The 236,417-nt window shown below is 43.5% G+C and overlaps 5 protein-coding genes and 2 non-coding genes across 9 annotated transcripts; 5 read left to right on the top strand and 2 right to left on the bottom strand.

The window, feature by feature from the left end:
• Positions 1 to 5,652: 5,652 nt before the first annotated feature.
• On the top strand, positions 5,653 to 14,270 carry VPS18 (VPS18 core subunit of CORVET and HOPS complexes). The gene is made up of 5 exons (XM_043471512.1): positions 5,653 to 6,094; positions 7,304 to 7,445; positions 9,966 to 10,057; positions 10,184 to 12,054; positions 12,924 to 14,270. Exons 1-5 carry the CDS (start codon positions 6,004 to 6,006, stop codon positions 13,647 to 13,649), a joined length of 2,922 nt encoding a protein of 973 aa, XP_043327447.1. The 5' UTR covers positions 5,653 to 6,003; the 3' UTR covers positions 13,650 to 14,270.
• On the top strand, positions 6,937 to 7,043 carry LOC122444368. The gene has a single exon (XR_006270212.1). It is a non-coding gene; the product is annotated as a U6 spliceosomal RNA (small nuclear RNA).
• A 22,251-nt stretch (positions 14,271 to 36,521) lies between the features above and the next one.
• Positions 36,522 to 45,712, top strand: DLL4 (delta like canonical Notch ligand 4). Its single transcript, XM_043471513.1, has 11 exons — positions 36,522 to 36,943; positions 37,048 to 37,317; positions 37,811 to 37,868; positions 38,650 to 38,913; positions 39,312 to 39,372; positions 39,459 to 39,589; positions 41,051 to 41,220; positions 41,404 to 41,623; positions 42,790 to 43,492; positions 43,987 to 44,095; positions 44,630 to 45,712. The coding sequence occupies exons 1-11, from the start codon at positions 36,878 to 36,880 to the stop codon at positions 44,633 to 44,635; spliced, it is 2,058 nt and encodes a 685-aa protein (XP_043327448.1). The 5' UTR covers positions 36,522 to 36,877; the 3' UTR covers positions 44,636 to 45,712.
• Positions 45,713 to 56,646: 10,934 nt separating this feature from the next.
• Positions 56,647 to 59,095, top strand: CHAC1 (ChaC glutathione specific gamma-glutamylcyclotransferase 1). The gene is made up of 3 exons (XM_043471514.1): positions 56,647 to 57,037; positions 57,479 to 57,514; positions 57,955 to 59,095. The coding sequence occupies exons 1-3, from the start codon at positions 56,816 to 56,818 to the stop codon at positions 58,354 to 58,356; spliced, it is 660 nt and encodes a 219-aa protein (XP_043327449.1). The 5' UTR covers positions 56,647 to 56,815; the 3' UTR covers positions 58,357 to 59,095.
• A 17,495-nt stretch (positions 59,096 to 76,590) lies between these two features.
• Positions 76,591 to 196,798, bottom strand: INO80 (INO80 complex ATPase subunit). 3 transcript variants are annotated; one of them, XM_043471515.1, is made up of 36 exons: positions 196,481 to 196,789; positions 169,772 to 169,957; positions 169,346 to 169,515; positions 169,187 to 169,254; positions 167,212 to 167,391; positions 164,818 to 164,938; positions 163,547 to 163,761; positions 157,874 to 157,927; positions 156,604 to 156,807; positions 154,248 to 154,443; positions 153,120 to 153,187; positions 151,796 to 152,005; positions 151,245 to 151,325; positions 150,281 to 150,376; positions 144,804 to 144,863; positions 144,241 to 144,383; positions 142,614 to 142,698; positions 141,623 to 141,740; positions 140,613 to 140,698; positions 137,771 to 137,938; positions 137,417 to 137,550; positions 136,249 to 136,316; positions 135,419 to 135,512; positions 134,479 to 134,650; positions 119,737 to 119,877; positions 113,923 to 114,148; positions 109,093 to 109,220; positions 99,962 to 100,056; positions 93,961 to 94,033; positions 85,523 to 85,681; positions 84,787 to 84,889; positions 83,892 to 83,980; positions 82,211 to 82,366; positions 81,754 to 81,913; positions 80,832 to 81,047; positions 76,591 to 78,184 (listed from the first exon to the last, which is right to left on the bottom strand). In XM_043471515.1, the coding sequence occupies exons 2-36, from the start codon at positions 169,912 to 169,914 to the stop codon at positions 77,967 to 77,969; spliced, it is 4,698 nt and encodes a 1,565-aa protein (XP_043327450.1). In that variant the 5' UTR covers positions 169,915 to 169,957; positions 196,481 to 196,789; the 3' UTR covers positions 76,591 to 77,966. The 3 variants fall into 3 exon arrangements, with proteins under 3 accessions (XP_043327450.1, XP_043327451.1, XP_043327452.1); XM_043471516.1 differs by having other exon boundaries at positions 82,211 to 82,363; positions 196,481 to 196,769; XM_043471517.1 differs by lacking the exons at positions 76,591 to 78,184; positions 80,832 to 81,047; positions 81,754 to 81,913 and having other exon boundaries at positions 82,251 to 82,363; positions 83,888 to 83,980; positions 196,481 to 196,798.
• A 22,964-nt stretch (positions 196,799 to 219,762) lies between these two features.
• LOC122444118 (histidine triad nucleotide-binding protein 1-like) lies at positions 219,763 to 220,263 on the top strand. Its single transcript, XM_043472919.1, has one exon. It carries the CDS (start codon positions 219,784 to 219,786, stop codon positions 220,162 to 220,164), a length of 381 nt encoding a protein of 126 aa, XP_043328854.1. The 5' UTR covers positions 219,763 to 219,783; the 3' UTR covers positions 220,165 to 220,263.
• A 6,108-nt stretch (positions 220,264 to 226,371) lies between these two features.
• Positions 226,372 to 226,478, bottom strand: LOC122444404. The gene has a single exon (XR_006270247.1). It is a non-coding gene; the product is annotated as a U6 spliceosomal RNA (small nuclear RNA).
• Positions 226,479 to 236,417: the final 9,939 nt, after the last annotated feature.

The raw sequence follows: 236,417 nt of genomic DNA on the forward strand, positions 1-236,417 counted from the left end.
ACTTAGACATTTGGGGAAAAAATGTACCAACAATTCAAATATATGATTAAAATAAAAAGTTAAATTTATAAATAAATTCCTAAATCTCCCATGTAGAAGAATTCCAAACCATTTGTATAATACTTAACCCCCAAGGAAGCAAAAATCTCCACTCGTTAGGTGTAGGCTGTTTATAGTGACTTCCATCCAAAGGGTACAGTCTAGAAAGGAGGATAAAAGCAACTAAACAGTGGACAAACCTGACAAACCTCAGTCAGGGATCAACATCAACATCAACAGTGATAAGCAGTGTTGATGGTATGCACCCTTGATATGAGGTGATGATAATGCTCCTTTACCCCTTAAAACCCAACAACCCCAGCCTAAACATGAAAAAAAGATAACAGACAAATTCCAATAAAGAGCATTCTACCTGCCCCATGTTCCTCAATATTGTCAAGGTCACCTAAAACAAGGAAAGTCTGAAAAGACTGCCACAGTCAAGAGGAGCCTAAGGAGAAATGATACCTAAATACAAGGTCAAGGACTTTCTTAGTGGTCCACTGGCTACTGCTGGGGGCCTGGGTTTGATCCCTGGTTGGGGAACTAGATCCCACAAGCCACAACTAAAAGATCCTGCATGATGCAACAAAGATTGACGATCCCGCGTGCAGCAATTAAGACCCAGCACAGGGAGGTGAGTGGGAGGTTCAAGAAGGAGGGGACATAGGCATACCTATGGCTGATTCATGTTGATGTATGGCAGAAACCAGCATAATATTGTAAAGCAATTATCCTCCAATTAAAAAAAAATAAAGGCAACGGAGCAGATAAGTGGGTAGATGAGGCAATGGATCTTATATACATCCTCTCCTGCTTCTTTCTTCTCAGGAAGATAGGACACAGATTTATTAGCTGAGAGTTAGGAGGAGGGGAAAGGTTGAATGGTGTCAAGGAAGACAGAAAGATGTGAAATAGTTACCTAAAAAAGTAGGTGAAAGATCAGAGTAGGGAAATGCCACAGAATCCTGGGGCAGGACTGAGAGCCCCCATGGAGTCCTGGCTGCGCTGCGCATCTGAACACTGTGGTGAAGAAGGGGATGTCCAGTGGGGTTCACACTAAACAGAAGTGGGCAGTAATTTTAAAGTCAGATAATTCATAAAGATTAAAGATAGAGAAGCAAACAGGTCCACAGTTCAAATATGAAAAGTGCCTGCCTGGAATCTTAAAGACAATTAGATATAACTGAAACATATTCTTAGAAGTAAAATCAGATAATTTTAGAGCTTAAAAATGACCCTAGTGAAAAAAAAAAGACCCAGCACAGCCAAATAAATAAAAATAAACATTAAAAAATCATTATAAAATAAATGCAAGGTCATCTGCTGAATGCAGTCCTGAAACAGAAAGGTCATTTGGTTAAAAACTAAGGAAATCTGAATAAAGTATGGATTTCAGTGAATAATAATATACCAATATTGGTTCACTAATTTTAACACAAAACACTGCAAGGTAGATTTTTCTCCTTTAACAAATGGAGAAACTAATGCATGAGAAAACTCATTCATGCAACTGTTTAATAAATATTTATTAGTGAGTTAGGGAATGTCCCACAGGTGCTGGGTCTCTTGGAGTAAATGCCCTGCAGGGGCCTCAAATGCAATCATCCAGATTGAGCTCAATCATGTGACCTCTGCCCCACCCCAACCCAGCTCGTCCTCCTCCCAGACAAAGTTGTCACTGGACCATCTGCTAGGTCTCCCAGCAGCCATCCTGCAGGCTGCCTTGCCGGCTCCCCTCCCCCCAGTGCCTAACTTGACACTAAGCCCAGTGGCCCTTCCTCAGAAACGTCTTCCGGGTCTACTCTCTCTTTTCCAGGCTGGGCCCTCTCCACTTCTCCTCTGTTTCTGCCTCAGAGCTCATCCTCTGTGATGTGGACTCCACCCAAGCCACCACCCATCTTTCCAGAACCCACATCAGGTGGTTTCATCCCCAGCCAAAACCTTCTGATGGCCCATTCAATAGCTTTCACAATCTGGCCCACCACCAGTCCCATTTTACCCACTGCCCTACTCCCAGTGCTCCCTCAGCCACCCCCTACCTCCCCACCAGCATCACACTATTTGCCCGTCTTTGCAGATCCGCCTGCTGCTTTCCCTTTTCGGCCCTTGGAAATCACACATGCACTTCAAGTCTTAGCTCAGATTCACCGGTTTTCATACACCAGTCCTCTCTCTCACTGGCCCAGCAGTCAGCCCTTACCTGTTTCATGGCAACTACCATATTTTTTTTCTTAATATTTATTTATTTGGTTACACCATGTCTTAGTTGCAGCATGTAGGATCTTTTAGTTGAGGCATAAGAACTCTTAGCTGTAGAATGTGGGATCCACTTCCCTGACCAGGGATTGAATCTGGGCCCCCTGCATTGGAAGCTCTGCGTCTTAGCCACTGGACCACCATGGAAGTTTCCCACAGGGGTTTTTTGGGTAGAAGTGAGTGGATCTGCATTTCCAGCTGTGAGTTCCCTAAGGCATTTCTGTATTCAGGTGCTCAGGAATATTTGAGGTATTCCCCACAATCAGCATCTGTTACCTCAAAGCCAAATGCCCATGCTTCATAAATAGGTGCCAGCAGAGGTCAATACAAGGAAATCCATAGCAGTTCTGAGGGAGACATTGTGGTGCAGGGAGACTTCATGGAGGAGGTGGACTTGAGAGACTCTCAGGTTAAAGCCACATTTAGACTTTATTGAGCACATGCTCTATGTTGAACATTGTGCTATCACAATGAGCTTTCACCTAGATCACCTCATTTACTCTTCCACACAGACCTACTAGGTATCATTATACCTATTTCTGTAGATGAGAAGATCAATGCTAAGAACATCAAATGTACACAGTGTCACAGCTACCGAGTGACTAGGCATGAATAAGAAGGCTGGTCTCTGTGACTCTTACTCCAAAGTCCAGCCTAAGGTTGAAGACGGAGTACGTGGGGGAAAACTGCTGTAATCAGCTCAACAGGGAGTAGTACTGAATGTGTAGGCCCACTTAGGCTCCACCCCATACATCCCAGAGAGCAGTGGCACTGAGAGGGAGGCTCTGGGGACAGTGTGGGGGCTGGAAGAACTCTGTTTCCCTGAGATGTCATCTCCATGCAGGGGGCACACTCTCCCTGCACAGTCCAGACCTGAGGATTCAGTTGTGTCACCCTTCTCTCAGCTTGCTCTGGGGTCATGGAGGGTGCGGTGGTAAACTCTTAAGCATTTGCTTGCATTTGAATATTGCCTTCTGGTTTCCTCACTTGCTGGCCACAAGACTTCGACAAATTGCTCCACCACGCTGAATTTCAGTTTCCGCTTTCCTATCGTGGGGAAAAGAGCAGTGCCTATTTTACAGCATTAGTGTGAGGTAAGATGGACTTACACTGAATATTAGGAACTTAGTGTGGTTTTTGGCGCATCCGCAGGTACTCAGGAAATGTACCTTTTCTGGTGATTTGACCTTCATCTGGACCTATTTGTGTTTCCCAAAATGCAGCTGGCAGGTGATCTGGGGTGGAGCCTTACACACAAGCAGCTTCGGGGCTGGGATCACTTTTCTCCGGGCGGAAACCTCCCTACTTGGTAGCTTGGGCACCTTCCCTCCTGGGACCTAACCTGCTGCTCAGCGCCCCTGGCGGCGTAGCCGCGTCGCGGCTGCAGGTTTCAGGTGGGAGAGGCCGGCCCGGGAGCTCCGGGAAGTTATTTAATACGTTGGACCGCGAACCAGTCAGGGCCACCCCAGGCCCAGAGAACTTTCGGTGAGGGCTGATGAGGGTCCAGTCCTCTGCGCCTACCGGGAAAGTTTAGCAAGAGAAGCATAACCGCACCATGTACGGTGCACATCTGGACGTTTTTGAGAATAAAGAGGGCGCTCTTAGTCATTAATCGGGGGCTGCCGGTTAAAGCCAGGACATTGGTAACCCTGCCTAGATAGAGCCTTCCACTTTAGCAAGGTAGCAAGGCCCATGAGCCCAAAGAAAGGAACAGATTCTTTCTGGGTTGCCCAGGCAGGTGGAAAACCAAGAGCACCCAAACCCTCGCTGTTTCATTGCTCTGGACTCCCCATACGCCTCCAACATCCCTCATCCCGTGTTCCAGCCAGGCTTTTCGGGCATTTGTGTTCCAACAGCGCTGTGGCCATGTCCCTTGTACACGTCTGGAGGGCAGACATTTTTCTGTTCTGTTCTGTATGGTGTCCCCAGAGCCAGGAACAGTGTGTGTGTGTGTGTGTGTGTGCACGCGCGCGCTTGCGTGCTCATTTGCGGAATGAGTGCGCTGCTGAACAAATCATAAATTGCTTTTCTAACATTAACTACGGCTTCCCTGGTGGCTCAGACTGTAAAGAATCCGCCTGCAATGCGGGAGACCTGGGTTCAATCCCTGGTTGGGAAGATTCCCTGGAGAAGGAATAGCTATACCCACTCAAGTATTCTGGCCTGGAGAATTCTCTGGACAGAGGAGACTGACAGGCTACAGTCCATGGGGTAACAAAGGATAGGACAAGAGCGACTTTCACCTCACAATCAGCATTAACTACCTATTTATGGGCCCATCGCCCCTCTGGATTATGATCTTCCAGGACGGTTGTTACACTTATCTCTGTGACCCCAGCACCTAACTCAAGGCCAGGCAGAGAGTAAGTGCTCAACACGGAGGAGCCACTACGAACCAGAGAAGAGACTGGGTAGCACATAGTTTCCTACTGGCCGAGCCACCAGCTCTGCCACTTTCTGGAAACTGGTGGGTCCCTGGACGTGGGAGAAGAGAGGCCAGGACTGCTTGCCTGTGCCGTGTCAAGGCCGGATTTAGGTGGCGTTTAGGGTGAAGAAAAGGAATGTTCTCCTGGGGACCTAGGATGTGTGTTAGTCGCTTAGGCGTGTCCGACTCTGCAACCTCATGGACTGCAGCCCTCCAGGCCCTTCTGTCCATGGAATTCTCCAGGCAAGAGTACTGGAGTGGGTAATCTTTTCCTTCACTGGGGACCTAGGGCAATGGACTATTTTTAAATGTGCGAGCGGGAGCTGACCAGAGAGGCTGAGTGGTCTTCTGCGGAAGGGAAGCCTGGGCGTGAAAAATGCTGGGAACCTTCTCAGAGGCTGAGGCTGGATTGCGCTGGGCGGGTCTGGGAAGGCGACTGAGAAAGCCAGGATTGCCTCCTGGTGTCAAAGTATAGAACTGCAGCAGAGTCCAGGAGGGTGGGGCTTGTGTTCAGCGGGGCCAGTCCACCACCTAGGGGCTTCCTTGGTAGCTCAGTCGGTAAAGAAACTGCCTGCAGTGCAGGAGACCTCGGTTCAATCTCTGGGTCAGGAAGATTACCTGGAGAAGGAAATGGCAACCCACTCTAGTATCCTCGCCTGGAGAACCCCATGGACAGAGGAGCCTGGCGGACTACATACAGTCCATGGGGTCGCAAGAGTCGAACACCGTTTAGTGACTAAACCACCACCACCAGCTCGGACTCTCCCCAGCAGAGAACGGAGCACTCCGCTGGAGAGCCAGCTGGGCCATAGCCCCGCCCTTCCACCACTCGACCCCGCCCCGCCCACCGTAGTCCTTAACGCACCTCCCAAGGGCCGGCTCCGCGACGTTCCTGCGCCAGCAAACGTGGGCCTCTGAGAACCCGGAAGTTACGTTATAGGCGTGCGTCCCAGGGGCGGGAGTCAGCTGAGTTGCTCGGGCGAGGTTGGGATCACCTGAGATCGGCTAAGGGGAACCGGTGCTTTCTTGGGGGCGTGAGTTGGGTGTAGGACTGCGCCAGATTCAAGGAGGCGGGCTCCCCGATCTTCTCGCTCTATAAGGCGAGAGTGAAAAGATTCTCAGGATTGTAAAGAGGAGGAGTTGGCCGCGGCGGATTGCCAGGATCTGTCAGATTCCTGTTGAGGCTGGGGAGTCTCAGCTTCCAATCCGGGGAGACGGGGATCCCTGGGGGGGGAGCCCTGTTGTAATCCCTGGGACGGAGGACCCAGAGGCCGGGCACCATGGCGTCTATCCTGGATGAATACGAGGACTCCCTGTCCCGCTCGACCGTCTTGCAGCCCGGCTGCCCCAGCGTGGGCATCCCCCACTCGGGTAAGGGAAGTGAGGGCGCCGCTGCACCTCTCGGCTCTCCTTGCATCTGCATGGGAGGAGCGGAGGGGGTGGCTCCAGGAGCTCGGGTTCACCTCTTGGACCTGCAGTCTGGATCTAGGCCCTTGGTTCTCCTCAGGTTCTCATGGCCTCCAGGCGGTGGATGGTCGAAGTTTGAAAGAGCAGCAAGCACAGCCGCGTAATCTAGGCCATGCCACTAGAGTCCTTCTAAGAGGGAACTGGGACTCAGATAAGGAAGTGACTTGCTTAGAGGGCAGCAGTTGGGAAAACTGAGAATAGGTTCAGATGAGAATAGGCTTCATCTGATTCAGTGTTTTTCCCATCAGTCCCCTTCTGGAGGTAACAGGAAGAGAATGAGTAAAGAACTGGTGAAAGGGTAGTGTTGTAGGGGAAGGAGGGGTGAGCCTAGAGGGAACTCTGTCACTGAACAGGGGAAAATGAAGTATCTTAAGCTTCTGGTAGAGCTGTTTGCAGCTGGATGGTGAGGGGAAGTTTTTGTAGAAAGTAGTACAGAGTTGGCAGAGGCATCTGAAGTGCTGGAATATTTTGAGTAGTGATAGAGAAATGAAAGTAAAGGCTAGAGAGAAAGTACCAGCAGTTTGTTAACCAACTGATTGGAAGGGTTTCTCAGGGATCCCTCTGCCCTCATTCTTCTGGAGACTTATTGAGAGCATTATTGCATGGGCAGGGAGGAAGGAAGAAAGTGGAACTAGATGACTTTAGTTGAGCTGGGATTGCTTGGCCAAGGACTGATAAAGGAGAACACTCAAACTTTCCCTCATTACCACCAGGAGCAGGTACATAGTGGTTTAATAGCATCACAAGTGCTCGCTTCGGCAGCACATATACTAAAATTGGAACGATACAGAGAAGATTAGCATGGCCCCTGCGCAAGGATGACACGCAAATTCGTGAAGCGTTCCATATTTAAAAAAAAAAAAAAATAGCATCCCAAGGGTTCAGAGGATCAACCCCTTACTGCTTTCAGAGGTGTGGGAAGAGCCCAGAACCTATAATGTAGCCTAGGACTAATATAGAGGTGGTTAGTGAAGTGCTTGATATATTGATATTTAAAGTGTCACTAACCAACATCCTGGGGTAGGAATATGTTGGGAAGGTGGAGAGGAGCAATCTGCCTCTTCTTGCCCTTCCTCTGTTTCATAGTTAACCTTTCCGTTGCTTCTTGCCTAGGATATGTGAATGCCCAGCTAGAGAAGGAAGCACCCATCTTCATGAAGCAGCGCATTGACTTTACCCCTTCCGAGCGCATCACCAGTCTTGTTGTCTCCTGCAATCAGCTCTGCATGAGCCTAGGCAAGGATACACTACTCCGGTAAGTGAAGACCCAGAAGGTTTAGGAGTGTAGGCAGTGGATTGGTGGTATTTTGGAACTGTTGACTGACCAGGCCTTTCTTCTATTCTGGGCAGGTGAAACAGTGATTTGGGGTTTGGGGGAAATATCCTATCCTTTCCCCGATGTAGTATAGTAGACCTGGGCTCAGAGCTCAGCTCTGCCACTTACAGTGGAATCTTGAGCAAGTCACCTGGTCTCTCTGAACATGTCCCTTCATCTGTTACAGACTGTGTGTGTGTGTATATGTGTATAGTCACCAAGTCGTGTCCAACTCTTTGTGACCCCATGGACTGTCCAGAGTTCTCTGTCCATGAGATTTCCCAGGCAGAAAATACTAGAGTAGGTTGCTATTTCCTTCTCCAGGGGATTTTCTCAACCTAGGGATTGAACCCGCGTCTTCTGTATTGCGGGCAGATTCTTTACCACTGAGCCACCAAGGAAGCCCATTATAAACAGTACCAACCCACAAAGTTAGTCATGTAGATAAGTGGAACTGTCTAGAGTCCTGAAATAAATTCACTATAAGTAGAAATAAAATATTTCAATAAAACTGGAAATATCTCAAGTAAATAGAAATAATACATGACAAAAGGTGTTAGCAAAATTTTTTTGTCTACCCAGAATAACCATCTGAGATGAAAGAGAGCTAAATCTCTGTATCACAAAAATGAATTCTAAGTAGAATAATTATTTAAATATAAAAAATAAGCAGTGTGACTATTAAAGAATATTTAATAAATTTCTGTGTTCTTGGGCTTAAGGGAGACCTTCTTACTCAAGCTAGAAAATCCAGAATCCACAAAGGAAAAGATAGATTCGACTATGTAGTAATTGCTGTTATGACAAAATAAAAATAGAAAAGCATATGAAGCAGGTCAGGACAAAAGACGGTGGGAAAATAATGTTTTTCCACATATGACTAAAGATTTACATTCCTGTTCTTTAAAAAACAAAAAACCCTTTCAAATTAATAAGAAAAAGACAGTTCAGTAGAAAAGGAAAGGTAAACAATATAAACAAGCAGTTTGCAGAAGAGGAACTCCAAATTTCCAGTAATCATTTGAAAATATTTTAAACCTGTGGGAAATGCAAATTAAAATAACAGTAAGGGACTTCCCTGGTGATCCGGTGATTAAGACTCTGTGCTTCCAATGCAGGGGACGTGGGTTCAATCCCTGATTGGGGAACTAAGATCCCTCATGTTGTGCGATATGGCCAGAAAATTGAAAAAATTAAATAAAACAACTAAGATACTATTATTTTTAACCTATAAGATTAGCAAGAGTTTAAAATGGCAATGTATGATGCTGGTGAAGATATACAGAGATGGACTCGTATATTGCTGGAAAGAGTATAAATTGCCACCACCTTTTGGAAAAGCAATGTCTGTTAAACTTTAAAATATCTGTAACTTTCCTGGCAGTCCCACTTTGGGGAATTCAAGTCATAGAAAGAAAACTACCAGTTTGAAAGGTATATATACAAGGATGTTGATTGCAGCCATATTTCTGGTAGGAAAAACTGGACCCAAGCTGAATGCCCATCAGTAGGAAAATGATTAAGTTATGATTCAGCCATAAAAGGAAATATTATGCAGTTATTAAAACAATGAGAGCTGTATCTGTTGACCCAGTGGAAGGTTCATGAAATATCATTGAGAAAAGTAAGGTATAAATTATAAAAACAGTGATAATATAACTTTATGTTGTGAACATGGAGAAAGATGTTAATATCAGGTTTTTTTGCTGGGAATAACAGGAATTTGGAAGGAAAGTCATTAACTTTTTCTTCATACATACTTACTTTTTGTTTTTAAATTTGATTGTGTGGGGTCTTGGTTGTGGCACATGGGATCTTCAACACGGGTCTCAGGCTCAGTTGCCTGGAGGTTTGTGGGATCTTAGTTTCCAGACCAAGGATCAAACCCGCTTAAGTGGTTAAGTGGATTCTTAACCACTGGACCACCAGGGAAGTTCCCCTTCATATAATTTTGCATTGATTCTTTGGTTAGAATGAGCATATCAATTGAAAAGGTTTTAATAAGGAAATACCTTAAATAGGAAATAACCTTAAGGGAATACCCCTCAAGATTATTGTGAAGATTAATTGAGGTCATACTAGCTCAAGCTCTTAGCATGGTGCTGGGTATCTAGAAAGTGCTCAATAACCATTAGCTACTATTTGCGGTTCCCTTTTTATCCCAGCACTCTGGGATGTCCCTGCCCATCTTCCTGGAGGCACTGGGAGTGTTTTGGGCAGAAGCAAAAGACTTCTGCTTAGTGACTTCTCAAAATGAAGCAGCTTCTCAGAGCTGAGGGTTCTGAAGGAGGACCCCGTATGTGTTTCAGAGTTCCCTTGGGATTGTATTCAGAATTTTATGTGTCTGTGTAGATTTCAGGGAGGAAAGGTTGTGCCTTTCATCTGATTATAAAGAGGTCTGTGATTCAAAAAAAGGCTCTGCCCTCCTCTGGAGTCATGCTCTGACTCTTGTCTCGACAGCATTGACTTGGGCAAAGCAAATGAACCCAACCACATGGAGCTGGGGCGCAAGGATGATGCCAAAGTTCACAAGATGTTCCTGGACCCTACTGGTGAGTGGTGATAGAGTTCTGAGGTGGGGGCGGGCACTGTTGAGGGTGGGTCACCGCCGGGGTGGGTGGGACCTGAGGGTGGGAAAGGCAGCATCCTCTAGGGTGCCATGCTTTGCCCTCCTCCAGGCTCTCATCTGCTGATCGCTCTGAGCAGCACTGAGGTCCTCTACGTGAATCGTAATGGACAGAAGGTTCGGCCCCTGGCACGCTGGAAGGGGCAGCTGGTGGAGAGTGTGGGCTGGAATAAGGCCCTGGGCACCGAGAGCAGCACGGGCCCCATCCTGGTCGGCACCGCCCAAGGGCAGATCTTTGAAGCAGAGCTTTCGGCCAGCGAGGGTGGGCTTTTTGGCCCTGCCCCGGATCTCTACTTCCGTCCACTGTACGTGCTAAATGAAGAAGGGGGCCCAGCACCTGTGTGCTCCCTTGAGGCTGAGCGGGGCCCTGAAGGACGCGGCTTTGTCATTGCCACCACTCGGCAGCGCCTCTTCCAGTTCATAGGCCGAGTGGCAGAGGGAGCTGAGGCCCAGGGTTTCTCGGGGCTCTTTGCTGCCTATGCTGACCACCCACCCCCATTCCGTGAGTTCCCCAGCAGTCTGGGCTACAGCGAGCTGGCCTTCTACACCCCCAAGTTGCGCTCTGCACCCCGGGCCTTCGCCTGGATGATGGGAGACGGCGTGTTGTATGGATCATTGGACTGCGGGCGTCCGGACTCCCTGCTGAGCGAGGAGCGGGTCTGGGAGTACCCAGAGGGGGTGGGTCCCGGGGCCAGCCCACCCCTGGCCATCGTCCTGACCCAGTTCCACTTCCTGCTGCTGCTGGCAGACCGGGTGGAGGCGGTATGCACGCTGACAGGGCAGGTGGTGCTTCGAGACCACTTCCTGGAGAAGTTCGGGCCACTGAAGCACATGGTGAAGGACTCCTCCACCGGCCACCTGTGGGCCCACACCGAGCGGGCTGTCTTCCGCTACCACGTGCAGCGGGAGGCACGGGATGTCTGGCGCACCTACCTGGACATGAACCGCTTCGACCTGGCCAAGGAGTATTGTCGAGAGCGGCCTGACTGCCTGGACACAGTCCTGGCCCGGGAGGCCGACTTTTGCTTCCGCCAGCGTCGCTACCTGGAGAGCGCCCGCTGCTATGCCCTGACTCAGAGCTACTTTGAAGAGATCGCCCTTAAGTTCTTGGAGGCCCGACAGGAGGAGGCGCTGGCCGAGTTCCTGCAGCGAAAACTGGCCAATTTGAAGCCTGCCGAGCGAACCCAGGCAACTCTGCTGACCGCCTGGCTGACGGAGCTCTACTTGAGCCGGCTTGGGGCCCTGCAGGGTGACCCAGATGCCCTGAACCTCTACCGGGAAACCCGTGAGCGCTTCCGCTCCTTCCTCAGTAGCCCTCGCCACAAGGAGTGGCTCTTCGCCAGCCGGGCCTCCATCCACGAGCTGTTGGCCAGCCACGGGGACACGGAGCACATGGTGTACTTCGCTGTGATCATGCAGGACTATGAGCGTGTGGTGGCGTACCACTGCCAGCATGAGGCCTACGAGGAGGCCTTGGCCGTGCTGGCCCGCCACCGTGATCCCCAGCTCTTCTACAAGTTCTCGCCCATCCTCATCCGTCACATCCCTCACCAGCTGGTGGACGCCTGGATTGAGATGGGCAGCCGGCTAGATGCCCGGCAGCTCATCCCTGCCCTGGTGAACTATAGCCAAGGTGGCGAGGCCCAGCAGGTGAGCCAAGCCATCCGCTACATGGAGTTCTGCGTGAACGTGCTGGGCGAGACCGAGCAGGCCATTCACAATTACCTGCTGTCGCTCTATGCCCGGGGCCAGCCGGCCTCACTGCTGGCCTACCTGGAGCAGGCCGGGGCCAGCCCACACCGCGTGCATTATGATCTCAAGTATGCGCTGCGGCTCTGCGCTGAGCACGGCCACCACCGCGCTTGTGTCCACGTCTACAAGGTCCTGGAGCTGTATGAGGAGGCTGTAGACCTGGCCCTGCAGGTGAGCCGGTGATCCTTGACCCCATCTGGGAGTCAAGAAAGAGAACTAGAAAGCCTGACATGCTGAAAGTTGAGGGGGTGGGACCGTGGCTAAGGGGTGCTGGCCTCTCTCGCAGAGGAACTGTTATATAGAGGTGAAGAACACAACTCAGAAGTCGGGGTTTGAATTCTGGTTCTGCCTCGTACTAAGCTGTGTGACCTCAGACTGGTTTCTGAACCTCTTTTTGCCTCAGGTTATTCAGCTGCAAAATGGGGATAATATAATAAGCACTTCCCTCACGGGTAAGTTCTGCATACATGCTAGCCACAATTGCAGAATGGGAAGGTGCTGAGTTGCATTGCTCAGATCATGAATTATCACCTACTTAGGATTGTATAAAGTGCTATTTAAAATTTGAGGGAATTTCCTGGTGGTCTAGTGGTTAGGACAGTGCATCTTCACTGCCGAGGGCGTGGGTTCAATCCCTGGTCAGGGAACTAAGATCCTGCCAGCCATGCATTGCAGTCAAAAGAAAAAAAAAAATCAAATTCCTGGGTTTGAATCCAAGACTTACTGAATCAGAATGTCTGGTTGAGGGCCCAAAAATCTGTATTTTAGGTATTTCCCCAGGTGATTTTTAACTTCACTAATATTGCAGGCCCACCATCAATAAGTAGCATTTGCGTAGCTCTGACAGGGACAGGCCCGTTCCTGACAGGCCTTCCTGTTTCAGGTTCCTTCCTGTTTCAGTAGCCCCTGTTTCAGCCCCCAGAAGCCCAATCTTGTTGCCAGGAGTGCCGGGCATCCGTTCTCTCGGGCATCTGTCTTTCCCACAGACTCTGTCCTGAGTGGGGAGGGACTTGACCCTAACACTCTCAGCTTCCCCACAGGTGGACGTGGACCTGGCCAAGCAGTGTGCTGACTTGCCTGAGGAAGACGAGGAGCTGCGCAAGAAGCTGTGGCTGAAGATTGCGCGGCACGTGGTGCAGGAGGAAGAAGATGTGCAGACGGCCATGGCCTGCCTGGCCAGCTGTCCCCTGCTCAAGATTGAAGACGTGCTGCCTTTCTTTCCTGACTTCGTCACCATTGACCACTTCAAGGAGGCCATCTGCAGCTCACTGAAGGCCTATAACCACCACATCCAAGAGCTACAGCGAGAGATGGAAGAGGCCACAGCCAGTGCCCAGCGCATCCGGAGAGACCTGCAGGAGCTGCGGGGCCGCTATGGCACCGTGGAGCCCCAGGACAAATGTGCCACCTGCGACTTCCCCCTGCTCAACCGCCCTTTTTACCTCTTCCTCTGTGGCCACATGTTCCATGCTGACTGCCTGCTGCAGGCTGTGCGGCCCGGCCTGCCAGCCTACAAGCAGGCCCGGCTTGAGGAGCTGCAGCGAAAGCTAGGGGCTGCTCCACCCCCTGCCAAGGGCTCTGCCCGGGCTAAGGAGGCTGAGGTGGGTGCTGCTGCCGGGGGGCCCAGCCGGGAACAGCTCAAAGCTGACCTGGATGAACTTGTGGCTGCTGAGTGTGTGTACTGTGGGGAGCTGATGATCCGCTCTATTGACCGGCCCTTCATCGACCCCCAGCGCTACGAGGAGGAGCACCTCAGTTGGTTGTAGGAAGATGTCAACGCCGATAGGCAGGCTGGCAGTTGGGGGGCTGTCCCTTCTTGGGAAAGCCACAGCATCATCTGTGCTCAGTCTCCTGAAGGCTGCTGGGCTGGGACGGTGGTGGGGGGAGTGCAACTATCCTTGTTGCCCTCAGGTGTCAGCTGTGATGCTTTCTGCCGGCTGCCTGTGCTAATCTTCAGAGCTGCCTTAGAGCTGCTGTTTTGCCCAGGCCGTAAGCCTGCTTCCCAGTAGAGGGCCATAGGCTGGAGAAGTCAGAATTCTGACCCCATCACTATTCCCCCACGATAACAGCTCTTTTCCTTTTCACTCTTCACACACCTGTTCTCCTTCTGGAGCAGTACCTTCTTTCCTATCCTTCCTTCTCACTGTGGCTCGTCTCTCTCAGAAGCGCTCTCTTCTGTCTGCTTCTCGGTCCCACAGGTGAAAAGACAAGCCCCCCAAGCCCTGGGCATGGGTTGGGGTGAGAGGTGGGGCTGATGGTGGGCCTGCTCTTGTGCACACTGTCTGGGGCTCCAGTATGAGGAGTGCCCTGGGGCAGAGAGCCTTCTGGAGGACAGTGGGAGATGGTGATGAGGTGGAGAGCATTAAACTGTCTGCATTGCCCTGGTACTCTGGAGTTGGTGCCTTTGTGTTGATGCTGGGGAGAGCGGTGTGTGCATGATCTCCAAGAGGGGCTGGGGTGCCACAGGAAGCTGCCAAGGCCCTGCATACTTTCAAGCCTTGGCCCTTGTTCCTGGAGATGTAACAGGATACTTTTTTTATTCTTTGCCTTCACTCTGTTCTTTCTGACTCCAAGCTTGGGTTGGGCTTTAAGGCCTACCCTCCCAAGTCTGGGCTTCCCTAGTAACTCAGCTGGTAAAGAATCTGCCTGCAATGCAGGAGACCACAGTTTGATTCCTAGGTCAGGAAGATCTCCTGGAGAAAGGATAGGCTACCCACTCTAGTATTCATGGGCTTCCCTGCTGGCTCAGATGGTAAAGAATCTGCCTGCAGTGCAGGAGACCTGGGTTCGATCCCTGGGTCAGGAAGATCCCCTGGAGGAGGGCATGGCAACCCACTCCAGTATTCTTGCCTGGAGAATCCCATGGACAGAGAAGCCTGGCGGGCTACACTCCATGGGGTTGCAAAGAGTCTCAACTGAGTGACTAAGCACTGCACTCCCGTCTAGGAGCAGGGTCTGTTCTTCCCTTTGGCCAGCAGATGGTGCTGCTCCCCGCAGAACTCCACAGTCAGGCAGCTGGGGGCGCTGACTTCTCAAGTCACTTTCTTCACTAGTGCTTCCTCGGTCTGTACCCTCCCTGGTTGTTCCAGGAGTTTTCTGCTAATCTCAATGCCTAATCATAAATCTAAGCCCCTCATTCTTCCTCCCTCCACTGGCTCTTACAGATGCTAGATTTTGCTTGCCTGTCTCTTCACCAGCCTAGAACCCTGCCTTAACTTCTGCCCAATTTTGATACTGCCCTACCACTATTTGGTATTTAATCATAACACTGTTTTTTTTGTTGTTGTTTGTTTCATTTTTTCATGGAGTCTTAACCACTGCACCACCAGGGAAGTCCCTTAACTGTAATGCAGAGGTCCACCATGGAGGTGAGACTGCTGCTGCTGCCATCCATAGCATTTGGCAGATAGGTTTTCTCCCCATCTAGCTCATGTGACCTACCCATCCCCCCCAACTTATACTTCTTTAGTTGCGGCTTGAGCCTAAGCCCTAGGAAGTCCAGAAGCAGGGCCTTCCTGTGACATCAGCTGAGCACCCTTTGCTCCATGGACTGGTGTTCACAGTCCACTGCCCAGCTTTATGGGTGTGGTCGGTCAGCTGCCCAGACTGAGACACAATAACTAGTGAGTATTCCTGGAATCAGGCTGGGGTCAAGTCACCTGGCTAGTGATGGCAGGCTTCTCTCTTGCCCTAATGCAAGGGAGAAGAGTGCAGCCTAATCCTCGCCCAAGACTTTTATCCTCTGCAGTCCTGGGAGAATTTTGTCATGCTGATTCTTCCCCAACCACTACAACAACAGGGTTTGTTCATGGCCCCCGCCAAGCGGCAGAGCCAGAAGCTGTCCATTTTTGATGAGCCTCAGACTCCCCATCTTCCCCCTGAAGCGAGAGCGGAAACAAATGGGGGTAGGGTCCCATCCCATCCTAATCCTGTTCCTTTCCAGTGTCCCAGGAAGATTTGGGGGGCCTCCTGCTCCCTTCCTCTCCATGTGGCCTAAGCCTCCCCTCACACCTAGACATGCCCAGTCCAGGCCTCAGGGTACTGCTCCCCACTGTCAATACTAGGTTAATCTTGGCCTACCACTGGCATGGTCACTTGCTTACTTGGAACAGCTTGGGGCTTCTGTCTTTGCACATAATGGGTGCCTAATAACATGTTAGTTAAGCAAACACTGCCCTACTGCTCCCTCCTCCCAGAAGACTTGGCTAAGACAGCCTGGGACACCCCTGCCCCTTCTGTCCTCTCTTAAGCCTGCCCATCTGGTCCTAGGCTGCTTCCTCTTTCCTGGAAAAAGGCCCCAATCTTCTCTGGCACCGACAGAATGGGGTTCCGTTGAGTCAGGGCAACGGGAAGCCACGGCTCTTAGATCCCTGGAAACCAAGCAAGGCCTGGAGTGGAGGGAAGAGAGAAGGCCCTCAGGGCCTTGGCCCTAAGCCTGGGGGGAGGACCAGGAGGGGGTGGGGGCGTGGGGGAGCAGCTGCGTGGGCAGGGGCCAAGATGAATGAGCTGCTTCTGGAGCAGTCACTGGAAATAGGAGGAGTGGCCACAGGCAGTGACGCTGGGATCAGGGCAGGCGGCCTGTAAACAAGGAAGCCACCTGGGGGAGATGCAGGGCGGCCACTGGTCCTGGGGAGCAGGTGCTTCCTGAGGCCCGCCCTTGAGAGGGCCCTTGTGGGGGGCTGCGGGGGGGGGGGGGGGCGCCTGGCCGAGTCAGCAGCGGGCACTAGGGGGCGCTGTCTACTGGCTTCCCTAACCCACCAGCTCCTTTCCTCTGCCCCAGGGGGAGTGGCCCCTGAGGGTGTGCCTGCCCCACGTCTGAGGCTCTGCCGACTGCCCACCGCCCTTCTCCTGGCCAAAGCCAACCCTGGCAGGGAGGGCGCAGGGCTCAGAGCCCGGACAGCCCGGGTGTGAGTTCATTCCCCAGGGACCACCGACTCCCAGCAGTTCCTGCTCAGCCCCCTCCTGCCCCGCTGCACCCAACTGGCCTCGCAAGCCGGACGCCCTAACCCCATTGGTTGGGAGGGGGGCCACCAGGCTCCAGGCTGCCCTTGGCGCTGCCCCCCTGGCGCCAGGGAAACAAAAGGTTAGGGGGCCCAGAGGGAGTTATCTGGCCCCACCACTAACACCAGGAGAGGGGGCAGGGAAGGGGGCCAAGAGGGGCACACCTCCTCCCCGCTCCCTCAACTCTGCAGATTCTTCGAGACACTTTCACAGGCGGAAATTCCCAGAGGTCAGAGGAGGGAAACGGTTAATTCCTTTTATTCAATGGGTCCCCCCTACACGCCTCCCCCCAACTTCCTCCCTCCACTTCCCGCCCCCCCCCTGTGTGAACAGGAAGTGGAGAGGAAAAGGCTCTGAGCAGAGCAGCTGGGAGCAGGAGGCAGGGAGTGGGCGGCAGGCTTAGTGCCAGCCCTGCCCCTCACGGTTACTTGCCGGAGGGCCAGACCCACTGTGGTCTGGGAAAGAACCTGCAGTCCCGCGGGCGGGTGGCAGCAGAGCCGGGAAACAGCCTTGAGTGCGAGCGTCCTTCCCTCAGCCTGCTTCCAGGTCAGAGGCTGCTGCACTGAGGGTGCAAAGCGTCCTCAGCCGAGACCCAGCTGCCCTTGCCACTGCAGCCCCACCCCCACTGCAGGCTGGGCATCCCGAGGCTGGCAGGCATCTCTTCAGGCAGCCGCCGGTCCTGGCACCGGCTCCAGCCACTCAGCCCCTTGGCCCTGCCAGTTCTTTGAAGCTCATGCGGCGCTTCCTGTTTGGGGCAGGCGATGCCAGGGCCCCTCCCCCACCATTGTTCTGTAGAGACCATAGGTCCATCTGTTGCCCCATGGTGGGGCCCCTAGGCAGTGCCACAGGGGAGCAGCCCCACAAAGGACCCTGCTGGCAAGCTTTGCTTACATGGAGCTAGGCTGGGCCCTGCAGCAGGTTGAGGGTGAATGGTGGTCAGAGGCAGGCCCAGGATGAGCAGTGGGACAGAAGGAGGATGCTAGATAGTTCTAGCTCTAGGGCTACCCTCTGCTTTCTCCTTCACCTAGAGCATGGAGACTATACATGCTGGGAGCTATACATGCTGAAGCCACCAGGAGAGGGACACCATTCTTATGCCCAGCTTCCAAAATGGAAAATGGAGGCACAGGGACAACTTTGTCTAGGGCTGGTCCATAAAGGAGCTGCAAGTAGCGTCCTTCTTTCAAGGTGATTAGCCTTGCCCACTGAATGCCCTCTATTAGGGGCTTTCCTCTCCGTGAGCAGCTTTGCCTTTTCTCAGCTTTCACCTTGAAGTAGCCTGTGAACTGAGCAGCAGGAGCCAAGAGGTCATGGGAGGTTAGGGTGGCCCTAGGCTGGCGATCACAATTGATGTCCACTGAGAACAAGCCCAGGCAGGCCTGGAAGAAAAGGAGGAAGGGACATAGGTTTGGCCCCCAGGAAGGTGGGTGCTACTCCTGGTTTCCAGGCTGCTGTGGCCAAAGGTCTATTTGTATTTCCTGGGTGGAGAGGCAAGTGCCATGTATCTCTAGCTCACCTCCTCTGCCGAGGCCTGATCTCATGGCTCTGACCTTAACCTGCTTCCTGCCATAGGGCTAGGAGCCCAGACATGGTTTCCTGCATTTCCCTCACTAGATCCTCTGGCTTCTCTCCCCAGCCCAGGACCTGAAACTGCCTTGATCACGTCTCCCAGAAGGTCAAAGTTGCAGAGACCTCAGGTAGAGGTCACAGAGTGCTGTAGGACCCTTATTCAAATAAAAGCATCCCTTATGGATGTCCACTACCTTATATTGATATGCTGAGCTTCCCTGATGGGAGCTGGGCTGGCAGAAGGCAGGGAACATCCCTACTCACTGTCCTTTCTCCCCCATCCCAATTTCTATGAGATGCCAGGGTGCCAGGACCCAAGTTGGAAAACCACTGAGCTGGCAACCCACCTCCTGCTCTTACAGATGTTGAATCTAAGAGGAGAAATTTGTGACATACCAGGCTCCATTCAGGATCCAGTCTCTTCTCCATGAGATTCAGCATCAGTTAGCAATGATCCCACACCTTCTGGGAGCCAGATACGGTCCTAGACCCTTTATTGTGCTTGCTGTCCATCTCCAGTCAGGTGAGTTGAGCTGAGAGACAGGGAGGCGATCTGGAAAGAGCAAGTGCAAGTCTCTGCTCTGCTATTTACCAGCTGTCAGTTTAATCACACCCTCAGAACCTCAATTTCTTCACCTGTAAAACTCAAACATAACAGACCTTGAGAGGCTCACGTGAGCCCAGGGAGAGCAGGGCAGCACATCTGTGGTTAACCCAGGGCCCGGCGCCCACACACCCCTGATGCTTGCTTCACCTCCACTCTCCTCCGTGCCTGTTCCTCTAGAGCTGAGACCCTGTGACCCCCTCTCATGGCTCCCCCCTCACGAACCCTTCTGATCACATCGGATATCGGAGTGAAAGTGTAAGAAAGACGCTTATTTGAGATTTTTCTGCTTCTCAAAAGATGGTGGTTCTGGGGAGGAGAGGTTCAGGATGAGTATGAGAGAAAAAACCCTCAAGCATATAGAGTGTGGCCAGTGAGGTGGGATGGGGTGCTGTTGGGGGGCGGGGTCTGATCTCCTGGAGGAGAGAGGGCACTACTCCAGCTCCAGGGAACAGATACGAGAGGCTGACAGGACTAGGCCAGACACGGCTCTTCTGCCAGCTTGCCCTTCTGGTCCAGCCCAGAGCTTGCACAACAGCCTGGCTGGCTGGCACTCCCCCGAGAGTCTCAGGAAGTCCCCCTTGCCCCCCTCCTTGACCTTTGACCTTTTGGGCCTGCTGCAGGCCAGAATTCCAGGCAGCTGTCCTCTCTTTACCTTCTGTTCCTGGCCATTTCCCTTTAAGACTAGGACTCAGAGATACCCCAAACCCACCTTACAGTTCATCTTTTTACATGCTCTCAGTACAGACCAGCTGGAGCCTCCCCTAGGGCAACTCTCTCTGTGAGCCAGTGGGGACCCCTGGCCACAAGCCAGAAGGATCCTTGGCATCTGAAGGGCCCAATCTTTACAGGGGAGCCCCCCGACAAGTGTTCCTGAACGCCAAACATCTGACTTTAGCCAGGCCCAACTTTAGCCTTGTCCCAAAGTCCAGGGGGTGAAGCCAGAAAGAGCAGACAGAACTCTTCCTCCCCCGTCATCCTCTGAGCACAGTCAGGAGAACGCTTGGTTTTGTTCCACTTTAAACCATGTTCTACCTCACGGCACTTGGCTCCACAATCAAATAATTCCCTTTGGTTTTTCTAGCGGACTTTTTGCTTTTATTTTTTAGGGTTTCTCGGCCTTTTTTTTTTTTTTTTTAAAGCAATCAGTCTAAATTTGTCATCACACATCCCCCATTTCCGCCCCCAAGGGCCTCCTTTTCATCCCCTGGAATCTGGAAACCATATGTGTGGGCAGAAACCCCCCAGCATCCCCCACGGCACCCTGGCTAGGCCTGGCCTCCACAGGGGCAGCCTCATAGCTGGGGGAGAACCTACAGTCCAGGCTGGGGCTGGAAAGGGAGTTTCTCTTTGGACCTTCCCAGCTCAGGCCATGGAGAAGCCGTGTGGTCTAGTGGTTAGGGCTGGAACACACGAGTTCTGTCCCCAGCCATCTCTTTGACTAATGCCAGAAGCCTGGGAAAGTCCCCTTGGTACCCAAGGGACTCAGTTTCCCCACCAGCTGAGAGTCTCAGAGCTTCACTTGCTAGCTCATCTATCTGCCTTGGTAAAGAGTTCTTGATCCAAAAATTTTTGCTCTGTCACAAGCTATGTGATCTTGACAAATGGCTTCATCTTGCTGAACCTCAATTTCCTCTTCTGTTAATTAGAGATTGTTATTCTGCCTGTCTCCTGGTTGTTTTTAGGCTTAAATAAGAAAACATGCTCTCAAGGACCTAGCGTCAGGCCTGCTGTTAAAAAAAGCTCAATAAACAGTGGTTGTTATTGTTAGCAATAAGTAGAAATATGTAACGAGGTGGGAGTGTGTTCTCAGCAGTCACGGCTTGAGGCCCAACCTGCCCCTGCCTCTCCTGCCTAGGCTGCCCGTCTGGACCTTCCATGGGCCTTCTCGGTTCTAGAACGGGCAGGGATGCGTTACCGGTAGCTGTGGATCAGGGCCGAGGCCCTGCTGCTCTTCCCTGTCTCCATGACGACCCCAGCCCCTCCCCTCCTTCCTTCCTCGGGAGCTTTCTGTTTACTGTAAACAGCTGCCCCAGCTCTGCCCTAGCTGATCCCGCCCAGGGCCAGCCAGACCCTCTCTGAAATGGGCACAGGCTAGATGTATGAAGGTCTGGGCCCAGCATCTGGGCTCCACACAGCCTTGAACAGGCTCTGCTTGGCCACCTTGACCCAAGGGGAGGGGAGGAGGGGGAGAGTGGGTCACCTCAGACTAGGGCAGCCGGAGCCTCAGTGACAAGCAGCAGATAACTGAAGAGAACCTGACAGAGAGACCTCTGGCTTAGCCTTGAACTGACCTGGGTTCAAATCCTCGCCTAGATTTGCTTACCGTGTGACCTCAGGCTGGTCATTTAGCTTCTCTCAACTTCACTCAGTTTATTGATTTGAAAAATGGAGATTATGAGACCTTCCTCAGACGACTGGTTGGTATTTAGATTGGTGATAACGCATGTACATTATCATGGCGTGTGGTAGCCCGCACTGACGCTATCTGGATTTATTATTTCACCTCTCAGATGCTCTCGTGCTCAGGGACCTTGCACAAGTCCCTGTCTCTTCCACCACCTCACATGCCTCAGTCACACTAACCTGCAAGCTTGGGTATGTATACACACAGCAAACACATACAAGCAAGCCAATGAAGTGAAACTCACAAGTGTCTGAGGCACAAGAGAATCTTCATGAAAGTGGAGGAAGAGTCAAGCTGTTTCCTAAGCCATTACTTGGGCCTAAGTGACCCGACATTGGAGCTGGGGTGTCTGTGTGTAACACCATCACCAGATCATCAAATCTGCCTAATTCTCTCTCCAATCAGCCTCCAGGATCACACCCACCCTCCTCACTCAGTTGACCACAGTGCAGGAAGACAGGGGACACTGTTAGGGTATGGCTCCCCCTTTCTGGGGTCAAGCTGTTAGGGCAAGATGTCTGGGACATGAGGGTCCTGGCTCCCAGCTCCCAAGGAGCTCACATTGGCTCCTTTGATTCTCTAGCGTCTTTGGAAGGACCAGCCAGTTAGCAGAGCCGAAAAGGGAAAAATACAGACCTGCCATTCCCCTGACCACCAGAACCAAGGCAGGCTGGGGTTAGGCAGGGGCATTCATTGATTTGAGTCATTCCCCACAGGACCATGAGTAAGTGTGGCTCTGGATTTCCAGGTCCTACTCCCCACCAAGAGGCCTGCCGGGGTCTTCCAGTACTGGGTCCCTGTTGGCCCCAGGTGTGGCCCTGGGGTTCCGCCTTGGGCTTGGCTCCTTATGGAACAGGGAGTCACAGCTGGGGAGACTTGCGGGCTTAGCTGGCTCTGCTGCTCCCACACCCCTTGGCCTACAACTGGGCCCAACTCTGGGGTTTCTGTCCTCACCGGGGCCTGGGATGCATGAGAAAGGAGAGGAGCCCCCAGCACTAAGTCAGCCCATGGACAGGGCTGGAAATCCCCCACTTCTTACCTTGGCCGGTTGAGGAAACAGCCTCCCGGCAGAGGGCCGCCTCCCGCCAGGGACTTTTCTCTTGGGGTGACACAGCATACAGGGCAGCTAGAGGGACCCCAGCCGCTCTTCAGCCAGCCTGGGGTGTAGGGACCATCACACATGACCACTTTCTCCCAGGTGGGAAATGTGGCAGGCAAAGGTCCTAGAACACAACGGGAACACAGCGGGCCTAAGAGGGTGGGCAGGGAGAGGGGAGGCCACAGTGGGTAGTGATGGCCCGGAAAGTCCACAATGCTGGTGACGTCTGGGCATCCGACCAGGCGCAAATGGGTCTGCACCCAGAGCTCACCAGCCCCTCCTCCACAGTTCCCTTCCCCCACCCAGCACCCACTCTGAAAGCTCTCACTGATCTCCCAGAGTGGTGGTCTCCAAATTTTTTAGATTATGAATATCTCTGTATAGGTTATATAGTACAGTCAAAACACACACTAAGTATTACTAAAGTTCAACTTATTTTTTAGATAAACAATTAATCTCAATAGAAATTCTCCTATTTCCTCCACCCCCTGGACAGATAGCCTTGCTCACCCCTGCACATAGCCCACTGTGGACCCTATCATACAGAGACAGGAAGGTCCCTTTCAGAGCTGACCATCCATCTTGCAGGAGGGTGCAGGGGATGGGAGGGGGCGGGGCTAGTTTTCTTAATACATTCGCAAGCCACAAACAATATCGTAACCCACATCTAAAGCCTTTCTGTTTGTTGTTGTGAACCTTAAAAGAAATTGTGTCATCTTAGGTAAGGCCTTATTGCTGCAATCCTGGTTATGCTAAAGCTCCCCGCCCCAAAAGCCCAGGTGGCCTCTCCCTAGAACCGTAGCACCTCAGGTAGAAAGTGAGCATTTATTGAGGAAGAATACAGAAGCCCAGGATGTGTGTGTGTTGTGTTTCCACACATGTGCCTGTGCGCCTGGGATGTGCTATTCAGACAGAACTTGCCCCCTGGGCACTGCGCAGTGGCCTGCTCTTCCTGGCCCACTAGAGGGAAGGCAGGCCCCAGACCCTCTCCCTGCCCTTGGACATTGTGACCCAGACCATGGGTCAGCCCTCTTAGCAGGGAGCAGGGGCCCCTCAGGCAGAGGATAGGGGCCCGACTTTTCTCCCAAGGCCAGAGTTGTCACTGGCTCCAGCTGGCCTGGCTGGCTCTTGGGCCAGCACTTCCTCCTTGGTTCAAAAGCCCTGCCCTGGAAGGGTGGCAGAGAGGGAGGGTGAAGGGAGGGCTCAACCTCCAGCCCCCTCCCCCCTCACTGACAGCTGTAATCTGCTTGGGAAAATCTCTTTTTTTTCCGCACAGGAAAAAATATTAGTTGTCCCGATAACAAGGAAAACAAAATCCAGCGCAGGGCATCAGAGACTTCCTGAGGCGGGAAACAATGTCCAGGGAGCTCAGTGGAGAAGCCCGAGCTGGGAGGCTGAGGGGGAGCCGAGAGAGGACACTGGTCCAGGCCTATCCGGCCGGCGGGGCTGGGGGGTTGGGGAGTGGGATGACAGATCGAGGAACTTGGAAAAAAGATTTCCCCCCCAAAACCTTGAAGTCTGGGCTGTTGAGCTATATCCGGGAAATGATTCAGGACCAGCGCACGTCCCTGAACGGGGTCGGGCTCCATCAGCTCAGGTGCTCTGAGTCTATCTCTCTTCCCTCCGGCTCGCCTGCCTGTTCTGGTGTTGTCTGGGGGGCTGGGGGTAAGGCAGGAGGGTCCCTTCTTGGGGGCCCAAAGAGGCCATGGGAACCCCCCGAGTGCACCTCCCCAGCCTTCTTGCCTTGTCTGCCCAGAGCCGCTTCCCTGGGTAACTTTCCACTGGGGGAGGGGGTTTCAAGAAGAGGAGGACTTTCCCAAAGGCCCCACCCTCAGGCCTCGGAGACTCTGTTGTCCATTTCCCTCTTGGCCCAGGGCACCTGCACTGTTTGATCCAGTAGGCAAGACCTCTGATGCTATGGGCTCGGGGGAGGGGGAGGTGAAGCCCTAGGATTTAAAACAGGGCCCTGTGCTCCCAACAAGTGATAGTTCTCAACTCTGGCTGCATGCTGGGTCACTTAGGAATCTTTTGGAAAATACCAGTGCCTCCTAGGCCTCGTCCCAGATCAATTACATCAGAACCTCTAGGGAGCAGCTCAGGTGATTCTTATGTATAGTCAGGGCTGAGAACCCCTGCTCCATGAACCTGGACCTTTTGGTCACTTGCTGGCTGATCCCCTTCACCGCTAGCATCAGCACTGGCCTCACAGGATTCAAGTCCCTCCGAATTTACCACCTTGCTGGTGGTTCCAGAGGTGCCCGCAGAGTTCCCTGACCAGCTGGAGGCCAGCTGCCCAACCCAATAGCAGGTTCTGGGTTACCCCGCCCCCTCCCTCTGCTCCTTCTCCTTCCCCCTGGGCAATGACGCCTGGGGCCTTTGTTCTCAGCCAACAGGAGTGTGACCAGAAACCTACCCGCAGCTTAATTACAGCCCCATTCACTGGCCATAGGCTGGCCACGGTCCATACTCAACCTGCCCAGCTCTCTCACTCAGCATCCCCCCACCCCCACCCCACCCCCTACAGCCTGCAGCCCAGGCAAGCCCAGCACAGCTCCTCTCTACCTCCCAGGGTCATCTACAGTTTTGTTCTCAGGATGACCGGAGGTTCCTTCCCCCACAATGCCCTTAGCCCTTGCTCTGCACAAAACTTAGGGTCCTCAGGGAGACCTCTGCTCTGAGCCTTTGTGACTGTCCCCAGCGACTGGGGAGCCCTGCCAGAGTGCTGCTGCTGTGCCATGCTGAGCTTACTCTAAAGTCAGACTATTTCTGATTCTTTTTTTGGTTCATTTTTAAATGTTCATAAGCATGTCCCCATCTCCTAAGAGCTTCGCTTACAAGGGGATGTGCACACACAGAGAGCCACAGCCCCTCCTCTCAAAGGCTTTCTCAAAACAGAGGGAAGGACTGTAATGAGCTATCACAAGGTAACTACCATCTAAGTTCCTTGAAACCTTCTCATGAATTCCCCATTAGCACAGTGCATGGAGTATTTTGAACACTCCAGAAATGTTTGTTGAATGAATATTTGTTTCTTAAGTGGAGCACAGTATGTACCACCCCTAGCTGCTGCTGCTGCTGCTAACCTCCCCTAGCAGTACACATAAAAGAAGATATCTCAGGGGTCTGGGACAAGGTGGGGTTCCAGTGGCATCAGATGGGGGAGAGTGGAGGGTAGAATGAGCTGGGGCCTGGGGCCTGACTGAAGAGAACTCACTGAGGTCTTTTTTTGCTTCTGGCCAGGCTTTTATCAGGTGAGGGGCTTACAGGTCCTCAAGGTCTGTCCAAAGGGCCAGTAGGTTACCATTCCCTCTGTCCAAGTTGTCTTGCCCACCTGCAGAATCACCAGAGATCTTGAACCACAGACCAGGATTCTCCCTTCTTGGCCTGGGATTCCCAGGGGTCTCCCCTTTCCCCCTGTGGAAGACCACCCCGGCTCCCAACCTTCATCACAGCCCTTTCCAAACAGGTGGAAAATGCTGTGGACAAGTGGCCACCTGGCTACAGGAAAGGGGAAGCCCCAGTGCAGGTCCCTGGGGCTTTATCCTCCCCTAGGGGGAAATGATTGGCCGAGAAGCCACTGCCTGCTCCCCAGAAGCTGAGGCTCTGACCCTTGGCCTGGGCAGTGCACAGCAGGCTTCAGGAGCTTGGGGTGAGGGGGGCTTAGAAGGGAGGGGCTCCAGTCCCAGCTGCCTAGCTTTGGGTACTAACAGGCCACGCCGGGGGCAGCCGAGATTGGGGGGGGGGGGTACCACCACCTGCTTTTCCTTGTTTTGTTTTCAGGGCACTAATTACTGTGCTGAGCTCTGAGCTGCCTAATGAGGCCGTTTGGATTTCCTGTTGTTCTGGCTTCCCAAGACCCTTAAAGGGCCAGCATCACTCTAGGAGCGTGCCCCGTGGGACACCAAGTGCTCTGGTGAGGGCAAGCAAGAAGGGGCTATCCCCAGGCTTGGCCTGAATGCCAAGGGCATTGAGATGGGCTGATTCAGTAATTTCCCGGCCACCCTCATGCCTTCCATGAGGACCTGCTCAGAAGTGCCCTCGCCGGAAGCAGGAGCTTCATAACAGTATAGCCTGGCCAGGGTGTGCGGTGGGGGGAGGGAGATGCAAGGAGGCCAGGACCAAGGAGGAAAGGCTGGTGATGTCACCAGTGCCCAGACTGTGAGAACCACTGCAGCACCAGGCAGGAGGGAAACGCGGTGACGTCCTGTTCCCTTCACCCTGGAAAATAAACACTTGTTGTCTGAGCAGCCAGCGCCGCTTCCGAAGGGCCAGGCCTGCCGAGTTAGAGGCTCGGAAATGGGCCTGAGCCCAGCTTTGAGCAAAGGTCTTTGCCCAAGTTGCATGCAGAAAGGCCTGTGGGTCAGGCTGCCTCAAACTCAGCCCCTCTACAGCACCTCACCCAAACGGGGCGTACAGGGTGCATTTGCCCCCTTCTGCACCTTAGCTCTCATCTCTGCACAGGGAGGAGCTGCAGACAGCTGGAGATGCCAGGGAAGCCCCTTCCTGCATGCGGGCTGCAGATGGACCAGCAGGGCACGTGGTGGCGGGGGGCCACTGGCCTTCTGAGTCTCCCTCAGATTTGAGGCACAGACTCAGCCCCAAGACCTGTCCCAAGTGCTCCTCAGGCTGCGCTGAACTGTGGGTCCCGTGGACCCCAAGAGGCCTGGCCCACAGAGCCCTCCCCCACAGACGGGGTGACGACATTGTTGTTCTTATACGGGGCCTTCCGCCTGGAGTTCCGGCTCCGCTAAATGGTGGGAATGAGGGTCCCAGGGACAAAGCCAGCCTGGTTCCCGCAGCCACCTCAGAATGGACGGAATCCCCATTGTGTGCGGGCGCCCCGTGCCCGCCCTCCCCTTGCCCGCGCCGGACATGCCAACAAACAGCTCATTGAGCTCGGGGGAGGGGCCCAGGAGACAACAATGTCCCCCAGCGGGCCAGGGCAGTGAGCTCAGCTGGGGGTGGGGGCTGCCATGGAGGCTGGAGGGCGATGATCTCAGCCTGGGGAGGGCCGGCCTTTGCGACAGCCTGACCCTAGCCTGGCCTCCCGGTGAGGCTGACAAGGCTGACGGGGCTGGCCTGGCCTCGCCCTTGCTGCCCCACCTCCGGAGCCGAGCTGGGAATTGACTGGCACTTCTCACGGTTAAACTGCCCCAGCCCAGGGCGCCAGGCAGGCGCAGCAGGGGGGCCCTCAAGACCCAGCAGAGCCACCTTAGACCCAAGAGGCTGGTGGACCCTCCCTCTGGTGGTGCCACTCCAGAAGCCCCTCAACGAGGCCCAAACAGAGCTCTCCCACACCGCCAGTCTCTGATCACAGCAGGACTTTGGGATCAACCAGAGGATGTACTTTCTATAACCAGAACCACCTAAGGAGCAGGATCAGCCTGAGGAGGTGAGAGTCCTGTCTCAGAGGTATTCAAGCACATGGGTATAGAATATGTGGTGGGCCTAGGTGCCCTTGAGAGCTCACCTCATCCTGAGTTTCTAGATATAAGGCCCCAGCTCATTCCCTTGAGACACCTGTAGATTCCTTCAGTGGGTTTCAGGCCTGAAGATGGATGACCCCAGGCTTGACCCAACCCTTTACCCTCTTCCAGGCAGGCTGCCAGGAAGGGCCTCAGGCCTCTGAGGGAAAAAGGAGGAAAGGGGGAGGAATGGGTGCGAGAGGTGGCGTAGACAAAGCAGTCCCCATGCTCAGTATAGGAGTCAAGGATGCCCTGAGGCTGCTCATGCTTACAGGGCTCTGTCTAAGGTGGGGTGGAAGGAGAGAGCGGCTGCTGGCAGGGAAAAGCGTGGGGCCTCTCCCAGCAGGTCATCAGGGGTCTGGCAATCTCAGGTGCCCAGACATCTCAAGGACAGGACGCAGGCATTGGTGTACACCTGGCCACCAGCCACAGATGCAGAAAGGCTCGTAGCTGTCTCTGGCCCTCCCTCTGCACGTCTATTCCAGACCACCTGCCAGACAGTGGCTGAACACCCTCCTTGGCTCAAGAACCCAAAGGTTCCCTGTTGTTATTGATCAGTTGCTAAGTCATGTTGGGCTCTTTGCAACCCCATGAACTGCAGCACGCTTCATTCAGTTCACTATCTCCTGGAGCTTGCTCAAACTCAACGTCCACTGAGTTAGTGATGCCATCCAACCATCTCATCCTCTGTCATCCCTTCTCCTCCTGCCTTCAATGTTTCATAGCATCACGATCTTTTCTAATGAATTGGTTCTTCACATCAGGTGGCCAAAGTATTGGAGCCTCAGCTTCAGCATCAGTCCTTCCAATAAATATTCAGGGTTCATTTCCTTTAGTATTGACTGGTTTGATCTCCTTGCTCTCCAAGGGACTCTCAAGAGTCTTCTCCAGCACCACAATTCGAAAGCCCATCAATCAAGGCTGAATTAATCTGTCTGATAGATCTCCATATTCTGTCTAACTTCACGTCCAACCCTCCACATACAAAGTCCACTCCAGCTATACCTACTTCGTTTCCATGCTGATCCTTTTCCTCCCTCCATTCTCCTTGGCAGGAATGCCCTCTCTTCTCTTTTTCTATGTCCTGCTCTTTTTTTCCAGGTCCAGTGTGTTCCCCTCATCCACCCAGAAAGCCTCCCTTGACATTGGGGTCCCCCATGCCTCTCTGAACCCTGGTTCTTCAGGACATCACATTCCTTTTCAGGACCCTCAATGATATCTGCATGTCCCATGAGCATTAGCAGCTGAATCTGATGTTCCCTTTAGCCTCACTGACAATAGCCCAGTGCTAGGCACATGGTCAACCTCATTCACAACTGGTTGACAGATGGACCAAACTCTGAGTGTACATGTATCCACATGCATAGGCCCTGACCCAGGAAAACTCATTATGGGGGTGCACAGAGCCACGCCGCAAATGGAACAGGTCTTTTGCCTGCATTCTTTTGATAGCCACTTGGTAGACCTACCCCAGGTCTTCCCAGCTTCCTCCTTACCTGGAGAAGGGTGGTGGTAATGGGGGTAGGGGGTCAAGCCTCTTAGGAGAGGAAGGGAAGCAAGAGACGAGGGGTTCGGCCATAGCCGCGGGGCCACACACACAGGGATCTCAGTGCAGAATGACTCCAGCAGCGGAAATGTACATGCCACCTGAGCAGGACTCATGAGAGTGGGGTGAATGGGCCCAGAACCAGGCTGAAGCCCGTCTATTTCTAAACTTACAGAAATAGCTAAGGCTGGTGCCGAAGCCCCTGGTGTTGGGGATCCTAGGTATTCACCATTGCTCCGGAAATTCTCTGTGAGTTCCCAGACCTTAAAGTAAGCCTGCCCCTTTGCTGCAAAATTCAGGTGGCTGGACAGCTCCACAGGGCTGGATCTGAGAGCAGCACCCAGAGGACTGGGGGCAGGAGAGGCAGAGGACGTTGACTCACAGTGGTTTAACATTGTCCAAAAACCCCTCAGGGCTGACAGGAGGCCCAGGTCCTAGTGCCTCTCAGGCCTCCTTGGACTTCTTCCTGGACATAAGGAAAATCCTCCGGGTTGGAGGTTCTTTACTAATCACAGGCAAGGCAAGTTACTCATTAGCAGCATCAACATGCATTTCTCATCAACTCCAGGGGAGAGTTCAACCTGGATTAATGACTGGGACACATAGTGGAGACACTGTCACAGGAAGTTCTCCCATATGTCTAACCTAAATCCTTCCTGCCACAATTGAAGCCCATTTCCTCTCATTCTGACTGTGGTGGGAGACGGAGTCAGTTGGTCACCATTCTCTGCTTAAGACCCATCACCTACTTGACTATGGCAGTCAGATTGCTCCTCAGCCTTCCTCAGGGAGCCGTTCCTCAGGGACCCACTCAAGGAGCTGGCACCTGTCCCTGGCTTCTTTCTCTGTGCGTGAGAGTATGTGCAGCACAGCACTTCCTGGTTCTAGCCCGACCTTTCCCCCCAGGGAGGCTGGAGGGGACCCTGGCCCATCTGAGGAGTCCCCACTCCCAGGCTCTGGGGCTGCAGAGAGGGAGAGCTGTGACCCCAGCACCTGTCTCTTCCTCGCTTCAAGTCCTGGGTGGAGGCTGGGGCCAGAGATCAGAGGTCATGTGGAGAAATGAAGAAAGGTCAGAGTTTCTTCCAGGAGATGAGTTGCTGCTCAGCAGAGCAAGGTGAAGTGCATGCGAGGACATGGAGGGGTCAGGTGCAATGTTGGGCCTTGATGCTAAAGGGAGGCCAGAGCCAGGAGAGGAGAGTGAGGGCTGAGCAGGCGGGTGGGGCTGGCGAGAGCTTCCCACCTGTCAACGTTTACTGAAAAGAGAGGTTTCGGGGACAGGTGAGCTGTATGCTGGGGAGAGGACAAAAGCAGAGGACAATGGAGGCCAGCACAGTCAGGGCAGAGGCTAGTGAGTGAGAGGGAAGAAAATCCTTGGGGCAGAGAAAAGTCCCAGATAGAGGGCCAAGGGGGCACCTGAACCTTTACCTTCAACTCAGGCTCTGCTTCCCCATCCCACCCTGTCCTTCAGCACGGTTGGCAGAAGGTTCCCTGTTCTCAGCAATGCCTTGCCCCGTACCCTCTGTTCTCTAGCCCTGTAAGCCCTCTCAGAGTTCCTCTCTGTCCTGAGAGACCCAGCAGGAGGCAAGGGCGGGCTGGGCAAGGCCTGCAGCCTGAGGGTCTCCACGAAGCGGCCTCCTGAGCCTCACTCGCTTCCCCGGGGCCTCCCTCCTCATTTGTAGTGTGGGGGCAGGAAGGAGTTAGGGAAGGGGAAGCCAGGGGCTCTGGGAAAGTTGCCGTGGAGGCTGCCATAAACCCCGGACTCCTCTGTGGCTGGAAATACCCGCGGCATGGCTTCTGGCCCTAGCTCTCCAGGCTTCCCCTGGGTTTGGCAAATGAAGCTGGGACAGCTGCCAGGTCACCACCAATGAAGGCCCTTGCTTCCAGCCAGCAGGTCTCTGCCCTGCCTTCCTCTCTCTCCTTCTTTCCTTCTAACTAGCACACAGGAGGCCTAGGGAGCGCTTCCTTCCTACACAGTCAGAAGAGGCTTCCCAGGTCAAGGACGAAAAGGTTTCTCAGGTCAGGGACAGACCCTCAGCTGCTTCTCTCTTGGGCCCATTGTTTCTTCAGGCCAAAGCTGTTCTTGTTGAGAAGGAGAGGGCTCAGTCCAGAGCAGTTGCCCCAGCCCTAGGCACCATCTGCCCTGGTCTTCTGAGAAGGTAAAGGAGACAGAGAATGGGGCTAGCCCAGGCCTGCAGGCTTCTGGGAGCCTGGCAGAGAGAGGTTGGGAAGCCCTCCTGATCTTATGGGGAGCCAGAGCGGGCACTCTGACTCATGTGTAATGGCCTCACCCACTTGGACATCCTTTCCTTGGGACATTTGGGTCATCAGTCATGAGCCATACACCAGCGGACAGCCCAGCCCAGTCTGTGCGCCCTCTTGCTGATGCATGGAGGGCTGAGACTCCTCAATAACCAGGGCTGTTCAGAAGTTGACTTCTCCCAACGCCTCTGCTCCGAAACCCCACTGTGAAGGAGGAAGGGTGAGAGCTTGAGACCTAGGTTGGGCCCTGGCTGGAGGGTCATGTGGTCACGGGCAATCGGTTCTTCCAAACCATCTCTATCCAAACCCATTCTATAAGCTCTAGACTTCTCCTTTCAGTTGAGAACCTTCTCACCCTCTTCTCACAAAAGACCCTCACAGGGCCTTTTCCAGCGGAGGCTGTCCAGTCTCTTTTCCATGCCCCACCTGCCTTCCTTCTCTTTGTTTTCACCCTCTGCTCCTTTGCCTCATCCTTTATAACTGCCTTCACTTCTCCTTTTTTCTATTCTTTTTTCCTGGAACTCATTTGCAAATGCATAATCAGTTGCCCTCCCATCCTTTATCCCCATTGCACAAATAGGAAAACTAAGGTGTAGAACCATAGTTAAACTGCAAGTCCAAGACCACATGGTTGAGAAGTGCCAAGAGCCAGGTCGGTGTCACGCTTCTTTACCCCACTCAGGCAGAGGTCGAGGAGAGGCCCACTCCACCTCAACCCTCCCGGGCTCTGTCATGGAGATTCTTCAGAACCCAGTGGCTATCAGCGCACGTGTCCCAGGTGCTAACCTTTCCTCCTTCTCACAGGGGCTCTCACATCTTATCATCAGCCACTACATTGTCTTCCCCCTGTGAAGCCCCCAAATAAGTCTTGAAGGCCACCACCAAGTCATCATCTTCCTCTCTCCTCCACCAGCTTCAGGCCTGTCCTATGGGAAACCCGCTCTGTCCCGCGGGAAAGACCCAGAGCAGGCAGTTCCTCGTCGGGACTCCAGAGAGAGGTGACCAAGGCCCCGCGGGGCGCCGCCTGCCGAGCGGGAATCCCGGCCCTAACCGCTGGCGCCCCTCGAGGGGAGGGGCGAGGGCGGAGGTGGTTCTGCGGCGGCATCTGTCCCAGGCGGGCGGGAAGCTGCTGCATTAAATTGTAAAATCGATTTATTGACCGGCAGGTGCGAGCAGCGGCAGATGGAGAGTAGCGCTGCTGGGGCGCATCTGCGGGGAGCGGCGGCATCGATCCCGGCCCCCCTCCGAAACCCGTCGGTCCTGGTCCTTTCACGTCGGTTCGCTCCCAACTGCAGGGCCAAGGTCCGCGAAATTGCGGCGCCTGAGCGGCTAGGGTAGCTCGGCCCCCCTCCCCCACCCGCCGCCTGGCCTCGGGGCTCGGGCTGCGCCCCCACGGCTGCCAGGCCCTGCCAGCCCCACTGCCCCAGTTGGCACGCGGCGGGCCGGGCTGACGCGTGGCAGCGCCCTGCGGCAGATGAGGCACGCGCCGGCCTCATTTCAATGTGAATGGATCGAATGGAGCAGCCATGTGGCAGCAACAGTTTGCAAATCTCCCCGCCTTCTGTGCAGCTCCCCGGCCGCCGCTCCCTGCACGTGGCCCCTTCTCCGCAGCCACCGCAGCGGCGCCCCTCAAGGCTTAAGCGCCCCGCCCAAGCCAGACTAGTTCCCCGACCCCTGGACCCTCTCGGCGGGCGTTGTCCCCCGCCCCTGTCGCGCTCCTACCTGGGCGCAGGTCTTCCCGCAGAGAAGGCTGTCCCGGGGGTGGGTGTGCAAGACGGCGCTGGAAGCCGGGACGACGCGCCGCCCCCTCCCACCGGGTGGGGGCGCGAAGGCTACCGAGTAGGGGAGGGGGCCTGAGGCTCTCCTCGGTCCCAGTCGCACCCTAATCACTGGGGGTCAGCTTGGGGGCAAGGCTTCAAGACAACTTTGCCCCCTCCGGGCCCCAGGTGCGGGTCTTGCCTGCTGGGGTCACTGTGTACAGCGGCCAAACGGAGAGGACAGCAGAAGCCAAAGGTTCCTGGGGTGGAGGCTGTGGGCCTTGCCTGAAGCCAGGCCTCGACCCTCCTTGGGCTCCAGACGTTGGGCAGTGTTGTGGATGCTGATGGGGATGAGGAGCCGTGGACCCTCGAAGGCCCCAGTCAGTCCGAGGAAGCCCAGGTCCCTGGGGCCTTGCTTCCATGCCCCCTCTCCAGAGCGTGGCCCAGCATCTGCAGAGGAGCAGGGTCCACACACATGCTCGTGGGCCCCACCCCACTGTGATTTTCCTCCTCTGACACCCTCACAGCCTCTTGCTCCTGAGAGCCCCCAGGACACGTTTTGGGCTACAAGTTCCAAGTGGGAGGAAAGTGGAGGAGCCCCAGTTGCAAAGTCTTCACATTTTTATTTCTTGCCCACAAAGCCACCCGCCATTGCTCAGCAAATGTGAGCAAAGCTGGACCCTAGCAGACTGGAGTGGGTATTTAGGGCCAAAGACCACGTCCTAGAGTCCTAGGGGAGTAAATGAACTTCTGGGACAGCACCCCTTAGCAAACTGGTGCTTCCAGAATGCCTTTTGATGAGGAAGATAATTTAACCCTTATATTTCTTGGATCCCTTGCAAGAATTCTTGACTCTGAGGATAATGATGATGTTTGTGTTTGGTCCTTGACTGTTTGAAAGTGCTTTTAGGCGCATTAGTCCGGATGTGTAGAGGGATGGAGAGTGTTCTTCCAATACTGAGCAAGATGTCTCCGGTGGGACTGGATGTTTCCCTTGAGTGTCAGGCTAGAGCCAGAGCCAGAAAAGGAGTCAGGTTTTTGGTTTTGTTTGTTTGTTTTTCTTATTAATGAACTCTCATGCCAGGATTTTTGGGTTGAAAAGGACAGAACTAGATAGGGCTGGATACCACCTCAGAGGAAAGTGAGGGGCACTCTTTGGCACCCTAGGCAGGACTAAGGGACCCGTAGGGTATGGGCGGAGAACCCACTTGTCAAGATCGCTGGGAGGCCAACCCCGGGCTCCCCCTCCCTCGGGCCTGGGGACTCCGCCTGTCCATAACCTACATTAACTCTGGAGCGCAGCCTGGGCCCATCTGCCGGCCCCCGCCCCACCTCGGTTCCCCACGCCAACCCGCTCGCGCCAGATGGTGGCTGGGAGGGGTGGCCGTGCGTGGGGGACCCCGGAGCCCGTCTCCTCACCTCGCCCCTCCCCCAACCCACGCTCCCAACCTCTTGTTTCTCATCCTTCTCCCCCAATCCTGACTACCACCCTCAAGTTTAAAAAAAAAAAAAAATCAGATCATTCTCGATCTGGGCAGCTGTTGGGCTCTGCGCCGTGCCCCCGCCCAAGACTCCCCCGGGCCCGCGCCGCGTCCCTGCTCCCCCCGCACCGATCTTATCGCCCGACGACAGCCATAGCTGTGCGGGCGGGCTGACAGCTGAAGCCACAGGGCCCCGCCGCCCTCAGCGTCGCAGAGGGAGAGCTCTCCCGCACCCCCCGACACTGGGAGAAGCCGGCCCTCCGGGGTCTAAAGCCTCCGGGGATCACGCCGGTTCCGGGAAAGCAGCTGCACTGCCGCCGCTCTGAGAAGTGGGGCCACCCAGGGAAGACGCGAAGGCAAGACGGGGGGAAGCCGCCTGAAACTCAAACGAGTCCGCGCGCTTCCAGTTCCAACCTACATGCCACCCAAGGAGAAGAGGACCCGGGTCTGCCGGACCTCGGCCCCTCACCTGGACTCTGGTGGCTTGAGCCAACTCTGAAGCCAGGAGAGTTCCTCCCTGCCCCAACGGAGCGACAGGACGCGGGGGCCGGGGCTTGAGGCTGTTGGGGTGGGGGGAGAATGTGGGCACTGGAGCTGAAGCTAAACTCAGGTGAGAAGAGGCGCTGAAAGCGGAACCAGACCCCTATTACCATACAGCTGAGGACGCTCCCCCCTTCTTCTATGTTGAGGACCACGCCCCCTTACCCCCAGCACGGGGACCACGCGTCTTGGGACTGGCACGCGCCGAGCCCAGGCGGGAAGCAGAAGGGAGGAGGCACGCGCTGGGCACGCCCCCTACAACTGGGGAGGGAAATGCCCACCAGGTGGAGGAGCCGAGCCCCTGAGCCTTGGACGCTCGGCCCCTCGCCTAGTCTGCACTGGCCACAGAGATGTTAATGCGTCCGCTGGCTTCCCTGCTGCGCAGGGTGGTGGTAGGGTGCGCGGGCAGGTGGACGCTCACAGGTTGGGGGCCGACGACGTCAGGGCTCCCGAAGCTCCGGGAGGGTGAAGGAGATCCGAGTCCTTCAGCGCTGGTTTCGCTTTCTGAGCTTAAGTTCCCTTTACCTGCTCGAGGGCTGCAGGTAACTAACGCCGGCCGTGGACACACCGCCCACGGGGACTCCCCAGTGTCTCCGCCCCTACTACCATCCGGGAACCATTAGCTCATCTTTCGCCCCATTCCCTCTGGTCCTCCCCCTAGTCCTCCCGAAGCCAGTGTCTCCTCCTGCAACCCCGTAATCGCGGAGCACTGGTCACCTCGGCACGCTCTGAGCTGAGGGACCCAGGAGCTGAGTGAGAACGGCCCAGAGGGGCGGGGACCTGTGCTTGACTGGCTGGCTGGGAGGGGGGAAGGCGGGGGCGGAGGCCCCTCCGGGCGGCGCTGGAACTGTAGCAGCTAGAGGCCCGAGGGGAGGGGAGAGTGACCACGAGTCTGAGTGACAGGCGGGTGAAGAGAGGAGCCAATATATATAAGGAAAGCTCGGGAGAGCGCAGGTTTCAGTAGCGGCGCTGAGCGCGGTCAGTGAACGCGAGGCCAAGAGCCGCAGCTCAAGTCTCCTCAGTGCCGCGTACCCGGACACTAGCCTGCTTACAGCACCAGGATTAACCCGAGGACACGTCCTCAGAGCGGCTGCCACCCAGCCGCCCTCACCTGGATTACCTACCGCGGCAGTTGGAGCGCAGTTAGCGCGAAGGAGAGGCGGAAGGAAAGCCCCGAGCGGAGCCTGGCTTTTCAGGGACCCCTCCGGCGGTGGGACGCACGGAAAGCTTCCTAGCCCGCGGGTGGAGAGAGCGACGCCCCAGGGGATGGCAGTCGCGTCTCGTCGCGCCTCGGGCTGGGCGCTACTGCTGCTGGTGGCACTTTGGCAGCAGGTAACGTCCCCACCACTCCCTCCCACCGCGCCCGGGGCCTGAGCCCCGGGCGTCCACCGAGCTGACCGCTCCCCTTCTTCCTTCTCTTGGTCCCTGTGCAATAGCCCGCGGCCGGCTCCGGAGTCTTCCAGTTGCAGCTGCAGGAGTTTGCCAACGAGCGCGGCGTACTAGCCAGCGGGCGGCCGTGCGAACCCGGCTGCCGAACCTTCTTCCGCGTCTGCCTTAAGCACTTCCAGGCGGTCGTCTCTCCCGGGCCCTGCACCTTCGGCAGCGTCTCCACGCCTGTGCTGGGCACCAACTCCTTCGCCGTCGGAGACGACAGTAGCGGCGGGGGACGCAACCCCCTCCAACTACCCTTCAATTTCACCTGGCCGGTGAGTACAGCGTTGGGCGCATTGGGAGGTCACGAGAGAAGGGGGCTCCGTGGGAACAAACCCTCTCTCTAGATTTCCTCACTCCCTCCAAAAAAAAGAGGGGGGGGCACCCTTTTCTGATCCTTCTTTCCGACTCTTTCCTGGGACCTCACCCTCCTGTAGGCTCTCACCAGTCTATCTCTTCCCAGTTCTACGCCCATTCTTCTCCTAGATCTTGGGGTACGATTTTCATCACCTGCCACCCCGGCTACTCCTCACGTCCGAAAGACTCTCCCGTATATTACCCCTTCCTTCAACTCTCCTCCTACCCGGGATTCTCTCGCCTTCCCTGGTCGCGCGCGCTGCTGAGCGCAGACCCGTTATGTTGACCCGGGTGCTGTAACTGTATCCTGCAATTAGATTAATTAAACCGGCTGCCGAAAGGCACCCCCACCATCCCTTGTTCATCTCGCCATCTCTCCGTCTTCCCCCGCCCCCTCCTTTCTGTTCCCAGGGTACCTTCTCACTCATTATTGAAGCTTGGCACGCACCAGGAGATGACCTGCGGCCAGGTGAGTAGCTCGCTTCGCGGCCACAGGGGGGCGACACGGCGCAGCGCCGAAAGAGTTAATCAATAGGCGGGGGAAGTGCAGGGTGGGGGGTGGGGGGCAGGACGCTCAGCTAGGCCGGGAGCTGCGCCCCGCGCTGGACGCTCGGATTCCGCCCGCTGCCTGGACTCTGAGCACAATTGCGTTTCCTGCGGGTTATTTTTGGCGTGGGAACGCGGGGAGCACGGCGGTGAGAAAGGCCGAAGCTGCCAGCGCCGCTGACGGGCCCCTTCCTGTATTTTACACCTTTCGCGAATTCCGCTCCTTTGGAAAGGGAATAATGGCTTTGGGATGTTGTTCTGACACAGAGGAAAAGGATATTTCAGCAGCACAACAATTCTCACTTTGAAAAGGAAAAAGAAAAGCATTACCCATCTTTGAGGGCAGAACCCCTGAATGGGCACCAGAGGACCCTTTGCTCCCAAGGTCCTCAAAGGCCTGGAGAACTTTTCTTTTTTTTTTTTTTTCTTTTATCCCCTCATTTTGACCTCTTTTCCTCTTTCCCCTGCCTATCTGCCTCCAGAACACTGGGATATCTTAACATCCTTCTATTGTCCCCTTTTTGAATGGTATCAGGCCCTCTGCACATGCACATACAGAGCAGCTAAGCAATGGGACCCTTGGGTTCCTCTGGCCTGTGCTTGCTGGCAGGTGGGGGTCATCTGGACAACTGGTTTGACCCAGCAGTTGCTGGCACTCTTGGGGACTGGCTGCCCTTCCTTGACCCGGCCCTCTGCCCCTTCAGAGGCCTTGCCACCAGACGCGCTCATCAGCAAGATCGCCATCCAGGGCTCCCTAGCTGTGGGCCAGAACTGGTTACTGGATGAGCAGACCAGCCCTCTCACAAGGCTGCGCTACTCTTACCGGGTCATCTGCAGTGACAACTACTATGGGGACAGCTGCTCACGTCTATGCAAGAAGCGCAATGACCACTTCGGCCACTACGTGTGTCAGCCAGATGGCAGCCTGTCTTGCTTGCCCGGCTGGACTGGGGAGTACTGCGAACAGCGTAAGCAGCCAAGCTCCCACCTGCCTGGAGGGGGGTCCCCGGAACAAACACAGTGGCATCTTGTTGTCTGCAGTCTGCCTCCCTTGGAGAGCAGTCTGGGCTGTCCACTAACTGGGCCTCAGGAACAGCTGGGGATGCTTAGGACGGGCTTGGACTCTGCCCTCTCTCTTCTTAGCGTTCCTCCCCATCATGCTAAGTCCACAAAGACCCCGTTATTGCACTGGATTCTCCTTCCCTGTACCATTATTTCTCTTTAAGTCATCCATGGCTCCCTTGGGAGGCCAGGAGTGGGAAATGAGCCCAGGAGAGCTGGGGGCACCCCCAGGGCAGGAGAGGGAGAGTAGGACTTCAGAGTCATTGGCATCCTGCCCTCACCCAGCCCTGTTTTCTTTCCTCAGCTATCTGTCTTTCTGGCTGTCATGAACAGAACGGCTACTGCAGCAAGCCTGCAGAGTGCATGTGAGTAGGGGACCGGAAGCTGTGAGGGGGGAGCCATCCCTTGGCCAGGCCCTCACCTCACCCCCAGCTTGTCTTTTGTTCTACAGCTGCCGCCCTGGCTGGCAGGGCCGCCTGTGCAACGAATGCATCCCCCACAATGGCTGTCGCCATGGCACCTGCAGCACCCCCTGGCAATGCACTTGTGATGAGGGCTGGGGAGGCCTGTTCTGTGACCAAGGTGAGTCAGGGCAGAGAGAGGGGGTGGGCTGGGGGTGGAAACCAGAGCTGTCACCTGGACCTTTCTACTTGATGACTGCTGAACTTTCCCATTATCCTTCAAGGAGTTTGGGACTTGGAAGGATCTTAACAACTGGCTTAACATGAGCTGGTGGGTCCTTCTTCCTCGGGTGCTAGGGAGAGAGGGTGGCTGGAGAAGCCAGGAGGGTGACAAGTTGGCAGCCTGAAGGTGGCCTCATAAATTCCAACAAGGCCAGAGAGAGGGGTGCCGGGCTCAGTTCCTCTTTCTACCTTGTAGTTACCTATTAACCCCCTAAGTGTTTGCTTACCTGCGAGGGCTGTTTGAGCAGCTCTCCCCTAAACAGCTGTCTGGTGGGGTGTGCCCACGGGCTGCCCCGAGGCTGTGGGTGCGGGGGACCTCTGGGCGGAGTGACATCTAACCGCCTTCTCGGTGGGGCAGAAACAGCCTCCCTTGTTCTCCCCGGTAGCACTTGCCAGGCAGCTGCCTGAGCCCACAGTCTTCCTGGTGTTCAGGGGGCCGGTCACTCTTCTGGCTGTACGGGGGTCTGCCAGCCCCAGTGATGGGGGAGGGAGCCTTTTCTCCTTCATCCTCATAGCCAGCTGCAGCGCGTTCCTCCCATTTTCAGGGTCAAATGGGGTGGCTGCTGCCATGGAGACACCAGCATAGGCCTGGGTAGGGTGGGCAGGACGCTTGCCAGGATAGAAAGAACTTGCCTGGGCCCTGACTTGCTGGCAACAAGGGGCTTGGAATTCAGCCCTTGTATTCTTTGTGCATGTGTGTGTGTATCACTTTGTCCCCCCTCCACTCCCCTCAAACACGCACACACAAACTTGGTTCCTGCCATGTCTCTTTCCTCTCCCCACATTTGCTCCCAGGTGACACAGTCATATACTCGTCTTATTCAAACATAGCCCTTACAGTCCCTGTATTTGCACTGTCTGGTTCTCCCTCCCTGTCCTCTCCGAATAAGAAAACAAAGACTTATATTTCAAAATACCCCCGTAACACATTCCGCTTTTGAAAAAAGCCTGGTAACCACCTATCGTGGCTCTAGCCTTCCCTCTACTCTTTCCACCTATTGAAATTGCAGCCCTCTTCCAGGCTTACCTCAGCTGCCCCTCCTCCATGAAACCTTTTCTGACTTCCTCCTCAACATGTGGCCTTGCTGTCCCCTCCTCTTCCTTACCTTTATGTGTTTGTGAGCTTACCTGCAGGAAGGTGTCCAACTGTGTTTTTTCAATTTTGATTGATTGCCCTCCTCAGATGTGGTTCTAGATGCTTCGATATACATGATTTCATTGAGAGAAGAATAAGGGTATTTGGACCTGGAAGACTGGGTTGAAGTGCCAGGTCCAACCATGGACAGTGAACTTGCACTCCATGGAGCCTGGAGGTGGAGACCATTTTTTGGCTCTGCTCAGTCGGTTCCTGTCTCCACAGATCTCAACTACTGCACCCACCATTCCCCGTGCAAGAATGGGGCCACGTGCTCCAACAGCGGGCAGCGGAGCTATACCTGCACCTGTCGCCCAGGCTACACTGGCGTAGACTGCGAGCTGGAGCTCAGCGAGTGTGATAGCAACCCCTGTCGCAACGGAGGCAGCTGTAAGGTGAGGCCTAGGCCAGCCCAGAAAGGCAGAGCTCTGGCCAGGTGGTACCCGGGCATCCCCACCCCAGGCGGCCAGTGAATGTGCAGCCATGGGCAGGCACTATGGGCAGGTGGGAGCTAGGTCCCAGCCATGAATCCCTGCTCCCCAGGGTTTGACTTTGGCCCCTTTATGCTCTCATTTCAGGACCAGGAGGACGGCTACCACTGCCTGTGTCCCCCGGGTTACTATGGCCTGCACTGCGAACATAGCACCTTGAGTTGTGCTGACTCCCCGTGCTTCAATGGGGGCTCCTGTCGGGAGCGCAACCAGGGGACCAGCTACGCCTGTGAATGCCCCCCCAACTTCACTGGCTCCAACTGTGAGAAGAAAGTGGACAGGTGTACCAGCAACCCATGTGCCAATGGTGCGTCCTGTTGTCTTGCTAACCTGATGGATCGGCCCTGGGGCCAAGAAAGCTTCCTGGTGAGGGAGGGTCACAAGAGGAGGAGAGAGGCCTTGTGTGTCATTCTGGGCAGGCTGAGATGGATCTGCATCTACTCTGGATGCTGAAGAGCTTGGTTGATCATCTGGGTGGCTTTGGAAGAAGAGCAGGTTAGCAGTAAGGTGCAGGCCATTGGAGAGGAAGCGGTATGCACACTGCCTGGCTTCCATTCCTATTCCCATGTCCTGACCTAGCTGGGGTGGCCTCTGACCCTCCCCAAGAAGTCCTGGCTCGAGAAAGGGACTTTGAAGGCCTCATGTCCCTCCTTGAAGGAGGCTAAGCAGGTGAGGGCCCGGCTCATGGAGGCCTCACCTTGCCCCATGGCTATGGGGAACCCATAACCTTAAGGTGTCTGGAATGTTCAACATTTTGGGGGGCACCAAGTATGTTGTCTTTGTTCTTTGTCTCCTTGGTCTACTGGTGACCATCTGGGAGACAGGCAGACAGGACTGTGCAGGGGAGAAGGCTGGAGAGGGACCGGAAGGGCTGAGATGGAATCTGCTCTCTGACTAGTCACTAGTTAACTCCCTGGAGCCACAGTTTCTTCATCACCAAGTGGGAAAATGTACTACCCGTCCTCTGTCTTTCATGTGGTTGTGACGCTTAAGTGAAATGATAATACATTTATTTGAGCATTTACTATACACAAGGCATGGGCTCGTGCCTTCATGCATTATTTTACCTAACCTTCAAAAGACAACCTATAGCATTCTTCTCTAGTTTAACATATGAGGAAACTGAGGCTTAGAAATAAAATAAAGCAACAGGTGCCAGATCCTCAGTTAGAGAGAAACAGCTCAGATTCAAACCCAAGCATATCTGCTTGATTTTACTGTAAAGCTCTGTAAGCAGCCAATTGTTTTTATACATGAGCCCACTGAGGCGTAGAGGACCAGGGTCATCCTCAACTCGGGGTCTCCTGACTCTTCATGCAAAGAACTCTGTAGCGGGATCTGTACACGCTGGCTGTGTCCTGGAGGCAGGAGGACCTGAGCTGGGAGCTGGTTCCTGGGATGGGGCACCCTCTGCTCCAGGGAGCGGGTGGGTTTCCTGGAGATGGCTGACTTGTGGCCCGTGTGTACCCACAGGGGGCCAGTGCCTGAACCGAGGTCCAAACCGCATGTGCCGCTGCCGTCCTGGATTCACTGGCGTCCACTGTGAGATCAACATCAGCGACTGTGCCCGCAGCCCTTGTGTCCATGGTGGCACGTGCCACGACCTGGAGAATGGGTTCGTGTGCACCTGTCCGGCCGGCTTCTCTGGCCGGCGCTGCGAGGTGCGGATGCCTGTCGAAGCCTGTGCCTCAGGACCCTGCTTCAACGGGGCCACATGCTACACCAGCCTCCCTCCTGACAACTTCGTCTGCAACTGCCCCTATGGCTTCATGGGCAGCCGCTGCGAGTTCCCCATGAGCATGCCCCCCAGCTTCCCCTGGGTGGCCGTGTCCCTGGGCGTGGGGCTGGTGGTGGTGCTCGTGTTGCTGTGCATGGTGGCGGTGGCAGTGCGGCAGCTGCGGCTCAGGCGGCCCGACGGCGGCAGCAGGGAGGCCATGAACAACTTGTCGGACTTCCAGAAGGACAACCTGATCCCCACCGCCCAGCTCAAGAACACAAACCAGAAGAAGGAGCTGGAAGTAGACTGTGGCCTGGACAAGTCCAACTGTGGCAAACAGCAGAACCACACATTGGACTATAATCTGGCCCCAGGGCTCCTGGGGCGGGGGATCCTGCCCGGGAAGTATTCCCACAGTGATAAGAGCTTAGGGGAGAAGGCGCCACTGCGGATACACAGGTAAGCAGCACCTGGAGGCCCAGGGGCTTCCCGGGGACACACCTACAGTCCTGCCTAGGCTCCCCCAGGACAGGTGGGAGGCTGGCCCCAGGCCCCTGACTGCTTTTAAGCAAACAGGGGCTCTTGCCACTGACAGGCTACAAATCCAGTAAGATTTCTTCCAGGCTCCTTTTATCCCTCCTTCCCATTCACTCATTCATTCATTCACAAATGTCAAATGTCCACACTATGTCACTTGTGACTCCAGTTTCCCCCCAGCATGGCTTGCCTCCAGTGGCAAACTGGCCTTTTCTGGACCTGAGACCCTCTGTGGCTCTCTCAAGGCCTGTTCCCAACTGCCTACCAGGCTAGCACTGGGTATCCCCAATCCCTGTGTCTTCTCCCGGAGCCACCTTGGCCAGTTCCCTTTGGCTCTCCAGGGTCCAGCTTAGCGCCCCACCTCCTCCAGCCCTCTGCTCATCTCTCCCTCACCGGCGTGTCTTGTGTTCCCTCAGTGAAAAGCCAGAGTGTCGGATATCAGCCATATGCTCCCCCAGGGACTCCATGTACCAGTCTGTGTGTTTGATATCAGAAGAGAGGAATGAATGTGTCATTGCCACAGAGGTGAGTGATGGGCCCGCCTTCCCTTATAGCATGTGCCCTCCTGCCTTTAGGGAATGAGAAAGTGGCCTGGTTACTCTAGACCCCAGGGGCTGCTCCTGAAGGGTGGGTCGGAACCCCTCCTTGGCAGGCCTGGTTCAGTGGCCCTTGGATCTCTGCTGGCCTCGTTGCCACAGAGGGTGTGAAACAGGAGCCGCGGTGGTGAGCCAGCCCGGTCTCTTCCTGCTGTGTTAATGCTGGGCTGGGCGGCCATGGCACCTGGCCAGCTCCCGGGAGCTGCTTCCCAGCTGCTGGTGGGTGAGGGTGGTTGCCTTGGGCCCCTCCTGCCCCTACTCACTGGCTTCCTTCACTGACCCCGTCATGGGCACAGACTTCCAGGCATGGGTATGTGTTGGACCGAAAGACCAGGAGGGCTGCCCCACCTCCTCTTCACCCCACCTGCCTCACTGGCTTCTCCCAGGGAGGCCCAGGGCAGCCGTGGAGGGGGTGCTGGTACCCCAGGGTAACCCACTTTCTCACTTTCCACGTGCCCCCCAGGTATAAGGCAGGAGCCTCCCCAGGACATTCCAGCTCCACCCCAGCAGCTGGACCTTCCTTCTGCATTGTTTACATTGCATCCTGGATGGGACATTTTAAATATGCAACGTGCTGCTCTCAGGAGGAAGAGGGAATGGCATGAACTGGACAGACTGTGAACCTGCCAAGAGATGCAGTACCCTTCCACATCTTTGGGTGTCTGTCTGGCATCAGATTGGTAGCCACACCAGCCAGGGGAACAGAGGAGAGGAGAGGTGCCACTTGGACCCACCCTGCCAGCAGTGGCCTTCAGAGGGCTCCTTGGGGCTCCAGCCTATTTTCCAGAGGGAGGGGCAGTGGTCCCGTGGGGCCTGGAGATGCTCTGGCTTCCACTGGCATCTGTGTTTCCAAAAGTGCCTTGGCCCGGGCTCCATGGCGACAGCTGGGTCCAAATCAGAGAGGAGAAAGGAGGCCAGTAAGGGCAGGGCCCTCCGCCAGCCGGGAAGCCACCTGGTGCAGCTCTTGGCAGGAGTGTCCCTGCAGGTGAGGTGAGCTCCCGGAGCGGAGAGGAGGAGCACTTTCTGCCCCATGCTTCCAACGACTGCATGTGGGCCTTGCTCCTGACACCACCCCATCTCTCCCTGCCCTGGGCTCTCTGGATAAGGATATTGGTAAGCCTTCCCTGGCTTCCACAGCCTCTGGCCCTGGATGCCTCAGGCTCCTGTGAGCAGATTGGGGAGGGCCTGCCCCTCTTCCCAGCCAGGGGCACCAGGCCTAACTGGGGAGCTCCAGGCAGAGATGATGGAAATTCTGGTGAGGGAGAAATTGGGTGCTGTGGACACCCAGATCCTTCCCTCCTTGAAGCCCATTCCAACGGCCTCGAGCCTGGGCTCTGCCCACACCCACTACTGCCCCCGGACTACCCTTGAAGCCGATCTTCAGAAATCAATAATATGAGTTTTTATTTTTTTTTGTAGTTTATTTTGGAGTCTAGTATTTCAATAATTTAAGAATCAGAAGCACTGACCTTTCTACATTTTATAACATTATTTTGTATATAATGTGTATTTATAATATGGAACAAATGTGTACAGGAATTTATTACTTCTTGGGTCCTGTCTTTGTGATGACAGAGTGGGAATCCTTCTGACTCCCCTTCTCATGTTTCTGCTGGCTTCCCCCCACCTCCCCCGCAGAACTCCCGGGACCTGTGCATGCACTTGGGATTGGCCTGCTGTGCTCCAGGCCCTTGTCCTCTTCTAGTCCTTGGGGAACTTGGCTTCACCCATCTAGTCCCCAGCCTGGGCCAGCCTTCTCTGCATGATGGCTTGAGGTTGGCTGCAGCCCCCTCTTGCTCCCACCATTCCTTGGGGGATATGCCCCTGACCTGATTCTACCACTCTTTTCTCTCTTAGTCTGAAAAGGCTTATGGACACCCTAGTCAGCCTGGGAGATACAGGAATTCATGGGAAGGAGACAATCCAGCCAGTCTTCCTCTCTTCAGAAGGAGTCTCTCGTCAGAGCACCGGGTCTCTGAACCACGATAATGTCTGGGCCCTTCTTCCTGCTGCTGCAGGGTTTTAGATGGACTGGCACTCTGCTCTTTTTTAAGCCTTAGCCAGGCACTGGTCTTTGTGCCAGGGGATTTGCCTTGGGTCTGTCCTCCTTGCAGCTGGGCAAGAGAGCTGGCGCACTGCGCCTGTTCTGCCTGGAGCTTCTAGAGTTTACTGAAGACTGTAGAGAGGGGATGAGGAAGAGGAGGGAGGCTTCCTTGAGTCCGGGTTTCTCTGGCTGAGGCACTATTTTTTTGACGGAGTTTCCAGTCTCAACTTCATCGCTAGCTTCCTCTAAGGCTCAAGATGGTCCCTAGAGTGCCACAGTCTTCTCTCTACAGCCACAAACATATCCCTGGAGGCCAAGTGATGAAAAATGAGCCACCGACAAAAAGCTGAGCAGATGCTCCTAGCTCTCAGGCTGTCCAGTAAAGCAAAATAGACCCAGCAGATGCTCCCAGTGGAGACCAAGTACATGCAGCGCTTCTTGCTTCCCTTGTCCTCCTTCTCCCTGACACACACAGCATACTCACCCCTAATCTGGGTACTTATGCCTGATACAAGGGAGCGAGAGACCGAGGCTCGTCCACACTCACCCAAGTGCACACGTTCCACACCTCACCACTTCTCTCTGTTCCCCTCACTGCACACACAGGGTATCAAACAGGAAAGCATTCAGGGAACCGTTCCCACAGCCCGAGCCGGCAGCAGGGGGAAGAACAACACGACCTCACTCTTCCTGCCCAAAATGAAACAGGAAAGCAGCTCCCGGGCCCTGGGGGGGCGGGGGAAACTGGGCTGGGAGACGAAGGCGAGATGACGAGGCTCCCATGTGGGGGACAGGTAGGACACCCGCGGGCCTGCACGTCCACACCACGGTGTTGTGCTGGGCTGCACGGGCTGCCAGGTCCTCAGAGAAGGGAGTCCTGAAGGGGAGCTGGCTGGTCAAACCCACTCACCCGATCTGATACCGAGCCAGCTTTCTGGGGAAAGAGAGGATCTCTTCATGCACTTGGTCTGGGCAGCTTCACCCCGTAGCTTGTGTCAGGTTCCACCTCTACTGACATGCGCCAGGCACTTGGGGTGTGAACAGGCCACAGTGGAAGCCCTTCTTTCTCTGGGATGTCCAGGTCACTCCCTGAGGGTTTGGCCCCTTCTCATAGGTAAGGTACCCAAGTTTTTCCTGATGGAGTGTTCATGTGTACACCAGAGGCCCCAGGCTTGGCAGACACAAGCCAGATGATAGCTGTGGACTCACTGTGAAGTGTTCTTCATGGCTTATCAAAACACCCATGCTTAATCTGCACTGGCATTTCACAAGAGAATTCAGAGCATAGCAGTTCCTTAGCCTGGAGGCAGTGCCCCGTCTAAAGGAAGGCCTAACCCACGGTGACTTCCAGTTCTGAGGACAGTGGCTTTTCCAGGGCTGACTGGCTGGTAACCACCTGGATATCACCAGTGGGAGGTGAGGTAGGGAGAGGCTGTGAAGAAGGGTGGTTCAGCTAGGGTTCCCTCTCCTGCCTCAGAGCCAGATTGGTCAGGGGATAGAAAAAAAGGACAGTGGTTCTTACCTCACCCCACCACCACCCCCCCTCCCCCGCCCCGTCCCGGGCTAGATGAGGCCACTAGACAACTCAGGTTGTGTGGCTGCTCCACTTCTTAGGAGGACCCACGAGGGTCCTCCTCCCGGCCACTCTCTCCCCGCGGGTCCGCAGGATGACGACCCAGCCCTCCGCCCCACGTGGCCTGCTGCATTCCGGGAAGGGATGGAAGTGATTCACTCGGGGAACTGTGAGTGTCCCTTCCCGGGGAGAGGATGCGCCTGGGAGGTCCCAGTGGCCTTCCCCAAGCGGTCGCGCCCTCCCTCGCGCCCAGGGCGCACGGCACTGCTGGATCCCGGCCGGCCTGGAGCCCCGAGCGGCGGCGGAAGAGGCAGGTGCGGCGCGCTGGCCCGGGTCAGCCCTCCACCTGCCGCAGCCCCGGGCGCCCCGGAGGTCCCGCGGCTCCGCGCCCCCCGCCCCCCTCGAGCTCTTTGTTACAGCCCGACTTCCTGTTTGCGGCCTCCCGACCCCGGCTCACTTCCCGGGCCGGGAAGCCGCCGAAGGCCGCGAGTTTCTCGGAGACTCCCCGCCCGCTCGGCTCCGCCTCCTGCAGCCCCGAATCCCGCCCCCGGCCGGGGAGCCCGCGTCGGGCCGCGGCCGCGGGAAGCCGGTGTCGCCGGCGGGCCATCGGGCGGGACTGCCTGGGCCCCGTTGCCCGGCAGCAGGGGGCGCTGAGCGGCCGCAGGGCCGCACCTGGACCGGGACCGCGGTCGCTTCGCAAGGCTCGGGGTCAGCCCTTCTCTGCCCTAGAGGTCACCACGACGAGCCGGAGGAGGGGGCAGCCTGACGCGAGTTCAGTGTCGTTTTTGTCGCGCAGAGCTCCCTCCAGGCCTCGGCCCCCTAAGCAGAGAGAGTAGACTGGAGAAAGCTCAGTGCGATGCTTTCCCCTAACTATGCTTCAACTGTGCCTGAGAAGCGAGCCCATCCCCAAACTGCGTTGTTCTCGCAACCAGCGCCCTCCCCACTTCACGGTCCCCTGGGCCATTCCTGCCCGCATCTTGCGTGGAAGGTAACGGGGACCGGCCAGAAAGGACCCCAGGTTTGAGCTGGGAGGCTGAAGCTCCTTTCCGGACCACCTGTCATTGCCAGGTGGCCTGGGACAATCCATGCATTTCTTCATTCCTTCCACACTAATTGAGTACCTTTTATATGCCAGGCAATGGCAGTAAAACATGGTCTGTACCTAGGAAGCTAGGCGTCTAGTTAATTATCTTTAACCTCTCAGAGAATCGCAATACCCTGTGTACATTACCATGAGGTTGAAATGAGTTAGTGTATGAAAATATTTGTGAGCAACAAGTCCATCCCCCCTCCCCCACCACCCCAAGTAGGTTAATCTTTTTTAAATTTATGCCAGCAAACCACTTTGGGAGCTTTCACCATCCCAGTCCACAGGATAGGGGAGAGGTGCTAGAGAGGAGCTTCGAATCTGGTTGGATAGTCCCAACAGTAGCCCTGGACCAAGGAGGCAGCTGAGATGCCAGGTTGCCTCCACCATTTCTTCTCTTTGTGTCCCTGTTTTTAAGGAGCATCACTAGTCTAGGTCAACCTCTGATGTGGGGAGTAACGGAAGAGAGATCTGGGCTGCGGGAAGTGACAGCAGGACCCCAAGTCCTCTAGAGTTCCGTTCCCCTTGGAGATCCACCACAAGTGGCTTTTAGCCCTGCACTTGCTAGTATTCTGGCCAAGAGTGGGCTCAGCATGTTCCCTTCATCCCCAAAGACCCTCTCAGGCCATGATGCAGGGTCCAAAAAAAGCCAACTGCAGCTGCAGTCAGAGCCAGGGTAACTAGCATCTCAGGAGTCTGGATTTAGCAACAGGTCGGCACTGGGCCCATGACTGTCCTGTGTCATGGCACCCCCTGCAGGGCAGAGCCAAAACCTTGCCAGGCAGGGCGAACTGTCTGTCTCCAGTGATCCCTCCTCCTGACTCATGCTGAAGGCAAAGCAGGCCCTGGCAGTTAGCAGACAGGTGTGTGCCCTTGACCTGTCCTAGGATTGCTTTCCCTTTCCCACAGAGGCAGATATTCGGGCTAGGCCCTTCCTACTACTCTAGGATGTTCAGTTTCACTTCCATCAGTGACTCCCTTCCCTCAGTGCTTCCTCTTCTAGCTCTCTGATAAAAGAGAACTAAAGTGTTCTGGGATCTCCTGCCCCTTTGCAGTAGGCCCCTCAGGTTATTGTCCCAGGTGCTGTCATTTAAAGCTTTACTTCCTTGGCTCTCGGAGTCTGTCCCCACAGTCAGGCCCATTTTGCGTAGGGCTCCTTTTCCAGATTCACTTCTAAAGCCTGGTGCCTCCACACCCCAGCATTTCTGTGGGATCTGATGTTTGCCTCAGACCCCATGGTCTCCCCTCTTTGCAGCTCTGTGACTCCACTGAAGTGGTCCCCACTGTTGTTCTCAGCCCTGAGCCAACCACTCCCTGCCACCACAAACTACACCTTTCTTTTTCCTTGGAATTGGAAGAGAGACCCCAGCATCCCTGTCCTCTGCTGGAGCCCTGGCCCCTCCCCTTCCAGGACTAAGCCCCACGTCTGAATCTCCCAGGGTATCCTAGCAGCTGTGTCTTCCTCCCTCCTTGGCAACTAGAAATGGGCAGGGAGCCAGGTTTTCCCACTTACCCATACACCCCTCTGCCAGGGCATGAGTGACCCCTTATAGTCCCTGATTTTGTGGGCAGGGGACCAAGTGGCCTTGCTTCCCTTGGCTTTGGATTCAGTTGGTATAACCAGCAGAGCAGCTGTCTTCTCCATTTCTCTCCTTCTTCTGAGGTGGACTGTATCAAGAGTTTTAGCTCCTCCTTCCCATCCTTCTGGTTTAAAGACTTAAATACAAAGAGTTGGTGGGATCACATGGGTCAAGGACCTGAGGATACATTTATCTCTCATAGGTCTGCAGGAGATATAGCCCCTAGTAGAATGTGGATTATTTAATTTATTTATTCATTCATTTATTTAAGCATCACACCACTTCCCCCAAGCACACAAAGAAAATCTCCCTCTTTGCTCAAGAAACTATTCTGTTAATAGCATGCTTGGATTTCTTTACACTAACAATGAAATATCAGAAAGAGAAAGCAAAAAACAAAATCTTGTGTAAAATTGTGTCCAAAAGAAATACCTAGGAATAAACTTAATCAAGGAGGTGAAAGACCTAAATGCTGAAAACTTTAAAACATTGATAAAGGAAATTAAAGATGGTTCAAACAAATGGAAAGATATCCCACGTGTTTGGATTGGAAGGATTAATATTGTTAAAATGGCCATACTACTTAAAGCAATCTACACATTTAATGCAATCCTAATCAAAATACCCATGATATTTTTCACAGAACTAGAACGAATAATCCTAAAATTTATGTGGAACCACAAAGCAACTGCTAAAGCAATCCCAAGGAAAAAGAACACAGCTGGATGCATAACCCTCCCAGGCTTCAGAAAATACTACAAAGCTACAGTAATCAAAACAGCTTAGAACAGGCACAAAGACAGACATGAAGATCAATGGAACAGAAAAGAGAGGTCAGAAATAAACCCATATACCTACAATGAATTAATGTATGACAAAAGAGGCAAAAATATACAATAGAGAAAAGACAGTCTCTTCAGGGAGTGGCGTTGAGAATGCTGGACAACAACAACCAAGGAAATTAGAACGCTCCCTCACACCATACACAAGAATAACCTCTAAATGGTTTAAAGACTTAAATACAAAACATGACATCATAAAACTCCTAGAAGAGAACGTAGGCAAAACATTTTGGACATAAATCATAGCAATATTTTCCCAAGGCTAAAAGAAATAAAAGCAAACATAAATAAATGGGTCCTAAGCAAACTTAAAAGCTTTTGCATAGCAAAGAAAAGCATCAATGAAATGAAAAGAGAACTCAATCAATAAAAGGGCAGAAGATCTAAATAGACCTTTCTCCAAAGAAGATATACAAATGGCCAACCAGCACACGAGAAGATGCTCAACATCACTAATTGTTAGAGAAATGCAAAGCGAAACTACAATGAGGTATCACCTCACACTGGTCAGAATGACCATCATCAAAAAGTCTATAAATAATAAAGGCTGGAGACCGTGTGGAGTAAAAGTAATACTTTTTTTTGGGGGGGGGAACACTTTTACACTATTGATGGGGAAGTAAACTGGTGCAGGCACTATGGAAAACAATATGGAGATTCCTTACAAAACTAAAAATAGAGCTACCATATGATCCAGCCATCCCATTCCCGGGCATATATCTGGAAAAAACAAAAACTCTCTTTTGAAAGGATACATGCACCCCCATATAAATAGTAGCACTATATACAGTAGTCAAGACATGGAAACAACCCAATTGCTGATCAACAGATAACTAGTTTAAGAAGATGTGAGATATATATGTCAGTTCAGTTCAGTTCAGCCACTCAGTCGTCCGACTCTTTGCGATCCTGTGGACTGCAGCATGCCAGGCCTCCCTGTCCATCACTAACTCCCGGAGTTTACTCAAACTCATGTTCATTGAGTTGGTGATGCCATCCAACAATCTCATCCTCTGTCATCCCCTTCTCCCACCTTCAATCCTTCCCAGCATCAGGGTCTTTTCAAATGAGTCATTTCTTCACATCAGGTGGCCAAAGTATTGGAATTTCGGCTTCAGCATCAGTCCTTCCAATGAATGTCAGGACTGATTTCCTTTAGGATGGACTGGTTGTATCTCCTAGCTGTCCAAAGGACCCTCAAGAGTCTTCTCCAACACCACAGTTCAAAAGCATCAATTCTTCAGCACTCAGCTTTCTTTATAGTCCAACTCTCACATCCATACATGACTACTGGAAAAACCATAGCTTTGACTAGATGGACCTTTGTTGGCAAAGTAATGTCTCTGATTTTTAATATGCAGTCTAGGTTGGTCATAACTTTTCTTCCAAGGAGCGTTTTCTAATTTCATGGCATATATATATATATATAGTGCCTGTGGTCACCCAGATGGTAAATGGTGGAACTAGGCTCAAATCTGGACCAGCTAGTATTAGAGCTCATGTATGGGGAGATTTTTCATTCCTCTGGAATCAGCAGCTTCATAAAGCAACTTCTCCATTTAGCATAATAAATTCACACAATCCCCGGGCTCCTAAGATACAGCCTTCCCTTGTTTCAGATAATGGTGCCCACTAACACCAGGAGTTGATTACAGTGACTGGAATGAGGAGAAGGAAATTAGAAGTGACCGCTTGAAGGAACAATTAAGGAAGGATTAATTTGGAAAAGGTTCAGAGAAGGAAGCCACCATGTATGCATCATGTGCCAATCATGTGCGACTCTGTAAGGTGGAGGCAATACTCTCTCATCAGCTGTTATGAGCTGGTATCTCTGTGGGTATGACGTCTGTAGCCCCACCCTGAGGGGATTTTAGGAGAAAAAATGGGGTGGTTGCTGCCAGTGTTGGAGAGGAACTGGATGAGGTGGGTGGTTTACTGCCTGGGAGTGTCCCACTGGGAGGGAAAAAGACAGATGTGGGAAAGGATAAGCAAGGACTGGAAACAGGTCAGACAATTTCCTGGGAAGGTGGTCAAGACCTCTGGGACAAATTTTGTGGGGGTTCCTATTTTGAAATGGCAACCCACTCCAGTATTCTTGCCTGGACAAAATTCCATGGACAAAGCAGCCTAGTAGGCTACAGTCCATAGGGTCGCAAGAGTCAGACATGACTGAGTGACTAACCCTTTTACACACTATTTTGAGAGGGTCAAAGTTAAACCTGTGTCTCACAGGATTCTTCCTTCTCTGAACTCCAGGGTTCCCTGGCCTTTTTCAAGAGCTTCACTTTTTCTGCCTACCTTTACAGAGAACTTTCCATGTGCCAGGACTGTGTTGGTTTTCCTGGGCCTTCAGAAATGACATCTGCTCTCTGGGAGCTCTCAAGTTCTTAGGAGGCAGGATGTCAAAAATCTCATTAACAAGGAGGCTCTGGGGTTGGACTGCCTGCCTTGGGCCCCAGGCTATACGACTTGCTGCTGCGTCACTGTAACAGGTTACCTAACTTTCCTATGTTCCAGACTGCTCATCTGTGAAATGATATTTACCTCACAAAGCAGCAGAGCAAAATCACTTAGCAAACTGCCTAGCTGAAGATAAGCACTCGATACATGTTTCTGTTATAAGCATGAAGTGGAAGGGACAGAACTGAGGTAAGGGGTCTGGGAGCACCGAGGAGGGAGTGACTAACTGTGCTTGGAGCTAGAGCTGGTCACTGATGAACTCTTCAAAGGAATTATTGAAGCCTGGGGCTTTTAGGAGGAAGTCATGGAGAGTTGAGGAGAGTGGGCATCATGAAGATATTGCCCAGGTGATTCTGATATGCTATATCAGAGAACCATTAACTACTTAGCCAACAGAGAACCATTAACTACTCTTTAAAACTAACTTTATATTGTTAAAAGTTACATTTCATAAGCCTTGCAAAATAGAGAAAAGAATCACCTATACTCTTAATACTCCAATCCATCCAACATTAGTATATGGTGTCCCCATCTTTTTCCTCATGAATCTTATTTTTGTTGTTTTAATAGTTTTAATTATAGTGCATGTAATAGTTCCTATTTTTGCCTTACTATGCAATCATAAGAATTTTTACTACATTGTTTTCCTATTTTAAACTTCTTTTTCTAAACATAAGTAATTTATGTTCTCTTGAGAAATTCCCAATCTGAATTGGTATAAAAAAGGAAGTGCAAATTTCAGTAGTCCTACTACTAAGAGATGATCACAGCATTTTTATGTTCTTCTAGATTTTTTTCTATGGAAATGAACACATTTAGACTTTTTAAGTTAAGAAAGTTATTTTAGGTTATTTAATAACCTGCCTTTCACTTAATTACATTAGTGTAGTCATACATAATTGTTCCCAATGACTGCACAGATTCAATTTCATGTCTGTATCAAATTTATGTAACTAATCATCTATTGCAGGATTTTAAGTCATTTTCTCTCTGTGTCTGCATTTCTCCACCTGTGGATTGACCATAATTTACTTGAACATTTAGCTATTTTTGGATATTTAAGTAGCTTTACTTCTCTTGCTTTTGCTATAATAAGGAACGATGCATTGAAAAACCTTGAGGAATATGGCTTTCCCCCATATTTTTAATAATTTCCTGGAGTTGAAGTAATGGGTCAAAGGGCAGGCTATTTTATGATTCTTGATTTGTATCATGAAGCTGCCTTCAAAGGGTTGTTTGTATTAATTTAGATACTTTCAGCAATGTATTAGTATCAGATTTTCACCTTCCACCCCACTACCAAAGGAGATAGATGGAGGGGGGATATTTTCCCTAAGCAGCAAATAAGGTGCTCATATGGACCAAAGAGGACAGGATAGAGAGGAGAAGCGAAGAGGGGAGGGTGCACATGGGGAATGGAGGGAAGGAGAAAGGAAAAACCAGAGACAGCCATTTGTCTGTATTTTTTTCCCCATTTGGAAACGTAATTCATGTTCCTTGAAGAAAATCCAAACTTTTCCATATTTACACTTAATATGAAAATCCTCCTCTGGTGACAGTCTCCGCTTACAGTTTAAATATATTATTCCATATTATTTCTTTTACTAATATTAATGTATAACTTATTTTGTTTTTAAAGATCTAGCTTCATACTATACACACCGCTGTGCATTCCTACCGGAGATTTTATCTTTAGGCACCTTCTGTGTGCAGATCATTTTTAGTTTAACCATCTAATTGCTTTGCCCCCTTTCCCTGCCAGAGGAGTCACCCTGCCCCTCACCAGTAGTTCCCCGACCTCAGCAGCAGTCCTTTGGAGCCAGTTCTGCCAAGTGCAGGCCTTCTGCTGCCTCTGTTTCCCTTTGACCCTGGCCGCTGCTTAGGGGGTCAACCCCAGGCGGCCTGCAGACATTTCCTGGGTCGTGAAGCCAGTAGCCAAGGGCGAAGGCTGGTAGCTGCTTACGGTCCTCTGGGGACCTCACCTGGGCCCTCCTTGCCTTCCACTTTCAGAACCTCCGTGCCTAAGATTAACCCAACCATTGTTGCCAAAATATCCTGTCTGAACAAAACTAAACCCATCGCCTTGGGGCAGGATTGGCCTGGTTTTGCTGGCTTTTTGGCTTCTCTCCGCAGGTCTGGCCACCACCACCGGACTGCCGTTCCAAGAGCTCCGGCTTTTCCCAGACCTTATTTTGGGCTTGGAGCGCCTCACACCTGGCCTGGGGCGTAGCCCCCATGTGATGCCTGCAAGCCCTGGCCGCCCGGTCTGACTCAGTCTTGCAGCTTCTGCAGAACCCCTTGTCAGCCCCGTGACTCAGTTTCTTCATTTGCTCACGCGTGCCAATAGCATGAGGCACTTATGCGGAATGCGGAGGTGCCTCCGATAGCTTCTTCAGAGTACGTGCTCCCAGGCGAAGCCCCAGGGATGCGCGTTTACACCGCCCAGAGCTCTCGTTCTGGACGTGTCCTGCGCTGATCCTAGTAATGAGTCCGTGCTGCCTGGGGTGGCAGTGACTCGGCCAGGTGCACTGACAGGAGTGCTTGAGAGGCATCCTCCCGGGACCCGCCCACCATGGTTCTTGAAGGGGCCAAGGCATAAAGGGGCTGACGGGGAGACAACCAGTGCCCGCGTCCGTGCCCACTGACGGCCGCCTGACGCAATCTGAAGTGCCCTTGCTGCATGCCTGAGCTGGGAAAACCTCCTCCGCCGTTGCATCACTCCTGCCAGGTTTGCTACAGAGGTGGAGTCGAACCAATCAGCGGGCGCGCTGGGCCCGGGGCAGGCCACGTAGTTACCCACTCAGAGGGCGGCGCGGTTAACTGGACAGGAAAATCAGAAGGTGATTGGCCAAAAGGGAATTTGCCCCGCCCCAATAAACGCTAAAGCTGGCGGCGAGAGGTGGGGCTTCCCGGCCGGAGGGTTTAAAGAGCGCCTCGGACGGGGCCGCGCAGCTGGAGCGACCAAGCGGTGCCAGGCCAGGTGTGCGTGTCGGTCGGTCCTTCCGTGCCCGCCCCGGAGACCAGCCCCGGGGGCCGCCCGGGCCCGTCCCTGTGCCCGGCACCATGAAGCAGGAGCCTGCAGCCCAGAACTCCCCTCCCGCCTCTCCGCCCTCCTCACAACCCCTCTCCGAGGACGACGACCCCCAAGCGTTGTGGATTTTTGGGTACGGCTCCCTGGTGTGGAGGCCCGACTTCGCCTACAGCGACAGCCGTGTGGGCTTCGTGCGCGGCTACAGCCGCCGCTTCTGGCAGGGAGACACCTTCCATCGCGGCAGTGACAAGATGGTGAGCATCCGACCCTGCCCGGGTGAAATGACGGGGGTTGGGGCAGGATAGTGGGCGCTGCGCTAGTGCCCTGGAGTATCTGGGCCTATCTGGGCTGACAGTGACTCTGTCCTGATGGGGGAAATGGGAGAACCTTGCAGGACGTTGTGGCTTAAATTTGTGTGCCTAGTGGGTCACTGTGTGATGGCTAGAGTCTGATCCTGTGGATCACCGTGTTGATGAATATTTCTGATGACCAATCTGGTTCACTGCCATATGTCTACTTCTCTTACATCCATGCATCGCTCCCTCCACTCCCGCGCCCCACCCCCCACCCTGCTCCCCAAGAGTGGGGCTATCTGAGGACTGGAATAGAAGGGTTACTAAGGGTTTTCTCTACCAGTGATGGCCGAACTCATTTCTAACTTGTTTTCTTTTTCAAAATCTCTCTTCCCTCCCTAGCCTGGTCGTGTGGTGACCCTTCTTGAAGATCGTGAGGTAAGTGCCAGTGTCAAGAAAGAGACCCAGCATGGAGGGGTGCAGACGGGCAGAGCTCATGGGCCGTTGGCCGCAGGCTAGATTAGATAGATACCCCTCTGGTTGAGGGGAAGGTTGAGTCTGGATAAGTGCTTTCCACAAGAATCACCTGAGGATCTTGTTAAAACATAGATTTTAATATAAGATTTAGAGTGGCCTGAAACGCTTTCCTAACAAGCTTACAGGTGATGCCATTGTTTCTCAGACCAAACTCTGAGCCAAATTTTTGTTCTCCCTGGGGCTAGTCCGCCTTCTCAACCCTGATTAAGGGAGGTTGAGGGTTTGCTGTATTGCTGCTAGAGGGCTCATCAGCAGTCTGCCCACTTCCCTTATGGAGCACAGTCCTGGGTGGGATCAGAAGAAGCTTCGTGACTGACTCCGGTGCCCATATTTTCTCCCAGGGCTGCACTTGGGGTGTGGCATACCAGGTGCAAGGCGAGCAGGTGAGCGAGGCCCTGAAGTACCTGAACGTGCGGGAGGCGGTGCTCGGCGGCTACGATACCAAGGAGGTCACCTTCTACCCTCAAGATACCCCTGACCAACCACTCAAGGCATTGGCCTATGTGGCCACCCCGCAGAACCCTGGCTACCTGGGTCCTGCCCCCGAGGAGGCCATCGCTACACAGATCTTGGCCTGCCGAGGCTTCTCCGGGCACAACCTTGAATACTTGCTGCGCCTAGCGGACTTCATGCAGCTCTGTGGGCCCCAGGCTCAGGACGAGCACCTGGCCGCCATTGTGGACGCTGTAGGCACCATGCTGCCCTGCTTCTGTCCCACTGAGCAGGCGTTGGCACTGGTCTGAGGGGCTGAGCCCCTGCAGGGAGTGCCTACATGGACACGGGGGCCGGGGCCCCACTCCAGTGCACACAGACAGACTTAACATGGCTGGAGCTCACTGAGAGGACTCGGTGCGCTGACAGGGGTCTCTCATAAGCCCCTGCCTGTCTGCCAGCCCCCAGATCTCCTGCCTGACACCGACTTGCTACTTGAAACTTTATTTATTGCACCATGTTGGTGTGGTGGGCAGGATGGGGGGCCTGCCCTAGACACAGGGGAGCTGCTGAGCAGTGCCCCACCCCAGGTGCCTGGTGCCTGGCTGGAATCCCCCCAGTGCTGCTACTGTCCCCATACTACCGAGGCCTCCATCTTCCCAGGGAGTCTCCAAGAGCCTTGACCGTCTGCCCACCCCTTCCAGACCAACCATTCCCCAGCCCCAGAAACACCACCTGCCAAGGGTCCCAGCCTGCTGGTGAGGGTATAGAAAGGAGTGAGGAGAGGGAGCCCTACAGGATCTGAGGGCCTGCAGCCTGTTCATCCTCCAGGTCCCCAGGGCAGGCTGGCTCTGGAGCCCAGACACAGCTGCTGAGGCTGAGCCAAGACCTCTTCCCTGTTTGGCTTTGTTTCCCTGTTCCTCTGTCTGTCTGTCTGGGCTACTTCTGTCTGTCGGTCTGTTCCTGGGAAGCTTATTACTATAGGTAGGCCGTGGCCCCCTCCCAGTCTGTCCCATACTGTAATCCATAAACTGACCTCATTATCTGTGCTGTGCTGGAATATGGTTCTTTCTTCAGGTGGGGGTTTGGGATGAGTGAGGGGGTGCGGCCCCAAAAGACCCATTAGAGGGAGAAGGGCTCCCTCTTCAGCCCCCATGGCTCTCCCAGAGAGGGACTGCTGAGCAGGCAGGACTGTGGGGTTCTTAGTGCACATGAAGAATGCCCCCCAAGGCACGCAGATTCTGCCTGGGCCACTGCACTTGGCAGCCCTGTGAGTAGTCCTTGCCAGTGGCCTGGTAGCCTGTGTCTCCCCCTAGCTGCTCCGAAGAGGTGGACAGGTGTGGAGTTCACATCAGGTCTCCCTCCAGTTGCAGGGTCAGCTGCTGCCTCTTCTTAACAGTGAGGCTAGACCTCTGGCTTCCTGCTGAAGGAGCCATGTGGGTTAAAAGGGCTTAAAGGGCAAGGTGATGACAACCTGTGAGACAATGCTGGCAGTGCAGGCCTGGAGAACCTGGTGGCCCTTTGAGTTCTGAGGTCCAGGAGCTCCTTCTCCTCTTGGGCCTTGGTGTGGGCTGTGCCTTCCCCATCACCCTGACCTACCTGCCAGGACTCAAGCCCAAAAGGGAGCAGTGGCTGGGCACCCCCTGGCTTGCTGTTTGTTCGCCATCTGCCTGCCTCTGGCTACTCTGCCCTCCCCCAGCCCTCCCCCCACCCCCACCCCCCAGGTGCAAGTCCCAGATCCCAAGATCTCAGCCTGGCCCTGGGCTCCTCAACTGGGAATGGCCCCTCAGTGGATTTACCCTTTACTCCTGGACCTGCAGAATGGGTGCAGGGGCCAGATAAGGCTTTTGCAGCAGAAGAGCCTGGCTGTAACCTGGCCTTTCCCTCACTTGCTCAGTGACCTCCAGAAAAGCATTCTGCCTCTGAGCCTCTGTTTACCCTGGGATGCTGTGTGGTGGGTGTTGCCGCCACTCTTGTTAAGGCTGGTGCCCTGGTTTGGTCTCAGTGTCCCCAGCAGGGTCAGCTCTGGCCAAGCTGGGCAGCCGTTGTGCTTGGGGAGAGTGCCCATGTGTTGGCAGCCTCGTGTCTTGGTCATTGATGGGATAAGTGTGGAGTCTAGCCAGGTTCTTCTGGGAGCTCAGTCAGGACAGCACAACAGGAGGAGGTGACGGGAGGCAGGGAACCCTGGGTAGCTGCCTCCTGTGGCAGGGCAGAGCCAGCCAGCCAGTCTGGGTGCTCACATCAAAACCTGCTCTATATGAGTGGGGGTGGGGAAGGTCGCTTGCCTGCTGCACGTGGTCTCACATACTTCAAGTCATTCATTCAGCAAGTATTTACTAAGGTGCTGCTACATGCCATGCACCAATTTAGATACTGGAGATACAACAGAGAAGAGATCCTGCACCTCAAAGACCTCTGAATGGTGACCATTCAGCCTGAAATGTGTCATGATGGGAACAGGGCACTCAGTGTAGAAAGGGCTCTTGACCCAGGTCGAGGGGAGGTCAAGGAAGGCTTTCTGGGGGAGAAATTATGAGGTTGAGAAGGGGTCTCTAATAAACAGAGGCACAGAACAGCTTGTACCAGAGGGGTGCAAGATCAGCCCTGCTGGGACAGTGCTGTGGGGAAGAGGGCATGGGGTGGGATGGGTGGCAAGACCTCATTTCACTGGCTGCTCTGGTGAGCTGTGCTGTGGAGGTGGCATTCCTCCTGGGTTAGTGAGGGCCCCTGTGGATTCTGAGTGGGGAAGAGGCTACTTAAAAAGGACACTGGTGGCTGTGTCAGACAGGAGGAGGAAGGTCAAAGGCTAAGGAGAGGGAAGGAGGCTGGAGCTGTGGGGTGCAGTGGGAAAAGACAGGAGGATAGATTCGAGAGCCATTTAGGTAGTGAGGTCAGCAGGATTGCATGTGGCTGGTTGATGAGGAGAGAGGGAGAGAGTAGAGAACCAGGGTTCTCGGTGCAGGAGCAGCCTTGGAAAGGGGGGGGTGGAGATCTGCCCGGATGTTTTCCTTGGGGGCGCCTGTGGGGCAGCTGGATATGTGGGGCTGGGACTCAGGAAAGTCACATGGGTTGGAGGTAGAGATTTGGGAGCTCTACCCATCAAGACAGTGCTTGAAGCCATGGGAGCAGAGAGAAAAGAGGACAAGCCCCAGGCCAGCCCTGAGGCCTCCGGCCCTGGTAGGGTAAGCAAAGCAAGAAGGGCTGGGAACAAGCAGCTGGAGAGGCAGGAGGAGAACCAGGAGAGCGTGGTTTTCTGAGCGCCAGGGTCACACTGCTGAGATGTCAAGGGAAACGAGACCAGAGGAATGTCCACTGGATGAAATGCCAGGGGATCCTCAGTGGTGGGGCAGAGAAGCTAGTGGGAGGGAAGTAGACAGCTCCCCAGAAAGTTGACTCCTGAGAGAAGAGAGAAGCTGAGGAGTGACTGAGACTATGGAGAAGGCATGGAAGTCTGAGGGCCCCAAGAGCTTCTGTTGATGTGGGATATAGCAATTGATAATATTTAGTGTATTAGGGGTTGAGAAGTGTAAAACATTTTATCAAATAAGAAAAAATATGTTAACATATTTTAAGAAAAAATGATTCTACTTTTTTAATGGAAGCAGCTGAATCCTCATCCAAATTTACGTATAGCTCTTGAAAACTCTGCTGTACCCTTGTGAGAAAATGAGAGTGAAAAGGCGAGTAACCTCTTAGTAGTGTTATGAAAATCGTTTTGACCTCACAGACCTCCAGAGAGGGTTTTGAGAACTCCCAGGAGTCCCTGGGCCATTTTTATTTATTTATCTTTTTATTTTCTTTTTTAGTTGAAGGGATTTAAGCAGGATGGGTGCCCAACCTGGCATTCAGGGATTCAGGAGTTAGCAGGGATCTCGGAAATCATGGCTCAGTGGTAAAGAATATGCCTGCAGTGCAGGAGACATCGGTTCCATCCCTGGGATGGGAAGATCCCCTGGAAAAGGAAATGGCAACCCGCTCCAGTATTCTTGCCTGGAAAATTCCATGGACAGAGGAGCCTGGCAGGCTACAGTCCATAGGATCGCAAAGAGTCCCAGAGGGTCTCAAAGAGTCCGACATGACTGAACGACTGAATGCACACACAGAAATCATCATTTTGTCCATCATCCCTCAAGGGCAAACTTCTGGAGAACAGGGGATGAGTAGGAAGGATCAGTCAGTTCACCTGCAGTTTATTGTGTCTACAGCAGGCTGAGGGGCCCTGGACCTCTAGCTGTGGGAGACAGACTAGCAGAGTCTCCCTCACACCTAGCCTGGGGCAACTCCAAGCTCAGGGAATGGGGCAGAGGCAGCCGGATCAGGGAGGGCCTTAAGGAAGCTGCTGGAATCCACGGAGAGGAGGTGCACTCCAGGTTTGTGGGGATGGCGTCAGAAAATGAGGGAGGGACAGCAAGGAGGAAGCCTGCGGGTGTTGGGGACAAGGTGTCAAGCTACCTTTGAGTCAGTCCTTGGAGGAAGTGTTAGACTTTATCTTGCAGGGAAGTAGAGTTCTGTGGTGATGTTTTTGTTTTTCCTCCCACAGAAGGGCCTTTGTTTTTGTTCTTTTTGTTTTGTCTGCTTGTGAAGCAGACAAGTGTTGTGTTCAGGTCTGGGCTTAAGGAGGTTTGTGCTTGTGGCGGGGGAAGGCCGTGAAGCGGGCAGGGGCTGGGGAGGGCCGAACTAAAACCGGGAGCAGGAAATATGGGGACACCTCCTGGCAGCCAGTTGAAAACGGGGGGTAAGCAGGAGGGAGGAGACTGGGGATCCCAGGGTTTTGCTGGGCGATACAAGGGCATGTGAGCAAACAGGACTCTAGCCTGCAAGCACCTTTCTGGGGCTGACAGGCTCTGAGGGTTCTCCAGGTGACCCCCGCACTGGGTCCCAGGAGGGAGATTGTTCCTCTTAGGGCTGTCATTCCTCTGAAGACAGTGATGGCAGACTCAAAAGGAGCTGGACCTCGAATGGGGGACACCTTGTCTTTCCCTGGGCCCGGGTCCAGGGTGCTCTGGGGCCAGGTTGCGAGGACAGGTCTCAAGGAGAGTGTCACTGTGGGCCTGGGGGGGAGCACGAACGCCAGCCTCCTGCCCCACCTCTGGGGTGACCACACATCCCAGAGTGCCCAGTAGACAGTCGACAGGCCTAGTTTGCTCCTGTTGTTCTGAGGTAGTTATTACTTTCACTCTCAGGAACATCCAGGTTTGGGTAGTTTAAATTGCATGGTGGCTGTGGGATCTGGGACCCAGCAGTTTTTTGCTGTTGTTGTGAGGTTTTTATTTGTTTTGTTTAGTTCTGACTTTTAGCCATGCAGGATCTTAATTCCCCACCAGGGCCTGAGCCCACGTCCCCTGCAATGGAAGCACCCAGCCTTAACCCCTGGCCCTCCAAGGATGTCCTTGAGCAGGGCTGCTTTCTCTGGCGCCTGTCAGAGGCAGTTGACCAAAGCCCCTGACCACCCCTGTCCCCTGCCCTCCTCGCCCTGTCCCTGGACCCTCGGCCCCTGCCCAAGGGTGTGAGGGCACCACTCTTCTCTGCCCTTTCCAGGTGCCCTTGGAGAGTGCTTCCTGGTTCAGGGTCGCCCGGGCATTCCGTGGGCGTGAGGGAGAGCAGACACACCCTGAAGGCCTCTCCCGTCACCGTCACCAGCCCTGCACCTCCAGGAAGGAGAGGGTAGCAGGGGTGCCCACACCCTCCCACTTGATCAGGGCCCCTGCCCTGCAAACACTCCTCAGGGTGGACCCCTCCCCCCCCCACTACCACCCCTCCCCCGCAGGAAGGTAGAGCCCCGGGGTGAGCACCCCTCTCAGTCACCCTTAAACATGAGCCCAGTCTCCTTTCTCAGACCTGCTGCTGTCCTTCCTGACCTAAGGGTGCCCTGTCCCGCCCTCCCAGCCCTCCCACCCCCGCCCTAACACTTGCCTCTTTCCCCAGACGACTGTCACGCCCTCCAAACAGATCCGTGTCCCCAGTTCAGTGCCCTCCTGGATATTCACCTTCTACACAGTTGAAAATGCAACTCTGACCACCACACCGCCCACTGACGAATTCCCATAGCATGTTGTGTCCTTTGGGGTAAACGTCCCCACCCCCAGCCCCTCCATCCTGCTCCTGCTTGCTGTCTCCTCCCACCTCGTGCTATTTCTGGTCACCATGCCTTTGCTTCTACTACTTTGCCCACGTGACACTTTGCCCAACCTTCTAACAGCCTTCGGAACTCAGGGCCAGCATCGTGCCTGCAGAAGCTGCTGTTGACCTGGGCTGGGGCTGACTGGGGCCCACCTCGTGCCCAGGACCCCACCCACAGGGATCTGCTTGCAGAGATGTCCCCACTAGGCCCCGCCCCTCCCCCTCCCCCAGGGCGGGAGCTGAATGTCACCCTGCACGTAGCACAGCTCTGGACCCCACAGAAACTCAGGGGACCTATGGGGAGTGGGGTTTAATGAGACACCCCTTTTGAGCACAGTGTCACGCTTCCCCTTGGAGGGAAAGGCCCTGTGAACACCACGGTCACGGCCAAGGGAGACGCCCAAGCTGCCTCCCAGGGCTAGTATTCAAAGTGAATGCTTCTGTGCACGGCCCAGGAGTGTGGGACAGGGAGCTGCTGGGGCCAGCTCGGCTCGGCTCAGCTCGGGCCGACCAGCGTGTGCCTGCCTGGGGCAGCACTGACCCTCCCTGGGCCGGCCCTGTCCCCCCTTCAGTCAGTCTGAGAGCGATCAGGTCCTAAACACGCACCAGGGGATGGGCCGCCCTTTGCAGGCAGGTCAAGGGCAGGGTCCAGGCCCTTGCTAGTCCTATGCTCTGGGCACCAAGCTGGACAGCTGTTTGTCCTTGTCTCCTGGGCTAGTGCTCCCTGTCCCCACAGGAGGGGAGCTGGGCCCTCCTGGGAACAACCTGAGGGTGTTGGTGGCTGGGGGAGGAGGGGACAGTGGTCATGTACCACCTGTCTCTCCCCCCCCACCCCCACCCCCGCAGTCAAAGACTCCTCCCAGGCAGGCCTCCATGCCCATGCCAGGTCAGGAGGGCGGCCCTGGCTGGGAGGATGCGGAGTCCATGGTGTGAAAGCTGCCTGAGTCATCCATCCCCAGGAGTAGGTCCTCGTCGTGGGGGTTTCCCACTTCCTGCTCACAGGTTGCTTGCTTCCCTGAGAGGCGTGACACCCACTAAATAGACCTGACATGCTTGCCACACGCCTGCGATGTACAGGGTGCCTTCTTACTTTGTAATCCACTCTCCATTGAAGCCTCATCCCTGCCAGCTCTGGACTGGCTAACTCATCACGCAGACCTGAGGGCTCAGTTGAGACGTCCCTTCTCTGGGAAGCCTTCTCTGAACCTTCTCTACCTGTCCATCATGGCCTGGCTTTGGGGCCCTGACACGCATCTCTGATATCTGTGCTTTTTATCTTGCACATTTGATAGCACTGTGCTCCTTGTTGGCCTCCCCAGTGGACTGTGCGCCCTTGACGTGCTTCCCAGAGCCTACACACAGTAGGTGCTCACCTTGTTTGCTGAATGAAAACCCATGCACTCGGTGAGAAGCAGACCCTGGCAAGGGGTGGATGGGGTCTGGGGAGGCCATTCTGGGCTCTATCTTCACAAAAGGGACAATGCAGCAGACGCGGGTGGGTAAGTGGGGTGCAGGGGATAGGAGGAGACAGACCTGCCGTGATTATCCCCGACCCCAAATCTGCCCTGGCCTTACACCCTGGTCAGGACATTGAATTGCTGTTCCAGATGCAAAGGAAGAAAACTGGGCTGGGGTCCAGAGCTTCCAGTCCTGTTTTAAGCCTTGTGTCTTAGACAGTGCACTTTTCTTCTCTCTGGGTCTTCATTTCCTCAAATGTAAAATGAAGAGCTGCACGAGAAACCTGCTCCCATCCAGCTCCAGGGGCTCCTCTTTTACAGGAACGACATGGGCTTGCAGTTGGAGGGACTGAGTTCAAGAACCAGGGCCCCATGTACCCTGTGGGTCCTGGGCCAGGTTATTTAGCATCTCTGAGCTGCAGTTTCTTGGTCTTTAAAAGCAGGAATGATAATCATATCTCTTGGCTTCTTGGGATTAGATGTGCTATCATGTGGAAGACCCTTACACACTTTAAAACAACATGGGAATGTTGGTTATTATTTAACATTGTCATTTTCCACCATCACCTAATTAGTTACTCACCAGAGTGTAAACTCCACAAGGGCCAGAGCTGGCACCTCCCTGTTCATTGCTGTGTTCTTAGGGCCACGCTTTGAGCCTGGCTTATCTCAGGCTTCAAAAAATATTTGCTGGACAGAAAAAATGGATAAATGAAGTTTGTTGAATGACTGTATGAATGAACGCTGTTCACTTAGCAGAGCACTGAGGACAAGTCAGGTTGATGGGCAGAGGGAAAAGGGTGTGGAGGCATAGGAGGAAGGGGGCTGTTCATTGGGCTGCCCCACTTTGCTGCATTGGGGAGGGTGAGAAAAGAAAGGCAGGAGGGGAAATGAGGGAAAAAACAAACTTGGGGCCACGAGCCAAGGCCATACAATTCTGCTGGGTGTCTTGCAGGTGGCCCCTCTGTATGAGCCGTCTCCCTGGTGAAGGGCCTGCCCTCCACCTCTCACAGCACTGCCAGCAAGTGGGGAAAGGGAGGAGAGAGGAGGGCTGGGCCGTGGTGGTTTGTTTACCAATAGCACAGTCCTCCTGGGTCATGACACAGCCAGCAGCATCTGGCCCAGCTAAATATATCTCCTCTGCTGGCCTGGACCACACAGTCAGCCCCTGAAGGCCAGGGACCACCCGCTTGTCCCTCTGGGTTGGGCCCTGGGCCTCCTCCTGACCCCAGAGTTCTGTGTCCCCAGAGAGCCAAAGGCTAATCAGGGCCCAAACCAAATGCAGTTGCTGGCTGAACCCAGGAAGATGGTTTCATCCGAATGGTCCCTCTGGGACTTACGGGGAGAAAATCCAAATTTTCCAGCAGTAAGACAACCAAATGGCCCATCTCCCTTCCATGGCGTATTTGCAGTTATTATGAATGTTTAGGAAGAATATTTATTACTGTTCAGAAAACATTTTACTCTTTTTGCAGTACTTTCTTAACATTGCTGTATAATGTTAAGTGGAAAAAAAGAAATACATAGTATGAATACAATAATGTATTTAAAAAGCATAGAAATATGTCTGGAAGAAATCACTAGAAACTGTCAACACAGTTTGCCTCCCAGGAGGGGATCTAGGGGCCAGGGGATGGGATGGAAGAGAGACTTTTTATTCTTATGCCCTTTTGTATGTTTTTGATTTTGAACTGTACAAATAATTACTTATTCATAAATAAGTCAAGTATATAATAAAATGCAGAGCTGAAAAAGAAAAGTCCTGAGCACAGAGGCCCTGGATATCCTCTCAGAGGTTAAGAGCACTGATTTGGGTGATGGGCCATGCAGAGACCTCCCTTTTCTACCCAGAGGAAAAGCTGGCCCCACGCCCAGGTAAACCAGAACACCCGTTTTGTAAACCCAGAGCACATATTGATACTTAGAATCTACTGTGAATATGAGGGATGTGAAAAGCCATACCTGCCTGAAAATATCTCCCCATGGTATCTGAATTTCTAGTCCATGCTTTTCCCTGAAATTCAGCTTCTCTAAAGTCCTCTTGAAAATATTAAGGTGTGTTGGGGAGATGCTACCTTGTTATCATTTTATCAGGAGAACTGAATTGAAGTTGGAAGACACACTGTAAGAAAATTTTCACTATGGGAAATATCTTACTTTCGTTTTGCTTTTGAGTTTTTTCTAAATTTCCCTTAAAAACCTACTTCTTTTATTAAAGCACTTATAATAATTACATAAAAAATAACACATACTCAGAAAGTTTGGAAAATACAGAATGGTATGAAGAGTTAAAATTCATTCATAATTCCACCATCCAAGAAAGTTTACTTTCTTCTAGTTCTTTTTACTACTCTATTAAAAAGCTTACATACATACATAAAAACATAAACTTTATCTATTTTGTGTCCTATTTTTTCAACCTAAGATTGAATTGTAAGCGTTTTTCCTATGTCATCAGATATTCTAGAAGATATAATTTTTAATGGTCACTTAGTTCAACTAGGTGTACTCTTGCCTGGAAAACAGTGCTCTCGCCTGGAAAATCCCATGGATGGAGGAGCCTGGTAGGCTGCAGTCCATGGGGTCGCAAAGAGTCGGACACGACTGAGCGACTTCACTTTCACTTTTCACTTTCATGCATTGGAGAAGGACATGGCAACCCACTCCAGTGTTCTTGCCTGGAGAATCCCAGGGACGGCGGAGCCTGGTGGGCTGCTGTCTATGGGGTCGCACAGAGTCGGACACGACTGAAGTGACTTAGCAGCAGCAGCAGCAGCAGTTCAACACAGTGATGTACAAAATTTATTTAACCAATTCTATGTCCAATTTTTTGCTAAATTCTATTATGCTGCCACAAGCCTTTTGTTTTAATTGCATACAGAATGGTCTTAAGCCAAGGAGTTATTGGTGACACTCAAAAGTTATGAGGAAGGGAAATTCTGACAAGACTCACTCTGGGTTCCTGCTCCGTTTCCCTAAGGTTCAAAGCCCTGCCCTACATCACACTTGATTATTTCTGAAAATAGACCCCTGGAAGTAGAATGGCTGGGCAAAAGGCATGGCTATTTCTAAAATTCCTGACACCGATTGTCAAACTGTCCTACACAAGGCCCTATCCCTCTTCATTCCCACCCTGGAACTGGGTGTGTGAAACCTAAAGCTTATACAATTTGGGAAAGCCCCCTTTAAGAAAAAGTAAACAAAATTAAGCACAAAAGTGAATATTTAGAACAGAAAAGGAAAAATACCTCAAAAATCATAAAATAACATTATTATATATAAATAGGTTGAAATATATGAAATTGCCATATTTGTAGATTAAAAAGCAGTGTCAAGCTTTTTAACCTAAAATTTTTCCTCTATGTTTTTGGCTCCATCTTCTTTTTTTTTCATGGCTACCATCCTGTTTATTTGGAAAGTCTATGAAATGTGTCTACACTGTAAACTATATGTATATTTTTAAATTTTATTTATTTATTTTATTTTTGGCTACACTAGGACTTTGTTGCTGCGCATGAAGTTGCAGCAAGTGGGGGCCACTCTTTACTTGTGGTGTGGAGTGTAGGCTCTAGGATTTGAGGGCTTCAGTAAGTAGCAGCTTGAGGGCTCAGTAGTTGTGGTCAGGGCTCTAGAGCAGGGGCTCAGCAGCTGCAATGCACAGGCTTAGTTGCTGCACAGTATATGGAATCTTCCCAGACCAGGGATCCAGCTGGAGTCCCCTGCGTTAGCAGGCAGGTTCTTAACCACTGGGCCACCAAGTTCAATTAAGTATCTAACTTTTAAGACAGTAGGGGCACCTCGTCCCCAGACTTTCCTCTTCCTATATTTCTGCAAACCAGCACTAACCATGTGCTGAGGACAGAGCATGGAGATGGCAGAGAAAAAGGATAAAGAGAAACTGGGACCTTAAATGTGTAGGGAAAGTGTTAGTCGCTCAGTTATATCCGACTCTGTGCGATCCCATGGACAGCAGCCCACGAGGCTCCTCTGTCCATGGGATTCTCCAGGCAAGAATACTGGGTTGCTATGCCCTTCTCCAGAGCATCTTCCCAACCCAGGGATCAAACCTGTGTCTCCTGCACTGCAGGCACATTCTTTACCATCTTGACCCCCTGAAGGAAGTCCTGAAATGTGTAGAACATACTCAAATTCTTAAGGGAGAGATATATGGATTTACCTTTTCATACTGTTCATGGGGTTCTCAAGGCAAGAGCCATTCCCTTCTCCAGTGGGCCACATTCTGTCAGAACTCTCCACCATGACCCATCCATCTTGAGTGGTCCTACACGGCATGGCTCATAATTTCACTGAGTTAGACAAGGCTGTGATCCAAGTGATCAGTTTGGTTAGTTTTCTGTAATTGTGGTTTCCACTCAGTCTGCCCTGTGATCGACAAGGATGAGAGGCTTGTAGAAGCTTCCTGGTGGGAGAGACTGACAGTGGAGGAATCTGGGTCTTGCTCTAATGGGCAGAGCCATGCTCAGTAAATCTTTAATCCAATTTTCTGTTGACAGGTGGGGCTGTGTTCCTTCCATGTGGTTTGGCCTGAGACAAAATGGTAGGAGTAATGCAGTAATGGTGACCTCCTTCAAAAGGACTTATGCCAGGACTGTTGTATTAAGTGTCTCTGACCACCCGGCAGACCACTGTCGACCCGTGTCTCCGCCGGAGACTCCTAGACACACACAGGCAAGTCTGGCTCAGTCTCTTGTGTGGTCACTGCTCCTTTTTCCTGGGTCCTGGTCTGCACAAGGCTTTGTTTGTGCCCTCCATGAGTCTCTTTCCCCAGTCCTGTGGAAGTTTTGTAATCAAACCCCACTGGCCTTCAAAGTCAAAATTCCCTGGGGGTTCTCAGTCCCTTTGCTGAATCCCTAGGTTGGGAAGTCTGTTGTGGGCCCTAGAACTTTCGTTACAGTACAAGAACTTCTTTGGTATAATTGTTCTCCGGTTTGTGGGTTGTCCGCTAAGTGACTCTATGGTGGGGTTCGCATGCCATAACTCCCTCTCTGCTACAGCCAGAGCCCTCGCCCCCACCGCAGGTCACTGCTGACCTGTGCCTCCGCAGGAGAGACTCAGACACTCAAAGGCAGGTCTGGCTCAGTCTCTTGTGGGGTCTCTGGGTCCTGGTGCACACAAGATTTTGTTTGAGCCCTCCGAGCATCTCTGGCGGGTATGGGGTTTGATTCTAAATGCAATTTCATCCCTCCTACCATCTTGTTAGGGCTTCTCCTTTGCCCTTGGAAGTGGGGTATCTTTTTTTGGTGGGATCCAGCATTCTCCTGTTGATGGTTGTTCAGTGGTTTTGGAGTTCTCACAGAAGGTGACCGCATGTCCTTCTACTCTGCCATCTTGTGGATTCAAGATCAAACAAGTCAATCCTAAAGGAAATCAGTCCTGAATATTCATTGGAAGGACTGATGCTGAAGCTCCAATACTTTGGCCCCCCTGATGCAAAGAACCAACTCATTAGAAAAGACCCTGATGCTGGAAAAGACTGAAGGCAGGAGGAGAGGGGGATGACAGAGGATGAGATAGTTGGCATCACTGACTCAATGGACATGAGTTTGAGCAAGCTCCGGGACTTGGTGATGGACAGGAAAGCCTGGCATGCTGCATCCATGGGGTTGCAAAGAGTCAGATAGGACTGAGAGACTGACTGAACTGAACTGATATGGATTTACATCTTATTTAGGAATTGCATTTCTAGATCTTTCTTAGAGAAGGTATGCTGCCCTAACCAATATAAACGATGACATTATTTGCTCAGAGAATTTATGGCCCAACCCATGGAGAGCTGTATTTGAACAGTCCCTAGAGATGACCAGACTTTTCCCATAAAGGTGAAGCATGGAGGAATGGAGATCAGGAGATCAGGTTCAATTACACTGGCTTCTGAGATCACCCAATTAATTTTTCTTGCTCTGGCTGAACCCTAATGATAGACTACATTTGTTTGCATTACCTCCAGCTCTTCCTTGGCAGAGCTGTTCCTAGGTGTTTAAGTTAATCAACTTTTTTTTTTTTGGGGGGGGGGTTTTGAAAGAGAGATAATAAAATCCACAACATTTAACGAACTGATTCAAACCAGAACAGCCAACCTAGAATACTGGGTTTATCCAGAACTCATGTACTAGAGCCCAGCAGAACCTCAGGCATGCACTGAAGCAATGTCTTTAATCCCAGGAAACTGGGCAGTTCCTCCTTCAGGGTACTTACTTTTCCCTGGTTCAGAAGTTCTGAGCTAGGTTCAGGCTTCTAGCCTCCTAGTTCTGGCTTCTAGCCTCCAGTTTGGAAAAGGTAACTCTGAAAAGGGAGGTAAGTTAGATATCGGCACAAAGACACTTAAGGGGCACAGGTCCTGTTCAAAGCAGACTTGAACAGCATACCGGTGTAGCTGCCAGTGTGGTTTAGTGTTGGGCACATGGCAGTCACAGCAAAGGGCACCAGATGCTTCTGTGACCCAGGTCCTCAGGAAGGGTTAAGATATGTTCAGAAGGGTTAAGCTGGGGTATTCATAAAATCTCTTAAAAAGAGTCCTGTGTGTGCATGCTAAGTTGCTCCAGTTATGTCTGAGCTTTTGTGACCCCATGGACTGTAGTCCACCAGACTCCTGTATGGGATTCTCCAGGCAAGAATACTGGAGTGGGTTGCCATGCCCTCCTCCAGAGGATCTTTCCAACCCAGGAATTGAACCCTAGCCTCCCTGCGGCTCCTACATTGCAGGAAGATTCTTTACCACTGAGCCACCTGGGAAGCCCTAACCAAGATAAATTCTGATGCTTTAGAGGGTTACACATCAGCTCTCTGAAAGACCAAGCTATTCAGATTCTGCATAACAGGGCTCCTGCTGCCCTTTCCACATCCGCGGGCTGAGGACAAACTGAGACCTCTGAAACCACATGGCCCTTCCAACCCATTGGATCACCCCTCGGTCCCTCACACCCTCCATTGCCCTCCCTCCTCAGACTGTCCCAGGCAAGTGACTTCATGGTTGGAAGGCATGAAGCTGCCTGGTGTCTTCTAGGCCCCCTCACCTGGGAAATGTGAAGGAACAGCCCACAGATAAGCCTGATTCAGGGTGGGGTTTAGTGTGGTGGGGTGCTGGTGCAGGGTGTGAGATGTTGAGTGTCCCTGGGCGTTCTCCCAGAGCACGGCTCTCAGGACCAACAGCTGGGACGGCAGTAGGGGGTGGGGTGGGGAGGGGGGCTTAGAAAGCTCCCCACCATCTCCTGCAGCTGTGACCCTCTATGCCCCTGCTTCCTTTTCCCTTCAGAGGCTGTGCAGTCTAACTTCCATTCCAGACTAGACCCAGAGAGGTCACCTCATCCCTTGGCCCAGGCATTCATTCTTGACCCTTGGGTCCCAGGACCTCAAAATCCCAAGGGGCAGGAGAGCAGAGAGGCATGAGCCCTGCAGGGGTGCTCCCTAGAGCCTGTTCCGGGCCTTTGGGGAGACCCTCTTCCCTCTCTAAGAGAGAGCCTCATGCTCAGGAATCTGTGTTTCTCTCAGCCAAGGTGCCAAGAACTGAAGACCAGGGACTCAGAACTGTGAAATGTATCCTGAGCTTTGTAATTCCCAATGTCTGGTTCTGCTTTTACCTGCTGTCTTTGTTTTGATGAACAAGAAAACCTTTACTATAAAAGGAAGCAAAATGCTAATTTTTGGCAGCAAGGCAACCCACTCCAGTATCCTTGACTGGGAAATCCCAAGGACAGAGGAGCCTGGTGGGCTACAGTCCATGGGGTCGCAAAGAGTTGGGCACAATTGAAGTGATTTAGCACGCGTGCACACAACAGGAGAGAACGGAGAGGACACCCCCTGCAGCTGGTGCTAAAGGAGGGAAACTGGAATGGGAATGGGCGGTGACCGATTCCAGGACCTGAAGCAAGGACGAAACAGGAGCACAGGAAGAGTTCAGGGGCCTGGTGATAAGGGAGGCACCCCGCTTCCACAAGGACCCAGGAAGTGGGTCTCAGGCATGTCATCCCTCCTCTTTTCCTTTCCTTCTACCTCCGCCTACACCCAGCCCTGGGACTGGCATCTCTGTAATCCAGCCATGGCACTGTTTGCCCCGGACACTTCCAGGATGACAGGAGTTATTTTTTTGAGGGCTGACATAGCTCAAGCTCCTGCCACCCTAGAGTCCTTAGGAACTTCCATGCAGGGACCTCCCCTCCAGGCAGATGCCTCTCTCAGCAGCACCATTTGCTACCATGCAGCAAGCACCGGGGTGCACGGTTGTAAGACAATGAGAAGCCCTGTGTTCTCTAGAACAGAGCCTGCTCTCCACAGCCCAGTAGCCTGAAAGCACCATGAAGGGGGCTGGCTGGGGCAGCCAGCACCGACCAGGGCTGCCTCCCAAACTGCACAGCTTACACACTCTGGCAGACTCAAGAGAAGCAGGAGAGACCTGGCCAATTTCTCCATGCCCCTGCAAATGGCTTAGGAATTAGCTGAGAAAGCTGACTGGATGCAGCTGAAAACAGTGGGCCCAGGGATCACAGACTTTCCAGCAATGAAAGAAGCTACAGCTTGGTGATGACTACACAGGAAGGGGCAGCAGCAGATCAGGGACCTTCCCTCAAAGCTAACGTGTTTAACAGAGGTCTACCCAGGAGAGAAAGGCCATGGAGAAAAGCATGAATTGATAGATTTAAAGGCAAAAAAGTGAGAAAACATGTATGCGACCTATTTTCCTGGAAATGCTAGTTTTTTCATTTTCTCAGGTGGATTGAGTAATATAAAACATAAGTTGTATTTCCTGCACAGGGTTTCCTGGCTGGGGTGGGGTGTACAGGCAAAGATCAGAGTTTATTCTGACAGGGCTGGAGGGGGGCCAAGGCCTTGTTATTTCAGGTGTGGTCCAAGGCAAAGCAGCCATCACCTGAGCTATGTTAGAGATTCAGTTTCAGGTCTCATCCTAGACCATCTGAAATTGAATATGCACTTCAAGAGGATGCAAGGTGATTCATATGTATATTAAAGTTTGATAAGTATTACTTAAATAATTATCATTTATTAAATGTTCCAGAGGTTTTAGGAAAAAAAAAAAAAAAAAAGCCAAGCCTCTTTTTCCCTTTAGTTTAACACCACACAAAATCTTAACCTGGCAGTAAAAGCAGAGCTGCTGTTTAATTTGGTGGGCACACATCCCTTTTCGCTCATCACTCACAAAAGCCCTTGAGGCACATCTGAGGATCTCTAAACTCCAGGTCCAGGGGGTTTCCAGAGACTCCTGCATGGAGACTCTGCTAGAAAGCCCAGTGCAGACTCCACATTTCTAGGGCTGTTCACAGGGACTCACAATCTTAAAATCCACTTACCTAAGGCCCCACAACTGGCTCATGTGGAGAGAGGACCCTGGTGGAAAGGATGGCCTGTGTTCCAGGCCTTCTGGAGGGATGCTTCTAGCAGGTAGGATCCCTCACCAGCCCTCTTCTGTGTTTAGGGACTGGTTCTTTGGGTTCATAGGTGAGAGCTGGGCTCTCACTTGGGAGGTGGACAAGTTTTCAGAAAGTGTGTAAGTTGGGGACAAGACTCAAGCTGTTAATGAGTTTGAAGCCTTCACTTTTAAGATTCAAACTCCATCTATGAATCCTCAGGTGAGGGAGAGACAGGTGAGAGAAGCATCAAGGCCATGAGCATCCCTCAATATGACATGTCAGTTGCTGCTTCAGGGACTGGATTGAAAATGCCTAACAGGGGAGCATGGCAGTGTGTCTGGAGAAAGAGAAGAGTGGAGAGCTCTGGTCCAGAGCTCACATGCTTTTCAGGAGGAGACTTTATCTAGCCTATCCACATCTGGGCGAAGCTATGCGAGGATCTGAGTTGTCAGGTCTCTAGAGGTGACCACCGTTGACCTTGGTGCAGTTTGAACAGTCTTGTCACTGAGGGGCAGGATAGGTAATGAGAACTGGAGAGGATCCATCCTAGTGGGCTTGTTGACTGGAAGCCACAATGGTGACGACAACAGGGTATGGCTAATTGGAAAACTGATACTGGTTTGCTCCGTTCAAGGCCATGGTCAAGTTTACCAGAAAGAAAAACAATACCCAGCATATATGATAGTGCTACTTAAGATCAACAAGAGGAGGAAAAGGCTTACCCTTGCGGCCAGGGAGCAGCAGAGGCTCAGGAGCCAGCCCGCCCCTATCAAGGGTGTGCGGGGTAGGCCAAGGCTCAGGCGGCTACACGGCCAGCACACTCACGACAGCACAAGCCCTGCTCGATGGTGACGCAAGAGTATATCAGTGTTTTATTTAGCTCAGTCAGAAAACACTGCTAGCACAAGCTGGAGGCTCACTCTTCCCAACTCATCAGAGAGCTAAGTTTTCAAAGCCTGGATGTCTCTGGAATCCCTAGTAACACATTTCACTGTTTTCATTCATAATTCTTACGACACCTAACTCTGAGAACACTGTGTTCATTTCACAGTTCCTCAGTATTTCTGCCAGTGTAACTGATAGTGGGTACTGGAACTGCAAATGGGGCAGGTTGCTGGGGTTTATATACACATATTTATACACATCACATTTCTAGAAACTGGGACCATAAAGTTCTGTTAGTTGGGGATTTTATGTACAACACACTGCCAGGACAACCTCTCACTTGTGGTTTTTGAAGAAAGAATCTGTCAGTTTTTAGATTGCCACTGTGTAAATGCCTAATGGTGCACCAGGTCAAGCCGCCTACATTGAAGTCCTGGAGGCGAGGCCTAGAGTCATAAGGAGCCCACACCCCGAGGGCCCTGGCCTATCAGGCACTTGGTCAAGCCACCTCTGATGGCTGGAGGCACATTCCTGTGCCCATCAACGCCTACAGGGCACTCCTCGTCCCACTGACCACCTCTCTGATGACAAGAACGATCATGATGTCAGGGTTCTGCTTCCTCTTCATCCTGCCACTCTCCCCCAGGAGCCCTACGATTGCCCCAAGAAGAGGCAGCTGCAAAGACCACAGACACCTCAATTTACATAAAATTATCTCACTCCATTTTATTTAAGATTTTTCTCCAGTTAGTAAAAGAAAGATGTGTCTCTCTTTATACATATGTACAGGTTCAGTTATAAAAATAGACAGCACATTCAAAGAGAAAAAAGGCTTGGCATTTTTCTGATTCCCTCTAAATAGCATCTGTACACAGGAGTCTGGGTTTGGGCAGGGGAATCTTAATGATTTAAATTAAATGATTCCCCTACCACCACCCCTACTCAAAAAAAAAAAAAAAAAAGTTTTAAAAATCAATCTATCTAAACTCAATTCCGCGATTTTCAGGTGTGCAAATTAGAGGCGGACCCGCCCAGAAGCACCTGCTCCACCAGGGACATCAGGCTGGGGGCAGGCAGAAACACCTCCCATGTCACCACCACCCGTCTGCCGCTCCTGAAGGGAAGCGAGCTTGGGCTGGCAGGGCCAGGCTGGGAGGTGGGTGCTGAGCCTGCCCTTGCTCCATCCTCTCCATCTCACTCCACCGTCCCTTCCTTTCTCAGTGCAATATAGACAGTGCATACAGCCAAGCAGGGGGCTGAAGGGCAAGGGCGGGGAGACTGTGCATTCAGGAGGGGCAAGGGGAGCCTGCAAGAGGGGCAGTGAGGCTGTCCTGCTGATTGAGGTGGCTCCTGGTCTCTTACTGGCTTCTGGGAGTCCCGGGGTGGGTTCTGCGGCTACTGTTGCTGGTGGGACCTGAAGGTTCTCTGATGTGAACCATGCAGGGCAGGGGAGGAAATGCTGGGAAACAACTGCTTCCAGGCCTGCTGCCTCTAGCCTTGTGTCATCCTCAGTCACCACCTTGTCCTGCATTTGCCGCTCTCCTCAGCCGTAACACTCTGGCGAATGGGTTTGGAGACTTGGGTTGCTCAACGACTGAGAACGCCATCTACATGATTTCCTCCCTTCTGAGCCCCCAGGAAATCACAGCCCTAAGAGAAGTCTCCACCGTGGAAGGCTCTTCACAGCACTTGTAGAGCCTTTGCAAGGGACATGGCCAGAGCCAAAGACTGGAATGGGGATGGAGACTATGTGCCTGAGCATCGAGACGGGGTCTCTGTCAGCCCTTCCCCAATGTGAGGTTTAAGACTTGCCTATAAGGTCCTTTGAGAGGCTGTGGGTCTGATCCCTGTCCTTGGGCCTTTTTCCTACAGGCAACCCCAGAACATTCCTCTCGAGACATGGATGATCCAAGTGCTCACACCAGCCACCTGCCTGTCTTTCCCTTGTTGCAACTGGTCCTTGCTGCCCCGTGGCTTGGGATGGAAGATGCTGCACTGAGCAAGCTATCCAAAGACCACCTGCAGGCCAGGACGTGAGCCCCCGGTGTGGTTGAAGGAAGCTGGAGGGCCAGGTGGTTACCGTCCTCCTGAGGGGTTGGTGCCTTTGCCCTGTTTCCGGATCAGGGAGTCTGAGGCTAGGCTGCTGGTCAAGTGGAGGCTCTTGGGAGTCCCAGGAACATTATTTCCTTTGCCCAAAGGGGAGCTCAAGGGAGAAGAGGCGCTTGAAGGTCCAAAGTCAGCAAGGCCAGCAGGCCGAACGAGGGACGTCTGCAGAGGACTGCTGGCAGAGATTCCTGCGGGGAGAGAAAGAGAGGCAAGAAGCATGTAAGCACCCGTCCCACCTGAGCTGCCTCAGCGCCTGACCCTGGTTCCTGGAGCCATGTCTGGAGGTGAGGTTGTGGGGAACCCCTTACCACTTGTTCTTCCTGTCAACTGTTTTTCCTGTAAGAGAAAACCAATACCTGTCCAGCCATCTCCACATTACTGCATCTACAGGGAGCAGATGTCACCTAGGCACTCAAGAACAGAGCACACGTTATCCGTTGGGAAGCCAAGGCTACAGAACAGCTGTGACTTACAGGCACTGATGTATTTTCTTATACATTCCTGCTTCCTTCCTGGGACAGCACTTGTGAGCTGCTTCCTTCTTAATTTCAGAAGATGTCTTCTATTCCCCAGTCCATATGACCAGAGGGCACAAGGCTGCCCACTCTATCCTATGTCTACATACGCAGTTCTTGCGTTGCACACAGCTTCCCTGCTCTCTAAGCACTACTGATTTTAAGGAGCTGGTTCAAATCTCCTGTACAGCAACTCTTTCTAACACTCCTAAAAAGGAATTCTAAGTGCTCGGTAGGCACTCATGACTACTCTCACCCACAGTGGAGCTGCAGGCAATGTCCAAATCCCTTGCTTTTCATGCCCAGTCACCAAACACAGTCAGTGTTTCTTGTGACACTCTGCCCCCTGTAGCCTCTAGAAGAAAGTCTGATGAGTGTCATGTTTTGCCCCATGTGGGGGTGAAACCCTGCCACGGCAGCCTTAACTGCTGCCAGGACTGCTGTTTTCCAAGGATGTGATGAGCTGGCAAAAAAGTTAAGAAACACAGGGCTAGGCTATTATACGTCACAGTTGTTGAGCAAAGGAGAAAGGGGAGGAAAATGAACACTTACTGAGAACTTTCTATTCAATAATGCTCTTACTTGCTGCAACACCCTAAATTTTAAGCCTGTGTTCTGAATGTAGAGCAGTGCCTGAATGGCACCTGCTGCCCTTTCTCACCACTCTGAGAGCCCATGGTCACACGTCTGATAAGCTTCTGCCCATCAGGTCTTTCCAATCTTGACTCCCACAGGTCCTTTTCAGCATAGTCTGACTGACCTGCTAGTGACCTCCAATATGCCTGGGTCATTAAACCCTCCGTCACAAGTATAAATCCTTCGTCAACCTTGTCTTTCTTTCTGAGTCTGGAAACTTAGTCATCAAGTCCACAGTTCTTCCTCCTTCTGATCTACAACCACAATTAAGACCTTTCCTCTTCTCTCACTCAACGCTAACATACTGCTTTGTATTGCTGCTAAACACATTCCATGCATGACCTCCTTGTCTCATTCTCATTATATATTCAGCTACGGGGTCCATGTGTTACACTCGCAGGCACATATGTGCTGGGTTGTGTGTGTGTGGCACAGTGCGGCCTGTGGGCTCTTAGTGGGATCTGCACCCAGGCCCTCAGCAGTGAGAGCAGAGTGTGTGTGTGTCACAGTGCAGCCCGTGGGCTCTTAGTGGGATCTGCACCCAGGCCCTCAGCAGTGAGAGCAGAGTGTGTGTGTGTGTGTGTGTGTGTGTGGCACAGTGCAGTGAGAGTGTGTGTGTGTGTGTGTGTGTTGTGTGTGGCACAGTGCAGTGAGAGTGAGTGTGTGTGTGTGTGTGTGTGTGGCACAGTACAGTGAGAGCAGAGTGTGTGTGTGTGTGTGGCACAGTGCAGTGAGAGCAGAGTGTGTGTGGCACAGTACAGTGAGAGCAGAGAGTGAGTGTGTGTGTGTGTGTGTGTGTGTGTGGCACAGTGCAGCCTGTGGGCTCTTAGTGGGATCTGCACCCAGGCCCTCAGCAGTGAGAGCAGAGAGTGTGTGTGTGTGTGTGTCACAGTACAGTGAGAGCAGAGTGTGTGTGTGTGTGGCACAGTGCAGCCTGTGCGCTCTTAGTGGGATCTGCACCCAGGCCCTCAGCAGTGAGAGCAGAGTCCTAACCACTGGACCGCTAGGGAAGTCCCTACAGCAGGTGTTTAATCCTAAGGTGGTGGCTCACAAAGCTGAAAGTGAAAGTTGCTCAAGCTGTGTCTGACTCTTTGCGACCCTGTGGACTATACAGTCCATGAAATTCTCCAGGCCAGAATACTGGAATGGGAAGCCTTACCCTTCTCCAGGGGATCTTTCCAACCCATGTCTCCCACATTGCAGGGGGATTCTTTACCAGCTGAGCCAAAAGGGAAGCCCAAGAATACTGGAGGGGGTAGCCTATCCCTTCTCCAGCAGATATTCCCAACCCAAGAATCGAACCGGGGTCTCCTGCATTGCAGGCGGATTCTTTACCAACTGAGCTACTGGGTAACTGTTAACTATGCTAGTCTGGACTACAGAAATATTAATTTTAAAATGTGAATCTAGGGGGAAAAAATCAGTTCTCAAAGCAGGAGAAATGTTTAAAGCAACATGGTCAAGAAATTCACCTTTTGTTTTCACAGTTACTTCTACTCTGAAGGCAGCACTGAACCAGGTCACAAGGGCACGGGGAGTGTCAGGACCACTTGATGCTGAGGCAGACTCCAACATGGGCTCTGGGAAGGGGCTCTGGGCCCAGGGGTGTCCTGCGTGCTCTACCTGGCAGCCCTCCAGACTAGCCCCAGCCAGAATGGCACCTGTAGTCCCTGGGTCCCCGCACCTTTAGACACGTTGTACCCGTATGCAGCATAGGCAGCGGCAGAGGCTGCGGCAGCCCCTGCTTTGGCTCCTGCCATGGCGGCAGCACTGCCTGCAGTGGACTTCCGGCTTCGGCCCTTCCCGGCTCCTTTGGCTGTGCTTCCCGAACCTTTAGGGCGGCCTCGGCTTCGGGCTGAATGACCACGTCCTGCGGCTGGCATTTCCTGAATGGAAATCCCTGTGGGAACAAATTGGCCAAGAGGGGGAAAAAAGTCAACTTCTTATCTTATGTGTCAGGAGAATCTTCTCCTGGACACAGAAGATGGCTTTGGGGGTGTTTTGTTTCAGGACTACTAGGGAGGTCTATGTCCCAATTTAATGGCTGAGCCACAGAATCACACAGCATTAGTAAGAACTGTGAGTAGCTACAACGGCCTGACACCTCAAGTTGCTCTTCATTCTCTAAGAGTGGAGCCATTACTCCTGATTTTTTCCTTAAACTAGTTCATTACTAAATGAACTCCAGGGATGTGCTACTTGTGATTCACCTGCACATTCAACATTCTCCTGCCTTGGGGAATCGACTTTTACTCCCAAGTTGCAAACCTAGAGGGACTCAAGAAATAGCAGCAACACTGGGCCCCATAGAACAAGTGAGGAAAGGCCCGGAAAAGCTAACTATAACTAAAAACTAGCAAAAATAAGGGTGAAATATGAAGGACAGGAATGGCGAGAAAACAAAAAGTTCGAAATCTTTATGAAGTTCTTATTTTGCTTTCCCTAAGCCTTCTCATTCTCCCTTTCACTTGAATAGGCTAGTAAAACAATGAGACTACAAACGCTTTCTGCTCTACTCCACTCTTTTTTAAAGAAGGTAGGAAATGCCACTATCTGAGAAGGAACCAGGACCTCGCCCAAGTGGTAGGGACAGCTGCATCACTCACCGTTCACAGTGTCTGAGACAGAGCCCGTGATGGAAGCAGGAGAGTTGGTGGCTCGGGACTGAGGGGCTGAGGAGGCGGGGTCATCCACAATGACCAGCATGTCACTGCTGCTCTCGTCGGGGGGGATGGAGCCGGTGTGCAGCTCGCTGCTGATGGAGATCTAGAGGCGGAAGGGTCACGGACCACTCCTCTCAGTGCCTCAGCCCTCGTGCTAAGTGAGGACGTGCTTCCCAGGCCTCCCCGCCGTTCCCTCTCCTCCCTGGCATCACTCCTGAGATTCAGACCCCCTCCTGTGGCTCTGGAGAAGGCAATTTGCCTTCATTTGCTTTTCTCCTGATGGATTCCTTGTGAAACCCCCTTAACAAGGCAGGCAAATCCCCCAAAAAGCAAAAGCTACCCAGTACGGACACAGCCCCCACTGCTGCAATGAAGGGATCACTAATAAAAGGAGCCTCACCTCACTGAAAGGGCTGGGCATGGCTGAGTCCACGCTGATGAAGGAGTCGTCCCCATCCGCAGAAAGGTTGGAGTTATCAGCAGAGGGAACAAATGGGATCACCAAGTTCATACCCTCCTTTCTCCTTTTGCCATCCAATTCATCTTCTTTTTTCTTCTGGGAACACACAAACCAAGAAATACAGAAACAAACATGAGGCTAGGCACTGAGAGAAAAGTGGGGTTGAGAAGAAAGTGATGACAGATATTTGACTCTTTGTAAATGTCGAAGTTTCACTTTATTCAATTAGCATATTATTAAAAAAGAAAAAAAAAATCCCAAGGAAGGAGGAAAGGAATCACTCAGCACAAGTTTATGCATATTCTACCACAATAATACAGAGTTGAAAGGCTAGTCACACTGAATGGAGCTGTGCCAAACAGAATCCGAACAGGGCAAGGTCAGTCAGCTTCCAGCAAAGCCTTGCAGCACTTATCAGGCTGAACCAGTGCAGCCCCACAAGCGGGAGGGCCCCTGCTCTTGGTTTATTGTTGCACATCTGTTTTTACTCTGCCTTCTTTTAAAATATGCATAAGGGGAATGAAAGTTCTTCTCATACACAAGGAATATTGAAGTGGCTTTTCATTATCTTCTCAATTTACATGAAAATGCTTAAGCAATGAGTGACCGAGCTACACCAAACAGTGCTAGAGCCAAGTTCAATAGGGCTCTGTCACAGGTTAGAGATGTGGAATCAGTGTGCTTAGAAAATCCCGGGAATCACATTCATACAATGCTAACAGCATTTGTATCTAGACCTATATTAGGGTTAATATGGTATGTTTTTGGGGCTTCCCTGGTGGATCAGACAGTAAAGAATCTGCCTGCCATGTAAGAGACCTGGGTTCAATCCTTGCTTTGGGAAGATCCCCTGAAGAAGGGAATGGCAACCCACTCCAGTATTCTTGCCTGGGAAATCCCATGGACAGAGGAGCCTGCTGGGCTACGGTCCATGGGTTCGCAGAGTCGGACATGACTTAGGGAACATGTTGTTAAAAACAACAATGAAGACTAGGTTGTGATAAGGATTACTGGCACATGTGCAGAAACAGCAAGACAAGAAGAAATGGAGGAGAACTACATCCCATGTTGCAGCTAGCCTGGTGGGCTCAAGCAGGAAATGTCAGAAGGGATACCAAAAAAAAAAAAAAAAAAAAAAAAACCCCACAAAGCAAAAAACAGCTCAGCCCAAATCCTTGGCACGAATTGGAGAAAGAGATGAATAGACTGACAGTGATTTAATTTCCCAGGAGTAGATGATACTAGAGGAATTATGGCAGAAGGACTGGATCTAATGACCTCTTAGGCCCTTTTTAAGATTCTGCAGAATCTAATAATCTAACATTCATCTTACTCACATTTAGACTTAAGCTTTTTTAACAGTCCCAACAAAAGGTTTCTACAATTATATGTGACCACAGACCCATATAATATAATTATGTCTGTGTGGGGAGTACAACCATACCGAGGCTGCATTTCTCCTGCTTGATCGTCAGTCAGGACAGAACTGTTACATAACACACGTAGGTGGAGCTGGATACCAACCAGCAACCAAGATGACAAGCATGTACTCTACAGTCTTTTCTGGAGGGGCCACTCAGCAGCCCCATCAGCCCCAGTCCACCACCCCAACTTGACATACCTTTTCTGCGTACTTTTCCCGCTTGCGCTTGCGTTCTTTAACTCGGTTGGTTTCCTCCTGCTGCCGTTTCTCTTCTTGCCGGAGTCTCACTATCAAGAAAATTTTAAGACCCAATGAAGCACCTGTGGCAATCCTGATCCTTATTTTCTGAAACTAAGATGGCCTTATTCTTTGATATTTATGATTCAAGGTATGACTTCTATCCAGGCAGATAACTGGTGGTTTCCTAACTCGGAGAATGAATGGAGTTCCTTGGATTCTAAACAGTTTTGGGTTCAAACCATGATTTAGTCTCATTGTCGTGGGCCTTTCCACGCCTTTCCTTTTTCCTTTTCAGCCTTCTAATATCTGTGCATTGCACAGATCCGAGTACGGTTGCAGAGTCCTAAAAGGTTTTCAGAAGGTGGCAGCAAACATGAGCACCGTAAGAAAGGTGCTTCATCACATTTTCTGATGTGATGTTGTCCATGCCTGCAGAAGTTCACAAGGTTAAGTCTGAAACCCACTTTTTGGCTTCTCAAAAGCCAGAAATACTGGGAGAAGGGTCTGACTATTTCATATGGCAAAGTGCTTTTCCAAACTTTTCCATAATTTCACAAAAATATTTCTCTGGACAAAAGAGAGTAAATTCATTACTGCTGAGGAAATCTAGGAGATAGCCTTCCTGCACACATTTACTTGAAGTTACATTACTCTAAAAATACACCTATTTCCTTATACTCCACAACATATCCTTGTATGAGCTTTAAAACAAAGTATTATCCAAAAAAGTGTTTCTCCCCAAACACAGTCTGGCTTTGCCTACCCTTGGGACATAGTCAAGGGCTCTTTCGTTTTCAGATATGTGGAGCCAGAGATAAGGAAAGCTCATTAATAAGAGGTCTGGAGTACGTACATTTCTTTTCCAACTCTTCATCGTCTAGAAGAAGACTAACCACCTCTTTGGGTTTCAAGGTATCTGGTTTGAAGTTCCCACCAGAAATCACCATCCGTTGAATCTAATCCAAAGCAAAAAAAAAAAAAAAATCACCGATAGGCATCTGTTCCCTTATGGAAAATATCCAGAAAGAAAGAAACATGTTTCTCAATCTGTACTTCTGGTGAGGCCTGTGGATTTCCTTTTTTTTTTCATTCTCGTGACTGGCTCATCCAGGTCATTTGTGCCAACAGAAAGGACAATGAGAACTTCTTTGCTTGAAACTGTTGATAACTATAAGATCCAATAATACTGAATCAAGAAGGAAAAGAACCAAATATGATAATTTCTTTAGAAACTAGCAAACTGAGCATACAACTCAGAGGCCGATCACACCGAGAATACTAGGGCAGGAGCAAAGGCCATTTCTTCTTCCAATGAATGTGAAACTATGTCAAACATGAAGGCCATAACTGGGGTCTTCTCCAAATGAATGACAGGTGAATACAGGGTGTAGATACCATTCCAGAAGAAAAGGAGTGAGAAATGGCCAGGCCAGTACATGCTACTTTTGTACAGGACTTCATTATAGCTTCTAGACACAAGAAATGTCAGGGCTTTCATGACCAACGAAAGCTGAGTCTTAGTCTTGGTCAGTCACTGCGGCTGAACTGTTTTCTCTACCAGCACAGTACTTCCTTTGCCTTCTGCTTACCTCACTCTTCTCCTTGGCTCGCTGCAGAATGCGTTCTTCAATGGTACCCTTACAGATGAGTCGGTAGACAGTAACCTGCTTTGTCTGCCCCAAGCGGTGGGCCCTGTCCATGGCCTGCTGGTCCACAGTGGGGTTCCAATCGCTATCATAAAAAATCACCTGTGTAGGCAGGACAAGAATACAGCAAAGACTGAGGCACTCTCAGGGCAACACCAGGAATTCTGACAGCAACCTAGCCATTCATCTATTTCAGCAGTTTGATACCAGATTTTTTTCTATGACATAAAGATGAACAGATATCTACTCATAAAACCAAGCCATTTCTTCACCTGCTCTGGGCAAAAGACTCTGAGTTTTTTTCAGGGTTTTCATTTAAAAAGAAGGAGTGGCAACAATATTAACACTTAACATCCAGGGCTTACTATTTGCCACTCATTGTACTAGATGTTTTATGAGTATTAACTCACTTAAATTCCACTACCACGATGATTTAGTCACTATTAAAAACCCCTATTTTATATAAATAGATGAGGAAACTGAGACTCAGGGAACTTAGAGACTTAATCCAAGATCATACAGACTAAATAAGCAGTGGGCCTGGGATGTGAAATTCTTTTTAACCCTAAGTCTACCTTGGTAAGAGACAGGCATGGCTTTCCTGGCATTCTCAGGTTCCCACTAACAGGGTCATTTCCTGTCTTGAATTTCAGGCAAGAAATGTTAAAGGGTTCTCTGGAAGCTACTTCTAGTTTGCTAAACAACAAACACAAAGAACAAAATGTACTCCCTACTCCCCTGACCCACAGGTGATCCTAAAACCAACAGAATCTGGATCTTCAGTCCTGAGGCTACTATCAATACAGTGGATCTCTTAAAAGAAAGCCAGTTCAAAGTGACCCTCATCTCTCATGCGTCCTCCTCTACGTTCAACCACGTCACCAAATCTAGCCAGTGCTTCTTCAGAAACAAACCCATTCTTTCTATATCCCCACTGTCCTTCTCCTGGGCCAGGCCCTCACCACCTACATCCAGCTCACTGATGCTTCAAGATCAGCGGGCTTCTGAGATCATAGTCTCTTTCTTCAGTTTACTTTGGGTATCACTGGAGGCCACTCCATCCCTCTGTCAATTATGCTGTAACACACCAAGTCCAAACTCCCCTCAATAATCAGGTCCTGCTATATACTAAGGCAACTTCACTTTTATCCTTTCCTAATATAAACACACCCCTTCCCTTTTGTCAGGTAGTTCTCTTTGGTATCCCTCTTATATTAGTCTGACTGTACCATTTCTTGCTCAAGCTGATTTTCTGACTTAGACCTCCTTGATTTCTCTTGCCTGTAACAATGTTTCCCTTTCCTATTCCTTATGAATTCCTATTAGAAATTACAATGGTTGAAACCTGTTAAGCACTTAAAACAGATGTGCATACATATCTTACTAAATTTTCATAAAAATCTGATATATTTCCTTCATCTCATAAATTAGGAAGACTGGCCTGAGCTCACAGTCTTAATAGTCTGCTTTTACAACCTGCACTATTAGCAAAATGTTACATTGCCTATCCTGGTTCAAGCTCCCACACAGTCACTATTTTCTAAAGATATCCAATTATTTCATATGTATTATATATTTTACAAATTTTCCTGCCTGGTGTTATTTGAGGACAGACACCATCCACCAGAACAAAGTAGAATTCTACAAATACTAGTCAATTGATACTAGAATCTCTAAGATGTGATCAAAACTAGAAAAAGCGCTAAAATGTAAGCAAAAGAGTAATTCATCTCTCTTGACACTGTTCCTCTAGATGCTTTTCCCATTGCTTAACATTATTCCTAAGTAATTTATTTTCTCATTTAATGGAAGCAATTCCTCTGCCATTTTCTGCAGAACTCACTTGATGTGAAGATGGATAAAAGGCATCAGCATTTTTAATGTTCTTGCCTCTAATAATAAGAACCCCCACTGACTCTTTCTTATGGCGCTCCTTTTGTCTTGCTCTCATATGAGGTATAATCCCTCAACTTTTAGTGTAAGTTAGAATCCTTGAGGAAAAAGAAATGACAAACTGCCTGCCAAAGAAAGAAAATCATTATGAAAGCTTATTGTTAAGCCTGTGTCCACAGATCTAGGATTTGGAAGTATACAACTCTGTCACTTGCTAGAGGAATACAGAAAACCTGACCACAGGACATTTTGGAACTTCAATGGGATAGGCAAAATTCTAGAAAATTCAGTTTAAATTTTCAGGGATAACAAAGGAAGAGAGGACAGAGTTAATGAAAGTGAGACCTCCAATGAACTGGGGTGGGGGCAACTGTTTGCCCAACATACCTAATATGACTGCATATGTGGAAAATGAGAGTTGATGTCACACCCAAAAGACAGTACCTTCAGTAGTCCAAACCTAAGGCAATGAATAGTTCAGCATGAACTCATAATGGGCAACCCTATATTATGAATCATTTCATAAGTGTTTCCTCCATATTTACATTTTTCCTAGAAGTCTCAGTGGCAACCAAATCTGACTCAACTTGGGTTCTTTTGAGGTCATCAACAGTTAAGAAGACTGGAGCCTAAGGAGATAGGTTTGCAATTTAACTTCCAAGTCCCCTCTTTCCCCAATTTAGTGGCTCTTATCATTCAAATGGATTAAAAGAGGTAAAGAACTGGTGAGGAAGAGAGAGTAAAATAAGATTCTACTTAGCCCTATCTAATAAGTTGTTGATGTTTAAAAAAAAAAATTCTACTTAGAAAAAGACACAGAGAAAAATAATATGAAACATGTATAAGCTAGCAAGTTAAGACAAGAATAAGAGAGATATAAATACCAGATGAGATGTATGGTTATTATCTACCTCGACAATAAAAAATGAACACTGAATCCACCATGACATGAACTCAGGGGAGACAATGTCCACTGGAGTAGGACAGTTATGACACCCGTCTTTATGGAGCTCAGTGACATTCTAGAGAAAAACAAGCAACAATTAAGAATACAACAACTGACTTAACTAGGAAAGATCAGAGCCAGTCAATCCACAATGCGTGGCCCAGCAATGAGTAAAGGGAAATATATTAATTGTCAGCACTTTTATGAAGTTGTAAACAGCAAGCTGGGAGGGCACTGGGAAGGGGAAGCAAAGGAGGAAGGTGAGAGCTGAAATGGGTGGGATGCTCTTGGCTCTTTAAGTCAAAGAGAGTTTCAGGGGATGAGGGAGTAAAAATGGGAAAACTGAGAGGAACAACTGGAAACAGCTGGACCAACACTTGGAGGGATGGGTGGAGAATGCGTTAGAAGTTCAGTTCCTTGGGAGGGCTGAAAGCTGTCCCATGGTATCTCATGGGACATAAGACTTCTCATACTGCTTGCTACTATGGGACAAAAGCTCCTCAATCTCTTTCTACACAAACATTTAAAACAGCATGACACAAAAACAAAACCAACAGTGCAGTTTATAACAATCCCTTACTAAACAATGTCAAATGCAAAGAGATTCCTACTTCAGGAAGAATACACAAAGAGCAAGGCAGACAGTAAGGGGCAGCTGCCATTAATTTCATGGTAAAATCATGTTTTTATTAACAGAGTGAGTCAGAGTCTCACTGTTTACAAATACATGTTTATATATGCATTCTCAATCATAAAACATTAAGTTTTTCCTGACATTTTAGGGTGACTAACCTCTTCCTTGTCCATAAATGGTTCTGGGGATCTTCCAAAGCTAAATAATCTCAGGGCAAAGGAAAAATGCCAGGCAAGCAGTTAAACTTATTGTTTCTCTAATAATACACACAGTGAGTATAGCTTGACTCCACACAAACCATTACCTAGCAACTCATTTCAATCATGTGGTTCCATTTTTTTTTCCCCCTGAGTATTCTAAGAGGTTCTAATTTGTGAGTCCCTTAGCCTTCCCCTCAAAATTAAATGTAAACTATTTCAGAACTGGAGACTCAGAATATTCAGAGCCTCTATGTCCCAGGATGTAAAGAGAATTCCTATTTCTACTCCTCTAGTTGTGGGGTTAGGGTTAGGTTTGGTTCTTCCTGACTGGCAGGAGTAGCTCACTTGTGTAAGACAAGCTGTGAAAACTAGAAGCATGGGACTTCCCTGGTGGCTAAGTGGATGGGAAGCTGCCTGCCAATGCAGGGGATACAGGTTTGATCCCTGGTCCGGGAAGATTCCACATGCCATGGAGCAACTAAACCTGTGCACCATAGTTACTGAGGCTACGTGCTCAAGAGCCCACAAGCCCCAGCTACTGAATCTCTGCCTAGAGTCCGTGGTCCACAACAAGAGAAGCCTGCGCAAAAAACCCACAACACCAGAAGCCTGATGCAGCTCTGCCCCCTCAAACCTGCTTATTTTTTGGTTATTCCAATGAATGACTAGGTAAACCATTCCTTAAGAAACCACAGATCAAACCTGAGATAGGCAGGCTGAGAAGGGAAAGACAGTTTAATCAAATGAACCAATGCTGGGTCTCCCAGGTGACCTCATCCAGCCTCATGGCCTTAAACATTACCTATGACCTGGTGACTTCAAAATATATCTTGAGCCTCAATCTTTTTCCTAAAACACACTCTACTGCCTGCATGACACTGCTACTTAATGTCTGCTAAGAATCTTGGACTTAACACACCCCAAACAAACTCTTGAGTTTCTTTCTCAAACCCATTCCTTCGTGCACTTTCCCTTAACCAGTAGCTGGTATCTCCATCACCCTAGTTCCTCACACTGAACACCGTGCACTTCTCCTTGACCCACATGATCCACATCCGATCTAGCAGCAAACCCCATTGGCTGTGCCTTCAAAATATTGATACACACAGATTCCAAATATCTCTCATCACCTCTACTACTTCAATCCTTGCCCAAGTCACCACTGCCTTATATCTAATTCCTAATTGAACTTCCTGCTCTTCCCCACTCCACAACCCCTGAAGCCAGAAGGACACATTTCTGTTCAAACCCTTCCAGTAGCCTCTCACCTCAAAATCCTAACCATGGCCCATGAAGTCCCACACAATCTGCTTCTGTCACTCAGCTGACACCACTCTGCCCACCTTCATTCTGTTCCCCCTACACAGGGCTTCGCTGCATTTCGATTATGCCAAGTGTGTTCTCACCTCAGGGCTTTGCACTTGTCTCCTTTCCCTGGAATGCTCTTGTTTTAGGCCACATACATAATTGGCTTGCTTTTCTCACCTTCTTCAGATCTTGGCTCAAAAGTCACCTTATCAGAGCTTTATCAGTTCATATAAAACAGCAACCCCTGATCATGAATGGGGTTTTGAAAAACAATCAGAAGTTCACCAGGCGGAAGAAGAGGTGTGCCAAGGAGAAAGACCTATGATGAGGGAGCTGTTTACGTAGGCAGCGCTAGTGGTAAAGAGCCCAGCTGCCAGTGAAGGAGACTCAGGTTGATCCCTGGGTCGGGAAGATCCCCTGGAGAAGGGCATGGTAACCCATCCTAGTACTCTTGCCTGGAGAATCCCATGGAGAGAGGAGTCTGGTGGGCTATAGTCCATGGGGTCGCACAGAGTCGGACATAACTGAAGTGATTTAGCACGCACATGATACAGTATGGGAGGTTCAGGAATCAAATCAATCATTGTTTCTGGAATATAAATTATGGAAGAAGCAGTGGTCTGGCAATTAGGCTGGAAAGGGAGATAAAGGCCACAAAGTGAAGGGCCTTGTATGTGTAAAAGAGGTTACACTTTATCTTGTAGATGACAGAGACTCCCTGAGACTCCCTGAAGAGTTTTAAGCAAGAGATTAGCATGCTTGATAAAGACTTTATCTTGTAGATGACAGAGACTCCCTGAGACTCCCTGAAGAGTTTTAAGCAAGAGATTAGCATGGTTGATAAAGAAGGGTATAAACAAATTGAGGAGGTATGGGGCTGGGGGCTGAGACTGGAGTCCAAAAGATCAGCTAGGAGAAAGTGATCAATCTTGTACTCACATTAAGAGTAAGATTATTTGGGCCCACTGATGTCAACTCCTAGGCCACGGTCAGAGGATCCCCTTTAACCTGGGAGAGAACTTAACACTTTGCTGAACTGAATCTGTGTCTGGATCAGTTCCTATGAGCTCAATCCTCTATTTCAAATATGCATTGGCTATGGCCAGTTGGAGCAAAGCATGGGACATGGAGGGGGGGTGGTGGGAGAACATGGGGACTAGATAAATGTAATAACTGGGACCCACCCACACACTAAACAGTGTCTCAACACCCATCCAAGAACCAAGTTACTCGTCCTCCAAATCCTCCAGTCTGCACCTGGCCTGCCCCATTAGGCACCTCTTGGTATGAGGGAAGAGCCTAGTGTGGCAAGAGAGACCTGCTTGGCATTCTTACCCAAGTACCCATGACTCTCTGAGGATAACTGCAGTTTGGATGTGGAGACCAAGGCTTCCCCAGGGCAGGAAGGGGGAAGCGGGAGACCCAGAGACAAACTCAGGCTCAGTTTTTGGGTGGCTGTGCAATGACAGAGCACTCTTCCAGGAGAGGCTTATCTACCAACCCTGGAGGGGACAAAGGTGCCGGAGAAGCAGCTCCTGCCCCTGGGAAGCCCCTAAGAGTTTCTACCCTCTTCTAGCCACGCCTCCAGGACACAGCAACGCTGAACCAGTGCAGGGTTCTGGAGTACTGCCTCCCCATTCATCTCTCTTCCTCCTCTGAGGCTCCCAGGCCCCAGCTCTGGCCCTTCAATCCGCATCATGTGTGATTTTTTTTTTTTACCCACCCTGGGAATCCAAAGCCTTCCCTGGACTCCCATCCCCAATTTTCCCATAGTAGCAGAGTTGAGCACAGAGCCAGGCAGACAAGGCCTAAGGGAAAGGAAGGTTATTTGCGGCCCAGTATAAATAACAAAGTCCTGGACCTGGCTCTCTCATTAGGAGCTACTCGGGCCACAGGATCCCTGAGGGCTATTAATGTGCAGGCACTGGGCACACATGCTTTCTAGGCAACATTTCACAACTCTAGGAGAAGGAAGGATTATTATTATTCATTCTATTGAGGAGGAAACTATGGCTTAGAGCAGTCAAGCAACTGCTTCACGTTCACAAGGTGAATAGCAGAGCTGGGATTCAAACCCACGTCTCACTTCTCTAATTTGAAGGAATCCAAAAACTATGGAACCTGCCCTCTACCACCCTCAAATTTACAACCAAAGTAATTAATCAGAAAAAAGAAAAAAACTAGAGCAGAGAACCAAGGGGCAAAGGGAAAGGCAAATTTCTGCTAACATGGCACCAAGTGAGCTACCTCATCAGAGGACTCCCCAGAACAACACTACCACCGCTGACTGCCTTCTCTCAAGATGACTGAGGCTGATGATGTACAGGTAAGTTACAGAATCTACCCAGTTATGCCTCCAGCAGATCTGAGGCCCTGGAACCCAGCCCCGACAAAGTTAACTGGCTGAAGTTTAGATGCTGAGGAAAGTACAGCTGAGTCCTGTGGCTGATACTCTACTTGGTGATGTTATGGATTCTGTTTTTCATTCTTAAAGGCAAGCAATTCTACAGTGCAGCAGTTAACAAGGAGAAAGAATGGACAGTCTAGAAGTGGAACCTGGGAAACAGGGGGTCTAGCTCAGATCTACTGCTGTGAACTTATCCAAGCTTCTTCACCTTTGGACTTCATTTCTCCATGACCCTCCAGAGTTTGAATCTTCCTCCTATTTGTGGGGATTCTGACGCTCTGGATTTCACAGAGGTACCACAAAGACCACATTAAATGGTATTTGTAGAGTCATGCCACCTACAAAACAATTTCCCATTTATGCATTTTTATGTCTCAAGGTTACTGAAATTGTTTTTAAGTATGTTTGTATCTTGGGAATAGTTCTGAGATACAAAAGGAATGCTCTTTTCTTCTCCCATACTTCAGATACTTCAGACGTGGAAGTACCCCTCTAAGGAGAGTGGGTATAAAGGGATAGATAATTTGATGAGATGTCTTTTTATTTTTTAAATCACCAACTTCATTGCTCTCCAACCACGTTTAGAAGTCTAGGATATAAAAATACAAGTTTTTCCTATGATGGAATAATACATAAGAGTCATAAAACAACCCTTTCTGATTTGCTCAGTTATAGCTCCTAAAACAAACAAATCTTATTGGTTGAGTTCCCTAACACAGTCCTAGTGTTTAGAATAGTATCAGATACACAATATACTTTTACTAAATCTGTGTTGAATGAATGTGTAAGAAACCTTGAATAAGAGAATAGTCTAAAAAGGAAAAAGTCTAAAAAGGAAAGCGAACATGTTCCAGGCCAAATGCAACTACTGCCTTTTAACACGAGGCAAAGAAATAAAAAGTCTGTGATACATAATAAAGGACAGTATCAACCAAACAACATATTTACAGTAGAAAAACTACATATTCAGTATATTTTTAGCTCGTTACTTACGGTATCTGCAGCAGTCAGATTGATACCCAGTCCTCCAGCTCGCGTACTTAGCAGGAACACAAAAATGTCATTCCTGAAGAAGAGGGAGAGGGAGAGATATTTTAAGAGGAAAAACTGAAAAATAAAACTGGCAAGTGGCAAAAGAGAGGGATCTCTGGACACAGAACAATGTCTAGACCTAGAAAGTTTTGGTTACCCAGATCTGATCCACGTTTCTCTGAAGCACTGAAAGGTGTGCTGGGTTGCTAAAATGAAACCATGGCAGTCATCTTCCGATTTGCAGACAAACTTTTGCTGCCCACTAATACTGACTGACAGGCAATATAATTTAAAATATTTGGCAAATGTAACAGAAAAATATGCCATGGAAGTAGAGACGTCTCTGTAATAGTCAACTGTTTATCGAGTCAAACTATTCCCAGTTCATACCATGGGGGAAAATAAGTCAGTATTTCCTGGTGTTTCCCCAAAGAATCATGACTTTCAATAATCTGGGAACTAATGATCGTAACTCCGAAGGACTCAACTTCATATGAGGAAAGTTAGTCCAGAAAAATGACCCGAAGTCAGGATTAAGACTAAGTTATGACTTCTAAGTATTCAGCTGAATTTAGGATCAATCCATGAAGACAGGCTAAAATTAAAGCACTTTTCTGATGGATGCCAACACTGCCCTTAACAGAAATGATAAGATATAGTTTTCTCAGTTCCCCTCTACATCCTCTATCCTTTTAAAGAAACCAAGGATTACAAATAAATCAGTAGGTGCCCCTGTCACTCATTCAGGCAGTAAATATTCACTGAATATCTTTCAGGAACAAGGGCCATGCCAGATCACAAAGGACAGACTTTGACTATAAGATTTATCTATGTACACACATGCAATCAGGGGCTCAGTTCAAGCCCAGTTCTTGCAGATAACACGAATGTATTCAAGACTATCTTGCATTTTCATGTTTCTGTCACCTGAGGTTATTTTCCAGAACATTTCTACAGGAAAGGGACTGCATTATACTGGTGAACAAACTTTACAGCCCTCTAAATCAAGCTGCTGATCCCTTTTCTTCATGACTATAATGAGCAATAAAACTGGAAATTCATTACCAGTGTTATTCAAATTGCAGGTCATACCTATCATTGGTCATGAAATCAGTTTGGTGGGTCTGGTACACATAAATTACAGAAATTAAAAGAACAGATTAGAAAATATTATATCACAGGTCATAAGTATTGTTTCTGATTTTCTGACATGGTAGATATATATTAAATCTCAATGTAAGATGAATTTTATTCTGTGGGTTCCAGTTTAAAAGAAAAAAGAAACACACTGACATCAGGATGCTCTCATCCCTTGATGCAGTCCTTCCTTGGTAAAGTCACTTGCCTGCTAAAGGTCTGTTTCCTGCACTATAAAATGAGGATGCTCTGAATATAACTGAAGTGACTAAATGATGACATATCAATGGCAAACATGAATACCAGTGAAGGAACTACTTGAAATAAGTATCCTGGATAGTCCCTAAGTTGGGTAGGTCCCAGTAGAAATCTGTCCATTAATTTGGATTCATTTAAACACAGCTTTCCTAGAGGCAGACATGGATAAAAGATCACATTTGGAGGTCTCTTGTAGGGCATGATTCCAAAAGTACTAGATTGTGCTCATTTATCCTTGAATTTCATCATGAAGTCTAGTATTTCATAATTTTATTTGTATGATGTCATCTTTCACAGTTAAATCATAAAGGGCAAACCAGAAAGTTAAAAGGCATCTGCCAGTTTACAAACACATTCTCCCCTAGATATGTGATGATGTAAATGCAAGCTTGATACCTCCTAGCCCATAGGGGAATATTTAACCACAATAATGCTTCAAATAAACATTGATGTAGCTTTCCAGGGCCATACTAATCTCTACAGGATAATCTTCACCACTTTGGCCTTAAGAAGACTGCTCAATCCCAAGCATCTCTCTCTCCTGCTCTCGTGGGTACAGAGGCAGGAGTCAGAAGCTTCTCTCCGATATCTGTGTTAGAGCTGATGGAGTCACCTGACAGCTAGGACTTTTTGTTGATATGAGGATGGGGCAAAGGGGTGGGACAAGGTGAGAGACAGAAGGCAGCTGGGATCTATAAAAAGAATAGAGGCAGAAAGATGGGTCATTTCCATAGTCTGCACGGCCAGAGAGATAAGTCCCCAGATGTGGCAATTCTTCACAAACAGGGACTATATACAGAAAAAATACTAGAGAAAGGAATCTAGCTTAAAAAAAATTAGTAACAAAATTTAGAGATATTAATGGTGGAAAATGCTTTTCTGGGAATGTTACCTATGTATTGAGAAGATACCTTTTAGTGATGAGGAGATGGTAAGCAGCAATGTGTGGCTGTACTCAATGTAATTTCATCATACTCTAATGGAAAAATAAGGACTATGGGAGTCTTAGATTATTAAAAGTCAAAGCAATTAGTGTCCATCCCGGATCACACTGTTGGATCATATGTAAACCAAAACATCTAAACTGAACTGAGAAGTTCCTTTCTACTTAATAAATCTAGCATTGATAATGTAAATTAATGTTTTGGGAGCTGACTAAAAGGAAGAAAACAGAACCCCAGAAGGCAACATGATGGTTCAGGTGCCCTCTATGGGGCTAAAAAGGAATCTCAACTCAGGGTCTTTATTGGCATGCGCCTTAGAGACCAGGCTTCAGGATGGTCTGTGAAGGAGCCTATGAAATCATGTAGCAAAGACATGCCTAAATCTCACTCTAATTCTTCTTTAGTTTAAGCCACTTTGCACCAAAATACTGAAATAGTGCTAGGCATGTAGCTGACTTTGGGAAAGACTTGCTGATGACTGGAAAAGAGCTAGAATTAAAGACACTGGAGCTTTATTTATACTATCACCAAGAAGGAAAAAATCCACACTACGCTCTTACTTTTTCTCATATTTTCCAGTCACCTGAGTAATCAGGTAATGGTGGTGGGGGGCTGGGGGTCCACTTGGGAAATGTCATGGGAGAGGAGGAAGGGAAGCAAAAGGCCAAGGCACCCCAGAGCAAAGCCCTTGTGAATGGCTTAGTCTAGGATCACGTACTGGTCGCATGGTCTAAATGTTGCCCAGTCAGGACATCCTGGCCAACAGTCTTTAGTCTCAGTCAGACTCTTTCCTGGAAGGACCCCTCATAAATCAATCTTGTATGAAGGGAATATAAATGGCTTTTTATAGGAGTTCTTGTTTATTCTGGCTGACTTTTGAGCCACAGGGCTTTCCAGTTGAAAACTACAATTTTTTCTTTTGATGTCTTTTCATTAATAACAATGAAAATATTTGGCAAGGATGCTTTCTTGTTTTCAAAAACACCTGTCTTTTTCTCTATATTGGGTTAGCCTTTCAAATTTATAAGCTGAGAACTTTTAAGTTGAGATCCTATTTGGAGGGATCTGTCTGACAGGCTTCTGATCAGCACAGATACAGTTCAGATTCTATACATGAGAGAGAGATTATTTCCTAGCCATAACCCTAATTCTAATTCGTCTAGCTCATCATGTAAGAAGGGAAGAAGACTTAAGTCTGTTTTTTCATTTCGCCTATTAGATGCAGATGTTAAAATGACTGTTACTCACATTGAGTCTAAGTAAAACTCATTGCTCCCCAAGTAATTCTTAGTTGCAGAACTTGGACACTCAAGTAAGTTTTTCCAGGAAAGTTTAAAAAACAAGGTATTTACTTAGTAGATCTAGTATAATTTAATGATGAAAATACCCTTCTTTTAAAGCTAAGCTACTGGGATTGCCCAAGTAATCACAAGTAAGAGATTTTAGAAGTAGTAAAATAGATACATCTACTGATTTTTTTTCCCCATGAAATCCCCAGTTTTGGGAATTGGATCAGCTAGAAGAAAAGTTGTAGCTCTACAACTCAGAAGCCCAGGTCAACACATTACAGCTCTGGTTGGTTATCGACATCAGCAGAATTTCCTACAAAGTAATATGAAAATATGTACAGTCTTAAACACTCATATCCCTTCACTCAGTAATCTCTCTTGTTTGAATCCATACTAAGAAAATAATCTGAAATGATGACAAAGCTTTATAAACAAAGATATTCAACATTTTAACAATAGAAAGATGGTATATCCAATGTAATGGAATATTGGTCATTAAAAATAATGACTATAATGACTTTTTTGATGATATATGAAGATCTTTATGAAATACTGTTAAGTGGAAGAAATGAGGACACACAATTATCTGTACAATATGGTATCAACAACAACATGTAAATATAATTACACACACATATCAAAGACTAGAGGGATAAACCAAAATGTTAACAGTGATGACACTGTAGGTGATTTTTACTTTATCAAATAATCTCAAATTTTCCTCAATAGGGATTTTATATAATACAAAATGGCCACAACTGTTACTTGAAAAAAAAAAAAAAAAAAGCTTTTCTATAAAGGAGATTCTCAAATGTACAATATCAAACATATTAGTTGGGGGGAAAAAACCACAAACAGTGGTAGGTGAAAGACCGATTACTTAATGACTTTTCTTCCAACACATACGCCTGGAGAGAACATAGGCACCCAAGGGAAAACAGTCTATAAGATCTCACATTTAAGATTCTCGTCAGTTGGAGCTCTGAATGTTGGACTGGATAAGGACATAGTGAAATGTGTTTCATTTGATTTCAAAATCAAAAAAATATAAAGATCAGCTGGTAAACTTTTTCTGGGGTGAGGGGAGGCACAAGACAATATGCAGTGCTAGGAAGCACTACTATGCTTATACATGTCTCACTTAAATGATCAATTGACAAACTGGCCAAAAGCTTCTGCTAGGTAATAAACTAAAACAGGTCCAAAGAAGTTCTTCCCCTCCACTGTTGGTCAGACAGGCACCTGAATTCAGAAGCAGTTTCAATCAGGAGTTACTGGTCTGAGTATGCACGGTAAACTAAAACATCAGGACGCACCTCCTTACCCATGCTGTATTACAAAGGACTGTGCAATAGCAAAATTCTCAGAGGGCATGCATGCTATGTTGAATTACAGATTTGTTCTATGTTGAAATAAAACATGCTTTAAAACTGAAATAAAAGAAATTAAAAAATTATAACCTAAATACAAGTGGCTATGTGCCTAATTTTCTTACCAAGAATTCAAAAGCTGAATAGTAACAGACTACACAATTAAAGGCCAAAAATTCAGAATTGTTCTGACTTACAGAACATTGAGACCTAGTCTATTCCTTAGTTCTCAAGGAAAATTAAAGGTTGAGTTTAAGAGACCTGTCACTAGTACAGCCTGGCTTTCTCCTTGGAGAGAGCAGTAACTAGACCCTGCTTATTACAACGAGAACCTGCACTTAGGATAATTATGGCCCTGTAGGCCATCAGCATCCAGCAGGCGGTATTTGAAATTTCACAGGCTCATTATCAGGTAGGATAGGTACTGTAACTGAGAGCTGCCAGATGAATAGACTGCACTCTATTGCAATTTGTCAGAGTGCACTGCACCACTACAATATTAGGGGCAAAGCAGGAGAAAAGAAGGTTTTTTCTTTAAGCTTACACAAAATGAAATAGGTAAGCAAAACAAAATGAAAACCAACTATAAGTCAATACCCAGAGATAGCCACTGTTAACATTTATGAATATAGCCTTGTGGACTTTTTTTTAAACATACATATTATTCACATAAGAAGGATCCTGGTTCATTCTCAGAAATTATTTCTTTTATTGCCCAAAGAAACAGGCACTGATTCAGTAAGAAAGAATATTTAGAATACTGAACTTACCAACTATTCATTTCCTCTCTCTCACAGCCACCCAGATCTGAACCATTATAAGCAGATTGAGCTACCTCTTAAAATGGCAGGAACTGTATCATGATTGCTTAACAATCTGAGATGTACTGGTATTGCTTTGAAAGTCACCATCTCAACTAGAGGAAAAATCAAATGACAATTTTTGTAATATCTATTAACATTACCTGGTTTGAAAATCAGCAACCATGTCCCGTCTCTCTGAGATCTTAGAGGAGCCATCAAGCCTCATGTAGGTATGCTTCCTGTAAACCATATATTCCTGTCAATCAGAGCAAAAAGATATAATAAGCTTGATGCAAATTATTGCATTCTAATTCTCACAAGGATCTACCCACCTTATCCATGGGGGGTAAGTCATTCTATTCCAGAATGAAGACAAAGCAATCTCAAAAGTATAGGAATTTGATTTGTAAATAAGCTTACTATCAGCATGTAAAACCAGAGGTACCCTGAAGATTACAACCACTCTCAATTTCAACTTAGACTAATCTTATTCCTGCAGACTTTTGTAGATTTTGTGAAAAAACAAACAAGCGAAACAAAATAAAATCTCTAACCAAAATGGCTTTTCAGTCACCAACCAGATGCCTCTCACGGCTATGGAATATCTGGTTTTCTTTCAGGAAGGAGCACTCACCCCAATGGGTTTCTCTCCAGCAAATTCTTGCTGACCAAAGTCCTTGAATTTATAACCTAAGCTCCCTTCTCTCAGCACAGCATGCATTACTGTTAAGGGAGACCTAAGCAACAAGGTAACTTTCCATGGCTGAGAATGTTCTTAGTGTTATCTCTAAGAAGAATTACAACTTTTAAGAATGGAGAAGGTATTTCAAGAGATGTAATGGAGGGAATATATATTCATTCTTGGAAGCTGCAATTCTTCTTACAGATGATGTAATGACTTCCTCTTTCTTTATCCAATCATATGGATTGCATTTCAAAAAGTGCACTCATTGAGGGACTAGTATCAAAAGCTAATATAGCTGCTGATTTATAAGAAACACCATGAAACAGTTTTTTTCGGTTCAAAAAAACTTTTTTCCTATTGAAAAAGACTAATCATTTCTACATTTGGGAGCTACATGTGCTAAATAACTTTCTGTGGTCAAATGCTCTTTTATTGTAATACTCTCATTATGCAGCTCTTATACCTGGCTGGGTATTTCAGTATGCAAGGTTGTTACATAGTCTGGTATGGCTGGTGTAGTGTACGCAGCAGCAATCCTAGAGCAAGCTGCTAAGTATGTATTTTTTCTTCTTTTTTTCACTATTTGTTTCTGTCTCCAGGGGATTCTTTAAGGGCTTTGGTAATCAAAGAGGGGCAGAAAATATTCAGTCAAAGCAAGTTTCACATTTAGTGGTATAACCCTATAATGGGAATGGGTTAATGGCAAAAGAGTAGTAGGGGATGTTTGGATAAGGAAGAATTCAGAAAAGAAGATGAAAAATAACAGCATGACGATGGTCTTTAGAGGCTCATTATACCTGAGCCTCTATTCCATCAGATGTGGCCATCCAGAACAACAAAATATCTAGATTATAGAGAGGGAGCCCACAGATTTGAATTTTAACCCAAAAGCGGACTTCCTGCATAGGCACTCTTTTGCCTTTACACAGCAGTGATGAATGAATCTTCCTGGAGATCTTGCTATACACATCATTTATATATCAAGGTCAGAACACCACCAGAAATATTAATCCTAGACCATAACCAAGCCAACACTGATTATAGACAGCTTGTTACTGAGGCAACGGAAGTGAATCTTTCCCATTTGCTGCTTTAAGCCTCTGCTCTCACCCAGGGGAATAGTGGCATTTCAGAAGGCTTAGCTGAGTCTAGATCCTATTTCAGTAAATAGCTTCAAAACAAGTACATGGACATGGAAACAGCAATTAAAAGCAGAATAGAGGAATAGCTGTATTCTCACACTACAGAAAGACATCTAAAAGGCTGAGCTAAAAAAGCAACTCAATATTTCTTTCATTCACAAATTTTGGTTTGTGAGCTAGAAACCCCCAAACTACCTAGTTTGTGAGCTAGGTAGCCCCAAAGCTACCTTAGACATCTCTCTAGAACTCTAGGCTGTTTGAAAAAGATACTTAATTTAATCAAATATTCATCTGGAAAGAAAAGCCTTATTTTTTCCAATCATTAATTTCAAGAACTGCTCCATCCTTAGTCTAGTTCTCCTATAATCCTAAAAACATTTAATGATTTAATATAAAATTCAAGTTTTTAAAAATATAAAAAGATGAATTCTATCAACAAATAATTTGATAGTAGTCACAGAACTTTTGAAAATTTAAAAATCTATTTTAAAAAAACCCAGAATATTGTAAAGCAATTATTTGCCAATTAAAAATCTATCCCCCCTTACCAATCTCTATATCAAAAGGTTTTCTAAGATCCATCTTAAGTGCCTTGGTTAATGTATTCTCTTCAAAGCCAGTAGCTAAGAGTTGGTTAATTAGTAACTCTTCTGAGTTTTGCAGTTAAATATCTTTTAAAGATGGCACAGGATTCCCATTCACCCCTCAATCCTCTGTAATTCACTCCCATGCCTGAGGACCACAGCTGGATGGATTACCACTTGCTGGATGACTTTACTGTGTTGTATAGGAACCAAGCCATGTTAGCAGTCCAGTACTAAGAACTTTTGTGACAGAAAGGCCAACCACTACCCAGTTCTTCCTGACATTTGGCACTGTGGAGAAACCAAGGGCATTCTCTCACTCAAGTCTACTTGGGTTATTTAGGAAAGTCTAAAAAAATGATCCATCAATATGACTGAATTTCTTGGAACCTTGTAAACCAAGAATTCCTATTTAGCCTCCAACTAATAAAAATAAATGAAAAAAAAAAAATAAATTAATTAAAAAAAAAAAAAAAAGTAAAAGCAGCAAAGAGAGGCACTTCCCTGGCAGTCCAGTGATTAAGACTCTGCACTTTCTATGTAGGGGGTAAGGGTTCAATCCATGATCAGAGAACTAAGATCCCACATGCTATGCTGCGCCCCCCCCCCCCAAAAAAGCAGCAAAGAGAAGACAGAAACCAAATGTAGACCTTCCTCTCCCAAAAGTCTCATAATTCAGTACTCTCCCCTAATTAAACAAATATGAACACCAGTATTCTCAAGTGGATCAATAACCACCAACCAAAGTAAGCTCTAATTCTCCTTGAATTAATAAAATACAAATTATGGCTTTTAACATTTAGGAAGTCTTTAGACCTATATAGTTCTAGTAGATACTATTTTTAAAAATTACTGAAGAAGGCAAAGGGGTTATAGACAAGAGGTACTCCTGCCATCTGAGGACTGACTTTCAACCAGGATTAAAATTCCTGGGTCCCACTCCAGGAATTCTGACTCTGTAGGTCTGAATTAGGGCCTAGACTGGTTTGTTTTTTTAAAAGTTCCAAAGATGCCTGCTGATATAAAACATCCAAAGATATTATATCCAGAGCTGAGAACAACTACTCCAGAGAGAAGGCAGGGCAGGGTCCCTTAGAATCATACTATCTCAACATGCCCCTCAGATGAGCAACACATGAAGTGTGTCAGAAATGCAGAACTGAGGGGCATACCCCATATATCCAATAAATCAGAATTTGCATTTAACAGGTGTGACTTGTAAGTATATCCACACTGTTACAGAACATACCCTTATGCTATTTCTAAGGCACTGGAACACTTTTTCCAAGAAAAATCTTATATGGAACCCCTCTAATATAAAATAGGTTAAAGAAAATTTACTATTCTAGTTAACAAAGAAGGGTATGGAGTCCAGGGCCCTACCTATTTTATGTCTACACTTTAAAAGTCTCCTTTCCTATATCCAACCTTATCTGTTGGAAAACCACTTTCTTAGAATACAAATTGAGAGGACAGGTCTGTTCTGGAACACATTCCTAAGTCCTACTTTTTAAGCAGAAGCATGTAAACAGAGGTATCAGCAAAACTCAAAATAGCTTCAGAAATGCCTCTCAATCCTTTAAAGTACACTAAATAAAAGCAAACATTCACACCAGCGATATAATACAAAGGGTCTAAGTTTACCTTGAAGTAGTAGAGATAACGATGATGGTTTGCATTTACTGAACATTCACTAAATAACAATCACTATTCTGTGTATTTTACTTGGTATTACTTATCCAGAAAGGCTCTTTCAGATAGGTGTTACTATTGTCAATCCCATATTTAACAGATGCTAAGTAAGATCTCTAAAGTGACACAGGCAGTGGGTACTGCAGCTAGGATGAGAATTCAAGCAGAGTGGATCCAGAGCTTTTAGCTTAATCCTTCCACCTGCTGCTTCCAGACAGAAGAGAAGTTCATCACCACTAGAGGAAAAGAGGGGGCGGGAGAAGCCTCATAATGTTCTGTGTAACTCTCATCCATCATCAACATAGAGAGTTAACTGGGCACTTGAAAAAATAAAGGCAAATGTTTACATTTCCCTACAACAAACCTTCCATTCTGAGACTTCTTTTTTATTTCAAAGTTGTCTCTGGTGTTCATTTTAACCCAATTTCACTGTCATAAAACAATGTGAAGGAAAGTTAGTATGATCCACAAACACGCAGACCTAGTGTAACTTTATTTTTCTAGACATGACCCCTCCCATCTTTGAGGTGTATCACTAGCAAAAAGTGAGACGTCTCTCAATGTCTACAGTTTCTCTCTTGTCCAAGCAAACCGCACCAAGTGAGTGAAATATGGCAGTTATCCTTCCTTTATCTAATACAAAGCCTTATGGAGCAAGACCTGATCACAAGGCACTGAAGGGCCCATCATAATCTGCTTTCACCCTACTTGTTATTCCCCTTTCTTCTATACCATATGCTCCAGTTACACTGAACTAACCCCCCCTTTCCCAACGCACACAATGTCATGTACCCTCCAACCTCCATGCCTTTTTACATGTGGCTTCCTTAGTCTGAAAATGCCTTTCTTCCTCATGGTTGAAATTCTATTTAAGTTTGGTTTTATGTCATTTTATGTGAAGCCTTCCTGAAGTGACCAAGTTAGAAATAAATGTATCCCTCCTGCTATCTTCAGCTCTGTTCATGCTTTATTTTTGGCATTAGTATCAGGATACACTCGACAGTTATTTGTGTGGTATACTATATATATAAATTCTTCGCTCGACACATCTCTTGAAGTCAAAGACCACATTTAACTGGTGTTTACCTCTGCCACAACACCTCCCTCATAAAAAGAAATGGCATGAAAAAGAAATGAACTAAAGAGAAAAAATACAGTGTGGCTGCAAACACAAATATCCTTCTATCATTTCTAAGACCTAATGAAAATGCTAGTTTACAGTGACCTCAATTTGCTTTTCATTCCATGGAGCAGTTACAAAATATTCAGTTTCCCTGTATGTTCAGAACCATAGCTCCCAAAGGTTATTTGGAGTTCTAAGAAAATCAGCCCATAAATGATAGAATGTCTGTTTGCGATGAATCCTTCCCCAGTGAGGTACTTGCTGACTAGGCAACTTATACGACCCAGTGTCTCAAATATCATCATTAGCTATGGATTATCTGGATTTAATTCTGGTTATTTTCATATATTGGTGCAGTGCAAGATTTGTCTGGGTTTCAGTACTTAACAATCACAACACATACAGCACCAGTTGGCTGACCCTTTCCAAGTACTCCTGTATTGAATAGAAAATATTGAGACTTATTTCCTTAAACTACAGACTCAGATGCTTGATGCAATAGGAATGAATCTCAAAAGAGATGATGCAGAGATAACGTAAGTCATCTGTAGTGAGTTAAAGCTCTCTGCAAGTACTAAACTATGGGGAGTGAAGGGGAGTGTCGCAAATCAGGGTAAAATGGTGGTGGTGGGGAAAGTTCTGACATCCAGCTGGATGCCATCATCCCAACTGGACAAGCGCTATGCCTGTGTCCATAGTAGCCGCATCAGCCAAGATCTTATATGTGACTTGGTAATATAAAATAAACCGATAACATAACATTTAGTGACCTGCCATACCTTCCTCTATTTACGTCCTAACTTCTACCCATGACACACTAGAAGTTCTTGGCCCTGGAAGTTACTTTCCTTTTTAAATCCCTTATCCAGAAATACTATTTGGATACCATGGGAAAAGATAAAATATTTCTGAAAACAGAATTCTATTTGGAAGATCTGATACATTTACTAGAAATTTAAATTAAAATCAGATTTTTGCCCAAGAGGAGGAGGCTATCAATCACTTTAGAAAATACTGAGCAAGTACTAAGTGCCTTGATCTAGTATTTTTCACAAAATGGAAACCTGGCCATATAAAAGTGTGTGAATTTTTACTATCTTTTAGTTCTTCTGAATCCCAGAAACAAACACATAGCCAGGGTTAAAGCACAGAACAAAAAACCCAAAAAGGCTGTTGGGTAAAAGAGATGCTAACGTACTCCACAGCTACACAGCAGAACGTCAACAGCCCCATGTTAGCTCTAATTTCTGCTCTAGTTAAGTTTTTCTTCCCTCTTTGATATACAAGATGCAAGATGTCCAGGGAAAAAGACAATCCTGAAAACTTTTTTTTTTACTCTAAAAAGTACAAACAAGTAAACAAAACCACAACACCGTGAGTATGAAGCCTCAAGGCCAAGGTGAAGGTATTTTTTTCTTTTTAATACTTGGACATGTTTTAAAGTGGAATATGGCTCTATAAAAGCTTACCATGAAAGCTTCCATCATGAAAGTGACTGAAAAACCCATAATACTCTGAAAAGAATGAAAAATAAACCTAATCCTGTACTGTCCCAAGATCCACAACACATTTACACTTCTATGAATGATTAGACATGTATTAAACACTGTGGGCACTGTAATTCTATGCCCACAAAATAAATTTGGAGGACTAACCTCTTGAAATACAAAATGTGATTCATTTAAGTAAACAGTATTAAAACAAATAAACAGACTGAAAAAGAAAAAGAAACTTTTAATGCTGAAGGAAAATTGTACAGTAGTAATAGGAACAGTATAGTGGTAAGGAAACTAGACAACAGTTCCACTTTAATTTTTCAGTACGAACAGTTGCAAAACTTGCTGGCTTCAGCATCCTAGATGCATGTTATACACATGGCTAAAGAATGTTAGCAGTTGTGAAATTCAGGCTTTGAATTGGCATTTCCCTAACTTATAATTCCCCACAGAGTGATGCAACTACGTTTAGAGAAGGTTCTCAAGCTGCCAGTATTTGCTAAGCCTACCCACACAGTCCATCCCCTCTAAACATCCTGCTGGATCAGAGGCAGAGGGACCCTGGTGGGTAGGATTTAGAGCACTCATCCTGAACAACACTCATCTTAATATACCTTGAATTACTTATCTTAGTAATAAGTAATATTTATGAATACCTAGAAATGTGCAATATACAGAATAAGGGACTAAAATGCAGGACTCTGTCAAACTTAACCTACCCACACTCACCTTCATCTACCACAGCTAGCTTATTTTTTGGTGGCAGTCCTTTTTTCCTGGAATGTCCCTTTAATGTGAACCAGCTTTTAAGACTTTATAACATATTGATAGAGCCTTGGGGAAACAAGATTACTGACTCCCTCACAAAATCCTTAGCATATTGCTTTTTTCTATAATTCTAATCAGTGAAACATTACTACTTCATCTATACTTTCCTGACTCTTCAGGAAAAGGCAAGCACATTTTATCTAAAAAAAGTCCCACTGAAGGAAAGTTACTCATATTGTTTTGGCATCATTTAGTTTGAGCAGAATATTAAGGATTCAGGCAGAGACTTTCAGAACAAATGTATGGATACCAAGGGGGAAAGGGAGGGGAGTGGGAGGAACTGGGAGACTGGGGCTGACACACACACACTACTGATACTATATACAAGATAGATAAGTCATGAGAACACACTGTACAGCACAAGGAGCTCTACTTAGAGCACTGTGGTGACTTTGCAGGGAAGGAAGTCCAGAAGGGAGGGGATATATGCATATGTGCGACTGACTCATTTGGTTGTATAGCAGAAACTATCACAGCATTGTAAAGTAACTATACTCCGATAAAAATTAATTAAAAAAAAAAAAAAGAAATAGATGACCTACTCACAATACAAACCAGAAACTTTTGCTTGTTGACAGCATTCTAGAGGCTAAATACTTTTTATTAAACATAAAACTCAGTGATTAAATTGACCTTGAATATCATTTGTTATGTCTCTTGCTAAAAGAAGTTGCCTGCTTATGTAAGAACCTGTCACCGAATTCAGATAAACTCACTGTAACATTCAGCGAGCCAGCCTTGGCTTCTGAAGAACCTAAAATTCTTCCTATTGCTACCCTTCTTTCCTTCTGTATTGATAGAATCTCTAACTCTCTTATTTCTAGATAGGGATAATCATGGTCCAGTTTCTACTTATTTACTACCAACTAGTCTCTGGAGTAGCAGGGTTAAAATTTAAAGCCTTAGGTAGTTAAAACACATGAAAAAAACATGAGAATATTTATACACTACTGACATCCAGGTGCTTTAGTCTCTTGATGGATGATTTTCCAAATTTTTTGCACTAAAGACTTACTCTAGTGGTCTGTGATGATTATCCTCATTTTCACTCCTCTGTTTATATGTCCATGACTTCCTCTCCCTCAAATAATAAGCCATTACCTCAGCAACAAGAAAGCAAAGCAAATGTCAACCCAGAGGTAACAAAAGAAACAAAACCTGTCCTGCAAAATAAGACAGAGCTATATCTCTCACCATAATCCAATGGTTGCCAACTTTGGTTATATATTAGAAGCACCTTGGGAGCTTTTAAATATCCTGATGCCTAGGCTTTGTTTCCAACTTTTTATATGAGAATCTCTGAGGATGGGACCAGACATTCATATTTGTTAAAGCTCCCTCCAAAAAACTGCAAAATGTCATCCGGTTGAGAACTACTACACTAGTTCAGGTAGAACAGCTGCTCTCTAATAGAGAACTAATTCCAAATCTTGTTTTCCATACAGAATTTCTGAGGACTTTTCAAGAAATTCCTAGGCTCTGATCTACTTGAAAATTAGGGAATTTCTTCCCTAGTAAAGGGAGGGAAGAGGGGATTCTATTTCACTGCTATAAAGAAGGAGGAAGAAGTCCTTTACACACATTCATCTCTGCCAGGAGTTGCTTCCTCTGCCTTTACAGATGGTAAAAGCATGAAGACAAGTTTGGTGTCTCCATTAAGCAGCACTGACGTTAGCCATACACGTCTGATTCTTGCAAGTTAAATGCCAAAGTGTCCTAGTCCCCACAATTCTTTCTCCTACCTCCAGCAGGTCTATCATCCTGGTCATCTGGGAGTAGATAAGGACCCTATGTCCTTGAGACTTGAGCCGAGTCAGCAGGACATCAAGGGCATACAGCTTTCCACTGTCAGTGATGAGGCTCTCCTTGCCTAGGGAGAAGAAAAGGGGGAAGTGGAAAATTGTATTTAATTGAAGCAGCAAAATCACTCACTGCAAAGCTGTATGCAGCCAAAATTACTACAACCAGGATGCTTGTCCATCAGGAGAGCAGGAAAGTACTCTAGAGAAGAATGCAAAGTGCTTTAAAATCATATGCAGTAGTGCTCTGGGAAGAAACATCTTGAAGGAGGGAGGGAGGTCCCTTCCCAACTGACAGTTCCCAATAAGACATTTGCTAAGCAGCTAAGGTACCTGAAAATTTTCCTGTTCCACATTCTTTTTCAAGAGAGAGCAGGTAATATTGACATCTAAGAGTAACATCCATGCCATACCTGCTGTAAGTGACCTGAGAAATCTGTTTTTCCCTTGTTCATCCTATCTCTAGGTATCTCTTTCTGCTAGTTCTGTGGCTAAATTAAGGTTTACCTCCTGAAGGCATGAGAATGTAGAGAAGCAAGGGCTGCTCTTCAGTTCAGTTCAGTTCAGTCGTGTCTGACTCTGTAACCCCATGGACTGCAGCACACCAGGATGCCCTGTCCATCACCAAGTCCCGGAGCTTGCTCAAACTCATGTCCACTGAGTCAGTGATGCCATCCAATCACCTCATCCTCTGTCATCCACTTCTCCTCCTGCCTTCAATCCTTCCCGGCATCAGGGTCTTTTCCAATGAGTTGGCTCTTTGCATCAGGTGGCCAAAGTATTGGCGCTTCAGCTTCAGCATCAGTCCTTCCAATGAATATTCAGGACTGACTTCCTTTAGGATCCACTGGTTTGATCTCTCGCAGTCCAAGGGACTCTCAACACCACAGTTCAAAAGCATCAATTTTTCGTCACTCAGCTTTCTTTACGGTCCAACTCTCACATCCATACGTGACTACTGGAAAAACCATAGCTTTGACTAGATGGACCTTTGTCGGCAAAGTAATGTCTATGCTGTCTAGGTTGGTCATAGCTTTTCTTCCAAGGAGCTGCAGTCACCATCTGCAGTGATTTTGGAGCCCAAGAAAGTAAAGCTCTTACCTGCCCCTAAAGACACTTAAACACCAAGAAATACACTAAAAAACAAAACAAAAAAATAAAAAAACACCCTCTTTTGGATGATTTCAAATAGGTTGGCTGGTAAATATTATTATCCTAAGCTGTAATTTAATAAAGGCACCAGGGCTTATTCAGCTTTTTCAGAAAGACTTCGGGTTTCTGTGAAATGGAAGCTGCTCTCACTCACTAATTTGTGCCTTTTTCCTTCCTCCTCCCATTTAAAAAAAAAAAAAAAAAGGCATTTCAGCCAGAGATCTTTAGAGAACACTTAACTCAGAAATTTTCATCTTATCCATTCAGTATCATTCAACTCCCATCACATTTCAGGAAGTAGAGTTTCCTGTTTGCAGACTGGTCCATAAACATGCCCTGAACAATTGCTGATATTAGGAGCGGAAGAGATGAAACTTAGGGGAATGAGAGAGTTAAGAGTATATTTGGAAGTGGTTGTGGGACATAGGAAGGGAGACAGAACGGCTAGAAATATCACATACACAACTACTAAAAGTAAAACAAGAAAACCGTTAAGAAAAACATACTGTCTACTTTTAGTTTCCAGGTTTGAACCCATGGTTTTTTTCCTCTGAACTACAGAAGCTGACTGTTGAGAGCAATCCAAAAGTTTTCAATGGTCATTTCTCTGTTCTCGCCACTATCTGCCAAGTGCACAACTGATTGTATAAACTGAATGAGAACGGATGTGCTGACAGCATCACAACAAATCATCAGCCACTCTGTTTTTGCTACAAAGCCACAGGTCCTGGATGTTTACTCCTCTGCACTACAGCCTGCCTTTTCCCACCTTCGGAACACTGCCAGGCCCCATTTCTCTCCCTACCCCCACTCCCTGACGCTGTGGCACACACCTTTGTTCAGTCTCTTTGTTTGGTCCTGTTTAGATTATTGAAATGCTCTCTTTTTTGTTGGTCTCCTGACCAACACAATCAAATGGCTGCAGCTGGGACAGAACCGACTGCTAAGCCCTCTTGCTGGCACCAGACAAGGAGGCCTGTATGAGTTCCCGGTCTGATCAGGCAGGCAACGCTTTCATAACAACTCCAAGGGTTTCTCCTTGTCACAATTACCCTTCTCTTTTAATTGGGTTCCCTGGGGTCCCTCAATTTTGATAGCTCCTAAACATTCCCCACAGAGGTACCAATCAGCTTCAGACAATAAGTTTCCTTGTTTCTCATTAAAAGCACAGGAAGGGGAAAAAAAAAGAAACCCATATATTTTTCAGTCACTGAGTAAGAGCGGGCAAGCTAAGAGCATCAGATTTCTGCAGCTTGCTTATCTCCTCTTTCCACTCGCATATACTCCCTCAAGACAAATATTTAAGCATATACAAATCTGTCTTGTGTGTGAATTTTGAGAAGTTCCAATTCATCTCAAAATCACGATTCGATGATTTTCACACATTCCTGCTTCTCACATCTACTTTACTTTGCTAAGCAGAATGCACCAATGCTAGGATTAGGAAAACTCAAAGATGAAGCTGTACGTACACTTAGAAGAGAACTCTGATGAACCTAAAAGAAGCAAGAAGCTGTACCTACTTTTAGCTTGTTACTGCTTAGGCGGGGGAGATGGAAGTGGATGGACTGATTTCTTTGGACTTGCCTGAAGGAAAAGATCTAAGAAGAAAGTGACCAGCAACACCCTTAAAACACTTAAGCAGAAAAAAGTTTTCTTCCATGGCACACACCAGTGCCTTCTGGGCCTGACATCCATTACCCGATTTTCAGGAGCTACCAAAGTTGCCCTGGACAAGAGCACCACCTGTAGCTAAGCAGGGCATCGAGTTAAGAAGAGCGCAATTCCCAAGAAATTAGGCTGATTCTACGAAGTCAAACCTGGGCCCAGACCCTTCTTTAAAACAGAAGTTCAAAAAATGGTGAAATGAACAGACCTACGCTACCATCTTGCAATCCTTCCTACAATCCTGCAATGCAACCTTATAGTATTTTCACTTAGACACAAGCTCTTACTGACCACAGTATAAGATGCTGGCTCACTGACAAAATGAATGTATCAATGGCAGTAAAATTAGGATAACAGATCAAAGACAATCTCCTTTTTCCAAGGAGAGGAGACTTTTGAAGGGACTGTACATACTTCTCTTGGTGAAACACAGAGACACATTTGAGGTGTGAAATCCAGGAGATTTTTGCTCAGTCTTGCAAGGAATATAATGAAACCAACTCTTCCCAGGGAAACAGAAAATGTAAAAGTATAGAGGAAAGAGAGATAAAATACAGGTTCCAGTGACCCCCTCCACCCCCCACTGCCCTGCCCAGCCAGTCTACTGAGCACAATGGGGTCAGTGAGGAGCTGGTTGGTTCTCACAGTAAACAGCCAGTGAGGCTGGTGCTTTTTATCGATGCGAAAAGAACTCAGACACTTCCTGCTATTTAAACAAGGTCCATTTTTCTTTCAAAGAACAGGAAAAGCCACAAGAGATTCCCACAGCGCCAGCAATAAGCCTTCTCCTTGTGTACTGGGAACTTGGGAGTCAGAATGAAGAAGGGAGAAAGAAGAAATAGGGTGTTATCTTGCTTCTTTCAACACCTGTGACCATCTTCTGCCTGGGACCCTGTGGTTTCCAAACCTGCTGGATTCTATTCCTCTATTCCTACTACCATCCAGGCCTGTTTTACACCTGAGCTTCCCCTTATTTTCCAACAATAGACCAGCACCCACTGTTTTCATCTAATTTAAGTCAGATATGAAGTCATATAAATATTGCTTTTGTATACACAAAATGGTATCTTCCAGTTCAAAGCACCCCGAAAGCAACTAACAGACTGACCCAAAGTCCCTCAACACTTGACAAAGTTAACATTAAATGGAAAAGCCAGGCCTTAAGGCCTAGAACCCAGTTACCTATTAGAAACAGCAGAACCTCTCTTTTGAACACTTAACTCTAGTTTACTTCCTTCATATGCCTGTAAGACGATCACAATCAAAGTGGCAGAGAAGTTGGACAACTGAAACGAACGTGGAAGCTTTAAGCTACTACTTCAGTATGCCAGCAGGTGTAACAAAGAACATGAGCTTATGAACCCTGTATTCAGTTTCCTTAAAAGTAGTCTCACTAAAGCAAAAATGAAAACCTAGTTTCCTTTCAACCCTCGACCTTGACCCTAGGAGGTCTGGGAATCCGCTAGCATTTTGGCACAAAACACTGTTTTTCTTCTGGTTATCATTCAGATCTCTAGTGCTTCGTGCAGGACACTGTTTATGCAACTTAAACTAGGCTTTCTGCGAGTGACGACATTCTCATTCATTCCACTGGCAAGGGCACGAGACAACTGTACTCATTCGACCTAAAGCCTTTCTTACCAAATTTATTTTCCTACACTCCCTGCACTGCAGCCCCATCCCTGCCCCAACTCCAGCTCCTGGCCACCAAAGAGTGGTACTCCTTTTTCTCTCAAAAGAGAGTATTTAGGCAGAAATCTAAAATAGATTTCTCTTTCCAGTCAAGTCACAAGTTACTTAAGTATTCTTACCTATAGTCACTAAGGGTGAAAGAGGAAATGGAAACACCAAGAACTCTTGAATTCCAAATTTTGAAACAACTGCATGAAGTTAACACCCTGGCTCTTTCCTTGCCAAAGCCAAGAACATATGCCAAGAGAAAGGAGAACTCACCTGGAATTCTGATGAAAGACCAGCCATTCTGAGGCCTAATGCTCCACAGTCCTCCAGCTGGTTCTGGAAAGAACTGGGACCGTCGATTCAGCCAGTCTGCCGCAAGTTCAGGGGCCCCATTCAACAAACACTGCTTGGCTGCCAGACTCCCTCCTTCCTTCAGCACTCGCCGCTCATATTCTGCACTTCGGTCATTGCAGTAAGAATCCAATGGCACTGCGGTGACCTGCAGGGAAAGATTCACATTAGATGGTTCTTTCACATTTTCCACATGCACTAAGCCCTTTGTGAACTTTGACTTTGAAATCAGACTTACGTGGATAATTCTTAGGTAGTGGTTTTAAGTTCCCTCCTCTGACAAACTTAATAACCGACTTAGTGAGCTTCCCCAGGTAAAAGGCCAATCTCCATAACATGAACTTGCAACAAACTAAGGATCCAGAGACTGCTGGAGTTTGCAGGTAACTGGGATACCAGGTCAGGAGTAACTCTATCATATAGAGAGAGTCACTCTGCCATCTCCCTTCACTGCCAGACAGTGCTTTTGGCAAAGTTCTATAAGCCATACACAGCGTGGTGAGGCCACAAAGGGAGTGTGAGACAGCCATCATTAAAGAACTGAAGAGCATCTTCCTGGTGCATCGGAAGCTGTCTTCAACGCTTCTGTGGCGCAACGCCCAAGTTTATCAACATTTCTTTTTCCTCTTCCCTGACCAGGCTGCTTGCTGACTGACAAACCCAATGGAAGATAAGAGACTCCTTCTCTCAGGATATAAGCTGTGGGGAGCACTAGGTGGTAGGGAATGGAGAATACAGCTGCCAGAGAGTAATGAATTCATTTCTGGGCTAGGGCAGAGGCTTTGCACAAATTTTTATCTCACCACAAGATGCACCTACATTCAAATGCTGACCTCCAACAGAAAAGAAGTCTGTCAATTTAAAAACTTCAACTTTAATTCTTTTTTAATGACCTGAGTCTATTCCCACTCTAATAAGCAACTATGCATTCAATTGTCTGTGAATCATCTGATAAAAAGTCTGAGGTTACCTTTTGTTAAAATTTGGAGGCTTTGATTATGTGTAAGCCCAGGTTGATAAAAAGGCTAAAGTCTCATTATTGGCAGAAAATTGCTCAGAAGAGTCATGGAGCTAGACCAAGAGATAGGAAGAATGTGGCTAGAAGGAACAAGGGCAGAGAGATGGGAGAGATCAGAACATAAAGTACTGTACCTAGTTATAAAGTCTTATTGTTTCTATTATTTTTTAGAAGTTAGACATTTACAATAATCTACCGTGCTACTAACTTTTCTATTTTTATGCTCATCAATATTTAGGGCAATGGTTGTCAAAAGAACCTTCTTGGGAGCTTATCTAATGTGTAGATTTTGATCCAGGTCTAAGGGAGGAGTCACTAGTTATAGGTTTCTGACATGCACCCAAGCATTTCACACTGCTTGTGGCAGGAGGAGAAGGGGGCAATGGAAGACAAAATGCTTGGATGGCATTCACTGACTCAACGGACATGCATTTGAGCAAACTCCAGGAGATGGTGAAGGACAGGGAAGCCTGGCATGCTGCAGTTTATGGGGTCGCAAAAGAGTGATGACTTAGCAACTGAACAACAAAGCCAAACCTTGAGAAATACTGCCTTGGAGCAGATAAATAAACAGATAGCTAACTATGAGGCCACTAACTGCTGGAAACTAGTAGTACTAGTGTTAGTCGTTCAGTCATGTCCGACTTTTTGTGACCCTATGGACCGTAGCCCACCAGGCTACTCTGTCCATGGGATTCTCCAGGCAAGAATACTAGAGTGGGCTGCCATGCCCTTCTCTGGGGGATCTTCCCGGCCCAGGGATTGAACCCAGGTCTCTCGCATTGCAGGCAGATTCTTTACCATCTGAGCCATCAGGGAAGCCCTGGTGGAAACCAGAGAATACCAAAACTGGAGAAAGAACATCATTTACCAATAACCAAAGAGTTATTGGTACTTACTACTCTGGCTTGCAGATGAAGCTAAACCGAGTTTGCTAGGAAGCAGTGCCATCTATGGTCCTGATGCAAAACTACAGTGGGTAGCCGGCTGGGACCCCACACTCCAAAACCTAGAAGTGTGAAGTGAAAGCTGCTGGGTTGTGTCCAACTCTTTGCAATCCCATGGACTAGTCCATGGAATTCTCCAGGCCAGAATACTGGAGTGGGTAGCCATTCCCTTCTCCAGAGGATCTTCCAAACCCGGGGATCGAACACAGGTCTCCCACATTGCAGGCGGATTCTTTACCAGCTGAGCTACCAGGGAAGCCCCCAAAACCTAGAACGGCACAGGCATAAATCAATTTACCGAGACAGTGCTAAGAACAGATTTTGGTAACCTCATATCACATTAACCCACTCCAAAAGGAGTTTGTTCTCTTGCTTTCAAGTTATCCATTTTTTCCCACTGGAAGCTGAGCACAGGCAAGTAAAGACTGAAAGCACAAGGCAGATGATTAAACGTTTACACTCAAAGATGACCACTTAAAAAAAAAAGATTGACCACTTTAATTTTCTTTAAATTTTACTGAAGTATAGTTGATTTATAATGTGTTAATTTCTGCTGTATAGCAAAGTGACTCAGTTATACATATATAGATATATTCTTTTCCATTACGGTTTATCACAGGATATTGAATACAGCTCCTGTGCTATACAGTTGGCCCTTGCTGTTTATCCATCCTATGTATAAAATAATTTGCATCTGCTAATCCCAAACTCCCAATCCTTTCCTTCCTCCCCCTTCTCCCTTGCTCTTTTTTTTTTTTTTTTTAAAGAAAAGCAGAACATACATTGGAATTATATAAAAACTTTGGGCCCATGTTCTTGATATGAAAAATCAAAAGCTAGAAAATCATGAAGGAACAAGGTGAAAACAGTGACACAGGAAAGAATGCTTTCCCTGTCTGAACTCATTTCCAGACACTCTTTTATAGTTTAAAAACAAAACAACTTTTTCTAGTTATAAACATTCGCCTATTTGCCAATTTTATTTTGCTGACAGCCTTCTAAATTCAGGATTAAAAACTAGCAGGTTCCGAAGGCACAGCTTGTAGTGAAATATTTTTTAATGTTTTGTTAAGCTTACTTGGCAGGAGCCCTGAATTGAGATATATACAGAATCACAGAATGTCATGCTTTAAGTACACAAGCAGTGAACCCATGAGGTCTAAAAGGAAGCAAACATGTCCATTTCTACTTAAATCATGCCTTCCAAGTCAGCTCTATCCTAAACAGCCCACCTCCACCCATTCTGTTCACCCCAAGCAGCCTTCCCAACTGCTCAGAAGCAGGGGAGATGAAGTATGACATACCATTCCTGCCTCCCCACAAATGGAAATGCACACTCCCTTTCGTCTCACATGAGCTGACCCCTGTTGCTTGCTTCATTAACTTCCTAAACTCTAGTGTATTTAGGGGCTGCCTCCTCAAGCATTCAGCGCGTCCTTCCTGAGGACATGTAGATTCCTGCTCTAGCTCTAAGAAGCGTGACCGCTCCAAGCGCTTTAGTTTTTTGGTATGATGAATTCCCAGGGTCTTAGTTTATTAACCTTGCACAACGATTTCCTCAGCTAATGATAATTCCTTCCTTAGTGACACAGTTCTTCCTGAACTGACCCTGAAGTTTTCATGGCATGTGCCATGGAAATTAATTTGTCTTAACTCAAGGCCAGGGTTGAGGCTTCAAAGGAAATCAGTTCCTCTCCACCACAGATAGGTTAGAAATCAATATAATTTAAGTATCTCATGAAATGTTGCCTTACTCACACCCCAGGCCAGATCTGAAGACGTGTATAAAACATTCAGACAGGTTAAAAACTTTTCTTCTCATCCTTGTAACTATGGTGTGATTACTCCCATTTCATATTTAGCACAAGCTACTGAAGAAACTCTACAAACAAGTTATGGGAAGAGGGGCCAAAAAGGAAAGGGTGCTGGAGAGGAACCTTCAGCCAGATGAGAAAAGCTTTCTCTTGCTTCCTGCTTGCCCCACACCTTTACACAATTATAGTCTTCTTCAAGTTACTACTGCTTTTTAGGGAAATATCAGTACCAGACATGATAGTTCAGACTTCAGGCTCCTCAGAAATAATAACTAGAACAGTGGGAATTTTCATGTGTAAATATGTCAGGAAAGTGGGATTATTCTTCAGAGTGGTTGGCTACAGAGCTCCAAGTGGTATAAATGAAAAATTTTACGTCCATAAATGCAATTACAGTCCAGGGCAGTTCACTCTTTATTGGCTCCATAAAACATGGGGAATATGAGAAGTACAAATGTCCTGACAACCCTCTCTCAAAAATCCAGACTTCCTCTTATAGGTCTCTCTGTATACGCTACAGATTAGAATAAAAAAAAAGGAAACAACTACACAACTATGAAGCCTGAAGGCTGCTTTCTATGGAAGCACTTGGCTTTAAATGTTGCGTAGAAGTGCTTTTCCCTACATCAATTTAAGCTTCAAATACCAAGAATGCTTTGGAAGAAGCAGGTACATACAAAACCCAAATACTTTCTGGACAACATAAATCAAACAAAGTTGATCTTGGTAAGAGAATCACGTCTGTGTAGCACAGGATCAGCAAAGAAATTCAGGCAGGCAGGAATCAACGGGCCTCAGTACTATCATCTCATTTCCACCTGTCATCTTTCTTTGGACCCTATGCCAGATTCTGACCTTTGATAACTTAATAAAGTAAGGATGTAAGCTTATATAAACAGTGGTAGAGAAACATCACAAAGAAGATTTAAAGTCTTCACCGTCTTTGAATGGAACTATGAAAACAGTAGTCTTACTAGGATAGGTGGCGAAAACAAGATAAAAACACAGAAGGGTAAGAAAAGTCAACCTCTTAGTGTGTCCTGGGCTAACTGAAAGCTGCCCCTTAAAGCAAATGGAAACAAGCTGGAAAGACAGAGCTAGTTTTTGCTCTAACAGCAGTCTGGGCACATCTCTACTTTGCCCCCTCCCTTCATGTACTTTGTGGTTGTAAGAGAGCTTCTGCCTGGCTCTGATCAGAAAGACATGAAAGAGTGGAAGATGTAAGCAAAGTAAACAGCCGCAGTGTTCCGGGAGAGCCTTTGCAGCGACACTGTCAGCTATCACCAGAGGGCCCTGTTTTGATAAACAGGGTATTAGGAAGGATCTAACAGCTGTTTAAAGTTGAAGCCACAATAGATATTATTCCCAATCTACAAGTAAGACTACAACTACTGAATGGAAGATATGGCACAATAGTCACTTTTCAGAGGGATCATACTCGTGAAGGATAGTCCATGCAGGGCTGCTGAAGAAAGCTAAGAAGTTTCTTGATGCTGGAGTGTTAGGTTTCCCTTTGTTATATGGAGTCTATACCAAGGCGATAAGGCCAGATCGAATCTCCCTCCCAATCTGGCCCCAGTCTCTGAAAAACCTTCAAAAACCTCAACACAGGTGACAAATGGCTCCCTCTCCTTTTCAAATATTCCAATGTCTCTGTCCCTGCTACTGGCTGGGAATCCACCTGACAGATGGCCTGCTCCCATGGTAGTTTAGAACCCTGGACTAAATAAAGAGGAACTGCACAGACGCAACATCAGAGAAAGAAGGTACTTCTAGCTGCCATACAACGGTTCTCAAACCAACACAATTCAAAGTGAGGGATACTGTTTTAGGAAAGCTAGGACCACAGATTCTCTTTCTAAATACTGAGCATTCTCGTTAAGACATGGACCCCCTGAAAACTGGTTTATTTCTTTAAACACCACCTATTTTATTGCTTCTCTACTGCGGCACTTACTCGTGGACTGGCCACACACAAAAAAGATGGCAGCTCAGTGAGCAGGCAGCAACGAAGCGAGGAGGTAGCTGATCTCCGCTGATGGATGACCTGGTCTGAATAGCCACTCACTGCTTTACAGTGGCTGCTGAAAACCAAAGACTACAAAACAAAAACGCAAATTAGTGCTATTGACAATTGTTTAATGTAAGCAAAACCGAAAAAAAGTCACAGTCAAGATTCATGCTAACTTCAAAGTGTGCTTTTATCAGTGTACTTTAAGTAAATGTCACCTCTAATTGTACTTTTTTCTGGAAGTGAATGCTGTTTATCATAAATAGTTACAGCAAAATTTTCATTAGACAAAACAACATTTTGTGTATCTCAGGGGAAAACTGGTTCATTGTTAAACTGTAGATACAAACCCATATTTTGAGTTAAAAATGATGACCAACAATATTTCCTCCCAAATTATTTTAGGCAGATGAGTTTAGTATTACATGTGTGTACTAACAATGGAGTATAGTTCTAGCAAGGCTAGATGTTCTGTTTATTTGGAGACATCAATACAAGTGGTCAGGAACAAGGAACAGTATCTCTTTAGTTTTTCTAACTACCATTTAAAAAATTAAATCCTTTACTTACATTACTGTATGAATTTATTTTAAGAGAATTAAAGCTCATGTTAAAGCTTCAGTTTGCAGTCATTCATATGAAAGATTTTTAAGTATGGAATGTTCACATACAAAGAATCAGTCAGTGAGATTAGAGCATTGTATATTGTAGATGCAGCTCTTTCTTCAGTTCAACGTTAGACATTTTATCTCTGGATCTTCGTTCTTGATTATTTCATTTATCTGTCTTACTGGTTTCTCAAGGCAAGTTAGTATACAAATAACCATATGAATGAAGATAATACAAAAAACTGCAAGAACAGTAACCAGGACCCACTGCAGGAGAATAACAGTTATAATTCCAGTACCAAGGGTCCAGTACCAAATCTCCTCAGAGCCTCTTTGTACGTATCTTCTCCTAAAGTACATGGGTTCTTTAGGATCACAGTTTGAAAGACGCCATCTCAAGTGTCTAGGAAGACAAATACATCATAATCTACTTTAAAGAAGCAATCAGCATCTTCTAAATAACAGTCATGAACAAACTGAGAGGCTTTAACTGCTTCCTGCAGGGTTGGGATGCCTTTAGTGACTTCTAATCACACAATTTGGAAGTCTTTACAACCTTTTATTACAATGCTGGACTCATGTAGCTTTGACAGGTTTGGTAATTTTCTCCAGAAAGGTCCAAACATTAACCAGGAAATAATGTTAATCTTCTGATATCCTTTTTCAATAATAATTGTATTCTCTTTACGTTGGCTAGCATCTGCACTGAGGTTTATCCACCTTTCTACATATTTATCTCCATTATCATCTGAATGCCTGATGATCATTAGGAAGATAAATAGATCAGGTGTCACCCTGTTCTTTCAATATTGAATACTGACAAGCTAGGATCAATTACAAATAAAAAGCCTTATTGCTGACACAGTTGAAGGTTAAAAAAAAAAATACACACACACACACACACACAGCCAATTTTCTTGGTTTTTTTTGGGAAGTTAACTTCTGACTATTAGTAACAGTTCTTGCCCCTCCGGGGGTGAAGATGACATAAGCCTAGCAACTGCTGCTCATCTGTAGTATTTCAAGGCTGCTAGCTGCGGTGTCCACCACCACCCAGGTGGCTGAGATGGCAGCAGTGGCGGGCCTAAAGACTTTTGAATTCTTTACTAGCTTTTAAAGACCAGTATCTAAACAGTTTGTCAGTCAAGAATCTCTTAAAGTCAACCTCATTTTCAGTATTCTTAAATGGCAAAATCCAACAGGTAAGAGATGAAAAGAATGACTATTTCCTTCAATTATTTTCTCTTCGACACTATACCTATTAATAAGAAAGGGATACAACAGTCACTCTAGGGAGTCTTTTAAACATACTATTTTGCTTGTGATACCTTTCTAGAAAAAGGTCTTAATAATTTTATTTCTGGGGTGGTCATTCCTAAATTAGGATGTGTTCATTTGTCTTATCTCAGCTAGGTTAAGATGGGATTCTCATTTGGAGTCACTAAATCAAGGTGATCTACAGCTGATTCCAGATTTAAAAAATAATTCACAAGTTTAAAATGCTCAACATACACAAGCCTTAGCTTTTAAGAAACTCTGACTACTCCTAGTACATTTCACTCATCTATACTTTTCTAGATTATTTTCTCTTAATAGTGGTTTTATTACATCTTCCCTAGTACAGGTGGTCTTTGGTACCATGCTGCCTCATTTTCTTCACACAATGACATGAAGGGCTAGGTATTGCTAGATACAGAAAAATTGAGTGCTTAATACAGGAGAACATAAAGGACACCTTAGGCACTGCTGTGTGGGATATGGGTGGGTGGGTGGTACAGAAAAAAAGGTTTACTACTTTCTCAGTCTATTTTGGCCTAAAACAGAGTAGAAAAAAAGAATGCCACACAATGAGATGTGACTTGGTAATAAAGTGGTCACAGGTTTTTTGCTCTTCTGCTGTCCCTTCCTCATGTCCCAGACTATCTCATTACTCTGCAGGCAGTGGCAATTGTGTGTCTTGCTGCCAGCACCATAATATGCACACAAGTGAAGGCAGGCTTCGTTAAAGTCTTCCGGCACCATGCAAGTCTCAAGCGAAAATCACAAAGCAGTATGATAGGGCCCACAGCAGCATACTTCTTGCCACAGTGTAGCAGAGAACACACTGTTACCTGTGTTTTCCCCTCAGATACAGACTTGCCCACTTAACAAGGAGCCATATTTTGTTTTCCATGTCTTATTTAGAATTAAAAAGAGTACTTATGCTAATGTTAGGTCTTCATTACTTAGAAATTAACTTTCTGCTTTTGCTCTTAAAAAACACATCAAACTCAGATATAGAGAAATTGTCTCACTTAAAATGAAAGGGCACAGTGTTTACAGACCAATTGCTAAGATTACATGGATTCTATTTTCACAGATGGAAATACAGAAAATCTCTGAAAACAAAGGTTTTCCAGAGCTTTCCACAAGGGGTGCTGGCAGCTCTCATGATTTCAGGAAATGATGATATAGATACTGCAGTTGCAAATTAACATCTAGCAGAGGAGTTTTTGGAAACTTCCTGTTTGGGAGATTCTTCATCATTAGCCATTCAAAGCTCTCTAAGCATTCAATAGAGTACAGTGTTTAAAACTTAAAAAAAACACATCACTTTTTCCAAAACAACTCTTTATGTTTAGATTCTTTTGTATATTTTAAACTGCAAAATCTGAAATGCCCTCAATTTCTATGAGTTAGCTGGCTCACTAGAGTTGTAGTAAGCCAGTTAACTCATATAATACCTAAGCAGACCATTACCATGACAACAGTTTCACAGAGACTGGGATAGGAAATGAAATCGACACTGTACCCTTTCTGCCAATTACCATTTTTAACGTATTATTTAACTGGATATAGTATAAAATCTGTTCCGCCTCCCCAAAAGATGGCTCAATGGTATATTTCCTACAGATTCTGGTTTTTGTCTTTAGTCTTCAAAGCAAAATAAGATTAAAAAGGAAAAAAAAAAAAGATTCATGTGTGTGAGACTTGCACTCTAACCCTCTCTGGTGAGAGACCACATTGGGGAGGGAGGTATGTGAGAATGAATTCACAAAAGTTCTGAACTAAATACTCATTGAACTCTTGAACTCATCACCAGTAAAGCAGCATACAGAACAATGAGGGTTAGTGGCTTCTGTATCACAAGCATCACAAAAAAAAGGATAATCAGAAAAGCACTTACATCAAGTAAGAGATTTTAAAAGGTCCTAACTTCACTTTCACTTTTCACTTTCATGCATTGGAGAAGGAAATGGCAACCCACTCCAGTGTTCTTGCCTGGAGAATCCCAGGGACAGGGGGGGCCTGGTGGGCTGCCGTCTACGGGGTTGCACAGAGTCAGACACGACTAAAGCGACTCAGCAGCAGCAGCAGCAGCAGCAATTTTGTTCAAAATACTCCTAAAGTGTCATCTGATCTGTGTCCCTAGCCTAGTTTTTAGTTCCTTGATGTTTTTGTATACCCCCCAAAGCCAGTATTATGAGAATGGTACTTCTTCGAACTCTGTAACACAGGAGTCAAATTTAACATTCACTGCTGGGTAAGAAGAAGCGTTTTACAGGTATACTCAGTGGGAAAAAAAGAGCTTCCCACTGTTAAGATTCATTCACATCCACGAGTGGCAAGAAAGATGGGAGGATTGGATTAGACTGCTGAATATAACTTAGGTAATATGTGATTTAAAGATAGACTACCAAGAAAAAGATGATAACATGTAGGTAAGTCAACATTCATTAACTTCCTCCTCAGAGGAATAAGAAAAAAGCGTTCACCTTGATCTGATGATAGGAAGCTGTATTTAGGAGATAGGCTGCTGGAATAATACCTACTACTATTTATAACATAAAATACATGAAGGCACAGAAGAGAATGAAAAAAAAAGGTTTTCTGCAATAAGAGGATAAAAGTGAATATGGAAAAAATTACTTCAAAGTTAATCTGATAGCTCCAAAGGAATTTTATTCAGAATTATTATTTGAGGGCTTCCTTGGTGGCTCAGTGGTGGAGAGTCCACCTGCTAATACAGGGGACAGGGGTTTGACCCCTGATCCGCGAGGATCCCACATGCCATGGTGCTACTAAGCCTGTGCACAATTACTGAGCCTGTGCTCCAGAGCCTAGAAGCCACAACTACTGAAGTCCAGACATCCTAGAGCCCGTGCTCTGCGACAAGAGAAGCCACAGCGGTAAGTCTATGCACAACTAGAGAGCAGTCTCCACTCTCTGCAACTAGAGAAAAGTCTGCACAGCAATGAAGACCCAGTACAGCCAAAAATAAAAATTATAAAAAAGTTATTATTTGAATAGTGTAAGATAAAGTATCCTGGCACTCACTTTCAATTTTAGCATTTCCCTTTGTCTCTTCTCTCAGGTTTGTTTGCTTGAGAATAATCCCCAACTTTACTTTTAAGACTGATTTTGAACATGGAATCAGGATTCATGTTTTCCCATCAAAACATTGAAACAAATTTGCATTTACTATGCACATAAAACTAGGGCACTCTACTTCATAGTATCACAAAAGGAAGCAAAAGCAAAACAAAGGAGTTGGATATAGCATCTCTACAGCATTATGTTTCCAAATAATCAAAGTTACATAATCAGAACTAAGTAGGCAAATCAAATGAAAATGCAAGATAAAAGAACAGAGCCTGCAATGAAAAAAAATTGTTCACAAAGAGTTAGGGCTTATGAGCAATGAATTTTGGCTGAAGACAAATGGCATATATTATACTGTATTAATGGTTTCCCCAGCTGACATTTGCTGTGGCTAACAAAACTGTGGACAGACAGGTAACACGGAGAGCAGGGAGTGATGATGCCAGCATCCCTACCAATTTAAGAACTTTCATAGTACCACAGTCAGAACTCATCTATCGCCTAAGCCGAAATCTCACAACAGAGAATACCAAACCAAACTTGCTAATGAAGTAACTAAAATAAAAGGCACTGAGGCTCCTCCATACTCTCTCTGCTGAATCACTCACTCTGGGGTAAGCCAGCTGCCACGTCATGAGGACACTGAAGCAGCCCCATGGAGAAGTCCACATTTCAAGGAACTGAGTCCTCCAGGCAAAGTGGGCACCAAAATACCAGGCATATAAGTGAGCTGGTACTATGGCTCCAGTCAATCGTTCAGGTAACTGCAGCCCTAGCTGATATCCTGACTGCAACTTCCTAAGATTTTCTGAGTCGGAACCACCTACCTAAGCGGCTCCCAAGTTTATGACCAACAGAAACTATGAGATATTAAAAATGTTCACTGTTCTAGGCTGCTAGGCTTTTGGGTAATTTGTTTTATAGGTACAGATAACTATTAAAACTAAAGGGGTAATATCCACAATTGACACCCTTTTTGCAATTACTCTTTGAGATGTCTAAAAATTAGCTTCTTTCTGCTGGTATATGGAGAAGGCAATGGCAACCCCATTCCAGGACTCTTGCCTGGAAAATCCCAAGGACGGACGAGCCTGGTAGGCTGCAGTCCATGGGGTCGCTAGGAGTCAGACACGACTGAGCGACTTCACTTTCACGCATTGGAGAAGGAAATGGCAACCCACTCCAGTGTTCTTGCCTGGAGAATCCCAGGGATGGGGGAGCCTGGTGGGCTGCTGTCTATGGGGTCACACAGAGTCGGACACGACTGAAGCGACTTGGCAGCAGCAGCAGTAGCTGCTGGTATATTTCTTACTCCCAAGAAATGCCTCTAGATCTCAGCTCAAATGCATGGCAAAAATAACCAATGTGCAATAAACTCAATGCATGACCAAACAAGTTACCAATGCCACCCATATTTCCCACCCTCCAAGGAAAGTTAGAACTCTTCAGAAAATTTTATTTTAAGTAGAGAGAAAGATTATACTTCTAATTTTAAGTTGGAGGACGTTCCCTCAGATAAGAACACATACAAAATACCAAAGGGGAAAAAAAAACATCCCACTGATCCAGTGGCTAAGACTCTGAGTTCTCAATGCAGGGGGCCTGAGTTCAATCTCTGGTCAGGGAACTAGATCCCACATGCCACAGCAAAATGTTCACATGTTGCAGCTAAGGATCCCACACATGCAACAAAAATCGAAGATCCCAAGTGCTGCAACTATGACCTGGCACAGCCAAATAAATTAAAAAAAAAGAAAAAAAGACAGAATTGAGGAATTTTTTTTCCTTTGGCCATGCCACTTGGCATGTGGATCTTAGTTCTCTAACCAGGGATTCACCCCCTCCATTGGAAGATGGAGTCATAACCACTGGACCGACAGGGAAGTCCACCAAAAATGGCAGAATTATTTACGAGCATTTTTTTTTTTTTAATGTTCAGCTTGGTTTCAGTCTTTCTGGATCTTGTAAAATATTCTTTGTGTTTGAGAAGTAGCTTTCTATTAATTAAAGAGCGTCTACCTGAACACTGGTTCTCTACCATGTAAAAAGGACAGTTAATCACTTTCGCTTCCTTTATCAATCATCTTTCTTATATGTTTGATTTCCCTTTTAACTGCCTTCTTGCTTTTTTGTCTTCTAATCTGAGTCTCCTTTCTCTTACAAACCTCAGCTTTATCCCAACTGACTCTCCTGAAAGGTCTTCCTATTCTTTTTAATTGTCATACTTCATTACCCACTTCCTAACCAGAATCTCTCTCCTTGTAAATTCCTGCACCTGGGTCTTCTCTATTCTCCCTGCACTCATAACATCAAAGAGCTCCTAATCTCACTCTTAAGTGTTCACCTGGAACTTTAGTTTAATACTCTCTTTATCACAGATCCCCATGTCCAATCTTTCCTGTTGTCATAATCTTAAGATTAGTCATCTAATACCAGTGGCAGAGATCTCCACTAATGAGCTGGAGATCACTCACTAACGAGTGATTTAACAGCCTTCCTAAAACCAACTACCAGATTATTCCTTACCAAAGCTTGACAGTAGCCATCAAAACTTTATCCCCCCAGGATTACAACTGTAGCATCTACTGAAGAAGGTGAGCCAAAAAGGTTGAAACTCCTGGTTTAACATCTACATCCCAACAGACTGGCATTCAAAGATTTCTTTGGAAGAAAGGTGACTTACTTATCCAGCCTTTTTTCTCACCACTGCTCTTTATTTTGGCTCAAATCTTTAACTTGGAATATTCTTCCTCCTATCTAGGTCCCTACCACCCAAGATCCAATTTTAAGAAATACCATTTCTATAAAAGAGGGGTTTTTTTGTTCGTTTTAACCTAAAGTGATCCTCCATCCTGAACTTTACCACTAGTCATCTACTATCATTTTGGCAGTGTAATTATTTCTTCAACGCTGATCTTGACTCATTTTTTATTTCTAAAGTCCTTTTAATTTTGTGCATGTCTTTTTACTATATGCATGAATGATTTTTTAAACTAGAAAATAGAGACTATGATTGTTAACACACCTCGCCCACAATAGGCACTGATGCGCGACAGGTTCAAAAACCACATTAATTACAGGACTTTCTCTTTGCAGGAGTAGACTGCCATTGGGAGAAGACTACTCTGAAGGAGCATTAGAAAAACCCAACCTTAAGCCAAGATCACATTTCTACCCCTGGAGATTCTTTCAATCAACAAGCTCTTCTGATACACATACAAATAATGGATCCATTTGAATGCTCAATCTCGTTGGCCCTTGGGACCAAGCAAGTGAAAACAGCAGGAGAGAAATGGTGAAGAGTGTGTGGGGAACAAAAAAAGGAGTACTTTCTCCTGTAAACAGTTCTCTTCTCTATTAACATTTCTTACTCAATTAGGCTTCTTTTGCTGTCTAGGTCAGTCGTCTCCAGAGATATTACAGCAAGCTTCACAATGTAAATAATATTAATATGTTATTTGTGTATCATTTAAAATGAAATAATACACAGGTACTGGCAAAATGGATAAAAATGTTTTAATAATAGGGGGGCATAATCAAGGCACACGAGGCTAGTAGTATTGCTGGAAAAAGTTTAAACTAAGACGGATGAGCTGATTCTAAATTTACATGATAATGCAAAGGGCCAAGAACAGTAAAGGCAATATTGAAGAAAAACAAAGACAGAGGACCTGTGCTACCAGTTTCAAGCCTTATCATGGAGCTAAAATTATTAAGATAACTGGTGCTGGTCAAGGATAGACTAATGGACTAATAGAATAGAGCACGATGAGAAACAGGCCTACACATATACAGCCACCTGTTTGACAAAAGAGAAGCTGTAGTGCAATAAGGATGGTCTTTTCAACAAAAGAAGTTGGGTCAAATGGATGTGCATATCTGTAAGTAAAAAGAAATGACAACCCATAACATACACTAAAAACCCAGTTTCTTTGTAGATTTGAATGGTAAATCAAAAAAATTTTTGGACAAAAACAGAATCATCTTCACAACCTTGATAAAGACAAAGATTTCACAAGACACAAAAAATGCTAACAATTCAACAGAAGACAGTACTGAGAGTGAAAAAGTAACTAATAGGTAGAACAGAAAAACAAGCAAGCGTCTTGAAGAAGCATTTCACAAAGGAGGTTATCCAAATGGCCAATGAGCATTAGAAAAGGTATTCAATATCATTATTCATATGGGAAATGTAATTTAAAGACACAGTGAGATGCTATCACATAGAAGGACTAGAATGAACAGACAAAACAATGTCACACGACTTGTGCACTTTCCTATATGTATGTTAATATCTCTAGGATAGCCAAGGCAACAAGAGAAAGGTTAGAATTTTTAATATATTATACCTATTACTTTCTTCCTGTTTTTCTAATCACCTGGGCCTGTTATCTACTAATGGAAAGCAAACAGTCATATTTCCAGAATCAACTTAGTTACTTCTTAGATTCATGAATTCAAATGGTTATTAATTAATATCATGAGAAAAAAATTTTAACACTCTAATCATTGACTAGGGTACTTCCTGCCCTCTCAAGCTTTAACGACCCGTTTTAACTGACATAATTATATGTCAGTCTTTTCCTAATCTTTCAAGACTTTTCTTGTCCTTCCTGAAGTTCTAATTCACCATAGGAATGACAGCAAATGCCTTTCAAGTCCTATTTTCAGGACATAGGCTGAAACTAGTAAGCACAGTTATAAGTTTGCTTCCTGTTAAAATAAAATTTTTCTCTCTGATTCCACAGTAGTAGCATCCCTGTATAAGCAAAGGAATTTTCAGAAGATCTGTAAACTGTATTAATAATGCCAGAATTTTTCTGTAGGTCTCAATGACAACAAACAAGTCATGTTAGGAAAAGGCACAAGGCACACACAAGATGAGTTTATCAACACAAACAACAAACAGAAAGAATTCAAGACAGGGGACTTCCCTGTGGTGGTTAAGAAGCCACCTTTCAAGGTAGGGGACACGGGCTTGATCCCTGGTCGGGGAACTAAGATCCCACATGCTGTGAGGCAACTAAGCCCTCGTGCCACAACTAGAGAGAAGTCCATGCACCACAACGATAGATCCCACATATGACAACTAAGACCTGATGCAGCCAAAAATAAATAAAAGAATCCGAGACCTTGTATTTAAATCCTATCAACAAATCCAAACATTATCAAGACATAATTATTACACTTAAGTCTCACCACTGTTGTCCATACTTGACAAGTTATCCTCCCCTCACCCCAAAAAGACTCATTTTTTGTAAAAAACTGTAAATTGGCAGGATTAGAGGAAGTGTGTTTTTCATCTATGTATGTACGCTAAAATATCATGCATCTTGAGTTTTAGCTTTTACTCTATACTCTTAACTAATAAACTTTGGAAATCTGTTTTAAAGAATTAAGTATTAAAAATTTCCTTCTCTACTCTTCTTGCAAAACAGGTAATGTCATGTTCTCTAAAAAAATATTTCTTGAATAAGGAAAACTTGGTTTGGAGAAATCAGTGTGAGAAACAGCACGACAGTGGTGAGAGACACATTCTAGCAAAGCCACCCTTGGGGGAGAGTTTCCGTAATAAACTATCTGCTCAGGTTTGAATCAGGTTTTTGGGGTTTTTTCCAAAATCAGTGAAGTCGCTCAGTTGTGTCTGACTCTTTGCGACTTCATGGACTATATAACCTACCAGGCTCCTCTGTCTGTGGAATTTTCCAGGCAAGAATACTGGAGTGGGTTGCCATTTCCTTTTCAAAATTACTTAACTTTATTTATATGATTTTTCAATAGAAGGAATATAACAGGTACATGCCAAAATATACTAAAACAGTCACCAGTAGTAGTTGATCATAAACTACATGTCAGAGTAACTCTGCAATGAAATATGTGTACTGCTCTCTGAGTAATTTCTGGTAGTCGCTTTCACATTCAGAAAGTAAGACCCTTCCTTAGTCCCCAAATGTCAGTTTCTTTCCTTACTATTACACAGAATGATCCAGAATCTTTCTACATGGTGATTCTATTCACCTAGTCTTGATTCTTACATAACTACAAGTAGTATAAAATATTCTTGTGAGTCATGGCCAGACTGAAAAAAACACAGTTATAATGGGCTTTATTAATTGTTACACATGGAGCTTCAACAAAATGATTCTTCAATCAGAATCCAGTCTAACCTTTATGGCTAGATATCATGTAAAGATCATTCTACTTAGTTAAAAGCAAGTATTTCTTACAAAAGGTATATCAACCAACTCTGGCAAGATACACTACTTTCTGGTTGATATTTCAACATATGTATGTTGGAGATAAGGATGATGAGAGCAAAAACAGAACAGCATCTCTAAACATCCATGATTAGCTTTCAGCTACCTGTGGCTCAGTAACTCGGTTCTACATGCTAAGCCACTACAAAAGCAAATGTCTACCTACAACATGAACTAAAAGTAAAGAAGAAGAAATGGAAGTGAATCTAACTTTGGAAAAACCAATTTCACATAAAGCATGCTGCCCACATCTAAATTTCTCAAGAAATTAACTGACTGAAGGACAGCATGGAACAGGTGCCCTGAACACACTACTCTGTTTTCAGAAAGCAGAGTACAAATAACTGATGCACATCTTTCAGTGTTAGATAAGACTGAAGCATTGACGTAACAGGGCACACAAACTCCCAGGGGCAATGGTGCTTTCTGTATCAAAAATGAAATCAGTAAAATAATTGTATCTGTGGCAATATACAGTATCAAATGTAAGGAAATCAGTCTATAAGAGGTTAAGCAACTGCTACCAAACATAGCAGTATTCACTACAAGGAAGTCACCTTGGCCCCACTGACTATATTATTCCAAACAGAATTGGAACCCAATTCTATTCTCCCTCTGCATTACTGGTCTCATCTTCAGAGTCCAAAAAAGTACATGGAGCAACACTTGAGAAAGAAACTGGGAAAGAGAAGAAAAAGAAACCACTTGGGTTCTTCAGTGGACAGGGGGCAAACACGAGATGCATCCAAAGAACATCCTATATTCTGTAGCAGTCGCCTGTGTGACTGATGACCCCTTACATTTTCTAGAGGATACAAGAAAATTTCTACCTTTTAAACTTTTAATCTAGTTAAAGAACTATAAAATATAAACATACAAATCGCTTCTCAAAATTCTCCAGCGTTATCCATTTCATTCAGAATAAAACACAGATCCTTAGCCTTAACTTATAAGGTCCCACATGATCTGAACCTGCACCTATCACCTATCACTTTCCTCCTTACCTACTATATAAAGGTGAACAATTATATGAAAAAGAGTTCAACATCATTATTTCCCATGGAGATGAAACTGAAAATCACAAATTCAAAAAATGAACTGACAATACCAGGAGTAGGCAAGGAAGATGAACAGTAAATCTCTCGCACTGTTTGTAGGAGTTTAACTTTGTAACACCATTTTGAAAAAGCATTTGGCAATGGGTTGCTGTTCAGTCGCTAAGTCGTGTCTGGCTCTTTGCGACCCCATGGACTCCAGTACGACAGGCTTCCCTGTCCTTCACTATATCGTTGAGTTTGCTCAAATTCATGTCCACTGAGTCGGTGATGCTATCCATCCATCTCATCCTCTGCCACCCTCCTCTCCTTTTGCCTTCAATCTTTCCCAGCATCAGGGTCTTTTCCAATGAATCAGCTCTTTGCATCAGGTGGTCAAAGAATTGGAGCTTCAGCTTCAACATCAGTCCTTCCAATGAATATTCAGAGCCGATTTCCTTTAGGAATGACAGGTTTGATCTCCTTGCAATCCAAGGGATTCAAGAATCTTTGCCAGCACCATATTTCTTTTCTTTCTTTTTTAATGGGTTCAAGATTGTTTTTATTTTCAGAGCCTGCAACAGTTGGTTAGCAATGCTAGCTGAGCTGGTATGATCTGAAAGCCATCCCACCTCCCTTTCCAGGCATTCAACCAACAGAATCCCTACAAACAAGATTGGAGACCAATTCAGATGGGTCTCAGTGTGTGGGGGGGGTAGAAGCCTTCTCCTGCTCCCCTCCTCACCATATACTTTTTCTAACAAGATTGTTTATAGTCAAAAGCAACTCAAACGCATAACATCGCAACCAGTCATCTCCAGTATCACTGATTTCCTCCCCACCCCCAGAAAAGGAAGCTGAGGCAAGAGGGGAGACTAACTCTTGAATATAAGAAAAACTTGGCAACACCCCAGTGGAGCAGAGATGGTGAGGAAGCCAGCACCTAAGGGTGGGGATAAGCAGGCACCAAACAGCCCTGTCTGCAATCAATCCACTCAGCCCCAGCTCCTTGGGAGGTGTTCCTTTCAGATCCCCACTCCGGTGGGGGGAGATGAGGGGCAACTGGTGATGACCCATCTCTCCCCGCCCCTCAAATTAAAACATGATAAACTCAAAGTTTTACCTTCAAAACCCACCACGCTGCTGCCTCCTGAGAAACACACTCTGTAGTCATCTCTGCCAGCACCCACTCCTTTCTAATACCCGGGGCTTCCAGCCCCTCTCTTCACCCTTGGGGGGCCCAGCCAACACTGATTCCATACTCCTTGACTCATAAAAGGGCTATTTTTTTAAAAAAAACAGAAGCTGTCAAAGAGTATTGGAGTAATGAAGGAAGATACTCAAAAGTATACTCCCTTCTCTAATCCCACAGAGCCCCCTTCTTCCTTGCCCCCCCCGACACTGGGATGCCTATTCTATACGTTCCAACACTGACTTGCGGGTGGCCCCACGGAAGCTGCCTCCAGCAGCACCATATTTCAAAAGAATCAATTCTTTGGTGCTCAGCCTTCTTTATGGTCCAACTCTCACAAGACTACTGGAAAAACCATAGCTCTGACTATAAGAACCTTTGTGGCAAAGTGACTTCTTTGCTTTTTAATACACTGTCTAGGTTTGTCACAGCTTTCTTTCCAGGGAGCAAGTGTTTTAATTTCATGGCTGCAATCATCATCTGCAGTGATTTTGGAGCCTAAGAAAATAAAATTTGTCACCACTTCCACTTATTTGCCACGAAGTGATGGAGGACATGATCCTAGTTTTTTGGATGCTGAGTTTTAAGCATCTTTTCAACTTTCCTCTTTAACCCTCATTGGCAATGGGTACTAAATCTAAATATACATATGTGTGATGATACAGCAATCCCACTCCTGGATATAAACGCCAAAGAAATTAATGCTTGCATTCATCAAAAGACATGTACAAGAATATGTACAGCACGTTTATTCAAAATAGCCCCAAATTGGAACCAACCTAAATATCCACCAGCATTAGACTAATAAACTGTGATTAGAAACAGACAATGGACCACTTCACAGCATTAAAAAAGAATATCTTTTTCTTGGTGGTCTGTTCTGGATTTGAGGTTTCAAATGGCAATAAATATGAGAGAGACTTCTGGGTGCTGGAAATATTCTATACTTTAATCTAGGTAGTTATTACACAAATGCATACACAAGCTGAACCATGAAAATATGTATACTTCCCAGTAATGTATAAAATATATATTAAAATATAATACACATATACTGTACACACACATAAAATGTCTATTAAGTTATATGTAATAAGTTGAAACAATACACTGCTTTCACTCCTCTGGGAACTTTTTGGCTGCCTCAGGTCATCTTTTACTTTATTACTTTTATTGATTGAAAGAAAAGGGAAGGGAGTGCTACACAGATAACTGATGCTGAAATAATTGCTTACCTTTAACAAAGGGCAGCTGGAAAGGTTGGGAAAGGAGAGTGGAAAATTAACCCCAAGAAGGAAATCCTTGTTTCTCAGATATTTCTCCTGGCTCTCCCCTTCCGGCTCTCCCCAGGAGCGCAGCTGATGGAGCCTGTAGGAGGCTTTCAGAGACAGGAAAAGAGCTAACCATCTGAAACAAACCACAGCAGACATGCTTATTCAGGGCTCCATGGAGGTCTGAGGGTAGTTCATAGCAGCGAGGAACCCTGTCTCTCACTAACTGTCTCTTCTGTCAATCTTGGGCATTTTAGACACAGTTCTTTCAGACAAAGTCACTTCATACTTTTGTTCTATAAATCCTATCTTTGGCATGAATTGGGTTTGCTACTATGAAAACGAAAATCCTCCGTAAAGCTCCTCTTAATGTTAAGGAAAATTCAACTCTTATTGCAAAACCTCTCATAAAAACATCCTCTTATAAAGGAGATAAGCCTCTCCTAATGAGGTCATTATTTTTTATACAAATATAATACAAACCAGTAAATTAAGTAAAAGCCATTATTCCAAAGAATAAGAACAGAGAACTAAGTTTCCCAGAATACATAAGGCAGGCTATGCTACAATCTCTACTAAGTAAAGGAATCACCAGCCATCATTTGCCCTGAAGAAACAAACAAAACAAATTTCCACTTAGAAATTTAGACTTGAAGACCTTCCGGTAGCATTTGGGAGAAGAACCTAAACAGTTTTTATTTAAGGAATAGCATGAAGCATTGTACAATTATTAAATTTTCAAAAGAAAGTTATGATTTCCTTATAAAACTTTAATTCTTAATACAAAAAGAATGAGAGGCTCTATAAGATCATATAATACTAAATATTTAATTTCACAGTATTCAACATTTGCCCCTATTTATTCTCAACTGTTCTCTCATCAAACAATGAACAAACTTCTCACCTGGCTAAAAGTCCCTGAAGCATGAGGTTTGCCATTTCAGCTGGAGATACATCAATAAAGCGAAGGAAAGAGAAACAGCTTTCTTCATTAACACCTGGAATATCAAAGAACAAAGTGAAACCCAACAGAAAACCAAGAGACAACACTCAACTAAAGCCTGCTGAACTGCTGAATTTTGACTTAAGAATTTAAAATTATTCTAAAGGTTCCAATACAGCCACTTTGACAGAAGACAGAGTGTCATATTTTTGTACCACAATCCACAAGTAAAAGAGGCAGATGTATGAGATATGACATATATGGGCCAGAGTGGAGTTGGCTCATCAGTTACCTCTGGGGTTTCAGATCCTTGGCTAACTGCCTTCCTCATTTTATTGTGCCAGGAAACGGAAAAGAAAAGGAAAGCACAGAGGTGAAAAATTCTGAACTTCTGCCTCAATACTTTGGACAATGCTCAAAGTTGAGCAGCTTCCTTTCCTTAGACTAAGCAGGAGGGACCTAAAGAATCAAACTAACAAGAGCCCGCACTGTCTCTATCGCACCTTTATTCAAGAGTTTAAGAAATTTTTAAGAGACAGATATAAAACAAAGATAGAAGGTCAACTGAAACGAAAAGAAATTAAAAAAAAATTTTTTTAATGTTTTCTGTTATAAACACAAAGCCTGCCAGCATCTACAGATGAAGACAACTAATTTACTTAAATCTTATCAAGACTATAAACAAAAGCCTAGCAGTTAGGCAAAGCCACTACTAGTTCCAACTCAGCAAAACAAAGACCATCCTGATAAATCCTTGGCATCCTTTCCTTCTCAAAGATCAAAACACCTACCTTTTCTGTGAAAGAGAGACTGTTGGATATAGTCCGGTGCAAATGGAGAAAGAAGAACCCTTAACCACCTGTAAAGTAAATAAAATAAAATAAATCCAAACCCAAATATAAATATCAGGAAGTTAACTAAACTGGAGATTCCAAACTAAAAGAATCTTTGAAGGTTTGAAACTGTTTCTACTTTTGAGAATTTTGTTGCCAGGCAAAAATGATACCATATAAAATACTAAATATTTACTAAAGGTAGTAGATGATAATACAAGTTCAAAGCGGTCTCATCTTATTTCACATTTCCAGAAACACAATTCCAGCACTGCAAGCTGCCATATACTATATTAAACAAAAACCACTACAACTCTGTTGTTAAGCCCCTTGCCAATGTACTTAAGTATTAGCCTGGAGCTATCACAGACAAAGAATTCTAAAATTAAACCCAAGAAATCTGTCTCAGTTTCAGTAATGTTAGGCTAGATGTTGTTGATGATTATTTTGATAATATTGTTTATATAGTTTCTATACAGAAGGAGCTTTCTAAATCTATGGTTCTCAAGTGCAGGTGTACACAAGACTCCTTTGGAAATTTGTTTAAAAACTTCAAAAGCAATTGTTAAATTTTCAAAATAAAATTATTATTTTCTGAGTGATTCTGCATGCAGAAGTGCAGAATGGACCTACACACCTATTTTCTGAATGGAAGTGGTTTCCAGCATATTACCATTAACAACCCTTCATTTTTTTTTTTTTTTAAACCAAATCTGTCATTGTTGACTCTGGGGAAAAGGTAAATTTGATTAATTTGAAATCGAATCAGTTTTCCCACAAGTGCTATTCCAAGTGTGAAATAAGCCACTACAAAGCAATTTCATCAATACTTAGGCAGAGATATTTGTTGATCTCTCTTGGTACAAGTACATGTTTGCACACAGGTGAACATTCCTCATTCAGAAAGGGAACTGAAAGTAGCTAGAGCCTTTCAGGTCATCCAGTTAAACTCTTGATAGTACACAGACCCTATCACAACATCCCTCAACAAACAGTTGTCCACCCATTGCTTAAATACTTCACTGTTGTGGAACTCACTCTCAATTAAGTTTATCTACTAAGCCACAAAACCACAAATTACAAAAGCACTCTTAGAGCAAACAGATATTAATTAATATGTGCTCACCTGTCTCGTGAATGGTTGAAGACCCTGATCTGTCCATGACGGTAGATAAACTTTGAAATCTGGTATGGCTTTAAGGAAATATGAAATGGAGACCAAGTTTCTTGTCGTTCAAATAATTCTGGGTGATTACATACCTAAAAAAAAGGGAAATGATAAGACAACAGAGTCATGTGCAGACATCACTATGAAGCAACGGGGGAACCCTAAACCTTGCATGTTTACCTTTATGAATATATACATTCCCATTTTCATTCTTTAACAGCCTTTGTTTATTTAGCATCAAGGCTAGCTAAAGCCTCTTCCTTAAAGTGGGTTAATAAAGACAACTCTAGGGTGGCTGACCTAAGCTCTCACCTTCCTAAACTGCATGACCAGATTCATGAGGCTGCTGGTGGTTGTCTGTGCTTGCTGGGTAGAGCCCATAGAAGACTGCAATAAATCCTCAATGGAAATTTTGTTCTTCAGTGCCTGATACAGCAGTTTCTGTCGGCTGGTCAGTTGGCAATACATTAGAATCTCAATCTAAAAATCAATAAGGACATTTATATTTTGAAAAACAGTTTATAAGAAGACTCAGTATTACCATAAAGTTGGAAACTCATGCAAGGCAGATTATGATTGGAAAGAAAACAGTACACATATCTCAAGAAACTCAGTATCTCTATAAACTTGTGATATGGCTAATTCAAGAAACTCAGTATCTCTATAAACCTGATGTGGTTAGCTATCCCAAACATGAGCTTTTCTGGATCCTCTCCCCTTGTCACTCACTCTACATGCTGTCCATGGGCAACCTCTTCCATTTCTAACAGCACCAACTACCATCAATCACAGTAACTTGCAAAAATGTATTTCCAAACACCCCTAAGCCCCATATTTCGAACTACCTACTAAAATAGTATCACTCAAAAAGTCTGTAGCAATTGCATTTGTGGCGTATCAGAAAAAAAAAATTTTCTCTTTCACAATTTACTTGATTAACAGCATTCTCATTTACTAAGTTGCCCAAAAAGAAACTTCAAAAAGTCAGCAGTGATCTCTTCTCTTTCATACCCTGTGTTCTATCATTTTCTAAGTCCCTCAACTCAACCTGGAAATTTTTCTCTAACCACCCTGACATACCACAGAATCTCACCATATCTAACCTAGACTGCTATTACTATGGGAGCTTCCCGCCTCCAGTCTCTCCTGGTTCCAAGAAACCTTCCATGCAAATCTTTTAAAGTACCCAAGTGCTGGAAAACCTTCAATGTAAGTTACTGCCTATGGTAAAATATTAAAAATTCTAGGGGAAGGAGGGGAGAAAAAAAAAAAAAAAAAATTAAAAATTCTCCTGTAGGCAGAGGCCTCCCATAGTCTAACTCACCGTACTGTCCCAATCTCATCATGTTCTCCTGTATTTCTTAGCAACAACAGTCTGAATGTTTGCCACACGCTGCCTATTTGAATATTGACCTACCTTTGTTCATTCTTGTTGCTTAGCACCCACTTCCCACCATATTTCCTAGTAAAAGCCAACTCATTATTCCAGATCTAGCTCACACGGCATCTCTGCTTTGATGAACCTTCCCTAATAGAACTATCCTCTTTCTGTGTTCCCATTATACTTCACACAGATCATCACTGTATATCCTATGATATAGTACCAGCTATTTAGATATTCATCTCCCTGGGAAATCTGAATAGAACCTAGACGCTGCATCTCTACATATCAGTTGCTCGCAGACAGTAATAGTTCAATAACATATATATTATTTAATTAACAGATTAGAAACATTGCTGATGTTTAAGAAATTTATAATACATGCAGTAGTTAAGAACCACACATCTTCTGATCACCTCGCTAATAACCACTAAATAAGAGATATTATGATGCTGCTATTGTTTTTAAGCTGTTTCTGATGTAAAAACCTCAAAGATCCATTTTTTTCATGAATTATTTTCTATCAGGTACATCTGTGTGATACTTCTATTTAGGCAAAATCAGCCAGTTTCACAAAACGACCAAAAAGTTTTTTTTAAAGGAATAAAACAAAGGTACACTTCTTTCCCTCTCTTTGAAGGTGTATGTCACCACTACAATCCTATACGAGAGTTCCTAAATTTAAAAATGATCCAGCCTCTGGCAGTGACAATGAGAACCACCTGATGTTATCAAGAACCTGGAAAGATGCCTTTTATACAGACAGAAGAACTGTGAGAAACAGGAGTAACCTACGTGAGGCAGGAAAATACTCCAAAGGAGTAAGAACTGGGAGAAAAAAAAAGATGAAAGGAGAATATGAGGAAGATTCACAAGAAATAACAGAAAATTACAGAGGTCGGGTAAAAATCCAAAAAAAATATTTATGAACCATAATTATAGACTTTATGAGAAAAAGTAATACAGCTCAAAGCACATTAAACTTCTAAACCTACCTCTCAGTCTGCAGAAATACAGGAGACAGAGGAACATGTCAGAGAACACCCCAATAATGCATTTAGCAAAATTCGGTATGTGGAAAACTCTGGACAAACTACTCAGTTTCCCCAACAAAGAATTGCAAAAGGGAAAAAAGAAGGGTGGGACTAAAAGGTATCTAAGGGACATATCACCCAAACACTACATATGGACCTTGTTTGGATCCTGACCTCAAAAAGTGAACACTTTAAAAGAGAAAGGAAGAAAAAAAGCATACACAAAGATAACTGGGGATATCTGAGCACTGACTGGGTATGTGATACTACAATGAAGTAACTTCTTTTTTTGTAGAGATGATAATGATATGTGATTATATATTTTAAAAAACACCAAATCTTTTAGAGATACACATGAAAATATTTATAAATGAAACAAAAGACATTCAAGATCTGCTTCAGAATAATCTAAAGGGGTGAAGAATGATCATGGGTTGATAATTTAGGCTATATGGAGGATTCATTATACTATTCTTTTATAATATTTCAAATTCTCCATAATAAAAAGTATAAAACAAAAAAGAAAAAACTATTACTTGCAAAAAAAAAAAAAAAAAAAAACCTATTACTTGCCTTGATTATTTGACTCATCTTAAGTCTCTGTTGACCCTCCCAAGTTTAAAGGTTTTCTCTCAAACTAATTACGCTTCAACTAAACATTTACTGAGGAATTTTTTTACCCTGGAATCTTAAGTTGGTGTTTAATAAATCCTAAAATCACAAGATCAACTTCCCTTACCTTATCAGACAATTCATTTTCCACATCTTTCTTGATTCTCCTCAGCATAAATGGCTTCAATATCATGTGTAAGCGAGAAAGTTGATCTGAAATGGCAGGAGACCCCCAGACAAACAATACATTATATCAATTTAACAACAACAAAAAAAAGAAATATCATGATCATCTCTCACTAAACACCTCTGGCATAATGATTTTTTTGAAAGACTGAAACAATCTTTTCCCAGGTAGGAAGCCAAGGGATCTGAATTTTCCACAGCATCTTCCTATAGTCAATTGGGCAAATGCGTTTTGCTATCATTTACTCAGACTAACAAGGATGATTTTATTTTTATCAGAGTTCACCTTCAAAATGTTTCAAGAACATTTTATCAATAATAGGGTTCTCAGACAGGTCTAATGCAAGCTATATGGGACTCCCAGTGTTGCCCCAAAATCATTTTTCAAAGTGTGTCAGCATATTAACAACATGTAGTATAAGAAATTACTTAAAGACTTTTCTAATGGTAGATATCACTTCACATTATGTAATAAATACTCCATAACTCTCTTAAAAGATACTAGTCAAGAGATCAAAAAAATTTATAATAAAAACTCAAAAATGTTCAAAGAAGAAATAAATCCTAATATATAGAGAAAAAATACCAAAAATTACCCTTCTAATATTTTGTTTTTATTACAGGCAAAAAGTCTTACCCCATTTCACAAAGAATATAAAGTTTTTCAGGATCTATGTGGAAAATGAGGATTTTGTAAGCCAAAACTGAACTTTGCCTGTTCTGCCTTGAGTAAATAGTCAACACTACAGCAGCATCACTTGAGTAAGTCCTTTTTTGACTCTTAAACACACACAAAGCACATAAAAAAGAAAAAAATTGTATTTTAAAAGAGAAAAAACTTTTGTCTCAGATCCTCTTATGCATACTAGAAGAAAATTCTTTACACAGAAGAAAATATACAATTATGTGCTGCCTACACTAATAAGAATGAAAGTTCATAAAAGTACTCACTCTCATCTATGGCAGATTTGTTTTCGGCATGGCTCTCAATGTCCTTGGAAAACCATTCATTAAATTCCTCGTGTGAATCAAATAACGTTGGCATAATGAAATGCAACAGAGCCCAGAGCTGGAAACAAACGAAAAGTAAAATAGCTACAGAGCAACAAAATGACAGGATGTGAAGACATAATGAGTTCAGAGAGAGAAAGTGAACTTGCAGATTTGTTTATCTGTGTCTAGGTGCATGTGTATGTGTGACTAAGTGAGAGTGTATAAGCACATGTCTCATCAACCAACTTTAACAAGGCACTGTAGCAAAATGTGGTTATTTTTCAATTAATTTCACACTGAAAGTCTCAAAGTCCTGCTCAGATTTGGCAGTGAGACAGTTTTAAAATTTATACAAAGATCCATTCCACAACTGAACACAGTCTGAGGTAGCAAAACTTGCTAATAATAACTCTAGATCAGGGATCAGTAAATTATGACTTGTGGTACCGAGTCTGGTCTGCCATCTACTTTTATAAATTAAACTTTATATTGGACATAGTCATACCTATTCTTTTATGTATCATCTATGACTGCTTTTACATTACAATGGAAGGTTGACTAGCCGTGCAGTGACTATATGGCCCATAAGTCTAAATATTTACTACCAGATTCTTTACAGAAAGTTTTCTGATTCCTATTTTAGATGATAAGAGAATTTTAGCTCCTCTCAGTGTTAAAGAATATTACCTTTTCATTCTAGTATAAAAATATCTCTGCATTAGATGAGTAGCATTCTTAATGTGATCATTATTTAAGTACCAAAGAATAATGAAATTTACTTGCCTTGTGCCAGAGAATAAGAAAACAGGAATGATGCCTCCTCTGCACCTCCCCACAAAAAACCACATAGGGCAAATTCTTCCTTTTAAAGGGGGATTATAAGTTGTATACAGCTATAACACTCTGGGTGGGCCTGGGTAAAGAATTCCAATCTGTTACTAGTGCCTACCTCTGCCATGGTGTTCTGAATGGGGGTCCCAGTTAGCAAAAGCCGATTCCGACACTGAAACTGCAGGAGTATCTTCCAACGAACACTGTCCAATAAAATGAGCAATAAATTCCAAGTTAGCAGTAAATCTTTATTTGCCCTACTGAGAACCCTTATTTCTAGAAATGCTTTTCAAAAAATAACAAACATTCAGAATCAAGCAATCTATAATAAACACAATTGAAAAATATCATTCAACAAAGCTGAGGATAGGAAATTTCAAAGGAATTAACTTCTCTATACTGAAAACATGATATTAAGGTATCAAAATTTTAAAAAATCCTCAAATAGGCAGTGAAAGTGAAAGTGTTAGTCGTTCAATCGTTTGCAACCCCATGCACTATAGCCTGGCAAGCTCCTCCGTCCATGGAATTCTCCAGGCAAGAATACTGGAGTGAGTAGCTATTCCCTTCTCCAGAGGATCTTCCCAACCCAGGGATCGAACCCAGGTCTTCTACATTGCAGGCAGATTCTTTATGATCTGAGCCAGCAGCGAAGCCCAAATAGGCAGAGTAGGATCCATTCTGGCTTGATAAAGTCCTTCACTATCTTTAGTCAGTTTTGTTGATACAAACCACGTAACTGGTGGCACTAGTGGTTAAAGAATCTGCTTGCCAGTGGAGGAGACCCAGGAGTCACAGGTTCGATCCCTGGGTTGGGAAGATCCCCTAGAGGTGGAAATGGCAACCACTTCTGTATTCTTGCCTGGGAAATCCCATGGACAGAGGAGCCTGCTGGGCTACAATTCATGGGGTTGCCAAGAGTCAGACACAACTAAGCGACTAAATACACATAGTAGAAAGTTTCTAAATTATTACTCTTTATGCTTCTAGTGTGAGTTTGGAGGGAACAATGGAAAATGAGAAAGGGTAAGAAGCAAATACAAACTGAATCTATTGCTCCTGGCCACAAGCACGCCCTACTTCAAAACAGTGAAACAGGAAATTACACTCTTCAGAGAATGGAAAGGTCCCTGGAAAATACTATTCTGCCAGTTTACATGGACTTCTAAGAAAGTCCTATGAATTCACCAAGAGTTAATAAAATCTATCAAACTCAAGGTCTAATACCACTGAGTAACACTTCAGAGTCAAGCACTCATTTACTATTCAGTTTGGGAGCTTAAAGGTATTAGAACATTTTAAACATGTAACTTTCAATTAAAGGATTCTTAGGAGTCTAATAACCATCCAGGGACTAGGATAACCTGCATAAAATAGTAGAAGCTATAATTCACAGAATTTAACATTCTGCTTCCTACTAAGATCTGTAAAGTAATCCCTCAAGCAAAGGGCAGATACCCCTTCCTCCACAGAAAATTTCCTTAAAGAACAAAAATCAGTTAAAATGTCATAATTATTGAGTGGGTAGGAAGAAGTTGAGAAAAACCCTCACACTCTAAACATTAATATTTATATTCCATGAAAACACAAAAAAGAATGTATGCCTTCTGGTCAGATACATGGTTTATGCAGATACCACGTTTTGAATTCTCTCTGATCTTCATTCTTGTGTGCGTATATCATACACATGTCTATGTATCTGTAAGTCCTCAGTCCACAGACTTTATTTCTACTACTTGCATTACCTGGAACTACTCTTGAGTGCCTGAGCTTCATCCAATACCATGTACTGCCACTTGACTCGCTGGAAATACTTTACATCCTGTACCACCAGCTGGTAACTGGTGATAACCACATGGAAGGGGGCATCCTGAGTGTAGAGGGTCTTCTGTAAATAAAAGAGGGCAAGGGTGAAAACAGATACCTAAACAATTCATAATAAGACAATGAGGAATGGACTGTATTTCCTAAGGCCAAGAAGTTTAAGATAGCCCTAAAGATATGCCTCTCCCATGTAGGAGATGTGTAGTGAATTAAAGCATGACTGTTTTTAAAGCAGTCAGTCACCTTAATCACAAACCTTGTTAAAAAGTAGTCATCAGCTTATTAAAGAGAAAAGTTCTTAATCCTGGCTGACTGTCTATAACGGGAAAAGCATTGTAAAAGAAAAAAAATTACATCTGCATAGAAACATGTAAGATTTTATGTTAAGAGAAATTATTCAAATCAACTGGAGAAATAATGACTACACATATGTGTGAATATGTATATGTGTGTATGCATATGCTTACAGTAAGCTGAAAGTTACCTGACTCCAGAACCTCCTGATGACTTTCCTGTCATGAGGATTTCCCCAATATGGTAGCACCTGGAAAAAGGACCAATATGTATATTAGTTTCTACTGATAATCTTAAAAGTATCATCACAAATACAGGCTTTTCTGGTGGCTAATGGTAAAGAACCTGCCTATAATTCAGGAGAACTAGGTTCAATCTCTGGGTCGGGAGGATCCCCTGGAGAAGAGAATGGCTACCTTCTCCAGTATTCTCGCCTGGAGAATTCCATGAACAGAGGAGACTGGGGGGGCTACAGTCCACGAAGTCACAAAGAGTTGGACATGACTGAATGACTAACACTTTCACTTTCATCATTACCAATACATTAATCAGAAAGGCTTTTTTAAAAAACTTAACAGAACGAATATTGGAATTCCTCTTTTGTCATTACTATACTAGGAGTTGGACGAGCACTCTTCCTACTGACCCAGTTAAAACACAAATACAGAACAACTGTTTGAAGGCATCAGAGAGCTACTTAGAGGAGTCCAGATCTAGAAAGACAGGAAAGCCTGGCATTATACATGTTCCTCTAGAGAGTGCTGATCCTTCCCAAAAGCTCTAGTTGAGACACGAAGAAACTGATAAGTTGTTTTTCTTTTAAAGGGATACACAACCCACAAAGAACTGTAGTTCAAGGAGGAAAGTTTCTGATAACTACCCATCTCCCTGGCCTTAAGTTGGGAATGAAAAGATACATACACACTGGTAGTAAAGGTAAACTATACATACACTCGCTTTATCAGATTCTGAAATCTGGCTTCAATTCATCCCAACTCTTGACTCACATTAATGGGGCTTTGGATTATTAGTGTCCCAGAAAAAAATTACTGTAGGCAAAAAAATCCACAACAAAACCCCAAACACACATTGATCCTCTCTCTGGAAAAAGAAAATAACATCCAGAGCCCACAATTATCTCCAGAACTTTTCCTATACATCTGGCATTAAAACAAAACCAAACCAAAAATTTTAGAAACAAACTTTTAAACAAATGCTTGTTTGTTCACAGAGGAGATTTAGGATTTCAGTGTTACACTAGAAATTACAAAAGAACCAAAGGGTATTTCTAGAACTGAAAAAATAACTACAATTAATAATTAAATGATGAGTTCAATAGACTGAATCAGTTGAAGAGAAAATTAGTGAACTACAAGAGAGGTCAGAAGGAAACATCCAGACCAAAGCATGGAGAAACAAAACAATGTAAAACTCGGCACTTCTGTGATGTACCTAGACGTAACTCTCATTCTTTTTATTGTTATGGGATTCAAAGTGCTTCTTGAATCCATAGCTTAACATGTTTTGTTCTTTTGAAAAATCTCAGAAAAGGAAGCACAAATATGCAGGAAGGGATGAAGATCAATGAGAAATGAATGTGAATAATATGAATAAATCTAAATAATTTCAAAAGTATAAATAATAGTAAAATGTCTTCTGGGGTTTAAAATATAAAATATATACAAAAACAACTGTGTTAAGCCTAGAGAAGAGGAGTATAGTTACAGTACTATACTAAGGTCTTTCTACTATCTGAAACATATCAACAGTATTAACTTGCATTTTTTTTTAGAAAGTTAAGCATGCATGTTGTATTTTCCTGGGAATCTACTGAATAACAGAATGAATATATAATTAGCAAGTTTAAAAGGGGGAAGAAATACTACTACTTTCCCAGTAGTCCAGTGGCTAAGAATCCACCTTGCAATGCAGGGAACTTGGTTCAGTCCCTGGTCAGGAAACTAAGATCCCACACACCTCGGAGCCAAGAAGCCTGTGCTCCACAACTACTGAGCCTGCAGAGCACAACTAGAGTCCACGTGCCAACAAAAGACCTGCATGAGCCAACCAAGCCCCCTCGGTCTGCAACTGAGACTCAATGCAGCCAAATAAATAAATGTACTTTATTATTTTTAAAATATTATTTATTTTATTTTTGGCTGTGCAGGGTCTTCCTTACTACAGATAGGCTTTCTAGTTGCGGTTCATGGACTTCTCAGAGCTCAGTTGCCCTGTAGCATGTGGAATCTTCCTAGATCAAGGATTGAACCCACGTCCCCTGCATTGTCAGGCAGATTCTCAACCAGTGGACCACTAGGGAAGTCCCAATAATATTTTTAAAAAATAAATAAAAGGAAAAAAAAAGATAAAATCGAATCAATCAAAAGGACTCAAAGGGAAAAAAGGAAAGTTAAACAGGTGAAAGAAGAAAGCAGAGACAACATATTTAAATGCAGCATATCAATGATTACATTAAAAGTAAGCACAGATATTCCAAATAAAAGAAATACATGTTAAATATAAATATACAGAATAGTTAAAAAAAAAAACCAGAGCAAGCAAACACTAACCAAAAGTGTTTGGAGTGAATATCAAAGAAAATAGACTTTAAGATTTTCCTTCTTAAAGGAAAAATTTTGTAATAATAAAAAGTTCATTCACCAGGAAGATAAAATTGTAAATCTGTGTACATCTCATTGTCTTAAAGCAAAAACAAACAGAAGAAAACAAAAATGTATACATCCATAACTGTTGTCAATATTAACACATCTCTTTCAGTCAGCAATAGGACAGGCAGACAAAAAATCAGTAAAGATGTAACAGAACAAGTTAACAAACTTGACCTAATCAACATATATACAATGTACTTAACAAGTGCAGAACAACTACTATTTTCAAACATACATAGGAACATTTATAAAAACTGCCCATGTGCCGAGCCATAAAAGCAAAGCTCAACAAATTCAAAGGATTAAATTAATAATAAAAAGCATATTTTCTTATCAGTGGATTTAAGCTATAAATAACAAAAAGATACCTAGAAAATCATCCTTTGTTTAGAAAATAAGAAAAACACTTTTAAGTAACCCATGAATCAAAGAAGAACTTGAAGTAGAAACTGGAAAGTATTTTGAATGTTAAGATAATAAAAATGTGACACCTCAAATCTTTGGATGGCTATGGTCATGCTAAGAAAAAATACCCTTGAATAAACATTAGAAAGAGCTGAAAATAAACCATTTAAGCTCCATCTCAAAATGATGGAAAGATAAAGAAGTTTACCCAAAAAAGTAGAAAAAGAATAAAGAAAGAGCAGAAATAAATGAAATAGAAAACATACTGAATAGTCAATTTTAGGAATGAAAAGTGGTACATTAGTCAAGAGAAAAAATCTAAATCCTATTTCACAAGGAAAAGGAGGGAGATCATAGGCACTAATCATACTAGAACCCTAAAACCAGTGTTACTCAGACAGTTGCCAAATAAAATGAACTTTTAGATGTTATCATAATAGATCTAAGTGTCTTTTGAATGTAACCAGACCTTAAACTTGAGTAATGTCTACTTCTAACTATGTTCTGCAGGGAAGTGAACACACTTCTAACAATTTAAAGGAATAATGGTAACAGAAACAATGAATTAATAGACCAAACGTCATCAAACTTTTTCTACAAATAGCCAGATAGTAATTTTAGCTTTGTATGCCGCAGTCTCTGCCACAACTACTCAACTCTGCTGTTGTGATGTCAATGCTGCCACAAATAATCAAATTTAATATTTACATAATATATATATCAAACATAATATATGTGTACTTAAATTTCATATTTCATTTGCAATGAAATATTGTTCTTTTGTAAGCAACAATTTTAAAAAGCAAAAAAAAAACTATTCTTAGCTCATAAGCTGTACCAAAGAACTGGAGGTGAATTCCTCAATAAATTAAATAAAGAGATAGCATTTCCACCCCTAGGTTATACCCAAAAGAACTGAAAAGAGGACAAGTGTTCAAATAGAAACCTGTACATGAATGTTTACAGCAGTATTATTAACAACAGCCAAAAAGAAGAAACAATCAAAATATCCATCAACAGACGAATGGATAAACAAAATACAGTATACCCAGAAATTCACTATATTATACTCACTATAATATATATTATGACTGAATATTATTCAATCAGAAAAAGGAATGAAGTGCACAACATGATGAACACCTTGGAAAAACTGCTAAGTGAAAAGAAGCCACATAAAAGGCCACATCCCGGGTATACAAAATATTCAGAATAAGCAAATCCACAGAGACATGAAGAAAATTTGTGGTAGACAGAGGCTAGAGGCAAAGAGAAACAGGGAAAGAGATTTCTGTTTGGGATGATAAAATTCTGCAACCAGACAGCAGTGATTTTCACAACAAATGTACTTAATACTACTCAACTGCACGCTTTCAACTGGCCCAGAAGTCCTATTTTACTGACCCCTAAACTAGAGTTTCAAAAGGAAGCTCAAAATGCAAATAAAAACTCAGTTTCAGGCACTGGTATAAAGTCAAAGGAGAGGTACCAATGATGTTATGTAGTACTACATTGCCATCTATTGGCCTGTGAAAGAAATATTGAAGGTGGCTTCGAAGAAAACTTTTAAGAATTAACTTTTTGACCTCCTCATTGTTTACCATGTAACAACAAAAGAGCAGGAAAAAAGATGGATGCTCCATATTCAATGTGAAAAAACTCTACAGAGAAAATACTCAACAAATTGCCTTAGAATGACCTCACCTCCTTAGAATGAGTTAGCCAAGTTAAAAGCCATATACATAACGTGCCTTGTAAACAGTTCTTAGGTCTATTAATTCAGCCACAAAGGTGTGGCCACAGACACAAAGGTGCCCCAAAGTGGAATACCTCAGACATGTCCCTATTCCTTACAAAGCATAAGCCAGAAAAACACCTCCCATGCCCTCTTAAATTGCGTGGAACCTCTGTTTATTATGGAGACCCAAGATCAAAGATCATGTCAGTATCTCTTGATATATAATCTCCATAAAATCCTCCTTAATATGCAACTTCATTATCATTATATTCCTTTATAGACAAAACAAGTATTTAACATTTCCTTCCTTTTACTTGCAAATAAGATAATAAATCCTATCCATTCTTTCTTATATCCCAACAACTTTGCATAATTAAACTATTTAAATCTTGTCCGTACTTGATGTAACATATTTTCTTGCTGATCACTTCCCATGTCAATCTCAATTCTTTTCCTCTACATTAGTTAAAATCAACTTTCACATTATTACCTTAGACATTATAAACTGGACCAAAACTGAAGACGTGGCTTTGGAGTGTCAAAAAAATTGATTATGATTTATCAAAACCTACATTAAGTCAGTCAGCAACATAGATATTTTCTATTATGGCAGTACAACTAGGAGCTACAATTTATGTGGCCAATGCAGCAAAATCACTCAAACTGGACTTCAGCTTTCTCATAAAACAGAAGGATGCAATATGCTCTCTTATTGTTACCATCAGTAACTTAAATAGGAAGTGTATGCAAGGTCATGTGAAAAAAATGCAAGAATTAAAAGCTATTATGAGCAGTTAAGGAAGGCAGCAAAAATGGAGTCAGAAAGTTTATTTTAAAAAGAGAATTGATTTTTACCTTAAATTTAGGAACAAATCTAGTAAACTCCTGGTGCCAATTGTTAAGTGTGGATGCAGGTGAAATTATTAAGAAAGGTCCCCAAATGTTCTCTCTCTGAAACACAAAATCTGCGTCAGCCAGCTGCAGGAAAACTGAAGAAATTTAACTCAAAATTTTAATTAACAACAAGAATAGTTTAATAGGCAATGCATTGTAACAAGAGAAATGGTTCCCATTTCTCATACCTGTACACTCAATAATAATGATAATATTATATGTTAAGAAAAATAATATTCTATGCTACAGTAACACAAGCAAGGAAGTTGCTAATAACATCTTGAGAAAAAAATAGCAAGCAATTACTCCCACTCCTCCCACCTTTTACAGGTCCTAATGTGTATCATTCACAATGCACTTATGACATACTGACTTGTATGTGTTGCTTTTCCTTACACTAGATGATCACAACAATATTACTATTATTTAATTGGAATAGAGCGTTTTGCTTTTTTCAAAATGACTTCACACATTTTTTCTCATTTAATTCTTACAAAATTTCTGTAAGATAGGTATGAGCCCCACTTTGCAGACGTGGAAACTAAACCTCAGAGAGTTAAAGGGAAGTCAGGTCAAAAGAGACTAAGTGAACTGTCCAAATTAACACTGCTAGTAAGTATAGAGCTGAGATATGAAACCACATCTTCTGATCTAACTACAGTGTTTTTGCCACTACACTGGTGGTTTTCAACAGCAGATGGGGAGTGAAAACACATATGCTCAAAACCTATCCTAATATTCTTGGAAACTAGAAAGTTTCACCACACTGTGTCACCTTGTAAAGGCCTTGAAGGCAAGGAACAAGACTTAATGTCGTGGTATGCTACATAATCTAGCATAGTGCTTGATAATGACTGATTCTCAGTAGAAAACAACCCTAGGATTGAGAGAAAGGAAGATGAAAAGACTGCATGCATCTACCCACCTCAGCCAGATGGGCCAGGAGGGCAATGCTTTGTACTGTTTTACCAAGGCCCATTTCATCTGCAAGAATGCCATTAATACCCTGGGGAAAAAAAAACAACAACACAGAGTCAACCAACACCTCTCACGCAGCACTACTGCCACAAAGAACTACCCAAGATGTCAGACCTGTTCAAACAAAAGTGACTAGAGATACCCAGTTTCAGCACTATTACTCACTACTATGATGATTCCTTTTGTCAATTCCAAGCTACAACTCTGAATCATGATACATGAGACAAATGGGCCAAAGCCAGTTTTTCAGCTAATCTAATCCAGGTACAAAAGCAATCAGGTTTACTAAAACCACTTAAGACAAAGTTTATACATGATACAAATGTTTCCCAATAAAGCTTCCAGGTTAGAAACAGAGACATCTTTCTGATTCCTGCCCAAAAACAAAGCTTTTTTTTTAAAAAAAAGAATGAAATCTAAAACATTATCTTCTGCTCATTTCACAATATATAATTTACAAACAAAACAGAGGGGGTAGCACACAGTTCTAAAATTCACCTGTTCATAGAGATTTGCCAACCAATTCATGCCTTTCAGCTGATAACCTTTTAATTTGCCATTAAAAATTGTAGGCTGTGGAATATCCTCCCCAGCCCGGATAGACGGGTTTGCCAGGCTATAACTCTCTCCAAACCCAGTGCCAGACTTGTTTGCTGCCCGAAGGGCAGCTGCTCGACTTTCTTTTGCATCTTCATCAAATGACCTTGTCTGGAAAATAAAAGTATATTAGAAGAAAAATATAAAAGGAAAGTAATTAAATTCAAATGAAATTCATAGTGCCAATATATCTATCTTGTGCCGGCTGGAACTTTCTGATAATATTAATATATCATATTACATATAAAGCATGATATAACTGATTCTTGAACAACAAGGGTTTGAACTGTGTAGGTCAACTGACATGAAATTTTTTTCCACTAAATATGTACAAGAGTACTACATGATCCTGCCATTGGTTGAATCCGTGGATGTGGATCCATAGACATGGCAGGCTGTAAAGTTGTACAAAGATTTTTGACTTCAGGGTGTGTTGGCAACACTAACTCCCAGAGTTACTTAATGGTCAACCGTACATTAAAGTATATTACTAATATTTCAAAATTAATCTAACAGTTCTATTAAGAATACACTTTTGATAGACAGGCATTAAGCCGTATTACGTAATTACTTGCTTCATCAATGAATTTATTAAAAATGTGATATAAAATCTATTTGATTGGTCAGGGTTTGTGAGGAATAGGCTGAGTTTGTCTCTCTCCTTGACTTGGATTCTGTCAAAGTGAAAAGAGGCTCCTATGCAGTATATTAAATGGTGTTTACTTAATTGTGTTTAATTAATGTTTACTTAACTCTTTAATCTAACTGTAGTTTCTTTCTGATTTCATATGTCACTGTATCATGAATAAGCAAGTTATTACTAAATTGAAAGAATGTGCTAACTTAGCATTTTTAAGGCATGATATAGCTTCCTTAACAATCAAGACTGTGGTATTTTTCACTAAACAATGATGCACTTCACTTGGTATTATCCATACTTACTGGAGAGGACAGGAGAAAAAAAAATAGAAAAAGTCTCTTAGCTTTAGTCAACACATTTTTAAAGCTTAGAAAAGCGAAAGCTCATTTCCCATCTTCCTTCAAGTATTCCTACTATTATTCTAAAGTAAATAGAGCTATAAGCCCCATCTAATACAGTCTCATATATATATACACATTCAACAATGTTTTTAATTGAAAATATGATTAAGCTTAAAGGAAGACTACTTAAGTGAAAGGCTGTAAGGGTATTTCCAGGACCCAACAGTTCATTTCTAAGACTCACCCGAGCCTGATGAATATGATAAGCATTTTCAGCATTCTTCAGGGCCTGGGCTTTGAAATGGTTACTATCTGAAAAGGGAAAAACTTTGATTATAACACCTCACTAACTGACCTCTTTCAAGGATGCAATTTACACTAGCATATGTGGATCCCTGACTCCACATTCTGTTTATCCCTAAATTCTAAGAGGGTGAGGGAGAAGAAAAGGATCTAATTACTTGACAGAGGTAAGGACCTGCAAGTGGTAATGGAGGCAGGGAGCTCCCATGGTCTCCAGGAGCCAAAGTCAGCTCACAAAAGCCCCCAGGAGACTGAGCTCCAGTTTCCCAATCGTGCATTTCATGCACGAAGCAATGATAAAGTCAGGAAAAGCAAGACAATGAAGATTCAAAATTGTAATATATTTATACTGGGTGAAACTATTCTAAAAGAAAATAATAGAGAATATTTAAATCCCAAGATAATCTGAAGCACTCTCATTTTCTCTTACTCAACATGATTTTGAGCACTATTCTCTGTGAAATTCCTCTCAAACTTCTAAACCAATTCCTCCCTCTCTGTGTGGTAGGTCACAAAAGTATTGAAATAGTCTCTTCTCATGTTTTACTTGCATCACCAAGAATCCTGTTATGTGAGAGACAAATTCACTGCATTCTTCTGATAAAATATCTTTTATTTCTATTAACAAATCAAAACACAAAATCTCCCCAAATTTGCAAGATCAAATAACCACACCTTTTCCTCTTTAAATTCAATAAAAGCTTTTTATATGCTTATTTTATAGAAACATTCATACTCTCCCTACTCCAATTAAAATAAAAGTTTCCTTTCGATCAACACTACTTTTTTTTCTTTTCTTTTAGTTCTCCCACTTTATTGCTACCAACCCATCTCCCTCCACCCTCGTGCACACATGCTCAGTCATGTAATCCCATGGACTTCAGCCCGCCAGGCTCCTCTGTCCATGGACTTTTCCAGGCAAGAATACTAGAGTGGGTTGCCATTTTCTTCTCCAATACTACTTATTGATCAAGACAAAACTTACAAGAATTGATAATGAATATAACCTGAGATATGAAAAAGTGTGAGGTGCGTATCTCCCTTCTCTAACTTCTGATTCAGGACTCACCATAATCCTCCTGTGTGATGTTAACTACCACCCCACCGCCAATGTCAATTTGTCTCTGTGCAGAACTATCCTCCAGTTTCCTTAAGATTTCTTCCTGGATCCCATCATGACCCATGTCTCGTTTACGACTCATGAAATGGGCATACAACTCTGTCTGGGTGATCAGGAAGTTCAGTTTTCGCTGTTGCCTCTTAGCCTAAAAGGGAAAAGAGTTGAAAGTGAAGAGAGTCAAATCATCAGTCACTACAAGGGTAGTCAACAGCATTCACTAAACCTATACATAGTCTGCAAACAACTCCTTTACAAATTCTTTACCTTTAGAAAGGGAAAAATTGCTAATGAACAAATTTTATAATCAAGACAGTGGCACTAAAAGCCAGGAATAATCTTCACTTATAGCCTAATAACCTATGTTTTGCTCTCCTTAACAAAATGAAATCTTTTTTCCACTAGGCTGCTGTCTAAATGCTTAATTCTTTATGCCTTTATTTTTCTTTAACAGCACTACGATACCAAGTAAATTCAAACAACATATGTTACATAATAACTTTGGTGACAAACACATGTGGTACAGCTTTATTTTTAAAAACATATATGTGTCCAAAACTCTTCTTTAACATCAAAAGTTAAAATAAGTGATGAAGAGCTACAAATTATTCTGCAGGAGGTATCTGAGACTAAGAAGCCTATGAAAAAAGAAAACGCTGCCCAAAACAACCCATTGTTCATCTGTGATAATGATAGCTACAAAACATGAATATAGACTAAATACAATATCACAAACACATAATTTCAAAAAAACGAGAAAGATAAATTCAAAGTGCCTCTGAAATTACCTAGTAAGAAAAATAATCATTACGTCAGTAAAAATCATTCTTGAAGATAAACAATAAAATGAATAAGCAAATGATCCAAAAGACTGAATTACATGAAATACAGCTCACACAATAATACCAAATCAAAGGGTCATTATTTTGCATGAACTATTTTATACTAAAATTCCTATGAAGTATACTTGAGTTATCTTTGATCCACCTGCACAAAAGAAAGACAGTACTAAAATAACGAACATGGCCAAGGAAGGAAATAAGTCCCAAAGTATGCGACATAAAACCAGACTTCTCCTTAGGGTTTTGTTTTTTTTTTTTAAAAAAACACTTTAGCCAGATTCAGATTAGGGGAAAAAATCTGAGAGAAAACAGATTTGTTTTCATAAAGTATACGGATTTTCATGTTCTAAAGCTAAAGTACTGTCAAGAAAACCTTTCTAAATTAAAACAAAAAAGCAACATTCCCTTATCCTGAAAGGAAGTAAATTGCTATGTGTTTAAATAAAGAAGGCAAATTAAGGGAATAAGGATCCATCAAAAATTTCTTAATTCAGAAACTCAGAGAAAAAGATGGAAGTCAACATAATCACAGATGAAACTCTTCTCAGTTAGTTACCAACATATTGAGACAATGTCTCACAAACCTAGATTATAAGCCAACTCACTTTCAAGATTTCAAGATCTATGACTAACTCAAATGCCTCTAAACTCGGTGAGCAAGTATTTCCAATAGCATCAAAAGCTTACTAACTCAAAACACATTTGACTTTCAAGTAAAGATACACATTGCCCAGGGACTTAAGAAAACTGGATAAAATCTATATTGCCCATCAAAGGCATGAGACAGGAGGGAAGATGAAGAACTCTAAAGAGCCTCCACAGCTCTGTTTTGACAGGAGTACTACTTATACCTGAAAGAAAATATCCAGTCCTCCAATTCCTTTCCTTCTCCAGACCTCAACTGTGCTTCTACTCATCCCAGTGGGTTTACCAATGGCAACACAATGGCTTTGTCTTCTTAATCTCTCCTATTGCTTACCTGAATAACATGCTCACTTGATATCAAGCTTAGCAAGAGAACTGACTACAAGTTAAAACACAAAAGTAGGTGGGAGAATGGGTCTCAGAAAACTGCAACCAGTCCTGATCTTCCAACAAATTGAAATTACAGCCAGCACCTGGAAACAAGCCAAGCTAAACTATAAGCTGTTCTTTTTCTGTCATTCTTTCCTTTTTTTTCTTTTTCTTGGGGGCGGGGGGGGCGGTGGCGCATGTCCTCCAGAAATAAAAGAATAAGGCTACAAAGAATATAGGAAATTAACACAAAAGAGAGGTGAAGGCCAGGGAGAAGATCTTACTAAAAGAATAAAAACAACTGATTTACTGGACTAAAATCACTGTCCTCGAAGTTATATCTTAAAATATTTTTTCGATGGTTTCATTGGTTAGATTTATAACTTATGAAATGTAAAACAATCTCTCAACATGGCTGCAGCAATTATGGTTTCCAAACTTTTATGCCCTACCTCCCGCATTTCTTCATCCAACTTCCGCTGCTCCAAGGCTTCCTTCTCTGCACGTTTACGGTGTTCCTTCTCCACTTTCTCATACTTCTTCCAGTACAGAAGCATTTCCTTGGTGAGACGGCGGGCACGAGGTAAAGTCTCCTTACAGTTTTTTTGGGCCTGCAAGGCGGCTCGACGCACCTCCTTCATGCATTGGTGGGCAAGCTGCAGATGACAACACATTATCACAATAGAGGAGGACCCAACACTGGGGCCAATTCTCCCAGGACTCTAAGGAACAGCATCCCTCAACCTGACCAGTGCATATATCGTCCTCCTATGGCCATATCTTTTTCTCCTCCAATCTGATTAACGTCCCTGCATAGAAGTGTGAGCTAGTCCCAGGTCTGTGAGAAATCTACAGACCTTAGAAGATGAAAAAAAATATATAGTCACCTACAATGTTCTAGGAAGTTTTGAAGTATTATTAAACACATTACTAATAAGAGCTGTTGGGAATTCCCTGACAGCCCAGTGGTTAGGACTCCAAGCTCTCACTGCCAAGGGCCCTGGGAGTTCAATTCCTGCTTGGAGAACCAAAATCCCACAAGCTACATGGTATGGCCAAAAAACTTAAAAAAATAAAATAAAAAAAGAGCTGTCATTATTTATTACATGCTAGGCACCATTCTAAGTTTAACGTAACTGATTCCTTCTCCATAAAAACTGTATGAAGTTGGTATTTTATATATAGATGAGAAAATGAGAATGAGTAACTAGCCCAGGACACACAACTAGTAAGGATGCCTCATCTAATTCTCACCACACTCAAACAAAGTTGTGTTGTTGCTGCTGCTGCTCGGTTGCTCAGTCCAGTCCAACTCTTTGCGACCCCAAGGACTGCAGCACGCCAGGCTTCCCTGTCCTTCACTATCTCCCAGAGTTTGCTCAAACTCATGTCAATTGAGTCAGTGACAAAGTTGTATTAATTCCTTCTATGGGAAAGTATTAATACCACCATTTCTTAGATGGAGAGTCTGAGCACAAGATGATGCCATGGTTTGACCAAGGACTTAAGAGTGGGCTATGGTCTTACCCAAAAAGGTATGAAAGCCAGGAAGTCAAGGAAGAAATTTTATAAAATAGATTGAAAACATTTAGAAACTCTCTCAAGTACTATTAGATTAATTATCAAAAGGTCACAAGAGACAAGAACGGCAAACATAGATCTAAATAATAAGAACACATTCCAGCAAAACATAAAATGGGAAATATAAAACTATAATCTTACCTTGCGGCTATTGGTGAGAAACAAGTTACGAGCTGAAGCTTTCTGCTTGTTGGCCTAAAATATTTAAAACAATATTTCAATTAGGATTCCTTTTTGGAAAAGAGATTGTGTAGACTGGCACTGTCATTTATTGATCTCCATGAAGATTTAAAAAATGTCAAACCAAGTATATTCAAAGTACAATACTTTTTCAGTTAAAAAAGACACATCACTTCCAAGAGTTATCCAAATGTACCAACTCAGAACCACACATAAAGTCCTAAAGCAATGTTAAAAAGAATAAGCTGGTCCTGTGTCTGCCTTAGATCGAATCCTCTGTATACTTCTGGGAAGAATTTAAGTTATATTTAAGGCTTGAACTAAGAAAATGTAACAACATATACTAACTCTAGCACCACCCTGATGAGGACATTGCTTTCTAGGGCCAATCTGCAAAGAAGCGGAGACAGCAGGGCACTCACATACAGAAAACATTAGGAGAAAGGTGAACTAGCCTCTCAGTTTGTGATTGCAGTCCTACCTCCAGCCAAGGAACACCCACTGCCACTATTACTTAATTTCTATCACCACTTGACCTCATCTTCTTCAGCATAAATTCCAAGGTAGACCTAACACAAGATGACTCTGCAGCCCACAACCAAGTCTCAAACTGCTGATTATGTCTTCCACTTCAATTAAAAAAAAAACCACAACCATCTGCAATAAAGAAACCTGATTTCCCATGACAGCCCATTTATTTGATGTGAAAAGAAGAGACAGAGCCTAGTGGCTCTCTGATTATTAAAGAACTCTCCTCCTGACTATAAAGAAACAACAGGTTTAAAGTTACAGAAAGGGCCTGAAAGTCATTTCGATAATAATCCCACCTCAGACTGTCTGATTAAGGGAATTTTTTTTAGGGCTTTTATAAAAAACTTTCTCTAGAGCAGCTACTGCCACTCTAAAGATAAAAATCTAAAATACTCCCACTGAATTCCTTATTATTTGAAGGCTCTTCACCAGGTATGAAATATGTTTTTCTGTAACTTTTCCCATTAAGAATGTTCATACAAGTCAACAGGGCACATGAAAAGATGCTCAACATCACTAGTCATCAGAGAAATGCAAATCAAAACAAAAAGGAAACAGCATCTCACACCTGTCAGAATGGTCACTATCAAGAGGACCACAAATAACAAATGTTGGAGAGGATGTGGAGAAAGGCAAACTGTTGGTGGGAACGTAAATTGGTACAGGTGCAATTGAAAACAGCATGCAGATTTCTCAAAAACTAAAAACAGAACTGGCACATCATCCAGCAATTCCTCTCCTGGGTACATATCCAGGGAAAATAAATACATAAATTATTTAGTGAAAATATTGATTAAAAAAGATACATACACCCCAATGTTCACAGCAGCACTATTTACAATAGCCAAGATATGGAAGCAACCTAAGTGTCCGACAACAGATGAAAGTGTGCCATTTGCAACAACGTGCATGGACCTACAGAGTATTATGCTTAGTGAAATAAACCAGATAGAGCAAGACAATTACTGTATGTGGAATAAATTCCACTTTTATGTGGAATCTAAAATATAAACAAATGAATATAGTAAAACAAAAACAGTGTCGTAGATATAGAGAACAAACTAATGGTTACTAGTGGAAAGAGCGAAGAGAGGGAACAAGATAGTGATATGTGATTAACAGGTTCAAACTACTATGTGTTTTTTATACTGAGTTGTGTGAGTTGTTTATATATTTTGGATATTAACCTTTTGCCAGTCATATCATTTGTAAATATTTTCTCCTATTTTGTAGGCTTTCTTTTCATTCTGTCAATGGTTTCTTTTGCTGTGCAAATGCTTTTAAGTTTAATTAGGTTCCATTTGTTTATTTTTGCTTTTATTTCTTTTCCCTTAAGAGACAGATCCAAAGAAATAGTACTACAACTTATGTCAAAGGTTGTTTTGCCTATGTTTTCTTCCAGGAGTTTCATATCTTATCAGATCTTCTCAGGTCTTTAATTTGAGTTTATTTTTGTATACGGTGTGAGGAAACTGAACTAACTTTAGAGTTATGGAAAAGGTGCAAAAAATAGAGTTCCCTTACTACTACTCACCCCCGCTTTTCCTAATTTTAGCAACTTATATAATCATAGTACAATTATTAAGAAAGGAAATTAACACCAGCAAAGTATTGACTAAATTACAGGTCTTATCTGAATGCCAAGAATTTCTGCACTAATATCCTCTTACTGTTCCAAGATCCTAGAACAGGATCCCACAATGCATTCATTTAGTTGCTCTTCTCCTTAATCTCTTCCTGGATGTAACATTTCCTCAATCTTTCTCTTTTATGTCCTTGACACTTTTGAAAAGCACAATCAGTTATTCTGCAAAGTGTCTGAAAATGTGTGGTTTTCTGGTGTTTCCTCACTACTGGAAAGACATTATGCACTTCAGCAAAAAAAGCAGAGAAATGTGGCATTGATGTACTCCTCCCAGCACACCACATCAAGGAGTTCATGGTATGAAAAATTATATTACTCGTGATATTTACTTTGGTCATTTGGATAAGGTGCACTCTGCCAGTTTTGAGGCTATATGAATTCTACTTCTCCTCTTCTGCTCTCTAATTTTAGCATTCATAAATGCATCTAGTCTGCAACAAGTATTACTGTGGTATCTATGTAAGGATAATTTTATTTTCTTCTTTCCCTCTATATTTATTAACTGAATTTCATACTGAAAGGTAGAGATGCTCCATCTACACCTTTGTCTATTCAGGTATTTATGAAGTATGGACTGATAAATATTTCTTTTATTCCATGGGTTAAAATTCAGTGTCATTATCATTTTGCTGCTCAAATTATTCTAACTTTGGCCATGAAGTGGTCCTTCAAGTTTGTTCCTGTGTTCTTTTGACAAACCCCTCCTTCCCCTCCAGCTTTTTTCAGAACTTCCTTACTTTCCAGCAGCACTTAAAAGTGTTTTAAGGTTCATTTTGCTGGGTTTTTTGGGGTTTTTTGGCGGGGGGCGAGGGGGAAAGGCTGTGCTGTGTGGCTTGTGGAGCCTTAGTATCCCAACCAGGGGTTGACGCACCAAGTTCTAACCACTGGACCACGAGAAAATTCCCTAAGGTTCATTTTGTATTCTCCCTGCTGAGTTCTGGAATACGGTACTTCTTGAAGGAGCCCTGATTCCTTTTACTAGAGAATAAAAGTTGTTTAGAAACCAAGACCTGGTTGCCAGGTATCCTCATTGTTACTAGGGTGTCACTGCTACTAGAGGCGGAAAAAAAACATACATACACACCCAAGTATATCTCTGTATCTGGGTGTGTGTATAAAACCATGAATTTATACTGACACATCTGATTCCAATCAAATTTCATGGGCTTCATTTTAACTTTCCCCTTCTTCCTTACTTTTAATGTCCTTCTCCAGCAGTGAAAAATTGGCTCTCACCTACAATATATTTACTTATTTGCTCAATGCTAATAGACACATAAAGTAGTTTCAAAACTGTTAACCTAGACCCCTGGGAGAAACACTTTTTCTATGTCAATCATGGCATTTACGTATAGCTCCTTCACTCCTTACCCTTTCCTATCTGATCAAAATACTGTTTCCCTCAGTTACTTATATGAGGTCCTTCTTCTACACTTCCTGTAACTTGATTATATTACTCATTTCTAATACAATTAAGTATATTTGTTCCTATTTTTATTCCATTTTGCCCACACATCCCTCTAACCTCCCTCTCCAGCCACATCCTGACTGGTTGATACTTTATTTTGAAGTATGTCAAGAGACACGTAAAACATTAGTATGGTTCTAAAAAGCAGTCTGTACAAGATACACTCAAAGACTTCTTCCTCCTCATCGCTGCTACCCTGTCTCCATTCCTTCCCTTCTTTCTATCCTTTTCCCACCTGCCCTTTAAAAGGAATCAATCACTTTAATTTCTGGTTCATCCTTCTTGAATTTCTTTTGAACAGGTATTTGTGCATTTTCTTATATTCCCTTTGTTCTCACATTAAAAGTATATTTACTTTTTTATGTTTTGTCTCTTTAACTGTATGTCCTAGAAACTACTTTATATCAGCTCAGAGAGGTCTTCCTCATTCTTTATTTTTAACAGCAGTATGATAATCCACTGAGTAGACCTGTCATTATTTAATTCAAGCCCCATATATGGACATTTAGACTGTTTTCATTATTTTGCAATTACAAATAATGCTACAATGAATAAGCCTGTTTACATGTATTTTTGTGTGGTTACTTCAAGGTAGATTCCTAGAAGTGGAAGTGCTGATTTGAAAGGTAAATGCATCTGTAGATTAGTAGGTGTTGCCAACCCTCCTCTAATACAGTTCTAATTTGTATTCCTAGCAGTAATGCATGAGAACACCTGTTTGCCCAGAGGTTCCTTAATAGAATAAATTGTTGTATTTAAAAAATTTTGCCAGTGTGATAGATGACAAAGAGTTTGATTTTTGTCTAAGGGTATCTAAGTGGTTTTTCATTTGTATTACCCCAATTATGAGATACTTTGAACTGAATCTGTGGTAATTTTTCCCCTCAATTTTTAAGTTCTTTCTGTGTTAGAGACAATAGCCTTGTAACTACAGTATTCAATGTAAATAATGTCTCACAATTTGTCAGCTGTCTTTTGTCAGGCAAAAACTTATTTTTACGTGGTCAAATTTAAGAGTATTTTCTTATATTACCTCTGGATGCTGAATTATAAACTCTTTCCTACACAAAAATTAGATAGAAATGCAATCATTTTATTCTAATATTTGTATGATTTCATTTTTTTACACTGACATCCCAAATCCATTTAGAGTATATGTGTGAAACACAGACCTAATTTTACCTTTTTTTGAAATGGCTATCTAGTTGTCCAGCACCACTTATTAAATGTACCACTAGTCTATCTGCCTATCCATGTATCAATATCACACTATTTTAATTGCAGAGATTTTATAGTATGTTTTAAAGTTTGGGAAGGTTTTTTACTGTTTCTCTAGTAATTCTTGCATACTAACTTGTTCCACAGAGTTTAGAATCAGCTTCTAAATTCACGAAATATCCTGTTCATATTTCAATTAAAATTGCACTCAATTAATTGCAAGCAATTAACTGAATAAAATGCAAACCACTGGTGAATCTAAGTAAAGGAATACAGACATTCCTTGCATTTTTCCTGCAACTTTTAAGTTTGAAATTAGTAAATCAAACTAAAACATTCAAACAAATTAAAAGAGCAAAATGAATGCTTATACATGTTTTTCCTAATCATTCACATTTTCTTCTAATACCTGTGATTATTCAGTAACATCCAAATGTTTACAGTGTCTAAGAAAACACATCTCCATCATTTTGTTTTAATCTCCTGTATGATCACTTTAAAATCAGCTGTCAAATCTCTATTGTTTTATGTAAGAAAATTGCATTCCTTCCTCAAAGAGGTCTCCCTCCATTTTTTTGGCAAAGGAGCACAACACAATTATCTTGTGAATCCTGATCAAACTCTAGAAAATCAATTAACCAAAGAGAGAACTATCCAGGATTCTCCCAATTCCAGTAGATAGTCTCTTCCTGAATCCTGTGAAAGAATCCAGCTCTCCCGGCTTCTCTTTGGAGGGCAGGCCGAGAAATTCTACCTGGAGGCACCGACTTACCTTTGGTAGTTCCTTTTTCACAATGCTGAGCCACACTTTCCTGCGACGGGCATTGAGCTGCTCAATGGATAAGTGCTTCTTCTTGGTGCCAGGAGGAGGTGCATCATGAGAGAACTTGGCAAAAACTTTGGTCTGGTGGTGGTGGCGACGAGGGGATTCTTCAGAGGAAAGCTCTTCATCTCTTCGCCTTTTCTTCTTCACTTTTTTCAACTTAGCTGCAAAGGAACAGACTCTCAGAAGGTTGCTTTTCTTCTTTTCCACAGAAGAAAGTCATAAAACAACCTTATCACTTTAAGAAAAATCAAGGTTCTTTTCTCATTCCACTTAGACTGGCAATGTTTATCCTTTTATCTATCCAGGTCCATGAATACTCCAAGAAGATCACACTACCTTGGAAAGGAACACTGGATACTCCCTCTGTTTATATGAATGAGAAATAAAAAAGAATGTTGAGAACTGAATTTCTTTTGAACCCAACAATAGGAAGGGAGGCTTACGAATTATCATGAGCTCAAGTAATGATCAGAAGGAAGGAAACATTTCTATTTGGTGGCAATGTGAGGCGACTAAAAAATAATAATAAATAATGCATTTGCTGATATGACACTAAGATCTGTGAAAAGAAAATTATACATGAAAGAAAAACCTAGCTTGAAAGGGAGGGTAAAAGGATGAGAAACTACAGAGATAAAACAAGGAGGATAGGGAAGGTGGCTAAAAAGAGTTTTTCTGAATAGCAATTTAGGGGAATAAAATCTGCCTAGTACAGATAGTCTAAAACTTTCCTTTCCTATTTCCTTCCTGATTTCCAGATGCTTGGAACTCAAGAGAGGAAAAGACATTTCCTGGCAAACATGCAAACAAACACTCCTGAAGATCAGGAGGTGATCTATTCTAAATCACTATATACAGCAACAGTTAAAACTTATTTCAAATACTTCAGGTTACTCCTCATACCTCCCTGTGTAACCAACTTCTTCCTCTCCCAGAATATTTTCACTATTTAGAAAGTATGTAGAAGAAAAAATTGGAATATGCTAATTGGCTTAAACCTCTGGCAAAGAATCTATAGTTCTCATGTCGTCATAATTCTAGAAAAGATCACAAACCAAATACAAAATAAGTTTAGTAATACTTAAAACTAGTAATGAGATAAAGGAGGCTAGGGTTTTTCAGATGAAGCAAATTTCTACTACATGGATTATGTTGAAAGTCCCAATGTACCTGAAACTAAGAAGGAGTAAAGGTAGAAGGCAAGTCAATATGCTTACCTTTAAGTTTCTTTTCTTCCTTGAATTTCTTTTTTTTGGGTCCTAGAAGGTGCCGCTGCTGCTCATAGAAAGGGTCATAGGTGGAGAGCAGCCCTGCACTGTAGTATTGGTATTGCTGCAACTAAAACATGCAAAGACATGATGCTTAGAAGAGCCTGTCTCTCTTACAGTTCAGTCTTCAAATCATCTCTATTAAAAAAAGCCGTTCCAGAGGAAAAACCACAGTTGCTACATATAGTATTCTTCCCACAGAGAGACCAATGAAGATCTAATACATCAAAGTGAATTATTTCCTTAACTTCAAAACAAAATGGTTTCACTGGCTATGCACACAGCAAGTTGTTGAAAATAACTTAAACAAACAAACAAACAAACAAAAATCCTTCATAATTCTGAGTCTCCACCAGAGTATTTACTTTGTCCTGACACATATTTGTCATTGCAGAAAGGTCTCCTCTTGAATTCATCAACAAGAAACAAACGTATTTCTATTACCAACAGGTCCTTAGACTTACTAAGATTCCTAACACCTGCTTTCCCAGCTCTTAGTTTTGTATGTGGTTTGAACAGTCCCCAGCCATCCAATTCCTCACTGTTTGACATCTTCTCTCTTCATTTCCCACTGAGAGAGTTTGACAACATTATACATAGTGTTTTTGTTACCAGAATTCAAACATATGAATAATCTACTTTTTTCTACCCAAAGAGTAATTAATCTTTTCAAACATTTCATTTAAATTGACCTCCACAGCTCAATGGGTAAATATGAAGATAAATAAATAAAATTAGGTAGTCCATTGTTGAATCTCTTTCCTGAATTATAGCCAAATGAATGGTCCAAGGACTGAACCTAGCATAAGAGTGCCGTGAAGAACTACTACAAGGTCTATTAAAACATTCATCAAACTGTAAACTTAAAATCTGTGAACTTTTCCACGTGTGCGTTTTACTTCAATTAAAAAAAAAAACAAAAACAAATATTTTGAATGCTGCTGCTGCTGCTAAGTCGCTTCAGCCGTGTCCAACTCTGTGCGACCCCATAGACGGCAGCCCACCAGGCTCCCCTGTCCCTGGGACTCTCCAGGCAAACACTGGAGTGGGTTGCCATTTCCTTCTCCAGTATTTTGAATACCAACTGCCTTAGCACTGTACTTTAAGAGGGAACTCCCTGTCTAAGTCAGAAGTCATATATCTTACTATCTGTCACTTCTACAGGTTTATAACTTTTAACATATTATTCAGAGCTTTCTAAACTAACTTTGGACCTTAATGGTGGAAAGCTTTTAGGTCTTCAAATATCCTATTACTCATTATGTACAAAGTACTAAGACTTCTGACAAAAATCAGAAGGCATTGATAACAGCATTCAAATAGTTGCCACTTAAATCATCAATCTAATGTTATTATGTGAAGAAAGGGAGTTTTTCCAAGATACGAACACTTTCAAAAAAAACAACTGCATTAAAAAAGCAACCATAAGAATTTTAAATGGTGCGGCTGCCTTGGAAAACAGCCTGACAGTTCCCCCAAAAGCTCAGTGTTACGATATGACCCAGTGATTCTTTTCCTTGGTATATGCTCAAGAGAAATAAAACATATGCTCACAGAGAAAACCTATACACAAATCTTCATGGCAGTATTATTCATAAGCACCAAAAAGTGAAACAACTTAATATTCATAGCTATGATCCATAAAGCTCAAAAAGTAGAAGCAATCCAATTAGTTATCAAATGATGCATGGATAAATAAAATACAGTATGTCCATACAATGGAATATTATTTGGTAATAAGAAGGAATGAGGTACTAATGATACATGTTACAACATGAATGAACTCTGAAAACATTATGCCAAGTGAGAGAAGCTGGACATAAAGCACCACATGTTCCATTTGTACAAAATGTCTAGACTAGGCAATTTATAGAGAAATGGTGGATTGATAGCTGCCTGGAGCAGAGCAGAATGAAGAGAATGAGAGGGGAGTTCCCTAGTGGCCAAGAGGTTAAGATTCCATGCTTTCATTTCCATGGTCCAGGTCAATCTCTTATCAGGGAACTGCGATTCCTTAAGCTAAAAGGTACAGCCAAAACTAAAAAAAATTTTTTGAAAAACAGAATGAAGAGCAAGAACTAAGGGGAATGAGACTTCTTTTTGAAGAAAATATTCTGAAATTAGATAGTGATGACAGTTACAAATTCTAGAATATACCAAGAACAACTGAAGGGTGTACTATTAAAAGACTGAACTTTTTTGGCATGTGAAATGTTTTTCAATTATTAGAACAACTACAACCACCATGTAAATAGAAAGTTACAAAGATATAGTTATAATTAATATAAACCAGAGGATAAATACACAGCATGAAAACCTGAGATTTCTCCTGGAACTCTTTACCTCCTTCTCTTTACTATACTTATTCTGGTGAAGTTTCTTATATTTGTGCAGTCGCAACATATTATGAAGATCTTCTCTGTTGAGACTGAGTTCTTCCTCTTCATCATCATCATCTTCTTCTTCATCGTTGTCTTCACTATGAGAATCTGCCTCACTGGATTCATCACTCAGCAGAATGCTCTGAAAAAGGGAGGAAATGGAAATGGAACCTCTGATATGAAACAATTACTTTCATAATCCAAGGATTTTCTCCCCCAGTTTTCAAAATGACAAAAACAGCTGGAGGATAATCATTCTAGTTTCCCTTATACTATTCTTTACCAATTCAACTGAAAAACAAAAAGATATCAATTAAACCTACTGATTCCCAAGTAAAAAGCACTAAAACATGAGAAATGCTATCAAAAGCAACAAGGCTAAATTTCACTTAGTACATATACTACACATAAGATAATTTAACTAAATGTCAAATTCCAAGACAAAAAACTAAACAAAAGCTAAAAAACTAGTATAGCGTAAAAGGGAATATAGAATGCTAGTTGTGATGGCTGATAAAGGAGAAACAACCCCAAAATCCATTAACTGACGAATGGATAAACAAAACGTGGTGTTATCCATATAACAAACTATTATTTGGCAACTGAAATGAAGGAACGAGTACTGACATGTGCCACAACATGAATGAACCTTGAAAACATTACGCTAAGTAAAAGAAGCCAGACAAAAAAGGCCACATTTAATGTTTCCATTTATATGAAATGTCTAGAATAGGCAAATCCACAGAGACAGAAAACAGATTAATGGTTGTGAAGGGCTGGGGAAAGTAGAGAATGAGTAACTGCTAATGAGTAGAATTTCTTTCTGGAGTGATGAAAATGCTCTTGAATTAGACAGTGGTGATGGCTGCAATAACTTTATGAACGTGCTCAAAATTATTAAATTATAAATTTTAAAAGGGAATATTTAATGGCATGTGAATTACATCTTGATTTTTAAAAGTGTGACAGTGAAGCACAGAGTTTATTGCACTCCCAACAGTTTAAAACCTCACTGACATGAAGCAAATCAGGACTTTATCACGTGAGTCTTTTAAATGCCTTGGTAATAAAAATGAAAGGATAACTTTAAACTACATTGAACTCTTCACAAGAAAAGTATAAAATAGAGAAATAATTAGTTTCATTAGAAGAAAGGCTATCCTTAATTGAACCGAGCTGACAGTAATCTTGTAAGAGTGTAAATGAGACTACACCACTCCCTTGCTTACAAATACTCCAATTGCTTACCACTGTAAAAAAAAAAGAGTTAAAATACAAATTCCTCAACACAGTGTACAAGGCCCAACACGATAAGCTAACCTCAGCTTCTACTGTCCTCTTACTGTGCTCCAGCTATTATCAGCCTTCTTTACTTCCCCAAACATACCAAGTTGCTTCCTCTCTCAGGACTTCTGCCCTTTTTCCTTCTTACTGAAATGCTTTTATCTTAAACCTTCACAGAGTTCTCTCTGATCATTCAGCTAAAATGTTACCTCTTTAAAGAAACTTTTTATTTACTTACTACAGGCTTACTCCCTCCATTAGAATGTAAGCTACTTGGGGTAGGAACTCAATGCATCTATGTACAATAATGTTGCCCAAGGCAGGATGCTTCAATCAACATCTGCTGAATGAATGAACTACTCAGGTACTAATAAAAAAATAAATTGTGGTTACAAGCCAGTAAAGGTAAGGATCTTATCTGATATATTTTTGTACTTCCTTGCTTAGCACAGGGCTTTAGTCCTAAAAACTTTGTTAAAATGAACTTTGCTGAGTCCTCTAGACTTTTCTCTATAATCTCTTAAAACACCACTCAGAATAAAAGACTCATGTCTAGGAAAATCTCTGCCAGTATACCAAAATTAATCAGTTACTTTCCTATTTGTAATTTTAGTGGGTTATTTAAATTATAAATGTTCTACCTTATCTCTTACCTTTAGCCACTTTCTGCTTTTCTTCAACTTAGAGAAGTTATATAAATTCCCTTTGTCAAATTTTGATTCTGTGTAAAGAAACACAAAGAATAAGAAAAAACGAAAGGACAACTGCCCCAAGAGAACTGATAGTTCAAAAAGGGATCTCACCACACTGACCTGACTGCAGAACTCCATTCAATGAGTATGTGTTTAACATTTCAGAATTGCTTGCTCCAGAAGTCTCACCAAGCAATGAATTTGGAGGTTCTTCCTTAACTTGTATCAAGGGATCCCCAGACTGGGGCAATAGAGGATTATTGTCATCCAGTCCATCTTCACTTTCATCACTACAAATTAAAGAATGATGAATCCACAATAAAAACTGACCTAGCAAAATATTATAATTTATGGTTAGTAGACTAAACACTTTACAGAAGAAATTTATCCTTTGGTTAAGTTGACTGTATTTTATTTTAAAGAAAGAAGGAAAAAAAAAAATCAAACATTCTAAAACCAGTAAGATATTTTAACCCTAAAATCTACAGGAATAATGGGAATCAGAAATGTGGTAAAACATTACATTGGGAAGATGGAATACCATACCTAGAAATATTCCTGTTGAAGATGGCTGATGTTTGTCGCAGGAAATGGTCCAACCGGAGGGCCCTCTCCAGGTATTGAAGGTAGAGGGGCTTTGCCAGCTCAGTGCAGCCGCCATCGTCCCCGGCACCCAACTCCGAGGCCATAGAACAAATCTGTCTTCATGCACAAGGGTTTCCGACTGCACGGCTGCAGAATGGAGATAAGTAGTAAAAAGATGAAATGCTATTCCCTCTCCCTTTATTTTGCCTGCTTGCTATCAATGTGAAGAGAAACCAGAATATAAGTCTACAGATGATAAGGCACTGTCTCCTAATGCAAAGGAAGAAGTTAAAAGGATGAAAAAAAAATCAAAATATAGAAATACTGTCATCTGTCATAACGAAAATTCATGATACTTTTCTGAAACAGTGCCTTAAAATTTATACTCAATTCTCTTTCACCCTACAATTAATAACTACTCACAACTATCCAAATCTGTACCATAAATTCACTGTTGTACATCTCATAGAGGAGCACTTGTTCTCAGCATCACCCTTCCAAACAGCTACCTCCTTTTTCATTTTGTACTTACATTCATTCATATGTGTGAGGTAGTAATTGTAATCCATTTACAAGGGATTAGATACACTGGCAAAGTATTTTATTATATACTCTTTTATAAATATGTCATTAAATATAAAGATTTAGAGATGATTTTAAAAACTGGAGCAAAGAGAATAAAAGTGAGAGTAAGAAACCTGAGCATTTTCTTTGCTACCTTATGCTGTTAAGGAGAAAGTCAGAGTCAGGACATCGTCACTAGAGAATCGACATGACCACTTTCCCCCAACAGTCTTTCATGTAACATCTCCTACCTTATAACTGGAGTTATGGGGTTGAGCCAGGATTAAATAATGGGACAATACAGAGCAATTAGCCCACCCTCTGATATACAGTGAGTACTCAACAAATATTAAATTATTTTGTAAAGTTGATAATCCAATAAATTCAGGTATAATCTTTAAAGGAAACCAAGATATCTTTATTTTGAGTTGTCTTCTCTTTTTATTATGAAGCATTAGTCACTCAGTCATGTCAGACTCTTTGTGACCCCATGGACTGCAGCCTGCCAGGCTCTTCTGTCGATGGGATTCTCCAGGCAAGAATATTGGAGTGGGTTACCATTCCCTTTTCCAGGAGATCTTCCCAACCCAGGTCTCCAGCACTGCAGGCAAATTTTTTACCACTTAGCCACCAGAGAAGGGGCCTTTTTATTTTTATTATAGATTTTAAAATTTTCCTAATATAATCTTTCTCTTATATTCCCTTAATTTTTTCTTAAGAGGATGTTAAAAATTCTCCCAATTGTGCTACAGATTCAACATAATCCCTATCAAAATCCCAGCAGGCCTTTCTCCTCCCCCCACCCCAGAAATTGACAAGCTGATTCTTAAATTTATATGGAAACTCAAAGAACCTAGAATAGTCAAAATAATTCTGGAAAAGAACAGGACTGAATGATTTATACCGCCTGATTTTAAATGTATTTATAAGAAAGCTACAGTCATTAGGACAGTGTGATACTTGTATAAGGATAACCACACAGACCAATGAAATAGATCTGAAAAATCCAGAAATAAACCTCATATTTACGGCAATTAATTTTCAATGAAGGTGCCAAGGCAATTTCAGTGGGGGAAAGGATAGTCTTTTCAACAAATTGTGCTGGACAACTGAATATAACACATACAAAAAACTGAATTTAAACCATTTACCTCATACCATGCAAAAAAAATTCAAAATGGTTCAGAGATCCAGGTGTAAAATCTCAAAATACAGAACTTCGTTCTACAAGAAAAAAACCATCATAATTTCAGATGTGTCTTTATAAAGAACTCTGGTAACAAAATAAGATAACTCAAGTAAAAAATATGCAAATGACTTTGGACAGATATTTTACCAAAGAAGATATACAAATGATTAATAGAACATGGAGATGCTCAACATCAAAAACTGCAAATTAAAATTACAGAGGGATACCATTTACACCCACTAGAACGGTTCTGGTAAAAAGATCATAATTGCTAGTGAAGATGTGGAGAAACTGAAACCCTCATACATTGCTGGTGAAAATGTAAAATATTATAGCCACTACTGAAAAGTTAGGCAGTTGCTTGAAAATTTGAATACAGAGCTACCATGTGATCTAGCACTTCCACTCTTTGTTATCTATTCAAAAGAAATAAAAATACACATCCACCATTTAAAGCCTTTTATGTGAATGTTCACAGCAATATTATTTATAATAGTCAAAAACCGAAATAATCTAAATGTCTATCAGATAGTGAATGGACAAACAAAATGTGGCCTGGACAATGGAATACTAATCAGCAATAAAAAGGAATAAACAATTCATAAATGCAATAACATGAACGAGCCTCAAAATTTTGTTAAATAAAAGAAGGGAGACACCAAAGACCACATACTGTAAGATTCCATTTATATAAAACACCCAGAAAAAGAAACCTATAGATACACAAGGTAGGACAGTGGTTTGCTGGAGGTGTAAAGGGGGAGTGACTACAAAAGGATACTAGAGAACTTTTTTTAGGCGAGTTGGAAATGTTTTAAACCAACACTGTAGTGATGGTTGCACAATTCCGTAATTTTGCTAAAAAAATCATTGAATTATAACTTAAACAAGGTGAATTTCAAGGCATATAAAATATCAGCCTTGGTAACAAAGTAAACAATGTCAAAAATACTTAAAATACTTTTTATCAAAGTCTTTATAAAAATCTTTTAAAGTTCTTTTTTTAAAATAAAAGACTTCAATACATTCTACTTTTCAAATGAGGCCTAATATTTACCCATTCCACATGACTCCAAAGAAACTTGGTGTTTACAAGCAAAGGGGCTTCCCTGGCGGTACAGTGGTGAGAACTCACCCGCCAATGCAGAGGACACGTTCTAGCCCTGGCCTGGGGAAGATTCCACACGCCGCAGAGCAGCTAAGCCCATGGGCCACAACTACTGAGCCCACATGCTGCAACTACTGAAGCCCATGTCCTACAGCCTGTGTTCTACGACAAAAGAGAAGCCACTGCAATGAGAAGCCTGTGTACTGCAACGAAGAGTAGCCCCCTCTCGCCACAATTAGAGAAAGCCTGTGTACAGTAATAAAGATGCAGTGCGACCAAAAATAAAAACAAATAAATAAATAAAATAAAGCAAGGGATTTCCTCAGTTGTCCAATAGCTAAGACTCTGCATTCCCAGTGCAGGGGGTCCAGGTTCAAGCCCAGATCAGGGAACTAGATCCCACATGCTGCGACTAAGATCCAGCGCAGCCAAATAAATAAAAGTAACCATTAAAAAAAAAAAAAAAACTATTTAAAAAAATAAAGCAAAACTATCTTAGATAATAATATAACACATTCAATATATATACAAATAAAAGCACATCAAGCTGCTACTTGGAAGACCTAGACAGTCATTTTTCCAAAGAAGACATATAGATGGCCAACAGGCATGTGAAAATATGCAACAATGCTAACTATCAGGGAAATGCAAATCAAAACTACAATGAGGTATCACCTCACACCCATCAGAATGGTCACTAACAAAAAGTCTACAAGTAATAAATGCTGAAGAGGGTATGGAGGAAAGGGAATACTTCTACTTTGCTGGTTTATCTGCTGGTTTATAAACTGGTTTATCTGCTGTGGAAAACAACATGCAGTTACCATATGATCCAGCAATACCACTCTTGGATATATACACAAAAGTGATGAAAATTCTAATTCAAAAAGATAAATGCACTCCAATGTTCATAGCACTATTCATAACAGCCAAAACATGGAAGCAACAGATGAACAGATAAAGATGTGGTATATATGTTGCAGCAACATGGATGGACCTAGAGAGTACCATACTAAGTGAAGGCAAACAGAGAAAGACAAGTATTATTATGACATCACATACATGGAATCTAAAAAATAATACAAATGAACTTATTTACAAAACAGAAACAGACTCACAGAGAAAACAAACTTATGGTTACCAAAGGGGAAAGAGGGAGGGGAGTAAGTTAGGGGTACTGAATAACAGATATACATCACTGTATTAAAATAAACAAAAAGAATTTATTGTGTTACTGAACCATTTTCTGTACACCTGAAACTAACACAATACGATTAATCATCTATCAGTTCAGATCAGTTCAGTTCAGTCGCTCAGTCGTGTCCAACTCTTTGCAACCCCACGAATCGCAGCATGCCAGGCCTCCCTGTCCATCACCAACTCCCAGAGTTTACTCAAACTCATGTCCATCGAGTCGGTGATGCCATCCAGCCATCTCATCTTCTGTCGTCCCCTTCTCCTCCTGCCCCCAATCCCTCCCAGCATCAGGGTCTTTTCCAATGAGTCAACTCACCCTAATCATCTATAGTTCCATAAAAAAATAAAAGATTGCTGCTTGGCTCCCTCCTAAGGTCTTATTACAAAATAACTGATATTATTAGGCTTTACTTAATTTGCCTGATAATGATCTTAATTAAGGGACTGTGAAGGTATGACTACAAAGAAACACTAGGTAATTCAAAAGGAACTATTTCTTAAATAGTTCCTTAGTACCTAGGCTGCATACTAAACATGAACTCAAAACCAGTTAAGTCGAGGAAACATCAGTTATTTGTATGGTCTTACAAGGCTCAGTGTGCCCCCTTGGGAAGCCCCAATCCTTTCGTCTGATTCTCCCAGAATCACCTTTGTTAGCACATTACCACTGACAGCTGAAACAACAAACATGAAACAGCACTCTCTTATTTCCACAAAACTAAAGGAGGAGGTGTATGAAGTTCTTCACAAGAAGTTTTATGATGACATCTGGAGAGTCAATTAATATTTTTAAAGTATTTGATTAGATTTTGTCATAAAATATACATAACATAAAATTTACCATTTTAATCCCTGTTAAGTAGAAAATTCAATAGCATACACAAATTAAGAACACCCTGAAAATGCTTCTAAACTTCCTGTCAGATCCATCCCCATCTTGATGTGAAGAGCACCTTTTAAGATTCATCTAACCACAGGCTATCACTGCAATTTCAAAGGATGAAAGAACTATTAATATATGATGTCAGAGCAATGCACCACTGAGTGACCTGGTCCATACCCTGAACTCTGGTTCTTTAACCCTGATTACCCTGCAACTTGGACTGTGATCACCCTTTAGTTCCTAAATAAAGCTTGATATCCATGGTAAAGTATCTGCTTTCAAATCACACCCACATACATCAGACTTACCTACCTATGTCCATGTATGGTCCTAGGCTGACTGCTTTGCATTCTCTAATCACTGCTATGCCTTTATGGATACTGCCTTGCCCTTATTCTATAAATAACATCTCTGTAAGATAAGTCTCACCAAGCTGAGATGAAATCTCTCAAAGACAAAATGAGATACCCTGTTTCAGGAAACACTTTCAGATTATTCTTAGCCAAAACCTTCCTCTTCTTTGAACATCTATATGGTTATTTACAGAAAGGATGGCACTTACATGATCTTACAGTTGACTAACTGTACATACACATGTATGCCTTAGCTCCCTTACTAAATAAACTTGCTAAACTATTTGGGCAAAGAATCCCTATCTAATGAACCTATCTGGTTCTGATATTTAAAAATGACCATATTAATTTGCTTTTCAAAACATAGTCTTAAATGTCAAGGCTACGAAACTCTAGTTCTACTTTCTATATAAAGACAATCTGTAGTCAATGACCACAGGTCCCCACGTCCATCCTGGACACAAGACTTGCGGAAAAAAGTTTAAATAAGACAAATCAAAAGATAACAAAAGTCAGGTAACAGAAACTTAAGCAGAATGGATTCAATCATTTATTATCCTGTTGAACAACAACAGGAGAATGCATGAACTGAATGAATACCTTTCAGGGAATCCTCCATAAAACTGATCTCTCAGGTAAGCTTAGATAAATATGGGGATAGGAGAGATCAAGGCGTTACTTCTAGACAAGAAGCTGAAGGACACCTGCACCAACTGCCAATTCTTAGCTGAGAATTTCCATCCTCCCCCAAAATGAAAGACCTAACAGGGAAAGCCATCCTATTTCTGAATAGGGGTGAGCTAACAGGCTCTGTTCAATGGTAGCCTAATCTAAGAAACTGTTTTTAGTTTAGATTTTAATTTTTTTTAAGGGAAAGGGGTGAGTTCTAATCTTTATTTCTCAATAGCAATGACAATAACATGATATATCACGACCACCTCATAAAATACTACAATTACAATTCTGGCTATTAAGTATTTGTCATAAGACCTAAACATTTAGACTTTCCATAATTTTCACCCCCAATTTCTCTTTATAAATATTGCCCCAAGTTAATTTCACACCAGTTATTTAGAGAACCATTTCCCAAAGTTTGCTTCTCTAAGTACTAGCTCAGTATTAATAAATGACCATGGATATTAAAAATATTGGGTTTCCCTGGTAGCTCAGCTGGTAAAGAATCCGTCTGCAATGCAGGAGACCCAGGTTCGATTCCTGGTTCAGGAAGATCTGCTGGAGAAGGGATAAGCTACCCACTCCAGCATTCCTGGGTATCCCTGGTGGCTCAGCTGGTAAAGAATCCGCCTGCAATGTGGGAGACCTGGGTTCAATCCCTGGGTTGGCAAGATCCCCTGGAGAAGGGAAAGGCTGCCTACTCTAGTATTCTGGCCTAGAGAACTCCATGGACTGTGTAGTCCATGGGGTCGCAAAGAGTCGGACATGAATGAATGACTTTCACTTTCATTAAAAATATTAATGCATTAAACTCAGACTTAAGATTCTTCATATTTCCAATATGCTAATGTGCTTAGTCTCTTTCCAACAGGAATTCTCAATTTATTTGACCATTTTATGGCAAAATCACTCATCAAAATGTTTAAGAGAAGACCAGATTGAGAATGACTGATCTAGTCAGATATCTAAAGATAGTTCAATCATAAATGCCTTTAGGAAGTAATTCCTGGTGGGAGCGAGGTTCAAGAAGGAGGGGAAAATACGTATACCTATGGCTGATTCATGTTGATATATGGCAGAAACCAACACAATAGTAAAAAGCAATCCTCCTCCAGTTAAAAATAAATATTTAAAAAGAAATAACTTCTAAATTTATCTATATTAGTACAGAAAAGGCTGAATTAAAGTACAACTCTTATGAAAGCTATACCTTTAAAGCATTTTAAGAACTGAAGACAGTCTATAGCAGGTTATATAGGCTAAAGTTCTAAAAGGCCAAATATTAAGGTAACAGAACAATTGGATTTCCCACCTGCACTCCTCCATAACTCAGGCAATCTATAACCCAAATCTATTATGACTGAATGTGACTTACTGAGTTCAGAGCCACAGGCTACATTAACAATCTGCAGGGCCATGGCACAAATAGCAGGATCAGGCCAAATAAATAAACTTCGTAATATTTTTAAAGATACAAATAGACCAAAAAAGAATGCAGACGTTATTTTCACATGAATATTAAAGTCACATTTCACTCATTCAGCTATTCAATCGCTGAACTCAGTGTAGAAAAAGATATTCCTTCAGCGATTTTAGTCTAACAGAGAATGTAAAGCTAGAACATAAATAACCACAATAAAAAGCATACATGGGAAGTTATTTAAGAGATGTACAGATAAAAGTGCAATGGAAGTTCAGGAAAAAAACTTCCTGAACATATGAGTGTCAGACTGTGTTAAATGCTAAACAAGGAATCTGCTTGATTTACAAATATCTATAACTCTGAATTACAACAACACAAGAGAAGACTCTACATATGGACATCACCAGATGGTCAACACCGAAATCAGACTGATTATATTTTTTGCAGCCAAAGATGGAGAAGCTCTATACAGTCAGCAAAAACAAGACTGTGAGCTGACTGTGGCTCAGATAACGAACTCCTTATTGCCAAACTCAGACTTACATTCAAGAAAGTAGGGAAAACCACTAGACCATTCAGGTATGACCTAAATCAAATCCCTTATGATTATACAGTGGAAGTAACAAATAGATTCAAGGGACTAGATCTGATAGAGTGGCTGACAAACTATGGACGGAGGTTCATGACATTGTACAGGAGACAGGGATCAAGAAAAAAAAAAATGCAAAAAAGTAAAATTGCTCTCTGAGGAGACCTTACAAAGAGCTGTGAAAAGAAGAGAAGCAAAAAACAAAGGAGAAAAGGAAAGATATACCCATTTGAATGCAGAGTTCCAAAGAATAGCAAGGAGAGATAAGAAAGCCTTCCTCGGTGATCAGTGCAAAGAAATAGGGAAAAATAATAGAATGGGAAAGACTAGAGATCTCTTTAAGAAAATTAGAGATACCAAGGGAACATTTCATGCAAAGATGGGCTCAATAAAGGACAGAAATGGTAGGGACCTAACAGAAACAGAAGATATTAAGAAGAGATAGCAAGAATAAACAGAACTGTACAAAAAAGATCTTCATGACCCAGAAGATTACAATGGTGTGATCACTCACCTAGAGCTAGACATCCTGGAATGTGAAGTCAAGTGGGCCTTAGGAAGCATCACTACAAACAAAGTTAGTGCAGGTGATGGAATTCCAGTTGAGCTATTTCAATCCTAAAAGATGATGCTGTGAAAGTGCTGCACTCAATATGCCAGCACATTTGGAAAACTCAGAAGTTGCCACAGGACTGGAAAAGGTCAGTTTTCATTCCAATCCCAAAGAAAGGCAATCCCAAAGAATGCTCAAACTACCACACAATTGCACTCATCTCACACCCTAGTAAAGTAATGCTCAAAATTCTCCAAGCCGGGCTTCAACAATACGTGAACCGTGAACTTCCAGATGTTCAAACTGGTTTTAGAAAAGGCAGAGGAAAAAAAAAAAAGAAAAGGCAGAGGAACCAGAGATCAAATTACCAACATCCGCTGGATCAACGAAAAGGCAAGGGAGTTTCAGAAAAACATCTATTTTTGCTTTATTGACCATGCCAAAGCCTTTGACTGTGTGGATCACAACAAACTGCGGAAAATTCTGAAAGAGATGGGAATACCAGACCACCTGACTTGCCTCTTAGAAACCTGTATGCAGGTCAGGAAGCAACAGTTAGAACTGGACATGGAACAACAGACTGGTTCCAAATAGGAAAAGGAGTACATCAAGGCTGTATATTGTCACCCTGCTTATTAAACTTATATGCAGAGTACATCATGAGAAACGCTGGGCTGGATGAAGCACAAGCTGGAATCAAGATTGCCAGGAGAAATATCAATAACCTCATGTGCAGATGACACCACCCTTATGGCAGAAGGTGAAGAACTAAAGAGCCTCTTGATGAAAGTGAAAGAGGAGAGTGAAAAAGTTGGCTTGAAGCTCAACATTCAGAAAACTAAGATCATGGCATCTGGTCCCATCACTTCATGGAAAATAGGTGGGGAGACAGTGGAAACAGTGGTAGACTTTATTTTGGGGGGCTCCAAAATCACTGCAGATGATGACTGCAGCCATGAAATTAAAAGATGCTTACTTCTTGGAAGGAGTTATGACCAACCTAGGCAGCATATTAAAAAGCAGAGACATTACTTTGCTGACAAAGGTCAATCTCGTCAAGACTATGGTTTTTCTAGCAGTCATGTATGGATGTGAGAGTTGGACTATAAAGAAAGCTGAGCACCAAAGAATTGATGCTTTTGAACTGTGGTGTTGGAGAAGACTTTTGAGAGTACCTTGGATTGGAGATCCAACCAGTCCAACCTAAAGGAAATCAGTCCTGAGTGTTCATTGGAAGGACTGATGTTAAAGCTGAAACTCCAATACTCTGGCCACCTGATGCGAAGAACTGACTCATTGGAAAAGTCCCTGATGCTGGGAAAGATTGAAGGAGGGAGGAGAAGTGGACGACAGAGGATGAGATGGTTGGATGGCATCACCAACTCAATGGACATGAGTTTGAGTAAACTCTAGGAGATGGTGATGGACAGGGAGGCCTGACATGCTGTAGTCCATGCAGTCGCAAAGAGTTGGACATGACTGAGCGACTGAACTGAACTGATAACTGTGAATGAGGAGACAGCAGAGTTTAGGATATGGATCCTTCTGTACTATCTAATGAATAAAAAACAAAAAGTGTGATGAATACAATCACCTAAAATTTAATGCTTCCAACCACAAAGAAAAATCCAGGCCAATTGTCTTCACCAGTGAATTTTACCAAACATTTAAAGTAGAATTAATACCAATCCTTCACAAAGTCTTCCAGATAACAGAAAAGAAACTCTGTGACATCTGCATTACCTTGATTTTAAAACCTGGCAAAGACATCACAAGAAAACTACAGTCAGCCCTCCATATCCCAGATAGAGCCCACGGATACAGAGGGCTGACTATTCCATTTTATAGAAGGGACCTGAACTTCCACAAATTCTGGTATTTGCAGGGGATCCTGGAATCAATCCCCCATGGGTACCAAGGAAAGACTATATAGACTATAACCCTTTTAATATAGATACAAAATCCTCAACAAGATACAGCTGACCCATGAAGAACATGGGGATTTGGGGGCACTGATCCTCCTTGCAGTTGAAAATTCACATATCATGCAGTTCTGTGCCTAAGGTTCCATATCCACAGTTCTGCATCTATGGATTCAACCAACCACAGATGGTGCAGTATGCAGTTATTTTTTCAATAATTATTTTTCATAATCCACATATAAGTGAGTCCATGCAGTTCAAACCCTTGTTTTTCAAGGGTCAACTACATCATACACAGAATCCAACAACATATAAAAAGAATTACACACCATTACTAAAGTAGAATTTATCCTAGGAATGTAAAGTTGGTGTCATACCTGCAAATCAATGTGTTACACCTCATTAAAGCACAAAATTCACTTGATCATCTCAACAGAAACAGAAAAATGATTTGACAAAATTCAACACCATTTCAAAATAAAAGTCAACAAACTAGGAACAGTCTTCACTACTGGCAGCCCAGTGTTTAAGACTCCATGCTTCCACTGCAGGGGGGCACAGGTTCCATCCCTGGCTGGAGAACTAAGATCCCACAGGCCACAGAGTGCTGCCAAAAAATAAAACTTTAAAAAAAAGGGGGGGGGGGGACTCCCTCAACCTGATAAAGGACACTGACACAAAACAGAGCTACTAACACCATACCTAACAGGCATGTTAGGGGAAGACAGGATGCTTCCCCTTTAAGATCAGGAACAAGACACGGCTGTCTGCTTTCACAACCTCTGTTCAGAGCTGGACTGAAAAGTCTAGCTAGGGCAATTAGGAAAAGGAAGGGAGGGAGGGAGAGAGTGGTGGCAGGCACCCAGATTCAAAAGAAAGAAGTAAAACTACATTTACAGATGACATGATCTTGTACATAGAGTAGATAACACTAAGGAAGGCTCTAAAAAATGATTAGAACTAATAAGCAAGCTCAGTTATCTTGTAGGATACAAGATCAAAATACAAAAATCCATTATATTTTTATATACTGGCAACGAACAATCTGAAAGAAAAACTAAGAAAATAATTCCACTTATATTATCATCAAAAAGAACAAATCCTTAACCAAAGAACTGCAAGACACTGTTGAAAGAAATTAAAAGAACTAAAAAAATGACAATATCCCACAGTTCATGGATCAAATGATTTAACATTTTTAACATGTCAACAATACACAGATTAAATTTAATTCCTATCAAAAATCCAAGCTGCCTTTTTCAAAGAAATAGACAAGCTGATTCTAAAATTCAGGGAATTCCCTGGTGATCCAGTGGTTAGAACTCAACACTTTCACTGCTGTGGTCCAGGTTTCATTGCTGGTCAGGGAACTAAGAGCCTGTAAGTCACAGTGCAGCCAAAAAAGTAAATAAAAAATAAAGTAAAATTCATATGGAAATGTAAGGGACCTAGGACAGCCAAAATAATCTTTAAAATGACAAAGTTGGAGAATTCATACTTTGATTTAAAAATTATCCACACAGCTGAAGTAGTTATTAAGCTATATGGTGCTGACATAAGGTGAGAAACATAGATCAATGGAACAACTGAGAGTCCAGAAATAAACCCTTACATTTAGAGTCAACTGATGTCCAACAAGGGTGTCAAGATAATCCAGTGGGGAAAGACCAGCCTTTTGAACAAATGGTGCAATGACAACTGTACAGCAACGTACAAAAGAATGAAGCTGGAACTCTTCCTTACACTACACACAAAAAATTAACTCAGAAGAGATCATACACCTAAATTTAAGAGCTAAAAGTATAAAACTCTTAGAAGAAAACATTAGAAAAAATCTTCATGACCTTGGATGAGGTAACAGTTTCTTAGATAATATACCAAGAGCAACAGCAACAAAAGGAAAAACAAAAGTCCAAAAAGATAAATTGGACTTATCATCTTTAGTGCTTTAAAGGATACTATCAAGAAATTGAAAATTCACTAATAGGAGAAAATACTTACAAATCATATATCTGATAAGGAATTGACTGATATCCAGAATATTTTACAAAGCTCTTAAAACACAGTAATAAAAAGGTACTCAAATTAAAAATGGACAAAGGACTTTGCTGGCAGTCAAATTAAAAATGGACAAAGAGGACTTTGCTGGCAGTCCAGTGGTTAAGACTCGGCACTTCCAGTGCAGTGGATGCAGGTTTCATGCCTGGCCAGGAAACTAGGAAGATTCCCCATGCTGTCTGGCAAAAACAATTTTTTTAATTAATTAAAAATCGGAAAAGGATGTGAATAAATATTCTTCCCAAGGGGATATTTCAATGGCTAAAAGTACATGAAAAGATGCTTCAACATCATTAGAGATCAGGAAAATACAGCGCAAATCCACAGTAAAAACCACATGGATGATTATAATAGAAAAGACAGACAGTAACAAGTGTTAGCAAAGACATACAGAAACTGGAACCTTCATACACTGCTAGCAGGAATGTAAAATGGTGCAGCCATTTAGGAAATGTCTGACAGTTTTTCAAGTAGTTGAACATATGTTTACCTTTGTCCCAGCAAATCCACTTCTAGGTATACCCAAGAGAAACGAAAATATATGTCTGCAAAAAAAGTTAAGACTAGAATCTTCATACTAATATTCACAACAGCCAAAAGGTGGAAACAACACTAATGTCCATCAACTGGATAAATGGATAAATAAAATGTGGTATATCCATACAATGGAATATTAATTGGCATTAGAAAGAGTCGGAATAAGTACTAACAGACACTGTAACACAGATGAACTTTAAAAACATTATATACTAAGTAAACAAGCCAGTCAACAAAGCCCTGGTATTGTTTGATTAATTTATGAGGTATCCAGAACCGGCAGCTCCACAGGAAACAAAAAGTGATCAGTGACTGTGTGGGACAGGAAGTTGGGACAGGGTTAAGCAGGGGCTTCTCTGGTGGCTCAGTGGTGAAGAACCCACCAGCCAAAGCAGGAGGCACAAGAGACCCAAGTTCAATGCCTGGCTCGGGCAGATTCCCCTGGAGAAGGAAATGGCAACCCACCCCAGTATTCCTGCCTGACTTTTTCCATGGATAGAGAAGCCTGCCGGGATACAGTCCACATGGGGTCTCAAAAGAGTCAGATACTACCTAGTGACTAAACAGCAAGTGGGGAATGGAATGTGACTGCTAATAAACAGAGGTTTCTTTGGGAGCTGATGAAAAGGTTCTGACACTAAGGTGACTATTGCCAACTCTGTGAATAAATTAAAACCAATGAATACACTAAAATTATATACATTTTAAATGGTTACTTTTATCAACCAGAAATTATATCTCAATAAATGTTACAAAGCGTCATTTCTGCACAGAAAAAAAGTTTAAAAGTAAGCAAAAATTATTTGCAACACTATACAAATTTAAATATCATATGGAGGGTTCTTACAAAATTCTAACAGTAGTAGAATACCTCTAGCCCACAGAACCTACTGGATAATTTTGCTTAAAAAGATTGTTACTATTATTATCCCACTTAAGGTAAGGAACCAAAGTCTTACATGTTAAGTAACTAACTTGCTCAAGTTCATACCACTTTAATAGGGAATGTGGATTTGAATCCAAACAATCTGACTCCTGAGTCCTCACCTTAAACTAGAAGACTATAAGACTAGAAATTTACTATATAAAGGGAATCATACCACATGGGGTCACAAAGAGTCGGACACAACTGAGTGACTGAACAATAACAAATACTGTATATATACTTTTGTATCTGAATTCTTTGAGGTTTTCTTAGTATGTTTCTGAGATTCATCCATGTTACTACATACAGTTCAGTCCTTTTTGTTGCTGAATCAGATTCCATTACAAGAATGAATATAATCACAATTTATCTATTCACTTGTCGATGGATATTTGGGTTTTCATTTCTCTTTGGGTAAATTCTGAGGAATAGGACTGCTAGGTTATAGGTAAGTATATGCTTATCCTTAAAAGAAACCACCAAACAACTTTCCAAAGTTGTTCTACTATTTTACACTCCCCGCCCCCGCCCCTAGTTGCTTCCCATCTTTGTCAACACTTTGTATTATAATATCATCTCACCGTGGTTTCAATTTGTACATCCCTGATGACTGTTGAGTACCTTTTCATACGCTTAATGGCCATTTGTATAAATTCCTTTGTGAAATGTCTTTTAAAGTTTTTCAATCACCTTTCAGAAAATTTCAGTCTTTTTATTACTGAGTTATATAAGTTCTTGATATATCAGAGATATAATTCTTTTGTCAGGTTTATGTATTACTATAACATCCTTCATGTACATTCTCTCCTAATTCATCTAAAGATTTCTCAATCAAATTCCAGTTTTTGAAGAGACTGACAAGCTCAGTCTAAACTTTTTATGGAAATACAAAGGATGCAGAATAGTCCAAACAAGTTTAGAAAAGATGGCTGAAGTTGGGAGTTCACTGAAACTTTCAGTAAGTCTTGAAATCAGTGTAGTCAGATGGTGCTGCATTGGCAGAGGATAGACAAATCAACAGCACAGATTAAGAGTTCAGAAAGAGATCCATACTTACACAGTCACACTGTTCTTGACAAAGGCACTAAACAATTCAATAGGGAAAGGAAGGTTTTTTTTTGACAAATGGTACTGGAACAACTGGAGATCTAATATGGGGGTGGGTGGGGGAGGAGAGATTGAACTTCAAACACCTACACTTCATATCATACACAAAAGTGATGTGAGAGACAAATCAGACTTAAATAAAGTTAAAATGATAAAGCTTCTAAAAGAAAACATAAGAACATATCCTTGTGATTTTAGAGTAGGTAAAAATTTAATAGATAGGGCACACAGGAAGTACTAAATACAAAAGAAAATACTGATAAACTGACTTCATCAAAATTAAAAACTTCTGCATTTAAAAAAACTAGTTAGTCCTTCTTTGCTTGGTTTCATTCTTTATCAGTTTGCAACAGTATTTTTAAAAAAAATCAGTCTGCAGAGAAAGGGTATTACTGCAAATTATATGTAATCAGACGCAGTGGCCCTCTTTGCCATATCCACACCAAATAAAGGTACAAATTCCCTCTAACACAAAAGCCTTACCAGGATTCTCAGGTAAGTCTGTTGGGTTCCAAGGCCACTCAGAATTACTCTAGAAGATCCTCATTACACTTTCCCTTTTGCTCTTCAGATTAGGATTCAATTTCTAGCCACTGCCCTTAAGGTATTTTTTATATTTCTCCAGTACCAGGTAACACAGATATTAAAAGTTCCCATTAACATATGCTATGCTTAACCAGTATTCCTTACTGTTAAAATATCTTCCCTAACTGTCCAATATTTTACAGGCAGCAACAATTTACTGTAGACTTATACTGTAGACTTATGTACAGTATACTTAAGTACTGTATACTTATACTGTATACTGTATAACCAGTATTCCTTACTGTTACAATATCTTCCCTAACTCTCCAATATTTTACAGGCAGCAACAATTTACTCTATACTTAAATGGGCCAACAAAGTAACTCCCATTTCTCTTAGTTGGATCTGCTATCATTGTGATTGTTCTTTACCCTAGGTCTTTCTGTATTACCTTATTATCTGTTGTTTACTAAGAAATCATATGCAATATCAGAAGTAGTTGGAAGTTTAGGACCTGAATACTCCCCTCTTTGGTTCACAATGTGGATCCTTGTACTAATGCACAAAGTACAACAAAAACTGCTTTTCTTTAGTTTCCTTTTTAAACATTCACAAATAATTAAAATGGATTAAATTTGCAGAATATAAAAAATACAGGGAAAATAATCCAAATTCCAAAATACATAATCTGTATAATATACTGATAAGAAATTTAATAAAAAAAAAGAAATTTAATAAAATTCTCATTTAAATCACTTTTTCCCTACCCAATAAAACGTCTTTGTATCATTCCATTTAGCTGAAATGAAGATTACCAGCAACTTCTTTCCATTACTATTAAATATTATATAGTTTATATTTTATAAACTATTAAAACCTATTAAAATATCATTTAGCAATTCTACAAAAAATAATCGAGGTAAAATTTTTTTCTCATGCATGTTTTCAAAGAGTAAGAGTAATTAGGTTCTACAGGCATTTATTTCCTGCCCACCATAATTATACAACTTTAACAAAAAATAGTCAATGGCTCAGCCAAAAAACATTTCTGCATTCACTGAAACATTTCACATAACCTCAACCATAAAAAAAAACTTTCAAAGCCAGCCTCAGTGGGAAGTAAAACTCTTGTTACGGCGTGATGAGAGGACGACAAGGGACCTATAACAGAATAAGAGCACCCTAGTGTGCGGGGCTTTTCTGTTCTAGATGCTTTAATAACACTAGCTCATTTAATCCTCACAGTAATGTAACGTGTATTCCCATTTTAGTTAGGTTAAATAACTTGCCAGAGCTAGAATTAGAACTCAGATGTACTACCAGTGACTCAAAAGCCCCAATTTTTTACCACCCAATTCTTTACCACAGACTCTGCTATGATAAAATAAGAGAGAGACAAGAGTGATCCTGTGAGTGGGTCTGCCCATGACAGTTCAATTTTATGCCTGTTGTCTGAAACATGATTACCAACATTCTCGCCTCACTTCCCAAAGTATCCAGTTTGAACAGTATTTGGTCACTGTACACATGGCAAGTTAAGAGGAAAATAAATCATTAGGTACTCTTTAAATATTCTAGTTGAACCTAAACTTTCCATTCAAACCACTGAATATGCACTAAAAAGTTAAAAGAAGCCACTATGTCCCAGAACTGAACTAAACAGGAGGGAAAAACCTTGTCCTCCAAGAGCACAGGCTGACAGAGCCCTCTACATAGGCTGACAGAAGGCCAGAAAGCACCTGCTCACCCAAAGGAACAGTTCGTACTATAAGAGCATAGGAATAATTTAATAAACCTAAGGTTTCCCCAAATCAAAGTTTGCGAGACAAAAATTACACCTGCATGGGTTTTTCGGGGGGGGGCGGGGGGGGGGGAGGAACTGGGGAGAGGACGGTTCTTGCCACTCAGCTTGCGGAATCTGAGTTCCTCAACAAGGGATGGTCCTTGGGTCCCTACATCTGCACTTTAAATGGAATGAAGAACTCCTGGCTAAAAAATTATGGCCCTTCCAGAGTTCTAAAATGGCAAAGAGATTGGCTTATCTTATAGGTATATTGTGAGAAAGAAAAAGCACTTTTCCATGTTTACGTTTCCCTACTTTTGTTCCTCAATAAAATCAGAATATATACCAAAATGAAGTGTCTTTTCAAGGATGACGTCAATTACAATGCATTTGCTTTCTTCTAGGTAAAGAATCATTTCAGCTTCCTAGAATAGCATCTTCATCAAGACAGGGAACAAACTGCATTTTTATCAGAATAATAAAAGACGTAAATTACTAGCACAACTGCCTATAGGGAGTTCTGTGATATACACCACAGACATGACATCTGGTCAAACAAGTTTAATCCCCGTTAATTAAGAATTAATTAGAGTCAAAATCAAAAAAATCCAAAAGGGAGGAAATGCTTCCTGAGGTAGCCAGTGGACCTTTCACATGGTAATTTCTTTTTTTTTTTTTTTCACATGGTAATTTAAAAAAAAAATTGTTTTATGTTAGGCTATGTTAGAGGTCCTTAGTAGATTTCACAAGTCTTCTGGTGAAAAGAACCCAAACTAAATTAATGACAACATATCAAATTAAAAATTTGAAAACAAAGCTAAAGATTCCTCTTATTGAAGAATTAGTGACTTTAACAACTTTCACAGCTAAATTCATGACAACACTTACCTTTTTCAGGGAGTGAGATAGCTGAGAAATATATGCACCAGTAAAAGGGAAATTAAAGAACTGAATCCACAGCCCCAAAATCTTGAGCAATTCAGTTTATTTCTCATCAAAGGGAAGTTAACATTAGCTTACTTGATGGATATTTGCGAAAAATAGAGATTCTCATAAAGAGCTGCGATAACTTAGCTATCAGTTCCATATAGTTAACTGTCCATTATTACAAAATAGTGACAGCTTATTATTGAGAATAAAAGGTAAGAGACATTCATAACCAGCCAATATTATAAAATTGACTTTTCTCTTTAGTTTCCCTGTACCAAGAGTCAGTTTTCATTTTGGGGGTGAATACAGTTAACTAGGGTGGGTCGTAACACAGAACTGTGTAAAACTGTCTTCACCAAAGTCAGTCTGAGAAATCAAAGTTCAGGTAATTCATCTTGGCAATGAACCATCTGTAAACAAGCATGAGGTGAATTGTATACTAAACAGCTCTTGCTTTTCAACTGTATTTCAGTCACTTAAGATGTGATGTTTTTATTAACACCAAATAGAATTACTTTCATTACTTTCATTTTATAATATACACAGATATTATAAACAAGGCAAGTATGTTTACACCAAACTAGGTGTCCAATAAACACTTTTTTAACTATTCAAGAAGCTTGGGGGTGAGGGAACTTCATCACAAGTAATTCCAATTGAGAATTCAAATTTTTTATTTTGTTGCATCAAATGCAATAAGACTATGTACACACATTCTACTGAAAACCAGATGCCATTTTATTTGCATATGCACTTTATATATACATTCACATATTTAATTCTTTTATGACATAGACAACACTATAATCCTTATTTTACAGACAAAAAAAAACTTAAGCTTAAGGTCTCCCCTAAGGTCACACAGCCAAAAGTGACAGAGCCAAGACTGGAATCCAACAAGTCTGACTCCAAACTCCCACATATTTAACTATTCCAATATTGTCTGAAGGACCTCCAACAAGCAGAGGCTCCAAGGGCATAAAGCCATGCTAATGAAGTATTCCAAGCAGTATATTCATTTATTCAATCATTTATTTAGACCAATATAGAGTCATAAATATTGATTTTATGTTATGGGTTATAATCCAATGCTGCTTTATTTTGCTGCTCAAATCGTTGCGTTTTGGCCACTGGGAGCTTCTCAGTTGGTCCCTGCGCCCCTCTGACACATCCTCAGCAATGTGGAATGGTGGTGGTGGGAGCTGTAGCACTTCCTTACCTTCTTGCACAAGATGCTCCAGGCTCATCTTGTAGATTTCCTGTATCAAACCTAGAGTTAGCTATTTCTCCAAGGAGCTCCAGTTCCTTTTATTACATAATGGTATAAGAAAACAAGATGTGGGTACTAGGTGTACTCCTAGGTTTTTAACCTTCTCTGCACAGAGCACAGAAATATACCTATGTGTATATAAACCCATGTTATGTATGTGCCTCTAAAAATTTCTATATGCAACCACCTCTACCTATATCAAGCTAAATACAGATTCATACTGATGACTCCAACTTTAATCCATCACCACAAAGATTGTACTAGCCTCCTCCCCTTGATTATCTGTAAATTCTTACTCTGACAGTAAGTAGTCTGTCTCCCACCATTCATTTATTTAATTGTTTAATTGCACTCTCTCTATATTTCAGTATCACAATTAAGTGGTAATCTCATAGAACACAATTGTAACAATTAGACTACAGTGCTCATAAGCAGTTCCTTAAGGGTCCACTCATTTCCAAGGTTACTTAGGTTAGCAATTCCCTCCTCCTAATTTTAATAAGGTGGTTTCATACATTTATAATACTATTATATTCTCCTTTCACAATCCACATTTCTTCCTGGAATCCTTCAACCTCCGAAATGATTTTCGCTTAATTTGGACATATTGAAGTTTACTCTGTGCTATAAAGACCCTGCGAGTTTGGCAAATGCATAATGTCATGCATCCACCACTACTGTAGCCAACAGAATAATTTTATCAAGCAGTATTTTAAATGAATCAAATGGTATTACAATCCTCTATGGAAGCAGCATTGTTCGGTAGAAAGAGAAGGTGAAGTCAAGAACTTCAAGTTTAATGCTACTGACAAGCCATACAGACTTTAAGAATAACAGCTATATGTATGACAAAACCCACTGGAAAAAATAAATAAATAAATAAATAACTTCAAAAAAAAAAAAAAAAAAGAATAACAGCTATCCTTTCAGGGTCCCAAGAGTCTCACTGTAAAATGAGGGAGTTTCAACTAGATGACAATAATTTATAGCATTTATTAAACACTTGGTATCAGGGATGATGCTAAGCACTTCACATGGATTATTTCATTTATTTCTAACAACTCTACATATAAAGTAAATACTTTTATGTATTATCCCTATTGAAATGATGGAATTAAAAGCTTAATATTAACTAGCATAAGATCACCTAGCCAGAGAGTTACAGAGCCAAGCCTCTAGAACAGGAATTGGCATGCCCTCCATGTCAAACCCAGCCTGCTGCCCACTTTTATAAATGCTGACAGATAAGAATGGTTTTTACATTTTGAAGTAACTGGGGAAAATTCAGGACACATGAAAATTATATGAAATTACAATTTCAGTGCCCATAAAGTTTTACTGGAAAACAGCCCCACTCATTCATTTACATATTGACTACGGCTGCTTTCACAATACAATAGCAGACATGAGTAGCTGAGACAGAGAAAGCATGACCAGCAAAGCCTAAGATTTATTATTTGACCCTTTACAGAAAACCTTTCCCAAGCCCTACTGTAGAGTCTGGCTTACTATTATTTTCTAAGAATGATTCTAAAAACAGGCAAATTATTACTAACATTAGAATGACAACCTGGACAGAAATATTTTAGACCCTGAACTAAAAAGTTTAATGTTGTAAAACATCATCTCTTTGAGCTATAATTTTAAATAGAAAGATATTTCTATCTACTGGTATTCATTACATAAACACAAGATTAATGCATTGTAAAGATTTTCTTTTTTTTTTTTTTTAGCTTTTTCTTTACTGATGTATTTTTACCTGTTATCTAAACAAAGATGAGAGATATTTTCTATTCATAATAAAAAGTTTCTTATTTCAATACTTTACAAACTAAAACTCTAGATTAAACTGTCAAAACAAAATGGTACTTACAATTATAGCTAACGCTTGTTGAGAGCACCCTTTGCCAGGTTCCACTGTAAGAATTTTTAGGTCTCTGTGAGCAAGTGAGTGAGTGAAGTAGGTATTTCTATTATCTTAATTTAAAAGATGAATAAACTGAGGCTTAAACAGCTTTCCAGCGGCAACACCGTTAATAAGAGAGCTAAAATTTGAACCCAGGTCATCTGGCTCTAGGATCTAAAAGGGGTCTGGCTACACTACAAGGCCACTGGATGACAATGCTTCTGTTAACAAGGCAGATTAGAACCTTTAAACAAATGAAAAGAAAGTTGCACTATATTAAACAAAAAACCTAAGTACTAGTAATTTATACCAGCACCTCAAGAGAAACATTTAAGTTTATACTTTTACACTTATCCATGGCACCCTGGGGCTTCCCTGGTGATTAGTGGTAAAGAATTCACCTGCCAATGCAGAAGATGTGGGTTCAATACCTGGGTCAAGAAGATCCTCTGGAGAAGGAAATGGCAACCCACTCCAATATTCTTCCTTGGGAAATCCCATGGACAGAGAAGCCTGGAAGGCTATATAGTCCACGGGGTTGCAAAAGAGTCAGACACGGCTTAGTGACTAAACAACAAACAAAAAATGGCATCCTAAGACTTTGTACAATTCTGTTTCTCTTTGCAGAGCCCCTCTGTACGCTCCACACATAAACATGTTGTTCAGAAACTAAGTCAAATACGATTTTTTTGCAACCCCATGGACTGTAGCCCACCAGGATCCTCTGGCCATGGGATTTCCCAGGCAAGAAGACTGGAGTGGGTTGCCATTTCCTTCTCCAGTATATATACATACAATTGGATTAATTCACTTGTACACACCCAACAGAGTCTTACCACAGGCCCTGAGTGTGGCAGATGCTCAACAAATCACTGCTGGGCGGATCAAAGCACATTCAATATGTGTTCAATAAATAAATATTGAGTGAATGAATGAACAGAATAAGGAGTTTCATAAACCATTAGGTTCAAGTATCATTAAATGGTTGTTGACCTGAAATGAACTAGGGATGGAAAAGTCTCTGGCTTTGTAACATTTAAATTGGGTCTGGTCTGTTCATGAGCTTTAACCACTTTCTGTGTTATTAAGTTTCATAAACAAACCACTCATTATACACCTATCTAACAATATTCATCTTTCAAGCTATTTCTAATTTTCCAGATTAACAATTTAATAACAGTCCATCTCAGTCTTCATCACTCCATTGTGAAGTCAAATTTATCCTCATATGAAAGCCTCACTGTTGCCTTCATTATTTATACTGGAAATTTCCCTCCTGCTTAATTTGTTCTTCTTTGAGGTGTAATAATTTAAGTCTAAGAGTGAATGCACTGTGGTTTTCTACCAAGATAACACAAATACAGTCCATTTCTAAATTTTATTTTTCATCTCTCTCTCTCAGGAGTGATTTTCTTAAACATTTATTTATTTACTTATTAGACACAACATAACACATGCGGGATCTTAGCTCCCCAAGAATTGGACCCGTGCCTCCTGCAGTGAAGCATGAAGTCTTAAACCACTGGACCAACAGGGAAGTTCCAGGAGTGACAAACAGGTTGACAGCCTTTCTGGTAATATTCAGACAACAATCTCAGAGATAAACTGACCACTTGGCCTAGCATTGCTTTTACCATATTGATGTTCTCTAGCCATTTTTCTGTTTATGCACAAGGAATGAAAGATTTACCCAGTTTATCCTTCTCAGTTAACTAACTTCTTGCCCAGAAAAGGTAGCTGTCACATGCAAGCCCAAAGGCAGCTTATCTGTTTATATTTATAAGAAATATGAATCATTTTAGTACCAGTACAAAAAGGTGAACAATATACATGAATACCCTGAGAAAACCCTATATGCCATCCATGTTCTTTTCCTACTGCGTAAGTTTCCTCTTCCAAATCAAAACTAAATGTATGTTAAAGTTTTTGATATGTTCTTCAAAGGTGAAAATAAACTAACATTTCTCAATATGCTGTCTTATAGTTGATATGTCATTTAATCTCAGAAGTGAAAATTATTTTACCTGTTTTACAAATACGGAGAACTGAAACAAAAAGTTCACTGACTTATTCAGTGCTACGCGGGACTCAAACTCAAGTCTTTTTAAGTTCAAAACCAATGTCTATTATACAACCAGGTTTCTCTTCAGCTAAATTATCACTCACTTTTCCCCTAAAAAGTCCTGTTCACACGAATGCAAATTTGAGCCAACAATCCTACTTCTTAAAAAAAAAAAAAAAAAAACACTGGTTTGATGCATATAAAGTGACTTAGCTACATGTTGGACTCTCCAGGGCAAAGGCTCTTTAAACTAGGGCCCAGGAAGTTGGATGGAAAAAAATGTACATCCTTATTTTCACTAACCTATAACCGAAATTTAACATTTTCTTCAATTCTGAACGTAGTTCCCGTAGCATACCACAGTGGTATTAGCAGGACCAACACTAGTTGTTAAAACGTGAACTATATTTTATACATTTGAAAACTCAAATTCTGAGAAGGGGTTCACAGGTTTCTTTAGACAATAAAGGGGTTCAAAGCACATAAATAATGTAAGGATACTGCTCTGACGCCATCACACAGTTACCAAAGCTTGGTAATGAAGGTTTACAAAGGCACGTCACACAGCTTACTCATTGTCTTTTAGTCAGTTTAAAATACGGGGAATTCCCTGGTGGTCCAGTGGTTAGGACTCTGCTTTCACAGTCAAGGGCTCAGGTTCAGTCCCTGGCTGGGGAACTAAAATACCACAAGATGCATGCCAAATTTTAAAGAAAAAAAGGGACAGCATTTAATCCCAGTGATTTTTTTCACATCTAATTTGTCAATGACGTTGGCTATTACTGATATCCTACTTCTGACCTAACACATATGGAAATCTCTCTTACGTACTTACAAAACCCAGGCATTAAACTTCTTTGTGACCAACTTTTCAACTCTAAGCAAACCTACTGTACTACAATTAGCAAGCGAATCCAGTGCTTCTACAACAGAAATTTCTCATCTAATACACAGCCATGGCTCAAACATTTAGGTCCCTTCACTCCCCCAACTCATATGCTGAAATCCTAACTGCCAAGGTGACGGTATGAGGTAGAACAGGAGCCCTGGTGATTAGATCAGTGCCCATATAAGGTATTTAGTAAGTATTAACGGCTATGCGCTTCTCAGTCTTCTGCAGGCTACGACCTAGTGTATCAAAATCCATGTGCTTAAGAAACAAACCTGTCACCAACTCCACTTATTTTCCTACACAAATTCAAAGTTTCCTATTAATCTTATCCAATTCCTACCAATCTTATCCAAATCTTATCCACTCTAAAACTCAATGCATCCCAGCATTTGTATTTTGTGTGAACTTTATGTTGACGTGTTAAATCCCCAAGCCAGTTTTAACCTTGTGGGCAGAAAAGATGCCTATTAGTCCTTTCCTAGTTCTGTGTCTACACAAGTTAACAGCAGTCAAAAACTGTTTAAGGATACCTTCCCTTGGTAGTACCATGACAAACTTTCACTAAGTGAAATTATAACATCACAGTTTAGGGTCTGTAGCTGAGACAGAATCACATTTGTACCTTGATGTACTCAAAATGTTTTTATTAGTCATAAAATTTCTAATCATATTTGTGCTCTTAACATTAGTTTTTTCCTATTAAAAAACACAGACCTTTAAAAATTGATTTGGATTCTTCTGAAACAAATTGTAGAGGAAAAGAACATAGTAAACTAAAACAACGGAATTTAATTCTTAAAAATACAAATTTATTTTAGAATCTAGTTAAGTATGTGACTTTTACCATATATAATAACCAAATAAATGTTTTATAGGAAGAGCTTGAGAATCTCAAGAATAAAACACAACCAGAATTGGAACACTAGTTGGCAACAAAAAGAAACAAAGTCCTGATACATGCTACAACATGAAAGAGCCTTGGGAACATGGTTAAGTGAAAGAAGATAGCCACAAAAGGACACATATTGTATGATTCTGTTTATATGAAATATCCAGAGTAGGCAAATCTACAAAAACAGAAAAGAGATTAGTGATAGCTAGGAGTTGGGTGAAGAAAAGGGAGTAACTGTTAAGGGGGCTTCTTTTTGGCGTGATCAGTTAGTTAAGATAGGGCACTGTGCTAGCTCTACAACTCGATTCGTAGGCTAAAAATCATGGAACTGTACACTTTAAAAGGTGGAGCTTTTTTAATATCTCAGTAAAGGTGTTACTTTAAAAATGAATAATAAAAAGCCGCCACTTGTAAACCACAGTGAAAATTCCTTTTGGGAAAGGAAATCATGAAAGTCATTGATTGGAAAAGCAAGCTGGTTACCTGAGATGTTAGCAAAGTCAACCACCTCATTTCTTCTTCCATTCTACCAACAAGTACACGAACATACAACTAGACAGTGTTTGATTCAAAGAATTCGGCAGATCGGGCTGTTAAACTAAAATAGTGAGTGCCTTCTTAGAACCTCTCACTCCTAAACTGTAGGGGGCTTCCACCCTAGCTGATTACGGAAGTAGTAGTTTTCAACAGCGACCTCAAGAAAGAACGTCAAATTGGATGACACTTGCCTAGACGCCCTACAAAGGCCAAAAAGCCTAGAAGGGGTGACACCTACACACTCCTAAGTGTGCGCACGTGTTAGGCTGCACCCAGCCAACACCAACAAGCAAAATGGACCATTCACCCAGATCCCAACTCGCACCCATAAACTGACACACTATCCAGCCCTTAGAGCTCATTTGTTTAAAAGGACAGACACAGCAGTCCACACCGGGTTCCCACTCGAGCCCAACCAGCCCCTGCCCTGCCCCACCCCACCCCCAAACCCACACACGTGTTAGCCGACACCGCCCCACCGGGTCCCACGTGCACCTGGTCTAACACACTCCTCACGTGTGGGCGCCCCACGGGCTTTCTCGGCTGGCCGAGGTCACCGCGTGACCCCTGGTCTCCAGAGGTAGGAGAGAGTAAGAACAAGGCCGAGATCCCTGAGGTCCCAACCCTGCGAGGAGTGTCCACACCCATCCTCCCTACTAACCCCAACAAATCCCAGGGCCGGGGGCGACGGCCCCTTTAAGACGCGGCCCAGTCGTCGCCCACAGAGAGGGGCGCAACGGGGCCTACACAACCCCCCCTCCGTTCGTCCGCCCACGTCTAGTCGCCTCACCTCGGGCCGCCGGGCCCCGCCGCCGCGGCGGCGGCGGAGGGGGGGCGGGGTGCGGGCGGGGTCCGGAGGGGGGGGTCGCCCCGCTGACGGTGGAGCCGCGGTTCGCTCTCTGAGGCCGTGGGACGGTGACTGCGTTGGGCGTGGACGCTCCTAGCTCGCTCCTTCGGCGGCTCCTGGGACCCCAAGATGGCGGCGGCGCTGAGGCGGCTGCGGGCGCTGGGCCGGCGGCGGCGGCGGCCACTTTCACTCACTGAGAGGAGCGGAGCAGGGACACGGGGAGCCATGGCGGGGGGGAGGAGAGGCGCCATAGCCAGGCCAGAACAATCGAGCCGCTACTCAGTAGGCTTACCCCCGCCCCGCCCACGCTCACTGCTCGTCGCCAGCCCGTGGCCGTCCGCAGTGCCGCTGCCGTCGGCCTCGTGCAGCTCGCACCCCGCCGCTGCCGCCTGACACCCCGCGCGGACCGGGGTTCGGGGGAAGACTCTGATCCATGCCATCTGATGGCAGATTGGTCGGGGCTGGGACTGGCGAAGATTGCCGAAAGGCGGCGGGGAGGAGGAGGAGGATGTCATCGCTAGAGTGAGCAAGCAGATCTCGCGGGAGCAAATGTCGCGAGACCTCTCTGATCTGCAACCGCCAAAGAAAGGTTACTTTTCCCGGAAGTAACGTCAGTCCAAACGGCCCGGGATCCTGGGAATGTTTGTTGCTGCAGATGGAAGTGGGAGGGTACTTGTGATTAGTTTGTTAACGGCTACCAAACACTGCTCAGTTCACTTGAGGAAATGTGTAGGCTCAGGTGTTATATTTTACATTGTTTTTGGTCCCTTTGGGCAGGATTGTATATTGTAGGGAAGGCCCTGCTCTGTAGGACCACTCTTAACACAGTAGTTTGGAGCTCCACTTTGGGCTCAGCAACCAAAACTGCGATGCTGTGGCACAGCTGGGCAAGGTACCTAAGTGAAGGCTTTAGGATTCAAGCACCTGGGAATACACAGACCCGTCATCAGAAATGTCTCAGTATTCTAACACCCACCCAATGAGCCTCCGAAAAGGGAGTAATTTACCTGTCTCTGCCAACTCAACAGTTTGCACCCTCTGCTGCCCACATTTACTAAAATTAATGCAACTCAGTTACCAGCATCTGTGATGAGAAGTACCTAGTGTACAGTCTAATTGCAGGTAAGGATTAGAAGAACTTAATGAAAGTTAACTGTTTCATTTCCCTCATGTCTCATGGTTTAATTCATTTAATTCTGGCCCTTAGCATTTAAACAAAACAACATTTGTTAAAGTCATAAGTAGCCTTCTTGTGCCAAATTCGCTGGACTTTGAAAAGTTAAATTTGCATAAAGGCAAAAGTACACACCTTCTGGGGACTCTCCTGGTGGTCCAGTGGTTAAGAATCCTTGCAGTGCAGAAGGATTCAATCCCTTTTTGGGAAACTAAAATCCTGCATGTAGTGGAGCAACGAAGATCCCATGTATGCAACTAAAACAAGATGCAGATTAATAAGTATTTTTTAAAAATTACACCCTTTGTGAAAGAGACAAGGGGATGTAAGAACACACACAAATACCTGCTCATTTGTCAGGGAGAGGAGTCAACACCTGCTCATTTGTCAGCGGGAGGAGTCAGGGGATACACCAGAAGTTAAAGTGAATTATGTCCTGTATGAGAAGGGTGGGGAGAAGGGGAGAATGGGAACAAGGTTGCAGGATTAACAGGGGAGTGGCAATTTTGTATAAGACTGTCTTTTAGAACCCTGTGTTTCACATACCCAGAAACATAAAACACCTAAAATCAACTGGGATAATATTTAAGTAACAACCAGCTGACTGGAGCGGAAATCAAAAGGAAAAGAATAAAGGGGGAAAAGTCACTAAACTAGGGAGGGACCAAGATATAGAGTCCCTTAAAGTTCAGATGTAGGTAGTCAGTTTGTTTTCTTTGTCTGTGCTAACAAATTACTGCAGAATAGTGGCTTGCTGCTGCTGCTAAGTCGCGTCAGTCTTGTCCGACTCTGTGTGATCCCATGGACCGCAGGCCACCAGGCTCCTCTGTCCCTGGGATTCTCCAGGCAAGAATACTGGAGTGGGTTACCATTTCCTTCTCCAGTGCATGAAAGTGAAAGTGAAGTTACTCACTCGTGTCCGACTCCTCACGACTGCATGGACTGTAGCCCAACAGGCTCCTCTGTCCATGGGATTTCCCAGGAAAGAGTACTGGAGTGGGTTACCATTGCCCTCTCCTAATAGTGGCTTAACACCAACCTATTAGCTTACATTCTGTAAGTCAGAAGTCTGACAGTCTCAAACTGGACCAAAATCGAGGTGTTGGCTGGGCTGCCTTACTTTCTAGGGGCTCTTGCAAAGAATTTGTTTCCTTTTCCAACTTCCAGAGCCTACTTGCATTCCTTGGCTTCTGCCACCCATCAGACCAACTGTTAACCCTTTAAGGATCCCTGTGATTACAACAGGGCCACTGAGATAATCTAGGATAATCTTCCTATTTTAAAATCAACCGATTAGCAGCCTTTAGCCCACCTGCAACCTTAATTCCTCTTTGTCTGTAACCTAATATATTCAGGTGGCAGTAGCGGTGAACAACCCGCCTGCCAATGCAGTAGGTGCAAGAGACGCGGGTTCGATCCCTGAGTGGGGAAGATCCCCTGGAGAAGGAAGTGGCAACCCACTCTGGTATTCTTGTGTGGAGAATCCCATGGACAGAGGAGCCTGGCAGGGCTACAGTCCATGAGGTCACAAAGAGCCAGACATGACTGAGCATGCATGCTCATAGTTGATCACATTCTATTTAATTTATTCACATGTTTCATGGATATCATTGGGGGGATAGCATTATTCTGCCCCCTCTCCCCATTCTGTCCTAGAACTTTTGATATACAACTCTAATCTTTCATCTATGACTTTCACATTAAAGTTCAGCTTTTTCCAATTTAGTAGTCTTGCATTCTTTTTTTTTTTTTCCTGGCCTCACTGGACAACTTGTGGGATCCTAGTTCCTGACTAGAGATTGAACTCTGGCCCCTGCAATGGAAGTGCTAAGTCCTGATCACTGATCATTTCTGTGATATTCTTGCTGAAAATGTATAATCTCATTCAATCATGAAAACAACATTAGACAAATAGAATTGGGGGATGTTCCAAAAAATAATTGCTCAATACTCTTTGAAACTATCAAGATCATGAAAGACAAGGAAAGATCTTAGGGCAATTATAGACTGCTAGGGACTAGGAAGAAATAACAACTAAATGTAATATGGTATCCTGTAAAGAAAAAGGGACATTGGTGGGAAAACTGGTGACATGTGTATAAGGTCTCTAATTTAGCTCCTAATATTGTACTAATGTTCATTCCCTTGTTTTGATTACTGTGCTAAGGTTCAGTTCAGTTCAGTTGCTCAGTCATGTCCAGCTCTTTGCGACCCCATGAATCGCAGCACGCCAGGCCTCCCTGTCCTTCACCATCTCCCAGAGTTTACTCAAACTCATGTCCATTGAGTCGGTGATGCCATCCAGCCATCTCATCCCCTGTCGTCCCCTTCTCCTCCCTCCTTCAATCTTTCCCAGCATCAGGGTCTTTTCAAATAGGTCAGTTCTTCACATCAGATGGCCAGAGTATTGGAGTTTCAGCTTTAACATCAGTCCTTCCAATGCGTATTCAGGGCTGATTTCCTTTAGGATGGACTGGTTGGATCTCCTTGCAATCCAAGGTACTCTCAAGAGTCTTCTCCAACACCACAGTTCAAAAGCATCAATTCTTCAGCGCTCAGCTTTCTTTATAGTCCAGCTCTCACATCCATACATAACTACTGGAAAAGCCATAGCCTTGACTAGATGGACCTTTGTTGGCAAAGTAATGTCTCTGCTTTTTAATATGGTGTCTAGGTTGGTCATAACTTTTCTTCCAAGGAGTAAGCATCTTTTAATTTCATGACTGAAATCACCATCTGCAGTGATTTTGAAGCCCAGAAAAATAAAGTCTGTCACTGTTTCCCCATCTATTTGCCATGAAGAAATGGGACCGGATGCCATGATCTTCATTTTCTCAATGTTGAGCTTTAAGCCAACTTTTTCACTCTCCTCTTTCACTTTCATCAAGAGGCTCTTTAGTTCTTCTCTTTCTGCCATAAGTGTGGTGTCATCTGCATATCTGAGGTTATTGATATTTCTCCCGGCAATCTTGCTTCCAGCTTGTGCTTCATCCAGCCCAGCATTTCACATGATGTACTCTGCATATAAGTTAAATAAGCAGGGTGACAATATACAGCCTTTATGTACTCCTTTTCCTATTTGGAACCAGTCTGTTGTTCCATGGCCAGTTCTAACTGTTGCTGTAAGATGTTAACATTGGGGAAGTTGAGTGAAGAAAATACAGAAAATCTTTTCTGTATTAACCACTGTAGTCCAGTGGCTGAGAATCCACCTGCCAGTGCAGGGGACAGGGGTTCAGTCCCTGGTCTGATAAGATTCCACATGCCATGGGGCGTCTAAGCCCATAGGCCACAACTACTGAACCCCGTGCTCTAGAGCCTGTGCTCCACAACAAGAGAAGCCACCACAGTGAGAAGCCCACACAGGGCAACTAGAGAGAGTAACCCCTCACTGTCCAAAACTAACAAAGCCCACTTGCAGCAATGAAGACCCAGTGCAGCCAAAAATTAATTAATTTTTAAAAATAGACATACTCTTTTCAAATTCATTACCTAACTTGAAATCACAGGAGACACAGAGGGACTTCACTTGGGAGGAGGTGGAAGTCTAAACTCAACCTCTTCTCAGATGTAGCAGAAAAAGAAAGGCAACTATATGAGCAATAATAACCATGAAACTGCCCCCACCAACCATCAGCTCCATCCAGAAAAGGGATACTTCCCACCATCCTGACCGCTAACAAGAATTCCAGGGAAAACAGCGAAGTGAAGAACAAGGGTATCCTGCCTGGTATCTGTAACGTACACACTTGAAACATTAAAGCAAGGGCCAGAAACTGATGGTTATTGGCCATAACTGGTTTGTCATAGCTTTTCTTCCAAGGAGCAAGCATCTTTTAATTTCATGGCTGCAGTCACCATCTGCAGTGATTGGTAGTGAAAGCTTAGATATATTTGATGCAGGAACTATCCCAAATGAAATAGTGAAATGAGTTTTATCACATGCTAAGCATGGAGCAGCCAAAATCATACTGGAAGAGAATCTTGTTCAGAGTGGAGAATGAAATGTCCTGACAGTTGTAGAATGAATGTCAGCAGGAAACTCAAGTCCTCTGAGAAGGAAAACAAAGCAGTTGTTGGAGGATCTTTGAGAAGTATAAAGAATTAATTAGAGAAGCTTGTTACTAAAGATACTTTCTTTCTAGAAAGGCAATCTGGCCAAGTTGAGGGAAACAGCAAATAACTACTAACCATAAATAGTATCTTTCACAGCAAGTTTCTCAGTATTTAATATCTACAGATGAGATATGCATAGCTAAACTGATTAAAAACACCTCCACATATATCTGGTATTAATGTGATATATTCCATTCACATTCATCATCTCATATGATACTGTAAAGGTGATAGTATGAACATTTCCATTTTATAAATGAAAAAAACAACCTCAAGGGGATTAAGCCTAAAATCACAAATCCAGTCAATTAGTAAATCCAGGATTTGACTCAAGACATTTGAAAGTAATCCAGAGCATTGTGGTGAAAAACTCTGAGGTACAACACAGAGATTTTTATCTCCTTAGGGCATGCTGGAATTTTAAGATATATGTAAAACAGTCAAATTACCAAACAAATTCAATATATTTAATGATAATGACAACAGATCCATTTTAAGTTGGTGCTAGAGTCAGAAGCCTGGCAAGAAGGAGGATGTAAAAAGGAATAAATAAATTTAGCCATGAGTGATAAAACATGGCCTATAGAAAGTTTTATAAATAGCTTTATATGTTTAGCTTCTTTTCTCCTTCGTGGTTATTTTATAATAGGGAAGATGTAACAGGGAGAGTTAGATTGTTATGAAGATATATTTAAATACCTATAGAAAGATAATTTTTAATATTGCCTTAAAGGTATGTGCAGTGGATAGTTATGATGCCAATAATATCTTTCAGGTGGCTGGTGCTTTCAAATATTTCATCTGATGTGATAGCCTCAGTTTCTACCTTGAAGTCAGAAGACTATGAAAACCACCATGTGGGTAGGTGAGTGGAACACTAGAAATAAAGGACAAAAACAGTGTGAAATGGTGTAGTCACTGTAGAAAGAGTCTGGCAGTTCTTCAAAAAGTTAAGTACATTGCTACCATTTGATCCAGCATTCCACTCCTAGGTATAGACACGTATGAAAACATATGTCCACACAAAAACTTGTATACAAATGTTCACAGCAACATTATTCATAATAGTCAAAGTATACCTAAATGTCCATTAACCAATGAAGGGGCATACAAATGTATATTCACACAATGCAATATTATTAAGTAATAAAAAGGAATGAAGTACTGATACATGCTGCAACATGGATGAACCTTGAAAGCATTACACTGAGTAAAAGAAGTCAGTCACAAAAAAACTACATGATTCTATGCATGTGAAATGTCCAGAATAGGCAAAGCTCTAGAGATAGAATGTAGATCAGTGGTTGCTTAGGGCAGGGGAGGTTGTAGGAAGAGACAATAATAGCTAAAGTGTATGGGGTTTCTTTTTTGAGGTGATGAAAATATTCTAAAATTGATTGTAGGGATTTCCCTGGCAGTCCAGTAGTTAAGACTCTGCACTTCCCCTGCAGGGGGCATGGGTTCAATCTCTGGTTGGGGAATGAAGATCCCACAGACCATGCTGCATGGCCATAAATAAGTAAATAAAATAGACTGTGGTGATAATTGCATATATCTGTGAATATACTAAAACTGCTAAATTGCACACTTTAAATTGATGAGTATGTGAACATATCTCAAGAAAGCTGCAAAATAGAAAAGGAGCAGCATGAAGGACTAAGAGACCAGATATCCCCAGCAATATCCTCAAAGGCCCTCTTTTTTTTTCCCTAGACAATGCTTAAAGCAGAACAACAACAACAACAAAAAGCTAAAGGTGTTCTCCATATGACCCAGCAATCCCACTCCTAGGCATATACCCTGAGAAGACCAAAATTGAAAAAGACGCATTACAGTGTTCATTACAGCACTATTGACAATAGCTAGAACATGGAAGTGACCTAGATGTCCATCGACAGATGAATGGATAAAGAAGTTGTGGTACATATACACAATGGAATATTACTCAGCCATAAAAAGGAACACATTTGAGTCAGTTCTAATGAGGTGGATGAACCTAGAACCTATTATACAGAGTGAAGTAAGTCAGAAAGAGAAAGGTAAATATTGTGTACTAATACATATATATGGAATCTATAAAGACGGTACTGATGAATTTACCTGCAAGGCAGCAATGGAGAAACAGACATAGAGAACAGACTTACGGACACAGGGAGAGAGGGGAGGAGGGGGTGAGATGTATGGAAACTTACATCACCATATACAAAATAGATAGCCAATGGTAATTTGCGTTATGTCTCGGGGAACTCAAACAGGGGCTCTGTATCAACCTAGAGGGGTGGGATGGGGAAAGAGATAGGCAGGAGGTTCAAGAGGGAGGGGACATATGTATAACTATGACTGATTCATTCTGATGTTTGACAGAAAACAAAATTCTGTAAAGCAATTATCTATCCTTCAGTTAAACAATAAATTTAAAAAAAACACTAGAGCTGTTCTCAAATTAATCTGATAGTGGATGTGTCCACATTTTAGCTGTTCAGAATAATCCCAGCATGGTTATGATTTGTATAATAGGACAGCCCAGAGGCCAGTCTGGTTCTAACCCAAACCTAAAGGTCCTGTGAGGCTGGAAGAGTATTCCTTAGTTGGTCCCTGGCAATCCTGAGTACCTGTACATGTTCCACACCTGTCCTAATCTGAATTCATACCCCATAAGTCTAGACCATATCCAGACAGATGTCAGGGACAGAATGAATAACTACTCATCATCTCTCCTCTTTGCCAGTGCAGGCGATGAATGCCTGGGGACTGTTGTGTGTCAGATCTAAAAAAAAGGGAGAAACCAGTTTGACTTCATGCCAGCACTAGAAGTGACATGACAAAGAAGGCTGGAGCTGAACCATGCATGCACAACGGACTCTGAAGCAGAAGAGAGAAAAACTCTTGGGTTTTGCTTTTTCTTTTAATTGGAGTACAGTTGACTGACAACGTTCTGTTAGTGTCAGATGTACAGCAGAGTGAGTCAGTTACACATGTATATATATCTACTCTCTGCTCGTTTGGGTTTTCTTTAGGATCCTTTTTCCCCACGTAGGCCATCACAGAGAATTGAGTGGCGTTCCCTGTGTTGTGCAGCAGGTATAGTTATCTATTTTCTATGTAGTCGTGTGTACATGTCAGTCCCAGTCTCCCCATTTATCCTTCCCCCCACCTCTTATCCCCTGGTAACCATAAGTTCGTCTTCTATATCTGTGACTCTGCTTCTGTTCTGTAAATAATTTCATGTTTACCCTCAAGATTTAAAGCAAGAGAAAAACCCAATCACAGGTTCTAGGTTGTTTCTGTTGTCACTGCAGTTGTTTAGTTGCTAAGTTGTGTCCGACTCTTTGCGACCCCATGGACTGTAGTCCACCAGGCTCCTCTGTCCATGGGATTTCCCAGGCAAGAATACTGGAGAGGATTGCCATTTCCTTCTCCAGGGGAACTTCCATACCCAGGCATCAAACCTCTCTTGCAATGGCAAGCAAATCCCTTACCAGTGAGCAACCAGGGAAGCTAGGTTGTTTCTACACCAGCCTATTTTCTTTCTCCACGTCAGAAGCATATTGGGCAGGGTTTAGAAGAATTTCCATGTACTTATTTCCCTTTGGCATGTGCTCAAAGCAAGTCTCAGAGAAAGCAAACCCCTTACTCCCAGAGGGGCAAATCCAGCTGGTTCTTGACAGGTTTACTCATCCTATGAAAAGCATGAAACATTCAGGCAATTTTCCAGCATCCTCTCGCCCACAGTCAACTCTGGGAAGTCCTCTTTGGGTTTCAGGCTCTTCCCTCACCAGAGTGTTCAGTCTCACCTCACCTCAAGGAGACACTACGTTGCATTTCATCAACAACACACTTTCCACAGTACCCTTTGCCCTACCAAACTCCATATCTGGGATTGTAAAAACATATTGGAACAGAGTTCAAAGAGGATGGGGACATTAACCAGAAGGGAGCACCTAGGTGTTCCACCTTTTCCCTAATGTCTGTGGTTTTTTTTCTTTCTTCAAGATCCAACTTGTAAATTTGAGAGAAAGTTAGTGAGAAGAAGGAGTCCATCAATGAGAACCAAGTCGAGGGTGAGGCCCAGGGAGACACTGAATTCATGCCGGTGATGGGCTATCCAGGACTTCCCAGGTGGTTCATGGTAAAGAAATCTACTTGCCAATGCAGGAGATGTGGGTTCGATCCCTGGACTGGGAAGATCCCCTGGAGGATCCTTTCAACTTTTCATATAGAGGCCTAGATATTAGACCATATTTAGGGATCCAGATGTAGCAAAACCCAGCCATCCTCAGGAAACTCCTAAGCTACCTTCCAGTTTTAGGGTAGGTAAGGCTGCAAATGGCTTCTTTTCTTTTCTGGGGTAGGCTTCTCTGACCTTTGAGAAGGAAGCCGAGATAGGACACTCAGTTTGTGATATTTGAGCTAAATCTGAGACAATGTATGTCCAGGTTTTAGATGGACTATCACAGGACTGGCTCCTGCAGCTAGCCTACCCACACGCCCATCCCTGGGCCCAAACCTCGGGATTTACTCCTAGGAGGTCCACTAGCTCTGCCTAGGTAAGGTTTTCCTCAGCCATTACCATTATTATCTCTTTGCGCCTTGGTCTAGGGGAACACCAGTCTCTATCCAGTCTGTCTCCCATTAGGTGGATAGTAGCCCCAATGTTTGCATGATATACAGGGGTACAGGGCATTCAGGGACATATAGAAAGGAATGGGTGAGAATGTGTGCATGCAGTTTCTATTCTAATGGTTCTGTGAATGCTCATTCTTAGGCCTTTCCTGCTAGCGCCAGGCCCTTTTATCCTCTGACTTTTCCTTCTCTGTATCTTGGTTATTAAACACCTGGTAGGCCACCTTGCTGAGGTGAGAGGCAGGGAAGGCTATCTGGTGCTGCTTCCACTTTCTGAAGTTTTCACCTCATGTACAGGTCACTTTGGGAAATTAAACAGGACCTCAGGATTGCATTCCTTTCTAATCACTCAGGGCCAGTAGGAGTATAGATTTGGTGATATTCCCTGGGGCACTCTAGGAATGCTGAAAGGTTTTGTGTTGGCTTCTAATGATTTCCTTTATCTTACTATGATTGAGGGTTTTTTTTTGTTTGTTTTGTTTTTCCTGCTGCATGGTGTGAGTTTCTCTGAAGTAGGCAGGGGGAGCCCTGTGAGCCCTTTGTAAGACCAGGAACCCCAGGATCTGGAAGACCTGTGAGCTGCTGTCCAGACAAGAAACACTCACTGCCTACCTGGCCCCTCTGCTTGGCAGGCGAATCTTGGGTGATTATCAACTGAGGTTCCACAAGTTCTCCTCCTGGTATCAGCACAGAATACCAGGTGCCTTAGTGACCTGGTCAGCGCCCCATGGGACTCCCTTGTGCTTCTAGCACTCACATGGTGTGAATTCTGAAACTCCTTCTTTTTGGTTGAAAGGAGGAAAGCGAAGACCCCTGACTCAGATAGCTGTGCCACTTCCTAACAGACCAAGTAGGTTAAGAACTAATGTGGCTAAACGGCTCTGGCTCTGAGGCAGTCCTGTCTAACCTGTGGGATATTCTGACTGGGGAAGGACTATCTTAAGAACAGGCTGTTATAAATTCAAGGGGGACCCCCAATCACATCACAGTCTACCCCATTGGACGCTGCCTATTTTGGTCTTTTGAGGAATCCATTAACAGTTCAGCACTGGTTCCAAATTTCCTGAACCAGAAATCTTGTTTGGGTTGAATCTCATGGTATTTGTGTGACTAATTTCCAACCAGGGTCCAACAACCTGGCAGGACTTCCTTTGAGGTAGGTCCCCAATGGAAAAGGAGGGCTCATCCAGGTATGTGTCCCATTTATGAAGGCATGTGGCAACCTATGAGGGAGACTAGACTAAGCACAAAGAGGGGAAAAATTTTTTTATCTTATTATCCAGATTCTATTTTTATTCCCTGGGAATTGTTAATGGGGTTTGCCGGTGATAGTATGTAAGACAAAAAAGCAAGCTATAACACTGAAGGCATGCCCCTCAAACACAAACACAGCCTTTTGAAAAAGGCTAAATTATAGGTTCAAGGCATTTAAAATTTTCTCTGCTCATAACCTGACTATTAAGCTAACTAAGAGGAAGTATCAGACAAACAAAATTAGGTTGTTTCCATATCTTGGCTATTATGAATAATGCCATGATGAACATGGGAATGCAGGTATCTCTTCAAGATCTCGTTTTCATTTTCTTTGGGAATACTCAAAAGTGGGATTACTGATAATATAGTAATTCTACTTTTTTTTTTTTTTTTAGTAATTCTACTTTGAAGTGTTTGAAGCACCTTCATAGTGGCAGTACCAATTTCTAATCCCACCAACAGTGCATAAATATTCCCTTTTCTCCACATCCTCACCAGGACTTGTTAGCTCTTGTCTTTTTTATAATAATCATTTTAACATATAAAATGATGATTTTGATTTATATTTTCCTGATGATTACTGATGATGAGCACCTTTTTATTATTTGTATGTCTTCTTTGGAATAATGTCTATTCAGCTCCTCTGCCCATTTTTAATATCAGATTGTTTATTTGTTTGTTTTGATCTGTTACAAGGCAAGGGTCAAAGTTCATTTTTTTTTTTCCATTTTTTTTTAACATATGGATTTCCAATTGTTTCCACAATATTCTAGATCCTTTGTTTTTTCATATAAATTTTAGAATCAGCTTACCAATTTCTATCCGAAAAGGCTACTGAGACCCTGAAAGTATTTATGTTGAATCCACAGGTAAACTTGAGAAGAATTAACAGCTTAACAATATTGACTCTTTCAATACATAAACAAAGTATGTCTGTCCATTTATTTGTCTTCTTTATGTCATCAATTGTAATTTCAAAATATTAATACCAATCTTGTATATATTTTCTTAGTTTCATCCCCTAAGTATTTCATGGGTTTTTTGCTTTTGTAAATGATATTTTTGGCATTTTAATTTCCAGTTGCTTGTTGCTATTTTATAGAAATATGATAGATTTTTATACAGAAATCTTGTCTTCCTACAACACTGTAATATTCACTTACAGATCTAGTAGCTTTTTGGTAGATTCTTTGGGATTTTCTACATAGACAGTCATGTTGTCTTTGAATAAAGATATAGCACAAGGGAACAGGAGATAACTTAAGGTCAATATGGGGAATACTGGTCCAATACAGGAAAATCATCACTTGAAACCCATAATTACATGCTACTATATATAAAATAGACAACCAACAAGGACCTGCTGTAGCGCACAGGGAACTATAATCAATATCTTGTAATAACCTATAATGGAAAAAAATATAAAAAAGAATATATGTATATTTATATATTTGTATTTATATATAACTAAATCACTTTACTGTACACCTGAAACTAATGTATTTTTTGGAAATGAACACATTTTAAATCAACTGTATTTTAATAAAAAATTTTAAAAATCATCATAATTGATTCAGGCAAGTGTCGTCAATATATAATGTTCAAACTGGCTGGTGAAAGTTTGAAGAATAAGAAGATATTTTGTTGCTGTTTAGTTGCTAAGTCAGACTCTTTACACAGTCTCAAAATATCTTCCTACAAAATACTTATTAACTATAAAAAGTAAAAAAGTAACTTCACAGTGGAAAAGCCTGGAAAACATCACCTTAACCAACTGATCAAAGCTAACAAAGTTAATATCACTGATAATAATACTAATTAAAATCATGTACCTTCTACTATGATGCGCTTCTGTGGAACTATGGATAAAGTAGTATAACCCTAATCTAATCACAAAAGAGTATCAGAGAAACTCAAACAGAGAAACCCTGATCTTGGACTTTCTGCCTCCAGAACTGTGAGAAATAAATTTCTGTTGTTTATAGTTTACAAGCCACTTAGTCTATGGTATTTTGTTATGGAAGCACAAGCGTGCTAAGAAAATCACTGTCTGATGTTCTAAATATATAAAGAGGAAATACAAGAAACAACAGAGTGCTAGAAGTTCAAGAAATGCAATAAGGCAAGAAAATAAAAGTCATTCCAACTGGAAAGGAAGACATAAAATTGTCCCATTTGGAGATGGCATGACTATCTACAAAGAAAAACCAAATAATTTACTAAAAAGAAAAAGAAATCTGAGAAACAACATGTGAGGCCATCAGGGTCTCCAGATATAAGATAACCATAAAAAAATCAATTGCCTTTTTATTTACTAGCAATAAACATGTGGACACTGACATTAAAATACAATACCATTTAAGTCACTCAAAAAAAAAAAAAAAGAAAGAAAGAAATACATACTTGGGTGTAAATCTAGCATTGTATCCTATGATGCACAAAAGATATCAATTTTTATAAAGTTCAATTACTACATATTTTTCCCTTTGTTGCTTGTGCTTTTGGAGTGATACATTGGCAAGCATTGCCTAATTCAAGATCACAGACTCCAACTGAATTGCAAAAGCAAATCAATGGAAGAAGAAACCTTTTTTTTTTTTTTTTTAAGAAGAAACCTTTTCAACAAATGGTGTTGCAGTTAACTAGACATCCACAGGTAGAAAAACAAGCCTTGACCTAAGTTTCATGTCACATGAAGAATTAACATAAAGTCCATCCATCATGGACTCAAATGTAAAGTGTAAAACTAAACAACTTTTAGGAAAAATATAGCAGACAATCTTTGGGATATAAAATAAAGCAATGAGTTTTTAGACTTTAAAATTGTTATCCCTAAAATAAAAAAAAATTTTAAAAAGTTATCCCTAAAATAAATTGATAAATTTTACTTCATCAGAAAGAAAAAGTTTTGCTTTATGAAAGACCCTGTCAGGAGGATGAAAAGACATGCTACACACTGGAAGAAAATACTTACAAACCACATATCCAACAAATACAAGTATCCAGAACATATAAAAAATTCTCAAAACTCGACCAGTAGCCTTTTGCCTTGTTGCATCCATGAAAACAAGATGTGTTGGCAGCAGTTCTACAGAAGTCACACGTGAAAATTCAGTCAAGGTTCTCACTCTTGCGGCCATGCTCCCTAAACCTACATGCTTGATCCAGAAATATGTGCATGCCATCAGTGTCTGCATCAGAATACAAAGGATTTGGGTTTCATTCACATTGTAATAAGAGCTCTTCCTTGACTGGATCATCCTAAACAGCTACCAGTCAAAAGAAACAATGCTAGCTCTTCCTACAACAAAAGCAAACTCCACAGTAAAAAGGAAACAATCCAAAAGCAAACATAAAAGACATGAAGAGACATTTCAACCAAGAAGATATACAGATGCAAATGAACATATGAAACGATGTTCAACATCATTAGCCATTAGGAAAATGCAAAATAAAATCACAATGAAGTACCACCTTACCCTACTCACACTCCTAAAATAAAAAGATACAGACAGTATGTACAAAGTGTTATTGGTGATTTGGATTACTCATACATTGCTGCTGGAATGCAAAATGGTACAGCCACTTTAGAAAACAATCTGGTCAAAGAATTAAAAAAAAAAAAGAAAACAATCTGGTAGTTCTTCAAAAACTAAATATGTAATTGCCATGTGACCCAGCAGTTTCTCTCCTGGGCATTTATCCCAGAGAAATAAAGACTTACATTCACGTAAAAACCTGAACACAAATGTTTAGAACGCCTTTATTCATAATAGTGAAAAAACTGGAAACAACCCAGATGTCTGTCAACAGGTGAATGATTGAACACACCATAGTATATCCACACCATGGATGAATCTCCAGAGAACTATGGTGAAAGAAAAAAGCCCATTCGAAAGGTTGCATAGTACATAGTTCTCTTTATCTAACCTCACTGAAATGATGAAATTATGGAAATGGAAAACAGATCACTACTTACCTGGGTTAAGGAGGGGTAGGGATGGGAGGAAAATGGGGGAGGCTCTAGAAGAGCAACATGAGGGATTCTTCTGGAGATGGAAATGTTCTGAATCTTGACTTATCAGTGTCAATAGATTGGTTCTGATATTGTGCTGTAGTTTGGCAAGATGTAGCACTGGAGAAGATGGGCGAAGGAGATATGGGATCTCTTTGTATGATGCCTTACATAATTATCTAGAATACACAATAATCTAGAATTATCTCAAAATAAAAACCTAATTTAAAAAATAACTTGCCTATATTCTTCAAAATGTCACTGTCATGAAATATGAAGAAAGATTTGGGAATTGTTCCAGAATAAAGAAGACTAAAAAGACATGATAGTGAGTGCAATGGACATTTTTAGATTTTTCTCCTGCTAGTCAGGATATTATTGAGACAGTTGGCAAAATTTAAACACAGTCTTTAACTTATAAAATAGTGCTATATCACTCTCATCTCCTGATTTTGTTAAATGTACTCTGGTTATATGAGAGAATTTCTTTTTTGTTATTAGGTGATATATACACTGAAGTATTCCAGAGTAAAGGGATGTCATGTCTGCAACTCAACATGACCGAGAAAAGAAGCAGAGAGTGAAAGAGACGTTAAAACAAGTGTAGCTAACATTCGGAGAACCTGAATGAAGGATATCTAGAATTCTTTGAGCTATTCTTGTAACTTTTCTATCATCTGACATTATGTATAATTGAATAAAAAACATTCAAACCAAAAAAAAAAAAAATAAGCTATTGTATAAACATAGAATGAAATGCTATTCTTCAACAAAAGAGACCAAATTATATGGGATGACATGGATAAATCTCAAAAACATTACACTAAATAAAAGAGGTATTACAGAAAAGAGTACATGCTGTATGATATGCTTACATGAGGTTCTAGGATAGGCAAAACTAACTATGACAGAAAAAATCAGAACAGATGTTGCTTCCGGAGGGTGGAGGAGAGAAAATTCCTACTGGAATGGTGACATTAGATGATTGGTTAGGATGCTACAGGGTGGTTAATAGGATGAGTATGCGTGTGCTAAGTCACTTCAGTCATATCTGATTCTTTGAGACTCCATGAACGGTAGCCCACCAGGCTCCTCTGTCCATGGGATTCTCCAGGCAAGATACTAGAGTGGGTTGCCATGCCCTCTTCCAGGGGATCTTCCCCACCCAGGGTCAAACCTGCATCCCTTAAGTCTCCTACATTGGCAGGAATGCTCTTGACCCCTAGCACCTAATATGGAGTCAGGGCCACACTTAATATTATGGGTGTTCAAGTATTTGGGGTGAAGTGTTCTGTTGTGTTTAACTTCCTCTGAAAACCATCAAAAAATAAGGTGACAATTGTAGAATCTGGTGTGGATGTAGTGTGTGTGTAAAAGTCGCTCAGTCACGTCCCACTCTTTGTGACCCCATGGACTGTCCATTGAATTCTCCATGCCAGGATACTGGAGTGGGTAGCCTTTCCCTTCTCCAGGGGAATCTTCCCAACCTAGGAATCGAATCCAGGTCTTCCGCACTGCGGGCAGATTTTTTACCAGCTGAGCCACAGGGGAAGCCCAATAACACTGGAGTGGGTAGCCTCTCCCTTCTCCAGGGGATCTTCCTGACCCAGGAATTGAACCGGGGTCTCCCACCTTGCAAGCAGATTCTTTACCAACTGAGCTATTTGTGTACATATAGTAAGATTCTGTTATAGGAGAAGGGGAAGCAAGATGATGGTCACTTCCCAGGTCTGGGGTTAGTTCCTGCGATGCGCTGCCATGTAGGAAAGAATTCAAGAGCAAGCCAGAGTAAAGTGAAAGCAAGTTTATTTAGAGAGATACACATTCTATAGGCAGAATGCAATCTCTCTTAGACAGTGAGAGCAAGCCTTGGCATTTGAGGTTGTTAGTTCTTATGGGCTGGGTAATTTCATATAGTAATGAGTGGGAGGATTATTCCAACTATTTCAGGGAAGGGGTGGGAATTTCCAGGAATTGGTCTTTCATAGACAGCCTTGGAACTGTCATGGCACCTTTGGGTGAGTCATTTAGCATGCTAATGTATTACAATGAGCATATAATGAGGCTTAAGGGCCACTGGAAGTCAAATCTTCTGCCATCTTGGGCCTAGTTGGTGCTAACCAATTTTTGTCATATCCTCAATAGCTGTGTCATTCTTTTAACATTCTGCTCCCTTTTTTCTTGTCTCTATACCAGGAAAAAAAGTCACTAAAATAAAGTAGTATATATTCAGAAATTGTTATTGAACACAAGTTTGTGTCACACAGTGAAGCCAAATAAACATTCCAAAGAATCTGGAGCAGAGAAAATTTTATTGCAGGACCAAGCAAGGAGAACGGGTGGCTCAGGTTCAAAAAACCCAAACACCTCAATGATTTTCAGGCAAGAGTTTTTATGGGCAAAATTTGAGGGCTGCAGGGTGTGTCTATGTGACTTTCTTCTGATTGGTTAGAGGTGATGTAACAGGGTGGTGTTATCATCCTCCACCTGAATGGGGGCCTCAGCTCCTGCAAAACTCAAGCATATTATTATGTATATTCCTTCCTGAGGAACCAGGACCTTGCCCTAAATTGAAGTATAGTTGATTTATGCTATTGAGTTTGAAAATTCCTTATATATCCTAGATGCAAGTCCTTTGTCAGTATTGTGGTTGCTTAAATTTTAACATAACTTCTCCAGAAGAAAAAACAAGTAAAATTTGCCGAGTATTCTTACATGGTAAGTCACTGACTTAATTTGTGTTCTTATGTGTCCCATTAAGAGAATTAAGATATATGAAGTAAACACACCTAGAAGGATCATGAATCAAGTAAATACTTGAAAATATTTGTTGAAAATCAAAGCTGAGAGTCACTTTGGGACATATGCCTGCCTAAAAGCCAATACTAATATGAATAAGAGAAAGTGTGGGCATAAATGACCATGTTCATTGACAGTAGGGACATATAATATGTCACTTGACATTTTCCCCACTTCTCCCAGTAAAGTGGGTGGGGGTTTGTCCTTTTTGTCATCTCTCTCTTTTTTTAAGCCTACTGACTCTTACAGGAGTTGTCCTGTTGCAATGACAAGAGTTACAGGACTTGGGCTGTGCAGCTTGCAGTTAAGAAGCAGCATATTAGAATTAACAGAACACTGTTGTGATGATCTGGATAAAGTACCAAGGGGAAAGGGGGGCAAATTATGTTGCTGAAATCTCAGCCTGTTCTGTTAATGTTCCAGCTACTGTAAACCCAAAAGGCTTTTCACCCTCGTTTGATTCTCTGTATGAATTCTTAGACTTCCCAGGTGGCTCAGGGGTAAAGAATATGCCTGCCAATGCAGGAGACATGGGTTCCATCCCTGGGTCAGGAAGATCCCATGGAGAAGGAAATGGCAACTCACTCCAGTATTCTTGCCTGGGAAATCCCTTGGACAGAGCTGAGCCTGGTGGGTGACAGTCCCTGGGGTCACAAAGAGTCGGACAGGATTTAGCAACTGAGCACACATTGTTTCTTGGCTGTTCCTCCTTTGTTTCTGCATTCCTTCACTTCCCTGTTTGAATTTGCCCTCTGGAACTCAGGGAAGGTCTAGGGGGCTAAAGCATATTCCCTACAAACAAAAACTGGGGAACACAGAGAGGATATGTACCCAGGAGGGCCCCAAAGGTTCCAGCTTGGTTTCAGATTTTTGAAAAAAAATCTAGGATTCCATTGCATACAAATAGTGAAAATAACTGTCACTAGGCTACAATTTTGATGAATTGCTTACATCATTTGAATCATGAGAAGGAATCCAGATGTGACCTTGTTAACTTAGACCAGTAAGTTTCATTTTTCATTCTTAGCACTGATTTCTCAAACTCTTTTCAAATTCTCACTCCTCCATGAAACTTTTGTTTCCCCCTACTCTCTTGTTAACTCATCCAATTGGATCTATACCTGTCTTATGCAGAAACTGCACTCTTCCATGAACTGCTTCCTGCTTGTTCCAGCCACTGTCTCAGACATCTGTAGGCACTGAGAGCCTGCTCTTGCAGATGTTGTCCCATCAGCTCCAATGAAGACCTTGCCTGGCATGATTTCTGTTTCTTTTCCTCTAATGAGGATGTGTCTTCTGCCCTCAAACTGGCGTGAACAGTTTTGGATGTCTGCAGGAACACTGAATTGAGTCTTCTTGTTTACCCCTCCAAGGGCAGTCCAGATGAAGACTTCTAGCCTAGGTTGTTGGTTCTCACTCTGGTTTCCTTCCAGGATTGCGGCCTGCCCCTGGAGCCTATTTCTCAGCCAAAGCTCTGACCCCTTACACAGTTTCAAACCACCGTTTCTTGCCGTATTGCTTACACTGATTCAAATGACTCTCTCTTCTACTTGTTGGCCAGTCTCTGCACTTGATCTCAGGTGGCCTCAGCTTTCAGCAGCCTGAAATGGGTCTTTGGTTCCTGGCCAGAGATTGAGGCTGGACTGAAGTGGTGAAAGCACCAGATCCTGGTCACTAGACCAGTGGTCAGTGACAAGGCCCTGGCCCTTCAGCTTTGCAGAAAAGAATTTCCACAAAGACAGAAAGTAGTGAAACAAAGTATTTATTAGGAGGAAAAATAGTATAGTGTGTGTGGATAAAGAAAAGGGAAAGGAAAAGAAGAAAGGCACCGAAAAGACAGATGAATATATTTTGGGCAGATTCAAAGGTAGATATGTGAAATACAAGGCCAAGCTAATTAGCACTGATGATGTGCCAGTTGCAAGAGGGGATAAAATGAGCCAAGATTCTATGATGAAACTAAAGGTAACAAAGGAAAGCATAATTTATCACTATGTTAAGCAAATCTCCAACAGAGGGAGTTGAATATTAGAAGTTCGTATTTACCTATGGCTACCTATGGTAGCTCGGTGATAGAGAATCTGCCTGCCAATGCAGAAGACTGGGGTTCAGTCCCTGGGTTGGGAAGATTCCCTGGAGGAGGGCATGGCAACCCACTCCAGTATTCTTGCCTGGAGAACCCCCATAGACCGAAGAACCTGGCAGGCTACAGTCCATGGGGCTGCAAAAGAGTCAGACACGACTCAGTGACTAAGCATCATGTGTGGATAGACACAAGGGCAGACTCAGAAGGAGAATCCCTGAATTGTGCCCATTTGGCAATTTGAATTACTTTTATGGGGCATTTCTTCTGGGTCTCCTTTGGCCAATCAATTTGATTTGCCTGGTTCAGAGTCCATATTGGTATATATCTGGATCCTCCCATGTGTGCATGCACATCTCTTAGCCAAGATGGATTCTACTGAAAAGGCCTATGGGTAGAGCATCCCTTAGCATCACTCTCCTTTGACCTCCAAGGAGCCTTTCTGCACATGTGTGGTTGGGGAGGTCCCCTGACTTTGAGAATGAGAAGTATGTGGTTTGGGCAGGGCTCAGCCTCCTGTTTTAACTGTCCTGTGAATCTCCAATCGCTTTGGGGTGGGGGTGGGGGGTCCATCTACCCCTTGCCTCACACTGATGAGAAATCCTGCAACGATGTCCTGACCCCTCAATTTGGGACGTTCAGAAACTAACCCCCAAATTATGTTCTTTGGACTCAATGATGGGGCTTCATCCCTGCACCCACTGCTTGATTCTGATCTCCCCTATTCTAAGGTCCTTATTAGAAGGTCCCAGCAAGTGAATATGAGAGCTGTGCCACTGCAACAATTATTTTCACACATCTTTTTTTTCTAACTATAGGAGTGTTAAACATAAAAGCTATGTCTAATTTCTCACAATACTCAGCACACTGCACAGAGTGGCCAAAATATATAACAAATTGGAGATTTCTAAGACTATTTTCATCAATCGCTGGAGAAAAAAATTCTCAATCCCAGTCAAACTGGACACCTAGGTATGTCCAAATAGATTCTATGCTTGCTGGGCTTACACCTACTTTTTAAGTACATGTATTCTCAGGATTCATCCTAAACTTACGGAGCACAGATCTCTGAGGGTAAAGTCCCAGTGTTTGTTGTATGGGTAAGAGCTTCACACACAGTTTTGCACAACAAATTATTACAGAGGGTTCAGATTCTAGCACTCAATCACCTACTCCAGAGGACCCTCACTTTAGGATACTACCTGGGGAGCTATTCAAAGGCCAGCTTCCTTGAACCCAGTACCAGAAACTAGAAGGGCTTGAGAGGAGGCCCAGAAATCTGTATTATAAATCAGTACGCAGTAGTTGTGATATTGGCAGCCCTGTGACTGTGAAAACACTGGCTTGAGAAACTGTCTTTCCACCATAGAAATCCCTGTCATTCCCTCTTGGCAGGTATCATCAAAGGGGAGGCTTTCCCAGTGTGCCATTTGGTCAGTCCAAGAGTCTCAGCTCTAAAATCTGATACACATTTCCTTAACTCCCCAGTGTGACCACCTGCCAAATCCCCTCTCTGAATATCCCATCACATCCTGTACCACTCTCACCAGCCTGCCATCTTGTACAAACTCTTCATTATTCATGCATTCACTCCCCATTTATTCATCAAACATACCAAATACTAACCATGTACATGATGACTGGGTATTAAGTTGAGCAACGCCTGGTTCTCCCTTAAAGAGTATAGCCTGATAAAGACAGACTCCAAAACCAATCATTATGACTCAATGCAGTGGATACAAAGATAGTGGTAAGTATGGGGAGCTAAGTGACATACCTAACTCAGTCTGGGGTGGGTGGTAGGACAGAGTTTTCCTGAAGGAAATACCTGAGCAAGAGTTGAAGGATGAGTAGGAGTTACCAGTTCTCTCTCTTCCTCAGGGAAACCACTTTTTGGGTTTTTTGGTTTTTTTTTTTGGGAAACCACTTTTTAAAAAAACGCTGTAAGACTATACCACTCCCACTTAAGAACTACCTCAGTTCTATCAACCCAGATAAATGAGACATACCATCCTGAAAACATTAGCAACTCAGCCATCACAAACATCCTAAATGTAAAAGATAACAGCTGTAATTCCAATCCAGAGGTCTCTCCGGCACATACTCAACAATGACTTAAGAACTCTTTCTTGGAATGTAATCAAATGGGGAACTAAGAACACATACTTGACATTATATCCTTCCTTCCAGCTTTTAACACTATCTTCAAGATACATGATTTTTTTTTTTCAGTACACACTGCTCTTTTTCAGGTTCAAAAAGTATTACTATGTGTTCATTACAGAAAATTAGATAAATATCTTAAAATCATGGGATTTCCCTGGTGGTTCAGTAGTTCCCCGGTGGTTCCGAGGTTCAGCTCTAAGCTCATGGGTCCAGTCCCTGGCCAAGAAACTAGGATCTCAGACGCCACAATGCACAGCTTGCTCCCCCCCAAAAAACCACAATCTTACAATGCAGAGATGACCACTGATAGTATTTGGGTGCATCTTCTTCCTATCTTGTTTTACTATAGATTTTTTTTAATAACTTCATTTATTTACTTTTGGCTGTGCTGAAGCTCCAACACTTTGGCCACCTGATGCGAAGAAATGACTCACTGGAAAAGACCATGATGCTGGGAAAGACTGAAGGCAGGAGGAGAAGGGGGCAACAGAGGTTGGATGGCATCACTGACTCAATGCACATGAGTTTGAGCAAGCTCTGGGATTTGGTGAAGGACAGGGAACCTTGGCATGCTGCAGTCCATGGGGTTGCAGAGTCAGACACAACTGAAAGACTGAACTGAACTAAACTGTGCTGGGTCTTTGTTGTTGTGCAGGCTTTTTCTCTAGTTGTGGCAAGCAGGGGCTACTCTATGGTTGCAGTGTGCTGGCTTCTCATTGCAGTGGCTTCTCTTGTTGCAGAGCATGGGCTCTTGGGTGCACAGGCTTCAGCAGTTGTGGTACATGGGCTCAGTGGTTGCAGTTCCTGGAGTCTAGAGCACAGGCTCAATAGTTGTGGCACACCGGCTTAGCTGTTCTGAGGCATGTGGGATCTTCCTGGACCAGGGATTGAACCCAGGTCTCCTGCACTGGCAGGCAGATTCTTTACCACTGAGTCACCAGGGAAGTCCTACTATAGATTTTTAAAGGCAATTTGAAGACCTTCTCCCCGGCTGGCTGCTCGGGAGGGAGGCAGAGATGGCAGATGAGATCACCAAGGCTCAGGTGACCTGGCCTGGCGGCGACACGATCTTCAGGAAGATCATTCGCAAGGAAATCCCAGCCAAAGTCATTTATAAGGATGACCAGTGTCTTGCTTTCCATGACATTTCCCCTCAAGCACCAACACATTTTCTGGTGATACCCAAGAAACATATATCCCAGATTTCTGCAGCAGAAGATGATGATGAAAGTCTTCTTGGGCATTTGATGATTGTTGGCAAGAAATGTGCTGCTGATCTGGGCCTGAAGAAGGGCTGTCGAATGGTGGTGAAAGAAGGTTCAGATGGGGGCCAGTCTGTCTATCATGTTCATCTCCACGTTCTTGGAGGTCGGCAGATGAACTGGCCTCCTGGTTAAGCATGCTATAGGGATAATTTTGCCTTCTCTATGCAGTGATCAGGTTTGCAAGTTCTAATATGCTAAACAATTTTTTTTTTGCCTGTGTATGGAGATATTGAAAAAATAATTTAAAAAACCCATACATAATAAAAGACATTGTTGCATGGAAAAAAAACAATTTGATTTATAATTCTGATCATTGCTTTCTAAAATATAATGAAGTATATGTATTTTTCCACATTATTAAAAATTCTTCAAAAATATTTTAATGATACATCATGTAGGTTTACCATAATTTATTTGACTCTTTTGGATAAGGATAGAATGGCACAGTTATACAGGTAGTTGTAGAAGTCCCAGTAGGGGACTATGGATAGAGAGGGAAACCTAGGAAACTTTGGGAGACCACTGTAAGTTAATGATAGCTCAAGAGAGCTACTGGAATGTCCTGGAATGAAGTAGGCTTGCTTAACTATAAAGCTATAAGCAAAAAAAAAAAAAAAAAAAAAGAAAAAAAAAAAAAAAAAGCTATAAGCAAAAGCCCAAGATATGTCCCAGACATCAGGTGAGTTATTCTAATTAAAAGGTTGTGGATTGAGTCACAAGCAGGATTTTGGCCAAGTTTGAGTTCCAGGCACATGGGTTCAATTCCCAGTCTGAGTTTTGGCTGGATCCAAGTCCCAGAACATGGGTTCAAGCCCAATAAGGTAAACTGTATCAGCCCCATAATACCTAGGCTATTTCTATATTTTTTCACTATTAAAAATAACACTGTGGTTAACATATGTGTCTACACTTCATTTTTCATTTTTAGAATTGATTTTTAAAAGTAGGATTACAGAATCAAAGGGCTCAAACATCTTTATACCCCTTACATTACTATTGACTTCTCACATGTTTCCACTGAAGCTGTTTCCTCTTACTCTAATTTATGACCCCTTTTTAAAAAAAATTCTAGATATAATTTATATACAAAATTCACCCTGGTACAATTTATAATTCAATGAGTTTGAATTATGCAAAGCATCACCACTATCTAAATCCTGAACATTTTCATTACCCCCCAAAGAAACTCTGTGTCCAGTATTGGTCACTCTCATTCTTCTTCCCTCCAGCCCCTGGCAACCACTAATCTACTTGTGGTCTCTATCCATCTACCTATTCATTTAATCAACAAACATTTATGGAGTACCTCTTATACACCACACAATCTTCTAGATATAAAAGATATGTAAGACTTCTATGGGAAAAAGTATAAAAGAGAGAGGTGCTAAAAAAATATCTAAATAAATAGAGAAATATGCCAAGTTCGTGGTTTAGAGTTCATTATTTAGTAACAATGTCCATTCTCCCTAAAGCAATTTATAGATTCAATGCAATCCTAGTCAACACTCTTAAAAATTCTGTGGCACTTACAAGCTTAACATTTTTAGGGATATACAAAAAGCCAAAGAGAGCCAAGTTTCTTTTTTTTTTTTTCTTCCAAGGTTCTTTTGAAGAAGGAAAAGGAGTTGTTTTGGAATACCAACATCTATTATAAAGCTATAATAATTAAGATAGTGTGTTATTGACATATACCCAACCAACAAAAGAGAGAACTCTGCAGCAGACATTGACACTGGATGCCAGAGTGTATCAACGCTGGATATCTGAGAGTAGGAGTGAAATAGAAGGGAAGAGCGCAGGGTACAACCTTTAAAAGAATGACATAGCCATATGACACGATAAAAACTGGTTAGAACTGGGGCTTCTCTGGTGACTCAGTGATAAAGAATCCACCTGCCAATGCAGAGCACGTGGGTTCGATCCCTGATCCAGGAAGATCCCACCTGCTGCAGAGCAACTAAGCCCGTGAGCCACGACTATTGAGTCTTTGGTCTAGAGCCCGGGAGCCACAACTACTGAGCTCATGTGCTGCAACTACTGAAGCCCATGCACCCTAGAGCGCATGCTCTGCAACAAGAAAAACCACAGCAAGGAGAAGCCCACACACCATAACTAGAGAGTAGCCCCCACTCACCACAATTAGGTAAAAGACCATGCAGCAATGAAGACCCAGCATCCTCAAAAATAAATAAATAAAATTACTTTTAAAAATACTGGTTAGAACCAACTAGGTCCAAGATGGCAGAATATTTGACTTAAAGTGGACCTTGAGCCTCATACATTCACTGTAATACACTGACACACCCACCAGCACCATCACAGCTCTGAGGCTGACCATCAAAGAGGAAAGCATGAGCACTGGCCCAATTGCTGGAAATCTCTGCTCCTTTCCCCAAATAATTAAAATAATTCTCCCACTCATTAGCCTGTGAAAAACTAACCGTGACATATTTCAGGGCCTTCTGCCTTCTGAGATGGCCCACACTCTATGGAGTGTGATTCTCTCTAAACAAGTCCACTTCTTATCTATCACTTTGTCTCTCACTGAATTCTTTCTGTGATGAGACATCAAGAACCTGAGCTTCATTAAATCCTGAAACCAGGTATGTGATCTCAATTAAAATACCATGGGTTCAAGTCCCAATCTGAGTTTTATGGTTTCAGCAGGAATGCAATTTATCAATAAATAGTGCCAAACAATCAGGAATCTGTATAGAGAAAACAGTAAAACTGGATCCGTACTCATATTTAAAAGTCAATCCCGGGTGTGTTATAGACCTAAATGTGAGCGGCAAAACAAAAAGAACATAGCAATGGAAATATCTTTAGAAATTTGGAGTATAAATGTTCTTAAACATCAGAAAGAAGCATAACCGAAAGAAAATTTTATATTAGACATCATCAAAGTTAAAAATTTCTACTCATCAAAGGATACTTTGATAAGTGATAAAGGAAACAATACTGTGGGAGGAAAATGGGCAAAAGATCCGAATAGGTATTTTAAAAATTCCTAGTCAATTAGTGTGTAAAACAGTGTTCAATCTCTTTAATATTTAGGAAAACACAAATTAAAATCACAATGAGCTATAACCATTTACTCACCAGAATATGTTACCTAAAATTCAAAACCTTTCTCCTATAGTTAGTGAGGACGTGGCACATTTGGAACTCTTGTACACTGTTGGTTGGTATGTAAAACCATTTTGAAAAACAGGCATGTGTAGTAAAGTTGAAAATACACATCTAGGGTCTTCCCTAGTGTCCAGTGGCTAACACCCTGCGCCCCCAACGCAGGGGGCCTGGGTTTGATCCCTCGTCAGGGAACTGTATCCGCCATGGTGCCACTAAGCGTTCACATACCACAACTAAGATTCTGCACACTGCAACTAAAGCTTCCGTACGCCACAACTAAAAAGGATCCCACATGCCACCAACTAAGACCTGGTGCTACCAAAATAAATAAATATTAGGGTTAAGGCATAAACCCAGAGAAAAACATGGTCCAAAAGGATACATTCACCCCAATGTTCATTGCAGTGCTGTTTACACTAGCCAAGACATGAAAGCAACTTAAATGCTCATTGACAGAGGAATGGATAAAGACGATGTAGTACATTTATACCATGGAATATAACTCAGTCATTTACAAAAAATGAAATAATGCCATTTGCTGCAACGTGGATGGACCTAAAGATTGACATAGTAAATGAAGTAAGTCAGAGAAGAAATACCGTGTGACATCCCTTACATGCAGAATCTAAAAAGAAATGATACAAATGAACTTAACTTACAAAAAAGAAACAGACTCACGGACTTAGAGAACAAGATTATGGTTTCCAGAGCAGGACTGGGGGAAAGGATAGTTAGGGAGTTTGGGATCAACATGCTATACTTAAAATGGATAACCTACAAGGTCCTAGTATGCAGCACAGGGAACTCTGCTCAATGATTTGTGACAGCTTGGATAGGAGGGGAGTTTGGAGGAGAGTGGATACATGTATACGTATGACCGAGTGAGTCCCTTTGCTGGCCACTTAAACTATTACAACATTCTTAATTGACTATACTACAATATAAAATAAAAAGTCAAAAAAAAAGAAAATACACATAACTAGCAATTCCATTCCTGAAGAAATTCATGCTCAATTGTACAAGGCTACACACACAAGGAAACTCACACTAAGACGGTTTATGATAACCAAATACAAGAACATTGATAGTGGTGATGAATTGTACCATATTTCCTATTTAAAAAACTATACATCTTTCCCCACCATGTCACTTCCATGTCTCCTGTGGAAGGGTTATGCATACCACCTAATTAGCTTTTGGTTTGGCCGTGAGCTATGCTTTGGCCAATAGACTATGGGCAGAGTAGACAGAGTATTATGTATTAGACAGAATAGACATGTATTAGACCCACAAGTTTCTTTCAGAGCTATTGCCTTTATCTCTTTCACAAAAAGGCATGTCCTAGACAGAGTTTGCTGCTTTATTCTGTGTCTTGGAATGAAAAAACACATAGAAAAGAACCCAAACTGATGTAGTTTACAATATGAAGAGCAAGAAACAAGTGTTTGTTATTGTAAGCCAGTGAAATTAAAGGGTTGTTTACTACAACAAAATTAATACACAACAATGGGATAGCTAAATTCTGGTATATACCAAAATGGGATATTATATACAATGAAAATGAGACATATACTCACATAACATGTAACAACAAAATAATATTGAATAAAAAGAAGCCAGATACATGGGAGTTCCCTGGTGACCTAGTGGTTCAGATTCAGTGCTTTCACTGCAGTGATCTGGGGTTTAGTTCCTGGTCAGTAAATTGAGATCCCACAGCCCCTCCCCCCCAAAAAAAACATATACAAAAGGATATATCCAATGTGATTTCATATATATAAAGTTCAAAAACAGGCAAACCTACTTGCCTGCTACAGAATTCATAGGTAGAGGGTGACACTGTCAAGAAAAGCAAGGACATGATTGCCGTAAAAGTCAGAATAATAGTTATCTCTGGGGATGGGGAGTTGTAATGGAAAATGGAAACAAGGTAAGGTTCTTTGCTACTGGCAACGTGCTAATTCTTGAATTGGGTGTTCATTTCAGATTTTTCTTTAAACAATGCATTTCTGTTATATAAATGTCTATTTCACAATAAAAAAAAATTGTAAAAAATTCCCTGCCATTGCTCATTTATTCCTCTAAGCCTTCTTTTAAAGCTTCCAGTTATCACTCTCACCTGGAAATCACTATAAATTAATTTCGTAATTGAGATTTCACAAGATGCTAGCTTAAAATGCTTTACTGATGCCCAATCTAGAATATCTAATACTTCTTTTCTTTTTGTTCCTGGAATTTAAAATCCAAAAACCCCCCAGAAAACCACTCACGCCAATCTGGCAAAGTCCACTATTTATAATTAATCACTGCTGTTGATTAGTCAGAATTCCTTCATCCTTTAAAGGCTTGCACATTTTTTCTTTTTAAATATTTATTCCACTATTTTATTTAAGGTTGAGATCATCATTGCATGACGATTTCCAGGAACATTTTTTGAAATTCATATATTTATTCCTCATTCTTCCCTAATTCCTATTCAGCACCTGCAGTACAGATGGAGATGAAAGAAAATAAAATGATACATTGTTGAGATTTTAGAAAAATCACAACAAAGAGAATATTTAACCCATGTAATATAATGAGAAGCACTATTTATTAATGGGCAATGCTTTGATTTCCATGTTGTTTTTTAAACATTTGCAGTGAGTCATATGATAGTACTGCCGTTTACAGTTCGACATGACTGGGCCTTTTTCCCTCCTTATTGAAGGGAAATTTTCAATGGACATTCAGCTTTTTGGTCATCTGCCTGACTTTAATTTTCTAATCCCTCCTTGGTTATGAAGCTTTGTCTAATTTTATTTATTAGATATCACTCCAAAGATCACTTCCCTTCCTAAAGTTATAATTCGTTAATATATTCAATACCATTTTCTTGGTATTGCAATATCTTTACAAAATTTCCTCATCTAATTCCAACTGCATCTTTGAAAACAAGTTTCTCTTATACCTCCAGGCATTACACGGGTGGCAGGACACAGATATGACCACACAAATCCATGAAATATAATTTCCTGTCTCTGGGAGAAATCATAGATGATTGCAGTAAGCACTACATGTACGCTCTTAGGATATATTTCAAAAACTATGTGGTATACCCCTCTATCAGTCAGGATCTAACCAGAAAAGCAGAAAGCATTCTAAGTATATGAAACAGAGGGAATTTATTTTTTTATTTTTATTTTTTTTCTTTTTTTCTTCTTATTTCTTCTTTCGGAACGCTTCACGAATTTGCGTGTCATCCTTGCGCAGGGGCCATGCTAATCTTCTGTGTATCGTTCCAATTTTAGTATATGTGCTGCCGAAGCGAGCACGAAACAGAGGGAATTTAATATAGGAAATTTATTACACAGCTAATGGAGATAAGCCAAGAGTGGATGGTGAGGCAGTCCCGGAGATTATTAACAGCAGGGAGACTCTACTACAGCTAGACTGGAGGAACAAAAGGAAGCGGTGGGCTTCCCTAGTGGCTCAGCAGTAAAGAATCCACCTGGCAACGCAGGACACATGGGTTAATCCCCGATCTGGGAAGATCACACCTGTCACAGAGCAACTAAGCCTGTGTGCCACAACTATTGAGCCTGTGCTTTAAAGCCTGGGACCCACAACTACTGAGCCCACACGCCACAACTACTGAAGCTTGTGGGCCTTAGAACCTGTGCTCCGCAACAAGGGAAGCCACTGCGGTGAGAACTAGAGAAAAGCCCACACAGCAACAAAGACCTAGCACAGCCAAAAATAGATAAATAAATACAATTATATATGTATATACATATATATATTTTAATGAAGAAGTGGTATTACTGGGGCCAGGATCACCTTGTAGAAGCTAAATTATGGCAGGCCTGTCAGGCTGGTAAAGAAGCCATGGAATAGATGCAGTCAGTGTTGGAGATACCACCCAGAGCAGAAAGATAGAGATATGAAGATCTTGGCTTCTCACCCTAAAATCTTCTACTAGAGCTTCCCATCAGCCAGAGCTAGCTGAGAAACAGCAGAGCAGGAGAATAAGGAGAGGGCAAGAAATGGACTTGGGTGACAGGGGGATTCAAGGAAGCCTCACCCTTGTCTCCCAATAGTCAAAGGGCTACCACTTCGGAAAGAGAACAGACTTATTCACCATGGCATGATGCGAGGATCAACAGGTGGAAAATTCAATAAAATGAATTTCAATTCAAAATAAGAATATGTAAATAAAAAGAAATACTTAATAGGAGGAACATTTTTGCCTTGGAAAGTGGTGGTCCTAGAGTCCATTATTCTGTAAACATTTTGAAATATTACTAACAGAATGTTTTCCTATAAGCTCTACATGATGTCATTAAAAGTCACAGGGAAACAGTGATAAAATCTATGTGGTGGGCATAGGTGTTCTCTGTAAAATCTTTTGATTTTGCTGTATATTTGAAATTTTCCTTAATAAAATGTTAGAGAAACATCACTGAGCTCAGTAAGAGAGCTAGGCCCACAAAGTGAGATCATTTGTTCATAAGTGTATTTGTTATTACTTACTGAGTAAAAAAAATCCCCAAAATCACCTGCCTAAAGCAGCAAATATTTGTTGTCTCATAGTTTTTTTTTGAGGATTGGGAATCCTGGATCAGTTTAGGTGAGTGGTTATGGTTCAGAGTTTCTCATGAGGTTGCAATAAATTGGTTGGCAGGGGCTGCGGTCACCTGAATGCCTGACTGGGGAAGACGCACTTCCAAACTCACTCATGTGATTGTTGACAGGACATAGTCCCTCACAGGCTTGACTGGAGTTTTCAGGTTGACCTCTCTGTGAGACTTCTATGTGTTTTCCCAACATGGCAGCTGACTTTCCTCAGAACACGTGATCTGAGAGAGAGTATCCCCAAGAAGGAAGCCACAGGATTAGACTTCTCAGTGAAAATACACATATATACCTAGATTCTGGGAAGATGGCAACAGTGATTATAGTGGCAGAGTTTCTGTTTATTGGTTTAATGTTTTTAAATTTATTTATATTTATTTTTGGCTGCACGAGGTCTTCCCTACGGTGAACAGGCTCTTCGTTGTTGTGCTTGGGCTTTCTCTAGTTGCAGCAAGTAGGGGCTACGCTCTAGTTTCAGTACGCGGGCTTCTCGTTGTGGGGGCTTCTCCTGTTGTAAAGCATGGACTCTAGGGCTCCTAGGTTTCAGAAGTTGTGGCACACAGGCTTAGCTGTCTTTGTAGTATGTGGGATCTTACTTCCTGGACCAAGGATTAAACCCATGTCCCCTGCACTGGCAGGCAGATTCTTGATTACTGGACCACCAGGGAAATCTCAGTGGTTCAGTTTTTATATCCTCCCCAATTCCCATACAAAAACAGAATAATTAGACAACAAAACCCAAGGCCTTTGAAAAATATTTACAACAAAATTTATAGCAAAGTATCCAACTGTGGACCTAACTGTCTTGCTGAGTTCAGTGATGTTTCTCTAACATTTTATTTAAAAAAATTTCAAACACACCGCAGGTGAAACTACAAGCAGATGGACACAAACCACTAAAAGCCATTAGCATTCATTTAAGAGAAAAAAGAGGGAAACGATAGAGCATCTGACAGACTTAAGAAGAAACCCCTAAAATAGCCAATAGGTATTCACTTGAAAGTGGTAAAGGCCAATTTGAAGACAATGTCTGAGACCAAGAGGGGTTTTGCCCATTCCAATAGCAAGTGAGTGTAAGGACCTCATAGTATGAAGTCGATAATAGGCTGGAGAAGTTCAGACTCATATTCTAGAAAATAAACAACCATGGCTCCCTCCTAGCACAGAGTCCCACACTGGAGAGAAATTGCTGCAAATAAAGTCAAAACCGAACAGGACAGGTAAAACAAAAAAGAAGGAAAGAGAAGCTCCAGATAAAAGTGGGATAGGAAAAAAGAGCCAGAAAATCTCAAAAAGCAAACCAGCGTAGATTTAACATTATACAAAAACAACAAAACAGGGAGCTCTGTGAAGGCAAAAAACCAACTGAACCAAGCCTCCTAAAATTTTAGGAACACTACTTTTACATAAATAAGGGCAACAGAAAAGTGTGCCACTCAAATCCCATACAAGTTTATTGTAAAAAAAAAAAAAAGAGAGAGAGAGAGAAAGAAAGAGAGAGAATAAGAAGCAGAATAACATACCAATGAAATTATGCCAGAAAGACACAGTCAAAAAACAGATCAATACTCTAAGGTACTAATGCATAAAATGATAAAAGGCATTAAACATACTATATATGAAAAAACACGAGAATTATAAGTATTCAAAAATGAAGTGATATAAGCCCCCCAAAAGAAATACCATTTTAAAAATGACTAAACTAGATGCAACACAGGAAAAAATCAACACAAGTGATATTTTAAGAAAAGGAGGATGAAAAGGTGGAACATGATTTAAATAAAAACGACAGGAAGAAATTAAAAAATATTTGAGAGAAAATGACAAATATTGAAGACAGGCAAATAAAATCCAACACATGGGTAAAAGAAGGCTTCAAAGAATAAAAACAAAACAAGGGAAGAGAATAAATACTAACAACGTTACTCAAGGTAGCATTTCTAGAATAAAAAAACAAATGAATCAACTTAAAACTACACACTGGAAAAGCACACAGTGTATCTGAAAATAATGATCCAGAGTGACCAACACCAAGATATAATCTAGTAAAATTATTTGGCTTTAAAGAAAAAGAAAAAAAATACTTTTGGCTTCTAGGCAAGAACACCACATGACATAAACTTCAAAATAATATTAGACTAGTATAATTGACTTCACTAGCACCATTTTGTGCCAGAAGAAAATGGAGTGTATATTTAAGACACTCTAGAAAATAATATATGAATCAAGGATTTTATATCCAGAAAAACTGATTTTTTTACATCAGGAGACCCAGGAATGAGGGTTCGATCCCTGGGTCAAGGAAGATCCCCTGGAGGAAGAGATGGCAGCCCACTCTAGTATTCTTGCCCAGAAAATCCTATGGACAGAGGAACTTGGTGGGCTACAGTCCATGGGGTCCCAAAGAATCAGACACAGCTTAGAAACTAAACAACAACATGAACTCAGGCATTACTGCTCCCATGAGTCTTTGCTAATGATTCTACTAGAGGAAGAGCTTCAGACAGTCAAAATGACTAGAGAGTCACTGACATAAGAACCAGTGATAAACATTAATTACACAGCTCCTTGTAGAACTAAGACTAAATGAAGATAAGAGATAGATTGTAGTATGTAACAGCTATATGATCTGACAATGTAGATATAACATGATTATCAAAAAATGTGCAGAGAATGAGGACAATACAGGCAGAAAATATTTTCAGTAATCATAATTTGGTGGTGGTAGTGGTTCTAGGATCACTATTATGAAACTTCTGTATGTGTAATACAATTATCAGAATGCTGCTACTTTTAGAGAGAAGCTAGGAACTGTGACAGATTTGGGGCATCTGAAGGATATACTAAGATGGCTGGCAAAGTCCTATTGCGTGACCTAGGTGATTTCTACAAGGGTGTTCATGTAAGCTATTGAAATGCCTATCTCCTATAAATCCAAAGTATTAACTAAAGAAATATTTAAGATAATTTGTAGTTAATGGTGCAGTCACTTTGAAAAACAGCTTGGCACTTCCTCAAAAAGTCAAATGTATAGTTACCATGGATGGATGGATGGTGTATGTGGATTCAACCCATGTCTCTTGTGTCTCCTGCATTGGCAGGTGGATTCTTTACCACCGGAACCACCTGGGAGCCCCACAATTACCATATGATACAGCAATACCACTCCTAGGTAATGAAAACATGTCCATACAAAAACTTACATGTGAAAGTTCATAGCAGTTTTATTCTTAATAGCCAAAAAGTGGAAAAAAAACCTAAAAGTCCATCAACTGATGAGTAGACAAATAAAACATGGGATATCTATATAACACACAGTTATTCGGCAACAAAAAGGAATGAGGTACTGGTACATGCTACAACATACATGACCCTTGAAAACTTAGCTAAGTGAAAGAAGCCAGCCACATAAATGATACCATTTATATGAAATAGACTGTTGGTTGCTTAGGTCTGAGGAGAGGGGTGAGGCAGGTGAGGAGTAACAACTAACAGGTATGGTGTCTCTTTTAGGGGAGAGAAGATGTTCTAAAATTAGATGTGGTGGCGGTTACAGAGCCCTGAGAATGCACTAAAAAACTGAACTGCCTATTTTAATTTTTTAAATATTTATTTATTTATTTTGGTTGGGCTGGGTCTTCACTGCTGCATACTGGCTTTCTCTAGTGTCCATGCACAGGCTTCTCATTGTGGTGGCTTCTCTCGTTGTGGATCATCGGCTCTAGGGTGCGCAGGCCTCAGTCATTGCATCTTGCTGGCTCTAGAGTGTGGGCTCAGTAGCTGGAGCAAATGGACTTAATTGCCCCATGCATATTGAGTCTTCCTCAATGGTATGTCAATTATATCTTAGTAAAGTTCTTAAAAACAGTTTGTGATTGATATGTTTACAGTAAGGGCTTGTAAAGCCACAAGTGAATTATTTTCTGGTTTACATGAATTTTCTTCCTATTTGTCTTCTCCTTGGTATCTGTGAGTATCTTGTTCTCCTTACCCTCCTTTTCGAATGCGAATCTCATTCCTTTTCTTTTATATTCCATACTCAAAGCCTAGAAAATATGGTACATGTCCAATGACTTCAGAGACAATTTACATAGTAATACCCTCCAAAGCTCTCTAGCACAGATCTTTTTCCTGCTCTCTATCCCCATATATTCAACTACCTATTAGATATATCAATTTCAATATTCCAATGTATCCTAAATGGGACACATGTAAAATCCAAATTACTATGGAAGCACTATTCCTCTAACTGCCCTCTCAATGGATTCTGTCTATAAATGGCACCAACTTTCAAATAGATATTCAGAACAGAAACCTGGGAATCAACCAAGACTCTTCTTGTTTACCATCTATATTCAATTGGTCTTTTGGTACATTCTACTTTATTAAATATTTTTCAAAAGCATATTCCTCATTAGCTTACCAACTTCTATGTCCCTATCAAATGCAAACATTCAACATTTCCCCCAATCAATGCTAGAGTTTTTGTACAAGTGTCCCTCATACTATTCTTGCCCCTTTTCAGTCCGTCCTCCAATTTAAACCGGGATGATCTAAAATCTGCATTTCTTTTTTTTTAATCTACATTTCTGACCATCTTAGTTTCTTATTCATAATTCTTCAATGATCTCCATTAGTCTATAGGATAAAACATAAACTCAACAAGACAAATCCTCAGAGCACTCACATTCCCTTTGCAAATTGTCTTTTCCCCACGGTGGACAATGTTGGCTAAAAAACAAATCAAGGTGCCCTGGATGGATGGATTTATGATACCCTCTCAGTTATACCCTCTCAGGATTTTGAGTCCTGAATCAAATTACGCAGAGATAGAAAAAAATGTATTGGCACTCACTCACTCTGACAGATAGTTGAGCAGTTCCTGCTGCCTAGAATTTTGCAGCTGCCCCCGATCCCATTTCCAAGCTTAGTTTCCAGCTTTCCCGTCAATACTATGAGCCACTCATTTTTCCAATAAATCCTTTTTGTTTACATTAGCCCAGTCAGTTCTTTTGCTTATGACCAAAAAACCCTAACAGAGGCATGGACCCTATTTCCCAGCCTTACCTCTCACCATTACACCCTATATGTTTTTCTCTTATAATAGTGAACTCCTTGTAGTTTTCTTAGCCAAAATGCACCCTTCCCCTGTCTCTTATGAAGCCCTTTGACACACAACACAATTGACACACAACACAATTGCAAGGTCAAGTGCTATGTCCTATCCAAGGCTACTCTGCCTCCTCCAACCCAAACCCCACCATCAGTTCACTGGTATACCTTAAACATAACTATTATTTCAATTACAATATTCTCTTACTAGACTCTAGGTTCTTTGGGAGTAGGGACTGTGTCTTTATCTCTGATTCCCCAACACCAGCCCAGTGCCTGGCTCCAAAACGAACGCACAAATGTAGCCTATGTAAGACACTGCACAGAGGAAGCTTTATAGCAATGGTTCAGCGTTATCTCTTTTTTAAAGACAAGTGTGAGTTCATGCTATTCATACATGTAATATCTTCATTTTACTTCATTTTAAGTTCTCCTCCTCAGAAAGAAGGATTAAGCACAAGTTTCCTTTCCTCTATCAAGATTTTGCTATTTCATTGGCTTCTTAAAAAGCAAACTATGGATGGCATCCCAACAAGTTACACAATAATGAAGAGAATTTCTTTCCCTTTTCTCCCTCATTCCTGGAACTTGCCATTTTGGCTCTTCCTAAGGAATGTTTTCTTTAGAATGTGTTTCCATTACAAAGCTTTTATTTAGCCATCAGGTGGCTTTCAAGTTATAAACAGTAATGCTCTTTGGGGAATTTGAGAACTCCAGAATGTGGAAGTATCTCATACGAACCAGAGAGGCTATACTTTTGCCTTGTGGAGAGATCAGCAGCCCTGGGCTTAAGTTACTGGCTCTTCTGGTTTGTGGTACAATTAAATGCCTTTTATCCATTGTTCTGTATGTACCAGTTTACACTCTAGTTCAATGAAGAAAACAGGGGAAAATAAGATATTGAAAGTATTTGGACTTTCCTCATTGTCCAGTGGTTAGGACTCCGTGCTTTTACTGCTGGGGTCTGGGTTCAGTCCCTGGTCGGGGAACTAAGAAAGATCCCAGGGATGTGCAGTGTGGCAAAAAAAAAAAAAAATCTTAAATGGCAAGAATACACAGAAGAACTATACCAGAGAGATATTAATGACCCAGATAACCATGACGGCAACGCCAAAAAATGTTCAAACTACTGCACAATTGCACTCATTTCATATGATAGCAAAGTAATGCTTAAAACTCTTCAAGTTAGTCTTCAACAGGGTATAAACCAAGAACTTTCAGATGTACAAGCTAGTTAGGAAAGGTAGAAGGAACCAGAGATCAAATTGCCAACGTCTGTTGGATCATAGAAAAAGCTAGAGAATACTAGAAAAAAAATCTGCTTCATTGACTACACTAAAGCCTTTGACTGTGTAGATCACAACAAACTGGGGAAAATTCTTAAAGAGATGGAGATACCAGACCACCTGACCTGGCTCCTGAGAAACCTGTATGCAGGTCAAGAAGCAACAGTTAGAACCAGACTTGGAACAATGGTCTGTTCCAAATTGGGAAAGAAGTATGTCAAGGCTGTATATCGTCACCCTGCTTATTTAACTTATATGCAGAGTACATCATGCGAAATGCCACGCTGGATGAAGCACAAGTTGGAATCAATACTACCAGGAGAAACATCAATAACTTCAGATATGCAGATGACACCACCCTTATAGGGCAGAAAGTGAAGAGGAATTATAGAGCCTCTTGATGAAGGTGAAAGAGGATAGTGAAAAAGCTTGGTTAAAATTCAACACTCAAAAATTAAGATCATGGCATCTGGTCCTATCACTTCATGGCAAATAGATGGGGAGACAATGGGAACAGTGAAAGACTTTATTTTCTTGGTAAAAGGTAAGGCCACTCTTACCTTCTGAGATGGCCTACACTCTTGTCTGTGGAGTGTGTTTCTCTCTAAATAAATCCACTTCTTACCTATCACTCTGTCTCACTGAATTGTTTCTGTGATGAGACATCAAGAACCTGAGCTTCATTAAGTCCTGAGACCAGGTGTGTGAGACCCAATTAAAAGAGACACCTGAGACACAATTAAAAGACAGTGGGTTCAAGTCCCAATCTGAGTTGCATGGTTTCATGGCCATATAAATTTTGGAATCATCTTGTCAATTTCTATGGGGTTTCCCAGGTGGCGCTAGTGATAAAAAAATCCACCTGCCAATGCAAGAGATACAAGACATGAGTGTTCTATCCCTGGGTTGGGAAGATTCCCTGGAAGAGGAAATGGCAACCCATTCCAGTATTTCTTGCCTGGAAAATTCCATGGACAGAGAAGCCTGGCAGGCTACAGTCCATAGAGTCACAAAGAGTCAGACATGACTGAGTGTGTCAATTTCTATACAGAGCCTGCTTGGATTTTGAATGTGATTGTAATAAATCTATGGATTTGGAATAAATAAATAAATCTATTAGAATTTGGGAATAATTTACATCTTAACAGTACTGAGCCTTCAGTGCTATTTTCCATTTATTTATGTCTTCTTTAATTTCTCTCAGAAAAATCTTGTAGTTTTCAATACTTGTCTAGCATATGTTTTATTAAGCCTATCCTTAAAGGTATCATGTTTTTTACATGATTGTAAATGGTATTTTTTAAAATTTCAGCTACTAATTCACCATTGCTAGTATTTTTTTAATACATACTCATTTTTATATTGGCAGTGTACCCTGTATTATTGCTAAATTCACTTATGGATTTTAGTAGCATTTTGTACACTTCTTAGGATTTTATGTGCATATGATCATGTCTTGCAAAAATAAATTTTACCTTTAAAATTTCTAATCTGTAAGCTTTTTCTTGCCTTATTCCACTAGTTAGTACTTACAGTACAATTTTAAATTGAAGTAGTGAAAGCAAATGTCCTTTCTTGTTCTCCATTATATGGGGAATACATCAGACTTTCATCATTGTAAGTGTGATGTTAGTTTTCCCCCCCAATTTAAAAAAATGTGCTAAAGAATGTATAAAATTTACCATCTCATTTTTATATGTACTGTTCACTGGTATTAAGTACATTCATATTGTTGTACAACCATCACAACCATCAATCTCCATAAATCTTTTCAACTTGCAAAACTGAAACTCTATAGCCTTTAAATAATAACTTCTAATTCTTCCTTCCCCCAGCCCCAGAAACCACCATCCTACTTTCTGTCACTATCATTTTGATTACTCTAGACACTTCATAGTTACTTTTTGTGACTGGCTTATTTCATTGACCATAAGGTTCTCAAGTTTTATCCATGTCATAGAACATTGCAGAATTTCCTTCCCTTTTAAGGCTGAGTAATATTTCATAATATGTATATACCACATTTTGCTTATCCACTCATCTATTGACAGACACTTGGGTTCACCTTTTGGCTATTAATGCTGCTATGAACATGCAAAACAAATATCTCTTCAAGACTCTGTTTTCAGTTCTTTTGGGTATACTTCCAGAAGTGAAATTGCTGGATGATATGGTAATTATGTTTTTAACTTTTTGAGCAACCACCATGCTATTTTCTACAGTAGCTGCATTTTTATACCT

Source organism: Cervus canadensis, chromosome 6 (genome assembly GCF_019320065.1).
Source record: "Cervus canadensis isolate Bull #8, Minnesota chromosome 6, ASM1932006v1, whole genome shotgun sequence".
Taxonomy (NCBI): domain Eukaryota; kingdom Metazoa; phylum Chordata; class Mammalia; order Artiodactyla; family Cervidae; genus Cervus; species Cervus canadensis.

Coding starts and splice junctions, on each gene's coding strand:
- VPS18 (XM_043471512.1), top strand. CDS start 6,004: ATGGCGTCTATCCTGGATGAATACGAGGACTCCCTGTCCCGCTCGACC. Junction 6,095..7,303: donor CGTGGGCATCCCCCACTCGG/GTAAGGGAAGTG, acceptor CTTCTTGCCTAG/GATATGTGAATGCCCAGCTA. Junction 12,055..12,923: donor CTGTAGACCTGGCCCTGCAG/GTGAGCCGGTGA, acceptor GCTTCCCCACAG/GTGGACGTGGACCTGGCCAA.
- DLL4 (XM_043471513.1), top strand. CDS start 36,878: ATGGCAGTCGCGTCTCGTCGCGCCTCGGGCTGGGCGCTACTGCTGCTG. Junction 37,318..37,810: donor CCTTCAATTTCACCTGGCCG/GTGAGTACAGCG, acceptor TTCTGTTCCCAG/GGTACCTTCTCACTCATTAT. Junction 38,914..39,311: donor TGGGGAGTACTGCGAACAGC/GTAAGCAGCCAA, acceptor TTCTTTCCTCAG/CTATCTGTCTTTCTGGCTGT.
- CHAC1 (XM_043471514.1), top strand. CDS start 56,816: ATGAAGCAGGAGCCTGCAGCCCAGAACTCCCCTCCCGCCTCTCCGCCC. Junction 57,038..57,478: donor ATCGCGGCAGTGACAAGATG/GTGAGCATCCGA, acceptor TTCCCTCCCTAG/CCTGGTCGTGTGGTGACCCT. Junction 57,515..57,954: donor CCCTTCTTGAAGATCGTGAG/GTAAGTGCCAGT, acceptor ATTTTCTCCCAG/GGCTGCACTTGGGGTGTGGC.
- INO80 (XM_043471515.1), bottom strand. CDS start 169,914: ATGGCCTCGGAGTTGGGTGCCGGGGACGATGGCGGCTGCACTGAGCTG. Junction 157,928..163,546: donor TGAAAAAGGAACTACCAAAG/GTAAGTCGGTGC, acceptor TAAATATTTTAG/GCCAACAAGCAGAAAGCTTC. Junction 142,699..144,240: donor GCACTCAAGAGTAGTTCCAG/GTAATGCAAGTA, acceptor TTTATTGGACAG/TGTTCGTTGGAAGATACTCC.
- LOC122444118 (XM_043472919.1), top strand. CDS start 219,784: ATGGCAGATGAGATCACCAAGGCTCAGGTGACCTGGCCTGGCGGCGAC.